This window comes from Capricornis sumatraensis, chromosome 6 (assembly GCF_032405125.1).
Source record: "Capricornis sumatraensis isolate serow.1 chromosome 6, serow.2, whole genome shotgun sequence".
Classification (NCBI taxonomy): Eukaryota; Metazoa; Chordata; class Mammalia; order Artiodactyla; family Bovidae; genus Capricornis; species Capricornis sumatraensis.
The window spans coordinates 52164805-52433297 of NC_091074.1; the positions used below are offsets into that span (position 1 = coordinate 52164805).

Below are 268493 nucleotides of genomic sequence, written 5' to 3' on the forward strand. Positions count from 1 at the left end.
CTGAGCGACTTCACTTCACTTCACTTTTCTCCAGGCAGAAGCTGTGTCACGTCTCCTCAGTCACAGGAAAGCCTGCCCAGCTTACTCTCTCCACTGTGTGAGCTTGCTGAAAGATTCAGAGTTCAGGCAGGTGGAAACTAGTCTGGGCACAGGTGGAGGGTCCTCTCCGGAGACTTGACTAGACACCCTCACTCCCAAAATACACCTCCTCCCACCCTTTCAACCCCAATACACATTTAGCTGCCCCTTCTGGGCTCCTCCAGCTGGAGGGGGTCTGGGGAGGAGCCCACTTTCCGATATTACTTTACTTGATTCCCAATTTGAATGCTTTATCCTGCAGCTTCACAATTCATGAGTAAAAAGGTAGCTGGGCCTCCAGGAATCCCCCCTTGATGCTGTGCAGCATCACCCTTCCCCCAGTGTTTAGCTACTCACTGCAGATGGCCTGAAGCACCTTTCTGCTCCTGATGTCATCAAGAAGACGCCCAACATGTGCACACACACAGTAAAACCTCCTGGGCGGGGCTTGATTTCTCTAAGCCATATTTTTTTAAATTATTCGTTTATTTTTGGCTGTGCTGGGTCATCCTTGCAGTGTGTGGGCTTTCTCTAGCGATGGTGAGCGGGGGGATCCTCTCTAGCAGTGGGTGCTCAGGGTTCTTACTGTGGTGGCTTCTCCTGTTGCAGAGCACAGGCTGCAGGCACATGGGCTTCAGAGACTGCCGCTTTCACTCACTGTGGCATGCAGGCTTAGTTGCTCCGTGGCATGCGGCATCTTCCCAGACCAGGGATCGGACTGTGTCCCCTGCATTGGCAGGTGGATTATCATTCACTGTTGTTTTTGTTGTTCCGTTGCTAAGTCATGTCTGCCTCTTCGCAGCACCATGGGCTGAAGCACCAGGGAAGTCCTCTAAGTGGTATTTAAACAGCTGTTTTGCTGGGGTGTCTTGTATTCAGTTCTCTGTGGATTAGGACCATTAAGTTTCCTAATCAGCTGCTGGGCTCCACGCAATCCTCTTTAGAAACCTATTGCTTGGTATGTGTCTGGTGACGTCTGTGTTTAGCTGCAAAGTGCAGCCAATGGAGTGGAGCAAGCAGACTAACACTGGGCTACTAAACAAGCAATGTCAGCTCATGCTCAGCTGCTTCAGTCATCTCCGACTCTTTGCAACCCCATGGACTGTAGCCTGCCAGGCTCCTCTGTCCATGGGATTCTCCAGGCAAGAATACTGGAGTGGGTTGCCATTTCCTTCTCCAATGTCAGCTTAGTCACTGCAGATTTGTCCTGGCTGCCAAGTCCTCTCTTTCTTCTCTCTTCCTATCAGGGAACCTTGCCACTCAGTAGCTTTGTTTCAAGCGGAAGTTGGTGTGCTTTGATACTCTCAGGGAGCGCTTACAGGCTGGGGGACACAGGTGGGCTATTGGAATCTTTGTATTTACCTTCTAGAGGAATGCACTGGAAACAGGAGGAGAAGTGAAGCCAGGTTGGATTGGGTTTCCAAGCGCCCCTGTGTACCCTCTAGGTTCCACCAATACCCTTTCTTCTTCTACCCTGAGGGCCCTTGCTGTTGGCCTTGGCCAGATCATGTAAACCAGCACTGCAAGTTGAATAGACCAGGCATTTATTTTCTGATAAATCGGGTCTCTGTCCTGCCTGCACTTTGGCCTGCTTTTGATAAATGTTTCCAGCAGTGAATACAACATGTGGGGGCCTAGCTAAACTTTCTAGATGTGTTGATTATAAACAGTGTTTCCTTACATTTGGGGCAGCACATTTGAGTTTCCAAAACACGTTCCCATACAGTAATTGTCTCACTGGATTTCCTCAATAGGATAAAAGAAGATGGAGCAATGCATCCCTATTTTGCAGTGAAAAAACCTGAAACTTGGAGAGATATAGTGACTTGGGCAGTTGCAGGAGTAGAAAGTAGAGAGTAAGAAAGCAGAACTTCTGCTTCTTGCTGCAGAAAACTTTGGCAGTCATGTAGTCTTTCTCTTTGTAAATCTCACGAATCACCCTGGTAATCTTGTTGGATAACAGAACAATTTGTTCATCCATGCTATGTTCTCTTATTGCATAAAGGAAATGATAAGGGACAAGAGAACTGATTTCTCAGCTGTATCCTTTAGAGCTCTGCCATCATGTCAATCACTCCCTTATTCAGGCTACCAGTGATTTGCCACCTTCCAACATATGGGAAAAATAGTAAAAGTGAAAGTCATTAAGCTGGCAAGCTAACGCCACAGAGATCATCATCAGAACAGGAACTGCACTGGACTCAGTAGCGTCATTCTAGAGAGAGTTCTGCCTCCCCAAGATGTGCGGGAGCGTCAAGGCCGTAAGGATCAGGAATGTGGACTGACTGGTCTCCATATGGTCTTCAAATTAGGCTATGCTGAATTTCCTCTAGTCATACTACGGTAGAAAACATAGTGACCATCAGAGCTTTGGTTTTTTAATCAGGCTCTGTGATTCCTATTAAAGATAAGGTCTAAGGTGATTTAAGGGAAAACAGCAGAAAAGGGGGAGAACCCTCTTAATTTTCTCCCATGCATTCATAATAGATAAAGTCAAGAGGGTAGAAGGCTATTCCTTCGGGGTGAGTTGACCCTAATTGTCTTCCCTGTTTGGTGCTTTTAGCCCAGAGATACAGAAAAGGAACAGTCTGACAGCTATCATCACTGATGGCCACCTTCATTCAGTTGTTGTTTGGTTGCTAAGTTGTGTCTGACTCTTTGCAACCCCACAGACTGCAGCATTACAGGCTCCCCTGTCCTTCACTATCTCTCGGAGATTATCCAGATTCATGTCCATTGAGTCAGTGATGCTATCTGACCATCTCATCCTCTGCCATCCTCTCCTCCTTTTGCCTCCAATCTTTCTCAGCATCAGGGTCTTTTCCAATTAGTCAGCTCTTCACATCCAGTAGCCAAAGTAATGGAGCTTCAGCTTCAGCATCAGTCCTTCCAATGAATAATAAAGGTTGATTTCCTTTAGGATCAACATCACTTACAAACATTTTTTGAGCACCCATGATGGGCCAGGCTCTGAGGATACTATGACGAAAGACATAGTTTTGATGCTTTTTTCCATTCAAACCTAATTTATTCCATTTCCCTTTTGCTCTCACTTTTCTCCCAGTGTCCCTCCCAGCTGTTTTGATTCCTGGTCATTTGCATCATTTTTGGCAAGACATTCTAGAGGATCAATTCCTGATGTAGCAAAACTGCCCACATCCATCCCCACTCTTTCAGGATGGGGTTAGCTCTTGGTCCCCCTTCATGTACTATTTATCCCCTTGCATCTCCCCTCCTAGAGAAGGTGCTTCTAGGTCAATGGTTGTGAACATGAAATGAAATAAACTGTACTCCTGATTGCCAGACAAGTTTAAGTTTCTTCTTCTGAATGCATTTACCTTAAAGCAAATATTCTGTGGGCTTCCCTCGTAGCTCAGTCGGTAAAGAATCTGCCTGCAGCGCAGGAGACCCAGGTTCGATCCCTTGGTTGGAAAGGTCTCCTGGAGAAGGAAATGGCAATCCACTCCAGTATTCTTACCTGGAGAATCCCATGGACAGAGGAGCCTGGCAGGCTACAGTCCACGGAGTCGCAAGAGTTGGACACAGCTTAGCAACTAAAGAGAAAGAAATGTTCTGCAGGGAGCATGCTTTGTTGTGCTTCTTTCCCCCTTTCTTCTTGGTTCCCTGAGGAACCACTAGTCCCTCTATCAGTAGCCTTGTGGTTGGAGTTGATATTCATCCTGGTTCTGCTGTGAGGGGAGGCCTTGCTCAGCTTAAGCCACTCCGATCAGAGTGAACCCAAAGACTCTGCCTTGGAATCCTGGAACACAAAATCTCTTTTCTTTGTGGAGCTTAGTTGTGTGAGGTTGTGAGGCTCACAACTGCCTTTTTCATGATGGATAAGCCTGGAATTTCCAGGGAGCACTGCTGAAAGCCTGAGGATGGAGCCAAACAAGAGAAATCAGAGATGAAAGATGGACCCAGCACAGGGGTATAAGCCCTGAATCCAACTGGGTCTGAACCAGTTCTACATCTGGGTTAATCTATTAAGTGAACCAATTAACTCCACTATTCCCTTTGAAAACTGATTAGAGTTTGGTTTTCTGTCTGTTACAAAAGATTGCCAGCTAAGTACTATCCTCAGGCTAAGGCTTCCCAAATAGGGTGCCACTGTGCACCTGTGAGCTGAGTTATAGATATTACTTGAGCATGATGACCCCAGCCCTTGGGAGGGGCTCAGAACAGCCAGAGGTCCAGGGATGGTCATCTCTGGAAGCAAGTAGCTTTGTCCATATACCCCAGTGAGACAACAAATGCAAAATTTTAATGTGCCCCGTTATGGTGATTTTAGAAGATGTTCAAAAGTTTTATAAGACTGCTCCATTTCAAAGGTAGAGCCTGCTACTCCTCTCCTTGAAAGTGAACTGAACTTTGTGACTTGCTTCTAAAAAACAGAATATGGCAGACATGAGGGAGTATGATTTCTGAGACTAGGTCATAAAGGACACTGCCACTTTTGGCTTGCTTCTCCTGAACTGCTCACTCTGGGGGAAAGTCAATGAGTACCCATGCAGAAGGGGTTGAGGTCCACAGGCAGAAGAACTGAGGCCTCCCATCAATGACCAGCATCAACTCTCTAAAGTTATGAATGAGCCACCTTGGAACAGAATCCTCCAGCTTCAGTCAAGCCTTCAGATGAAAGCAGCTCTGGCCAATGTCTTGATTGCAACCTCCCATGCAAGACCTTAAGTCACACTGCCCATCTAAACTGATCCTAATCCACTGGAACTGTGTCAGGTATTGTTTACGGCTGTGTTAAATTAATGAGTTTAGGGGCTGGCTGGCTGTTATATTACGCCTTAGTAGATAATATTTACACCCAGAATGTGAAAAAGATTGAGAAACACTGCTTTAAGTCCAAAAAAGAATACACTGGTTACTGCAGACATACACAGCAATATATGAGAAACTTCAGTTTTAGTCTTTTTTTTTTTTTTTTGCAAAATACTTAGTTAATAGCAGCATTACAACATTTGAGATAATAAGCATGTAAAAATACATTTAAAGCAAAACAAAAGCTCCCTGTCTTTGCAAACATACTTGCAAACACAATTATCAGTGACAGCTCTAAAAGTTTTTGCTTTTATAACTAATGTATTGTTATAGAAAGGACTTCTTAGTGAATAGTATTATGGCATTTAAGACAAACCCAATCAGGTCTACTCAATAAATTCAGGTTTCACTTTCTTGAGATTCTTAAGACATGGTGACAGTTGCACTCAACACCTTGTTACAGGAAAGGAGGCATGAAGCTAATCAGAAGGTTTCTCCCATAAGCTTGTATAGAAGTTTGCAAAGTAAAATCAAGTGGGCTATCACCGCATAGCAGCTTTCTCTAACTTTCAGGACACAAAAGGCCTAGTCTGCTTTACTCTTAGGAATGTCTGAAATGCTTCTTTCTTAATCCCTTATTTAGGATACATAATCATTGGACAAGGAAGTGGCAACCCACTCTAGTTTTCTTACCAAGAGAAACCCATGGACAGAGGAGCCTGGCAGGCTACAGTCCATGGGGTCACAGAGAGTCGGACACGACTGAGCGACTCTCACTCATCATCATCAATCAGAGGACCAACGTTCAAGTTCTTTGTTTATGCCATTACTCAAGTAAGTGCAATGCCTCCACTTCATTTATAACCGTTACAGAAAGAACAACTCCCCTGGAGTAGGAAATAACAACTCACTTCAGTATTCTTGCTTGGAAAATTCCATGGACAGAAGCATCTGACAGGCTACAGTCCACAGGGTCGCAAAGAGTCAGAAACGACAGAGCACACACCCAGAGAACAACTAAACTATCTGGAATTGAGAAAAGAGCCAGGGTTAGTTCAGTAAGAGTGTGAGTTAAACCAGTGTTGACGGGTTCACACTCGCCAACGCTACCAGCTTCACTTCTAGGTAAGCCCATGGGCTCTCAGTCAGAATTTTTTCTTACTCTAGACACTATTCCTCCTATTTGCCAATCTATAATCTGAGCACACAGATCAGAGGCATCATATCATATAAGTTGAGAGTTTCCAGAATTGTACCATCCAATATAGTAGCCACTAGCCACATCTGGCTACAAGCACCTGAAATGCGGCTGAACTTAAAATTGAGATTAGGTGTAAAGTATAAAATCTCTAAGTATAAAATACATACATACAAATTCTGAAGGCTTAGTATGAAAAAAGAAATATAAAGTACCTTGTCAATAATTTTTATATTGATTACATGTTGAATTGATAATATTTTGTATATACTGGTTAAATGAAATATATTATGAAAATTAATGTCACTTCTTTTCCTGATTTTTTAATACAGCTACCAAAAAATTTAAAATAATATATGCAGCTCATATTATATTTCTATTGGACAGTGCTGGTCTAGAAGCAGGCCTACTCACAGTCATTCACTTAATTATTCAACATATGTTTATTAAGTGTCTTCTGTGTGTGGAGTCCTAGGCTAGGAGACAGGAATGCAACAGTGAACACAAGTTTTTGTACCTATGAAGCGTGTGGTGCCCACTGTAGTACAAGAGAGACTGAAAGTGAAAGCAGGGGGCATTTAATCTGGAATATTTTAGGTCACAGATTTTAGGGCTCCTAGAGTTAAAAGCCAGCCCTACGTGACTTAGCACCTAACCCTTATTATATCTGAAGGCACAATATAATTGGTGTTGATAAAAATGGCCACTCTCGAGTCACTGAGAAAAGGTTATATTCCATACTGCCTCTTGCAGTCTGCTGTGCATTATGGCTACAGCCATACAGATGCTCTTTCTCACTAAGCTGAGAGGCTCTGGAGGGCAGTGACAATGTTCTTTGACCTTGATCTCACCCAGTTTCTCCCACACAGAAGATACTAAACAACACACGGAACTAAAGCATGTCATATGTACTCATTTAAGAAAACAATTAAATACATCATATACTTTTGGAAGAGTTCTGCCCCAAATGTCTAAAGAACAAAAGGTTTGCCATGTAAACTAGTAAGTTTCAGTAATTAAAATAAAAATGTCTTCAGAATATAAAATTCATGCATACCTGATGATATAAATGAAAAAGTTCTGTGATATCTAAATGAAATTCTCTCTCATGACCACCAAGACTAAATATTATATATGAAGTGTGACCCTGGATAGCACTGTTTGACCAAGGCCATAATTAGGCATCTTTCTTCTTCTCTGAAATGCTTTACCAAAGAGTTGTGAGTTGTCAAAACCAAAAAAGACGAGTTGCAAAAGAAAAACATTTTGCTTGCAATTCTTATTATGTTTTCAGTACCAGTCAAGGTAATCAGTCATATTAAAAAATATATAATTTAATTCTCAAATAATAACTTTGTTCATCTTTGTCCAAAGAATCCAAAGCTGAATATATTCTCTAGCTGATGTACACATGCTGACGGACAGCACAATGTTCAGAAATGAAAGCAGAAGTATCACTCTTTTATAAAAATAAACTTGGTCCCAGAGAAGAGAATAAAAAGTGATACAAGAGTGAGCGTTAAGAAAAAAAAAAGCCAAGCTTTAGAGGAGAATTGTTTCCATTTTAGTAAATGCAGCATCTGCAACTTTGAGCGGGTCCCTCAGAGTACCATGCATCTCCTACATCGGTGGTGGAGTATGCACCCCTCTAACGTGTGTTAAATTAACAAAAAGCAAAAATAACTGTACAACAATTAGTCCACCATTACCAAAAGGGAAGCAAGTCCGCAAATAATTGATCCCCGGATTTCCAGCCTTCATGATCTTAAGATTTCTAGTAAGCCCTCCCCTCACAGATTTATTGGAATGTTTGTACTCCAACAAGTTCAGTTTTTTCCCATAAAAAGGGGATGGGACAAGTTCACTCTGAATAGGTTGGTGGACAACTTTTTCATTTTCCCTTGGGCAATATGGGTTTATCTAAATATAGGTTAATTCAAAAACAGATAGGAGGAAGTCATCCCTTGTCTAGGCAGCGCCTGACTACTCAGCAGGAGATGTTATTTATGCCTTGTTTTGTACAATTACATGAAAAAGCACGCCTTAACAAATAACACAGGCACCCCTGATGAACCAGCCTCCAGCATCTCCATCTGCCAAATGTCTGAAGTCTGGTCGCACCCCATTTGCGTGCAACTTCCACGCTCATTTGGGTTCCAGAGCTTTCAGAGAACGTCCGCTCAGGGAGGGTGTGGTGTGTCCTGTGTGGCAAATATCCTGTTTTAGGCACCAGCGGGTCCTTCTCCAGGGTCACAGAGCCTCCAGTCTTCCTGGGTGAGGATAGTTTTTCTTAGCTGCCCTGTGACAACTGGGTTTCACATTTCCTGAAACTAGATCTGTGGAAGGAGTCTCTGAAATTAAGGAGGGAAGAGAACAGAGGAAAGAAAGATCAGTTAGCCTTTTAAAGAGAGAGAGGGGGAAAATCATTCACTAGAAAAGGACATCTATCATGGGGAACTCAGTAAATGAGTAAACAAGGGAAAGTGCAGCCATGCCTTTGCACTAAGCCAGGAGAAACCCAGGCAATAATTTGGCCCTGGGAAGATGCTGGCAGAAGGCCACAAGGAGGGGCCCCGAGAGGTGCAGGAGAAGGCGCAGGAGGATCGGGATGCCAGCAGAGCAGACAGATCATGCTCGGGCAGCTTCTATGATTCCAGGGCCCACTCCCACCCCCAGGGGCTCTGCAGTTCTGACTGTCCTTTACCCTCCCCTGCCTTCTTCTCACCTCTTTTGACTGTCAACTCTGAATATTGGCTTGTAGAGTTCCGGAATTTTCCGCTCGATCATTGGTCGGAGGTTCTCTTTCAGCTTGCCGTAGTTCTTCTTGAGTTCCTGCTGATACTCCCTCTGATCTGCTGTGATGAGACGCTTGTTTTTCTCTACGGCTTCCCCGCATCTGAGAAGCAAAAATCAGGGGGGAGAAAGGAGGTTGTATTTCATAGAGATTTTGTATATTTAACTCATACAGGTATGCTATAACCATAACGACCTCCAGTGAAAACTACAACATGGAAAGCTTAACTAACTTGCCTCAGGTCACAAAGTCAATTAACTGCAAAGCCAGTTCCAGAGTCTGTCTCTCACGCAGGATGTTACATACCAAAGAAGAAAATTATCTTATTTAAACATAACGAAGCCTTACCTTTCCTTTTATACTGTTTTACCCAAGGGAACTTACTATCAACAAACCTCGAAGAGACAACACAATGGTTGAAACTTAGCTGACATGCAATGACTAGTAGAACTGATGCTTTGGAATTATGGTGCAAGAGAGAGTCCCTTGGACTGCAAGGAGATCAAACCAGTCAACCCTAAAGGAAATCAACCCTGAATATTCATTGGAAGGACTGTGCTGAAGTTGAAGCTCTAATACTTTGGCCACCTGATGCGAAGAGCCAGCTAATTGAAAAAGACCCTGACGCTGGGAAAGACTGAGGGCAGGAGGAGGAGGAGGTGACAGAGGTGATTGGATGGCATCATCAACTCAGTGGACATGAATCTGAGCAAACTCTGGGAGATGGTGAAGGACAGGGAAGCCTGGCGTGCTGTATGGGGTCGCAAAGAGTTGGACATGATTTAGTGACTGAACTACAACAACGATTAGCAATGATTCAGGTGCACTGGATTCCCATGATCAACATGGTTTAAACTGTTTTCCTAATAGTGGTGCTTGCTTTGGGTAGTGTTACTGGGGATACCTGGTGACTCAGTGGTAAAGAACTTCCTTGCCAATGCAGGAGATGTGGGTTCGATCCCTGCTAGGGAAGATCCCCTGGAGAAAGAAATGGAAACCCACTCCAGTACTCTTGCCTGGGGAATCCCATGGACAGAGGAGCCTAGAGGGTTACAGTCTATGGGGTCACAAACAATGGGACATGACTTAGCAACTGAACAGCAACAACAAGGATACCCAGGCCATGCTATCAAATCCTCCCTATTAGCACTGAACATGCTTAGGATGACGAAGTAATCAGGTGGCATGCAGCTGTGGGGCAGGGGAAAGCCACCTGGGCTGAGCAACATTAAACCTATGGACACAGCTTCATCATGGAATCCGCCTGCTTTAGAAGAAAGGTTTGATTCAATGCACCCTAGAGGCCTTCTGCAACTGGATTATCACCTATCTTTTAAGTCTGACATTAACTGAAGCAAACTGTAGTATACACAAGGTTGTATATCAAAGGTTTCAGGGAAGAGGTAAGAAGGGGAGGTATACAGTCTTTGAATCCTGAGAAATCTACATCACCCCTTATTATTTTTTTTTATTGCCCCTTAACTAACAATTATGAGCTACCACCATGTGTAAAATGAAATCAGTTTCAGGGTGACTTCAAGGCCCAGTTTGGTAACCTTGGCAGATGAGAGGCCTGCAGAAGTGAATTGGTAACTTGGCGATGGGCTACTCTGAAAACTTCCGAAGTAACTACACTCTCTACGATCTTTGTTATCAGAAGACATAATATCTACAGATACACATAGTGTTTTAAAAAGACAAATATATTAATAGGTAGAATGAAGACTCATATTTGTATAAAGTAACTTTATATTTTAACAAATTTTATAACAAAGTATTTCATAGATGTTTTCTGTATTTCTTTCTTCCATTTGGATTATAATCTCTAGGTTTTCTTACAAAAATTAAAATAATTTTCATTATGTTAATTTAAATTCATCAACTAAAGAGAGCCATGAATTAAATTTCCCTCCTAGAGAAGAGCCAGATCTCTTGGGAAATGTATACAGGATCATATAAGTACATTAAAAATAATTTTTTTAAATGGTCTTATCTGTAACACTTTTATTAGGTCCACAGACATCTGAACTGTGCAGCTTTCACTCAGTGACACACTGTTCCAGATGGCCCCCTCCCTAGCTGTTCACTTTGTCGACAAGGTCACTGAACACAAGCATTTTCTTACAGTCAATGTGCTGGGGTTTTTCAGCAGAGTCCTACAGGAACCAGACTGATGGGGACTAGAAAGGACAGGAAGTTGTGCTTTCAGAACACTGTTCCTGGTTTTTTTGGAGAGTAACTCTCACAGGCCTCTACCTAAGGAGTTAGACGTCTTTTCTACAGAGAGCGTGGCCATGAGCCCTGACCCTCTGGATCTCTCCCCTCCCTCCTCTGAAATGTTCCTTCAGCATAGCTCACCCATCAGTCCCTAAGTATGACAAAAAATTGCTAGTTGCTTCATCAACATCCATTCCCTGTCTTCCTTAACAACAGAACTCTAGGTGGTAAACCCGGGCTTCCCTGATGGCTCAGACATAAAGAATCCACCCACAATGCAGGAGACCTGGGTTCAGTCCTTGGGTTGGGAGGATCCCCTGGAGGAGGGCACAGTAACCCACTCCAGTATTCTTGCCTGGAGAATCCCCATGGACAGAAGCCTGGTGGGCTACGTCCATGGGATTGCAAAGAGTTGGACACAACTGAGTGGCTATGCACACACACAGGTGGTATACCCACCTGGAAAACTCCATTCCCTAGCCTCCTTTATAAAAAGGGATGTCTGATGAGATATAAAATGAAGTCACTAGGAAAGCTCTTAAAAGGAGTGTAAACGTTTGCTCTTTCCTCATTTCTATTCCTGATACTTGCCTAGGATGTGATTGTGATTGCCAGAGCCTTAGCAGCCATTTTGTGACTATGAGGATAGATACACTAAAACCAGGATAGCAGAGCAAAAGAATGGGAAGAGCCAGGATCTCTGATGACTTTATGTGACTAACACACAGCTGTGGGATGGCTATCTCTGATCTTATTTTATATGAGAGAAAAATAAGTTTCTATCTTGTCACTCTTACTTCCTTTCTCTGTTACCAGCAATTGAATGTAGTGCCTAGTGAGAACTGCATTGCATAACAGTTAAAAGGACAGACTCTGGAACTGGAATACTCACCTCTGAATCTTGCTTTGCAACTTATTGGCTTTGTGACATTAGGCAAGTTACTCATGCATTCCATGCCTTAGTTTCTTCACTTGGGACATGATGGTGATAATAGCCTACCTCATAAATTTTTATAAAGAGTAAATGAATTAAATATATAAAATGCTTAGAATGTGTAGAAATTATTTGTTCTATGTAAGAATAAGGATGTACTTTTAGAGATTTTATATTCCAGTCCATTTTTTTTCACAGTTGATGAAACTAAGATGCAGAGATGAAGTACCCTGTCCAGAGTCACACACCTTTGGGGACAGAAAACATGGATGTAAGTCCAAGAGCCTCATGCTCCCAGGCCAATGTCTCATCAGCCCTATCATGTGTTATGGTATAAACCTTACAGAGGCAGATGAGTCATTGGTAGATAATATCTACATTTAACTCAGATTAATTCTCTTTCCTACTCAAATAGATGCCATTTCTATTTGCTCCATAATGTTATATTTATCAGTCACTTCATATGTGCCAAGTCCTAGTCTAAGCTCTATGAACTGACTCTCTTTGTTTTGATACTAACTAACTTTAAGAGGTTATTACTATTTTATTCCCATTTTATAGCTTGGGAAACTGAGGTTGGGTAACTTGCCCAAGGTCACAAAGCTAGTTAAGGCAGAGTGGGTATTTAAGGCCAGGTGACTGGGCTCAAGAGCCCACAGTCCTGACCCCAACACCACAAATGCTGCCTAGGAAAGACCCTGGCTCTTCCAGCTAGAAGCTAGGCATATGGCTTTGGTCTCAAGTTGGAACTATTCTCTCTGGAGTCCCAATTTGTGGTATTCTGCTTTTCTCATCTTCCCGGCAACACTTGAGCACGTTCCACCTGAGCTGCTGCACTGAGGGGAGAGTCTGACGGAGATGCTGAAGACCAGATCGGCTCCCTGATCCCCATGACTGCAGTGACACGCATGTTCCAGGCCCTCTGAGGGAAGGGAGGGTTATCTGGCGGCAAGGCACCTAAAGAACATCTGGCCTTTTAGCAGGAAGAGCTTCAGAGGATATGAGGGTCCCGTGGGCAGAGCCACCTCAGCTGGACACCTCCGTGTGGCTTTCTCCAACCCTGTCTCCAGCATTTCCTCCCTCCCAGCCTGACCTCTATCAAACCGCAGACCCCAAGAGAAGCCTGTCTCACTGGGAGACTAGTCTAACTCCTGATTCTGCCACTTAGCTGCTGTGTGACCTTGGGCTCATCACAGTCTCCTTCAACCTCGTTTCTTTCATCTATACAGTGGGTTTATGGGGATGGAACGGTCTCAGTGTTTGAAGACCTGGCTGGGTGGCTGCCAGTGGGGAGTGCTGGGCAGCCAGTGTGGCCTGCTTCTCCTAGGGCGAAGGGCAGGTAACGGTTCAACAGAAGACACTGTTCCTGGATGCCTGCATCACACTGATGGGGAAGTACGTGTGACTGAAAGCACATGGCACTGTGGGGGCAGGGGGCACACCCCGGGGCAGAAGGGGCAGCTGTGGCTGGACCCTCCTATATTCCCAAGCCCCCCACCTCCCTCCGATGGGCTGCCTCCCTTGGGTAAGCCACAGTGGCCCTGTCTCCTCCTCTTAAGGGGCGAGATTGGGACTATGGGCTTGGGAATACGTCCAACCTTGAGTCTGATACCTGGAAGCAGGTTCTGAGGACCTACTGCAACATCCCAGAACCCAGGTGGGGGTGGGGTCCAAAGGGGTGTGTGTGTGCGTGCATGTGTGTTTGTGTGTGTGTGCACATGCACGTGCACGTGTGCTGCTCGGCTCGGCTCTCAGTTTTCTGTCAAGCCTCCTAGGCCCACTGAGACCCTGGAAAAGGGACACAAGTCCTTCAAACATCCCCACTATGGACCTGCTCCGGAGCAACCTCTCATGATATTTAACGCTTTGTCTTCCCACCAAATACTCAGATCACTTTTCACCAACTGTTTCTTTTATCACCCACACTGCACAGTTGCTTTTCTTTTGGCCACTTGGACAAATTCACTCTCCTTCCTCTTCACAGACCATAAGTCCTTTGAAGACTCTATGACCATTTGTGCAGTGAGACTCTATTGATGTATCTGAGACAACATCCCTTAAAGGTAATCTGGGACTGATGTCAAGTCCTGCTATCTTTTCTTTAAATATAAAAGTAAATTTAAAAATCATTTAGTCTTTATAGGAATAAGAAAGTGTACATGTTATGGACTGAAGGGTTGTGGCCCCACCCAAAACCACATGTTGAAGCCCTGCCCCCCATGTGATGTGATTTGGAAGTAGGGCCTTTAGGAGGAATGAAGGTTAAAATTAGGCTGTAAGGGTGGGACCCATATGATGGGATTAATGCCCTCATAGAAAGAGACCAGAGAACTGTCTGCTTCTTCTCTCTACCATGTAAGGATACAGTGAGAAGATGGTTAAGCTAGTAAGAGGGAGAACCTCGACTGAATCTGCTGGCCCCTTAATCTTGGTCTCCCAGCCTCTACCACTGTGAGAAATAAATGTCTGTTGTTCAGCTGCTCAATCTGGTATACTTTGTTATAGCGGTCTAAGCTAAGAAATACAAGAAAAATTAAAAATACAGACTGGCACAGATTTCAGTGTTTTAAATGGTCTGCATGCTCTGGGGAGCAAAGGAGGGATGCAGAATGCTGTACCTCTCTATCTTGGCTTCTGAAACCTGGAGATGATCAGAAGGGGGATCAGGGCCCCAGCTTGGCAACCATCTGGAGAGCTGCAGGACTGGCTGGATGAGCATCAGCCACAGCAGGTCAGCCTGCCAGGTTCTTTACCACTCCAGCCAGTCTGTCACAGCTGAGTCAGAAAGGCCACCGCCTAGCAGTGGGACCCAGGTACAGTATAACCGAGAGCGTACATTTCCGCTATTAGCAGTCAGCACTGGAAGGCTTACTTATAGTGGGCTTCCCTGGTGGCTCAGGCAGTAAATGGTCTGCCTGCAATGTGGGAGATCTGGGTTCAAACCCTGGGTTGGGAGGATCCCCTGGAGAGGGCAATGGCTACCCATTCCACTTCTTGCCTGGAGAATTCCATAGACAGAGGAGTCTGGCGGGCTACAGTCTGTGGAGTCTCAGAGAGTCAGATACAACTGAGCAACTAACACTTTTTCACTTTTCCAGGCTCATTGATGTTCACCTTGGAAATCTGGGCTTACTGATATACCTATGGCCCAAGCCTGCTGAGAAGCTGGCGTTCACTCAAGGCAAACCTAGGAACACTTTCATGCCCAAACGTTTCCCACTCCTGTGTCACCTCTGCAGAGAGCAGAGTTGGGGGAGGAAATACACAGGTACAAACAACTTGAGCAAACAGTTTCTCTATTCATTGCAGAGCCGCAACTTGCTGACTGGCCTTGAGAAGCAATTAAGCCATGGAGGAAAGGAAGGTTTCCTCAGCTGCTACTTGTGTTGAAGGTATAAATTATAGATCATCAAATTCACCCTTGTAAATGTACAGTTTGATGAGTTTAATCATCATTTATGTATTAAACGGTAAATTTATAGTTTAATATGGTTATGCAACCTTCCAGAGAAGGCGACGGCACCCCACTCCAGTACTCTTGCCTGGAAAATCCCATGGATGGAGGAGCCTGGTGGGCTGCAGTCCATGGGGTCGCGAAGAGTCAGACATGACTGAGCAACTTCACTTTCACTTTTCACTTTCCTGCACTGGAGAAGGAAATGGCAACCCACTCCAGTGTTCTTGCCTGGAGAATCCCAGGAGCCTGGTGGGGCGCTGTCTCTGGGGCTGCACAGAGTCGGACATGACTGAAGCGACTTAGCAGCAGCAGCAGCATGCAACCTTCACCACAGTCTCACCCACTACTTTTGATCCATGTGAAATAAAGTAGAAAGAAAGTCACTGTCCTCTGACTTTGACAGTGAAGTAGTGAGCAGAAGTACTGTATTGCCTATAGCCTTGTCTCATTTGTACTAGGACTTCGCTTTGGCACACATGTAGTGTGGTGCCTAGTACAAAGTGTGGGCTCAATAACTGTTTGATGAATGAATGAACTGGCATCTACAGTTGTTAAAAAGTGTAAAAGTAATGGCATGTTCATTGTTTTGAAGGGAGGAAAGGGGGAGAAAAGTGTTGAGTGACAACAGGCAGGACCTGATGGATGGAGGGGGAGGGGAGGAGAAAATGTGAGATAGGGGCAATCAAGCAACCTTTACATTTTTAACAGTCTCTGCTCAAAGTTCAGTTCCATCCAGCAGCCTTAGCAGCACCTGGAAGCTTGTTAGAAATGCAGAGTCTCAGGCCCACCCCAGAACCACTGAATCAGAGTCTGCATTTTAACAAGACTCCCAGGTCATCTGTTTGCACAGCAAATGTTTGAAAAGCACCGACAGATGTTCTTGAGGCTTTCCCAGAACAGGGCGGCAGCCGACCAAGCACAGGGGAAGGACTACAGCTTGGTTTCCCATAGGAATCACTGGAAGGGTTGCAGAACAACATTTTAAATGGTGGATTTGATTTTGGAAAGCAACCAGTTTTGCAGGCCATCTGGGGAGAAAGATAACTTCACCACCAAAAGTCTAATACATGACTTTGCTAGAGGATCATCCCTAAGAAAATTCATCTCCTTTTGTGTATCTGGCCTGGGACTGGTTTGACTCAGCTCTGGTTCTCTTTGTAGTCACTTGTCCTCAGGCTGGAAGCTAATTAGAAATGCTTGTTCAGTAGATTTATAAGGACATTTTAACTAAGAAACAGAAAACCGCTTCTCTTAGCAAGCTTCCTTTTACATTTATATTCTATTCAAAGACCTATTTATTTAGCAATACCACTGTCTTCCCAGGCTCTCCTCCCTGTGCTGGCGTGCCCACAGAGCGCACTGCCCTTGCCAGCTCAGAGGAGCCCAGAAGCACCAAGGACACCCCTGCCTCTGCGACTTGTGCTCCTGTCGGTCCCTTTACCAGTAATGGCTCCATCTTCCCGTTGCCCTCTTCCTACCACCTACATACTCAAGACCAGGCTTCAGTAATGTTATCCCATAAAGCCTTCCCCAGTCACTCCAGCCTGCAACCGACTCTTCTCTCCTGAACTCCGTAACCCTGTATTTCTTACACTCTCCACAGTTCTTAGCACAAGCTGCATAGCTTTGCTGTTTAGCCAAATAAAAGTCCTCTTGTCAGGAGCTGAGGCATACCCAGCTCCTGCATTCCCACAACTACTGCCATACCTGAGCCCCAGTGTGTGCTCATTAAACAGGTCCTTGCAGAGGTCCAGAGAGGCCCGGGTCACTGTCACCGTCAGGAGCCTTCCACCATAACTCATTTTTAAAATAAGATCGACTGTTTTTATTTATTTACTTTTTTGGCTACACTGCATGGCTTATGGGATTTTAGTTCCCTGACCAGGGATTGAACCTGCATCCTCAGCAATGAAAGCACAGAACCTTAACCACTGGTGTGCTGAGGAATCCCCCCATAGCTCATATTAAATGAAACTATGTAGGAAGCATATTAATCTTTAAAAATTCCCCCAATACTCTTCTAGGCTTTTGTTTTATGAAAATGCAGTATTTACTGAAGAATATCTAGTTTTGGTATAATGTCAATATTGCTAGGAAATACAGGAAGCAATTAAAATATAAAACAATAAAAATAAATTTTGTATGTGATGTATGTGTGCATATTTGGACGCACGCACACACATATACACAGCCACACACACACACCCCTATTACTAAGCAGTTGTGATTCACTGTAGGACAAAGAATGTCTCCTTTATACATAGCACATTTACATTCGTCTCACTAAAGCCTGTGAAGGAGGAAAACCTCACCTGACAGTAGCATTCTGGTGAGTTTTCACTGAATTCAGCAAGCTTTAACTTTTAGCCTCCTTTACCCCACCTGCCAAACAAAGATATTCCTATACTTTATATGCTGCTCTAAGGTTCTGCACTGGTCTGCACTGCAGCAGCTTGGAAGACTGCCCCAAGACTCACTTCCTATCTAGGCTCAACAGGATGCTCTGGCAGCCAGCTCTACTGCAGAATTCAAGAGTGGAGAAGAGGCTTGTCTACCAGTGGGAACTGCCATCGCAATGACAGCTTTGTAAACTTCCAGTTACAGAATCTTGACTCTATCTCTCAGTTTGAGGCAGTGTCTTACATTTCTAAAAATCAGTTATTGTATGATGGGAAATTACAAAGACTGCCGATGCCAGGAAACTCTCAGGCTCTAAAGCACTGTGGAATATCAGCAAACTGAAGGAAGTATGGGCTCTTTGGATTCCGAAGACCTAGTGTGAACTCAACTCTGCTACTAACTGGCTGTGTGACCTTAAGTCAATCATCTCCCATCTCTGACCCTCCATTTCCTCTTTTGTAAAATGAAGACTTACTTTATTTGCAATGTGACTCTGGGGCACATGAGAGATGATAAACATGAAAGCACCATACAGTTTGTTAGTTACTAGTGCAAGTAGTGTTGCTCTGCAGAGGCCTCTCAAACTGAGCATGCATCCGAATCATCTGGAGCATTGTTAAAATACAGGCTGCTGGGCCCCATCTCTGGAGATTCTTACTCAGTGTGTCTGACTGGTATCTGAGAATCTGCCTCGCTAGCAAATTTCTCAAGGGATGCAGAAGCTGCTGGCCTGGGAACCACACTTTGAGAACCACAGCTCTACTGAACTCCCAGTCATTTCCCCTCTTACCGCATTATGAATTCCTTAAAGCATAATCTCAACTTGTTGTGATGCCGATAAAGTTTTGGGTCAGCTGGAATTTCAGCCAAAAATACTTGGGCTACTTCCAGTGGTCCCTGATAGAAAAAAAGTGAAAAACATTACTGATGTTGGAAAGAAAGTGAAATTACTTGGGAGAAAATGTTGGAGCAGCTTCTTAGTTTGAACATTTACTTCTGCAGTTAGTTAAACTGAAACAAAATGATCAAGGAAGGTCTTGAACTCAGAAAAATATTGATTCCCTAGGAAGAGTCTACAGTTTTGGGAGAACACTCAAAAGCATAAATGTATTTCCTTAACCAAATGCTATTAATAATAGATTTTCCTTCATATATAAAGGTAACATACTACATCAAATGGTATATGATTAGAGTTGCTTTCCTGAAAACAGGGATTGTCTTGATCCAACCATTCATATTCATTTGTCTAGTTGCCCTAGTGGCAAGCACCATTTTGTGTAATTGCTGGCTCGAGTCAGAGATATGTACAGTATATGCGTAATCCACATGGTTGAGGGCTTATAAAGTCTTCCATTTTCATTAAAAGATTGGGACTTACAAAAAGCAAAAGCTTCTTAATATTTTCTGATCTTGGAAATGTAATGAATACCATTTCTGTCACCTTGATATTCTCTGGGCACAGAATTTCTGCAGGGGAGTTCAGCTGTGCAGAGTGAGGAAAGGGTCATGATACTCACTGAACGTTGAGTGTGAAGGTGTGTAGATTTAGTTCTGAAATTACAGAAGCATACTGGACAGACAGAACTGTTAGCACTCCCTCCATCTGAGGCTGGATCAGTTCCATGGTGAGACTGGAGTTAGAATTCTAATGAATCTGAGAAGATTCAGTCCGTTTTGAAGTGGCCCAAGCAGCAGGGCTCCAGGTCACTCCTGCTTTGCAATGCTCCTGACATACTGGTTTCCTCTGACTGATGCAGGAGGTGGATGTTCTAGCCCCTTTCCCTTCTCTCCTATGGCATTCTTAAGATTCATCTCCAGCCCTGCAACAACTCTGCCTAAAGTGGAGATGACTAAGCACTCCACCTGGATCATATGCCAGAACTGGCCCCAGCTGCAATCTTCTCCAAGAAAATGGTACTCCTGAGACACGGGCCACTCAGCTCTAGGATTTCTTACCTACCTTTGGTTGTTACATGAAGCTGAAGAGACCTCAGGTGTTCAGTCTAAATTTAAGAACACCTTTGGCATGTTGATCAGACTTCTCATTGACTTCAAGGAAGGAGGGTGCAGACACATAATGAAAATCAAAATAACGAGAACCAGAGGAGCTGCCACTAGCTAGTTTTGCTTACCTGATTGACAGTAGCTCCAACAGAGCCTTGCAGCACCATTTGAAGCATCTTGGCATCAGGAGGCTCCTGGTTAATGGCAACTGCTAACTGCAGAGTCTTCTTCTTCATATCTTCAATGGCAACTTCAATTGGTGTCAAAACAAACTGAATATGAGGCATAAATGTAGGGAAGGTCATTGTCAGGTCTTATAAGCCATGAGCAAGCATGGAGCTATGATAGAGAGGACACTTGGGTTTGAAGCATCAGTGAAGGCTTTCAGAGCAATTTAGAATAATCTTGACAGGTTAAGAGGAAGGAAGAGTCTAACATTTCTTGAGTACTTATTATGTACTGGAAGCTTTATATCCATTTATCATTTTCCTCTTTAAACAACCTCCTATTCTCTCCACTTTACAATCAAAGAAGGATTTGTAAGGTGGAGTAAGTGCCACAAAATGACACTGGTCATAAGTGGGGAGGATTTTGACCACAATAATATCCACATTCAAAATCCATGTTTCTTATACACTGTTAGGTATCCTTTCCTATTGTTGAACAAGTCACTTGACTTAAAATTGGGAAAGCATTTCTTCTTCACCATAACACAAGATTTTGGCATCATGTGTGCTTTCTCTAAATCACCTTGAAGGTGAACTCTTGATAAACAGAATTCTCTTCAGGGTCAATCTGCTAGTTGTTAAGTTCTGTTGGTTTGGAGTATGGGCTAAATGTTATTGGTGGAGTCATGTCCCCTCCAAATCCAGATGTTCAAGTCCTAGACCCCAGTACTTCAGAGTGTGACTTTAACTGAGACAGGGTCTTTACAGGGGTAATCAAGTTCAAAGAAAGTCATTAGGATGGGCCTAAGCCAACATGCCTTATATGTCCATCTAAGAAGAAGAAATCTGGACACATGGGTATGCACAGGGGGAAGATGAGGTAAGAAACTCAGGGAGAAGGCAGCCATCTGCAAGCTAAGGGAAGAGGTCTGGAACAGAACCTTCCCTCATGTCTTTCAGAAGGAACCAACTCTGCCAGTGCCTTGATTTTTGACTTCTGGTCACCGAAACAATTAGACAATTAATTTCTGTTTCTAAGCCACCCAATCTGTGGTACTTTGTTATATTAGCCTCAATAAACTAACATACTGACATTCTTGGAGGAACTACACATGGCCAAGAAAAATTGTGAGGACTCTTCCTGAGACCATGATTTTATTTCTGTGCTGTACCAACCTGTCCTAGTGCTCAGAAGTCTAAAAGAGTAAGAAATACAGCAGATGCCTTCTACGTGAGCCTTCTCTTAGCCAAGTCATCAGACTGGGCTTTCTTTGCCCTCTGTGAAACCCATACTGTGATGTGGTTGCTGAACACATGAGCTGCTGGGCAATTCTCCAGGAAGCTCGGTCCCTGTGCTCCTGTGCAAGGAGGTGTGTTATTCACCACAGTTCATTTGTGTTTGTTCACCAACTTGCTTACGCCTGTCATACTTGTTATTTTAATGACCTAATCTAATTCAGTAATGCATAAACTGGTGAACTATGGGTGTGGAAAGAAGAGTTGTTTCTACGAAAACCAAGCTAATGCTTGGGCAAGAAGTTGTGAAACTGAGTTGCTATAAAGATTCCTGTCTTATTAGGTGTGCTCAAGACAACGGTCAAAAGCTAGGGGCAAAAAAAAAAAAAGTCATAAAAATCTAGAAGCATTCTGCTCTCACGTTGTTTTACAAGGTTCTTTAAGCTCTCACTCTGCTTTACAGAAACCAAAACTGAACACATGGACATTGCATCATGGGTGAGGTTTATACAAGAAAGACAATGCTGAATTGTGATCAGCCAACCCTAAATCACAGGCAAGGCAGTGACTCGACACAAAATGAATGACAAATTAATGCACATGTACGTCTTTTAAACTAAAAGAAAATGCTTATGTCTAATTTTCAGCAATTCTGTAGCTTGAGACATTTTCTTGATCCATGAATTTGAGGTCTTTTGCTACACATGGAACCAGAAGAGAGAGGTCTTTCCTGTATCAACGCTTAGATAGGGAAACTGATGAAGATAAGTGCCTTGTGCAATGTCACAGGAGGATGCTGGGACTAGAAGACAGCTGATCACCTGTCTAACTGGCATGGTGCCTCCTACAGCCCAACATCAGCTCCTTGGGGCTACTCACTTGTTGTTCCTGTCTCTGATAATTAACAACAGAATGCTGTTGGAATCACCTGAAGCTTTCAAATATGTAAAACTTTAAATAAAATCTTTAAAAATGTTATATTTCATGTAAATTTAACATTAAAATATGAATACAAAGTAAATGTTACAATTGTGTACATATATTTCTATTAAAGATATAACTTTAAAATAGAATATACTTAAATATCAAGTGTGCTATAAAGCATGCAGTTGCCTAAACAGGATTCCCTGGCACCACAGCAGTGAGAGGATAACCACCTTAATAATAATTCAAAGGCACCCCTTTTTAGATTTTTATGTGAGTCTGCCATGAAGGAGCATGAAGGCAGCCTGTGTGTCATCCTGGGAGGAGACCCAGGCCCACTGGCTCAGCCATGGCCACCGTCCAAGCCCGTTCCCCCCAGTGCCTTTACCTCCTCCTTCTGGGCGACGCTGATCCTAGTCTTGATGTAGGGGAAGGCATGCAGGGTGGTCAGGATGGTGTTCCGCCGGTACTGCTCATGCAGCTCGCCGCGAGGCCGGCCCTCCAGGGTGAAGGGGGTGGTGTACATGAACCTCCGCAGGTTGAAGTTCTTCTCAAAGTAGGTTAGCCTGTCTTTCATCTCATACTCATCAAAGTAGGGCTCCACGAAAGTGATCTGTATGTAGGCCTGAGTGGGAAAGGGAAGGGATGAGCTGGTCTGCACATGACCACCCAGGGCGCACTGGGGGGGCCGCGGGACAGAGAGAGGCAGTACGGCCCCTCTGTGCTCACAAAGCTGAGAGAACTAGGGGATGCATCAGCTGTCAGCCATCCTTCCTCTCCACCCCCGGGGAGATGAGAGACAGGACTGGGAGAAGGCGAAGGGAGGGTGAAGTCAGGTCCACAAGCTGCCCCTCCTAGCAGAGCTCATGACCCAGCTGAAACTTGGTGTGAGAATTTGCAAACTGCTATTCAGAAGAAGCAAAACTTGGCTTTTCAGAACAACCATGCTATTAGAATGGCCAAACTAAAGAAAACTGACAATCCCAAGGGCTGACAAGGATAGGGAGCTGCTGGAGCTTTCATACACTGATGGTGTGAATGTACAATGGTATAGCCACCTTATGAAACAGATTGGCAGTTTCTCATACTGTTGAATTATATTCATCATATGACCCACCAACCCCACTTTGGTGTGTGTGCCAACAGAAATGAAAACTTGTGTTTATATTAAACCCTGGACTCAAATGTCTATAGCAGCACTATACATAATAGACAAAAACTAGGAACAACCCAAGTGTCCCTCAAGTGGGGAATGGATAAACAAACCTGGTACATCCATACAACAGAATACTACTCAGTAGAAAAATGGAATGAACCATTACAATATAGGTGAATCACAAATGCATTGTGCTAAGTGAAAGAAGTCAAACTCAAAAGGCTGTATAATTCCATTTATTTATTGTATGATTCTATTTATATGGCATTCTGGAAAAAACAAAACGACAAAGACAGAATATAGATTAATGACTTTCAGGGGCTAAAAACAGAGGGAGGGGATGACCACAAAGAGGCATGGGGAAATAAATATTTTAGGGTGATGGAACTTATCTTTTGATTTAAAATTCATAGAGACACACACAAAAAAGGGAGTTTAATAGCATATATTTAATTTTAAAATGTATGTACATACACATGCACCCATACCAACACACTATGAAGAAGAGCACTTATTGAGAAAGAAGGCCTTAAAAAAAAAAAGAATGATAATGACCACCAACTCTGCAACACTCATCCACTGAAATGGACAGATAAGGTCACTGACTATTAATAAATACACGTAAATCACTATTTAGTGTGAGCGAAATCTGGTTATAATCCTGGGTACAGATTCTCACTTAAAAGTCTCACAGCTTACTTTGGGCATCTTAACAGAGGGGAAAACAGCACTCTACGTCAGATACGCCACTAATAACTCTACATGGCATGTGCCATGCATAGCTCACCATGGGCAAACAGCCAATCTTGTCTTTCAAAGACCTCAAACACTTCTGCGTGAAGCACTTCTACTCACCACAGTTATTGCTTCAAGCTTAGATTGGGGAATGTATCTGAACTAAGTCCTTTGAAATATGTAGAAAAACAAACTCTTATATTTGCACACTTTCTTCCTACTGGCGTCCTCTTCATAATATCTTGGAGGGCAGAACTGAGAGAAGGTTAGACTCCTCACTTTATAAGCCTGCTGGATGGCAACTGCTCCTCGTTCCCCAGGCCTTAAAAATACCTTGAACTTGCATTATGTCCAACAGCTCAGAAATCTCTCTCACATACATATCTGGGCTGAGCAGGCAGTTATCACCCTGTCTTTGTCCTTAGCTGGTCTTTGTCTTTCTTTCCTAGCACAGAGCTTCAAAACCTCTTGGAATTTCCTCAGTGATAGTCACTGTTATTCTCATGAAGTAACTCATGGTGGGTCCCTAGATAGCTTCAGAATGATGGCTGGTCATCAATAAGAATAATCTTCAGATTAGACAACTGGGACTCTGGGCCAGCCTGAGTGCTGGGGAAGGAGCAGGTTGGCAACTGAGTTCAGTAATGTAGTTGCTGTTTTAATCAAACATGCCTATGTAATGGGATCTCAATAAAAACCCTGGACAACAAGGCTCAGTGGACCTTCTCGGTTAGTGAACACATTGATATGTCAGGAGGGCACCAGGCCTGGATTCCACAAGGAGAAGGCATAGAAGCTCTAGGATAGAACTAGCCCTTTGTGCAACCTTTAGCACAAAACTATAAGCATCAGTATAGTCCTTTTCTGAGTTCTGCGAGTCATTCAAGTGGATTATCTACTGAAAAGTGCCAAGGGAATCCACACATTTGTATTTGTCTGGTCAGAAATGCAGGCTGCTTGGGGTCCCACTTGATGTTGGCATCTAAAGTGAGGGCAAGCTCCTGCAGGACTGAGCCTAAGCTGGTGGAGTTTGACACTAACTCTGCATGCTGAGCATCAGAATTGCATTGTGGTACACCCAGCTGGGGGCGAGACAGAATACACCCTCACATGAAAAGTGAGGAAACTGAAGTCCAAGCCCTTTTCATCATTCCTCCAACAGCACAATGACCCTGTATTTGGCTGAAAAGAATGCCTCCACCAAATGCTGTCAGTGAGAAGTTTGTATCTTTTCAACATACTTTAAATTGAGGATTCAAAGTGTTAATAGAAGGGCTGTAAAGAAGTGATTAGAAGTGCAAGTTTGAGGATCACAGACCCCAAGTCTGAATACTGGCTTTGACATTTGCATCATCTTGGAAGTTTCTTACCTATTCTAGATCTTACTTTTCTCATCCGTAAAATGGGAATAACAATATTTACATCAAGGAGCTGTAGGAGGATGAAATGCAACAGTGTATGAAAAGGGTCTAATACAGTGTCAGGCATACAGCTGGTCTTTAATAAATGGTGGCTCCTATTACGATCCCTGCCATCGAGTATGGTTTAAGACTTAACCGTTAAACCGTAAACAACAACAAAAAATTTGGTTGCATTGAAATGATGTGGAGTCCAGACAGAGGAGGTCATTTTATGTTTTGGGGGTAGAACAAAGGGAATCAGAGCCAGATGGCTATTTTTTGCAATATTCCCATACCTTGTTAGGGTCCAGCTTGGTTTTGTCCACAGGCGCAGAGTCTTTTATCACTTCCACAAATTCTGTACCAAAACATTGACTATAAAATGCCTAGGCAAGAGAAACCAACAGATTATAAAGGTTATTTTAACATGCTGCAACTCTTTGTCTCTAGAAGCGGAATAAGTTCGGAACAAGCGTATGGTAGAATGTGCTCTCTGAATTATTTAATGTCCCTCTGAGCTAATGAGCCAAGTTCAGCATTTCCTGAGACAAAAATAAAAATAAAAGGAAGTCCAGCATTTGCAAACTGATCTATACTTCCATATAAAATATATGCTTGACATCTAATTCAACAGCATCATCTATTTCCAGAAGATGCTCCAGGGCATAGAACTATTTACTTCTTGCCTTTTGTACCTTAGGAACTTGGAGGTCACGAGGCCTCCCATAGTGTGACAACCCACAGTGCAAAGGAAGATAAAATATATGCTTCTAGTTCTAAATTGGGGAAACATATTAGGAAACCAAGTGGCCTGGGGTCAACTGCTAGTTCCTCTCATGAGCTGAAAAACTGCGCAAGTCATCCATTCACTTTGAACCATGGCTTCGTTGGGTCAAGTAAGGATTAAAGTCTCTTGTCTCTTTTGGCATGGATGGATAGTATCGATATAAGGAGCAATTTGACAACAAAAGTGTTTTAAGTTTGACAGTCATGAAAGGACATAAATTCAAAGCAATAGCAAGAAAGCAAAAAGTGAATTTCCAGTTAATTGTCATCAGCATTTCAGGGGACCCAGTTATTCCGCTTGAGATGATTTTGCTTAGGGGGCACCCCATGACTTTCCTCCTGAATTCTTAGTGCCTGGCCCCTTTCCATGTCTGTTTATTTCTTTCTCACTTTTCTCTAGGCTGTTTCTCCCTTTCTCCAGCTTTTCCTCCAAGAACATGCTGCTCTCTTCTGCTACATTCTGGATCAAATGTAAACAGCAGGTTGGATTGCGGCTGCCAGAACATGGGATTAGGTGCTGATTCTGATTATCCAGAGAGGGGTGCTCCTTGGATCAAGAGGAAAAGTTCACTGTGCCCAGGACACAGTGGGCCTACAGTCGAGCATCTCCAAATCATAAGTCAGAATGTTGCCTGGTAACACCAAAAAGATGACCACAGAATTTTCTAGGGGAAATTTGATAATTTTGCCAAATGACTTTAAAGTCAAGATGATAAACTCCAAGCTGAAAAACTATTACTGAAATTTGAAAAGGTTTATAAGAAAGCACATGACATTGATTTGGATATTCTTGAAAATATTCACCATATAAATTTACAAACTTTGAAGAGTATGGGGCTTCCCAGGTGCCACTAGTGGTAAAGGACCTGCCTCCCAGTGCACGAGACATAAGAGACTCGAGTTGGATCCCTGGGTCAGGAAGATCTACTGGAGAAGCCTATCCACTCCAGTATTCTTGCCTGGAGAATCCCACGGCCAGAGGAGCCTGGTGGGCTACAGTCCAAGGAGTTGCAAAGAGTCAGACGTGACTGAAGAGTTAGCATGCACACAAGCGTCCTTACCTTGCTTTATCTCATGATTTCACCTAATATCTTGCTTTTATACAGGCAATGTGGGAAACTTTATATATGGACCAATGATGAATGTATGACTCTTAGTTTTGTTGTAATGACCCATTACAACTTGCTTTTTGTAAAGTATACAATGTTAATCACCCAGAATCTCTTGTCTTACCTCTAGTCTGTGAGAGATCTCAGGAAGCTTGGTAATTGCAGGCTCTTTGTAAACGAATTCCTTCTCATCCAGATCCCCAAATTTGGATCCATAGAAACCAACTCGGAAGTAGGTTCCAAACATCCTCTTATGACCCTGATGGACAAAATAAGAAAACCTCTCCTTAGTTTTGTAATTCATGAGGATCCATTGGGTTGCAAAGGTCAGGAGTCTTTTATTGTTGGGTTACAAGGCATTTTATTCCTATGGCAAATATAAACAATTCACACCTTTAAAAAAATTGATGTTTATAGAACAAATTTGGGAAATGATAGCAAAAAAAGCCATGAAAGATTTCTAGGATTTCTTTCAAGTGAATTTAAGAGATTTTCACATTCCTGGTTGCAAAGTAATTCAACTGCCTTCTTTCACAGTTTGAATTACAGTCCTCTATTTCCAGCCCTTTTCCATTTGATAGGAGAGAGCTACAGTACTGATAGGAGAGAGCTACAGTACTGATGTCCATAAGGTCAGTCACTCCCTGGAGAGGAAGAAGGGCTAAGCATCTCCGAGACTGAGTCACCTGCTATCAGATCATTGGACTTGATAGTCAGGATCCTGAGCTACCTTGCTAATGATGCTGTCAAAGGCCTTCTGCAGCTTTTCATGGGTGGAGGTCAGCTTCCGGAAGTCTCGATGAGCTTCCAGGATGGGGATGACCAGCTTGTAGACTTCATTAACTGTCTCGTACAGTCCTCCCTTGGAAAGAGGAGGAAAAAAATCAAAGAGAATTTAATCCACTGGGCACTTAGGAAATGGATTTAATATTGGTATCACAATATCTTACAGTGCAGGAATAAACTCTGAGTATCTTTGGTATGGTTGTAGGATTCAAACTGAACTAGACACATGCTAAGTGGTCCTATCTGATAATGTTAAGTTGGAAAAAGCATTTTCCTGGGAAAAAAATAGGACAGGAGACAGGCAGCAGGGACTAAGAACAATTCAGGAAGACAATCTTGGGCATCATATAGCCAGATGGGGGTCCTCATATAGCCAGATGTCCACTGAATGCCTGAAAATACTTAGAAGTCTAACTAGCTGGTTTTCTTGAATTTCAGGAAAAACAAAGTATCCTAGATGTTATCTGGATTCTGAAAGGGAAAGTTGAAAAACAGAAGATAATTAAAACGACAATTAAAACACATCGGTTGTAGGGTGGAAACATGGAAATGAAAAGGAGAGAAGAATGAAAAATATTAGGATGAAAACAAATTGTATCAGCTAAATTGAGTGAAGTATTAAATATTTACTTGGGTTAAAATTTGAGGGAGTAGGGAAATTATGAAAATGAACAACAGGCTTTCTTTCCTGACCTGAAACTCAGTAAGTTAACCTATACTTTTTTTTCCTTTAATTTGGAGTATTTAGACCCAGAGGCTCAGTGGTGAAGAATAATCTTCAATGCAGGAGACATAGGTTCAATCCCTGGGTTGGGAAGATCCCTTGGAAGAGGAAATGGCAATCCACTCCAATATTCTTGCCTGGGAAATCCAATGGACAGCAGAGCCTGGAGGGCTACAGTCCATGGGGTCTCAAAAGAGCTGGACACGACTGAACAACATCAACAGACCCAGATTAGGTTAGTGAGGGAGGGGAGTGTCTGCGGTTTCTACTCCTACATTCCTCTGCGCTGTCTGTGGTCTGTGACAATCCGGAGGATTACACAGCTGTCAGGAAAGGTCTATTATTTTTCTCTTCTCCCAGAGGCTCCACCCCAGTTCTCTCAAGGAGAGTAAATGAGAGAATGAGAACATGCCTTGTGATTTATGGTGTAAGCCTGGGCAAGCCGTTTCACCTTGCTGTGGCTTAGTTTCCACCTCTATTAAATGGAAATAATACTGTGAAACTGCTGCCCAGCTAATGAGCATGTAGTGAAAGCCAGAATATTGCAGTGATGAAAGGCTTTCTCACCTCCTTGAGAGCTGAGCCAATTTACATACATCAAAGTCCTCCGGCCCCTCCCGTGCCCTGTGCATCTTGCACGTGGTGTCATCATGAAGTGGAACTGACTGGCTGGGCACTAAAACCCACACACGGGGCACCAGCACTGAAGTTCAGGCTGCCTGTGGCGACCCAGAGGGTGGTGTGTACTGACCGTGCTGAAGAGCTCGGCCGCCTGCTCCAGTAGGCCCACCAGGCCACTCTCCGTGAAGTACCGGCCGGAGCACACCCCATCCTCATCAGGCGACAGGGTGTCATCAGAGACGGCAGACTCCTCCAGCACGTTGGAAGAAATATTCTGTAAGAGAACGTAGTATGAGCCCAGAGAATTGGGGAACCTGACTAACAAGGCATCACAGGAGTCCATGGTAGGGATGAGGAAGCCATCACTCCAATAGCCTCACCTTGTATGACTGTAAAAGGTCTGTAATTCCATCTAGAACAGCCTCTGACTGCCACTCATTTTGAAAGAACATGTAGAACCACTGGCCTTCAAAACTCAAGATTTTCTTTTCTTTTTAACCATTGGCAGATACAGAAAGGACACTTACCTCAACGTAACAACAGCTGAGTTGCTTTAGAGAAAGGACCCTAAGGGACATTCAGCAGGGATTGTGGTTTTTAAAATTAACTTTTTAAAAAGTTAATTAGACTCCTTGTTTCACCAGCTGAGTGAAACTCTAAAGTACTTGCTACTACTGACTTGGCTTGTAGGTGAACAGTCATAATATCACATGACAACTGCAAATGAGAAGGCCTTCTTTATGGGAGTCTTTATGACAATGCAGCAGTTACTGGTTTTTTTTCCTCTCCCCTCAAACATTTTGTTCCTCTCTACACACTTTTCTTTTTACATAAACCATAAAGCTGAAAGTCTCTCACAGAGAATGCAGTGATCAGGTCCAGGGCTAGGGTTAGCAAGGTGAAAACCCCAGGTCATAACATTTAGGAAACACTCTCAGGATTCTCTAAGATATGACCTGGAACCTGCTGGACCCCGAGAGTGAGTGCTTCCTTAAATTCTGCACTTTACATGCCTTGCTCACCTCACCTCAGTTCTGGCTCTGGCAGGGACTCTCATACTTTTGACAGGCCAAGAATCATTTTCTTCAATCTGTCTCATGGATATAGAAAAAATGCACATGGAACATTAAAAAAAACTGGAAACCTTTGTAGCTTAGGGCTGGCAAACAGGTAGCACACATGCTATTTCCTCATACGTCTAGACTCATAGCAGACAGAACTGATTAACTATAGTACTCTTTTTCCTGAAGCTTTTTTCAAAATTCCTCTCAGTATGGTACTCCAATCAACCACTATCAATTGACCAGGGTTGGCTACTGAAGTAAAATCTGTCTGCCTCTTGTTGGCCTGGCTAGCATGATCGAGTGACTCATCCTGAGCGTCAAGGCAGATAGAGTTGCTCCAGTCCTGTATCTTCTTATAAGGTAGTTTTGGGAATACAGGAGACTCTCAGAACTTTTTGTGACCAGTCTTTTTTCAAACCTGGTCTTTCTACTATGATGTTTCTGAACTAGAAATAACAGAAGGTCCAAGAGATTTCGTTGAAAAAATCTAATGACCCAAGAAACGAATCCTGTTAGTATTGGATGCAATTGTCCACACGTAGAGGAGTATATTTGCAGTTATGCAGTCTTATTAGCCAGAGAAGGAAATGGCACCCCACTCCAGTACTCTCGCCTGGAAAATCCCATGGACAGAGGAGCCTGGTGGGCTGCAGTCCATGGGGTCGCGAAGAGTAGGACATGACTGAGCGACTTGTTTCACTTTTCACTTTCATGCACTGGAGAAGGAAACGGCAGTCCACTCCAGTGTTCTTGCCTGGAGAATCCCAGGGATGGGGAGCCTGGTGGACTACTGTCTATGGGGTCGCACAGAGTCAGACACGACTGAAGTGACTTAGCAGCAGCAGCAGCAGTCTTATTAGCTGTAGTCACAGGGAAAAGATTCTGGGCAGACTTTTCTGGCTTCAGAATCAGGGAGGTAAAAGTAACATCAGTATCTAAGAATGTAGACATATCTACATTTGTGGAATAAATACTGCACTCTGGGGCACAGATTCAACGATCTCAGCTCCTTGGAATTCAGTGGCCTCAGGGTTATTTTCCTTGCACAGATTTATTTATCTCCAGTTTATAATTCCTTTCCAAAATTTCAATTTTATTGGAGCAGAACAAGGTTGAAAACTAAAGCACACAGCATTTAAGAAACCAACACTGGACATCTGTTGTTAATGCTGCCCCAAATTCCTTCATCCTTCTATAAAGTAAAGCCTCCTGGGAAACCATCCATAACTCCAGGTGTGGACCTCAACTCTCGTCCAGCCAATCATAGCATTCCATGTCTCTGGCCACTATGATTGGTTCAGAGATGAGCACATGACCTGGTCAGAACCAACAGATGCACTGAGATGGTCAATGCAGCTTCTGGAAATAAGGCATTTCTCTACTCTCCTGGACTTGAACCGAGGCACATGTGAACAAATATGTCTCAATGAGTGTGGGAAGCCAGTGAAGAAAGAAGCTGAGCTGACATAACAGAAAGCAGAGACTGGAAGTGATGATGACACTGAGGTCTGATGACATTGTTTGGGCCCCTAGGTCCAGTTTGGCAGGTGCTACTCCAGACTCATCTCTTACATGTAAGCTGATAAGTTCCATTTCTACCTTAGGTCAGTCTGGGTTAGGTTTTCTGCCATGTGCAAGCACACATTTCCTAAAAGATTTGCTATGTCTCATTCGAGAGAAAGGAGACTTGGTTCATAAGCATCAGGGTAATTTGGCTTCTCTTCTCACCATGTTCTGTGTGTTGAAGACCTCATTCTTCACAGTTCCTTCTGCTTCCCCTTCCCCTTCCTTGTCTTTCTGAACATTCCATGGCCCCCAAGCTGGGTCACGTGATAAATACTCACACTTTCTTGTACCTCTTTATTACAGCAGTTATCATAATTGTAATTGAATAAGAATTGGAAGAATTAGCTATATGATGTCACTCTCTGGCTGGAATTACTGTAAAGTTCGTGAGGACAAAATAAATGCTCAACAAGTATCACCTAAAAGAATGGATAAGTGAATAAAGATCTATGAAAAAATAGAGCTATATGCCCCCACATAGGGACAACATGGAGTTTTTCTGTTGTTTCTAGAATAACTGTTCTACTCACCTTGATATGACTTACTATAAGCAATAGAATTCTAGGTGAAATAAGAATTGCAAGGCTTACTAAACATGAAACAATAATTAAATGCCATTAATATTTAAGTGATAAATATAAAATAAAATACAGTAAATGGGGAAAAGGCATTAAAGTTTATAAGTAATAGTTTAGTTAATGAAACAAGACAAAAGGATGATATAATTCCATATTAAGTGGTAAGCCCAAAGATTTCTGGGAACTGAAAGAGTAATACTTATATTTTTCCTTGCTAATATCAAATGGTCAAAATAAATTTGGCAAAAAAAAATATATCTAAAATTGGCTTTTATATCTTTCTTCACTATTATATGATTCAAAATCAGGTGTGATATTTTTATGCTTTTAGGGTAAGAATTAAATTTTTGGCTTTTTATAATGAACATTTCTAAATTGAGAATAAAATTTATTTGCTGAGAATGAAATGACAAATATTATTAGTATTGAAGATCATAAGAAAGGAGGAATTAATAATATGAGGTAATACCCAGATTGCCTGGTGAACAGTATTCAGGAAATCAGAAACTCCTGGCTCTGCCAACAGCAGTTTTTGCATCTTACTTTCTAAGCCTGGGAAAGCTACTTTGAATTATCTCCTCTTTCTGGTTCACACAGCATCACAAAACTGTGTTGAAGAGCAACAATGAGAATAAAGCCTTTTATAAAATCAGTCCTGTAAATTCAAACAGGAATAATCCAAACACTTGTAAAGCAAACGACTTTGTGAGTCTGCCTTGAAAAGGGCTCTCTTTCTGTACTATACTGTTACAGGTTTCAGGGATGGTCATTTCTACGGATTAGGCCTCTAAAAGTACCCATAAAATTTTTGTTTCCTCTAAAGACTGTTTAAAGTACTCAGCAAAAACAGTCCAAGTGACCACTGACATTGCAACCTGAACCAACTTTCAGACCTAGCAGACAATTTCCCATTGCTAACTATGGGTGATATTCAGCTTATCCTAAGACAGTATTGATTCAGCCCTTTTTTCCTTCCCAGGTTGTTTGGTTCTTTCTCAATTTTAGATTAGAGAGGAAGATGTTAAAGAGTTGGGGAGTGCAATCAAAGGAATGGGCCCGGAGGGGAATAATTTCTCCAATATTTGGAAAAAATACTTTCACATTTGTCAGTACACTGTGCCAGTTATAAGTCTTTGAGAAAGAGTTTAAATGACCTTAGAAAAGTTGCTCTCTCAATTTATCTGTACAGCGGGAGTAATAATATCTGCTCTTATTTGTCTGTTTCACTGGTTTACAGAGAAGGTCAAATGAAATCATGGATGTGAAAGTATTCAGCAATGTCAAAATGCCTATCAAATCTATATTCACTGTAAATAATAATTAAAAAAAAAAACCCAAGACGGTAAAGCTGTTAGAAGAGGCAAATATAACACACTAAAGCAGATCTTCTCAGCCTTGGCAATATTGATATTTGGGGGCCAGATAACTTTTTTGTGGTGGGAGCTGTCCTATGCATTGTAGGGTGTTTAGCAGCATCCCTGGCTTTATACCTATTAAATGCCACTAGTACCCATCCTCCCACCCTCAGCTGTAACAACCAAAAATATTTCCAGAGATTGGCAAATGCCCCCAGAGGAGAGCCAGTGCACCAAAGGAAAAGGTGAACTTGCCCCCACCTGAAAGCTGACGCTGCCCACGGGCAGGTAGCTGTGGTCCTCCAACATGCTCAGATATTCAGCCACCAAAGCAGCCGCGTGTACCAGGCACATGGCGGCCTCCGTGTAGCACTTCCTCTTGGTGTGTTTCTCTGCCATGTTCTGGAGCCAGGTCAGACGCAGATCAGGAGATGCCTGGTAACTCTTGGCAATTCTGAAGATGGGTTTAGAAAGTTTCAAAGACAACTGGTTAGTGATATTGTTTTTCTATTGGGTATGGACACTTTTTTTCCCTTGAGAGTTTTGCCTGCATGTTCAGAAAATAAGAGAAAAGGCAAACATGTATCAGTCCAACTGTTTTTATTTCATGTCTAGGGTGTGTAGGACCCTAAGAATGCTATCATTTAGTTAAAGATTTATGGGGGAAGAAAAGACCTGATAAACTGATAAATATTTGAATGGAGCACTAGTAATTTTTCTTCCTTTGCTTTCCTTTATCTCAAAATAATAACAGAAGACAAAAATACTACCATCTTATGACATCATGTCAGAACAATTTTGTCTTTGTAAGTAGTTTCTCCTAAAACAAGGATTATAAAGCAAAAATTTAAACTACAGAGTAAAATATGATTTCTAAATGAAACTTACATGCATGTCTGAATGTAAGTGCAAAAAATTTCAGATATAATTCATGTGACAGTTGATAGTTCTTTTCTCTCATTCTATGGTAAGTAGAAAATAATGTTAAAAATATATACCTCCCTTTAAATCAGGGAACTCTTTCTCAAAACGTGTACATGAATCAACACCCTCCAAATGATGATTTTCTACCAATTTCTAAGTACAGTTCTGGCTGTCAGCCAAATAAGTGTAGCCACATTTCCTGTGATAATTATATTCATAAAAACTCCATAGTGGCAAACCCTAGATCTTTAAGTAACACACTTTTGATTTCATCAGAGAAGTTCACCTGTACATGAGATCCATAAGCATCTCAGGATCTTCCTGAAATTCCCTCATTTTCACTGTGTCATATAAGATGCTATTCAGATTGCAGAGAAGTTCTTCCACCTGGAAGGAAAAAAAAGGTGTATACCCCAAACAACCTTAGCACTGTAGTCCATAGTAACAGAAAGTTAGGACTGCACTGAGAGTCCAAGGGGCAGTCATGAGCAGGCTTTGCTAAGATAGGAGAGATCACAGGTGGAGGAAGTCTAGACTGGATCCTCTTTGACCTTCATCTTTGCAGGTCCAGGCACTGCCAAGGCCTATACGTGAGTTGGCCTCTGACATCCATGTATTAGTCCTGAATCCTTATACTATCTTCCCTCTCCAGTACTTTTTTGGTTAAATTAGTTTCAGTTCTTTGTAACATGTAAGCCTGCAACTGTACTCTGGACATCAGGGCTTTTTATAACAACTAGGAGGTAGCTTAGGACCTCAGCTTAGGTTCCATATAATGCATATGACAATATTTTGCACAATTATCTATATCATATGACATAATTATATTTCATAAAATATATATAAAATATATGTTATATATCTTATACACACACATATATATGTATGTTTATATATATATATGGAGAAGGAAATGGCAACCCACTCCAGTATTCTTGCCTGGAGAATCCCATGGACGGAGGAGCCTGGTGGGCTACAGTCCACGGGGTCGCAAAGAGTCGGACACACACACAGAGGTTTAAAACTGGCTGATCCCAGACCCACGTATGAGACAAAGCATGCTCTTCGGTCTACCTGCATGGGAAAAGGAGTGGTCTGCATGGCTGTGTCCTCTTCTGCATAGGCCAAAATTGTCCTCAAGGATCTTCTCAGGTACTCCTCATTAAAGTCTTGTGCTTTTCCCACCAAAGATGCCAGAGACATGGTTACTTGCATCTTTACTCTTGCAAAGTTCTGAGTCAGGGGAAAAATGGTGGAACAAACAAGAAGCAGTCAGCTAGTAGATAATTGGAGGAGGCAGAGCCAGACAATAATAACTCTCTAGTGTTTCCTTTACCCAAGATCAATCATTTCTTTTTTCCCAATGAAATGTGAGCCATACTTTCCTCATGATTCATATTGTTGTTTAAATGGTTTAAATGGGTATTGCTCTGACATAAATCTTTCAGCTCCCTTTAAATTTTCATTGAGGACTGGGCCAGCTCTGTGCATTAATGCAGAAAGGTTCCTACACAGCTGGGTCACAGAATGTCTCCTTTTGTGCCAAGATTCCTCTTCTTGGAACTTTACTTAAACTTCAAAGAGGAGCAGAATCTACATGGGCAAGATTTCTGAGATTTCTGGACTCTGGGTAGGCATTGACGTTGTTTCTCCTTTCCTTCTAGGCCCATGGAAAAATATGGTGATTCCAAGGGGCCCTGACAAATGTCCTGAAGGATTTTCAATAGCTACACTTAATACATTCTGCGGACCCCGGCTTTCTTCCATGGAACAAATTATCTTTGAATATCAGCTGAACATGCTCATTAACATGACCACAAACGTAAACTGCGAAAAAGCACACCAAAATCTAGATCAGCTAAGACGGTGCTGTAATAAGGCTGAATTCCAAAGGCTACGAAGCTTCACTGAACACTTAGCCATAGATGATAGTGATCATTTCAAATTCTCTTCCACAGGTCATTCTGGCACCAGTCAATCAGAATGTGGAAACAAGAGAAGCTCTTCCAAAGTCCTAATTCTGTTGTATTTTTCACCCACAGATGACAACCTTGAATCTACACATAGCCATTCATTTCTTATGGAAACACACTGATGGAAAACACTGCATTCATCAGTCTTAATACTTTACTTCTAGATGGAAATTCAGAAAAAGGCTGCTATCCATCTACATGTCCAATTGTTCCCTTCACACAGGGTAGAAGTCAACTGCAATAGTGCACGCTTTTCCTCCATAGTGCTTTGCACTGACTCTTGATTCGCGGTCCCCTTGAGCACTTACGCTGGTGGCTCCAAAGCTGAACCTCATGAGGAGGTAGAGAGTGGCGCAGGCTTGGCTGCGGGTGATGTCCATGCCGCTGCTGCAGTGGTGCAGCACTCGCTGACACAGGTCTGCACACTGCTCCACTTCCTCCTCAAACAACAAGTCGCCAAACTAGGAGAAACGCAGTGGCATTAGACATCACTTGGCACATTCATACCCTTTCTGGACCAGATGCCTGTTGAGATATTAAATGTCTGCTTGGACAAGCAAAGCCCAGAAGAGTTAATGCACTGCTCCATAAAGACAATGAGTTACTTGAGTCAGAAGATGAACTGAGGCCATGGAGTTGACTTGATCTCATTAGGAGCTGCTTACTAAGATCAAGGCTACATAATTATCTGCATGGTTAGCCAGGTGAAGTCACAGCTCAGAAGGAATTATCCCATGTTTCCCTGGAAATTACTGGTGACTAAGAGCAAATGATCCCGACAGATGAGAGCAGAGAGAGTCCACTTTATTTCAGCTGTGTCTCATGGCTTGTGGGATCTTAGTTTCCCAACCAGGGATCGAAATACTGAAAATGCAGAGTCTTAACCACTGGACCACCAGGGAAGCCCCAGGAGTCCACTTTCTAAATGTAAAAGATACCAGGTAGAGGTCAACAACCAAGATTTTCAATAAAGTGGAGGGGGCTGAGGGGTGGAGCACAGAGATCTGCAATACACCATTTTACTTTTGGAAAATCTATATTCTTCAGGCTATGAGAAATTTATTTCTAAACTTTCTGGCATTTTATGATATGATATTTTGTAAGACTCACTAATGGGAGTCATGCAGAGGAACTGAATCTCATTCAGATATTAATAAAAAAAAAAGGTGAAAAACAAATCTGCTCAATTGATTTCCACTCTCATGTCTCCAGTGAATGGGCCCACATTTCTAATGTGAGAGGCACTGGTGAGTCTCACAGAATCAGTGTATCTGCTTCCTTCCTATCGAGACTTAAGACTTTTACCTCAGTGTCACTTAACACAGTGGTGGTCTGCGGGTTTTCGTGCACCTGAGGCAAGAAATGTGAAGCTAGACTGATGAGAATCTTAACTTTTAATTAAGAGTAAGAGAACAAGCATCCCATGTTTACCTTGGCAATGAGAGCACGCAGTGTTGCAAAGCAGTGAGTTAGGTATGTGGTGCTCTGATCACAGCTCAGAGAATTCACAAGGACCCTTAGCACGCCTCCCAGAAGGCTGTCTTTGCAGTCCAGAGCCGAGCTAGCCTGGGGGAAGAGAAGAACAGCATCAATGTATCCCTGTGCTATGCCCGTGAACTGAGAGGGGAAGAGAGAAGTAGATACTTTGGGCAATTAGCACAGTGACGCTGACATTCCATCTCTTGGTCTATGATCTTAAGGGTTTGAGAAAGTATCCTGCACATAGCACATCACCAGGAGTGCTGAAGCCCTATTTCCACATGACTTAATTCCAAAACTCCCAACTGATTTGGGATTTACGCCTTATTCTGGGCCACTAACCCAAGCTATAAAGCACACCTCCCCCTCATCCTGGGTAAGCTTTTGGAAAGGTCTTTTTCCTTGTATACAAGGCACAGCTTTCCTTGTGAGCCTCCCAGGGGCTGCTTGTGGCAGTGGACATTTATAAATAGAAGCTTATGTATCACCTGCAGCAGGATTAATACCACCAATGTCAATAACAATTTTCAACTGCCTTTGAAAACTGCAAGTACATTTTGAGCACAGATGTTAAGAAGACAGCACTCAAAGCAGTATTATATAAAGATATAATCAATGTGATGCCAAGTATTTGATACCAAGTATTTATCAAAGATACCATATACTTTTTGTCTTTATTTTTATACAATAATTACATTTTAAGAGACAAAAGTTGGATTACTAAGGTTCAACTGTATTTTGACGATATTTCCTTTTCTAGCCCTAGAAACAATACTGGATCCATTCTAATAAATGATTTTTCATTGGAAACATGTAAGGACTCATTTCTGAGGTTAACTGAAACGTTATCACCTAGATGTCTTGAGAATTTCTGGAAACATTCACTTAGAAGATGAAATTAGTATGGTGAACTGCATTACTGTAAAGTTCACAGTGATATAATACTTTTCTACAGCAGGGTTGGCAAATTCGTGGTACAGATTATTTTTTTTCATTAATTTGTGTCCAAAACAGACATCATTAATCACACTTTGCACTCTTTTTACTTCGTCCAGTCATAATCTTAACTCCCATACAGACATCAACCATAATTCAAATGGGGCTGATGTAGCAAAAAAAAACCCACAAAAACCTACCTACCACAACTATTATAGGTATTGAATTATAAGCCCACCACTAACATTATAATCTTTGCATACACTCAAGTAGATTTAACTATGAGGGTCAGTCTGTCAAGCACCTAACTCTTTCCAAGTGAACATCAAGTCAATGAATCCAGAAGAATGTTCTGTTTGAGTATTTCTGGAATTTCTAAGCTGGATGCTATTGTAAATAGTTTTCACTACTGTAAATAGTCTTTCACTTTCACTTCCTTTATCTGGCTTCCCTTGTGGCTCAGCTGGTAAAGAATCCACCTACAATGAGGGAGACCTGAGTTTGATCCCTGGGTCAGGAAGATCCCCTGGAGAAGGAAAAGGCTATCCATTCCAGTATTCTGGCCTGGAGAATTCCAAGGACTGCACAGTCCATGGGATCACAAAGAGTTGGATGCACCTGAGTAACTCACTTTTACTGTAAATAGTAAACTTCCTGACTTCATTAAACAAAAAGCATTTTCATCATGCTTATTTTTTCTCAATTTTCTATAAAGGATTCTTATTAAATTCCAGTGGACATATTCATGTTGAACAGATCAGGAGTTTGTTCCTCACCTGGATAATGTTTTCCTGCATATCAAGGATGATTAAATTTGCTTCTGTAGCCAGATTGCCACTGATCAAGGCTTCTTGATCTAACTCTGCCTTTGTTCTAAGAAACAAAAAGAGGTCAAATTAAAGTGTACATCAAATCTGGTCATTTCCTGATGATGGTAATCCATATGCCAAGTGTAAAGAAATCTTCTGAAGAGTCAATCTAGGAGTGAAAACAAAGCAGCTGGTCACTGGCAACTAAGGAATATAGGTACCTTGTGTAATTGGAGCCTGGTTAAAAGAGTTTCTAGGTAGAGCCTCCCGGTCATCCGCATCCCCACTATTATGAAGAATGATGACAATTATAAAAATAACAAATGGGTAGAAAAGCAATTATTGGTTATTACTAGCAATTAGGCCAGCCAATCAGATTGTTGCTTAAAGCTTGAGGGTCATTCTTGCATTTCACCTGTGAGAATCATCTCTCAACCTGAGCCAGAAGGCCTCTGCAACAAGCTAGAGGAAGTGAGACTGGGTTTGTCGTGAATTTGGCTAATCACGATGCTGCTGGATTAGGAAAGGATGATGTTTCAGATGTGGTCAGGCAAGAGTCAGTGTCCTGACTTTCCAAAGACTGCTTTGGGGTTGCAGAGTCAAGTACGGGCCTTTTGTCTTTTTCCAATGGGAAGCAAGGCTGCATTCCTGTCGGGCACACCATCTCACTTCCTGCTAGATGTCAGTGTTTATTATCCCCTAGGGAATGGGAAATTACCTAGTGCTGCTTTTCTATTAGGTTCTTTTTTTAAAGGAATCAGAGCATTTTATGTATTAATTCATCCGTTCTCATAAATTTCAAGTGAATCTGGAAAGAGAAATTTCATATCTTCAAAGTTAGTGGCCAGCAAAGGGAAGTGTGAAGAACTGACTCTCTCAAGATGTCCCAGTGGCTAAAGTGTTGCCATAGGGGCTGGGGCACCCTGATATGAGCTCAAAAGTCTTGGTCCAAGATCATCACTTAGCTGTGCTCAAGTCCCTTTACCCAATGATGGGGGCATTGCTGTTGCTTATGTACCATTGAGGACTCAGAATTAACACTTTCTATGTTTTACATGTTTTCATGCCTAGGATAGGCTCTGTGGTCCCAAGCTGCTCTATACTTTTTCCTCATTCTCCAAATGACAATATTTATGTAAATAAGTGAAACAGAAAAGTTTCTTTTTATTAATTTACTGGTAGGTTTAGATTTAGAGCACAGCTATTTAACAGAAACATAATGGGGGGTTACTTGTGTCATTTTCTATTTTGAGGTAGCCACACTGGTGAAATGAATGTTAATATATTTTACTGAACCCAATATACCAAAAATATTGCTGATGTGTAATCACAATAAAATGTATTAATGAGATATTTTGCATTCTTTTATCTGTGTTAAGTTCGAAATCTGGCATGTCTGTTTTCACTTACTGTACCACCATGGCTACTGTGCCAGACAGTGCAGATCGAGCATGACCTCATCTGGGGCTTTTTCCCCAAATTTTTAAATTGTGGCAAAATACACACAACATAAAACTTACCACCTTAACCATTTTTAAGTGTACAGTTAAGTGGTCCCAAGTATACTCATATTGTGCAACCATCATCACCATTAATCTGGATTTAAAAAGCTTATCAGCTATTTCTTCAAAACAATGGTTCTCAAATCTGATTTCACCAGAATCAAATGGGGCTTTCACCACATACTGTTTTCTGGGTCCCATTGCTGAAGATCCTGAATTAACTGGCCTGGGGTACATCTGAGCACTGGGAGCTATTAAAGCTCCCCAGGCGATTTTAATACACAGCTGGGTTGAAAATGACCGCTCTAAAAAAACAGAGCCAAAATCATTGAAAAGTGATCTAAAAGAAGGTGAAAGACACCACTGCTATGATTACAAAAGTTTTCCAAACAGCTAACTTGCATGGTTATAATTTACTACGGTGTCTCTTTTAAAAAATCACCCATGAAGATGATCAGAAGTGAATCATTACCTCTGGTAACAAGCAGCCCAAAACGCAGCTCAGGGCTGACTTGACCTGGAGGGGTTTGGTGTGCCCTGTATGGAAAGCCTCAGTACTGTGTGGTTTCTGTGACAAAAGGGAAAGGTTTCCCCAAACATCCACTTACACAGCCCAGGCAATCATGCTTTCTGTTCGGCTCTTCTTTTAATCTCACGGAGTAGATGGTCTAACTGCCTAAGCAGTTCTGTGTTAACTAACTACATGCAACAGTTCTTTAATTTGTGTGTGTTGGTGGGCTGGAGAGGGGGCGGGGGCGTTCAATGCCTAAATTAAAACTTACAGACTCTCAGAATCAATAGTTTATAAATCAGTTCAGGGAACTTAGAACAAGCACAAAATACCCAAAGCAAATGGATACGATTCCTAAAAGGAACAACTGGGCTATACAAGTAACACATATAATAAAAATATTTATCTCCTTAATGTTTTAAAATAAACTTGACTTCCAAAAGTCCCATAAATGAACCAGAATGATCCATTCTTGTGATAACAACAAAGACAGCAACATATTTATTTATAAAAAAACACTGCTACTCAAGCCCACCTCATCCCCCACCCCTCCTTACAACGGATGTTTTATATACCATGGGGATACCCTGCGTATGCCTTGTCAAGTGTATGCATTTGGGGAGGGGCTGTCTTAAGCCACATAATGTTTTGCCAGTGAACCCCAGGATTCATTAGGCTACCTCTTGCTAAGAGGAACAGCAGATATTAATATGTGCTATCTATTCAAACAATTTAGTTTTAGCCCTCAAAGGTCCAAATTGTTGTGTATATTGCAATATGGATATAGTGTATATTGCAATATGGATATAGCATATATTGCAATCCAAGCAGGTTTTTCTTCTTTTACTTTAGCATTATTTTCTGATAATAATATATCATAATACACATTCATTGTAGGAAATACAGAAAAGTATAAAAAGTAAAACATCCTTCACAAACATTCTCAACACAGAGATTTCCTTCCAGTCTTTTAAAAATATATCTACTATGTGTAGAGATTTAAAATTATACTCTAAAAACAAATGTCTAGTCTGCTTTGTTCAGTTAACATTAAATCAAAAGCATTTCCCATATCATTAAAATGATCTGGAAACATTTAAACGCCAACCTAATATTTCATTATCTATTTCCCTTTTCTTTAACATTTAGAATGTTTCAATTTTGTGTGGGGCTTCCCTGGTGGCTCAGCAATAAAGAATCTGCCTTCCAATGCAGGCACATTGAGACTTGGGAGACACATGAGACTCGGGTTCGATCCCTGGCTCAGGAAGATCCCCTAGAGGAGGAAATAGCAACCCACTGCAGTATTCTTGCCTGGGAAATCCCATGGACAGAGGAACCTGGCAGGCTACAGTCCATGTGGTTGCAAAGAGTTGAACAAGACTTAGTGACTAAACAACAATTTTTTTTTCAAATTTATGTAATGCTGACATAAATATCCCTGAATATACATCTTTGTACACATTTCTGGAGTGGAAATATGGATTGAAATGAAGTGGTTCTGGCTACCCTGTCCTGCCTCATCAGCAGCCTTTGTTTAGATAGCTGAGATTGCTAAACATTAGTTTTCTTTAAATGCTTATTAATGTGATAAATGTTTAAGAGCTGGAAATCATAACTTTTTATACCACTGATTATCCTGGAACCCTGGATGAGCTAAATGTATATAGGTAATGATGTTTCATTTTCTTACCCTTGGAAGGATGTAGTTGTTTCAGTAACACAAGTAGTCTGGGAAAAATCGTTTTGAACTTTAGGTAAAAGTGGCACAAAGCTGCTGAGTGACTTACTTATCTAGCTTCTCATTAGCTTGCCGCCAATGTGTCTGCTCTTTCCTCCATCTCAAATTTTCATTTAGGCCTGGAAATCGGTCATTCCCTAGGAGTTAAGAAATGCACAACAGGAATTTGATTAGCAGTAGTAGCAAGATAACCAGAAGTTCTGTAACAAGCTCAACTGAGGGGACTCAGTGCTGTTTCTCCAGATAATTAGAATCCATGCTGGTGCTGGTGGGAGGCCAAACTCACAACCAAGTCTGGGATGGGTTAGTCTGCTCTTTGATTGACAGGCTAGACCTCAGAAGCCTTTCTGGAGTGTTGGCAAGCACATCTCCTCCCATGGACACAGGGTTCTAGTGAAACAAGGGTTTCTCACCAAATTATTTATTTACGAAGAGTGCTGGTGTTGAAAAGGGGTGCCCAACCACCCCTGAGAAGCTCAGCTCCTTCCAAGTTCCCTGCCACTGTGTCCCACTGAAGAGCAGGAACCATCACTTTGTTTTCCTTGAGCACAATGGATAAGGCTGATATGCCCTAAAGAGAAGAACTCAGCCTTTTGGAGATTACTCTCAGACTGTGGGGTAGGACCCTCTAAGACCACTGCAGGAGGGGACTGGACCTACTCTAGTAAACCCTGCATGACTTGAGGAGATGATCTTGGAACCAGAACTATCCAGTAGGACTATCTACATAGACTCTTCAAATATCCCAGGGAGAAGTGAGGGAGACACCATTCACCATCCCACGACTCATATTCTTGGATGGGATCTTTTACCACCAGTAAGTTTTAAACAGAAGATGCCATCTGAGGACATTTTCAGGGCTCCTGTGATCTCAGAAAAGGAGCTTTCCCTTAGAGGAATGCAGCTAATATCACATTTATCGTGCGCCAAATCCCAGAATCTGCTTGTCTCTATTACCACAACGTGTTAAGAAAATGATGGTGTCTACTCATCATGTGGGGAGGATGCTCATTCCGACAAAGGGTACCAAACTCTGCTGACGGACAGCAGGGAAGGGCTGACCCAACACACCTGGAGTCCGGCAGCGCCGCATCATCTCCCCTCGGGCCCCTTCCCCACGGAGCAAAGCCTCTTCCAGCCTGGCCTTGACATCCCTCGACTTCTGCAGAACTTGGGTACTGACTTTGTCAGAACTCTGTTTTCCCTGGACAGGACAGAGGCAGGAGTTCATTAAGTTTGGGGAGTTCTCTGTTCACGGGGAGAATCCTAAAGACAGAACACCCCACGGTGACATCAGCCAGTTTGGACATATGCTACACAGACACCCTGTTCTGGGGGATCCTCTGGCTGAAATTCTGTCAGCGGGAATGACATTCTCTCTGAAGAAGACAGAGATCCTTTCCCGGTAGAATTATCATATCTAGATAGGTTACGGACATGCAAATAGCTTATAGACTTTAATACAGAAATAAGACAAAATTAAGGATGCTGCCATTGCCCAAACAGAGGGGGAACAGTGACAAGACAGAACTTGAGAGATACCTTGTATTCAAAACATGAGACACAGATGAAAAGGAGATCTAAAATCCTGTTTAGCTGCATGGACGGCAGGTCGGCAATCCACCTCCTAAGGAGGCTCTGGTCCGCGTTTTTCATGATCCACAGGAAGCAGATCATGAGGTTCCGGGTCGTGTCAGCGTTCAGCATGTTGTACTGCTTGTAGGGCTGGAAGGAGGCAGATTGGGAGGTGGATGCAAGGGAAGAAGCTGAGCAGCAGACACAATGAAAGGAATGCTGGTTTCCTAGGACACAGTGTCTGTACTTCTTCCTGGGCTGGGGGTCCCTTTAGGGGAACTCTACCTTCTCCCGGCAGTGGAAGCTGTGTTCTTTGAGCTGGGCTGCTGGGAAAAGGGGCTGGTCTGGGGCAGTATTCTAACGAGGCTTTCAGCTATGTCTACTTGTGGACACCCTCTGTTCAGGAGCCGGAGAAGGCAATGGTACCCCACTCCAGTTCTCCTGCCTGGACAATCTCATGAACGGAGGAGCCTGGTAGGCTGCAGTCTATGGGGTCACTAAGAGTCCAACACGACTGAGCGACTTCACTTTCATGCATTGGAGAAGGAAATGGCAACCCACTCCAGTGTTCTTGCCTGGAGAATCCCCGGGACAGGGGAGCCTGGTGGGCTGCCATCTATGGGGTCGCAGAGTAGGACATGACTGAAGCGACGCAGCAGCAGCGGTCTGTTTCAGGAGCAGTGTGGTCTGGTGGTCTGCCCTGGACCTTGACCATGCCCTCCCCGACCCAATCTCAGTAATCCACAAGGGCTTCCAAGCTGCTAAAATCAAGTATATCTCCTTCACATCAGAAACTGCAGGGTTGGATTTATAGCAGATAACTACCCTGGCTTGGTTCCCAAAATACCCTAACTAGTCAAGATTTAGCTTTTTTGTCAGAGTCCAAAGTGTAAGGGTCATGAACTGTTCAGCAAATGAATTAAATACATAATTCAGTGGAGTCTTTTAGAACAGTACTTCAACAACAATTTATGTTTTCCTGGGGACAGGGTGTGGGGGCTTAGGCTATTTGCTCTCATGCTTTGGCCACAAGTGTTCATTTTAGAGTGTTGAGCACACTCTCTGTCACTCATCCAAACAACACAAAGGACAAGATGTGATTCACGTGGCGTAGCTAATATCCAGCGGAATGTAGGAGTGAAGCTGCAGAGAGGTGTTAGTTCATATGTGAGGGGAATGGTAGGTTTGAATGGGGAGGATAGGGCTTACAAAGCTACTCTAACTTTAGTTTTTCTGAGTATGACCACAAGAAGAAGTAATATTTTTAAATGTATTATAACTTCATAGGAAATATCTTCTAAGAGGTGAGCCTTGGACTTTTGAGTTTCTCTGTTGGAGACAAACAAGAATGTAAAGGCGCATACCACCTAAGCACCCAATTTTGGTAAGATGGGTATTAGAAAGGTAGAGGAGGTCAGAAAGCACATCAGATTTGTTCAGCTGTAGGATGAGTAATGTCAACTCTCCATGTCTTTTCTCTTTTTCACCTCTTGTCCTTCAACTCTTATGGGTGTGTGTCGGGGCGGGGTGGGAATCGGGGAGTGCTAGAGGGAAGAGAAGACAGTCACTCAGCACAGCAGAATTACAGGTTGAGAGGCTGTCTTCCCAGGAAAGAACTGGGTTGAGTTCTCTGCAGATATGAATGCTACACTGAAACGCAAACTTAAATTAAGCTGGAGAATGTAGCTCTGTCTTGGCAAAGGGATTGTCAGAGCTCAGCAAGGGACAGAGGTAGACTCCACAGAGTGCAAGCCTCCCACCTGAGGGATCCTTGGTTTGATCTCCTTTGCAATATCTCAGATTTTCCAAGTTCATCTTTCTTGGTTTTCCAAACCTTGAACTTAACACTACTGAAATCACCTGAATTTGTTCTGTGAGGCTCTTGCCGCTGTCAGAATCCTGTCTGACTCTGTGTTACCTCACCTGTGTCATTTTCCTTCTCAACTGCTAGCCTCACACGATTTCTTCCAGCATTGAGCAATACGGCAGAAACCTCACTGCCTGGTCTATCCTGGGTTCTGGTAGGTGAATTGAGGAACACATCCATTAATAGATGGGAAAAGACACAAAATGAAAAATAAACAGGAGAAATGTGGACCAACATACCAGGGAAGACAACATTGTTCCACTTGTCTTCAAATTAAAATTTCCAGCTATAGCCAATGCCACATTCTGATTAATTGCACTGGTCCCTTCTTGTTCTTCATCTGAGCCACTGGCACGATTTTTTCCACCTCGAGCTTCTGCAGCTGCAATTAAAATATTATTGATCTTACTACATGATCCAGCAATCGTGCTTCCTGGTATTTATCCAAAGGAGTTGAAAAGTGATGTCCACACAAAAATCTGCACACAGATGCTTACAGCAGCTTTATTCATAATTGCTACAACTTGGAAGTAACCAAGATGTCCTTCAATAGGTGAACGGATAAAAAACCGTGGCACATTCAGACAATAAAATATTATTCAGTGCTAAAAAGAAATGAGCTATTAAGCCATGAAAAATCATGGAGGAAACTTAAATGCATATTACTAAGTGAAAGAAGTTCATCTGGAAAGGCAAAACTATGGTGCCAGTAAAAGTTCACCTCTCCTTTTCTCACTTGGTACCCATACATCTGTGCCCTATGTCTGTGTTTCTATTTCTGCCTTGCAAATAGGATCAATTATACCATCTTTTCTAGATTCCACATATATGGGTTAACATACAATATTTGTTTTTCTCTTTCTGACTTAATTCACTCTGTATGACAGTCTCTAGGCTCATCCACATCTCCACAAATGACTCAATTTCATTCCTTTTTATGGCCAAGTAATATTCCATTCATAAATGTACTACATCTTCTGTATCCACTCCTCTACTGATGGACATCTAGGCTGCTTCCATGTCCTGGCTCTTGTAAACAGTGCTGCGATGAATATTAGGGTGCATGTATCTTTTTGAAATACAGTTTTCTCTGGGAATATGCTTAGTAGAGGGATTTCAGCATAGTAATTTCAAACCTGACATTCAGCACTATTTATCTGTTACCATCTATAGTGAAAAGCAGGCAGTCTAATAAAAGAGACAAAATGTCCAGCACAAGGTTAGGCTTGAAAACTTAAGTTTTCAAACTGTAAAAAGAAAAACTTTTAAAGCTTTCATAATACTTTTCTATAATATGGTATTTTTACTTCATTTATATATTTCAAATAATGGCCAAATAGGAATATAAAATTACAGAATTAAATAATTACCTTATAGAGTAATAAGCCATTATTACAAATTCAGCAATAATTTATTAGATTTTGAATGTCTGAAGTGTTACTTTATTATACTCATGTATATATTTATATTTATACATAGGTACAGATGTATGCAAACAAAATAGGGACCCACAATTTGAAAGGTTTATTTTTAAGACCATGATCAATTACACATAGAAAGTATTTGTTTAAGTAGTTCTGAGGAAAATGTGTTAAAACTTGTATGACTGATCCATTAAAAACTCATAATTTTATAGACCTGTCAATATTATAGTTTTTTGACTTTCAATTTTTCAATAGTCATGTGAACGGATTTTCACCTGCCAAACTTGTAAAAACAGAATTCAATTTTTTAAAAAAAATAATAATTCACTATTGTTCTTAAGTCAATAGAATTTTAAGCACACAGTGAAATGAAGAGCATGTGGCAATTATTCAAGACCTGATAACATTATCAAGATTACTTTGAGGATACATTCTCATTTTTCCTAAATGCGCATAGGCTCATGGTTACAAGAAAAAGAGAGGAGAGGATAGAAACATTTGCTGCCAAGACTTTCATAGAAGTTCTCTCATTTCCTCTTTATCACAACCCTAAGATATAGACATTGCTATCACGTTTTTACAGCCGAGGAAAGGAAGGGAAGGCATTAAAAGGTTGAGGAAATTTCTAAAGGTCATATATAGTATAAATGGGCTGGAATTTGAATTCTATTGTATTAAAAAAATATATTATACTCTTAGTTTATCAATCAAAAGATTTCATATCTAATAAATATATTATATCTTTAATAATAGAATATTTACATTGTTTTCCCACTTGTTAGCTACATCATGACTATAAAGTTCAGTGCATACATAAAGAAATCATTGAGATTTAAAAGACCAAGTGCTCTAGAAGGGTGGGAAGGGGCAGGAGGTGGGAGGGAGGTTAAAAGGCAGGGAACATATGTATACCTATGGCCGATTCATGTTGCTGTATGGCAGAGACCAGCACAATATTGTGAAGCAATTTTCCTTCAATTAAATAACTAAGTTTGATAAAAAAACAAAAAAATAAGGTTTGTACTTTAAAAAAATATAATGCTACTGTACGCTTGCTTAATAGACCACAATACAGAGTAAGAATAACTTTCATATGCACTGGGAACCAAAAAAAAAACAAACAAGTGCTAAAAAGTTATGATCCAAAGTGACTGATTTGGAAAATTTTAATCAACAATGAAACTTTGGGAAATGTGTGTTAGCGTGATTCCCTGCTTTGCGAACAAACAAATAATAGATCCTCAAATGAAACTTTCTTGAAATGTCCATGCAAAATTCTACAAGGGATCTGCAAAGCCATGCTCTGAATTGCACCTTTAAATTCTGAAGACAACTATCTTCTCAGTTTGCCCTTTACTCAGGCACTGCTACCAGAAGCTCTGTGCATCTTACCGTGCAGCCAGCTCATCTGGTGGGCTAAGATAGCTTCTGTAACTTCCTTGACCATTTTCCCCCTCATTTTATGAGCTAAATGATTGTCACCACAAGGAATTTAGAAATAATTGTCACACAGGACATTTTGCTTTTGGAGGAAGCAGGAAAACATGATAGTTCTAAGGTTCCAAGCATGATTCCTTACAAGGATTCTACACTTAAGCATTCTTCATTTAGAAGAATAGCATGGTAATTTCTAAGAACTTCCCATCGCTGAGGGAAAAGCAAAAAGCACCCTGAAGTGGTCAGCATTGTGTGTGTGTGTGTGTGTATGTGTGTGTGTGTGTGTGTGTGTGTGTACAGGCAGATGGGATTTGTCTTTCTCAGGTCTCAAGATGTTGTTTTTGAGTGAGGGTAGTTTTGTTTGTCTCCATTCCCTAATCCACACTGTAACATGCAAATAAACTCAGGAGGTGCCTTTTAACAATTGTTGCTTTCCTCTGGTGGCCAAAGTGGGAGATACTGAATTCCAACCTTAATAAGCTTTTTAGTGCCAAAGGCAAAATTCCTCTGCCATAGCAGCATTTCCTTCCTAATAGTGTCAGATAACATATTTTTTTTTTTGTCATGGTACCAATGTTTAGACTCATTTGAGTCTGCTTCTTTCCTTAAGTGCTCATAAAATAAAAGAGAAGGAACACTTTATTTCAAGACATCAGACCACAGGTCACCAAAAGGAGTAATTCTCTTATTTTCTCATCCTTTGTGGTGTACGGTCTTTAGTGTTCATGTACCAACAGACGAATGAATGAGTGAACGAGCAATTTAGAAAAACACACATACATGTGGCTTAAAAAATACACTTACCAGGGCCTATGTTTAAAAAGGTTTGGAAAGCAGTGGTAGTGGGAAGGGCTCACACTGGCGTATCAGCACTGGAGCCAGCAATGGAAACCTTATTTAAGGGGTAAATCTGGCAGGAACCCCCATCAATTCAAAGAAGGAAACAGAAGGCATCATTACCTGTAAAGTCATAGAGCTGTGGCAAAGCATCCAAAATGATACCAACCAAAGGCAGATAGAGGGCAGCAACTTTGACCTTCACCTCTGGTTTAACACAACGCGGGTCCAGGTCGTGAGAACTCAGCAGGCTGTGGATGGCACTGACAGCTTTCCTTTGTACTTTGCTGATCCTGTTGGCACAACACAAAAAGCCAAAGGCTAGAGTGAAGCAAGGTAGACCAGAATGCTCCTAAACAATGAGGTGATGATACGAAAACCAAGCAAAGTAGGGTAGAGGTGTGCAGAATCCAGAGACAAGCTCCTTGTGGTCTAGTCCTGGCTCTGCTGTTAGCACCATGCTTAAAGTTCATCATGTTGCAGAATCAGTACTTCACCCCTTTTTATCATTGAATAATATTCTACCATATAGACCTATCACATTTAGCGAAAGTGAAAGTCACTTTATCATGTCCAACTCTTTGTGACCCCATGGACTATACAGTCCACAGAATTCTCCAGACCAGAATACTGGAGTGGGTAGCCATTCCTGGCTCCAGGGGATCTTCCCAACTCAGGGATCAAACCCAGGTATCCTGCACTGCAGGCATGTTCTTTATCATCTGAGTCACCAGGGAAGCCCAAGAATACTGGAGTAGGTAGCCTATCCCTTCTCCAGTGGATCTTCCTGACCTAGGAATTGAACCAGGGTCTCCTGCATTGCAGGTGGATTCTTTACCAGTTGGCTACATTTTATTTATGTATTCATCAAATGATGGACATTTGGGTTGTTTCTACTCTTTGGCTATGATGAATTATGAATACTGTTATGAATATTTGTATAAGTTTTTATGTAGGTATAGGTTTTTTATTTCTCTTAGACATCTACCACAGGGTAGAATTACAAGATCATATGGCAACTCTATATTTAATCTTTAGAGGAACTACATCATTTTACATTCCCACCAGCAGTTCTATCTTCTCTTTGTCGACATTTGTTATTATCCGTCTTCTGTATTATAGCCAGGTGCTATGAACTGACTGTGATCTGCTCCCCTCAAATTCTTATGTTGAAACTAATCCCTTATGTGATAGTGTTTGGAGGTGGGGCCTTTGGGGGGTGCTTTAGGGCATGACATCAGAGCCCTCACAAATGGGATTAGTGTCTTTATAAAAGGGACTGCAGAGAGCTCACTTGCCCCTTTCTGCCACAAGGGAACACAGCAAGAAGATGCCCATCTGTGCACTAGGGAGTGAGTCCTCACCAGACACTAAATCTGTCAGCTCCTTGACTTTGAACTTCTCAGTCTCCAGAACTGTTTCTGTGGTTTATAAGCCACCTAATCTATTTTTGTTAGAGCAGCCCAAAGGAACAAAGACAGAGGAGTATTTAACTGGTTTTGATATACATTTCCCTGATGGATAATTATGTTGAAAACCTTTTCATGGGCTTATTGGTCATATTTTCATTGGAAAAATGTCTGTTCTGATACTTTGCTCTTTAAAAAATTGAGTTATTTGTTCTTTTATTATTGAGCTATAATACATAAAAAATATATTTTAGATACAAATCCCTTATTAGATCAATGATTTGCAAATATTTTCTCCTATTCTGCTTGCTGTCTCTTTACTTTCTTAATGATGTCCTCTAAAGGATAGTTTTCATTTTAATGGAGTCTAACTTACCTCTTTTTCTCATTTGCTGAGTTTATTTTTGATGTTAGATCTAAGAAACCATTGCCTAATCAAATTTCTTCAAGATAACCCTTATGATTTCATCTAAGAGTTTTATGGTTTTAACACTTACATTTAGGTCTTTGATACACTTTAACTTTTGTATATGATGTGAGATAGGGGTCCAATTTCCTTCTTTTGAATGTGGATATCCAGTTTTCCTAGTGCCATCTCTTGAAAACACTATTCTTTCACCGATTGTTTTGCACTCTCACTGAAAAATCATTTGACTATAAATGTAAGGATTCATTTCTAGACTCAATTTAATTTCATTAATTTATACATCTATCTTTAGATCAGAACCACAAGTATTGATTAATTTTGCTTTGTATCAAGTTTTGAAGTGGGATGTGTGAGTTCTCCAGTTTTGTTCTTTATTTTCAAGATTGTTTTGGTTATATTGGAGTCCCTTGAATTTTCAAATGCATTTGAGTATCAGCTTGTTGATTTCCATAAGGGCCAGCTGGAATGTTGAGAGGAATTGTACTGAATTTGTACACCAATTTGGAGAGTATTGCCATCTTAACAATGTTAAATTTTATGATCCATGAATATGTCATGTCTCTCCATTTATCTAGATCTATTTCTTTCTAAAGTGTTTTGCAGTTTTCAGTGAACAAGTCTTAAACTTCTTCTGTTAAATTTATTCTTAAGAATTTTATTCTTTTGATGCTACTTTAAGTGGAATATTTTTAAAGTTGTATATTGTTCATGAAAGGAGTATAGAAATACAATTAATTTTTGTATATTGATCTTGTATCCTGCAACCTTGCTGAACTCATTTATTACCTTTAATGGCTTTTTTAGTGGGAACTTTAGGATTTTCTATAAACAAATCATGTCACTTGTGAACAGAGACAGCTTTACTTCTTCCTTTCCAATATGGATGCCTTTTATTTTGTTTTCTTGTTTAACTTCCATGGGTAGAACTTCCAGTAAAATGTTGAATAGAAGAAGAAAGAGTGGACATTTTTGTTTTGCTCCTGACCTTGTAAGGAAAGTATTCAATCTTTCACCAATAAGTATGAGTTTTTCATAGATGCCTTTATCAGGTTGAGGAAATTCTCACATATTCCTACAGAGTTTGTGGAGTGTATTCCAGAGGTACTAGATTTTGTCAGATGCTTTTTATTCTTCTATTGAGATGACTGAGTGGGGTTTTTGTCCTTTATTATATAAATTGACTTTCAGTTACTAAACCAATCTTGCATTCCTAGAATAAATCCTACTTAGCCTCGGTGTATAACCTTTTAATATATGTTGTTTAGTTCAGTCTGCCAATATTTTATTGAGGATATTTACATCTATATTCATATTGGTCTGCAGTTTTCTTGTGATATCTTTATCTGCTTTGCCATCAAGGTAATGCTGGCTTCATAGAATGAGTTGGATGTGTCCTTTCTTCTATTTTTTGGAAAAATGTGAAGGATTGGAATTAATTCTTCTTTAAACATTTGGTAGCACAGCACAAAAATGCTAGATAATTTACACATGCTTGAAAATCACTCTGGATTTAGTGACGTATGGGTGTTGTGGACACCCTCAGGTAAGAAGGGTTCCACAGCGATCCCTTAGGATCTAGAGCTGTGGCTCCTTTCAGGAGTTCAGCGGCTGAGATGTCTACCGCTGGCTCTGTGCCTCAGATGGGTGGGTGCTGGTAAGACTATTAATTGCTTTGGCAGCCAAAGGAAGAACTGATCAAAAGGATGTATTGTCAGAAAATAAATTGTTTCTGAGACTTCTGCTCATATATAAAGTCCAAGATGGTACTTTCAATGACTCTCCAGGAGAGTTACTGGCAACCCAACAATCAGGAATTATTGTTTTGCCAAAGGAGTGACACTCTTAATTAGTTACCCTTTGGGGGGTAGAAGAGGTACTCTGTGTGTGTGTGTGTGTGTGTGTGTGTGTGTGTGTGTTTGAAAAAACTGACCTACCTGATTAAACATAATTACATGATGATCTCTGAACGTACTCTACTCTCTTGCTAGTAAAATAACAGCAATAATCTTATGAGGAATCAAAACAGATGCAAAGTGTGGTTGCTTAGACATTTCACTAGAAGGGAAATGGAAAATAGAGACTACCACTCATGTAGATACTAAACAGTATTACGCTTTCAGAAATCATGGAAATCTCTGGACAATTAAGATAAAGTATGCATGCATGTGTGTGTGAGTGTGTGTGAAGGCAATTTTCTTTCTGCACAAGCCTCCTTCTCAGCACATTCTCAGCATACGTGTCAAGGCACTTTGTGTTGCTGTGGAAATTCATGTTAGCTATAGGGTAGAAAATTCTACTGAGAAAATTGGGAGGAGTTTGATGAAACTGAAGCCTTGGAAAACGAAGCTAAGGATATACTTGGTGCTTGAATTTCTGGAAGAAGGCAGAATTCAGAGCTGAGAACATCAGACTTCCCATAATGACCTCCTGGGAGACAGAGACCTACCATCCCTTAGGCATTATCAGTATGGACAAAGCATTTGGGACACATTTGTTACTGAAGTAACATAAACCTGTGCTCTTGTAATTGTTTCATACAGAGATGTCCTATTTTTGTCACAAAGTTATAAATACTTTGAGAAAACTTCAGAATCTTGAATTAGACAAGAATCTATAACATACAGCAATGCTGCCATTAATCAGCACATTCTATTTCAGAAACTTCTTGAACAGAGGGAGGAAGAAGGTTGGCATTGTAGGAGTAGGTTTTCAGGCAGAGAGCTAATGTGGTACAAGAGGGAGGGACTCTGGAGACTACAGTCTCTAGACTTGAGTCTGCTGTGTAACTTTGGGCAAGTTCCTTCAATTCCATGGGCCTAACCTGAATACTAAAAGGGCTGAATCTAAATTATTTTCCAATCCTAACACTCCTTGGATTTGAGCCCCTGTCAGCAGTACGCCAAGTGGCATCTGGCTATTGCCTCTGTGCATAAAGGTCACCCAAGGTATACCATAAAAACAGCTTTGTTTCTAAGCAGCTCACTAACCAAGCATCCCGGGGAAACCTAGTAGAATTGGTAAAGTGAAAGCGTTAGTCGCTTAGTTGTGCTGCTCAGTTATGTCCGATTCTTTGGGATCCCATGGACTGTAGCCCACCAGGCTCCTCTGTCCATGGGATTCTCCAGGCAAGAATACTAGAGTGGGTTGCCCTTTCCTTCTCCAGGGGATCTTCCTGACCCAGGGATCGAACTGGGCTTCCCACACTGCAGGCAGATTCTTTACAGTCTGAGCCACTGGAGGCCTTGGTAGAACTGGTAACTTCCTCTTCATGAATAAGCAGTTGAAAAGAGTTATTTTATGGTTACTCTCCATCCCTCATGCCTTTCCACTTTCCTATTGGCACTACTTTCTCAAAACGTAGCTGCTTCTATTCCTTGGAACTGGTGAATGGCGGAGTTTTTCATCAAGGAAGAGAGGTCAGAGTGCAAAAATTTAGTAAGGAGCATCCTTTTTTTTGCTTTCTGTTCCATTATAAATGTTTGAGACATACCCTTCCCCTTCAGCGTCCAGGGCAGCGGCCAGCTCGGTGAAGAGAAGCCCGGTGAGGAAGTGCTGCTGGCGGTACTCCGGTGTCAGGTCGAACATGCTAGCAATCTTCTGGTCCTGGAAACTCGAGCAGGAGCTGGAGTTCTACAGAAATGTAAGGGACAGTTTTCTAAGTAACAAGAACTGGAATTAACACCACGATGGCGAGGATGCCTCAAGCACATGCTACCAGCCAGGCTCTGTAGGCACAATGCAGTGAAGCAGTTACTGCTCACGTCCCTACATGTCAGAGGAAGAAACTAAGGCTTAGAGTGTCCACTCTGCTCAACTAGTGAGGAAGACTAAAATCCTAGGATCACATCTGGATAGGGAAATGGGGATTCTACCCCATGATATGGCTCTGAGCTGGTGATTCCTCTGTAACAGACTGCCACCTTTATTTAAGGTTCCTGTTTACTCTTCTGAATATGATTTACCTACATTGCCTGAATTTTGCTGGCCTGGAAACCAGAGCAGCATCAGGCAGGGAAGTGTCACTTTTACCAGTCCTGGCCAATACGTGTGCTTTTATCTTAGGGCACACTTCATATGTCACTAAGAGGCTCCAAATGTCTCTAGCCAGCCTTTCCAGTTTGGTGACCCTGGGAGGTGGTCAGAGGGGAATATGGGGGAGGACGAGGGGGCAGAGCTGGCAGGTGTGGAACAGCTGCTTGTAAGTCAGCTCTTTCCCAGTTCACAGGAAGATGGTCATGTGGCACACATCTGAATCTGAATGTCATCTGGCATGAATAGCTAAGATTTTTAAAAGAATTATTAAGATAAGCCTCCTCCTTTGTGCTAGTATCAAAGAAAATGCATCTGAAAGAAAACCTAAAAAGAAGAAATCTTGCCTGCTCTTCTGAGCTACTGATTTGTTCCCTATATATGGAATGTGACTATTAAACAGCAGTAGTTTATAAAGTTTTTCTAGAGGACACCAGTCCCCCAAATCGATGGAGGAAAAAGAAAAGATTTCCAGAGTCCAGTCATTTTGGGAAGCACTGCTTATCATTCACTTCCTCCTACTTCCTTTGCCACCCCAGGGGCAGTATAATTTATATAAACATGTTAGAGACTCTTGAATGGCCTATTGCAAAGAAACCTTTTAACACAGCGTTTCTAAAATGCATTTGTCTTCAGAATTCTATATCTGTATAATACCTCCTAACATCCTGTGAAATCTGGGGCCCACCAAACCCAACCTGCATAATATTGATCTACAAAAAGAGACTGGCCATGCCGTCAAAGCCTCATCTCTAAATATTAATACAAGTGTTACTCTTCTGTGCTGATTAAGAAAAAGAATTTTTAGAAATATACTCTCTAAAACAGACCATTTGATTATTTTACAAGGAGTTATTTTTAGTGTTTCAAGAGCTAAAGTTTCGAGAATATGATTCAAGGTGGAATCATTTTGTACTTAATTTCATTCTATATCAGAATCAGCAGAAAGTTCTAGGATCATTCAAAGATATAATACAGTATCCCTGTTAAAAACTACTACTAGATCATTTGGGAATCATTATAAAGGAAACTAACTGTGATTTCATAAATTTTATGGTGCTAAGGTTTAGGAAAAGGGAAGTGAGCAAAGGAGACTGTCAAGCTAAAGTAAAGACTGTCAGCAAAAGAAGATCTGTGATTTTTCTATGAATTAGACATTTTTCATAGTGCATATAGATTTCGTGCTCTAGCTGGCCTCAGCAGGGACCCTTGAACCCAGACAGAAAACAATCACGTAGCTTGTAAATGATTAGTTAGATGGAATAACTCCGGGTAACATACGTATGTATATCTGGATCAACTGACCTGGTTTGAATAACTCAATTTTTCTTCTAATTAAGAAGACCAACCTGCATAGGAATAAATGACTAAGCCAAGCTAATTCAACGAAATGGCTTAAACACTTTCCAGTTAGCTGATTACCTGGGAAGATATGGAGGGACAGGGAGATGCTGGAGCGGTATCCGCATTCATAAAGAAGAGGTTCAGATTGAGGTAATGCTCATGGCTGCAGAGAATTCTCAGGAACTCCAGCCTCATGGAAATGAGCGTTGGAAGGTTGTTCAGCTTGGCTGACAGCTGGTAAGAAAGTGAGGAGAGAAAAGAGGTTTTACTCTATGGTGAATGGAGTTGAGGTTGACAGACACAAAATTATTCTTTCTCCCCAGATTACAGCAATCAATGGAATAAAAATGAGCGGGACAGGGCAACAGATGGCAAACTGCCTTATAGGAACGTCCAGTAAGCTTTCATCCATTGTCATTGTTTCGTCACTGAGTCATGTCTGACTCTTTAGCAACCCCACAGACTGTAGCCCTCCAGGCTCCTCTGATCATGGAATTTCCCAAGCAAGAATACTGGAGTGGGTTGCCACTTCCTACTTCAATGGATCTTCCTGACCCAGGGACTGAATTTGTGTCTCCTGCATTGCAGGCGGATTCTTTATCACTGAGCCACTTTACTGTTCCTTTTAGGATTCTAGTCTAACAGCTGTCCATAATGAGAATGCTTGCCTCAACCCTACCCTCGTCAAATCTCTAATATGATGGATGGCAAGCTCATGCCTAAAATAATCTGGAGTTTTGTCTTCACTGTAACACAATATAATTTCACAAAAATCCTACCGTGTCTGAGAAACTAAAGCAAAGGAGTTGACCCCACATGCGGCCACACAAAACTAATGAAATAGGACTGGATGACCTGAATGCCACAAGTGTTCTTTGTGGTTTCTAATTAAAGGCCTCACTGGTAAGTTCTCAAACCAGTCCCTAGATGAAAGAATCAAATTATTTATGAAAGTACTAGTCCTGCATAAAAGCCAAGGAGTTTGCCCCCAAGTGGGAGAGGAGGAAGTGGAGGAGAAAGAGAAAGCTGGGAGAATTTTCAGGAAAAATCTTTTCAAACAAACCAACCCTGAAAAAAGCAATGAAAAGCTGGCAAACATGACAGTCTGGAAGAGACCCCTTGCTTCCCTCAGGCAGGCTGACAACTGAAGGACTGAGACGTTACGGGCCGTGACAAAGTAAGCAAAGAAGGGCTTGATGGACATTTTGCGCTGCGTGTGCTTAGCTGTGTCTGACTCTTTGCAGCTCCATGGACTGCAGCCCACCAGGCGCCTCTGTCCATGAGGATTCTCCAGGCAAGATTACTGGAGTGGGTTGCCATTTCCTTCTCCAGGGGATCTTCCCAACCCAGGAGTCAAGCCCAGGTCTCCCACATTGCAGGCGGATTCTCTACCATCTGAGCCACCAGGGATGGAGCTTCGACCTCAGGATATCACCACAATGACTCTGCTGGCCCAGCACAGGAAGCCAAGCAACTCACCCTTACAAATGGCCATGCTTCTTCTTCACGCACTTTAAGAGCAGTTTTATAAACTATATAATTTAAATGAGCACATATTTTTAGCCATTTTAGGAAAAAGCCATTGTGTTATGGCATTTTACCTATAGAATCTGTAGTTAGTAGACATTTATTGAAAAAAAAAATGAATGCCATTATGTACTATAGAAAAACAGAATATATGACTTCTGTGTATGAACCTTTACCAGAACCCATACTCTTATCAATGTGTATTACTGCCTGATTTTGAACAGGGACATCAGCAAATTAAACTAATTAAAACTCAGTCTATGCCCTTCACTCAATGGCCACTCACAGAGTTGTTGGGTCAAGCCTGCTATCAGAACGTGAAAGCACAAGATATCTGCATTTGAAAGAAGGCTACCTTGTGGGCATCTTTCATAACTCCCTTGAACTTCAAGGAAGACAAAAACTTCAAAAATAATTTTAGCAATGTTTAAGAAAGAGTAAAGCGCAGTCTGGGCTTCCCAGATGGCACTAATAGTAAAGATCCCACCTGTCAATGCAGGAGATGTAAGCCACTTTTGATCCCTGGGTCGGGAAGATCCCCTGGAGGAAGGCATGACAACCCACTCCAGCATTCTTGCCTGAAGAATCTGATGGACAGAGGCGCCTAGAGGGCTACAGTCCTCTGTGGCCATGGGGCCATGGGGCCACAAAGAGTCAGACGTGACTGAGGTGACTTAGCATGCACACAGCCAAAGTGCATCCTATGTGCAAACATCCTTTGCAAAGGTCAGGGCCCAAAGCTGTAGCCTTGGTGGCCCAATTCTCACAACGATCTTGCTAAGTCAGTTCAGCTGTAATTTCTCACCCTTGCGATCTGACCAATTTCCTCACCCCTCATGTTCCCCAGGTGGTTCTGATCACCCTAACCTGCCTTCAGCAAGAATGCTGTTAGGTTAGTTTGACCAGAATTCTCCCTTTACCCCTGATTTTTCTGAAAGTAGTTTTTCATCCACTACTCTTACCGTGTTCCTTGGCTATAAAATAGCATTTTTCCTTCTGTATTCAGAGTTGAACGCAATCTCTCCCCTACTGAAATATCCAATGCAGTGGTCCTTATACCTATCACAATGGTCCTGAATAGAGTCTGCTTTACAGTTTAACAAGTGTCATGGATAAATTTTTTTATACCAGAGGCAAACCCTGGGCTTATAGTGCTGTTCCAGTCCTTTCTTTCCATATATTCAACATCAACTTTTGGAAAACAGATTAACTGGTATTTGCAATTCATCCAATGACCTGCCATCCTAAACACCTAAGAGTGATGGCAAAGGGAAATGGCACCTTCCTCCACCACTTCCTCCCACCATTCTGGTGGGACAGGGACAGAAGATCCAAGCAGGGGCGGGAGGTCAGGCTATACAAGATGTTCCTGCTCTGGTACTTCTGATATTTCCTTAGGATTCTTTGTAAGTCATCTTCCTTGTTAGGAGTCTCTTTAGAACAGTCATGGTCTTTTTAGCAGGGGAGGGGAGATCTTTTTATTTTGCAAATGAGGAAATGAGACTCGAAGAAGTTGAAGGACTTATTTATGGTCACTAAAGGATTAACTACAGAGAGTTATTAGTTCTGGTGGAACAGAGTGATTAACTCATTGTACCTTAAGTAAAGAAGCCATGGCTCTTTCTTCCCTGGAAAAGTTACATATTAACTCCTCTCAACTTCAGCTTTATCACATGCAAAATGTTGACAGTAACACCTTGCAAGAATCAAGAGAGATGATTTCTGTAATGTGAACACAGAGCTTTGTCCATAGGAAGAAACTACGGGTAGGGACGGTGATGGTGAAGGTGGCGGGTGGTGATGCTGGTGGCAATGACAGTGATGGTGGTCCTAAAAAACAGGAATATGGACGAGGAGTAGCAACAGTAACTGCTACTTATATTTCTATTATTGGGAGAGTTTGAGGAGAATAGTGAACGAAAGTAGGATTCCATTTGAAAAATCTGGGGAGACAGCACTGGTATGCTCTGTAATTACAAAATACAGTCAACCCTCTATTTCCACAGTTTCTGCATCTGTGAGACAACCAACTGAGGACTGAAACTATTTGGAAAAAGAATTCCAGCACATTCCAAAAGAGCAAAACTTGATTTTGCACAGGCAACTAGTTACACAGCATTTACATTATATTTGATATTATAAGCAATCCATAGATGACTTAAAGTATATGGGAAGATGTGTGTAAATTATATGCAAATTCCACACTATTTTATTGAAGGGATTTGAGCATCCACAAACGTTGATATCCTTGGGGGTACTGGGAAGGGTCTTAAAACTAATACCAGATGACAATATTTGCTTTCTGCTCAGTGAAATTCAGTCTCTCTGACTGATATTACTAGAGTTCTTTAACGTTAGAATTTTACAACTGCAATTTAATTAATTACCCTAATGTGTGAAAAGAGACCTCATACTTTCGATTATATATCTGGTCAAAGACTGAATCCCACAGTCATGTAATTCTGTTAAATGCTAAACTGAAGAAAGCAGTTTGTATCACTAATAAGTCTCAGTGCCCATGGACCTTGTTGGCCTTTCTGTGCTGGTTTGGTAAATGCTCCAGGAATCTGCACAAACTAGTGTGTCTACCAAAGTTCAAGGCACAAAACACATGACTTGAAGAATGTACCACAAAACCCAGAATGTGCAGGAGTCAAACTGTCTAACTTGGCAATGAACGAGGGAGCACGCCACGGCAATGAGCATCACGTCAGATGGGAAGGAACCAGGGACAGCAGGGCTAGGTCTGAGGGAACACTCACCTGGTTGCAGTAATGTTTGATGAGGTTAAACACAAAGCCACGATCCATGAGTGAGAGGAGGTCATACAAGAAGAAAGCCAGGCTAATGTTGATCTTTTCTGCCTGTTCAGTTTCCTTAAAAACAAGCATATTGATACAAACACCCCCATCATTTGCTAGTAAACTTTGCGGCCCTGGGAGGGGGGAAGTTGGGAGAGGCAGGTCATATCTTTTCAGCCAGTGTCCCTCTGGAAGACATTGTGCAAAGCAGGTAACCCTGCAAAACTATAGCGATATACTTTAGAAACTAATTGATGCCATGAGTGTTGAGAGAAGTAATTCTTTATCTACTGTTAGTATTTAGGTATAGCTGCTTCTAGGTGTTTTTTCCTATGTGCATATTTATCTGTATATAATTGAGTTTATTCTCTGTATACAATAATATTCAGGGTCCTGAATTTATTCATTCAACATTATATTATGAACAGTTTCCTACACTCTGGTTTCTCATATTGCTTTACTATAATTTGTTTGATTCTGCTAATGACTGTTTTAGCAAAAGTAATTTGAAATGTATTTACTATTTCAATGAGACAGATTCTTAATTTGAAAGGATTGTTGCAGAAAATGTAATCAGGATTAGAAAAATCAGTTTTTACTTAAGGAATTTTTTTCTCCAATTAGACAGCATTCCTAGCCTAAGAGAGGACAGAGGCATACCCAGTAGAGTGAACTCTTGCATGAATTGAGGCCAGGGTTTAGTTTTTACTACTTCTCAGTGCTCATATTTATGAGGGATTTTACAGCACTTCAGAGCAATCAGGGATTCACATTTTCATGTTTATGTCCTTTATTCTCAGAATGATAAATCAATTTGCTCTGAACTATTGAAAATATGATTTGAAATGTTTTCCTCTTGTTATGATGACCAGTTTGCAAATTCAGGCCAAGCTGATCAGCCACTGGCATGGGTGGAGACTTGGTAAAGAAGTTTCCACAGTCACCATGGAGTGGCAAGTCCTCATGCTCTTAGCGTCCTCCACTTGGACCACTACTTAAGTATCTGTCTGAATATGCTGGGCTTGGAATCTTCAGTCTTGACTTTGCTGCTAGCTGTGTTGACTTTTGCAAAATTTATCAACCTCACTGTGCCTCATTTTTCATGCCTACCAAAATGAGACACCATTGCCACTCTCCTAAAGTCTGCCATAAGAAATGACCAAGTGGAAGTTTCTTCTAAGTACAGAGCAGCATACAAATTCTTCATAATGATAAAGGTATTAATAATGATCATTGCTGCTTCAAATTTTATAGAATTTTTAATTCGGCTTCAAATTTTAGAATTTTGTTTTATTTCATTTTACTTTTTTTTTTTACTTTCTACTTTGAAATAATTTCAAATTTACAGAAAAGGAGCAAGAATAGTCAAAAGAACTCCTCTAATTAGACTCATCAGTGCTGGGTATTTTGCTATATTTGCTTTATCATTCTCTCTTCATGTTCAGTTGTTTTTTTTTTTTCTTAAACTTTTGAGAGTAGGTTAGTGAAGTGAAGTGAAGTCACTCAGTCGTGTCCGACTCTTTGCGACCCCATGGACACCAGGCTCCTCTGTCCATGGGATTTTCTAGGCAAGAGTACTGGAGTGGGTTGTCTTTTCCTTCTCCAGGGAACTTCCCAACCCAGGGATCGAACCCAGGTCTCCCGCATTGTAGACAGACGCTTTACTGTCTGAGCCACCAGGGAAGTCCAAGTAGGTTACAAATATCATAAAACTTCAGGGTATATTTGCTAAGAACAAAAATATTCCCTCTCATAGTGTGTTGATACAATAATTTAAACTGCTTTAATTCCACATTATAATTTCATTTTGTACAAGCTCCATTCGGTTTGTGGGATCTCAGTTCCCCAACCAGGGATTGAACCCTGGCCCCTGACAGTGAAAGCCAAGAGTCCTAACCACTGGACCACCAGGGAATTCCCCACATTGTAATTTTTGATAGCAATGCCCCAGCCCCACCACAGGGTGCTGTCCAGTATAACAAAGTGAATTTAGTTGTCATGTACAGTTAGTTACATTTTAACTACTGTCTTATTGTGCTTTGATTATGAAAATAATATATGCCCAGGGTAAAAAATTTCAGACAGTGAAGAGTAAAATGACACAGTTACCTTCTGAGGTTTTAGTAAAAGGGCTGCGATCTCCGAGGTAACCACATTAACAATAGTAGTTATGTCATCTTTGAAACGGTCAGAAAAACGAGTCCTCCGAAAATTGTCCCGCTTGTCCATGTTGTGTACATACTGGGCCATGCTTTTCACCTACAGGGAAGATGGGGGAAATGTCAACATGGAAACTGGTGACCTGCTTGCACATTATAGAAAAAGGGAAAAGCCTGGAAGAAAAACTCATTAACAATGGACTTTCTAACACTTTATCTGCGCTGGTGGTTGGTTGCCCATGCAGGCTCTGGTCTGAAAACTTCTCCTGACACCCTGATGGTTACCATGGCAGCAGGAGGTGGGAAGGGTGCCCTCTCCCTGACCCCAAGTCAGGGGGCTCCCTTCTTGATGCTGTCAAAGCCAGGGAGCTTAATTCTTCAGCTGCAGTGTCGCAAGACTCCCCTTCTCTCAGCTGGGAAGGCAGGCCTGGACTGCGCCCCGCCCCCATGACCACTGCAGCACCGTCCTATCACGGCGCACAACTTTACAGGAGAAGGAACTGTTTAGGAGACTGTTTTTGATGTAAACTGAAGTCATTTCTGTCTCTGAAACTACAGTGAGAAGAAGAGAGAAATGTCTCTCTTATGTCAGCTTCAAGTAGAACGGAAGAAGAGGTTTTCCAAACACAATTCTATAGTATGTAGGCTGGAAACTTAACCACTATTTGGAACTTTGTCTCTAGGAGAAATTATGTTGTGAGTTTTATAAAACTAGCTTGCTAAATATACATATATACATATGTAAATATGTATATAATTCTATATTTAAAATACATATTTAATGTATATGTAGTTTAAATAAAAACCTATTTATCAATCAGTGATAGCCTACATTATGACTAGGACAACACCAGCTCAATGCCTACCACAATTTTAAATCAACATCATGCTCATTTTTTTGGACTTCTTCCTGGGCCAGGAGATTCCTGGGTCAATACAGTTTCTTTGATAGAGTCTGAGGTTGTATCCTGTCCTTGTTGGAAACTCTCAGACCTGTCAGAAACAGTTGGATGGGAAAGGCTGGGAGATGGTATGGTTGGGTGTCTATCCCTTCTGTAAACGTGTCCATGATAGTCGGAGAGACACTGCAAAAAGAAATGGCCCCGGAACGTTAAACTGCCCACACTTGCCTCAAGGTGACCCCCTAGGTCAGGACTGGAAGGAGAGGGGACAAAGACAGTGTATGGGAAAATGACTTTCACTCCTAAGAGCGCTGGGCTTCCCTGGCAGCTCAGATGGTAAAGAACCTACCTGCAGCGCAGGATACCTGGGTATGAACCTTGGGTTGGGAAGATCTCTTGGAGAAAGGAATGGTTAACCCACTCCAGTATTCTCATCTAGAGAATTCCATGGACAGAGGAGCCTGGTGGGCTACAGTCTATGGGGCTGCAAAGAGTTGGACATGACTGAATGATTAACACTTTCACCTTTCTAAGAGCTCTAATAGCAGATTTCTAAGAAGCCAGGGCTGGCAATTTTCTTTAGTACTGAGATAAACAAAGATTTAAGAAAAAGAAAACAAACAATCAACAAACAAAAACAAAGAAAAGGTAAACTACGAAGCGAAAGCATACACATAGGTAAATATGTTTTAAGACAATGCCATAGCCAGCTTGGGGAAGACCTAAAAATCTAAAATCCTAGAGCCCGGGGTAAGAACCCCGGTTTCTTTTCACAGTAGAGTCCTTTTTGGCTCAGGACACAGGGACGTGTCTGTACCCCACAGAGTCACAAACCCTCAGTGGAGGGCCTGAATGAGACGTAGGAACTGGACCTGAGTTTTGTCCCACAAAGTACCTCTCTTGCCATGATCCTAACTAAGGACCGGGGAAGACAAGCCCCTTTGTTTGGGGCTACCTGCTCCTGATTCCCCACTGCCTAACCCACCCCAGTACTGGGTTTTTAGCACTCACTGTTGTGTTTGGCTCCTGCCTGCTGAGTTTGGCCATTCTACAACCAAATAGATAATCCTCACAATACCATACTTCCAACTAACAGCTTCCTGCCAGACTGTCAACTACTTGCCAACTACTGTGTCGTTTGCATCTCCAGAGAGAAACACATAATAGAAATAGTAGTGGATTCTTGGTCATTATCTGTGGTGTGGGTTAAGGCAGGAAAATATTTTCCTCCATATGGGGCTCTGTGACCCATTCAAAGCAGAGATACTAAGAAGCCCTTGGTGTAGACTTTGGGGTAAAGCGGTCACCATTTACCTGTGTCCCCAAAGTCTGGCTCAGTAGTTTCTAGAAGCATGGGGATTTATTCATTAGCAACTGTGAAATCTGCCCAAGGATTGTTTTCAACAGCTCTGATGATGCCAAAGTGGTTGTTCATTAGCACGTGGGCATTAATATAACTAAAGGGTGTTAAATCACCTAGGTAGTTGGCTAAACCCAAGGAGGTTGTAGTTCCTTTCTCTTTAGGCTTCTTGGGAAAACAGCTGTTTTGGTGTTGAAACACTTTTTCATGCATCTGTAAGGCAACTGCGTAAGCAATGTGTGGAGGACTGGGCACCCAGTCTGAATCCAAGATCAGTTTCCTTGCAAAGTCTGGCTGGCGCTGCGACTCTTCCATCTGCCTCCACCCTAGCTTCCAGCTCCTTTTCTCGCCCTTCTCTGTCTACCTCCGAGCCCTAGGAAGCTGATCTCTACAGACTACATCATTCAGGACTCCTTGAACTTGGGCTTCTGGTTGGAGCTGGCCAATAGGAGGCACCGTCAGGGGACCAGTGGGCAGGAGAAGAGAATGGTACAGGTACACACCCATCCCACTGTCCTCATCCCTGGGCAGCGTGCCTCTGGCAGTGGTAGTGTTTCTCTTTGATGTCAGCTCCTGTCATGCGGACTCTGTTCTCTGCCTCGGCTTTCTCTCGGCCTTGATTATACTGCTCCTTACCCCAGCTTCCGGCACCTCCTGCTCCCTGGGTGTCTCACCAACCCTCCTCTACTCCTGTAACCCTGCACATACCCTGGGCAAAGTCCCTTAATAAATGCTTTTCAGTTAACCCTTTTGAGCAATGCTGTACTGCCAGGACCCTGACAGACTTAGTTATAACCTACAGAGCCCTAGATAACTGGTGCCCTGGGAGATCTACATGTTGACCAACCCCCTCCAAGTGCTCATCTCAGCAGGACTTTCTTTCCAGCTTCTGATCTGTTTACCAAAAGGGACTCCTAGAGGAAGGAATCCTATCAGCTTTAACTTTTGCTTTCTTTCCTGAGCCTACTGAGTCCTAATAAATAAATGTGCAAGATCAAAAGCAATTTTCAGCTTTTCCACGGTTCTCAGCTCCCTGCAGTTAGGGGGTTAGGGGCACTGAAGTGGGACTGACAAGGTTTGGTGGACCCACAAACTTCTCCTTACAGCCTTCAAACTTCCTCCAACCCCATCTGTAACTGGGGACAATGAAAAGCTCCTGTCTGGAGGTTGTCTGAGGATTCAACAAGATAATGCTCACAAGGCTTACAATGGTGCCTGGCATGTACGTAGTTAGGTGCTCAACACGTTTTAGATGTTATTATTTTTCCTCCCTTGGGGATGCCAGCTGTTACTGGGACTATATGAAGGACAGAGTTATCATTACATCTTCAGAGAATGCAAACTCGCTTCAGAAAGAGAGCTCTAAGATGTCACAAGGAGCCATTCAGGCCTAGCAAAGCTGAGTTCATCGCCACTGGGAATGGGATAGTAATTGCGGCATCACATTAAAGCTGACTTCAGAATACAAAGTTCTCACATGTTATTAACATGTTAGGCTAAGAAAATGTTTTGTAACTTTAAGCTTCCAAGAAGAAGCCAGATTGCAGAGGAACAGAACTTGAATTAGAGCACTGTGGAACTGAGGCTCTGTCCCTCCCTGGCTGAGAGGGCTGGGCAAACCCCTGCTTAGCCTTGGGGTCCTGTGTGTGCACTGATAATTGCTCATGATAAGCTTATAATTTACAACTATTAAATGAGATCTAAGAATGATTAAGTGACATGTGTGCATATGTGTGAGTAAATAACATGAAACTTTTTTTTGGCTTCACCATGAAGCTTGCAGGATCTTCATTCCCCAACTAGGCACTGAACCCAGGGCCACAACAGTGAAAGCTCGCAGTCCTGACCACTGGACTGCCAGGGAATTCCCAACATGAAGCATCTTTGAATCGAGATACTGCTTTCCTTTGGGACTCTCTTCTAAATGAAAAATCTTTTGGTCACTCAGTTGTGTCTGACTCTTTGTGACCCCATGGACTGCAGCCCGCCAGGCTCCTCTGTCCATGGAATTCTCAGGCAAGAATACTGGAGTGGTAGCCATTCCCTTCTCCAGGTGATCTTCCCTTCTCCCAGGGATTCAACCTGGGTCTTCTGCATTGCACGCAGATTCTTTACCATCTGAGCCATCAGGGAGATTCTATAATATCAAAATGAGCTTTTGTTTCATGTCTTTCAAAATTTGCAGTATGGAAGATCAACTCAGTTGAAGATTATTTGTATGAATTATCTATAGATGGATTATGAGCTGAGTAAATCTTTATGGAGAAACTTGATGGTGGGTGGGATGGGTACAAAGAAGCAGGATGTACTGGGCATGGAGTGGTGGTTTTGATTCTTTTCTTCCCTCAAGAGTTTATGGCCAGCCTTTTCCTGCCAAAGCACAAAGCTCATGTCTCACTGCTAATGCTGCTGCTTGCTCCAAGACTTGTGAGCTGCAGCCATCCACCTGAATCAGCTTGGCTTTTAGAATGCAAACTCCTGGTGCTAGCTGCGCATAAAGACCCTTAGCTCTGTTCGGGCCTCACAGAGCAGAGGCAGTGTGGACTAGTGGATCTTCAGTGTGCTTGGAAGGCACTTGGGCAGACTCCTTGCTTGGAAGGCACTTGCACCATCGGCTCCCTGTTCCTCATTGCACTCAGTATTCTAGGGAGGGGTCCAGATCTGCGTGATTCTCATTAAGCACCCACAGGTGATTCTGCTGCAGGCATCTGGCATTGTGCTCTGAAAAGACATCTCTAGCAATACTTTTTTCCAGTGAGGGGTGAGAAATTGGTGGAACTCTAAGGCAGGGCAGGGATCCCACCTCTGGGACCTAATGCCTGATGATCTGAAGTGGATCTGATGTAACAATAATAGAAATAACATGCACTGTAAGTGTAATGCACTTGAATCATCCTGAAACCACCTCCCCTCACCCCTGGTCCACAGAAAAACTGTCTTCCACAAAACCGGTCCCTGGTGCCAAAAAGGCCGGGGACTGCTGCTCTAGCGGATCTGCACCCTTGACGTGCTTCTGCTGCAGGGCCCTGACTTCTTTTCAACTCCACTGCACATTACTTCCCATTTCCTCAACAGTGTGTGCTTTATTTTTGTTTCCTTTGACCTTCTTGTTCTCTATGTCCTGTTCCATGTCCATAGAGAACATGTCTTGTTCTCTATGTTCAGTATTGTCCTCTTTCACCTGGGCTTGAACTTACATAGATAAACTAGAGCTCAGGTGAAAAGCCTACCATCGTTCTCTTAAAAAAAATTATCCACTTAAAAACAATGTCACAGAGGAAGGACATCCAGTCGATGTGAAGCTAACACTATTACTAAATTTCAATCCACTCTTTATCCTCTGGATTGTCTGTGTGTGTATCTTTGTGTAGTTAGTGTCTGTGTTTTCATACTTTTTCATTTAAGCTAATTTCACAATGCATCTCTATTTATAAACATTGACAAAATGCTTATTCTTGTGGCTTTATGGTAAAATCCTTTCACTTCCAGTATAAAATAGGTATTACTATTATTCTCTTCATTTTTAAATTAAAGAGTATGTTATACCGTTTGATTTTCTGCTAAAGAACAGATAGAAGTTGCAGGTAAACATATCTCTAAGTTTCATTTTTCCCCTCAATGAGTATTAGTCGGTGCTTGTATGATGTCAAGACATGTTCTGCATCTAAAGGTATAATAATGAAGAAAATAGACCCAAATCCTAGAAATCCAATAGGCAAGAGAGAAAAACAAATTGTGATAAGCACTAAGAAGGAAATAGAGTGTTTCAAAAGAGAGGAATAAAGTGGTAGACATATTAAGGTATGAGGAAGTTAGCAAAGGCCTCTAAAGAGGTGAAAGCTGAGACCTAAAGAGAAGACCCCCGCCCCCGACCTCCAAAGAGTGTATGTGTGCAGGAGATGGGGGAAATGAAAGGTAGGGAGTGGGGAGAGCATCTTAAAGAGGCTCTGAGACTGAAAAAGCCTCAGCATCTTCAAAGGACCAAACTGGAAACAATGTGGCTGAATGAGGGGGGAGTGGTCTTAGGGCAAGGTTACAGATGAAGGGAAGCAGAATCATACAAGGGCTTTTTAGGCCATGAGAAAAATGTGTGCTTTATTTCCAGTACTCTGAAAATCAGTGAAAGGTTTTAAAGAGGAAAGTGTCATTATCTGGTAACACTGTGTTGCCTTATACAGACTGGATGGGCAGAGGGCAAAAATGAGTATATGTGGGCAAAGAGGATGTGATTGCAGGCATGATGGAAGCTTGACCAGACGGGGAGTGGTAAAGATGGGGAGATGTAGCAGGTACAGGTACATTTTCAAGGCAGAATCAGTAAAGTTTGGCGGAAGGTGGATGAAGGGGTAAGGGAGAGTTAACACTGAAAGAATGAGCCCAGGTTTTCTGCAGGAGCAACTCAGTAGAGAAGATGTCAGTTCCAACTACAGGGAACCTCACTGTCTGTTTAAATGCGCTGTTCGTGCCCTGTTGAGCACAGATATACACGTGCAAGAATCTCACCAGAAGCTCAAAGAAGAACCAGGAGTACTTGAAGACTGTTTCTTTCACCATTCCAGTGCTGACCACCATCTGTAGGGCAAGCTCCTCATGGAAATGCTGGACAACAAACACAAAACATTACATGTATGTAATGACAGTCTGTATCAGGTGTTTTATTTGCCAACTTTTCTTTTTTACCAATTGTAACAGTCTGTTAGTTTTGGTGCATTTGTCCCAGATGTCTTAGACCAGAGTGGATGGTAAAATCAATGCTGAAATAATCTGAGACTGGAGGGTATCTTAAGCAAGCAGAAGGCTGGTGGTGGAGAGCTGGACTAGAAGGAATGGCCTCATCTGGAAAACGAAGATTCTACGGGGGAAGCATTCATGGGCAGCAGCTGGAACTGGGACTGTCTGTTATCTTCCTCCCAGGTTCCACTGTAAACCCTCTGTGTGCCCATGTGTAGAGCATTCCTCTCCTAACCCTGAGTTTTCTCATATATAAACTCGATTGGTAGCAATGGTTCTCGGACTTGAACGTGCATCAGAATCCCTTGGAGGGCTTGCTAAGGAACAGATTGCTGAGCCCACCTCCAGCATTTCAGATTCAGCAGGTCTGGAATGGGGCCTGAGGTTATGTGCTGGGAACCTTGATTAGAGAAACACTGTCAAGACGGTAACTCCACTCCTTCCAGAGAGAACAATTTTTGTTTTTATAATCCGTCTATGGCTTTGTGAGAGATGAGATGAATTCAGTTTATGAGTAGTGGTGGTGAAGTCACTGAGTCATGTCCGACTTGTGACCCCATGGACTGTAGCCCACCAGGCTCCTCTGTCCATGAGATTCTCCAGGCAAGAACACTGGAGTGGGTTGCCATTTCCTTCTCCAGGGGATCTTCCTGACCCAGGAATTGAACCTGGGTCTCTTGCACTGCAGGCAGAGCTACAAGGGAAGTCTTATTAGTGGATCATCTGTGTTAAAAGGTATAGCGGTAGCAGCTTGAACTCTCTCGGTTTCTAAACTTCTGTGTCCCAGGGTCTGATGCTCCACTTTCTGTCTACACTTCTCACCAAGGCATGAGACTGCTCATCTGACTGCAGATGTAGCAGTGATTTTTTTACACCTTTTGCATCTTCCCTACTTCCTAGTTTATCTGGATACTTGTTAATACTCTTGACAACAGCTTTGATGTTGAACAAGGTAAACAATAAAGGTGAGACAACCAACCCATGTCAGTTTGCCTGTCATTTCACTAAGCCACAAATGTTTCCAGGCCATCAAGCCATCAGTCACTATGATGGAGCAGACAGTGCATCCTGAAGGGAACTCAGGATGGAGAAAGACAAGATATTGACTCTAGATAGTAAAGGTGCATATCTAAGGAATAATTTCAATGAGCCCAGATTTTTTTATCTCCCCATATACAGAAAAACAATAAAATCATTAACTCAAGGTGTCTGGTTTTTGTGAACATCTTTTGATGTGCAACTACATGTTTTTGGTTTTTTTCCCAGTAAAACCTCGTATAAATCCTGGCTCTTTCATTGACCCTTTGAAATAGTCCCTCAGAGATAACTGAGAGACTTTTCCAGGGTACAGTCCTCAATAACATTCCCCAATGAAACATAACTCTCAAATTTTAGGCTGTGCATTTTTTTACCGGTCAACACTGTCCTGGCCTTAAAACAGAAAGCCCTGCATCCCAGGGACCCCCTAAGACCCAAGAAAACTGGGATAGCTGGTTACTCTAACTGATGGCAAAAATGACATCTGAGCATTTTCTGTGGATTTCATCTTACAACCATAAAATGTAGAATAAATACAGATGAACTCATTTTTTTTTATTACTCAGTGGGTAAGAAAGCTGAAACTACTTGAATACCCTAATATCACATCCTAGGGTACTGGCATATGTGAAAATAAAGTCAACACTCAAAGTAAAAATTGATTAGAGCAAAGCTTACCCTTGATAAACCTTTAAATTACCCACACTGTACGGCAGGTATGCAACACAATTTACTGATTCTTAAGAACAGTAAAATTGAAGAGTTATTCAGATAAACTAAAAGGAGACAAACAGAAAGTTCTCTGTGCAGATGTCTGGGTATTTGAACTAGTGACATCCCTGGATGATTAACGGGGACAAACGGAGAATGCTAAAGTGTTTCCGCTTGTCATTGGTCCCACTTCATTCTGTTGAGTGAGTCAAACCTTTACAATTTTAATATATATGAAAACATGTGAGACTTCAGGGAAGTTCCTCCTCTTGGGAGAGGGGCAGGGCTGCATGTTAATCTAGCAGGTGGTCTAAGCTCGCCTGTGATGTAACTTGGCTATACCCGGATCTTCCCATTGTAAGAAAGAGACGCTCCACGAGCTTCAAAGGTAACTGCTGGAAAATAGGTCAGTTTGACCGCCAGAGTCTTATGGCAAGAGGAGATTAGAGGACGATAAGCTGCTTCTTAAAGTAATTTATGTTGCTTACCAGGCAACATTATTACAAGAACACCTTGCTCTGGAGGTTACAGAAAATAGCCAAGCAGCTAAACCCTGTTTGCTGAGCAACTAAGGAGACACACTGGCTAGACCTCCCCCTGAAATGAAATGATTCTCTTCTGGTCATTGAAATGGCCAGAAACAAAATCAAAACAAATTAATTGCTCCCAGAAGAAATCAGGCCCTGCCTGAAGAAAACAGGTGTAGGCAAATCATGGTCCTTAAGAAGGAAAATAGTGCTTGTAACCAGTCCCCGCAAAGCCCAAAGCTAAGATTTAGAGTAAGTGACATCTTTATTTTCAACACTTCATACATTTTCTTTCACTTCTTCTTTTAGAATTAATTCCTGGTACCTCCTTCCAGACAAGCGGGGCCCAGATTTGTGCCAAGTCTGCAGCATCGGACCTTCCAGGGCCTCCCCATGCCTGATCTTTCCCTCACCCTCACCGAGGCCAAAGTGAGCTGTGCTGAGGTTCATTCCCTTGGGGCCTGTTGAATACACATATTTCCGTTAGCCTCTGCAAAGAGTTTCCCATATTAGACTTCCAATCAGCATATTTACATTTTTATAAGGGTCTTGAAAGACACTCAAGACATTAACTTAAGTAGTAACTAAATTGGTGACACCCTTGGATATCAGGCAGAGGTGAAAACTTGGGGCAGACAGGTTTTTTTTTTTTTTATTCCCCATCCTTAGATCACACAACGTGTGACAACCGAAGAATTCTATTAACGTAAAGAGACCTGGTGAGCAGTTTAACACCTTGTCAAGTCTCTGAATTCATACGTAAGGCTGATTAGAAAGAATTACAACGAAGCTTTTCATGTCTGATACAGTATTGAAATGCTCTATGTTCAGTCGTGTCTCATTCTTTGTGACTCTATGGACTACAGCCTGCCAGGCTCCTCTGTCCATGGGATTTTCCCAGGAAGAATACTGGAGTGGATTGCCAATGAGATAAATGATACCTAGTTACTGCCTTCACTGTGTTGAGGATGAATTGTCTCCAGTTCTCCTTTTACTAAAAAAGAAGCTAACACAGTATGGCTCCTGGACTAGCATCAGCTGGGAACTTGTCAGAAATGTAAACCCTTGGACCCTACTTTCAGTTCAGTTCAGTCGCTCAGTCATGTCCGACTCTTTGTGACCCCACGAATTGTAGCACGCCAAGCCTCCCTGTCCATCACCAACTCCTGGAGTTCACTCAAACTCATGTCCATCGAGTCGGTGATGCCATCCAGCCATCTCACCCTCTGTTGTCCCCTTCTCCTCCTGCCCCCAATCCCTCCCGGCATCAGAGTCTTTTCCAATGAGTCAACTCTTCACGTGAGGTGGCCAAAGTATTGCAGTTTCAGCTTTAGCATTAGTCCTTCCAAAGAATACCCAGGACTGATCTCCTTTAGGGTGGACTGGTTGGATCTCCTTGTAGTCCAAGGGACTCTCAAGAGTCTTCTCCAACACCACACTTCAAAAGCATCAATTCTTCAGCACTCAGCTTTCTTCACAGTCCAACTCTCACATCCATACATGACTACTGGAAAAACCATAGCCTTGACTAGACAGACCTTTGTTGGCAAAGTAATGTTCCTGCTTTTGAATATGCTGTCTAGGTTGGTCATAACTTTCCTTCCAAGGAGTAAGCGTCTTTTAATTTCATGGCTGCAGTCTCCATCTGCAGGGATTCTGGACCCTACTTTAGATCTACTGAATCAGAAACTCTAGGGGCCAGCAGTCAGTTTTAACAAATCACCCGAGTACTTCTGATGCACAGTAAGTTGGAGAACCACTGAGTTAGGAGGTAATTGGGTGGTCAAAAAATGGGGGATCTGGAACAGGGCTGCCACAGTGTGTGTGCGTGTGTGTGTATGTGTATGCGTTTGGTGTGTACATTAGAAGGGCGGGAACAAGGAAGGAGAGTACTATTTTTAATAACAGTAAGAAGGTGGGCAACATATTCTCACATGGCCCTGTTCGGTACCTTTTTGCTGACTGGCCTGGGGGCTGTTGTTGAACTTGGAGCATCACTGTTGCTGGAGCAATAGTAAGACATCCGGTTGCAACTGCGATCAGCAATCTGAAATACACAAACCATGACTCCACAGTCAACCCACAGTGGTCTCCAGAGAGATGAGCCAATGGCCTGGAAATCAGCTTTGAATTCATTGTTAATGTATTTTTTTTCTGGTTACAAAGGTAAAACAATTGCCAAAAATAAACATAAAACAAAGCAAATAAGATAAAATATACCTAATTCTACTTGCTCCTGAGATATTCACTGTTAGCTGGTATGGAGCCACCTAGAGTCACATCCTAGTTAAGAAACAGTCCCTTCAACTAAGTCTCTGACTTAACTGGAAGAGAAGGGGAAAAATACGTGTGGGAACAGTGCCTCTCTGTGGGTTAACATGGTACTGTTCCCAGTCTCCTCGACACTATTTAATAATTTGTCAAAAAAAAAAAAAAAAACTACTTCTGAAAGAAAGATGAGGCTTGATTCTTCTAGACAAATTTTTTTCCCCTCACTACAAAATAATTTAAAAATTGTTAACCCAGTCCACAGAGAAATTAAAAATCTTCACTTTCATTAAAGGAAACTGTAAAAATCAAATCTGTCAGTAATAGCTGCTATCCACTTCTCCCCTAGGCAATCTGAAATGATACTGCCTAAAGGGAACTTAGATGTGAAACTGAACCATGGTGTGCTGGCAAATGCTTAACAACCAGCTCTCAGAGGGGAGGGGCTGATCTGTAGAATCTGCCAATTTCTATGCTGTGAATGCTTCCGTCATGCCTGATTTCAAGTCAACATGACATTACTGAGTATGGTGTTGGGAAGAGATACGCAGTAGCAAACCCACCATATAGTATTTCCACTGCACAGAAACAACAGACATAAATAACCTCGAAAATACAGACAACAATGAAATATACTAAACTACTTACGAAGGGATGAGATTTGAGTACTCCCTTGTAAAAATGGAATAATTTCAGATTTATGGACAAGTTGCAGATGTTGCATAGAAAGTTCTTGGATATTCTTCGCCAAATTCCTCTTATGTTATATCTTACATAACTATGGTATATTTGTCAAAATTAAGAGATTAGCATTGCACATGAACTGTTAACTAAACCATAGGCTTTATTCAAATTTCACTAGTTTTCCACCTGTGTCCTGTTCTGTTCCAGGAGACCACAGTGCATTTAGATTACCTTTGTTTTTCATATAACTTATGTGTTAATTGATATAATTTAACTTTTAATAATGTCTGTGTTTAACAACTTGTTCAGAAAATTCCTGGAAATTTAACAATTAGTTCTCAGAAATTGTTATGAACCAGCTCCAGCACATCCTTGCATTTATTCGGTATATCAAAAAGGGTATTTCACAGAATTTCATAAGATATAACCTATATATCATCAGAATCTCTAGGAGTGGATCTATAGGTGATTCTTACATTCACCCAGGGTTCAGAACCTCTGTAGAAACAAGGAAAATCAGGTTCAGGGCAGGAACAGACTTGCCCATGACCACAGGCTGGAGTGCGATCAGATCAAGAAGACCCAACCCTGGTCTCCAGATTTTCTGTCTCACAACATACTGTCTCAAGTGGGTGTCTCAAGGGAAATGATGTCAAAACCTAAAGAGTCTGATTTATCTTCATCAGAGAAAATGACTTTATTCTAAAAGATTAGCCACCCTGAGGTCACAGATAACTGGAAAGAAAATGAAATTAAGAATTCATGGCAGTTTTGTACATACATGAAAAACCACTGAATTATACATTTTAACGGGGTGAATTTTTTAGTATGTGAATTGTATCACAATTAAAACAAATTTCAAATGAGAGGCATTTTACAGAATACCTGACCAGTATGCCTCGAAATTGTCAAAGTCCTCAAAAACAAGGAAAATCTAAGAAAGCGTCATAACCTAAAGGAGCTAAGGAGGCATCACTACAAAATATAATGTGGTATCCTGGGTGGGATAGAATAGAATAGAAACAATACATTCAGGAAAAACGGAGAATATCTGAATAAAAAATAAATTTTAGTTAATAACATGTTACATTTGGTTCATTAATTGTGACAAATGTGCTATTTTAATGCAAAATATTAATAACTGGAAAACTATTGAGCACATAAAAATTTTCAGTTATATACAGATGTAATTCTATACATCCAAAACTTTTATAAAATAAAAAGTTTATGAAAAAAATGAAGAATTTATGAAAGGAAAACAATCTAGGGCAAGTCACCAACCCTCTCAGGATCTCAATTTTTGTTTATAAAACTTGGCTTTGATCTTTGGGGTTCTTACATGGGATAATCAATCTATGGATGTCAACAAATCTAAAAGGCAGGTATTAAAAAATAACACAAAACAAAATGAAAAAAAAAAAAACCCTTTCTAGGCATCAAAAACAGTTAAAGCTAATTTTTCCCCTGAAAATAAAACTCAAGGTATTCACAGATGCCATGGGGCTAAACCAGCTATGCTCAAGAAACTTCCCACCAAAGTCCACTAACTCTGCTCAGACCCCCAAATGCCAGTCTTGCCTCTACATCTTTCAGAATGGTCTCAGTGATTTCAAAATACAAGAATTTTAATAACTTGAAAGTTGTGCATTTGACTGAGACAGTAGGCAGCAGGGGTGGTTGAGTTTGTGTTGTCTCTCCAAGTGTTAGTGAGAAGTTAAATAGCCCATGTATCAGTCCAGGGCTTGACACCTGCCTTACCTTTGAAGACATGATGTTCTTAACTTCCTCATCTGCTGCACAGTGTGGCCCCGCGAGGTCTGGGTTACTGCTGCTCATCACCCGGGCCTGCAGCAGCTTCGAACTCACAGCTGCAGCAGATGTGCGCCCATACGTGTGGTAGCGAGGGTCTGGGAGGACAGTGGGGCCACCTGCAACCCACCAGGTACAGACATGTCAACAGAAAGGGATCAGAGTCACTTACTGGATTTGAGAAAGAACCAAGGAGGGATGGGGTAGATAGCAGACACGCAACAGATTAGGTCTTGGAATTAGGGTCTTATTAGCAAGTGCCTAAGGGAGACAATTCTGGGGGAAAGATAGGGTGTAAGGCAGTAGGGAGAGGTAAGGACTGTGGTAAACTGCAAGCACATGTCTCATCCAAAGACAAGGGCTGCTCCTCAGCTGCTCCTCAGCTCTAGCTTATTATTTTTCAAGACAAGCTGGAAATGTGGGTATTTTTATTTATTAATATTTAAATGATGACAGACTTATAAGTCTTGCATTTCTGAGATTTGAGAACCCTCTGAGCCTTATAAGAATATGAATACACTATATATAGCAAGGTGTTTTGCCTTTAAGTATTTATATATGTTCAAAGGGGATTAGTTAAGTCTGTGAATATTACAAGTATTTTAAAAAACATTTGAAATTATAGGTTTACTTGAAATGAGGCTACATGGACTAATAAACACGCCAAGTTCTTTTGTTAGGGCCTGGAATTTTGTTAACTGATTGAAGCTACTTTTTATATCATGCTGACCAGATGTTCTGGTTGAGTGGAGAAATGAATTATTATTTCAGTTTAGTCTGGGAGGAAATGAGAAAAAGGATTTATTTTTTCATAATGTAATGTTTAGGAGCCACTGCTTACCACTGCTATCAAAGACATATTTTTTCCTTATCATTATTCTCCTAGAATCTTAGGCATCTGCTGTTACTTCCCCAGCTCTTACAAAAAGAGATTCTCAGCTGAATTAGAAATGACCAACTGGGTAAAGGTCAGTGACGGATTATCAAACAAGCAGAAAACAGTAAGTGCTCAGAGTACAAAAAAAGAGGAAGGCGGCTGATAGAAAGCAAGACAGAAAAATCTAGAAATAACCTTTCAATTTCAACATTCATGTAAGTTTTTCTCACTCTGAAAAATAAAATTTAAATTCTGGGCTTTTACTTTTATTTTGAATTCTGTAGCAGTGGGGTGGGGGTGAGGGTGCCCTGCCCACCAGACTCCCACGCGCGCTCGGGCGTGACGGTACCTGACTTGGGCATGTCTCTCTGCGGCTCCGGCAGGCGGAAGACATAGTGCACGTAAGAGGCCAGCAGGCAGTTTCTCCCGTGCTGGTCCTTGCCCAGGCCCTTGCTGTTGTGCAGACTGTTGGCAGTGACCACCACGGACTCGAAGGCAAACTGAGAGAAGTTGGCTGAGGAACCGAGAGAAAAATGGGTGGCCCCACAGTGGATCCTTAATGAACTTGAGGTGGAACATTCTTTGGGGGCAGTGACAAGGAGTCCTGGCCACTGACCAGCTGAACCAGGCCAGTCAAGATGGTGGCCGGGGGCAGGGTGAGCTGTCTTAGTAAATTCCAGTGTGCGGCTCTGCTACTGCAAAGGACTTCACATCTCTCCTTCTGCCAGTGCTGTGGTTTTTCAGGACAAAGATGTGAGCATGCCCAGATAGCCTTCCCTCTGGAAACCATGCTGTAGATGGCTGCTACTCAGTGGGGACTGCTCTGACATCACCAGTATCATCTAGGATCCTGTTAGAAGTGCAGAATCTCAGGCACCAGCCCAAACCTACTGAGTCAGAATCTGCATTTTAACAAGATGCCCAGGTCGTTCTTTCGCACACTCTGCTTCGAGATGGGCTGTTGCACAACACAGACTCTTGGTGCACAGATTAACCTAAAAACTTCTGTGTGTTATGTCAGTCCCTGGTCCTGTACAAACAATGCTTCACCGTATAGGCTCTGTGTTTAGGAGCCCAAGCCCTCCACAATTTGGCTCCACCCTACTTATTTCACCTGGTACCCTCTCCTGTTCAAATTCAACTTCCTTACAATAAGGCAGTCTTTATACTGTCCCCATCGCATCTGGATCTCACTTCTGCAATTTTGCTCATGCTGTTGTCCTCACTTAGAAAGCCCACGCTGCTCCCACCAACTAAATCATGCCTAATCTTCAATGCCTGGCACACTCCCATCTCCTCAAGGAAGCCTCTGACTCCACTCAGTCCTGGGATTAACTGACACCATATCACAAGGTTCTTAGGCTATGTCCAGTGGTCAACTTTGTCTCTCCAATAGGCTGGAAGCCTTTCTAGGGCCAAGCGCATTTCTCCTACTTTGTTGTCTCCCCACTATGCCTTCTGTTACGCCTGACACAGATAAGTTCTGGATAATACTTTGAGAATAAGCGCCTCCAACCATTCTGCCTGTTCCAACACCCCAGAGTTCAAAATGTGTGTATGAATATTTTGTCTAGCAGCTGGGGATGGCCTACGACGTAGTATACCAAACATGTGGGGGAGGAAAGTAGAATGAAATCCAGGGAAGGAAGAGATGGCCACTCCGCAGGGATCTAGCTAGAGAGGCACCAGCTACATATATGAGAAGTTACCTGACAACACAGGATGCCTTGTCTGTGCAGGTACAGAAGATGTCCTCCAGGATACAATATGCCCAGGGATTCAGAGGTCACACGCTTCCCTAGCTCTGAAAGTTCCCCCGTATGTCCCAGGCTACACGTTCATTACTCCCTCCCCACCAACCTGCTCCTATTACCTGGCCCAGGAGTGTTATTTCCTTCTTTAATGACACTCCCAGAAAAGCGTATTTTGATACTTTTTTCTGAACCACTTTTTTTGGTGAACCAGACACTCTGGTTCTCTGCTTTTGCCGATCTCATCTCATCTCACTGTTTTCATTTGGGCTTCTTTCCTTTTATCCCTCCTTTAAAGCCATCCTAAACAGAGTCTTCTTGGGGGCTCCTTCTGCCTCCCAAATGGATATTCACCATCCTCCCAACAATATTTAGCTGTGTTCCTTTGAGGACTTGCGTCCTGTGCTGCTGCTCTTTGCTGTATTTTATTGTAAGTCCTATTGATTATTATTGCAAAACCTACAACTCTAAGCACAGTACTGGCAGCATGGAGGATACCCAAAGGTAACTGCTAAGCTGGAAAACACAAAATAATACAAGCCCTGCTGAAAACAGTGGCAAACAAAGATGCCTACAGAAGCCAGTCTATTTCTGAAGCAGTTAGAAAAGCCACTGGACCCAGGCACTACATCATGTTATTTCCAAAGGAAGTCTTACACATCGTATTTAGGGTTCATTTGTTAAAAGTAAACATTTAAGATGAGCAGTTGCCATGGCTGAGGGGAGGGGAGAATGAGGGGACTGCTCAGGAGTATGGGGTTTCATTTGAGGCTGATGAAAATGGTCTGGAATTAGGTAGTGGTGATAGTTGCATTACTTAGTGAATATACTAAAAACCAGTGAATTGTGCACTGTAGTGAATTATATGGTATGACATTATATCTCAATAAAAAATGGATCACACCACACTGAATTTCAATTTACAATGTTCCTTTACTTCCATTTAATCTGTGTTATCTTATGTCTTTAAAACACTGGATTCCCTTGTTGTCAAATCAGCAAAAATATTTCAGAGGTAAAAGGAATCTATCCATTACTGTGGGTGTGCTCAGTTGTTGATTCTTTGTGACCCCATGGACTATAGCCTGCCAGGCTCCTCTGTCCAGGGGATTTCCCAGGCAAGAATACTGGAGTCAGTAGCCATTCCTTCCTTCAGGGGATCGTCCCAAACCAGGGACTGAGCCTGAGTCTCCAGCATCTCCTGCACTGCAGGCAAATTCTTCACTGACAAGCCATCAGGGACGCCCCATCAATTACTAAGCATGGAATTTAAAGGACGGCCTTCAGTCATTCAACACATTTATTTTTAAGGTATATTTAAGCATCCTATATTAATGTTTCTTTTTTCAAACACCCAGGGAGTCTCAAAAAAAACATCAGTGGACTTGGTCTCCTCTGGACTCACAGCCTCGATAGACGCCATTGGCCCTGCTCCCATGTTTCTAAAATAAGGCACTGCCTGTCTCTTCCCAGCCCCCCAAGGCCTCCTACCTGGCTGACCAGCGATGACCATGGGCTGCACAAACAGCTGGAAGAGCTTGTCCAGCACCAGATGCAGGAAGAGCACAAGGGGCTCTAGGCGGGAGGAGTTTAGGCAGATGATGCTGAGCTTCAGCTCGTGTTCCAGCGCCGACTCAGTGATCTTCTGCTCCAGCACACGGATGGGGAAGGTCACCTGGCTCTCCAGGGAGTGGCAGAGGGTGAAGAACTTCTCCAGATGGTTGTCCTGGGAAGGCAGATGGCAGGCCTCATGGGTCTCATCCCATCAACCCTCACTGGTGGATTCATAAACACAATCAAATAGCGACTTCTAGGAAGAAGCGCTTATCTAGTGTTTCAGAGCAGAGGGTCTAAGACATGGATGTTTCAGACCCAGGTTATGACTTTCTTCGCAGAGTGGTGTGCACAACATAGATCCTCTCAATAATTATTAACTGAAGAAACATTAATTTGTACTCTGACCTGTTTATAGGCTAGGGCAAATACACTGGGCAGACACAATGCCAAAAGAAGGGCCTAAGCTGATGCAAAACTCAGTCAGTGGCATGAAAAGAAGGGAAAGTAGAACTGAAAAAAATGCTGGAGGAAAAATGGCAGAGTTAGAGACAGAAACATCTGACAGTGCAGGCACCAGGCTGCTTCAACATTTTTATAAGGTCTTTCTTTCTTTCAACATTAAATAAAACCTAACAGGTTTTCAATTTCCCACACAGAACTAAAAGGTCTTTTTTTTTGGTTTTATCCGTGCACAAAGCTTTTCATTGATCTTTCATTGACCTGTCCTTAGGAGTCTCTCTGCTGCACCCCATCTTCATTATTAGCCTTTTGCTCTGATTTAAACTTGACCTTGATGTTCCTTACCTGGGTGTGAACAGAAGAAACAGCTTGCACTTCAATATTGAATACTCCCTTATGTCCTTCAGCCCATTTAATGGGAGGATTCTGTGAAGGGACTTTCTGTATTAAAAGGGAAAAATAAAAGCAATTCAATTCCCTTTTCTCATTACTAACGAAGAGAGTAAAGTGACTTGGCAGTAGATATCGGGGTTATACAAATATAAAAATCCCTGGAAAACACAACCTGGTCTTAGAGTTAGGAGCCCTGGATTCAAGTTCAGTTCTATACCAAACTAATTATTTTTATTTTGACAGGTCAGTGAGACTCTCTGGGACTTTGTTTTCTCATGCTGAAAGAAGGGGTTTGAAGTGAGTGATCTGTCAAATTTAAGCTTCCATCCAGCAGATGGTAATCCTGATTCTAAGAATTAAAGTAATATCCTAATGATTTCTCCATTAATCAGGACAATGCCAGAACAAAGTGTAGAATACCTTTAAAAGGCATGAAATTTTAATGTTTTTGAGTGACTGCAGTTTTGTTCCCTTTTAACAAAATGTATCTGAGTAGCAGTCCTTCTAGGCTCCTGCTTTAATTACTCAAAATAACTTTTTATTCCATTTATATGTCAATAGTCCTGCAGTCCTCAGAGACCATTTCTTGCCTTGAAATCCTGAGGGAACTGTCATTTTACATCACTGAGGGAAGAGGGCCCACGCTCACCCAGCCACGTGAGTGCGGGTTTTGTGTCTCTTGCATTTTAATGAAAGGGTGCGTGCCCTACTGGCAAGGGTAGGACGTATACATGGGTTGGGGACCTTTGGACCCATCTCAGAGACAGTCACAAACTGCGGCCCAAAGCCTGATCCAGCCCACAGACAAGTGCTGTTTGGCCCAGTGTTTAGTTGCCAAACATCTGAAAATCAGACAAATTCACATAAAAGCCTGCTTTTCTAACATCTTTTGAGAACTGGAAGATATGAAGACATTGGTCTTGCATCCCAGCATGGCACTGATCTGAAGAGCAGAGGGACCTTGAATGGGAAGACAGTCTTCAGCGTGAACAAGTTCCATCAGGACCTGGCATTCATTAAAGAGTCTGACTCCTGCTGACACTGGAGTTTGCAGTAAGCTAAAGCAATACAGGGGCTTCCCAGGTGGCTCAGTGGCAAAGAATCTGTCTGCCAATGCAGGGGACATGGGTTCAATCCCTGTAAAAGGAAATGGCAACCCACTCTGGTATTCTTGCCTGGGAAATCCCATGGACAGAGGAGATTGGTGGGCTACAGTTCACAGGGTCGCAAAAGAGTCAGACATGACTTGGTGACTAAACAACAAAAACAAAAAGCAAAACTCACCATTAAAAATATAATATGAGCCATCAATGTCACTTAAAATTTTCTAGTAGCCAAATTTTAAAATATACTTAATGTGATTATAATTTGAATACTAGTATCACTGAACCCAGTACAGCCTAAAGATTATGGTTTCAACATGTAATCAATATACAGAATGATGGATGAGATATTATACATTCTTTTTCTGTTAGTAAGTCTTTGAAACCTAGTTTGCATTTTTATATTTATAGCACATCTCAATTTGGACAACTCACATTTTGAAACGCCTCATGTGGCTAGTAGCAACTATACTGGACAGTGCAGGTCTAAAGGATATTAGGAGACGCTGAGGGCATATTGATAAAGATAGCTTAGGGCAAGTAGGGAAAAGAACTAATATTTACTTAAGCATTACTTGATATCCATCATCTCATTTAATGTTCAGAGCAACTGTGTAGGCAGATAAGGGCTAGATTTCATCTTTGAACGTCAGAGAGGGTAAGCAATTCACCCATGTTCACACTAGGGCATGACAGAATCTGAGTTTTGGATAGAGATTTATCTGTCTCCAAATCCAGGTTTGTTTGGCATCATTAAAAAGATAATTGGGCATTCTAGGAAGTTAAGTGCAGCTTGATGTTGAGAAGACGGTTTTGAGGACTTCAACAAGGGGCTGTATGTCCAAATCATAAAAAGCAATTAGGAAATGCCTGTGAATACATTCAGGTTGATCTTAGGTGGTGTGAGACCAGTTTTGATCTAAAGCCGGAATATGCCTGTGGCCCAGAGCAAAGGAAGCTTCTCTCTCCAGGGGGCAAAAAAGGAAACATAAAATGGAATAGCCTGGGGATGGCTGCTGTGTAGTCAGAGTAGGGAAGAAAGTTGACTCTAAAATTTGGAACAAAATCCAAATTCCTGGGAAATTCTTCAACTTGAAATATGCAAGGAAAACAAAAGAGATGAAGAGGAACCTATAGATTAAGAGTCTTAAAAGACATATATGGCAACCAATAGCAATGTATGGAGTTTATTTGGATCCTGATACATAAACAAACAAACAACTGTTTAAAAAAATGACATTAATGAGACAATTGGAAATTTGATCACTGACTGGATATTTGAGGATATTAATGAAATACTGTTAATTTTTAAGGTATAACAATGGTACTGTGATGGTTAAAAAAAATCCCTTATCTTTTAAGGTAAAATACTGAAATATTTATACATGAAAGGAAATGATGTCTGGTATTTGCTTCAAAATAATTCTTATTGATGTAAACCCACAGCAACCAGACTGAGAAGCACGAGAGCCGGCGCTGGTGCAGGCAGAATGGAGCGGTCGCTGGGCTCCTATAAACGAGTGGACTGCAGCAGAGTGTGTGGGCAAAAGGGCGGCACAGGAAACTGGAGGGAAAGACTGTTGACATCAACATCTTTAGAGGAATGAGAGCCCCAGTACCCACCTGAGGACTCTGAAAACTGACCTGGAGGAGAAACTGATAGAATCTGGCATGGGAACCTTTTATAAGGAAGGGAGCTGAGAGCAACTGCTAGCAAAGTGGGGTGTATTTGCTTCCCTTTTAAAATACACTATTCTGAAAATCCCTCTGTTATAGATAATACAAGGTACAATGCTGCCTTGAATTTATCAAACATTCTGAATTGGTAATAATCTAAATGAATGAGGTTGTAAAGTCAGTTATTTCTCCCATCTGATCAGAACAATGTGCTCTCTGAAACCCTCCTGTGCTGACAGATGACAGCTGCCCAAAATGCACTGGGCATCCTTGGTCATGTATAAAGAAATGGGAAGTGGGTCTAGAAAAGTGGTCCAAGACCACGGATGGACAGGAAACAGCTGACGGCCAACTTGCTGGTTACCTCTGCAGAATGCATAGAGTAGTTGGGTGGCAGCTTTTCCAAGGCAACTGGGAGACAGTAGGATCCAGTTTGAAGACGTTCATTTAAGAGAATTGGCAGCCACTGAAACAGATGATGTAAAGAATAAAATGGTATTTATTACAGCATATAATTCTGGCAATTTATCTAGCTCACAATAATCAAATGCAACTAAATGATGATTAGATATTGACCAGGGCTCTTTTGGGCGTAATTTCTCTCAAGTTCTTTGCATTTTAAATTCCTTGAGAACTCCTGAGATGGTATTATCAATGATTCACTGCTTTCAGAGCCAAACTAGTAGCATTTTTTTCTTTATAGCCAATGTTTGTGTGTGTCCAAACATCAAGGTTCAGTTTACCTTTTATATATTTTAAAGAGATAACTCTTTCTCCTTGGAGGAAAAAATTATTTTTATATGTGAAGCATACACACACACACACACACACTTTGGAAACAATGCACATTGCTATGCTTTTTTATAAATGAGTATTCTTTCAGTATTGATCACCTACTACCTTTCATTCCTGAAATTGTCATTTGCTAAGTCAAGTCATCTCCACTCTGCTACTTCTGACAGGAAAAAAGCAAGTGAAGAGAATGTAGTTGCTTATCTCTGTAGGTACCCTGGATGCACCAGCAACAGCAGTGTGAATCTGCAAGTTGAAAACAACTCACTGAATATCCCAGGAGACTTTCTACTGAGTTTCCTTGCTTCTGCTGACAGCTGATATGATAGAAGGTGAACAGGAGGTGGTGATTTACTGTAAGCTTAGCAGGAAGCTTAATTTTCACTTCTTCATAGAAGTCAGGAGACCTGTTTCAAAAGCACATTATACACGAATAACTTTTAGCAAGAATGACGGCTTCTCTGACTCTAATTGTAACACCATGGACCCTCTGCCCCTCAGGATTTGCCTGCTTGGTGTTTCACGCTTCATTTTACATCAGCCTGCTTCTAGCTAAAAGTCCTTGAGATCAAGCTTATGTCACTGAATACACTTCACTTACATAAGGTTGCTCACAAACTAAAAGCTTTGTCAGGAAAAAAAAAATCCCTACACACAATAGAAAAATCCAACAACTTAATTTGGACAAGGGATGAGGTGTAGAGTCCTGCTCTGACCTCCTTTTCATTTCTACCTCAAGAACAGGGTATGACACTCGGCTGACACTGAACAAAAATTTGGGGAAAACAAATGAAGGATGCAGGAAGGAAAGGGGACCTGATTTTACTGAATTATGAAGTCCAGGAGTTTACTAATAGCTTCATGTACATTACTCATTTAACCCTCGTCTCAGTCCAAGAGGGTAGGTTCAGAAAAGTACTTAAATGGGCCAAGGTTACCAGGCTGGGGGCAAATCCAAGTCCGTCTGATCCTGAAAATGTGAATAACAGTTTAGATATTCTGTGACTCAATTTACCCACATAAAAATGAGTGTTCCATTTCTCCTTTGGCCAACTTAAATCTCAAAGTAGGTAGTGGCATAGGTGTGGAGTGGTGTATAGAAAACAAGGAGACAGAGCAAGGAGGACTGGATTTTGCTTCTGGCCCCTCCAGTATCTCAAAGCTAAGCAGGACACTTTTTTCTCTATGTAACAGCATAAAATCTCTCGGTATCACACTAGGGTAGAAGATTCCAGAAAAGTCAAAACAGTATTAGGTTCTTGAAGACACATTCCCCCGATCACAGTTACTGGCAAGAACTGTCCGTCTGCAACATAGCATCAGGGAACGGGCATGGGCTATCTCTGTCCCTTAGTCCCTGAATTTTAAATTCCTCCTCCCTGGTAGGAGGAATCACCTAAAGATTCAGAAAATCAAGGAGATAATGAAACAAGCTTGGCATATGTTTAGAACTAGGAAATACACTTACTTGTTATGGTATGTAACGGCTGTGTACACTTCCTGCAGAAATTCAGGGCCATTGGATTTTCCAAAGATGACCTGTTTGCCAGTATAGAAAGGGTCAAATTGCCTGTGATATTTGAGTAAATCAAATCAACAATCATCCCACTGGGATGGTCTGGTCTCGTAGAGCTGTATTTTTATAAATTAAGAGCGCTGAGTTCTACATGTGACCCAACAGATGCAGAAAAACTGGCTACAAAAATAAACTGAGACCCCAGGGGGCTACATCACTGACCGAGGGCCACAGGCTTGTGATACTAGAAAGCCAGTGCTCTCTCCATTTGCCTCTCCACCTAGAGGTCTGCACTGCAGGGCAATGTCAAAGGGTTGCATCCTCAGTGAGATCCCTTTTCCAGCCTCTTTTCTCTGGTTGCTTTGGTCATTAGGATCTTCACTGGCCACATATTTATGCTACTTAGAAAGACTCCTCTTCGGACACACGTTAGCCCAAAAGGCCCATGACTTCACAAGTGGACTCACTTTTCGAAGAGCCTTCCCTTCTAGATGCAATAATGCCCATGCCAGGCCCCAGAGCCTGATAAGTAGTGAACAGGCTGGAGTCTGGCCCCTACCTGTCCCTGGCTGGGCACCTGGGCTACCATCAGGATCTGCAGAGTTGTACCTGGCAGCCCTGATGGACTTGCCAGGGCTGAGAGCAGTGAGAACTAGGGGAGTCCTCCTCCTAGGGTTTCTTCCCCACAGCCATTGCAAGACGATACGTTGTGTTGGGAAGGTAGGTGGGACATTAAATTATGGTTTACTGAATCACTTTACTGTATATATTGCAGACATTGGTGAGTGAGTGAGTGAAGTCGCTCAGTCGTGTCCGACTCTTTGCAACCCCATGGACTGTAGCCTAACCAGGTTCTTCCATCCATGGGATTTTCCAGGTAAGAATACGGGAGTGGGTTGCCATTTCCTTCTCCAGGGGATCTTCCCAACCCAGGGATTGAACCCAGGTTTCCCGCATTGTAGGCAGACGCTTTACTGTCTGAGCCAGCAGGGAAGATCCATTGCAGACACTGGTACAACACTGTAAATCAATTATACTTCAATTTAAAACAATTTGGCCATTAAAATTGATTAATTAAAAGATGGTTTTATCAAAAGTGAATATTTGAAGAACGGTAGCATTGGAAAAAATATCTTCAATAGAATTCTATGACTTAAAACAGTAATAGCTAACCACCATCTCATTTATAGACAGCTGGTTAAAAACACAAATTCTGGGGTTTGGGGCTCCTTAGGGGACACTGTATTACATATTATTATTTGATTTATCTTTTACCTTAGGATGAAGATCCATTCCTAGAAGGTGTTGAGATGGTGTATGTTTATTGTTACTAGGCATCACTTTTATTTTTAATCTCTAGATGTGGACTGGGGCTTGAGTAGATGTGTACCACAGCATACAACTGAAAGTACAGCAAACACGGCTGACACCCTGGGCCTGTCTCTCTACTTCTCATGCTGTAAGGATGGCTGAACAAATTCATGATATTTTTCAGTCCTCTAAAATGATACGCATTTCCGAATGTCACAGCTCACTGGGGAATAAGTTTCGACTTAGGCTGACCTGGATTCCCTATCAGCATCCTGGGACCAATAATGGACCAGCCACAAAGGGCTCTGCACATGCTCAGTGGTGCTGGGCTGAATCAACACACACTGTAGACTGATCAGCCCTGGATTTTGTCAGTGTGAACTGACAAGAAGTTCAGCCCACCCTGCTTAGAGGCAAATGTTTATTCCCCTCCTTACTGGCATAGCACTGCTGGCATCTTCTCCACACATAAACTGGATTTTGATTGTGATGTTCCGGGCAGACGCTAGTTTGTTAGTAAAGTTCAGACTCTGTGGGTAGACATAGAGAAGGTTTCTGGAAAAGAAAAGATGAGGAACCAATCAGTAAGATCTAGAGTCTATTTTAACCAAGTTGTTCAGGGGATGCTGAAGTCTGCACTCATAAGGTGACTGTTCTGAAGGAGATTTTCCTCTCAGAAGTGAATTACTTTTGGAGAATAAATGCATTATTGTTGCTTCTTCCTCTTCAACTGCAGTGATCTGATAATAACCAACACTGTTGTCTGTTTTGCTACACAGAGAGAGGAGTCTGCTGCAGCTGAGAAAAGTCCTGGAATGTGGAAATCTGCCCAGAGGTAACTATATGTGACACAAAGATAAGAAAACAAAAAGGTTCTGCTCATTTTAAAAAGAAATCATGGCCACAGACTATGGCCTAATTTCATTTCTCCTTTCTAATCCCATGTAGCCCTTTTCTAAAAAAAAATCTTAATTGGGCTGCACCATGCTACATGCAGGATCTTAGTTTCCAGACCAGGGATTGAACCTGTGCCCCCTGGTTCAAGTGGAAAAGCAGCATCTTAACCACTGGACCACCAGGTAAGTCCCCATAGCTTCAATTTTTTTTTATTGTCATGACATATTACACTGGTTTAACTTTCTTTTCTTATATAAGATGACAGTTCATCTAAGCCCAATTAGCTATGTAACATAATGCAACACTATGAATAATATACCTATCCATTCAACAACTATAGGACAAATACTAGGCTGACTATAACTGTATATTTTTTCTTTCTATTTGCATTACTACTACTATAATCCACTAAAAAGTAAGCTCCATGAGGGCAGAGATTTTTATCTGATGTTTTTGATTCACTGATGTATTCCCAGCACTACACTGGTGCCTGACATAATAGGTGCTAAAAAAATTATTTGTTGAATAAAAGAATGAATGTATATATATTCAATTAATCATATTCCTGACTTTAAGAAACAACAGTGATACTAATATTTATAAGTATCATTAATATTTATCACAGACTGGTTGCAAAGAGGAAAAGGAGTACGTCAAGGCTGTATATTGTCACCCTGCTTATTTAACTTATATCAGAGTACATCATGAGAAACGCTGGGCTGGAAGAAGCACAAGCTGGAATCAAGATTGCCGGGAGAAATATCAATAACCTCAGATATGCAGATGACACCACCTTTATGGCAGAAAGTGAAGAGGAGCTAAAGAGGCTCTTGATGAAAGTGAAAGAGGTGAGTGAAAAAGTTGGCTTAAAGCTCAGCATTCAGAAAACGAAGATCATGGCATCTGGTCCCATCACTTCATGGGAAATAGACAGGGAAACAGTGGAAAAGTGTCAGACTTTATTTTGGGGGGCTCCAAAATCACTGCAGATGGTGACTGCAGCCATGAAATTAAAAGTCGCTTACTCCTTGGAAGAAAAGTTATGACCAACCTAGATAGTATATTCAAAAGCAGAGACATTACTTTGCCAACAAAGTTCCATTTAGTCAAGGCTATGGTTTTTCCAGTGGTCATGTATGGATGTGAGAGTTGGACTGTGAAGAAAGCTGAGCGCCAAAGAACTGATGCTTTTGAACTGTGGTGTTGGAGAAGACTCCTGAGAGTCCCTTGGACTGCAAGGAGATCCAACCAGTCCCTCCTAAATGAGATCAGTCCTGGGTGTTCATTGGAAGGACTGATGCTAAAGCTGAAACTGCAATACTTTGGCCACCTCATGAGAAGAGTTGACTCATTGGAAAAGACTCTGATGCTGGGAGGGATTGGGGGCAGGAGAGAAGGGGACGACCGAGGATGAGATGGCTGGATGGCATCATCGACTCGATGGACATGAGTTTGAGTGAACTCTGGGAGTCGGTGATGGACAGGGACGCCTGGCGTGCTGTGATTCATGGGGTCTCAAAGAGTCGGACACGACTGAGCAACTGAACTGAACTGAACTGAATATTTATCCTAAGCTGGGTAGTTTCTTTAATTTTCAAAATTATCCTATAGATAGATACTATTTTCATGGCATCACCCCCACAACACAAATGAAAAAAAAAAAAAGATATAGTTAGGAACCAGCAATCAAGAGCTGAAGTCAGGCACTCTGGCTCCAGAGTCACTCTGTTAACCTTATCCAAGCTCTATTCTCATCAGATAAGGCTCCCATTAAATAAAATGATAAGAATGGCCTTTTCAGACTATTCATGACATCTCTCAGAGGCAAGCTTGCCTTAATTGTCTGGATCTCACTAACAGCTGAGTGTCAACAGTACACCCAAGGCTGATTTGACCATGTCATGTTCTCTGGGAAAGTGTCCTGTCTTCCTCACTCTTGGTCCATGATTCTAAATCCTAATTACACATTCTCCCCAAAAAGACATATTCTGGCCCCAAAGGCTTTGGATGATAAAACAACCTTTGTGTGAACTAGATTATCAAGAAAACAGTGATCAAGAAGGAGGACCAGGTGACCAGATTTTTTCCCTCTGTGAATAAAGGTTCTCATGATACTTTACAAGGGTTTGCATATTAATCCATACCAGAGTTTCTCAGCCTCACCACTACTGACATTTTGGACTGGATAGTTACCTGTTGTGGGGACTTTCCTGCATATTGTGGGATGTTTAGCAGCATCCCTGGCCTCTACCCACTAGATGGTAGTAGCATCTCCCCTCTACTCAGCTGTGACAAGTAAAAATGTCTCCAGACATTGCCACATGTCCCCAGGAGTGGCAAAGTCACCCTCACTTGAGAACCGCTGACCTATACATGTGAATTTTGCATTACAAATCTATAGAACTATGCCTGGCAAATTTCCTATCTTTAATAGATATAATCAGTGCATCTAGTGGGTCCATACTCACATGTAAAGGGTTTCATTGGAAAAGTATAAAGTCAATACTCAAGAATTAGGCAGAAGAAAATTTTTAATGCTTGATTTATGATGTCAGAGGTAGTCAAGGACTGAAAAACCAAAAGAAAAAGACTAGACGACATTGTTCTTCAGTTCTATCCTCTTCATTGTGATAACCTCCCCCTTGTGGGTGTGCATTGTGTGTGTGCATGAATGCAAGCAAATAGTCTTTTTGGACCAATATTTACCTAAATCCATGAATTTACCCCATGGATCTTTCTTGCTACAACAGTATCAACAGTGACAACACTAATAACCACAACCCCAGATAAGTCTCAGTGACTAAGCTAGTGAACCTCCGTCTGGTGGACACCTGGTGGACACGCAGAGGAGGAACTGAGGCCCTGAGAGGTAAAGTGGCAGTTCACTCCGTGAATTAGCCTCCAAGTGGGCAGGGTCCAGTTCGGCGCTGACTCTACAATGGCTGTCTCAGTGACGCCTTGCAAATCTTGCTCGGTCACACTGAGGGACCCCAACTGCGATGCAGGCAGATGGAGCTGAACTTCAGAGGCCATCAGGAAAGGTCACAGATTAGTAATGATGGCAGAAGGCATTTCACGGTTGGCAATGCAGGTGTCCGTGTGGCTTATACACTCCTCTCTGCTTGCTCTTGGTCATCTCCGCGGCCACCACACCCACCAGCAGAGCCAATGTTTACTGAGTGGCCATGTGGGGAGTGGTTAAGGGCTCTGAAGTCAGACTTGGGAAAGCTGCTTAGACTTTCCAAAGCCTTTCCTAAGTTAACCCCAGTGGGGTTAGTAATTGCACCCACTTCCTAGGACCACAGGGAATGTTAATGAACAAGAACTTAGTGATAACGAGGTGATGAGTATTACTTCCACAGAGCTAAAGTGAGATACACACCCCAACCTACACTCTCCACTCCAGATCATCCTCATTTCTCATCTGGATTCCCACAGTGCTTTCTGCACTGCTTTCTCTTCTAGATTTGCCCCATTCACTGGACTCCTTATATGTTGGTTAGAAGGGTCTTTCCAAAGTGTAAAACGGATGATGTCAGGAGCCTACAAGGGTTCCTAAATGTCTTCTCGTGGGCCAACAAGATCTGGCCCTTGGCAATTTCTCTGATGTTACCAGGCATCACTTTCCCACACTGGCCTTCTTCAAGGCCTAGAATATTTTAAACTCATTCTCACCTTGGCGGCTCCTATACCTGCAGTTTTCTCTGCCTAGAAAAGCGTCTCCTGTTCTCTAACTGACTCATTCCTTCTCATCTCTGGGGTTTTAGCTCACATGTCAGATCCTCAAAGAGGTCTTTCTCCTATCCTACTTAATTGGGCCACTCCATTCACATATTCTCTCTCTCTTATAATTATACGATGATCATACATACATATGCTCACAAAAATGATTGATTATGAATAATGATTATGAAAATAACATATGTATCCATTCTCTTCAATCTCGAATACTTGCAAAGTACAGAAAAGTAGAAAGAATAAAACAACAACCATTTGATATCCCAACACAAAATTACTACCGAGGCTAGCATATGTCCTTCTAGTCTTTTTCCCTCTATATGTTAAATATTTTTATCAAACATTTTTATACACAAAACTTTTAAAAAATGTTTATTTCCATTTAACATTGTTCAGTTATGACCATTTTCTGGTGTCACTAAACATTTGTTTTTTGGCCATACCACGTGGCATGTGGGATCTTAGTTCTCCAATCAGGGATTGAACCTCACGGCTGCACTGGAAGGCAGAGTCTTCACCACTAGACTGCCAGGGAAGTCATTAAATAGTTTCAATAAACATGATTGTAATGAATGTATATTATCCCTTATTATGAGTGTGCCATTATTTACACAGTCTCAAAAAATAAGCACTAAGATTATTTCCTTTTTTTGTTTTTCAATTCCAAAGTTAGAATGAACACTTTCTATACCTTGCCTCTCTGCAATTCAGGGTACTTCTGGAAGAATCCCTTTTAATTCTATATAGCTCAGTTTCTTCATCTTTAAATTAATTGAAAAGATACCAATCAACCTTTCTTTATGCTGTGCTAGAAGAAATAATGAGCCAGAGTTCATAAAAATGCTTTGAAGTAGAGAGATGAAAGGGTCTGTGTAAATCACAGTGGTAGTAGCCCAGCAAGCCTGGATAAGCAAGTCAGCTGTCAGCACACTGGTTTCCTACATCCCAAGCCAGGGCACCACCTACCTGTCCTACACATCTCCCAACACCAGTCGACAGTTTTGCACGCGGCTTCCAAAGGGGTTGCTGGCCCCTATGTTCAAACATCATTACCACGGGCACTCAGCATTCTGCCCTGTATGCACGTTCTGCAGAATACAGAGCAGGAAAGAAACATCCAGAGAATTTAGTCCACATTCCTTTTCTGTGGACCAGAGACTGACTAACCCAGAGAGGTTAAATGATTTTGCCTAATAATTTTTTTAAGAAGATGCATTTCCCAAGGATCATCATAATTCTTACTGGCAAGAATACTAAGTGATATGTTTTGTTAAATCTGCATGATTTCTATGAAATGAATGTAACAAAATTATAGTGTTTTCTTTTGGAAGGAAAGATCTACCTACAGGGTCAGTAATCCACAAAGCCTCAACCAGATAAGAATAATTATCAATAAACTGATAAACAGCCTCATACATTTTATATACGGTAAATTATAAGTGTGTGTGTGTGTGTCAGTCACTCAGTTGTGTCTGACTCTTTGCAACCCCATGGACTGTAGCTTGCCCGGCTCCTTTGTCTATGGAATTCTCCAGGCAAGAATAACATAGTGGGTAGCCATTCCCTTCTCCAGGGGATGTTCCCAACCCAGGGACCAAACCCAGGTCTCCCGCATTGCAGGCAGATTTTTATGGTCTGAGCCACCAGGGAAGACTGAGAATTGCATTATCTAATGATTTTTGAGAATGTCGACTATAACTGAACTAGGAATCCCTTGCTAGGAATCCCTTACCCAAAAGTTTCTTTAGTAATTACAGGCCTAACGTAAGTGTAGGCATTTAGTATAATCTCATCTTTTCCCAAATGTGGGCAAAAATGCTTCTCTTCAGTCAGGTGCATCACAACACAGAATAGGATGTTTGGTATTCATCAACAATTTTCTTTCCAAAGCCACTTCAGATGGCTTCTCTTGATTATAAACTATTTTAGTAACTCCAAATTCTTTCCATTGATTCAGCAACAGCCCCTCAACTTATTTTTAAACTGTTGGCACTGAGCAGCTCCAGGAAGTCAGAAGTTAACTTGTGGAATCTGGCCATTATTAGATCCAATTGTTGACCAAACTCTCTCTGCTCTTTATGGTTTTGGGATCATCCTCTATTTCTTTTGCTGAAAACAGGTTAACTCAAGGGACCTTGAAGTCTCTGAAAGCCACAATGCCAAAAACATCAGTTTGGTTTCTCCTCCGTTTAGCCTATCCTTCATCCAGTGCAAGGAAACAAAGAGAAAAGCTGCCCTACAAAACAGAAAAACAAACTATAGAATGGAAGAAAATATTTACAAATGATACAGCTGACAAGGGAATTATCTCCAAAATATACATACAGCTCCTATAACTCAATGTAAAAAAAAAAAGAAACCTAATAAAAAATGGGCAGAAGATCGAAATAGACATTTCTTCAAAAAAGACATACAGATCGCCAATAGGCACATGAAAAGATGCTACACATTGCTAATTATTAGGGAAACATAAATCAAAACTACACGAGGCCCCACCTCACACCGGTCAGAATGGTCATCATCAAAAAGTATACAAATCAAATGCTGGAGAAGGTATGGAGCAAAAGGAACCCTTCTACACTGTTGGTGGGAATGTATATTGGTACAGCCACTAGGGAGAACAGTATAGAAGTTTCTTAAAAAACCAAAAATAGAGCTACCAGATGATCCTGCAATCCCACTCCTGGGCAAATATATAGAGAAAACCATAATTCAAAAAGATACCACGCACCCCAATGTTCATTGCAGCCCTATTTGCAACAAGACATGGAAGGAACCTAAATGTCCATTGACAGACAATGAATAATGATATAACCTAAGCTGCTTTTACACCAGGGAAGGTGAGCTTATATGATTAGTGACCCTCATTAGGTAAGATTCTGAGTGAGAATATCCTTTTAAAAAAACTACAAAATGGAGCTGCCCTGGTGGCTCTGTCGTAAAGAATTCACCTGCCAATGCAGGAGATACAGGTTTGACCCCTGACCTGGGAAGATTCCACATGCCGAGGAGCAACTAAGTCCGTGTGCCACAACTACTGAGCTGTGCTCTAGAGCCCAGGAGCTGCAACTACTGAGCCCACATGCCACAACTACTGAAGCCCGGGTGCCCGAGCGCCTGTGCTCCACACAAGAGAAGCCACCACATGAAAAGCCTGCACGCCACAACTAGAGAACAGCTCCCACTCACTGCAACTGGGGAAGAACCCATGCAGCAACAAAGACCCAGCACAGCCAAAACAAATAAATAAAGCTATCTGAAAAAAAAAAAAAAAACAACTACCAAATGTTCTACAGATAGAAGGTCAACAAGTCAATTTCCTCACCTTTTTATTACACAAAAAGGCTGGAGTTAAGTCTCAAATGCAATGATACTCAAGAAGAACTTAGAAAATTGCAAGATAGGATACAAATGAAGATTCTTTCCCTATCAAGACTATAAATGTAAAACAGCTGAGTAGACTTTACAGGGCAACCTTAAACACTCTGCAGGGCAGTGAGATCTTAAAACATGTTACTTAACAAATGGATCAGTTTCTCTGGGTCTGTCTCTCCATCTTCCAATTGAAGTCTCTCATGTATCTCTTGGTGGTGCTCACTTTCTCCCTCTCTCTCTTTCCCTCTCTCCTCTCTCCCTGTCTTTAATCCATGTGTGTGTCTCTGACTCTCTTTCAGTGTCCCTCACTTTCTCTCTTTCTGTATCTTTCTGATACACCCTCTCGCATCCTTTTCTCTCCCTCACAATCTCTCAGAAAATGGCAAAATGTTCCTTCTGTAGGAGCACTCCTTCAGTTTCACTGAGTCACTAAAATCCATTTTCTTCTGAGTTTGCAAGCGTTTGATGATTTCTCACCCTGGGCTGGGCCTCGGTTGTGGGCAGGATGACAGACACAGGGCCTAAGATCTATGAACATCTCAGAATTCTAAAAAAATGTCTGAGACCCTCAAAAATGATTAACTCCAAAATATAAAAAGTAAAACCTCAAAACAAAAATTAATGAATTTTAAATTAAAATTAAATGCTTACCAGATGCAACATTTTATCAGTTGACAGTAATTCTACTGAGTTTAACAATAAGCAAAAAAATCTCCCCCCCATTTTTGCAGGTTGTTATAAAATTACACATTGGGTATATATAATTAATATGGAAATGGATACATCTTAATATGTTTTAATTGCCAACAAAGGTCTGTATAGTCAAAGTTATGATTATTCCAGTAGTCATGTATGGATGTGAGAATTGGACCATAAAGAAGGTTGAGTGCTGAAGAATTGATACTTTTAAACTGTGGTGCTGGAGAAGACTCTTGAGAGTCCCTTGGACTGCAAGGAGATCAAACCAGTCAATCCTAAAGGAAATCAACCCTGAATATCCATTGGAAGGACTGCTGCTAAAGCTGAAGCTAAATTATTCTGGCCGCCTGATGTGAGCAGCCGACTTATTGGAAAAGACCCTGATGCTGGGAAAGACTGAAGGTAGAAGGAGACAGGGGTGGCAGAGGATGAGATGGTTAGATAGCATCACCAACTCAAGGAACATGAATTTGAGCAAACTTCAGGAGATAGCGGAGGACAGAGAAGTCAGGCATGCTGAACTCCATGGGGTCACAGAGAGCCAGACACGACTTAGTCACTGAAAAACAACAGCAGCACGGGTGCTTTGAGAAGTCTTAAAAGGAACATGGCTGTTGAAATGGGAGAAACGATGAATAAAGTATCAGATAAATTGGTTTTTCTGTTTTATTAGTTTTCTTATAGCTAGAGACACAAGTGTTGGTTTAATAGCAGGCTGTTAGCAATATGCACTGGATTGAAGTAGATGGGATAGTAAATTGGAACCTACCTCTCCTAATGCAACACTGCTGAAACAGCTTTTGATATAAAAAGCTCTCCAGGTTTCTAAATAAACACTTTCAACCTAACTTCTTTGGCAATTTCAAAGTAATTTCTTTTTCTTTCCCTGGTGTTTTAAAAGTCTCCCTCTCTAACCATTTTTGCAAAGACAGAGCCAAAGAATTGATAAACTATTTGCTGAAGTGGAAATGGAGCAAACCAATTATATGAATAAGATGCCCTCATTCAAAAACTACAGGAAAAGGCTAGTGGCTCTTACTTCTTTTAAGCAACAGACTTTGAGTTGAGCGGAACGAAATTCAAATGCCTACTAATATAAGTAATATCTTATAGTTATCTGATGTCTTTTATTCAAGCATTCCAAAGAAAAAGCAAATCTAGAGATACTACTTTGAGCTATCTATGCAAAGTGAGAAGCTGGAGAGATGGTTTTGTATATCATTCACATTTCACTGCCAGAAAAATGTATTTTAGATGTAATAGCAAAAATAGCTAACAACATGTATTTCTTACTATGTGCAGGCACCATTCTAACTAGCTAACAGTACCAATGACAGTACTGCTATTTAGCCTCATTAGGCAGATGATCTTGCCTGGAAAATTCCATGGACGGAGAAGCCTGGTAGGCTGCAGTCCATGGGGTCGCTAGGAGTCAGACACGACTGAGTGACTTCACTTTCACTTTTCACTTCTAGGCACTGGAGAAGGAAATGGCAACCCACTCCAGTGTTCTTAGTCTGGCAAATTCCAGGGACAGGGGAGCCTGGTGGGCTACCATCTATGGGGTCGCACAGAGTCGGACACGACTGAAGTGACTCAGCAGCAGTAGCAGCAGCAGGCAGATGATACAACTGAGGCCCAGAGAGGCTGTACAACCCGGACAAAGTGACACAGCTGGGAAAAGGCACAGCGCAATTCAAACCCAGGTGCCCTGAAGCTCATACTAGATGCAGAGCCCATAACCACTGCTTCTTCTAAGAACAACAGTAAACAGTTTCTTTGGTCAACAACGAGGCTCACCAGAACTTTATCATAAGGTGGTCTTTTATTAAATTGTTTACAGGCACTAAAGGATGCTTCCCCAAGAGAATTATAAGAGTTCTTTTTTAAGTTTAAAATAACTTAAGGATGAGAGTGAGTACTGTCCCTTAAGGTATTAGATAGAGGTTTTGGTGTTTTAAATACATTGAGTGCAAATGAAGTTAGAAATCTCAGAGTTTAGCACCTGGTATAGTCTCCAAATTTTCCTTTCACCCAGAAATTTTATACCGTGTTATATAATCTCCATAATCTGCCTCACATACTTTTCTTTAGCATGAGAATGTTTATAAATACATGCATAAAAATAAAGTATTTGCTATGTCATGTCTTGTCATTCCACGGTCTCAGGCCATTAATTTATGTTTATTCCTATTTCTAATACTCTACAGTTTAGATGAAAGCACAAACTCACAAAGGAATCAGTGAAAAATGGAAAGGAGAAGAAAACCCCTCATGTGTAGGGTGAAGGGAACATTCCATCTTCAGAAATCAGAGCAAGAGAAATGGAATGCACAAATTGTTGTAGGATACCAGCCAGAGTCCACACAAGGCTGCCTGCCTCAGCACATGAATGGAAGGGGACTCTGGGAATGAGTCACAACAGCAGCTTGTGCCTCAGTCACCTCTGTGCTCCGCGCGCTAGGCTGCAATGTCTTGTATAAATGCTGGTATTGTATTCTGAACACTGGGGACCTCTACCCCTCACCTCCACAACGAGCAAATGCAGTTAAGCCAGAGACAAAATGTTACCATATTGTTTAGAAACACTACAACGATCCAACATGCTCTCTCCACACTCGTCACGTTAAATTAGCACACTCAAAAACAGAAATCGAATGAGAGAGAGAGAAACAGAAAACAAGAGCAAACTCTAGGACTTGTCATTATACCACTTTTAAAGACTTACGGGGATGGGGGGAGGAACTGTCGACACTTTCTCATTGATGGACTACAATTTGAACATCAAATCTGAGGTCTTTGTATAGAATACCTATTACAACTACAAAGAATCCGTCTTTGAACTTGAACTAACTAAATGTTCACAGCTCCTGTATTTCAGACTACCTTTTCTATTACATCAATCCCAATCCCTTCCTTTTTTTCCCCATCCTTTATGAGATAGATTAAAAGTTGTTCTTTAGTGAGAGCTTGGTAAGCCAGTGTTCTTATAAAATAAAGCAGGATCTCAAGCTGGGACAAAGAAAATGCTACCTTTTAGAAAGAGTTAAAAGCATCTGAGCTCTCCATAAAACCCACTTACTCGTTGAGGAAAAGTTCACTTAGTTTTCAATCACAAAAGACCTAAAGGGAAAGTTGGGATATTTATGGTCTTAGGTTTTATCTAGATGAGGTTCCCAATAAAAAGAATCACAAATACCCAAGCATTTGAAACATGATGGGGAAAACTGACTGCTTTAAGAAGAAAATAAATCTCTCTCCAACTTTGCTTGAAACATTTTTTTAAAGATACTTTGCTTAGCTGAAATTTTACCAGTTAAGATATCCACGTTACCAAATACTTTTTTGGAAACTCTGCTTAGCAGATTGAACATATTAAGTGGTTTATTTATCATTCACTCCCACTTTAGTATGAATTAGTTTACTCAGTTCCTACTCTTTCTACAAAAGGTTAGATTTACGGACTGTGGTGTGAGTGGAGAAAGGAAATAAGAAGTATGACAGGAGACTTCCCTGGTGGTCCGGTTAAGGCTCCTTGCTTCTGATGCAGAGGGCATGAGTTTGATCCCTGGTTGGGGAACTATGAACCCATATGTCACACACACACACACACACAAAAGGATTGCGGGGTAATTATTAACCGTGAGACACTGCTTTGGGGAAGATCCTCAGTTGCTTTGGGTGTGAAGGAGAGTGACAAAGTAACGGGAAGCTGGGCAAGTTCTCAAATCCAGATTTTTTTATTCCAAAATTTGTTCTATAACCTCCTTAAACTTGACACTGACAATATAGTCAAAATGTTCACTGGATAACTGCAGCTCTTCCAATTCCCAGCTAACACCACAGAATCCATGATGTGGTTTTAAGGTCTAAGTTATTTGTATATTCTTTGTAAGTCTCACTTAGGGAGGGCTCAGAAATTTGTTAAATAGGTCAAGCTTCAGTTGGTTTAGTAGAACACTGCTTTCAGTGGGTTTCTTTTTGGATGAAAAGAAAATACATTACATTATTTATTTAAATTAATGTAATGCAATATATTACATTAATTCTACACAAGCAGAGATCGGAACTACTTTAGCAATATATATTTCAGATATCTTGAAAAACTCTCCCTTCCACAGCTATATTTTGCATTTCACTCAGAAAATTGGAGTCTGGTGGGCTGCAGTCCATGGGGTCGCTAAGAGTTGGACATGACTGAAGCGACTTAGCAGCAGCAGCAGCAGAAAATTTATATAAATTATACATATACATATATATATATATATATACACACATACACATACATATAAATAGATGCTTCGGAGGTGAGTCGGTGGTGGGGTGTAAGGGGGTGCGGGGTAGATAACTGAACTGAACTGATAAATACATACATAGAAATCGATGCTTCAGAGGTGAGTCGGTGGTGGGGTGTAAGGGGGTGTGGGATAGGTAAGGTGCTACATGATGGGAAATAGGATAAATGACCCCATTCCTTAAAATTGGGTTGGCCAAAAAATTGGGGTTCTTTCCATAACATCTTACGGAACAACCAGAACGAAATATTTGGCTAACCCAATATATACAGCTTAGGGTTGTTTCCCCACTGCTCTGAATCTAAGACAACTTGGGAAATTTGCTTTAACCTGGGTGAAAAAAAAAAAACAAAAAACAAAACACGTCGTCCCATAGAATAGGCTTGTTTCTTTCGAGGGTGTGTTAGTGAGGGCTGGGGATGGGGACTCCTCTCACCTTAGAGGATATGTGAAGAAGCAGTTAATTTTCTATAGTGAGAATGTACTGCATATGTCCTAGAAATATACCAGGCTGACGGGAACACTCTCCACACGGAGCCTGGTCCTTAGCATTGGGGGAAGGAAACGACTTTTCCTCACCCACCTTCCCACCTCCCCACACTCCTTCAAATTCATACAACTGGAGTGCTTCATACAACTTCATACAACACAAATTCATACAACTTTTGGTAGCTTGGTTAAGAACTCTGGTTCAGTGCAGTTCAGTTCAGTTGTTCAGTCGTGTCCGACTCTTTGCGAACCCATGAATCACAGCACGCCAGGCCTCCCTGTCCATCACCAACTCCCGGAGTTCACTCAGACTCACGTCCATCGAGTCGGTGATGCCATCCAGCCATCTCATCCTCGGTCATCCCCTTCTCCTCCTGCCCCCAATCCCTCCCAGCATCAGAGTCTTTTCCAATGACTCAACTCTTCACATGAGGTGGCCAAAGTACTGGAGTTTCAGCTTTAGCATCATTCCTTCCAAAGAAATCCCAGGGTTGATCTCCTTCAGAATGGACTGGTTGGATCTCCTTGCAGTCCAAGGGACTCTCAAGAGTCTTCTCCAACACCACAGTTCAAAAGCATCAATTCTTCGGCACTCAGCCTTCTTCACAGTCCAACTCTCACGTCCATACATGACCACAGGAAAAACCATAGCCTTGACTAGACGGACCTTTGTTGGCAAAGTAATGTCTCTGCTTTTGAATATGCTATCTAGGTTGGTCATAACTTTTCTTCCAAGGAGTAAGCGTCTTTTAATTTCATGGCTGCAATCACCATCTGCAGTGATTTTGGAGCCCACCAAAATAAAGTCTGACACTGTTTCCCCATCTATTTCCCATGAAGTGATGGGACCAGATGCCATGATCTTCGTTTTCTGAATGTTGAGCTTTAAGCCAACTTTTTCACTCTCCTCTTTCACTTTCATCAAGAGGCTTTTTAGTTCCTCTTCACTTTCTGCCATAAAGGTGGTGTCATCTGCATATCTGAGGTTATTGATATTTCTCCCGGCAATCTTGATTCCAGCTTGTGCTTCTTCCAGCCCAGCATTTCTCATGATGTACTTTGATATAAGTTAAATAAGCAGGGTGACAATATACAGCCTTGATGTACTCCTTTTCCTATTTGGAACCAGTCTGTTGTTTCATGTCCAGTTCTAACTGTTGCTTCCTGACCTGCATATAGGTTTCTCAAGAGGCAGGTCAGGCGGTCTGGTATTCCCATCTCTTTCATAGTTTTCCACAGTTTATTGTGATCCACACAGTCAAAGGCTTTGGTGTAGTCAATAAAGCAGAAATAGATGTTTTTCTGGAACTCTCTTGCTTTTCCCATGATCCAGCGGATGTTGGCAATTTGATCTCTGGTTCCTCTGCCTTTTCTAAAACCAGCTTGAACATCAGGAAGTTCATGGTTCACGTATTGCTGAAGCCTGGCTTGGAGAATTTTGAGCATTACTTTACTAGCGTGTGAGATGAGTGCAATTGTGCAGTAGTTTGAGCATTCTTTGGCATTGTCTTTCTTTGGGATTGGAATGAAAATGGACCTTTTCCAGTCCTGTGGCCACTGCTGTGTTTTCCAAATTTGCTGGCATATTGAGTGCAGCATTTTCACAGCATCATCTGTCAGGATTTGAATTAGCTCCACTGGAATGCCATCACCTCCACTAGCTTTGTTCATAGTGATGCTTCCTAAGGCCCACTTGACTTCACATTCCAGGATGTCTGGCTCTAGATGAGTGATCACACCATCATGATTATCTGGGTCATGAAGATCTTTTTTGTACAGTTCTTCTGTGTATTCTTGCCACCTCTTCTTTATATCTTCTGCTTCTGTTAGGTCCATACCATTTCTGTCCTTTATTGAGCCCATCTTTGCATGAAATGTTCCCTTGGTATCTCTAATTTTCTTGAAGAGATCTCTAGTGTTTCCCATTCTGTTCTTTTCCTCTATCTTTGTACTGATCGCTGAAGAAGGCTTTCTCATCTCTCCTTGCTATTCTTTGGAACTCTGCATTCAGATGCTTATATCTTTCCTTTTCTCCTTTGCTTTTCACTTGTCGACTTCTCACAGCTATTTGTAAGGCCTCCCCAGACAGCCATTTTGCTTTTTTGCATTTCTTTTCCATGGGGATGGTCTTGATCCCTGTCTCCTGTACAATGTCACGAACCTCCATCCATAGTTCATGAGGCACTCTATCTATCAGATCTAGTCCCTTAAATCTATTTCTCACTTCCACTGTATAATCATAAGGGATTTTATTTAGGTCATACCTTAATGGTCTAGTGGTTTTCCCTACTTACTTCAATTTAAGTCTGAATTTGGCAATAAGGAGTTCATGATCTGAGCCACAGTCAGCTCCTGGTCTCGTTTTGCCTGACTATATAGAGCTTCTCCATCTTTGGCTGCAAAGAATATAATCAATGTGATTTCGGTGTTGACCATCTGGTGATGTCCATGTGTAGAGTCTTTTCTTGTGTTGTTGGAAGAGGAACTCTGGTAGCAGCTTCTAAAGCAGCTCTGGATGATGCTGGACTCCTGCGGCTCTTACCCTCCAAAGTTCCCTCCCCTTGAGAGTGGACTGGACCTAAGTGACTCATTTCTAACTAGAAACTTTTCTAATCTACTAATCTAAGTGAGATTACAGTACAAAAAGACTCTAGTTATATATTCTTACTCTCTCTTGCTTATTCTGAAGCCATCAATGTTGTGAGCTGCTCTACTGAGAAACCAATATAGCAAGGGATTCTAGGGGATCTCTTGCCAACAGCTAGTGAGGACTTAAGGCCCTTAGCTTAACAAACCAAGAGGAACTGAATACTGTTGTCAACTACAAACTGGCACTTGCCAAGATGGTTGCCAACGACTGAACAACAAGGGCATTCGCCATCTGCCTCTGCGGAGACTAAACCCTGCGCTCCTGAAGCTGCTGACCTTCAATACCAGCTGAGGGAGTTCAGGGTGGAGTAAGGCACTCTGTGCTCCAGGCAATCTGGTGGGACAGGTCTTCAGATAGATGTTTTGGGAACAGATTTTATGATCCCAATCCTTGCATCTTCTCATATCTAGAAAAGCACTAAATCCCTTCATGGTGACATTAGACCCTAGCAACAAACTTTTTGTAAAATGAATGCTTAATGGTATTCACTCCCCCTTCACCAAAACCTTATCCATTGACTTTCCCCAACTGCCACTTTTAGATGGTGACTGCAGCCATGAAATTAAAAGACGCTTACTCCTTGGAAGAAAAGTTATGACCAACCTAGATAGTATATTCAAAAGCAGAGACATTACTTTGCCGACTAAGATCCGTCTAGTCAAGGCTTATGGTTTTTCCTGTGGTCATGCATGGATGTGAGAGTTGGACTGTGAAGAAGGCTGAGCGCTGAAGAATTGATGTGTTTGACTGTGGTGTTGGAGAAGACTCTTGAGAGTCCCTTGGACTGCAAGGAGATCCAACCAGTCCATTCTGAAGGAGATCAACCCTGGGATTTCTTTGGAAGGAATGATGCTAAAGCTGAAGCTCCAGTACTTTGGCCACCTCATGTGAAGAGCTGACTCATTGGAAAAGACTCTGATGCTGGGAGGGATTGGGGGCAGGAGGAGAAGGGGACGACAGAGGATGAGATGGCTGGATGGCATCACGGACTCGATGGATGTGAGCCTGAGTGAACTCCAGGAGATGGTGATGGACAGGGAAGCCTGACGTGCTGCAATTCATGGGGTTGCACAGAGTTGGCCACGACTGAGTGACTGAACTGAACTGAACTGCCGCTTTGGAGCAGTCTCTCAGAGCTACCTGAGGTGCTGCCTCCAGGGCTGCAGTCCTCATTTTGCCCTGAATAAAACTTAACTCACAATTCTCAAGTTGTGCACTGTTTTTTTTAGTGGACACTGTCAAAAACCTCATGAGTGAGCTCAGAAGGGAATTCTCCTCTTGCTGACCCCTGGGGTGATCCCAACCTTGACTAACATCTTGACCATGGCCTTCTGAGAGCCCTGAGTCAGAGGCACTCAGCTAAAACACATCTGGATAAAATACAGAGGCTGTGAGATAACAACTGGCTGTTGTTTTATGCTGCAAAGTTTCAGCTAAGTAGCTAAAAGTAACTACTATGAGTATGTACATTTTTAAAAAGTATGTCAGGTATTCACTGATATTTAAATATGGGATTCCTTTAAAAATGCTTTATCTTGTAACATTTCTGTCTCTTAACTGTGTCTCAGGGTTATTATTGCTTCTCGATGGGATATAATGTCAATGACTACCTTGAGAAAATAGCCTTAATAGCAAAGTAGCCTCCATGGAGCCCATCCAATTACTAACTATAGAAACTTGAGCATTTAAAAATATATAAATAATTTTTCTTCAGCTCTCATTTTGATTCTGTTCACTGAATTAATTAATGTTTCTTAAAGAGGCTGTGACAGGTCAAATAAAAGTGAAGAAGAATGCTAAAAAGTACGTACCACAAATACCTTCCTTTTCCCTTGAAACATAAAAATTTTAATGAAAGATTCCCCCAAACAAAACAAACATTTCAACAATATTTGGCTTTGTGAGAGACTTAAAATTTAAGTTTAAAGATACCATTTTGATGCCAAATCTGGGTTACATTTTTAAAAAGGCCATGAGGCAGAACTGTCATGTGGAGAGCTAACATGAACCAACCTGCATGTTCTTTTGAGAGGCAGAAGGAGCACACTTTTTCCAGGCTTTGCAAATAGTTTCCTAAAACAAATCTGCCAACTGACAAAAATTCATACACATGTAACAAAACTTCCAAGTTTTGCTGTTGCTGAAACTGAATTTTTTTCTTTTGGTTTGAGGCAGAACCTTTATTAGTTCCCTACTCATTAAAAAAAAGAAAGCCAATGAATAAATCAACACTATTGTTTAAAATGCCTGATTTTAATATTGGCAGATGTCTTGGTTCATGTTGAAGAAAATATTGGAATTGGAGGAAACAGCAAGACTACTAAGAAATAAATTGTTCAGATGCCCCCAGTAACTTCTAGAAACATATCCCTGCTTTGGGTACTTAGTGAGGGAGAAGGCTTGTCTGGGTTTTGGAGCTGGCAGAACTTGCAAGGTCTCAGGTGACTGCAGGACAAAGTTGCACATGTGTCTTTCTATAGATCAACTCAGCTGTGAGCCATTCTGTTGTCTTTAGGAGGCTGGGGTTTGCCTCCAAGGAGAGGTAGTCATTCCTCCTCTTTGTCTCTCAGCACCAAGAATTGTGCCTGGCATACGGTAGGGACTCAAAAATACTGGTTAGGTGATTGCATCATCTTTACTCATAGGGTGAGAAGCACTGCTTAGGTGGCAAGATTTTCAAAGGAGAGGTAGCCTGCTCTATGACAGAGGGTGAGGAAAGAGGAGGGGAAGAGTTCTTGCTCCCATGCTCATACCAGGGTGACAAGTCCACAAGGAGCTGTACCTGTTCCCAGACCATTTGGAGGGTTGAGTAACAGCTGTTGTTATGACTTCACTTCTCCCTGACTTAGAAACAGAAACAGGCAGTGCTTTGTCTGCTGCTGGCTTAGGATACACAAGGGTTTCATGCTAGAGTCGGTTTCTTTTTTTTTTTTAATTTAAATTTATTTATTTTAATTGGAGGCTAATTACTTTACAATATTGTATTGGTTTCATTTCAACTAAACTTTGGGAGAAGACATTAGAGAGCATACCACAGAAGATGTATCCCGCTTGCGACTCTTGTGCCCAGAGCCCGAAATTAATCTAATGTTGTAAGTCACTCCTGCTTCAATTTAGAAAAGGATGTTCTAAAGTCCAGAAGGGAGAGGATATATATATACATATGCCTTTTCATTTTGCATACAGTAGAAACTTTACAACAGTGTAAAACAACTATACTCCAATAAAAATTAATTTTTAAAAAGCATCTTCTGTTGTTAAATAAATAAATAAAAATAAAAAATGTATTTCCAGGAAAAGATGAGAAAGGGTCTTTGAGATGGTCTTATTATTAAATATATAATTATTAGCCTAGGCATGGAAATCTCTTAAAAATCATTAAAATGAGCCATTAAGTTGAGGAACTCAAGTTCACTCAACTTTTATCTTCACTAAACTGTAATATTTATATTTTCACATGGTTCTTAGTTTACATTTTACATGGTTCTTAGTTTACATTTTGAAGGCTGTCAAACGAACAACATTAAAGAGGCGAGTTGGAATAGCACAGTTTTGAAAGCTTTATAACCTTTCTGGATTTTAGTCCAGTGGAAAAATGAAATTCATTTTTTAATTATAAAAGGTACATGACATGTGATTGATAAGCCCTGGTTTTTTAAAAAATTACCTTCTTACACTGTCAAAACTCAGCTGTTCCCTACTCATTGTTCTATTTTACTTTGTGCTGTGGGACCAGTCTGAACTGCCCTCACCCAAAACCCCAGGGCATTCTGGCTTCTGCAGAGAGAGGCCAAGGGCAGACTGTCTGAGACCTTAAAACCACAGGACATACATTATGTGAGAGATGGCAAAATACGTGAGAGATGGCAAAATACTTCATGGGAAGAGTGGCTCTATAAAGTACACAGGAAAGTGAGAACAAAGAATTAAAAACTGAACAGTAGAGAAGATTCCTCCCTCCCCCAAATGGCAAAAGAAATAAGATGGAACAATTCCCCGAAGGATGGCTCATCAGAAGACAAGCCACTTCAAAGAGCTAATTTTAAAATAATAATTTAAAAAAACTCACAGAAGTAGGGAAATCAAAGAAAGAAGGCCTTTTGAATTTTAGGAAGATGCTTCTAATCTAGGCTAACTCATCATCATCAAAAGCAGGCCCAGATTCATTGTCCTTTTATCACCCTTTCTCTGCTGCTTCTGCTCCTACCAACCTTACCTTCCCACCCCATGTAAAAACAGGATGCTTCATGAACCTTCCTGCTGAAATCTATGTAAAGGATCGCTGGGGGAAAAAGAAATGACATACATGCCACGTGAATGAATAGAGCAGGATTTTTTGTTAGGACAGTTGTTTACAGGCAGTAACACTAAAGCATGATGGACTCAAAGTGAATGAGTATAAACTATAGATTAACGGGGCTTCCCTGCTGGTTCAGTGGTTAAAAAAATAATCCACCTGCCAAGGCAGGACACACACGTTCGATCCCTGATCTGGGAAGACTGCGCATGTCTCGCGGCAGTTAAGTCCGTGTGCCACAACCTCTGAGCCTGAACTCTAGAGTCTATGAGCTGCGACCACGGAAGCCTGCACGCCCTGGCGCCCGAGCTCTGTGACGAGAAGCCACCGCAATGAGAGGCACTGCAACTAGAGAGTGGCCCCTACTTGCTGCAACCAGAGAAAAGCCTGCTCAGCACAGCAATGAAGACCAAGCACAGCCATAAATAAATACATTATATAATAAAACGATGGGGAGACAGTTATGGAATCAATGACATCAGTGTACACATTCTTTTATTTTTATATTTGAAGCAGGGAGGGGAGGATGTGTAAGTATGCATAATGAACTACAACCCCCAAATGAGATTTTACTCTCTCTATACCACAGGGTATATTTCTGCAGCCTCCTATCCAGCACATCTTTCAACAAAGTGCCAGATTTCTAAGGTATGACTTATGATGAAAGAAGCTGACAGGGTAAGAGAAAATTCTTTGCAAAAAGTGCCAACAGTGATGTCTTGGGACACTGGAATACTTTCCCAGTCTTTCTTGGCCCTACGCCTCAAGGGCAAAAAACAAAATGCCTGTTTTCCTTTAATAAACCATGACTCCATCTGCTTTGGAATGGAAAAGATACCTAGGTGGGTCTCAATCTAGAAAGTGAGTAAATTCTGCCCTCAAGTGGCTACATGTTGTACTGCAACGAGACCGTGGCAAAACCTGACATCGTTGCTAGGTAATCTTAGGTAATCAGTTCCCTCCGGGGGTGTTTTCATTCTTCTAAAAAAGACGACTGAATTTTAGAGCAAAGCTTCAGAAAAGTGGGGATTGTGCTCCTGACTTATTATTGAGACCAATTTGCCAGAGAAAAGTGTGGGAATTTAATTATCTGGATAATTTTGGCACCAGGAATTCACTTAATTCAAATGATTAGATTTTGCCTGGGCTATCACCACTACCTCTTTAAGAAAGTGTTTCTTTATAATAAGCTTCGTGTTCCACAAACAACTGCCTTCTAAGTCTAGAAAAAATCAAGGATTCAGTTTTGGGGCTGTCTTACAGCTAAAACGGGGTTAGACATTTCTTTAAAGGGTGAAGGGCTTCCCTGGTGGCTCAGACAACAAAGAATCTGCCTGCACTGTGATATACCAGGGTTCGATCCTTGGGTTGGGAAGATCCCGTGGAGAAGGGAATGTCAAACCACTCCAGTATTCTTGCCTGGAGAATTCCATGGACAGAGAAGCCGGGTGGGCTACAGTCCATGAGGTCGCAAAGAGTCTCACATAACTAAGTGATTAACACTTTCACTTCACTTTAAAGGGTGAAAAGTAAGGAATTCATACAATAAATATATTTGCACATGTGTGAAAGTTTATATGAGGTTCTTCATTGTAACATCATTTATAATGTTAAAAGATCAACAGCAGCTTAGATCCTCGTTAGTCTGGGGTTAAATGAATTGTCATAGACCCATATGATGAGATTTAGTGCAGGCATAAAAAAAAGTGCAAGGTTATTCTCTATTCATATAGAAGTACTCTCCATAATACAGTGTTCAGTGAGAAACCAAAGTGTGAAAATTATGTTATACTTGCGTTCTGAGGAAAAATGCAGGGTTGTACTGATTTGTACATACATAGCTTATTTCTGTAAGGATAAACAAGAAACTGATTTTTTAAATGGCTGTTTCCCAAAATAGGATTGAGCTGTGAACTGTACATAATTTTCACCTGTTTTGTTCACTAGTATTTCTCCAGTGTCTAAAAAGGGCCTGGAACATTGAAGGCATTCAATAATATTTGTGGAAAAAAATGAATAAAATCAAATATATATACATATATACACACACAGAGATACACACACAAATAGACTATGGCCAAGGAGGGGAATTGTACAGCTGGAGGTCAAGCATGGTAGAGAGAATTTTCATTGTGCTTTCATGTACTTTTAAAATATTGAACTATTAGAATAGGTTACCTATTCCAAAGTAAAATTCAAACAACTGAAGAAACAAATAAGGATGGGGAGTTATTATTTGGAATAGTTATTTAAGTAAGGCATTGTTTTGATGGTGATTTAGACAGGGTCAATCACATCATAAAACTATGAATCACTGATTAGCAATAACCCTGGAATACTTACAGCATCTGAGGAGCATTACACCATAAAAAAAATTGTCCTCACAGGGAGAGGTTTTCTGGGTGTTTCAAATTCCTTACAAATACTTGCTCTTTGCCAAAGCCATCTACCTGGGATCCAGGCGTATGGTTTCAAGGTCAGGAGGATTAGGTTGCAAGGAGCCCTCCCTCAGTTCCCAGTGACTTGATTCCCTGAGGGCCCCTGGACGGCTCCAAGGAGTAGAAGAATTCATTAACAGTGACCACGAAAGGGAGGGAGGAGAGGCTTTGATTCTCAAAGCGGGGTGTTACACCCTTAAGGCCTTCCCCAGACCTCCTGGATGGGAGCTTCCAGGAAGGGCTGGACACCTGCATTTCTATAAAGCTCTACAAACTAACTCTAAGGCACACTATCCTTCTGCCCCCACCCCCAAGACGGAAAAGATCCACTCCGGACAGAGACACAAGTGGGCTCAGATTGGACAAAATGAAGTTCCCCTCAAGGATGCCATCCATTCTCCATTCCCTGACTCCTTCCTCAACACCTCACCCACAATTACTTCTCATTGCTTCCTTTCCTTAGAAATGCTATTCACTAAATTTTAACTCTAGTTCGTCATTCAAGACCAGTTTGCACATTTATCCTATGCCGTTCTATTTTGCCGCGTAGGATGCAACCCTGGGAGCATTCCTCAGAATGCCACTGTGATTCGGGAGGCACCTCCCTGTTAGACCAGAGAGCAGGCGAGCTTTGAGAATGCAGACTTGTAGTCCGAGAATATTCAGCTAAAAAGGAGGCAGCCTGAAAACAGCTAATTATCCATCAAAGAAATCATGTTCTAACGGATATGCTGGTTCTCAGCAAGCACAGTCCTCCACAGTGAGTCTGATAATTGGATAAAAAGACCTCAGAGGCTCTTGGGGGCTGGGATGAGAGATGAAAACACACTTTATGTGGATTTCTCTAATATAATCACCAGTTACAGGGACGGCAAGGAACTTAACAAGCTCATTACAACCTCAGCGCCTGTGATCTCCCCACAAACCCCTGTAACAGCCAGAGGATAAAACTCCCTTAAAGCCCTCGCGGGGCCTTGGCCTCAGCCCACAGGGTTTTCATCCTGCCCCCATCAGCAAGCAGCTGGCGTCTCCCGTTACCAGCTGCTGGGCCACATGGAAAATAAGTCAGGAGTTGGTTCAGACATGTTCTTGGCCTAACAACCAGTATTTTCTTAATCTTGGCATGGAGAAAAGAATGCCAAACTCAGAGTTGGATAATCTGTTTATCAACCTAATTTTTCCAGCTGTTCTGCTCTGCTTTCAGAATGACTGTCCTTTTTGTGATTTTTGAAAAAGCTCTGGTGAGGGTCTGCTTCGGGACAGGCTTGTCTGACCCACAGAGGCTGCCCATGGCACTGTGGAAGCCCCAGCCCCTAAGATGTTGGCCATTCCTGGAATGGGTACTTTTGGCTCTAGAAGTTCATCTCTTCCTCAGAGCAAGTGTTTGTTTTATGCGTGATCAACCCTCCTTGGTTCATGGGGATGCTTCCACAGCCGGGCCCAGTTCTTTTATAACTGGCCTATCAATAGATTATTTCTCAAAACAATCTGCATAAGGGAGGGAGGGCAGGGCAGCAGCCACAGAGAATACAGCATGAATGGTGCCCATAGTGGGCAACACTGTGACCCTGATTGAGGGTACCTGGAGGGGCAGGGCTGTTAAAAGAGGCACTTAAAGAGGTCGGAGGACAGGGAGACTGAGGGCAGGAAGGCAGCTCAGTCTATCCCAGACCAATTTTATTTGAGGCTACTCCTTTAAGAGAGGCAAAGAACCTGAGTTCTATTCATATGATATTAAGCAGAAACCCTAACCACCTGAGAATCCTGTAAAATCTGACTCTAGCCACAACTCACACTTAAGGCCAGACACCTGCCGTGCATCCATGTAATAGCTCCCTCCCACTCAAGGGAGCTCTGAAGCTCATGCAAAAGGTACACAAATTGGAAAGCTGAATCCTGGCTTTGTCACCTTGTCATTCCTTGCTTGCTCCAATACATATATTCTCCGCCAGTGTCAGGTAGACCAAATTTCTATGTGAAGCCGTATTTCAAATTTATGAGGTAAATCCACCATCAAACAAAGAATTATTCCCAAGTTGATCTGCTTGGTAAATTTTAATTTTCATTTATTTGATTTCCTTAAAAGGATACCAAAAACGACTAGAATTACAGACATGGAAATAACAAGATCAGCAGGAAGAGCTACCCTACCTACCATACTCTTAGATAACATCTAGAAAAACAGGAATTGCCATCCCTACTGAAATAATTTTGGAAAATTCTTAAAGAGAGAATACCAGACCACTTAACCTGTCTCCTAAGAAACCTGTATGCAGGTCAGGAAGCAACAGTTAGAACCTTACCTGGAACCTTATACAGAACCTTACATGGAACAACTGACTGCTTCAGAATTGGGAAAGGAGTATGACAAGGCTGTATATTGTCACCTTGCTTATTTAACTTATATACCTCATGTAAAATGCCAGGTGGATGAAACACAAGCTGGAATCAAGACTGCCAGGAAAAATGTCAACAACCTCATATTTGCAGATGATACCATCCTAACGGCAGAAAGCGAGGAGGAACTAAAGGGCCTCTTGATGAAGGTGAAAGAGGAGAGCGAAAAAAACTGGCTTAAAACTCAACATTCAGAAAACTAAGATCATGGCATCCCGTCCCATCACTTCATGGCAAATAGAAGAGGGAAAACTGGAAGCAGTGACAGATTTAGTTTTCGTGGGCTCCAGAATTACAGTGGATGGTGACTGCAGCCGTGAAATTAAACAACGCTTGCTCCTTGGAAAAAAAACTATGACAAACCTAGACATATTTAAAAGCAGAGACATCACTTTGCCGACGAAGGTCCATACAGTCAAAGCTATGGTTTTTCCAGTAGTCATGTGTGGATGTGAGAGTTGGACTATAAAGAAGGCCAAGTGTCAAAGAATTGATGTTTTTGAATTATGGTGCTGGAGAATGCTCTTGAGAGTCCCTTGGACAGCAAGACCAAACCAGTCAATCCTAAAGGAAATCAACCCTGAATATTCACTGAATGGACTGATGCTGAAGCTGAAGTTCCATTACTTTGGCCACCTGATGCAAAGAGCTGACTCACTGGAAAAGACCCTGATGCTGGGGAAGATGAAGGCAAAAGTAGAAGAGGCCGGCAGAGGATGAGATGGTTAGACAGCATCACCAACACAATGGATGTGAATTTGAGCAAACTCAGGGAGATAGCAAAAGACAAGGAAGCCTGATGTGCTGCAGTCCACGGGGTCACAGAGTCAGACATGACTTAGCGACTGATTGACCACCACCTGCTACTGACATCATAAAGAGGTTTAGAGACCTTTGTCTGAAAGGAGACTTTGACTTAAAGAGGAGGGGACAGAAAAGGCATGAGGTTACAGTTTCAACAAAAATGAGAAGATGAGATCACCAAGGGTAAACTGAGTCAGCTTCCCCGTTTGACTTGGGTTCAGATCTGACTTGAGTCTCTCGTTTCTGTTTTGCGAAATGGGAGTGGTGATAGAAGAATTATTCTAGGACGGGGTTACTGTGAAGACCAACCTAATCAAAACCACTACAAAGCATATGTAGACTAAAGACACACTAAAAATTTAACAACAGCATGAGAAATTCAGACAAGACGCTCTCTCAGTTCTTTAACATTTTCACATAGTAAGATTCTGAGCCAAGTTTACCATAAATTCTCCTTCCTTAAACAAGATATAAAATATGGTGGTGTGGGAGCCAAAAGAAGACCAAAGCTAAAGAGAAGTATTGTGTTCTATCACTCCTGAACAGAGACCTGGTTTTTAATGGGGTGGCTTTGGCATTTCCACAGTGCACAGAATAGCTAAAGAATATTTACTTTGCACTTGTGGGTCTGTTTCTCATGATGCCAAGCTGGGTGCATAGTAATCCGTTCAGACTTGTCCTCCTCGGCACTCCTACACTTCTGAATCAGTAGGCGCACTAATGCATTCTGAGTCCTGCTGTGATGTAATTAAGGATAATGTTTGCAGCAAGGAGTACAGAGAGTTGTAAATGTCTCCCATGGGTGATTAAATGCTGAGGGAAAGTCGAATAACTATAGAATTCATTTGGTTCGAGTTTATTCCTATGCCAGGAGCATTCTGTTTTCCAGTTATAGGATAGGTTTCTGAAAAGATACACTCAGCATCCATAAGCAGACATCCTCATCTCCCTCTAGGGAATGGAGACCAGAAACTACTACATCCCAGGAACGTTTATCTATCTAGGAGAGAGACTTGGGGATCAGAACTCTCTTACACTGCGGGCATGACTGCTAACTGACACAGCTTTGTTGTTTTTTTGTTTTTTTTTGTTTTTACTTTACAATACTGTATTGGTTTTGCCATACATTGACATGAATCCGCCACGGGTGTACATGAGTTCCCAATCCTGAACCCCCCTCCCACCACCCTCCCCATATCATCTCTCTGGGTCATCCCAATGCACCAGCCCCAAGCATCTTGTATCGAACCTAGACTGGCAATTTGTTTCTTACATGATAGTACGTGTTTCAATGCCATTCTCCCAAATCATCCCACTCTCTCCCTCTCCCACAGAGTCCAAAAGACTGTTCTATACATCTGTGTCTCTTTTGCTGTCTCGCATACAGGGTTATCATTACCATCTTTCTAAATTCCATATATATGTGTTAGTATACTGTATTGGTGTTTTTCTTTCTGGCTTATATTTCACTCTGTATAATCGGCTCCAGTTTCATCCACCTCATTACAACTGATTCAAATGCATTCTTTTTAATGACTGAGTAATACTCCATTGTGTATATGTACCACAGCTTTCTTATCCATTCGTCTGCTGATGGACATCTAGGTTGCTTCCATGTCCTGGCTATTATAAACAGTGCTGTGATGAACATTGGGGTACACGTGTCTCTTTCATTTCTGGTTTCCTCGGTGTGTATGCCCAGCAGTGGGATTGCTGGGTTATAAGGCAGTTCTATTTCCAGTTTTTTAAGGAATCTCCACACTGTTCCTGACACAGCTTTGGAAACAAGCATGTAAATAAAACTGAAACTATATATTACTGTGCTCCAATAATTTCACTTCTAGGCACATTGCTTAGGGAAGTTTTCATATATGTGCACAGAGACAAAAAGACAAAAATTCTCACTGCACAGTGTTTACAAGAGCCCAACACTGAAAAAAATATCAATACAAAAATAGGAAATAGATAAAAATATGGCCACTTTACAAAAAGGAACACTCTATAGTAGTTTAAAAGAATGACAAAACAAAAATACACAAAACTATGAAATGTCATTTCTAGTGGAGAAAATGTACTTATTATAATATTCTTCTCTTCATTAAAAAAATCTTCTCAAAATAAAAGTATATGAGCAGCAATACTTTTGGCAGATGGATGCTGACAAGCCCCCTCTGAGCCCCCATGTGAAGGACCTCCGAGAAACTGAAACCTAACCTTTGGACCTTTACTGCCTTAGCTCCATGCTATCCAATATGGTAGCCACAAGCCACATGTAGCTACTTGAATTTGAATTCAAATTAATTAAAGTTAAATAAAATGATAATTTTAGTTCCTACACTGCAGTGGGTACATTTCAAATGCTGAAATGGCCACGTGTGGCTAGTGGCTACCATATAGAACATGTCTATCATTCCTCTAAATTCTATTGACAGAGCAGATCTTGAGCTAAAAACCTGTCTTTCAGATAACCTGAACGCTTTTAGTCATTGCCCTTTCCCCAATATGTCCTTCTGCCCATAGGAAAACCAAGGTAATGACTTAGGAGGATTTTTTTTTTGTTTCCGGAAGGAATGCTGCTGCTGCTGCTGCTAAGTCGCTTCAGTCGTGTCCGACTCTGTGCGACCCCATAGATGGCAGCCCACCAGGCTCCCCTGTCCCTGGGATTCTCCAGGCAAGAACACTGGAGTGGGTTGCCATTTCCTTCTCCAATGGAGGAAAGTGAAAAGTGAAAGTGAAGTCGCTCAGTCGTGTCCGACTCTTCGCGACTGCGTGGACTGCAGCCTACCAGGTATGTCCACTATAATTCTATATTTCAATTATAACTGAAGTAACATTTTCTTGTGGGAAAAAAAACCTGAGATAAATCATCTTTAGAAAGTGATCCAGCCATTATCTATAATTTTGTAAGCATCATATTTCATTTCCCCAAAACTTAGCAAGTAGGAAAACAGATCAAAGAATGATGAAAGTATTACCAAACAAGACTCAAAATTTTAGTTCAATGGATTTCCAAGAGCCTTAATTTCTTACCTGTACACAGTATGAGGGACATATACTTCTCGGATTGGAAACTCCAGTATCTCTTTGTGTGGGCGTCCCCGGTTTTCAGGAAAGGGCCTCACTGGCAGCATTTCAGGAGTCAGACAGCAATTGATGGTCTCTGGAGCCAGAGCTATCTCCAGTCTGAGCAAGCCTAAATTTGGGAAGAAAATAGGCCTGTTTTAGTGAAGATGTCATATACAAAGGATCAAGAAAGACTGCTATACTGTATTTCTTTTATGAAAATCAAGGTAAGTTGTACAAGTATGAGAATTTTGGAATGCTCAGATAATTTCCTATAGTTTGAGAAAAAGCATGTCATGATGATTTTTGAGATTTGGTTTCTAGAACTTAAAAAAGTAAGAAACTGTAAAAATGAGTAAGAACATTAGAGGATCTTTAAAGTCCCTTCTAGAACTACCACACCATAAGTGCATAATTCAGTAATTTCTCTTCATCACAAGCACTAAAAATTGGTAATTTTCACAGAGGGTTCCCTGGTACCCCCAGGGAGCTGCAAAAGTGCCTCAGGGGCTGTCAGGCTGAGAGTAAGGAGGGTACCTTAGCATCTCACCTTCCACCAAAGCATCTCACCGTTTTCTTACGCTAAGAGTTCCATACAATATGATAAAAGAGGCGTCTCTGTTCATACAATTATCTGATTTTCTGAGTGAGCAATCAAATATAAAGCATGAGGTTTATTTACGGAAACAACCCTTTAATAAAATAGAAAGCATTAACAGATTTGCCCCCAGAACTAGACCTTAACTCCTAATGCAAAATCCTATATTTCCCTTGACAAAAAAAACTGCAGCATTACATGAATGAAGTGCCTAGTCCTAAATAGCTTTGGCATCAGAGAGGATAAAGACAGCCAGTCACACCTGGAATTGACTTGACTCTTCTCTGTAGGGATGAAGATCTTTTGTAGTCAGCTAAAAACTTGAATAAGTCTTCATCACTGAGGCGATCTCCCTCCTGCCAAGAGAGAAGTCAGGCTTAGTGTAGATGCATCATGGACTCCTGCGGTTGGGACCAAGTTCTCTAACGTGTCTTTCATAGATATGAGGCAACTCTGAAACCATGAGTCATCCTCTTGTCAAATACGATTTCTCTACCACTCCCAGCTCACTCTGGCTCTTCGGTCCTCCTGGGGACCCGTCTTCTACTGCATTTCTGAGGACCACTGAGGATCTAGGCCAAAAGCTACCCCCCATATAACTCAACCCACTGATACTTGTTCACTCCCTGGAACAAAACAGACGAAGTCTGTATCTTTCTTCACAGAGCTGAAGATGGAGAGAGCATCTTTCTATCTGTTTCCTCATGTTTTTCATGTATCAAATATCCTCATATTTTTCACATTCGTTTTGGCTAAGAAAGCTAAGCATAAACACTACCCTCCATTTGCCTGCATGGGACAGGCATGCTGCCAAGGGATGTATGTGAGCAAGTTCCGATCCTTACAGCAGCCCAGTAAGGAAGGTAGGTAGGGAGGTGTGTCCTATTCCTAAGTACAGATGAGAAAACTCTGACTTAGGTATGTCAAGTACCTTGCCTCCCAAGGCAACACAATTGTGAATATTCCCCCAATAGAGATCCTTTCAGTTCCCTGTGAGCTCTATCATGAGGCATGGCATACAGAAACCTCAGTATTTCTTCTGCATTTCAGTTACCATAACCCCTTGTTTACATAACCCCTTGACATGTCCCATGAGAACTGCCTGAGCTTCGGAACATTTTCCAAAACAGAGTCAAACTAAGTATAAGTTAAGTTGTGTTTTGGGTACTAAAATACATATCACGTAAAATTTACCATTTTTGAGTGCAAACAATCTCCAGAATACTTGGAGTTTGCAAAACTGAAACTCTATCCCCATTAAACAACTCCCCATTTCCCCCTTCCTGTAGCCCTTAGTCACCCTCATTCTACTTTCTGTGATTACACTTTCTGTCTCTATGAATTTGATGACACTAGGAAGTTCTTCATTCTTTAAGTAGTCTCAAAAGTTTCTGAGCTACCAGAGAATATCATCTATAATGGCCATACTCAGTGAGGAAGTAGGCATGTGGAGAAAGCCTGCACTTGGAAAAGGGGTGAGATGGATAACTTCCAGGCCAAGAAACCCTGAACCAAAAGGGAGATGGGTATTTCAGTCAGACTGTTTTCATAGCCTAATAAATGAACTGACCATGACAGTTCAAATCAGATAGTTTGTATTAATGGGAACCAGTCTTTCTCTTAATTAAAAGAGCTAACATTCACTTCACACTTGCAATATCCCAGGCACTCTGGGAAGCACTTTACACCTCTCGTCCTCTCAACCCCCAACAGCCACAAGAAGCAAGTGCCATCAGCCCTGTCTTGTAGATAATTAGTGAGGATGACTAACTCATCCTCCTAGTCACTATATATACTATTGCTTTGGGCTTCTGCCCTCATGCCATTATGGGGAGACCATTCCAGACACACTGTAACATGAAGAGATACCTGCTTGAAAAAGCTGTTAATGGTTAAAGTCCTGAAGTTGGATCCAACCCCATTTTCCTCCAAGGAGAAGGCTCTTTCAGAAAGTCTTCGAGATTGGGACAAAGTTCTCCGCTCACCCGCAGAGCCTTTCCCTTTAAGGAAAACACTTGTCATTCAAAAGTTTGCCTTCCTGTTTGAATACATAACAGTTATTAACTTTACCATATCTAAGGTGTGTTGACGCTCACTGAATGACAACACTGAACAGGGCCATTCTTGCTTTGAGTTAGGGTTAGGGTTAGGGTAACACACGGCATCTCTGGTTGCTTCTTAAGAATCAGTCTCTGTAGTCAGGTTAATTTCTCCTTGCTTAGAAATGACTGAGGATCCAGTAAGCTCTGTGCCTTAACTATCTAGATGAAAGGTGTCCTTTTCTATGAAGAACTCTTTTGAATAAGGCTACCTGGGTCTACATAGGAAGTGGCATTAAAAAAACCAAAACCTACATATATTGTGGTGTGAAGATCAGGATGGATGAAAATGGAGCTTGTTTTTGAAATAACCCAGGAGTTTGACTTGTACTTATGCATCAACAACTCCAGGAGAGCAGCAATACAATACCTTTTCCTCCACTCCTCTGCTAAAGGCAACATTTTGGAAGTGGCAGCACTAAGGGATGCATGAGAAATGTCCCAAGAAATGTGAGTGGAGACATAAATATTTGCTAGATACAAAGACATTTAAAAAAACAGGAACTCTGCCATAGGTGAGGGGAGATATGCTTGAGAACTCTGTAACCCTTTTCAATAGTTCCAAACCCAAACTGTTGAGGAAGCTCATAATTCAGATGAAGAGTTAGTTAATGAAAGAGAAATGTGCTAAATGAATCAGAACAGTAACTAAATATTATTGGGCATCCACTTTTTTCATTGCTCTTGGCAAAACAAACTTTAAGGAACTAAAATTTTACTGAAAAAACAGAGTTTTACTTTTAGAATCCCTTGCTCTTCATATATTTAGGAGCCAACTACAGTACCTTTGTTTAACACACTATAGACTATATTATTATATTTTCTTGTTATTTTCAAGGATTTGCTTTTAAGAAGTAAATTAACTTTTTAAAGCATCTAACTGTACAGAAAATTCCAACCAAAAATCTTACTATATTTCAACTCCACAAAGTTATGATAATTGTCTTGGGGATCACTGCCCAATCGAGCATTTGTATTCTGGTTCCAATTGTGTTTCATCCTATTCACCTGCTTCTCCCTCCCTACTCCCACCAATCAGCAGCTGACCTCAGGGCTGGTACACTGGGGAGCCCTTCCCTTCACACACAGTTAAAAAGCTTACCAACCGTAGACTCCACATCGGTTACCTCCCTGTCCAGGGTAGAGACATTGAAGAAACTTGCTAAGCTTATGGGAGCCCAAGCAAAGGGCATCCGGTATTTCCCCAAACGTTGGCAGAAGGATTCCGCTTGAAGTTTCAGTTTTTCAATCTTTTCTTTACTCTAGCGGAAAATGGAAAGAGACAGTAGAAACAGACAATAAGACACGACATCAGGTCAACTGCCTCTGCCATGGACCTGACAGTCATCTCCAAAATCCCCATTCTACTGATTAAAACGAGTGAATAGGCAGAAAAGTGACACAGCTGAGGCCAGAAGTGCAACCAATAAGGAAACACATAATAGAAAAGGGGGCATTTAGAGAAAGGTAAAGAAAGGCTGCATTAACTATTAAATACATCTTCAGCTAAACAAACAAAAAACTCCCCCAAGTCTTGGGCTTGTTATACCAGCTAATCAATAAGTACCTCTTTTCAGGGGTTAGCTACAATGGACTCATATAAGGGAATTAGGGGATGAAAAGTTCTGTACATCACCTCTCAAGCCCTTAAGAGAGCCTCGTTTTCCAAAGATGCCTTGGAAGATTCCAGAGACATCTATAAGGGTTTCTTACAACTTCCTTATTAGGTTGACAACACCTTTAAGGTATTCATTCTAGTTTCAGATTTAAAAAAAGTATCTTGAGTTCAATAAATCTTAATTTGAATCTTACTTATGAGTCTGCAGTAGGATACTATTGAAAGTGAAAACAAAGTGAAACTGTTAGTCACTCAGTCATGACCAACTCTCTGCAACGCCATGAACTATAACCTGCCAGGCTCCTCTGTTCATGGGATTCTCCAGGCAAGAATACTGGAGTGGGCAGCCATTCCCTTTCCCAGGGGATCTTCCCAACCCAGGGATCGAATCTGGGTCTCCTGCATTGCAGATGGATTCTTTACTGTCTGAGCAGGGATGCTGTCAGGCAAGAGATATTTCCCAAAAGGCCATGTTTTAAAAATTGTATCAGAAACTTTTGGAAATGGGTCCTGAGAAGAGATGTCATTTTCATAGGCTCAGTACTTATGTTGTACTAATAAATTTCTGATGTATGGCAGACTCAGATAATTTTTAAATACTAGAAAGGGCAATGGCCCATGCTGTAATGAGGCTGAGAGAGTTCTGGCAGTGTACAGTTTCAGGGTGTCTGTGGCCCTCTCAACCAGCCGAGTTGGAGCCACAGAACCAAAGCAACAGGAAGTGTCTTTGCTCTGGTTGAGTTCTGTAATTAGACATTGGTGTGTACATCATCACATGTGGACTTTGTTGAGTTTAATAATTTATTTCTTTAAAAAGTTCTCATCATTGATCATTTTCCCTTCCTTATTTTGTTTTAATATAATTGATTAGTGCTTCATATAGGGACACATTATGGACTAAACTCCATTAACTATTTTGTGGAAGACTTTTGAAAGATATCTGCTTATTCTAAAATGTTACCAGTTAGCAACAGTCAAAATAGCATACCTTTCCACCATCACTTTCTTTGATAACCATGTAGGGTTCTGCACAGTCTCCAATCTCTCCCTGCTGAAGGACTTTTTCAATCTACCAACAAAAATGATATTAAAACAAAGGACACGAATTAATCCATATAATGGAATCAATGTAACCATCAAAATAGTGCTTTATGACAGTATCTAATGACATCAAAAGATGTCCACAATATATGTTTTTTATTTTAAAAATTAGTATGAAGAGTATTATACAGTTTTATAAAAAAGAAAATCATAAAAGCATATAAAAGGGATGAGAGTAGATACACAGCAAATGTTAACAGTAGTTATCTTTGTATGGTAGGATTATGTACTATATTTTCTTCCTATTGCTTATGTGTATTCTCTGTTTTTAAACAATAAACAAGTATTATGCCTACAATAAAAAATGCAATAAAAGTTATTTTATAATACAAACCCCACAAGACATATGTAGGAAGTGAATAGCTCGTTTTCTTTATTATTACTTACAATGTAAAAAAGAGATATGACCTCTGTAAAAGTCAGGTTGGGGACTAAAACCTTCCACAAAATGAATAAATGAACAGAATAAATTATCTGTAATCATTTCCTTTGTATTTCCTATTATGGCTGTGTCTCTGGATTTAACAGACTTGGAGAGGAACTCGGAAGCAGGAGGATGGCGCAGCTTTTCACTTTGCTAACTGGCTGGTAACATGAATGGATGCTACTACCATCAAGCATTTTCTTCCAACTACCTTAAGACGGGGAGGGAGGTGGGAGGGGGGTCCAGGATGGGGAACACATGTACACCCGTGGTGGATTCAAGATTGTAAAGTAATTAGCCTCCAATTTAAATAAATAAATTTACATTAAAAAAATAAAAAAGATAGAAAGAAAAGCAGAAATTTTAAATTGCCTCTCTGCTCAAAAAAATTTAACTTAGACGTGGAAGTAAAAAACAAGTGGATTTAGTCCCATTTGTCTGTATCTTTAGTTGAGATAATCCTTGAAGAAGAAATTTAGGTCAATATGTCCTAAAAGGCATACATTCTTAACAGGCATTGTCAGTTAGGTACAAAGTATTTAAACCAGAAATACCCTGGTGATGGAGCGGTGTTTTGTGGAGTTTCAAAGGAAGTGGCATGGGGCCGGCTAGTGAACATCTGTATCAGGAAGACTGCAAGCAGGAAGCCTCCCTTCTCCAAGAAGAACATAAAATCCCCTTTCCATTGCCATAGCCTGAAGACAAGGCTGATCCTCCTTAGAGATGTTCCAGGCTGAGACCATGGACATTTACCATGAGGTAAAGACTGACCCGTGGTCCTATCAGTCAGTGATCATTCACCTATCATTCAAATAAATATTTGCCGAGTCCCTTCTATAGGGTAATTGTTAGGGAGACAAGGTGGTGAACGTGATAGACCTGAGCCCTATTCTCCTCAAGTTCATGATCAGGAGCTTATTAAGAAAATTAGAAAGAAAGAAGTTAATTTTTCCATGACGTCAAGGAATTAAAATGTGGTCTTTAAAATGAACTGTGAACAGAGATAAAGACTCTTTTAACTAGGACACTGAAGCAAAAAATTGGAATGCTATGACTTCACATGTATGGTGTGGCAGAAGAGAGGGGTCTCCAGAATTTGGAAGCAGGAGAATTCACATTTGACCAGACCAGCAGACACTATTCCCTTGGGCAAGGCTAACTCCAGGTACTTTGTGAGTCAAAGCTGCATGCTGATGTGCCAGGTTACCATATGGTCCTTCATGACTGATGCATAAAAGAGATGCAAGAGTCCGCATAACCATGGCGGATCGGCTTTGGGGCATATCAAAATTGCCCGGGGATTTACTGGAGGTAAAGAGGCTACACTCAGGCCTATTTAGAGGGAAAGAAGCAACAACTGTGGTCTACTGTAAAGAAAAACAAATCAGAAGAAAACCAGGGACTCTTACTGGACAGATTAAATTTCTTAATTCTACCCAGACAATTTAGAGAATGCATATCATTGCCAAATGAATACATTTATGCACTGGAAAATTTTGGAATTCGTTCAGTAAGTAATAGTAACTCACAGGTAACCACTGATACTTAGCTGACTACCTACCATGGGTTAGCCAAAATAAAGTCATCCACTGAGAAGTGGAGTTGGAAGTAAAATTTGGATCTATAGAACTAGTGTTGGCTTTTTGATTTCTCAGGCTGGAGAGAATTTACAAATTAACTCCAAGTTGAAAGGCTGCTAGAATGCACTTTAAGCTAATTTTCCCGTATATCTAAGTAATACTGCAGTGAAAAGTATACATATTAAGTTTAATAACAACATATGTGTCTTTTCAGCAACAGAATTTTAACTGTACTTTCCAAAAACTTACACAAGTTCCCTTCAAACTATAATGACCTTCAGAATCTTTGCAAAATGGTGTAAAGGGAGCAAGAAGGGAAATACATCTGTCACTTAAATGACTTCCATATCACCTGAACTTTTTGGAATCTGTATGCTACTCCCATGGGATCAAGGAGGAATCAATGAGATTATGTACACAAAACAGTATGCTAACTAGAAAATGTCCCAAACCTAGAATGCTGGGTGTACATGAAATCAAAACATCTTAACTTTTTTTAAATTTGAGGGTAAAGAGTCAATCAGACTAATTATTTGGCTTAAGGCAGGTAAAATACGCAATGTTTGCTATTAACTTCTAACCAGCCATTTTGGGGGCTTCCCTGGCGGCTCAGAGGTTAAAGCGTCTGCCTCCAATGCGGGAGTGTAGACAAAGTCTCTGGTTTTCTTACATTGGTAGAGTACAACCTAGAAAGAAAGGTCCTTCCACTCAGAACTGCCTACAATGGTAATAAAAAAAAAACGAAGAGTGAAGCTTGGAAACTAAAACCCACATCTCAAACTGTCAGAGCCTAGATATTTGCAGACATTTAACTCTGGGTCTTTAGAAAATCATGAACATCATTAGGAGACTCTATCCAAGATTTTCTCCACAGCAGCCTCCCAGAGCTGGATAGCTGAGGGGGCTTTCTTTGTGAGGAGGAACGGTGCTCATCCATACCAGGCTTTATTCCATAGTCACATCTACTCGTTGAGGGAGGTGTTATTATCCCCACTTAACAGATGAGGAAACTTAAGTCTCAGAAAGGTTAGGTAATTGCCCAAAGTCATATAGGTGCTAAGTTGCAAAGTCAGGACTGAAACCTAGGACTGTATAACTTCAAAACTCGGAGTCATTCTAGTATCCAACACAATTTGCTTGAAAAGGAAAAGGAGGACAGTTGAGAGAGAAACAAAGTGAATCTCACAGAGGACATGTAGTACTTTCTGACACCTCTTTCACCCTAAACAGGCACTGGGACTAATGCAACAATGAGAATATCAGAATGTGCAAATCAGACTGTATCGAACCACCTTGGCTACTAGGTAGATGTCCGAGGATGGGTAGGTGACCGAGAACACCGCAGATCTTGCCTGACTGGATGCGGCAACAGAGGGCGTGTGAGCACGCAGAAATCCTTTAAACTGATCAGAGTTCAGGTCACAGTGAAAATTTTCTGAGATCTGTAAATGAGCGGCAAAATGAAAAAATGAATTACAGTTGTTCTCATGGTCTAAACATGTTAAGGGCTTCCCTTGTAGCTCAGTCGGTAAAGAATCTGCCTGCAGTGCAGGATCAAACCCAGGTTTAATCCCTGGGTTGGGAAGATCCCCTGGAGAAGGAAATGGCAACCCACTCCAGTATCCTTACCTGGAAAATCTCATGGACACAGGAGCCTGGTGGGCTGCAGTCCATGGGGTCGCAAAGAGTTGGGCACGACTGAGCAACTAACACTTACAAACATGTTTAAAAAAAAAAAAAGAGTGAAAAAGCCCCACCAAATTTCACAAGAGAAGTAAGTGTAATCATAGACATGGTTTATGATCAGTGCTTGCTGGAAAATCTGATACATATTTTGTCATAGTCTCTAGGTATTTTTGAGTCATTTGAGAGATGTTCTTTGAAACATTTAACTTTTTATTATCCCATCAATATCTCCTGAATACACTGATGTGCCAGGTATTGCACTGAAGAAAAACAGGGCATTACTTGGGCTCCCAATTAGCTTACAATCAAGAAGGAGGGAGAAGGCAAATATGTACTAACTACAGTGATCACACTCAGAGGAAAAAGTGTTGTGCAAGTTCCTGAGAGTGAGAGATCATATCCAGTGGGGCAGATGGGAAATGCTTTCCAAGGGGGAGGTGAGTGAGATGGACAGACTTTGGAAGAAGATTCCACCAGGCAGAGCTGGAGGGTGACAGGTACCAGGGAGAGAGCACAGCACAGATGTCTCAGCAGCTGGAAAATCTGCAGTGACTTTAGTTAATACTGAGAAATCCAGCTTAACTCTGCCTAGGCTCTCGAGGGAAAGAAAGCAGATGAGAGCCATACTGAAGAAAGCCAGGTGTGGAAGGTGAAGAGTTTGTTTTTAATGTTTCAGGTAGTGAGGATCTGTTAAAGATTTTGAGCAAGAGTGTGACATGATGAGAGCTCCATGGATGGAGCGCTTGTGTTGGACGAGTAGTCCAAATAGCGCAGTGTTACTTAAGGACCCTTGCAGAGTTGGTTCTCCCTTTACCACCAACAGATTTACAGCCAAGAAGAGGCTCCCAGGCAGAGACTGCATTTACCAGCTCCCTTGCAGTTAGGAGTAAGCACGTGTGTGTGTGTGTGTCGTGTGTGTGTGCATGCACTCACTTGTGTCTGACTCTTTGTGACCCCATAGACTGTAACCCATCAGGTTCCTCTGTCCATGAGATTTTCCAGGCAAGAATACTGGAGCAGGTTGTCATTTCCTACTCCAGGGGATTTTCTTGACCAAGGGATCAAACCCACATCTCTTGTATCTCCTGCACTAGCAGGTGGATTCTTTACCACTGCGCCACCTGGGAAGCCGGTAACTAGATTCTCTCCAATGAACTGTGAGCAGGAGCAATGATGGGTCAAACTTCCAGGCTCCAAGTCTACCCACCTCCACCCTCTGCTATCTTTTCCCTTCTTCTGGGAGCTGCAGTGGCAGTGACAGGAATGATTTAGGAGAACACATACCAAAGATGCCAGCTTGGGTTCCTGAATGACTGAGTGGAGCAAACCCCTGTTGACCCTGCGCCCCTGCCCCTACCCTGGGCTGTTAGTTCTTTCTTTGGCAGCTTTGGGTCTTATTTGCAGTATGCTGGATCTTTGTTGCATCAAGCGAGATCTTCCCTCATGATGCAAAGGGGCGGGCTTAGTTGCTCTGGGACAAGTGAGACCTTAGTTCCCCAACCAGGAATCAAACCTGAGTCCCCTGTACTGCAAGGTGGATTCTTAACTACTGGAGCACTAGGAAAATCCCTGGATTGTTAACAAACAAACAATAGAAAGTTCTCCTTCCTTAAGCCACAAGTTCTCCATATGTGGCCCCCTGACCAACAGCTTCAGCATCAGCTGGGGACCTGTTAGAAATGCAAGTTCTCAGGCCCCCCACCAGACTTACTGCATCAGAAACTCTGGCACTGGGCCCAGCAACTGTTTTAACAAGCCCTCCAGGGGATTCTGATGCCTGTGCCATTTTAAGAACTACAGTTTTAAACCACTGAATATGTGTGTGTGTTTGTGGTGGGGTCTCCTGTTTTAGCAGTTAACCTATCCTCACTAATATAAATCTTCATAATTATTAATATTTATTTTAAAAAATACACAATAAACTTCTTAAATACCGAGTGGTTATAGTATCTGAGCAAGGGGGCAGAAGTGTCTCCCCTGGTTTTGCTATTTCTGTCCTTCTTTAGGAGTTACAAAATGACTAAACATTAAAACACTCATGGAAAAGTCTTTTCAATTAAAAGCACGTTATACTTGGTGAGGACTCTACCCAATGGCAAATTTAGACTTTCATTGCACAAGATGCCTTCCATTCACAATAAAATGCAAAAACTCCGAAACTCAGGAAACATTATATGCATTGAGCTTGTTACAGCCATGTTTAAATTGCTTTGTTTTATGGGTAACCCCACATGTCACTATATCAGTTCTCTGTCTCAGCCAGGCTATCAACTTTTCCTTCAAGATTCTTCAAAGAACATAAATGACAAACATTCCCAGGTCATGTCTTTAAAAACTGCAAAGGCAATAGAACTGGACATATCAAAGGTCATTTGCTTTCAAATGTAATGTGTTTTTACTGCACAGAAATCATATTTAAAGAAATGAACCCAAAGATTCCATGAACAATATATGATGCCCTTAGGGCTGAGTTATTTTTGCTTACTTACCTTTTTCCTTTCTTTAACATCATAGAGGGCAATACTGGCAAACAGAGGCTCAATTTCTATCTCAAACCTGTCAGAGAAAGAGAGAAAAGTCTATATGGATTTAACTTTGATAATTTTGAAGTTTCTGAAAATGCCAAGATATATAACCTGGTTAAAAATGTAAGTAGTTTCCAGAAGTATTTGGGTAGCTCCGCGCATATGAGAATCATATGAGAATATTAATAGAGCAATATGAGAGGTTCATAGAAAATCCCTAATCATTTGAGATCATGAACATGCTTGCTGGTGGCCCTGCAACAGAGAGCATGTGGAATAGATCCTCCAGCTGTTCCCACATGGCACTTCTTACTGTTGTGGCTGCTGGGTTTTCAGAGGGTTGAGTCTGCCTTAGCTAAACGTCTTGTTTACAGTTTACATTTTACTGCCAGAATAGGTAGCTCTTATTATTCAGTGGCTATGGCTTTCCAGCCTGTACAAAAAGAAAAGTTAAGTTGCTTTTCTTTAGACTTCTAGTGGGACCCCCAGAAGGAAATAAGGTTACGATGTGTGTGAATGTCTGGTCCTTCCATTGCCAGAGGAGCTTCTGAACTGAGGCGGAGGGAGGGAAGTGAGCACAGCTGATCAACACTGTGGTGTGAGGATCCAACGAGAGCTAGAAAGAGCAGCTCTCATACTGGCCCTAATGGCCAATTTCCCCCGAAATGGTGGGCTGAAGACAAGAGAAGGCAACCCCAAGCACAACCCTGCTTGCTATAGGATGCGCATGGAACAGACAAGCACTTTCTAAATGTTTCAGGTTAACAGACAGGGCTTCCCTGGTGGCTCAGACGGTAAAGCGTCTGCCTGCAATGCAGGAAACCCGGGTTCGATCCCTGGGTCGGGAAGATCCCCTAGAGAAGGAAATGGCAACCCACTCCAGTACTCTTGCCTAGAAAATCCCATGGATGGTGGGCTACAGTCCATGGGGTTGCAAAGAGTCAGACACGACTGAGCAACTTCGCTAACAACCTATGACACTGCCAGCTAAGAGCCCCAGTAATCAGGCCCTGGACCACCACCACTGCAGAAGTCATGCAAATTAGGTCAAATTCTGTTTTCAACTGTACGTGAGAGAATGGATTTATCATAGCTTTGTCTAAAAAGAGAATTTTTCAAAGAATATGTGGACAGAGGTAACCAGACAAAAGAGCTGGTCAAATGACACCTTTGAAAATGAGACAGTGGGCATGATGGAAGAGTCACAGACACTGAGTCAGAGAGACCTAGGCTCTGTTCTCTCTCCCAGTCTGGCTAATTCTGGAATCTTCATTGGGTTACTGACTTTCCCCAGTTCCACTTATTTGTAAAATGAGGAAAAGATACTTACTCTTTCCATTTCCTAAGATTGTTGTAAGGACTGTGAAAGACAGTATGTGTAAACGTACTTTATGAACAATGTCAAGGAACCATCATTATTCACAGTAGCCAAAAGGTGGAAGCAAACTCAGGTGTCCATCAAAGATGAGTGAATTAATAGAATATGGTATATGCATACAACAGAACATTATTCAGTCTTAAAAAGAAAGGAAATTCTGACACATCCTACCTTAAGGACAAACGCTGAAGAAACTGTAAGTGAGATTTGTCACTAAAGGACAAACACTGTATAATTCCACTTCCATAAGGGAATGGTGGAAGATAGAAATGAGAGTTATTGTTTAGTGGGTATAAAATTCCAGTTTGGGTAAGTGACAAGAGTTATGGAGATAGATGGTGGCAATACCTGTACAACAATGTGAATGTATTTACTGCCACTGAAATACTAGTGAAAAACGGATATGACAGCAAATTTTATGTTATCTGTATTTTACCACGAATAAAATTTAACATTATCATTTAATATTCTTTTACTTCAAATAAAATTTATGATTATCATTAACATAATTTTTACTATTCATATTTAAACATTCCAGGTTCACCTATAAGAACTTGCTTTCTTTTGTCCAGTTTATTTAAAGTAGTGAAAGCTACATCTCCCCTCTTGCAGGTATATGTTGGTATGAATATGATTCAAGACACTGGAGCAGGTCAAAGACTGAGCAAACACTAGAGTTCTCTTTAATTTCTGCTTTGGCAGTTTGGGAAAAAATCATTAGAAACTACACTTCACAAATTTCGTCAGGTGAAATCCAAGTGACATGATTATTTTTTTTTAACAATAGTCTTAGTGGCCATGTCTTCCCATCTGTGAGAAGAGCTGCCATTTACTTATAGAAAATGTCTAGGAGGCTGAGTGACAAGCATCAGAGGGTAGAATTCCTCCAATCCCAAAAAGCAGAGTTACTGCAGCCAACAGTGGCCTGATGCACTTCCTGTGGGAGTGGGTGAGAGCCTCAGACAATAGGGTGGATTTCCTGAATGATGAATGCAGAGGGGGATGGAAGAGCCACTTCCACTTAGTCCTCATGCTGAAGGGCGAAGAGTTTCCCCCAGCTGGGTCAGATCCCCAGGGACCAGCGTTTGCCCTTATGTACCCATTGCTCAACACAAAGCTGGGTTATTGGCTGCTCATCTCTGTACAAGACAAAAAGTCCTAACTCCCCCACCAACTGGTAGCACTGACTTGAGGAGAGTGCTGCAACACAAAGGGAGCCCCACACCTGTGTAAGCAGTCATGCTGGCTTGTGTACTGAGGAGAGGAATTGGGGAGGCTCCACATTAGAATCGGAAATTTACAGCATGTAGGAACTTTGGGATGACCTGGTCTAACTACTTTATTTATAAGAACTCAAAATTCCAGAGAAGCCCGCAGGGCTGAAATACAGTCTTGAATCCAAAATCCAAGTGCCCTAATGGCAATGCTGCCTAAGAGGTTCATGAATTGACTTCAACAGATGGATGACTTTCTTAATAGGGTATGAAAAATTTTTATGCCTACATGGTTTTGCCTAGGTAGAATATCATGGAAAAAGCAAGAGAGTTCCAGGAAAACATCCACTTCTGCTTTATTGACTATGCCAAAGCCTTTGACTGTATGGATCACAACAAACAGTGGAAAATTCTTCAAGAGATGGGAATACCAGACCATCTGACCTGTCTCCTAAGAAATCTGTATGCAGGTCAAGAAGCAACAGTTAGAACTGGACATGGAACAACAGACTGGTTCCAAATAGGAAAAGGAGTATGTCAAAGCTGTATATTGTCACCCTGCTTATTTAACTTATATGCAGAGTACATCAGGAGAAATGCTGGGCTGGAGGAAGCACAAGCTGGAATCAAGACTGCTGGGAAAAATATCAATAACCTCAGATATGCAGATGACACCACACTTATGGCAGAAAGAGAAGAACTAAAGAGCCTCTAGATGAAAATGAAAGAAGAGAGTGAAAAAGTTGGCTTAAAACTCAACATTCAGAAAATTAAGATCATGGCATCTGGTCCCATCGTTTCATGTCAGATGGGGAAACAATGGAAACAGTAAGAGACTTTATATTTTTGGACTCCAAAATCACTGCAGATGGTGACTGCAGCCATGAAATTAAAAGACGCTTGCTCCTTGAAAGAAAAGCTATGACCAACCCAGACAGCATATTAAAAAGCAAAGACATTACTTTGTCAACAACGGTTGTCTAGTCAAAGCTATGGTTTTTCCAGTAGTCATGTACAGATGTGAGAGTTGGACTATAAAGAAAGCTGAGTGCCAGAGAATTCATGCTTTTGAACTGTGGTGTTGGAAAAGACTCTTGAGAGTCCCTTGGACTGCAAGGAGATCCAACCGGTCCATCCTAAAGGAAATCATTCCTGAATATTCATTGGAAGAATTAATGCTGAAGCTGAAACTCTAATACTATGGCCACCTGATGCGAAGAACTGACTTATTTGAAAAGACCATAATGCTGGGACAGATTGAAGGCAGGAGGAGAAGGGGATGACAAGATGAGATGGTTGGATGGCAACACTGACTCTACGGACATGAGTTTGGGAAAGCTCAAGGAGTTGGCAATGGATAGGGAAGCCTGGAGTGCTGTAATCCATGGGGTTGCAAAGTCAGACACAACGGAGCAACAGAACTGAACTGAACTGAACTGAGAGCAGTTACAACTCAATAATTTCGAAAGTGCCTGTCATTTGAAAAAGTGGAAGAACTAATTCTCTAAAGCAATTGTCTGTAAAGAGGAAAGAGAGGCATGCAAGCACTCCAGGGTTAGGCAAGACAATCCACTGGAATTCAGGAAGAAAATAATTTATTTTAATTGATTGAGTTCATCCTTCAAAATGTTTCACTTATGCTTGTTTTGTAATACATATAATATTTAATACACAAGTACAAAATTAATACACATGTAGAAGATGTGTGGCTTTTAAACACAATTAAAAAGCTAAAAAAGAATTGCTTCCAAGCAAACGTGACCCATGAGATGAATCCAGATTTCAGACACGTTCTCTTTGAAATGTGTGTTACTAAAGAAGGAAATGAGAAAATATTTAAGAAGTCAGGAAATCATGCAGAAAAATCTGGCTTTCTAGTTTCTCTTTAAAAAAAAATCAGACAACTGATCAAAATGGGTCAGTTCATTTGGATGGCAAGAGTTGGCCCAAGCTAGCAGTGAGCACCCCCGTAGGATAGTTTGGTACAGTCCCACTATACTCTGATGTCCTCTGGCACTGTAACTGAGTTTTTCATTGTGTTTTAATAGTGGTATGTTGGGAAATGCATATAAATCTCTAAAAATAAAAAGGATCTAACTTGTAGCATTTTCTGATTTCAATATTGTAAATATCTCTACCATTCTACCATGGGTAATTTCAAACTACCAATGTGACTTCACTGAATAAAAGAGTTAGGAAGAGAAGCATACACTGAGCTCTCATGAGTTAGAGTGGACTCCAGCACACCACTGGCTTTTACTGCTATTTTGCTTAATGCAGGACATTTCGCTCAATTAATTACCTAGACATCTAACCTTAGTGTTCATCTTCCTTTTCATAGTAGAATGAGTGTCAAAGGCGTGGCAGGAATAGAATCTGGGGCTACCTGATTCTGAACTCTGGTCTTTCTACTACTTCACAGCTGCCCACTGTTAAAAGTGTGTTGGGGTCCTCCCCGGTTCAAGCTCTGATGAGAAAGATAGTTTGTATCTGAAAGGCAAGACAGATCTCAATCGAGTAGGTAGTGTTTGCTGATACTTACTTCAGGGTCAGCAACTTGACCAATATTCTGTTTCCCAGATGTTCCTTGGGACATTCTGGTACCGGACGTATTTCCACAGCATCCTCCTATTATTAATCACATTGTAAAAGAAATCAGTAGTGAATTCCCATGAAATCAGCAGTGAATTAATCAGCAGTTAATCAAGGGAAGGGAAGACTACTATCTACCATGCAAGACAAGCTGCGTTTGCTTTATTTCTAATCACAGAATAAAAAATCAACTTCTATAAGAGTTTATTATCCAACCCCCATGCTTCAAAGTCAGCATTTACAGCAAAGATTTTTCTCCTTTCAGACAACCAAACATTTAAGACAAAGAGACCAAAAGAGGAAGGAAGGAAATGTGAACATAGATAAGGCTTAGTAACATCCACCAGATGGCATTGCAAAATCTTATACCTATTGTTGACTTTTTTTTTTTTTTTTCTGCTGGCTCTAAGGACACAATCAGAATATTTCTCCTGCCGAGGGCTTTACCAGTAAATACGTGAGTTTCAGACTTGCGATCTGAGTCAGAAATTTTCACCTAAAGCTGTAAACCATTAATACTGTAATACAGTGGCTTTCTTGGTTCACAGTTTCCTTAAACAGATGATAGAGATTTGGGGCTGAATTTATAGGTTCTAAATAGATATGTCCATCTAGAACTTGCTAAAGTTCTAAGAATTGAAAAGCTTAGTAATGACACATTAAGAAATATGTCTGTCTATTTCACAACATAGGGACTGAAGAGTTAAAGGGAAGTATCAAGTATACATACAGCTGATTCACTTTGCTATATAGCAAAAACTAAGGCAACATCGTGAAGCACCTATACTCCAAGGAAAATTAATCTAAAAATTCAAATGTGAACTATCACAGCATCTTAATTATAGTCATGGATGCAAAGACTGACAGTGCAAGTCATCCTGAGAACTTTAATTCCTGCTCTTGTCGTAGGTACACAAACTCTGACGAATGGTCTGCAGCTCACAAGTGTCCAACGAATAGGGCCACGTTTAATTATATTTTTTAAATTTATTCTTAATTGGAGGATAATTGTTTTACAATGTTGTGTAGGTTTCTGCCTTATGACATGAAGCAGCTACAGTATACACATGTCCACTCCCTCTGGAACCTCCCTCCCACTCCACCACCCCAACCCTCTAGTCCATCACAGAGTACCAAGTTGAGCTCACTAGCTATCTATTGTACATAAGGTAATGCATATGTTTCAGTGCTACTCTCTCTCAGTTCCTGGGCAATAAATGACATCCCAAATATCCAATAGCAACCAGAAGAATTTTTTAAAATACCAATACAGTCGTCTTCTTATTAAATCTGTACCCAGTTTGGTGGAATAGTCCCAGGTGTAAACTCACCACCACTCTAACTTTCAATTCCCCTTTGTGTTAAACAGTTTGGTGGGTAGAACTGCTGAGTTGTTTCAGAGGAGGTACTGTTCTGATGCCCACACTGAGGTGAAGGCCCTCAGAGCAAGCTGGAACTTTCAGGGTGATCAGGACAGACACATCTGAAAGGAAAGGGGCCCCTTATTGGAAAACAGCCTCACTGTAAAAACACTCTGCTTTTGGTCTGGATTCAAAACTTTGGTATACTTTTAAAAGGCTCTTCATTTGGAAAACTGTAAGCATATACAAAAGTAGAGAAAATACTGTAATGGAGCATACGTAACCATCACCCAGCTTCAACAATTTTGACTTATGGGCAATTTGGTCTCATCCCTGGGTCAGGAAGATCCCCCAAAGGAAGGTATGGCGGCCCACTCCAGTGTTCTTGCCTGGAGAATCCCACACACGGAGGAGCCTGGTGAGCTATAGTCCATGGGGTCTCAAAGAGTCAGACAGAACTGAAGCAGCTTAACACAGCACACAGCATGTACTCTCACTTACTACTCCCCCACTCAATGTTGGATCGCTCAGAACAAGGCCCCAGACATCATATAATTTCATTAGTGAGTATTTCAATAGAGACCTCTAAAAGATAAGGACTTTTAAAAAAATACTATAATGCTACTATTAATTTTATTTCCTATTTTCATGAAATATGTAGTCAGCTCCAAACTTCCCCAACTGTCTGTTTTTTTATAGTTAGTTTCTTAATTCAGGTTCCAAACAAGGTCTATATGTTCATGTTTCCCAAGTCTCCTCTAAACTATGTGAGTTTCTTGCACTTTTACAGTTATCTGAAATAAAAATGAATTGCCAATGAAGCAAGAGAGGAAATATGAAGTCGTGGACCCCTCTTGTTTTCCTCTTCCTGGGAGAAAACAGACAGATATTTACAGTGAGAAAGAGAGAGGATCACAAGAGAGAAAGGGATAATATGAGAGATGAGGTTCTTCTGTCAGCAGACCCAGTGGGACCTGAGGCCAACTCCACATCTCCCTGCTTGAGATTTCATTACAAGCCAATAAGCCTCCACTCTAGAAAAACAATTTAGTTGTTTTTAGTTGGGTTCTATCACTTGCAACCCAGAGGAGTCCTAGTGCAAACTCCCCTATGATCTGGAGAATAGTGCACCTTTCTTAGGGACCAGCACATGCCTTTTTACAGAATCAGAGTGAATCAGGGAAAGAACTCACCTCATAGAAGCTTGGTGGTTGAATTCTAATTTTGCCTCCCCTGTATACTCAGTCGTAATTTGGATATAATAGTTCACCTCTCTTCTAATTTTCTTCACAAGGACATGAAAGTAATAATTATATAAAATAATTTCATGAATGTGTTGTCCAAAAAAAATCAGCATTTGTAGTCATTTCATAGTAGGAAAGACAGTTACCCCTTTTTTCTACAGGACTTTCTTTGGAGAAAGTACAAGTTATAAGAGCAAATGTAATTTTTGTGTGTGTAACTTCAACACATTCAAGGGCCAGTATAGAAGCCTTCAAGTATTTTAGACTTTCCAATTTCCAAATATCCTATACACTAATCACAAAGAATCCTCTCCAGTTAGTAAAGCAGGCCGCATTAGGATGTCTGCTAGATCATAACTTTTAGTCTCAACTGAGTTTCTGCACCATTTAAAGACCATAAAACACAATTCCTTCAAAATGGTCTATGATTCATCCTTGTAATCAAGCCTGGATATCCTCCCATTTAATCTAGTGAAGGAGATTTTAATGAGCTGATGTCTCACTGTAAGTCTCCTCCTCACCCTTTAACTGTTTCTTCTCTTCTGGTATCCACTCTGGGTGATTATTACCTATTGGCACCTCCATCAGGGAACTGGGAGGAAGAGGAATGTGAAGGTCATATCAGTCAGATATAATATTTCTTGACAAATTAAGTAAAAAGTTCTAAATCTATAGGTGGAAACTGAAAAGTTACAAGATGTGATTGTTTATGTCATCTTTGGATTTCCATTAAGTATAGTCATATATATATAAACAGTTAAACATAAAACTTGGAGTTAATGTGTTATGATCCCCTTCTATAATTCAATCTGCCTGCTGAATCTTGAACAAGTTATTTAACCTCTCTGATTCTTACTTTGCAATATGAAGGATGGAGATGATAACACTGTCCATATTATTCATATTTAATCTTCCTCATTCAGAAGAGGATGTGAGCCCTCTGACAATTAAAAATGAGGATTTGAGGCCACTGCAAAAAACATAAACAGATGAGAAAACCAAGGTGGTTGGAAAATATAGATGAGAAAAAAATAAAGCTGAAGAAAACTCAGGACACTAGTAAGTAAGCCACCAGATTTGGTAGTGTGTGTGCTCAGTTGCTAAGTTGTATCTGACTCTTTGCGACCCCAACGACTGCAGCCCACCAGGTTCCTCTGTCCGTTGGATTCTCCAGGCAAGAATATTGGAGTGGATTGCCATGCCCTCCTCCAGGGGATCTTCCTGACTCACAGATCAAACCTGAGCCTCCTGAATTGCAGGCAGATTTTTACCACTGAGCCACCAGGGTATGACTGATCAGTAATTTGCTCTGTTGTTACACAGGCTTGCCTTACTGAAAAACACAGCCCAGAAATCACACAATTAAGCATCCTGACATTGCTATACAATAATGACAAGCAATAATATTTTCCTGGCAGGCTCTCTGTGTCTTCATTGAAATTCTCCAGTGTGGAGACAGTCGTACCCACCTCATCCACTGACGGATAAAGGGCAAAGAGCTCGGCCTGCCGATTGGTCCTCCGGGCCTCCTCATTCTGCTTCTCGAAGTCCTCAGCGCTCACTTGTTGTACAAGATTTTCCAGCCTCGGGTCAGGCTGCAGGCTGCGGAGGTCGAAGTCACAGGCAGTGTTGGAACCTTTCCCAGAAACATCACACAGTACGTTCAGGTGGCGGGGACCTGCCTGTAAGAAAAAGACATGGCTTCATGAGAGAGATCACGGGCTTCAGATGAGAACTAAAGGGTCTGGGATGTCTCAAGATGGCTCCAACGAGGGACTGCAGAATCAGGCCTCAAGGAGTCTCTGACAAGAATCACATCATAGCTTCCTGGACTGAATAACCTAAATTTAGATGTCTCTCTCCTGCCTGGAAGCAGGTGATTAACTCATCAGATGTAGATACACCTGTTCTTGAGGAAAAGCTTGACAATAGTCCTGTAGTGCTATTAGTTTGAGGGGGTGTTCTTTTCTGGAGATTGGGAGCCAAGCCTCCTATGAACCATACACATGTCTTGTGCTTAAGCAGAACAGAACTGGAATAAGGTGTTCAGAAAAAAAAAAAAAAGCAGGGGGGAGACTGGACTGGGAATAAAGAGACCTCATGGTAATCTCAACTCCAGAACTTGGCTTTCAAAACTGGAAAATAAGATGATCTGTGAGGAGCGTTCCAACTTAAACTTTATATAAACTCCAAAGCATGTTTCCAAAGACAGAAATGTGGGCATGGGAACACTTTCCTACAGGACTTTAGTAACAGTTACAGGAATAAGTACCAGAGTGGGGAAAAAAAGCACTTGCTATTTCAGCAGTATTCACTCAGCTGCAGCATGCTTGAAAAAATTTCAGTCAAAAAGAGGATGCTTTATTCCATTAGAAATGTCTTGGAAAGTGCAAACTGGATACCTAACTCGAGACCCGGCAAAAAGTACAAAACCAAAAGCAACAATATGTTGTAAGAACACAGATAGATCCATTACAAATATCTGTAAAATACATGGTAAAATGTTATTCTCAAAGTACTATTAAATGGACATACTACTATGCAATAACTCTATAAAACAGTTTTGGTCTTGTGCAACAATGAAGACCCCGTACAGCCAAAAATAAACAAATAAACAAAATTATTTAAAAAAATTTTTTGGTGATATCTGTCTACCTCATAAAAGTCCTGCTCTCTTAGGTCATAAATTTTACCTAAACTGAATGTGTTAACAATCACATTCACACACAATATTAACCAATATCAATATTTAAGTTATTAAAAATTTTGTTCATCTTAGAATTTATAAGATTCTTGGGAAAATTATTTGGGTTACCTAAGACTCTTTAAAAGAATCAACATCTGTATCTGTCTCCAGAATTTATTTAAAGGCCACAACTGGACAAGTAAACAAAGGTATGAGGACAAGAGTATCTCTGGAACACTGCTTGTAGTAACAAAATAATAAAAACAACTTAAGCATCCCCCCAAAAATAGAAAGTTTTAAGATTAAGAGATTTTGGAACTTTCATACAATAGAATGAGGCTGTTTATTCAGCCTTTAAACAAAAAGAAGAATACGCTGTCATTAGAAAAGAAAGATGATCATAAATTGTTAATAAGAGGAAAGTTAAATAATATTATATCATCAAATTTTTATGAAATATATTTGTACTATGGAGTCATATCATATATATGTGTATATATATATATATATAGAAGTTATGCAAATTCAGGCATTTGACTTCACAATTCCACTCAAAAAGGTTCCTAAGAATGACTGAAAGGGAAGATGCTGCCTGTCTGACCATCTCTCCGTGACGCGTATTAGTTTAATACTTAAAAACACACACTTCTGTATAACTTGCCTCTGAAACCCAGCCACTGACTCGGTGTGCTAGAGGAGTGAGGAACGCGTGTGCTGCTCATGCACCTTTTGAAGCCACCCTTTACTCTGCTCTGTGACGCTGGCTCTGCGTTTAGCAAATCCTGTTTCTGCTTCGCTACTTCTCCCTTTAGGTTCTGCATCGCTGGGGGAGGGAGAAGGGCCTGGCTGCTTCCTCTCTGCCTGCAGGTCTTCTCATCTTGGTAGCGGCAGTTGCTTCCAGTTTTCTGTTTCTTCCAGCACTTCGAGAAAAACCCTCATCTGACCTTCCTTGGAGGTACCAGCATTAACTGGGCAATTCTTTCTCCCAGGAGGCCTGAGTCCAGACTCTCAGCGCTTGTGAGGTCTTTCCTCTGATGACACCACTGGCTAGGCTATGCCTCCTCCTCAGGTATTTGAGTCCCAGCTCTGAGGCCTCTCTTCTGAGCTTGCAGGTTCTGATAACTCCAAGCTCCTCCCACTAGACCCATGGTTCTCAAACAGTCCTGGGACCAACAGTATCAATATTTCCTACGGAATGCTCATGAGAAATGCAATTCTCAAGTCCCCACTCCAGCTGCAGTAGAACAGAAACTCTGGAGTGTGGCCAGCAATCTGTGTTCAAACAAGCCCTTCAGGGGGATTCCAATGACACTTAGGTTTGAGACTCACTGCCACAGACCCCAGCCCTAGAGTGGTGTGCTATTTCTTGTAGTTACAATTTCTGTAAGACTTCAATGTTCCTTTTTGGTTCTCTCAGTCCTCAAAAATACATTTGACTAATTCCCTATGTAAAATTTCTTCAGAGGAAATATCTAGTTTGTGGTTTCTGTCTGACTGAAACAAGGGAACGATTTAGTTGGTCATCTACATGATGAAAGCAGAATTCAGTCAAAATTACCAATGAAAACCCCCTGAAATTTCCCATAGAGGATGGCATACAGATATTCCGTGTTTCAGTAACCCCACCAGATTCAGCTCCAGAAATGATGCCTGATTTCTCTGCAGAGATAAGTAGTCAGCCTGGCTGTAGTCTGAAATAGGTATTATCTAAAACCTCCAGTCATATTCAGCATGTGAGATGCTTGTGTTATGAGGGTACCTGAAAGTTGAAAACTATACTGGTTTAGAAGTCCTATGCAAATTTATACACATTTCTTCCTCTATGCTTTATTTTTTTTAACCTATAAAATGGACAGACTGGACCAGAGCACCGGCTTTTAAAATCTTTTGTAAATTGTGGTAAGTATACATGTAATATAAAAATTTCATCATTTTTTAGTGTACAGCTCAGTAATGTTAAGTACGTTTATGTTGTTGTACAACCAGTCTCCAGAACTCTTCGTTTTGTAAAACAGAAACTCTATACCCATTAAACAAGAACTCCTCATTCCTACCTCTCTGCAGCCTCTGGTAACTACCATTTTAACTTTATACATCTATGAATCTGATTATTCCAGGTACCTCATATAAATGGAATCATACAGTATTGATTCTTTTGTAACTGGCTTATTTCACTTAGTGTAACGTCTTCGAGGTTCATCCACGTCGTAGAATATGTGTCAGAATTTCCCCCCTTTTTAAGGCTGAATAACTACTCCACTGTAACTTCCCAAGTGGTGCTAGGGGTAAAGAACTCGCCTGCCAATGCAGGAGACCTAAGTAATGGGGGTTCAATCCCTGGATCGGGAAGATCTCCTGGAGGAGGGCATGGCACCCACTCCAGTGTTCTTGTCTGGAAAATCCCATGGACAGAGAAGCCTGGTGGGCTACAGTCCATAGAGTCACAAGAGTCGAACATGACTGAAGCCACTTAGCACACACACGCAATACTCCATTGTATGGATATGCCTCATTCAGTTTATCTCTTCATCTGTCCATGGACACTTGGTTGTTTCCACCTTTTGGCTGCTGTGAATAATGCTGCTATGAAAACAGGTGTATAGAGTACTGACTTTTAAACTGTAACTACTTTGTAATAGTAATAATAATAATAACCACATTCGTTGGACACAAAGTGTGAGCCGGCACTGTCTTAAATGCTTCACACATATCAACTCATTTAATACTCAAACAACTTTACCGGTTGTGTACTTTGATCATCCTCGTTTTCCAGGGAAAGAAATTGAAGACCAGAGAGTTGAGTTATCCTGTCTGAGATTACAGAGTAGGTATGTGGTAGAATCAGAGAGAGAGCCAGGCAGTCTGCCCCAGGGTGGAACTTTCAATCGCACTGCAGGCTGCCTGAGGCCTTGAGTATCTGCCGGAATCATTACAGGGATGGGCCCAAATCCACCCCCCAAGTTAGAGCCCCTCCACTTTTATCTACTTTTATTTGAACACCAATTTATATAGCTAAAAACAAGTATGAAGAAAATATCACTGACTAAGTGGTAGAGCTCCTTCTATTCTAATATTCTATGAGTCTAGCCTTTTTATTAGTTTTTAAAAAATCAACAGCACGCCACGGCAGAACAGTCCAGTAACCTGGCAACCGTGTTTGTTGATAGGAAATACCTGAGCGCTGGGTTCACTGCTCTCCAAGGTTTCTGACTCAAACGTCTGTTTCTGAAGCGTCTTGTGAAAATCTTTTCGGGATCCAGTCTTTTTAAAGCTGCAAATGTCTGAACTTCCTTGGTTCCTTTCATTGTTGTTATTAAATAAAGAGACAGAAGGAGGAAGAGAGAGAGAGGCAAAATCATTAGTCTAAAAATAAAAGTAATGGCTTAAGTGCAGACATGGTTCTGAAAGATCTTGCAAAGAGAGGACCAATTGTAATTCTTCACATCTAATTGTGCACCAGGCCTAACACAAGGCTCTGTTGTAAAGAGATACAAATTTGCCTCTTCGATGGCTCACTATTAAAGGCAGGGGTGGCCTGGGAAAATGCCATTTCAGAGGTGTGGTCATTTCAGCTGTGGGGCATTTGGCTCCAAGCTGAAGCTGAACTATGACCCCAGTGGAAGAGGCTGGAATAAATCTAGCAAAGTGCAGAAGCAGGGAATAAAGGTCATTTGAAGATAAAAATAGAGGAAAACATTTAATCTTCAAATCAATGTTCTTAGTAAAGAATAAAAAAGGCAGGATGTGGTTAAGAAAAATAGAATTAAATGATCTATGTACCGAAAATCTTTGCTACCATCCTCAATTGCTACTCCATGCATGTTATTAAAGTTGTTTTAATAAGTTTGCAAATATTATACGATATCACTTATATATGGAATGTAAAATATAATACAAATGAATCTATATACAAAACAAAAACAGATTCACAGGCATAGAAAAACAAAGTTACTAAAGGGGAAAGGGGGAAAGAATAAATTAGGAGTATGGGATTAACAAACTACTACATATAAAATAGACAAGCAACAAGGATTTACTGTATAGCACAGGACATTGTATTTAATATCTTATAATCACCTATAGTGAAAAATATTCTGAAACATACATATATAAATAGATGTACATATATAACTAAATTACTTTGCTATATACTTGAAACTAACACACTATTGTACATCAATTACACTTCAATTTTTTTAAAAATGTGTTGCTATGGAAAGGGTTTAATGTAATGTCTAGCACTGTCATTGGAGAAAGAAGTTAGACAAAAGGGCAGTTAGACAAAAGAAGTCAGAAGAAAGGGCAACAGATATAAGTTGTCAAATAATAACTATAGAAACCAACATGTGCATTCCCTATTTTTATGACTCAAAGCCTTCTTGGAAAACATGCTGCAAACTCAACCACCCAAACATGCACCCATCTTGTTTGATTTCCCACACTATTAGAAACCCATCGAGGAAGCTGGTAAAAGGATGTAAAACGAGGTTAGGATTTATTATGAAGATCAAAGAGAAGACAGACAAAGCAGGAAATGTAAGAAAGCTACTAGCAATAATCCAAATACAGTTTATAACTCTTTGGGAGGGGTGAAATGTTGGGTTATGCACAGGGGCACAGAGCAAGTATTCAATACTAAGTGAAAGGAATCAGGAAAAAAAAAGATAACTGCATGATTCCATTTACATGACATTCTGGAAAAGGAAAAGTTATAGTGACAGAAAAGAGATCAGTGGCTGCCAGAGTCTGGGGGTTAAGACAGTGACCGCAAGAGGCCTGGGGCAATTTAGGGGGGCGGGTACTGGGACTGTTCTGTGTCTTGATTGGAATAGTGGTTACACAACTGTATGCATTTGTCAAAACTCACAGAACTGTAATCTAAAAACCATGAATTACAATTACCTAAAAATCAATGGATAGAGGTTTAGGATTATGCCTGACATTGATTAGGATACTGTTTACACTCAATACTCATTAAATGTAAGGTCTGATACTTTGCTATGGTTTATTATATTGCTTTACAGAATGATGGGTTTTGTTGAGCAGGAGTAAAGGATTCAAGTCCTGGCTCCACAGTTTACAAGCTGTATGACCTAGGGTAAATTACTCTATTTTTTTGTGTCTCAATTTTGTTATCAGAATAATAGGAATTAAACTAATACCTACTTCATCAGTTCTATTGCATGCAATAAATACATTCACATATGTAAAACAGAAAATTTCTTGGCTTATGGCAATAATTCAATAAATATCTGCAACTACTTGATGTTTATTAAATGGTATTAGAGAACATCATTCAATTGTCCCTGTCAACTGACAAAGAATCTAAACTAGACCAATAAGTAAGATATTATAAGCAAAGGGAAAAAAGGGTACAACTCAGTGTTGTTGAAGATTTCCTTTACCATAACGGTCCATGGGAAATCTTTCATGATAGGCAAGGCACTACAATGATATATTCACGGAATAGAGAGAAAATTTGAAAAATCTTAAGAATTGCATTTTAGGGCTATTCTAGTTCCAATTCAACCAATCCAAAATATTCCTTTCATTCTGAGGACTTCAGAAAAAGCACTTAAATCAGTATGTCAGAGGAATGAACCCCAAACTTTTTCTCATGTTTTAAGGCATCACAGGGAAAAAACTACTTTTCTCTGGAGGACCATACTTAATGAGGCCACTTAGTTTTCTACGGACATGCCTTTGTTATCCATAACCATACAGTCAAACACTGATTTAGTTGCTATTTTATTCCTCAATTATCTCCTTGCTGATATTACATTTCTCTGTAATATCCAGGGATAGTCTTTTATGTCCTTGCTAGCTATGATAATGGCTTTGAATCCCACTTAGGGGGCAGGGGAGTGGAGTAATGGCCATTTGCGTTCCTTCCCACTCTCATAATGCCATAGGACATTTGCCACTCAGGTTCTATAATTGAGACTTTTAAATCAGACAAATAGTGTGTTCATGAAGGAGAGGGGAAACTTCTAGATTTTTAATGTACTAGGGAAAGATGAAATTGCACAGAAGCACAAAATTCATGAATTCCTTTTGAGAGAAATGTATTTTCCTACTTGAAATGTTTGTCTGTGTTACTTAGACCGGAATTATGCCTTTAATAATTCCATTCCACCTTTATACTGTCTATAGCACAAAGTTTACTGTCTCCACTCTAAAAATCATGCTTTTTCTCTTCACGACTTCTGAAAATGATCAATAAATCTAATGAATAGACAGTGCCATGGCTGCTTGTTTATCTCATCTTATTTCCATATATTTTGATAATTTTGTATGGATTGCTATTTACCGCCATCCTTTGGGTAACAGTAAATATTTTAATCATTATTTCCTCTGTAATTTTCTTTAATGAACTAAAGAGAGAATAACTTAAGAATGTGTTTGGTGTCTTGGTGGAGAGTGGAGCTCTCAAGTAATTAAACTTGTTTACATGCTATTTATTCTTGGTCTATTATCCATAGTGAAACATTTGATGAGTGTTATGAGCAGCATCATAAAAGCCCTTAGACTTTGTCTTTCATCCTGGGTGATTAAGGTAATTCTGAAGGAAGGTCGTGCTCAAGGAGAGCTGGGATATCAAGGAATGGGGTATCATCTGTTTTATTACTCCGTATTTTACTCCCAGTGAACTGGTAAACAATTATAATTCAAACACATCAGTGCATATAATTCAGTTACTCCCAAAACACCATAAAAATGTCTCCCTGATCAATAATTGCTTATTATGACATGCATTTCTTATGCTGGCTGTCAAGGTGCTTAGCTGTTTGCTTTCTAAAAGTATGGAAAGCCATCCAGGCTCATCAGCCTCTACAGTTACAAACAGCAATCCAGCTGTGGAAATCACCGAGCCACTCTTAACCTGTTATGTGCAGATTCCCCATCCCCACAAATCCACTCCCACGAAAGCCCAATTCACAGGCCAGCCCTTGCACCCGCCTTCCCTGACCTGGCCAGAATTAACTGCTTCCTTCTGTGAATTTTCAAAGCATGTTGCTTGTACTTCTCGTACAAGCTTTCATCATGCTCTATATTACAGTCTAATTACTTGTCTGAATTTTTACCTCCCCTGCTAAATATGTGCTCTTCCTCACTAGACTATGACTTTGCCAAAGACACTGATTCCTTTGAGCTAGGATTCCTGAGTATCCCTCAGGAGGTATTATCTAAACTTTTGTTGAATGGCAGAACAAATGAAACTCTAACAAGCAAATAGTCATATCATAGTCCTCTCACATCAGGGTTTTCAAATCTCTCAGACTCACCATCGTCTTTCTCTATAACAAATACTTAATAATGCCATCTTTATAACTCAACTTCCTTATTTTTATAAGTCCATAAAAATGTCCCAGCTGTTATTTATTGAGAAATAAAAGAAACATAATACATAAAACAGCATGTGTGTAAATATGCAAATGCTTGGACATGACTGCACCAGAGAATATAATGAAATAGCTGTTTGCACCTGTGGGAAGAATTGCTGTCAATGTAACACCTACAAAACCAATACAGACATGCTGTATGGGTGACTCAAACACCACGAAGCAGCGCTGCTGGCAGTAATGTGATTTCTAAAATGGGGGGAAACTCCTGTAGAGCTCTAACCAGCATGAAGCTTAATTTCCCCTATGTTTACATGAAAGTTGTTTCCTTGGAAAATTCAGTTCAAAACTATTTGTAAGAAGGCATACAGGCTTGGCTCAGATATTTACAGATTGGATTTTCACGGCCCTGAATGTCCAGAAGGACATGTGATCGTTCTGTTGGATGCTGAATTTGGGACAATCCTTCATAGTGTGTGATGTCCAATGTACTTCAGGGTGTGAAAAGCAGTAGTCCACCCTAGTCATTGAGATGATAAAAAAACAGAAACCTCAACTACCCTCATTGAGAGCCATAGCTACTAACACATCAGAAAACTGGAATTTCCAATTCCAATTTAAATCATAGATTTTGGCAACACACCTGGGAAAGGAAATCCACAAAGACTTCCTGGAAGGAATAAAATGGAACAAGTTTAACCAGGAAAACAGCTGCATGCAGGTGTTTGTTTGGAGGGAGAATTCTAGTAGTGGAATCCTAAAGTGAATGCTTTTCAGAGTTCTACTCTTGGTTTTGGTAAGAAAGTAAATGTCCCATATAGAAATAACATAGGGAAATAGAGATGTTCGGTTCAGTTCAGTTCAGTTGCTCAGTCGTGTCTGACTTTTTGCGACCCCATGTATCGCAGCACGCCAGGCCTCCCTGTCCATCACCAACTCCCGGAGTTCACTCAGACTCATGTCCATCAAGTCAGTGATGCCATCCAACCACCTGATCCTCTATCGTCCCCTTCTCCTCCTGCCCCCAATCCTTCCCAGCATCAGAGTCTTTTCCAATGAGTCAACTCTTCGCATGTTAGGAGATTTTAAATTCAACATATCCACAAATTAAGGGTATTTAGATCTATAGTTGGAGAAGGCAATGGCACCCCACTCGAGTACTCTTGCTTGGACAATCCCATGGATGGAGGAGCCTGGTAGGCTGCAGTCCATGGGGTCGCTCAGAATCAGACACGACTGAGCAACTTCACTTTCACGCATTGGAGAAGGAAATGGCAACCCACTCCAGTGTTCTTGCCTGGAGAATCCCAGGGACTGGGGAGCCTGGTGGGCTGCTGTCTCTGGGTCGCACAGAGTCGGACACGACTGAAGCGACTTAGCAGCAGCAGCAGCAGATCTGTAGTACACGCACCAGTCTTGCATCTAATGGTATTATCATTGATGCTAATACAGCTATCATTTCTTGGACTAGTGATTGTCTTAGTTGAGATTCCTTAGAAACTGAGCCTGAGACAAGGACTCAAGTGCACATGATTTTTGAGAGTGTGCACTTTTGGAAAAGAAAAGCCTGTAAGAGAGATGGGGAAGCAGAAAGAGTCAACTAAGGAAGCAGGCTCAGATAAATTATTGGCATTATACACAGGGTACTCTGGAATGTTCACATTGCAGAGTTGTCCTACTATCCCACTTTGAGGCAAGAAATGGGACTATGATACCCCTTGTACCAGTGCTGTTGTGCTAGTCGGGCACTGCTTATTACCAACCAACCCAAAGTGGGAGGTTAGGGACTGAGAGGCAGAGTGAATTGCTCAAATGTCTTTGGGCACAACAGCTCCTATATACTCAAAGCAGCTGTGAAATAAATGCATGGGATGGCAAAAGGCACATACTAACGGTCTTTATTACAATGCCAGGCACCTAACATATATTAATTTCCTTTTATTTTGAAACAATTTCAAATTTATAGAAAAATTGAAAATATAGTAGAAAAGCCTTTTCCCTCTCCCAACCCATTTGAGAGTAAGTAGTTGACCTAATTCTCCATTACCCCTGAATACTTTAGTGTGTCATTTCTACAAACAAGGGCTCCCCAGGTGGCACTGATGATAAAGAGTCCGCTGACCAACACAGGAGATGCAGGAGACTCAAGAGGCTCAGGTTCCATCCCTGGATTGGGAAAATCCCCCTAGAGGATCCAGTATCCAGCCTGTTCCAGTATTCTTGCTACCTTGCCATGAACAGGTATTCTTGCTACCTTGCCATGGCAAGAATAGGTATTCTTGCCTGGAAAATTCCATGGACAGAGGAGCCTGGCAGACTACAGTCCATGGGGCTGGAAAGAGTCAGAAACTGAGCATATGGTATAAACAAGGGCATTATCCATCATAATTAGTATGCAACCATCACATTCAGGAAATTAACACTGACACATTCAGTTCAGTTCAGTTCAGTTCAGTTGCTCAGTCCTGTCCGACTCTTTGCGACCCCATGAATCACAGCACACCACCACCTAATCTTCAGACCCCATTCAGGTTTCACCAAATGTGAAATGCCTTTTAGAGCAAAAGGATCTTATCCAAAGTCATGCATGTCATATGCCTTTAGTCTTATTTACTGTGGAACAGTTCCTCAGTGTTTCCTTGACTTTCATGACCTTGAAATTTTAGGACTGTTATATTTTAGAAAGTCCCTCCACTTGGGTTTGATTATTGTAAATGCCTCATGCCTCATCAAGCTTTCAGCTTATTTATCTGTATCGTTACAGATTCATAGTTTCCTATTTTATTCAACATATCCTACTCCATTTCTATTATTACTTATTTTGGTGCTCTAATTGTCCTTAATTTGACCAGGGTGAATCCCTTCAGCTGCTCTTACGTCTTTTTCACATGTCCGCAGCAGGCACTGATCACATCCTACTTTCCATCTCAAGACATTCCAAGGTGATCTTACTTTTTTTTCCTCTCTCAAATCTGGTATCAGTCATTTCTCCAAGAAGTTGTGATTCTTTTTAGTGGAAAACGATTCTTAGGAGCCAAGATGCTGGTGTTGGGTGTGCTTATTGCTATGAAAGTATTGATCCTCCTATGTCTTTTCAGTGAACAGAGTTCAGTAGCGAGGGTATGTGAGTGTGATTACGCATGTGTGGGCTGAAAGCCAGGAATTCATGTTGATCCTTGCGATCTCAATCTGACATCACAGTATCCATTCAAGTTTTCTTCCTTTCCATATTTTTAACTTCTCAGGCAGTAAAAAAATCTGCCACCTACTGTCCCTAATACATATCACTCCCCTTATATGTAACCATTGCCAACATCAACCCCCCCTACTCAGCTGCCTCCCTAGAATTCTGACTCTGACACCCTGCACCAGGTTGTCCCTGTGATGCTGACGCTTAGTGCCAGGCGACACTCCCGCCCAACGAGGACATCCTTGACCGGACTCTGACCCCTCCAGGTAGGCTTCCCCTCCACGTGTGTGCTCCCCTCATTCCACTCAGAATGTCTGCTCTGTTAGCACATGCCAGGCCGCCCCAGGCTCACACACCCTCCTCACACCACGTAGGTTCTGATTCTCTGTGTCTCACAGGCCTCCTGAATGTGCGCCCTCCTCACCCTGTCTGGCCTTCAGCTCCTTATTCGGGCCCTCTCAGCTCATCTGGCCCGCCTCATTTTTATCCTGAGGCAGGGATAGCTAACTTGTTCTGATGGTTTTCACACCAAATTGTACAACAAAGGGGAGGAAAGAAAGAGAAAAGGGTATAGGAAGGGAAAGAGGAAAAAGAAGAAAAGGAACATGCATTGTTTTCCAATCCTTACACAGGCCTTCAAAGTGAGCACCATTTCCCCCTATCATTTCACACTTGAGGAAACTGTGGTTCAGAGAGATTAAGCCACTTGCCCAGGGTCTCCCAGCCATTACACAAGGGGCCAGCATCTGGACCCAAGGCCCAGTCTCTATGGCCCAGATTCTGTGTACTCCACCACACTGTCCCTAAAGAGAACGCTCTCAAAATATGTTTGGTCTTTGGATTGTCCCCATACGTGTAACAGTAGTATTTGAAAAAGGAGAAGGCAATGGCACCCCCTCCAGTACTCTTGCCTGGAAAATCCCATGGACAGAGAAGCTTGGTAGGTTGCAGTCCATGCGGTCACTAAATCCGACTAGGATTCGGACACGACTGAGCGACTTCACTTTCACTTTTCACTTTCATGCACTGGAGAAGGAAATGGCAACCCACTCCAGTGTTCTTGCCTGGAGAATCACAGGGACAGGGGAGCCTGGTGGGCTGCTGTCTATGCGGTCGCAGAGAGTCAGACACGACTGAAGTGACACAGCAGCAGCGTCAGCAGCATTTGAAAAAAAGGAACACAGTTCTCTGGAGAAAGAATAGACTATGCTCCTTTCATGAGAATGAGTCTTCTACCACTTGGCTACTTCTCTGCCTCTTTCTTGTCTGCAAATAGGTTCAACAGGAACGTGGCTTTCTTTGGCTCAGATGCCCGAGTAGGGTAATGAGGCTGGCACTCTGGTAGCTGGTGGCACTCAGCCATCTGTCTCACTACCTACTTCATGGTGGTTTCTGCCTTCTGTGGCTGGCACTTCTGAAATGAGTCATCTTTACATGCTTGCCAATCCTTGGCCTCTCCCTCTCCAGCCAGCTTTACCCGTGCTGCCACCCGGCAGCTCTGCAACCTTCTGAGATGTTAAAATGGGGAAGTAGATGCTAAATCTAGAATGAGGAAGGGGAGCACAGTTTGCTCTGGTTTCAAATCCATAGTCATGGACTACATCTAGTCTCCATGCTTTCATCCCCAAACCCTGAGGGCTGGCACAGATATAGGGTTAGAGTAGAAATGTTGTGAAATGAATTTTTAACACTATTCTGTACCTCATTTAAAAAAAAAATGCCTATTTTTTATGTCTTTGGGGATCCATGTAAAGGACTTCAGAAAACATTCTAAAACCAAGGACAGAAAAGAAAGCATCCACTTACATAAAATAGCAAAAGAACAACAGCCAGAAAGTCTCATTTCTCCTAGATTTAAGCTTCTTTTGAGGATAAAATCTGATATGAATTTCTTCAGATACAGTGTATAAACTCTTTACTTTTAAATCATAGATATAACTCTTTATCTTTAAATCTGGGGGAAATGTCCTAGAATTCACCTCATGGCCATGCCCTTACCTGATGGAGAAACAGAGGCACGGGGAGAGATGACGAAAGAAAGGTGGAGGGCAGGCGTATGGCTGTACCTGTGTGTGTGCTGGGGAGGGGATTTGTGGGGGTTCACTCACAAGCAAGCATATTTGGAAATAAGTTGTGTATTTTATGAAACAATAAAGAAAGCTAAAGCAGATATAGTTCTGGTCTCCAAGTTCTGGTTATGTGTGCATAAGATCTTAAACTAGGTTGTTTCCTGATTTTTATTTCTGTGGCCCATGCAAGTTTCCCCATGAAGAAGCATGTGATACTGAATTTATGACATCAATATCCTCTAAGGTGCACATGTCCTAAGAAAGACAAAGGGCACGTGTGAACTATGAATTTTAATTCACACTTTTCTTTCCACCTTAGAGCAAATTAATGTTAGTTAATTCCTTTTAGAACTTTTCCCCTTAAAATTTGATTTCTCAGGAAAAACATTCACTAATTCAGTGTGCGGTCATTTAGGGCAGTATAATCTTAGGAAGCAACTTAGAATTTGCCTGTATTTTCCACTATTTTGAGTTGGGTGGTTTTGTGCCAGAACATTAGATCATATGAAGCTTTTTATTTGAATCACGAGGGACAGTCCCCTAAGGATTTCATACACTAGAAAAGCCTACCCAACCAGCTTACACATACATGTTGCTGGATCTATTTATATTGGTGAAAATAACTTTGAAAAAGCTAGCAAGTTTATGAAATTCCATATGAGGCTCTCTCTCAAAAATCTGTTAGAAAGTAGAAAATAAATATTATAAAATGGAGCATATTCACACATAAATCTACTCTGTTTTTATCACTACCATTTGCACACTTAGAGCAAACTGGAACCAAAATCATTTTCATAAATTTTTCAAAGAGTCACTTCTTATGAAATATTGCTTGAAAAGGTCTCCACACACCTTCCTACACTGTTGGTGGGGCCACTGTGAAAAACAGTATAGAGGCTTCTTTAAAAACTGATAACAGAACCACCATATGATCCAGCAATCCCACTCCTAGGCATATATTTGGAGAAAACTCCAATTTGAAAAGATACATATACCCTATATTCACTGCAGCACTATTTACAATAGCTAAGATATTCATGCTCCTTGGAAGAAAATCTATGACCAACCTAGATAGCATACTAAAAAGCAAAGACATTACTTTGCCAAAAAGGTCCGTCTAGTCAAAGCTATGGTTTTTCCAGTGGTCATATATGGTTGTGAGAATTGGACTATAAAGAAAGCTGAGTGCCGAAGAATTGATGCTTTTGAATTGTGGTGTTGGAGAAGACTCCTGAGAGTCTCTTGGACTGCAAGGAGATCCAACCAGTCCATCCTAAAGGAAACCAGTCTTGACTATTCATTGGAAGGATTGATGCTGAAGCTGAAACTGCAATATTTGGCCACCTGATGAGCAGAAGTGACTCACTTGAAAAGACCCTGATGCTGGGAAAGATTGAAGGTGGGAGGAGAAGGGGACAACAGAGGATGAGACGGTTGGATGATATCACCGACTCAATAGACATGAGTTTGAGTAAACTCCAGATGTTGGTTATGGATAAGAAGGCCTGGCGTGCTGCAGTCCATGGGGTCACAAAGAGTCGGACATGACTGAGCGACTGAACCAAACTGAACTGACATTCTTTGCAGCCAAAGATGGAGAAGCTCTATACTGTCAGCAAAAGCAAGTCCGAGAGCTGACTGTGGCTCGGATCATGAACTCCTTATTGCCAAATTCAGACTGAAATTGAATAAAGTAGGGAAAACCACTAGACCATTCAGGTATGACCTAAATCAAATCCCTTACGATTATACAGCGGAACTGACAAATAGATTTGAAGGGATTAGATCTGATAGACAGAGTGCCTGAAGAACTATGGATGGAGGTTTGTGACATTGTACAGAAGGCAGTGATCAAGACCATCCCCAAGAAAAAGAAAGGCAAAATGGTTGTCTGAGGAGCCCTTACAAATAGCTATGAAAAGAAGAGAAGCAAAAGGCAAAGGAGAAAAGGGTGTATGGTAGGTGTATATTTAACTGGGATTTTAGGATGAGTAAGAGAAGAAAACTTCATGATAGAAAACAATCTTATTAAAGTGAGTATAACAGCTTCCAGTATTCTTGCCTGGAGAATCCTGTGGACAGAGGAGCCTGGTGGGCTGCTGTCCATGGGGTTGCACAGAGTTGGACACAACTGAAGCGACTTAGCATGCATACATGCACTGGAGAAGGAAATGGCAACCCAATCCAGTATTCTTGCCTGAAGAATCCCAGGGACGGAGGAGCCTGTGGGCTGCCGTCTATGGGGTCACACAGAGTCAGACACGACTGAAGCGACTTAGTAGCAGCAGCGCAATAGCTTCCAGTTTAAAAACAATAACTAGAATAAGATTAGAGGAATTCAAGTTTTAGTTTAATCAATAATATCCAGCATTGGCAAGGATATGGGGGGAAAGGGCAGTTTCATGCCCAGTTGGTACTGGAGTAAATTAACACAACTTTTCTGGAGAAGAATTTGGAAGTACTTACTAGACTATATGGTTCCATTTCTACCTTCAGAAATATTCACACATGTGTAGAGGCAAATGTGAATGGATTTTCACTATGGTATCATTTATATCATGAAAAATGGAGACAACTGCAGTGTCTAACAACAGAAAAGAAGTCAATAATTTATAATATATTCCTTCGCACCTGGAATGCCAGGCGGCATTTTAAAAGAAAGGGACAGATAGGTCTTTGATATGGGAAGATGCCAAACACATTATTGAAAACAATTATGCAAGTATGTAAAATATGTATGTGTGTATATATTTGGCATATATAAATATTTATATAAACTATAAGTATTCATATGTGTGTGTGAGGGGATTAAAAGAGGATCTGGAAGGCTACTCAATGATCTCTATGCAGTTTAGAGTTGGTAGAAAGAAAACAAAAAACTCTCCAAAACATAGAGAACAGACTGGTGGAGGGTTAGGGGCAAAAGGAGGATGAAATGAGTAAAGGTGATCAACCATATGGTGATGGATAGAAACCAATTATTTTGGTAGTGAGCATACTGTAGCATACATAGAAAGAGAAATATGACATTGTATATGTAAAACATACAATGCTATAGGCTAATGTTACTTCAATAAAAAATAAATCTGAGAAAAAGTTTTAAAAAGAAGAGTGAGTTGAAGAGGACAGGGAGCAAGCGATTAGTGAGGCAAGAGACTAGTGTTTTACTTTGTACACTCCTTACTGCTTGATTTCTTTCTACTTAGTACACTCCTTATTGCTTGGTTTCTTTCAAAACAGGCACACACTATTTGACACATAAAATAACAAATTAAGATGAAAGCTCATTAATCATCAATTAACAACTGGTCAGGAACCATTATGTGACTTCCTCCAACTTCCCAGCCTATGAAGACACAGAAAAACGGAAACTCACCAAAACAGAAAACGTAATGCCTAAGTGTAGACAGAATTTCTGTGGACCCAATGAAGCTAGAAGGAGAAGGATGTACCATACTTTGTCTCCCCAAAGGGGAACATAGAGGATAGCATTCGTACTTTCCTTCTTGCCAGTCCCTGATTAGTCAATGTCTATAATAATAGTCAGAAATCTAAATTCTCCTTCTTCATTGTAGTGGTGTATCTACGAAGCCACGCACAGGTTCCACCTGGTTTTACTGACATGAACCATCACCAGAACCACCACCTTCCTTGCCTTTCTCTTTCTACCATCAATCGGCAACCATATAGAAACAACTCACAGAAAACAACCAGCCTAAAACACATGTAGAGTTAGGAGATGAAGGGCATCTGGCAATAACGTACTGGATGCTCCTTGCAAATAAATTATTATGGATACACATGAGGGTAGAATGATCCTGGGAGGGGTGTGTGCTAGAAATTATAGCCTTTATGTTAGAGTATCAGATTTAGCAATACCAAAGGGTCAAATAGTAGAAAAGAATGCTTTCTCAGTAAAACACTAGTCAAAGCTTTCCAGAAACTGACAATGAGTTTCAAAGTTGCACACTTCTACCTATCCATTAGCTAATTTCTGGGAAACAGATTGGTCCGCTAGCCAAATGTGAAGATAACAGAGCCAATGACAAGTCTGATCTTCTATATGTTGCCAAACATAATGTTAAAACAGACATTGCTTTGTTTTGTGAAAATAAAAAGACACAAAGCTTGAATAGAATAAATATATGAATAATTACTGTTCCTACAGAAGAGATAAAAACAAGTAGAGACACACAAGGGAACAGAAGCAATAATCAAAGGGGCTAATTGTCTAGATTAACATTTTAATCCAAAATTCTTAGTAAATAATATTAGGTTTGTGGATTAAATTTAAGCATGACAGCAAAAATATAAACCATTAGGAAACTTGCTAATATAGATTTCATTAATAAATAATTTTAAATGTTAAAAAAGCATTCCTGGGTAAGGAATTTGTATCATATGAAAGACAAAGAGTTAGTGTTTTAGCAAATGAAAGCAGTCCTAGAGATAAACATGACCAGACAAAAACATTAATAGAGATACCTGAATTTAATGAATAAGCAGAGCACCAAGGAAAACTTACAAATGGTCAGCAAATTTACAGAAAAAAGATACCAAATCTAAATAACCAAAGGAATGCAAATAAAAGACTACCTTTTCACAAAAATTAGAAATTTATGAAAAGAAAACATCCAATATTCTTGAGGATTCATGCATATATTGTTAATAATCTCTCTGATATCTTATTCCCAACGCCTTAAATTTGTGCATATACTTAAACACAGAAACTCCTCTTATAGGAATTTGTTCCAAAGGAAAAAAATCACAACTAAACACAAGAATGTTGCTCTGCTGGGTATAACACTGAAAAACAGGGAATCATCTAAACACAAAAATTGGTTAAATAAATTTTTGTATCTATGTATATTATACAATTATTAAAAACTGTGTTAAAGAAAATATTTAATAGCAAAGAGCTAATTATCACTTACTGCAAAGACTGAAAAAACATGCTGCAAATAATAATCTGACTTAAGTTTTACATAAATATAAACAAAGAAATATGATTCAAAGGTAACACATCAAATGTTAATGATGGTTATCTGTCTATAGTGAACTTGAGGTTTTTGATTTCCCTATGATCTCTAAAATTTTTACAATGAGTATTCTAAGAAGAGTCCTTTAAGTTTGTTCAAGATAGAGAAAAAAAATTCCAATGGGAATTGCCATGAAGAATGAAAAAGTGCACTGTCCCAAACAGAAAATAAAAACCAAATGTAGCAAAATGGACCCTTCTATTTATTGGCCTTCTCAGATTTTTTTAGAACCTTCATATCCAGAAAGTATCTCTAATTATAACATTTAAAAGCATGAGAACAACTTGTTCTGAAATCTTTTATTTATTATCAGCAAAGTATAATCTTATCTGACTGCCCAGCAAACTTGATTTTCCATTCACTTCAGAATAGACAATAGATTAACATCTTTCTCTTAATTACTTCATACAAGCAAAGCTTTCTATTTGTCAGCTACTGAAAATAGTATGCATTACTGACATTACTCCGAAACACATCAGCACAAATTCAATGGCACATTTCCAGGAGCTGGATAAAACCCAGTCTCCAAAGTCTTTCATCATTTATTCCACAGAAAAAAATTCTTACTGGAGTATAAGAGAGGTGAGGAAATAAGAATTCCAAATTACTTATGTGTTGTCACACATCAGGCTCTCTGATGTTTCTCTAGCCGGGTGAGTGGAGTGTGCCCCCTATTGCTGACTCTACCCAGCCAGCTCCCTAACACGTATACACAAACACATTGAGAATTCTAGCGTGGGTAGATGTTTCTCATTAGAGGCAGCTGTCAAGGTCACTGGCATGGAGACATAAAGCTCAGGACAATATCAAAGAACATCTGATGAACCCAAGAGAGAAGGACGTTTTTTACTAGAAAGTGAAAGTATTAGTCACTCAGTTATGTCTGACTCTTTGCAACCCCATAGTCTATATAGCTCACCAGGCTCCTCTGTCCATCAGACTTTCTAGGCAAGACTACTGGAGAGGGTTGTCATTCCCTTCTCCAGGGGATCTTCTCAACCCAGGGATCAAACCCAGGTCTCCTGCACTGCAGGCAGCTTCTTTTTCGACTGAGCCAACAGTGACTAGAAGGCAAGTAATTTATTTCTTGGTCACAAATTTAAATGTTACCTTTAAATCTGAGGTCAAATTTTGATTCATTAACCCCTACACCCCCCCAGAAATTCATCAGAATAGACACAAAAGATCTCTATTCTTTGTGTTTAAAATGCAACTTTCTCCTTCAACTCAGTTCAGTTCAGTTGCTCAGTAGTGTCGGACTCTGCAATCCCACGAACTCCAGCACGCCAGGCCTTCCTGTCCATCACCAACTCCCAGAGTGCACCCAAACCCATGTCCATCGAGTCGATGATGCCATCCAACCATCTCATCCTCTGTCGTCCCCTTCTCCTCTTGCCTTCAATCTTTCCCAGCATCAGGGTTTTTTTCCAATGGGTCAGCTCTTACTTAGCATCAGGTGGCCAAAGTATTGGAGTTTCAGCCTCAACATCAATCCTTCCAATGAACACCCAGGATTGATCTCCTTTAGGATGGACTGGTTGGATTTTCTTGCAGTCCAAGGGAGTCTCAAGAGTCTTCTCCAACACCACATTTCAAAAGCACCAATTCTTCGGTGCTCAGCTTTCTTTATAGTCCAACTCTCACATCCATACATGACCACTGGAAAAACCATAGCTTTGACTAGACGGATCTTTGCTGGCAAAATAATGTCTCTGCTTTTGAATATGCTGTCATAACTTTCCTTCCAAGGAGTAAGCGTCTTTTAATTTCATTGCTGCAATCACCATCTGCAGTGATTTTGGAGCCCAGAAAAATAGTCAGCCACTGTTTCCACTGTTTCCCCATCTATCTGCCATGAAGTGATGGGACAAGATGCCATGATCTTCATTTTCTGAATGTTGAGCTTTAAGCCAACTTTTTCACTCTCCTCTTTCACTTTCATCAAGAAGCTTTTTAGTTCCTCTTCACTTTCTGCCATAAGGGTGGTGTCATCTGCATATCTGAGGTTATTGATATTTCTCCTGGCAATCTTGATTCCAGCTTGTGTTTCTTCCAGCCCAGCATTTCTCATGATGTACTCTGCATAGAAGTTAAATAAGCAGGGTGACAATACAGCCTTGACATACTCCTTTTCCTATTAGGAACCAGTCTGTTGTTCCATGTCCAGTTCTAACTGTTGCTTCCTGACCTGCATATACGTTTCTCAAGAGGCAGGTCAGGTGGTCTGGTATTCCCATCTCTCTCAGAATTTTCCACAGTTTATTGTGATCCACACAGTCAAAGGCTTTGGCATAGTCGATAAAGCAGAAATAGATGTTTTTTCTGGAGCTCTCTTGCCTTTGCCATGATCCAGCAGATGTTGGCAATTTGATCTCTGGTTCCTCTGCCTTTTCTAAAACCAGCTTGAACATCAGGAAGTTCACGGTTCACGTATTGCTGAAGCCTGGCTTGGAGAATTTTGAGCATTACTTTACTAGCGTGTGAGATGAGTGCAATTGTGCAGTAGTTTGAGCATTCTTTGGCATTGCCTTTCTATGGGATTGGAATGAAAACTGACCTTTTCCAGTCCTGTGGCCACTGCTGAGTTTTCCAAATTTGCTGGCATATTGAGTGCAGCACTTTCACAGCGTCATCTTTCAGGATTTGAAATAGTTCAACTGGAATTCCATCACTTCCACTAGCTTTGTTTGTAGTGATGCTTCCTAAGGCCCACTTGACTTCACATTCCAGGATCTCTGGCTCTAGATGAGTGATCACACCATCATGATTATCTGGATCGTGAAGATCTTTTTTGTACAGTTCTTCTGTGTATACCTGCCACCTCTTCTTAGTATCTTTGCTTCTGTTAGGTCCCTACCATTTCTGTCCTTTATCAATAGGTGAGTGGATAAATAAAACTATGAGTAAATCCATGCAGTGGAATATTATCCAGCAAAATACAAAATGAGCTATCAAGTCACAAAAAGACATAGAGGGACACGGAAGAAACATAAGTGGTTGCTGGGAAGGGATGACCAGACGGCACACAGGGAATTTTTACAACAGTGAAACAATTCAGGATGATACTCCAGTGGCAGATAAACACCATTATACATTTGTCAAAACCACAGAACGTACAACATAAAAAATAAGCCTTATAGTAGACTATGGAATTTAGTTAATAATAATGTATCAACACTGGCTCATCAATTGTATCAAATGTTCCATACTTAGGTAAAATTCTATCAAGGAAGGATAAATTAATCAGAGAAAGTTGCACAAGAAAAATTTGATTTGACCTTTTATCCACAGGTAGGATTTGGAAGATAGATGAAAGAAGAGACGGCATGCCCAGAGGGGAGACAGCAAGAGCAAAGGTTGTGGGGGAAGGACTGAGTTGGTCACATGGGGCAACGGTGAGAAAGAGGCCAGCCCAGAGAAAGGATGGGGCTCCAGGAGTTAAGTGATATAGTTTCAGTAGATAGAGTAGAGCCAGATTGTTAAAATCCTTGAAAGGCAAGCAGGTGGTGTTTATATTTGATACAGCAGAAAATAGGGCACCTTAGAAGGTGTTTGAGCAGAAGAGAGATACAAAATATAGTCAAATCCTCATTATTAATGGATTTTGTATTTGCAAATTTACCTTTATGGTAAAATTTATTTATAATCTCCAAAATCAATAGTCATGGCCATTTAAGGACAAAAAAATATATATCCCAATATGTTAAAAATAGAGGGAAATGTGTAAGACGTAGTATTTGAGAATTCTCAGTATTTCTTTCTAATCAATTTTCTTATGAGCCTCAACTGTTTTTTAAAAGTTTATTAATTTTTTTAAAGTTATCAAAAAAGCTAATAATATAAAGTAAATATACAAGTGAAGAGGGAAAAAAATGAACTTACTTCCGATTCACAATTAGCCACTCCCGAATATAGGTCTGAACACAGTCCCTGACGTGTGGGTCAAGTTCAACCCTAGTGAGATGGAAAAAAACATAAAACAAGTTATCACCAGGTAAAAACAATGAAGCAATCCTTTATCATAACCAAGGAGAGCAGCATGATTTCAAAGCCGTATCAACTGAGAATGGGAAGGGTGTTGTTTTCCAATCGTTTCAAGTATCTGAAATATTCCTAAGGCAGTAAAAGTTTTACTTTGATGAGACAAACATGTTGGCATTTTATGCTCTGTGCATTTTCTTTATTACAGAGAACCGTGTTAGACTATACCTATCCCTGAAGGCATTCTGACACAAGACAGGTAGAGCCAGCTGTAATCACACAGAAAGCAGAAGAATAAGTACAGACAGACACCAACCTGTCCCAAGGGTGATCTGCGCATATTTTTGCTCATGTGTAACCGTTAGGACTTGCATGTTTTCTTTTTGGAAGTCCATGAGAGAGGAGTTGTCTTGTGCTTTCGGGAGCTGACAGGCCCTGGCTTTGGTTGGTGATTACTAAGTCAGGTGGCTTTTGTCTACTGGTATAGAGTGAGTCGTGAGAGAGACTTGGAATACTTCAGAGTTTGGAAATTGGAAATCATTAATTCCCCACAATAGCAAAGGTGGGTTTTTGTTTGTTTTGTTTTGTGTCGTTTTGCTGTTCTTCCAAATGTGTTGGTACTATAGATAAACAGGTCTAAATGCTCTAAGTTATCATTTTCTGGTTCGTAAAAAGACGGACAGTACCTGCCTTGTGGACTGCCTGCTAGTTTTAAACGGAATATTGTAAACGTCAGATGTGTGGTCTCTGGGCCCTAACCACCCAAACCCCAGCCCCATTCCTTATTCCTTATGTGACCCTGGGCCAATCACTGAACCCTTCTCAGTTTCCTCATCATACGTGGTGACGGTAGTCATGCAGTGCTCCTTGGGAGAGCTGTGACAAAGATGAAGTCAGTCTGTGAGGTTCTGAGATGAGTGTCTGGCACATAGTGAGGCCTTCCTGTGACAGGTCACATTCGTGTGCCATCCCTTCTGCACTAGACTCTAGGGCGATCCCTCTATGTGTATTGATTCAGTCAATGTCAGTCAGCTCCACAGAACAGGCACTAATATTATTCTCATTTTGCAGAGGGAGGAGATGAAAACATGTTGCTCAAAGTCACTCAGCAAGTGGAAGAGCAGGGACTTGACCCAGGATGTTCACTTGGGAGTGTAGGCTTACACCCACTACACTATCACACCTCAACACCGAGTTCCTAGGTAGGCAAGTGGGTTCAACAGGAGTCAGCTGCTGTTTGCTCTGATCATGATGACACTTTCCCGGGCTTTAATTATACACCAGACTTTTGGGCAACAATTGAAACAGCAGAGATTTTGAAAGCCATCAGACAGATAATGTGTTAGTTATCAATTCTGGTGACAGGGCAATATTATGCTCAAAAACTGATGGTAGGAAAAAATTATCTCTTCTATCAAATTTCAAAAAAAGAATCCTCCTACATGTAAACTGACTGCATTTTAAACAGGCTTTCCCAAGATTCTGATCTCATTTGAAGACAACCATATATTTTACACAAAGAAATAAAACTAAATGATTCTCTACCAAAGGTAACAATAATAGATGTTACCAATGTGAGAGTCACATCTGAACAAATGGACTGGCAACAGGGAAGAATGTTTCCCAAGGATCACCATGATTTTGTTTTCTGGGAAGTGAGTGTCTTCAAAATGTTAAGAGCTGAGAATGTGGTCAGCTTTTCTATGTGAATAAGAACTATCTAAGCAAAGAACAAAGGGTCAAAATAATACCATGCCATTGTCATCCAACTTCCTAAATGGTGATGAAATAAAATCCAAACTAAAACTGAAATATCCCCGGGTAATGAGGGGAGCGGCTTGTTTCACGATACCTTTTCCAGGACTTTTTGGGAAAGAAGAGAAGGTTGAAAATGTCCAGAAGGATGTGAATCTTAATCTGCTTTAGAAAATGAATGCAAATAAAAGCTCACCTTAAACCTCCAAAGAGACACTGCTTTCTACACTATGGAAATAAAGATGTTACATCTAAAAATAATTTCATCATTTGATACCAATGCCCACACCTATAACTACATGGATTAACCCACTGAAGAAACTCAACCTTAAGCAGCTATTCACATATTCACACTACAGAGCTTTCCCCATTGTTTTTCCACTTGACAAAACTTGCTTCAAAAGCAGAGACTTGGCCTTATTCATCTTTCTATCCCTGTTCTCAGTACATAGGAGATGCTCAAGAAAAGTGGATTGAACTTACTTTTGTGACTTGATCCAGTCTCATATATGGGAAACAATTAAAATGCTTCTGAACGGAAGCAGTTCAGTGATTATTATTTTCAGAAACTGAGATTTCCTGAGGTCTCATGACATCCATGGTCACTGAGCTGACACCTGGGCAGTCTGGGTCTAGAGCCTGTGCTCTTCACTTCTTCTTAAGCAGTCCATTTTGTACCACTGCAGTCCTTTAACTGTCTTAGACCCCAAGTGGCTTTTCAAAGCCTTTGGTCAAACCAATTCAAAAACTATCTACCTGGAAGTGATAGTACCATAGAAGTTATCCTGCACATCTTGATAGATTTGAGTAGTGTCACTTGTAAGAAAGTCCAGAATTAGGGTATCTCCCCCTTACCACGAACAGTCACGACAGTCATAATCCCATCCACATTTTCAAAAAACAATTTACCCTTCCTCCGGCAAAGAGGGCTGCAAAGTTCGACATTCCTTCGGCGTGAACACCACATCCAAGTCGTCCTCGGAGAAGTCTCCCAGCTCCTGGGCAAGCTCCACATCCAGGCTGTTCAGGTGTGTCATCAGAAGTCCTTCAAAGTCCACTGGCTCCACTGGGTCATAGAACTGAGGCTAGGGGCAAGGAAAGGACAAGGACGTTCCCACACGGTTTGAGATAAAAGCACTAAGGTGACAGTAGATGCATGCCTTGCCCTCCCTCTCCTCCCAGCCAAGTGGGGCTGTGTTTAGAGAAGATGTCAAACATAGAAGCGGTGATACGGAAAGGAAAAGAAACGCAGCGTGGAGAGTCAAGTCAGAACACGGTGAGTAATTAAAATCACACCCCAAGGCAGAATTTTTCTCTGTTTAATTGCATCTTGATGAGGATTCCTAAGGAGATCCAAAATGAAATCACAAGGTTTTGCTGCATTTTTATAATTTCTCTTGCCAAAGCTCTCTGAGGCCATGTTTACCCAAATATAGTGAAGCAGCGAACTGCAGGCAATTTTCTAGAAATTCAGGTAAAGTCAACTCAGAGTATTCAGGTACAGTGTTTTATTTGGCCTGAGTCATCCTCTACACTGATTCTTGAAAGCACTTCATTCGTAATCACAGCCCACAGTGAACCAGCCTGGGTAGCTGGGACACTCCAAGGCAGTGATTTCCAAATACTGCTGGGCCGCCTGGTGCTGGCAGGGAAGAAACTGTCACTGACTGCACTTAAATGAGCAAACTAAGGACAATGGGCTAAGTATTTATACGGCTAAATGTACTTGCTTTAAAAGGATTGTTTTGGAGGGATTTTTTGGTGTTGATTTTTGTTTTGGTGTTTGTCTTTTTTTTTTTTTTTTGCTCTTCAATTATATCCTTCCACAGTGGGGTGGGGGGAAAAATGTTAAAAATAGATGGCAATTTAAAAATTAATTTTCCTCAGGTGATAAAAGAAAATGTATGAAAGTGTTAGTCTCTCAGTCACGTCCAATATTTTTCGACCCCCTGGACTATAACCCACCAGGCTCCTCTGCCCACAGGATTCTCCAGGCAGGAATACTGGAATACTCCAGACGTTCCCTTTTGCAAGGGATCTTCCCAACCCAGGGACTGAACCCGGGTCTCCCACACTGCAGGCTGATTCTTTACCCTCTGAGCCACCAGGTGGTAAAAGAAACAGTTGGCAATTCAACAAATATTTTTTCTACCTTGTGAAACTCACTTAGACTTAGGAAACCACTGCCTTAACGGAATAAAGATAATTTAGATCAAGTTGACGTGTGTAGTAGTGGTAGAAGTAGTGACAATAACAACAACAGCAGCAGCAGCTCCGTGGCGTTCATTTATGGCAGACTATTTGGAGTCATCAGTCCAGCAAACACCCCAGATTCTTGACTTGTACTGTCTCGCTCTGAAACAAGGACAGATCCAAAGAAAGTGCTGACAAAACCGGTTTTTCATCATCCTGAAACCGTACACCAGACTAGATGTAAGGCTCCAGGTTGGAGAAGGGGAAGAAAGTGTCATGGAAGAGGCAAGAAGATTAGAGAATGTAAGTGTGGCTTGCCCTGTCTCCTCTCACCTCTGTGTCCCTGGTAGTGGTGGAGACGCAAGTGACATAGGGAAGGGTGAGGACAAAGCTGACAAGGGAGCAAACACAGGCCTTCCTTGTCTGAGATTCTTGAAGGGCTGGCTCACATAATGCCCTATGGCAGCTGGATCAAAGAGGGCAGAAGGAAAGGGAACAGGAAATCCTTCACTAGGAGAGAGCAAAGACATTCCCCTGGTAGCCCAAGGCTCTGTGAGGCATGACTGAGGACACAGAAGTCTCCCTGGGCTCTGACTGGGGACCTGGAGGTCACTAAGAAGAGGAGCACAGTTCTTAGAGTGGGTCTCTCCAAATGAAGCAGCTGGGGCCAGCAGCAGGCTCAGAGAGCCTGGGGTCAGCCTACGCAGAAGCAGGTGGGGACAGAGTTTGCAAAAAGACACTGTTGACATCTGCCAAGGGGAACAACAGGCATTATACATGCACAGAACCACAAAAAAAATCTACTGTAGACTGTCATGAGACCAACCTCCCAAAAGAAAGCAGACTTTCCCACTCCCTACCACAACATGGCACAGAATTCAGGGAAAGGGACTGAAATGACTTCACCTTGAAATGAAGAGGCTGCACCATTTGCATATTTCACCTTATTACTGTTAACTTTATACCCTTGAACTAGAAGTTGTTGAGCACTACATGCCAAGAAGTTGTCATTCTAGACATTATCTTATTTAATCCTCACCAGAACTCTGTAAGGTTTTATTTTACAGATGAGGACACTGAAGGCTAGAAATTTAATAATTCACCCAGGTATGACTACATAGCTGGGAAGTAGTCCACGCAGAATTCAAATCTAGGGAGACTCCTAATTTTGCTTTATCTTGCAGGTTCTCCATGTAATCTAGATTTCCAGAAATAATTAAAACATGAGACAGCAGTAAGTGTGTTTAGAAGACAGTTAAAAATCCATTTACTACCATGCACAAGCTCTACTCTGAACTTCCCATGAGAATGGCTCCTCAAATTAATAATCGTGAATTCATTCATTAAAATAATACTAAATATAAATTTATCATAAGGAATATCAATTATTTAAGCAGAGGCATTGAAAAGATACACTGGAAAATTACACTGAAGCAAAATTGGCAGCAATGTGGATACTAGCACTAATAACTAGTAAGTAGAAGCTTCCATTCCTGCTTCCAGAATGAAGCAGGGCAAAGAATAATAGAGTTTTGACAAGAAAATGCACTGGTCATAGCAAACACCCTCTTCCAACGACACAAGAGAAGACCCTACACATGGACATCACCAGATGGTCAACACCGAAATCAGATTGATTATATTCTTTGAGCCAAAGATAGAGAAGCTCTATACAGTCAGCAAAAACAAGACCAGGAGCTGACTGTGGCTCAGATCATGAACTCCTTATTGCCAAATTCAGACTTAAATTGAAGAAAGTAGGGAAAACCACTAGACCATTTAGGTATGACCTAAATCAAATCCCTTATGATTATACAATGGAAGTGAGAAATTGATTTAAGGGACTAGATCTGATAGATAGAGTTGCCTGATGAACTATGGATGGAGGTTTCTGACACTGTACAGGAGACAGGGATCAAGACCATCCCCATGGAAAAGGAATGCAAAAAAGCAAAATGGCTGTCTGGGGAGGCCTTACAAATAGCTGTGAAAAGAAGAGAAGCAAAAAGCAAAGGAGAAAAAGGAAGATAAAAGCATCTGAATGCAGAATTCCAAAGAATAGCAAGAAGAGATAAGAAAGCCTTCTTCAGTGATCAATGCAAAGAAATAGAGGAAAACAACAGAATGGGAAAGACTAGAGATCTCTTCAAGAAAATTAGAGATATCAAGGGAACATTTCATGCAAAGATGGGCTCGATAAAGGACAGAAATGGTAGGGACCTAAGAGAAGCAGAAGATATTAAGAAAAGGTGGCAAGAATACACGGAAGAACTGTACAAAAAATATCTTCACGACCCACATAATTACAATGGTGTGATCACTCACCTAGAGGCAGACATTCTGGAATGTGAAGTCAAGTGGGCCTTAGGAAGCATAACTATGAACAAAGCTAGTGGAGGTGATGAATTCCAGTTAAGCTATTTCAAATCCTGAAAGATGATGCTGTGAAAGTGCTGCACTCAATATGCCAGCAAATTTGGAAAACTCAGCAGTGGCCACAGGACTGGAAAAGGTCAGTTTTCATTCCAATCCCAAAGAAAGGCAATGCCAAAAAATGCTCAAACTACTGCACAATTGCACTTATCTCTCACGCCAGTAAAGTAATGCTCAAAATTCTCCAAGCCAGGCTTCAGCAATACATGAACCGTGAACTTCCTGATGTTCAAGCTGGTTTTGGAAAAGGCAGAGGAACCAGAGATCAAATGGCCAACATCCGCTGGATCATGGAAAAAGCAAGAGTTCCAGAAAAACATCTATTTCTGCTTTATTGACTATGCCAAAGCCTTTGACTGTGTGGATCACAATAAACTGTGGAAAATTCTGAGAGAGATGGGAATACCAGACCACCTGACCTGCCTCTTGAAAAACCTATATACAGGTCAGGAAGAAACAGTTACAACTGGACATGGAACAACAGACTGGTTCCTAATAGGAAAAGGAGTATGTCAAGGCTGTATATTGTCACCCTGCTTATTTAACTTATATGCAGAATACATCATGAGAAACGCGGGGCTGGAAGAAACACAAGTTGGAATCAAGATTGCCAGGAGAAATACCAATAACCTCAGATATGCAGATGACACCACCCTTATGGCAGAAAGTGAAGAGGAACTAAAAAGCCTCTGGATGAAAGTGAAAGAGGAGAGTGAAAAAGTTGGCTTAAAGCTCAACATTCTGAAAACGAAAATCATGGCATCCAGTCCCATCACTTCATGGGAAATAGATGGGGAAACAGGGGAAACAGTGTCAGACTTTATTTTGGGGGGCTCCAAAATCACTGCAGATGGTGACTGCAGCCATGAAATTAAAAGACACTTGCTTCTTGGACGAAAAGCTATAACTAATCTAGATAGCATATTCAAAAGCAGAGACATTACTTTGCCAACAAAGTCTGTCTATTCAAGGCTATGGTTTTTCCTGTGGTCATGTATGGATGTGAGAGTTGGACTGTGAAGAAAGCTGAGCACCGAAGAATTGATGCTTTTGAACTGTGGTGTTGGAGAAGACTCTTGAGAGTCCCTTGGACTGCAAGGAGATCCAACCAGTCCATTCTAAAGGAGATCAGCCCTGGGATTTCTTTGGAAGGAATGATGCTAAAGCTGAAACTCCAGTACTTTGGCCACCTCTTGCGAAGAGTTGAGTCATTGGAAAAGACTCTGATGCTGGGAGCGACTGGGGGCAGGAGGAGAAGGGGACGACAGAGGATGAGATGGCTGGATGGCATCACTGACTTGATGGACATGAATCTGAGTGAACTCTGGGAGTTGGTGATGGACAGGGAAGCCTGGCATGCTGCAATTCATGGGGTTGAAAAGAGTCGGACACGACTGAGTAATTCAACTGAACTGAACTGAGAAGCTTCCATAGAGAAATGGCGTTTGTGTGAAATCATCAGAGAGAAGAAAAATTTAGGTCCAGTCTAAGTATTATAATTGTCACATCCCTAAAATTTGAAAGGGCTTCCCTGGTGGCTCAGATAGTAAAGAATCTGCCTGCAATGTGAGAAACCCAGGTTTGATCCCTGGATCGGGAAGATATTCTGGAGAAGCGAATGGCAACCCACTCCAGCATTCTTGCTTAGAGAATTCCATGGACAGAGGAGCCTGGCAGGCTACAGTATATGCGATCGCAGAGTTAGATACTGAGCGATTGAGCAACTAATACTTTCACTTTTTAAAATTCAAAGTCACAAGCATTAGAAAAAATGCCTGGCTGATAATGGCACCTGTCACCTATTGGACAGGCTGCCCAAGAGCCAGGGAGAAAGGACAGCTGACTTCCTCATTCAGTAATTACTTGCTGAACATCTACTAAATCATGTCACTGGGGGACTTGTCTGGTGGTCCAGTGGCACTCCCAATGCAAAAGGCCCGGGTTTGATCCCTGTTGGGGAACTAGATCCTGCATGCTGCAACTAGAAGGTCCCAAGTGTCACAACTAAGACCCAGTGCAGCTGAATAAATAATCAATAGAAACAAATATTTTTAAAAAATAAATAAACACAAGTCACCGAGCTGACCCTTATGGAGCTGCTCTTTCTACAGATCTTGAGTCGACTGTGGGACAGGGAAGTCTGACACTTTCTCACATAAAAAATAATGCTATCTTTGGAGGGGGGAGCTATGAAAAAGTATATACCATCATCACTGAACACTGTGTGGCAATGTGCCAAATGCAATATGCACAATTGATCATAAAGTCATAATACTCTTAAGGTGTGAATCTACTTCAGGACTGAAGAGACTATAAAAATAAGCCATAATGACAGAATTACTGAGCATTAGTCTAACACTACACACAGCCAGCATTTAATAACTAGTCTCCCCACACTTTCTATGCTGAAACTAACAAGGGAGGAAACTGTTGTTGCAAAGATGATATAAACTAGCCCTGCTGTTGGCAAGTGAGTGGAGATGCCAGCTACTGTTAACTAGGCCTCTGAGCTAGTTGCTCCTCTTGCATGTTCAAATAATAAACAGGAACCAAAAGAGATTTCTGTTCTCCAAGTTATCTGAAGTCAATCTCAAGAGTGGGTTTTATATATTACGAAGCAATCAACACATACCTACATACACAATGCTATTTAGGTATTAGTGATGTTGCGTAGCTTTCTATGTGCTTTTTAGAAATTGACATTATCTAAAACCCAATTGATTATAAGCTTCTTGTTGTTTTGCAAGAGGCAGGAACTTGCAATCAGGTGGATCCGGGGTGGAGTATAAGTATCACTTTTTAGTTACATACTTAGGGGGCAAGTTATTTAACTTTGACTAGGACTTCAGTTTCTTCACTTGCACTATGGTCATGGTAATGCTACCCCTATTAGGGTTAATACAGAAGGATAAAATAGATTCTGTGTAAATAGAGGCTGATGCTGCTGTCTATGTATTTGGCACTATGCAGACACTGTGGGAGATTTCAAGAAGATGAATAGGAGATGCTTTTGCCTTCTGAGGGCCTTATGATATATTTGGGAGGGCAGATAAAATAGAGAATCCAAACCGGCTTCGAGTATGGTAGGTATTCAGGAGAGAAAGATCTAAGAAAAAAAAATAATAAGAAGTAAAGGCTTGAAGGGGGAGGCTGAGAAGATTTAGAGGAAGCACTGGACAGTTAATCACTCTCTCCTTCTTGAAACACTTTCTTCACCTGGAGAGGGACAAACTGTCCTAATGTATCCCAGGTTCTGAAAGTCCATGTACCAGGAAACCCCTCAGTCCAGCAAATTGGAACAGACACTTTCTTGGTCACTCCCCCTCTGGGACACCACTTTTTCTAGGTTCTCCTTCCGCTCTGCAGTGCCTTCAGGCTGCGTCCTAAAATAGCTTCTCTCCCCAGTCTGAATTTACCCCTATATGATCTCATCTATGTCCATGACTTTAAATATCTTTTTTTGTTGTTTTTAAAACTATCTGTAGCCTCAATCTTTGTCCTAACATTCAGGTTGATTTTTCCAATTATAGTTCAACATCACTCTCTGGTGATCTAACAGGCCTCTCAAACATAACAAATTCAAAATTATTTAATTTTCCTGCTGATCTGCTCTTCTTATATCTTTCAAGTCTCTGCATCTCAGCAAGTGGTGATTCCATTCCACCAGATGTACAGGGGAAAATCTTTTGGGTCAATGTCGATTTATCTCTCTCTCACATCGTACATATTATCTATCAGAAAATCCCATCCACTTTACTTTTGAAATCTATCTAGGATCCAACCACTTCTCACCTTTTCTATTGCCACTACCCATTTCCAAAGCACTGCCATAATTTTCCTGAGTTATTGTGTCAATTTCCTAACTGCCCTCCCCATCTATCTGGAATCTATCTCCATATACCAGCAAGAAAGATCTTTATAAAAAGAGAACCTTATAAGCAATCTTTATAATAAAAATGCAAATTGTGCTAAGCCAGTGCTTCCAATAACTTCCCATTTCAATCCAAGTAAAGGCCAAAATTCTTCCAAGGTCTCAGAGGCCTATGACTCAGCCTTGATTCTTCTACCATCTCATCCCCTACTGCCCACTCTGCTCAGCCCACTGTCTGCATCCTTACTGTTCCTACAGCATGCCACGTGCTCTTGCTTTGGGACTTTGAATGTGCTGTTTCTTCTAAAGCGAATACTCTTCCTTCAAATACCTGTTAAGTTCATTCATAATTCTTCCCAACTGCCTCCTTTCTAGACCTGCAGGCCTTCACAGACCACTCAATCCAAAATAGTCCCCTCTTCTGTGTCACTCCCTATTCCCTATCCATGTTTCATTCTTTAAAGCACTTACTATCCCTTCATATAGTCTACATTCACTTATCTGTCTACGTCTCTCATTCTAGAATGCAAGCTCATGAAGACAGACGCTTTGTTACATTCACTATTGTCACTCCAGCTCCTAGAGCAATTCCTGGCACAGAGTGAGACCTAACTTATATTTCTTGAATGAATGGATACCTAAAGCAATCCTCTTGGCTCTTCTACTATCTTGAAGTAAACAGAGCACAAGGCAGTAAAGTTCTCCGGCTTCAACATCCCAAAGCCCTTCATGGCTTAGATTAAGGAATACGTCCCTGCTTCCACCAGCGGCAATCTTCCACTGATGCCACTGCACAGAAGATACTGACATGCCACAACGGACATCAATCTAATCTTACCAAGACTGGTTTGATTCCTCTGCTTTACCATGATAGTAATGAAACTCATGCTCTGCATGCAGGGTGGCACTCATCTGACCTTTAGTTGTGAATGTGCGTGGAAATTATAACGACATCTTCATTTTCCATCATGTCCCCTCCAGTTAAATCACTGAAACCTAAGGACAGCCTAACTTCTAGAAAGATGAAGCACAAAGGAAAAATAAAAGAAGATCGCCATGTTTATCAAGTGACCCATCATTTAGATCACCCTTGGTAATGAAACAAAAAGGTTGCCTGATTACACAGAAGCTTAAACATGTAACAAAAACGAGTGCTTTGTAAGTATGAGACCTCCTTTTCTTCCTTCATAACTGTTACATATAAGCACATCGTGTAACCATGGTGTTTTGGTTTATATCCAGGATGTGGCTTTCTACACATCTTTCTCTTTAGCAAGAACTGTTCTGGCCCAGCTGATTCATTCCATTTTACTTCATAATTTTTCTTTTCTCATTTAAAAAAATAAGATTTTCCCTCTATAAAAATGTAGGTTAATTTATTAACCATGCACATAGTGTCTCAAATTCTTTCTAAGTTAGGGCAAAGATGACCTACCTTTCTACTCTTGTATATTTCATCTCCTTTCTACTTTGAATAATCAGAAAAATGGTTTTAATATTTTACAGATTCATCTTAATGAAGATACTAATATATAGTTTTTTGCTTTTATAGGTGATTGGCATCAGGGGGTATTCAACCTATTTACAAGTGTCACAAAAGACCCACGGTGAGTCTGCATCATTGCATTTTGTCTATAAAACTGAATCTAAATGGCAGATCCTTTTCATATTAAAAAAATAAAAAATTTTTATGTTTTATCTACTTTGAAAATGTATGTATACACAATCATCACAGCTAACATTTACAATTAGAGTTAAAAAAAAAACAAAAACCCAATAACACCACACAAACACGAATACCCACAAAATCAAACACATCCTTCCTCTCATTTGATTTATCAGATTTATGACAGAATCCACTATAGGCATATAAAAATATATCCACAGGATTAGCAAGTAGCCTTCACTTACTACACTTTCTGAAATGCAGAGCAGCCAGGACAGCAAAAAGAACTCTGCCTTTCCTATGTTCCTCCTCCTATCAATATCTGTACTACTTCTATGTATATAGGTTCTTTAACTGGTGCTCAATCTGAACCACATGTAAAAGTCCCAGGGAATTTAAAATACTGATATTTGGGATTCTGACGTAATTGTTCTATGAGAGGACACAGGTGTGTTTCTAAAGGTCTCAGGTGATTCTAATTAGAGCCAGGGTTGAGAAGCTTCCTCTAAATCTTCTCAGCCTCCCCCTTCAAGCCTTTACTTCTTATTTTTTTTTTTATCTTAGATCTTTCTCTCCTGAATACCTACCATACTCGAAGCCGGTTTGGATTCTCTATTTTATCTGCCCTCCCAAATATATCATAAGGCCCTCAGAAGGCAAAAGCATCTCCTATTCATCTTCTTGAAATCTCCCACAGTGTCTCCATAGTGCCAAATACATAGACAGCAGCATCAGCCTCTATTTACACAGAATCTATTTTATCCTTCTGTATTAACCCTAATAGCGGTAGCATTACCATGCCCATGGTGCAAGTGAAGAAACTGAAGTCCTAGTCAAAGTTAAATAACTTGCCCCCTAAGTATGTAACTAAAAAGTGATACTTATACTCCACCCCGGATCCACCTGATTGCAAGTTCCTGCCTCTTGCAAAACAACAAGAAGCTTATAATCGATTGGGTTTTAGATAATGTCAATTTCTAAAAAGCACATAGAAAGCTACGTAACATCACTAATTATTAGAGAAATGCAATCAAAACCAAAATGAGCTATCACTTCACACAGGTCAGAATGGCCATTATCAAAAAATGTACAAACAATAAATGGCTGGTGAAGGTGCGGAGAAAAGGGAACCTTCCTACACTGTTGGTAGGAATGTAAATTTGTACAACCACTATGGAGAACAGTATGGAGGTTCCTTAAAATTAAAATTAAAAAAAACTATCATATGATTCAACAAACCCATTCCTGGGCATGTATCTGGGGAAAACCATACTTCAAAAAGATACAGGCACTCCAACATTCACTGCAGCACATTTACAATAACCAAGACATGGAAGCAACTTAAATGTCCATCAACAGAGGAAGGGATAAAAATGTGGTACATACACATGATGGAATATTGCTTAGCTATAAAGAAACGAAATAATGCCACTTGAAGCAACATGGATGGACCTAGAGATGATCATACTAAATGAAATAAGTCAGACAAACATATGATATCACTTATATATGGAATCTTAAAAAATGATAGAAATGAACTTATTTACAAAGCGGACACAGACTCACAGACTTTGAAAACAAACTTAGGGTTACTAAAGGGGCAAGGGGGCAGAGGAGAGATGAATTAGGAGTTTAGGATTAACATGTGTATATATAGTAATGCACACTACTATATATAAAACAGAAAGTCAGCAAGGACCTACTGTATACCGGGAACTCTTCTAAATATTCTACAATAACCTATATAACTGAACCACTTTGTTGTACACTTGAAACTAGCAGAGCATTGTAAATAAACTCTACTCCACTATAAAATAAGCATTACATTTTAAAACCATAATAAATAACTTGGTGCCAATTAAATACTCTTAAAAATTAAACAATTATTTATATCAGCATGTGGAGTTGTTGAAATGGTGGTTCCATAAACAAAGGTAAGGGAAATAAAAGTCAAAATGCACTTAGTCAAATTTTTCAATCATCTAAAATCTTACAATGAACAGTCTATGGCTTCTCATTTAAGAAGAGCTGCTTCAGGTTGACAGTCTTTAGGTGATAAACTATTCCTCTGCCTTTCCAGAAATAAATCTTCCTGAAATGTCTCATTATCTTTCTATGAAATGAAATAGTTTCTTAAGGAAAAGGGAAATTATCATGTCAGTGGGTGATTTTTGCAGGAGGAACCTTCATTCAGAAAGATGACTCAAGGGAAAGAACAGCCACTTCATTCTGATATGATGACAGGACCAGAAGGTAAACATTAGGGTGATCGGATTTTTCTGAGTAGGCCATGCATTTAAAAAACAAAAGATTAATCAAAGGCAGATTTTGGCCCTCTCCTGCCATCTGCTCATCACACAGTTAATCAGAAGAAACAGGGTCTGCACACTGTGCTAAAGCTGAAGTAAGAGACCTGGGGGAAAATATTCATAAGACTAAAATGCAATTAAGCAGGAGAAACACGTTTTAAAGGCTATTCATTTGCAAATAGAATCAGGTAGAAATTATACATGACTCATGTACAGATAAACATTTTTGCTATTTCTCTGAGATCTTCTATTAGAAAATGAGTAGTTAAGCCACATGTTAATTCTACCATCTAGCTAATGAAATAATTCATCCAAATTCACGTTTGTCAAAACCTAGTGATGAGGAGGCATAACTACCAAAAGAACGCCTGCAAATAGGAGACAATTTTTTAAGGTTTGTGGCTTAAAAAAAATTTCTCCTGAAGAAATTTCAGGTTGCAGCTGGTGTGTAGCTAAGGGGTTAACATCTGTGAGCTAAACTTCCTTAAAGCCTCTTAATAGTGAGGGCCACACTATTTCTCAAGGCAGCTACTGCAGAAAGCTGTAATCTAAATTTACAGAGAAGCAAAGAACCAAACCCCACATCCCCCACCTTGTTTAAGATTTAAAAGTGTATCCAGTCACTTTTTAACTGCATTTTGTATATTCTATAAGACAATTTTGGTCAGAAATTAAAAAAAATTTTTTTCAATGAAATATATATCAGCACCAATGAAACTAAAAAGCATACCAAATTTATCTTAAAGTATATCTAATACATCATGGATGTTATGCACTTGATATGCTTTTATTATAATCTGTGACTTTGAAACAGAAAAGTACAAATAAAAAGGGCAGTTGAACACGCTACCAAAGTCATAAATAGATTTTTTTTAAAGCACTGCCATTGCAAAGTATCTTTTGCAGTAAAAGGTGCTATACATTTTTTAGTACTACTGTTTCACCAGTGACATAACCCACAAATTATCCTACTGAAAGAATCACAAATCCCTCCAGCAAACATACCTTTGAAAGATACACAGTTACACGGTGTGGAAATTGCCACAGGAGACAAAATGGCGGCTACAGGAAACTGGGCGGCAGGTTACCAAATTTCTGAGAGCAGAAGTGGTTTGGAAGGAACAAGTGAGAAAGAAAAAATAACCTAAGCTCCTCAAGATAACCGCTAGAACAAGCCAGAAAGTGAGGAAGTGAGTAAAGTGGAGGCTGCAGCTCTCTCACAAAGGAAGTGAATGCTCACTTCTGGTTTTACCACCCAACTCATTTAAGTTAGATTTAACCCACTGGTCACGTCTGGCATTTAGTCCTCAAATAACATAACGTATATACACACACACTCAACAACTGGTGTTAGTATAAAAATGTGGGCAATCTTCAACTTAAAAGGTGGGGGGGGGGGTGTTCTAAAAATTAAGGTTCATACCGTCCGATTCCAATGATGCGAAGTTCCAGAGAGAGCAGAACCATGACAGACGTGGACTGGTGATCGCCTGGTGCTGCTGGCTGGGGACTGCGAGGGAAGACCCACAGAAAGGGGCACAGCGGGGCTATTTAGGGTAAGACATTCTACATCGTGGCTATACAAATGAACGATAAACTGGCCAAATTCCTCAAACTGTACGCCTTCAAATGAGTGAATTTGTTGTAAGTAAATTACAATAAAATTATTCCAAAAAATTGCTTTAAAAGCTTAAGGTTCATAACTTGACTTTTCAGATTTTGGAAAAAAAAATTTTTTTTCCCCCAAAAAAGCATGTTACAAATGGTGATTAAGTTTCCAGGCTAATCCTTTCCTTCCCCAAAATGTGAATCGTAATTTGGGTGAAAAGCAAGTAGCCTGGGAAGTCCACCGAGTCCAGAAACTTCAGAATTAGGTTCGCTTTGCACTTTAAGCCCTAGCTGATGGAAGGAGGGGCTTCCCTGTGGTTCAGCAGTAAAGAACCCACCTGCAATGCAGGAGCCACAGGAGGCTCAAGTTGGATCCCTAGGTTGGGAAGATCCCTTGGCGGAGGGCATGGTGACCCACTCCTGTATGCTTGACTGGAAAATCCCTTTGACAGAGGAGCCTGGCAGGTTATAGTCCATAGAGTCACAAAGAGTCAGACATGACTGAAACGACTGGCATGCACACAGACCACAGGAGAGAGGGAAACTGATGTCAAAAAGTAGACGCAGGGCTAGGAACTGGTGGTTGGTGATGTAAGGTAGAGGTGGGAAAATCTTAGAAGACTTAGGAAGCATAAGCATAAGCGGGGCACTTCTGCCCTTGATCAGTCTCTAAGCAAACCTGTAACTCATACTTACTAGCTGAAGAGAGGGGAAGCCAGAGGTACTTATGCTTTGTCGATGGTACTGGCCAAGGTTTGGTGGGAGGGTAAACTGTTTCCTTATTTCCGCAGAAGAATACCTTGGGTTAAAACAGAAAAATCTAAATGAAGTGGTTACTTTAAAGCATCACAGCAATTATAGTTACAATCTCTGATATCACGTTAGAAAACTGATTCCTTAGCTGGATGACTGGCAGAACTTACTAAAATGCCCTCAGTGGGCTCTGAGTGGACACTAGGGCTTTAGGGTGATCATATACTCCCTTGAGAAGTTCGCAGAAGCGAGGAGGCCTGCAGACAGGGCACTTGCCCAATACTGGAAGGATGATGGCTTCTCAGCACGCTAGTGGTACAGAACCTGCCTGCCAATGTGGAAGATGTAAGAGGCCCCGGCTGGATCCCTGGGTTGGGAAGATCCCCTGGAGAAGGACATGGCAACCCACTCCAGTATTCTTGCCTGGAGAATCCCATGGACAGAGGAGCCTGGCGGGCTACAGCCCAAAGAGTCGCCAAGAGTAGGACATGGCTGAAGCGACTCAGCATGCAGGCACGCACTGAAGGATGACAGCACAAGGAGAAAAAAATCTGGAGCCCAAACAAAAGACCCAGGGCGCTTGGCTCCTTCTTCCCAGCCCATTCAGAGGCACAGTTTCCGAGCGAGTACATCTGGCCTCTGACGACAGTCCTTTAAGCCCAGAGTCGCCATTTTGAGTCAGTCACTCTCCTTTCAGCGCTGGAGCACTTCCGGTTGCTGCTTGCTATCATGGAAAATGCCAGAGAACTGCTTTATGGACACCTCTGCCTCCCCACAGGCACCTTAGGTGCTACCTGGAATTGAAAGGGCTGTAATTGTTTCAAACCACACCAAGTGAGTGATCCTTCAAGTCAGTGGAAGTGACCCTGCTGAGCCCGCAGACAACATCCCTGCAGGCCGAAGGGGCACAGGAAGAGTCCCGCTCCACATCCACACCTGCTGGTGGGTGGCACTGACCAGCAATATCCCAGACAATGAGCAGGTTGGCTTTTATTATTATTATCAGACTAAAGAAATTATTTTCTTCTTTTTACGAATATGTACTTGTCTGTGTCAGGTCTTAGTTGCAGCATGAGGCATCTTCGTTGTGTATGTGGTATTTCTCTTTGCAGCTTAGTTGCCTCCCTGGGCATTTTGAGATCTTAGTTCCTGGATCAGAGATCAAACCTGTGTTCCCTTCATTGCAAGGCAGATTTTTAATCACTGGGGGAGTTCTGAGCAACTTGACTTTTGTGTGGGAAAAGTCAAAGCGTTCATTCATTAGTCATTTGTAACTTGGAACTCATTTTCTCATTGTCAGTCTTTGGTGGCTGGATTCTAACGCTAGTTCACAAAAGTGTATTTAAACCACAATGAGGCCACTATAGAAAATAACTAGAAACTAACATTATTGAGGACCAAATGAAACCCTGTATTTGAAATAAAGACACTTACTCCTTGGAAGAAAAGTTATGACCAACCTAGATAGCATATTCAAAAGCAGAGATATTACTTTGCCAACTAAGGTCCGTCTAGTCAAGGCTATGGTTTTTCCAGTGGTCAGGTATGATGTGAGAGTTGGACTGTGAAGAAAGCTGAGCACCGAAGAATTGATGCTTTTGAACTGTGGTGTTGGAGAAGACTCTTGAGAGTCCCTTGGACTGCAAGGAGATCCAACCAGTCCATTCTGAAGGAGATCAGCCCTGGGATTTCTTTGGAAGGAATGATGCTAAAGCTGAAGCTCCAGTACTTTGGCCACCTCATGTGAAGAGTTGACTCATTGGAAAAGACTTTGATGCTGGGAGGGATTGGGGGCAGGAGGAGAAGAGGACAAGAGAGGATGAGATGGCTAGATGGCATCACTGATTCGATGGACATGAATCTGAGTGAACTCCGAGAGTTGGTGATGGACAGGGAGGCCTGGCGTGCTGCGATTCATGGGATCGCAAAGAGTCGGCCACAACTGAGTGACTGAACTGAACTGAACTGAACTGATACATCCAACATAGAGATATATACACTTTAAAAATTATAACTTAAAATATTTCAATATTATTTTAAAAATCTTATTATATTTTCTCTATTATAAAGTATGCTAGGACATAATTATTAATTTTCCTCCATGATGAGGTTTCCAACATGATCTGCTTGGGTCCTAATCTCAGCAATGTGGTGCATCTAGAGAGGCAGAAAACTTGTCTTGATCCCACCTGTGGAGTCCATTTTCCCAACCCAAGAGTGCCTCAATTTCCTTTCAGGGTTGACACCCTCATGTTGTACAGGTGCAACTACCAATCAAAGGGATGGACGTGTAACCCAATACAAGACAATTCTCTCTCCTTCCCGGAATCCTGAATGATGAATGGAAAGACAAAATGTGGTATATCATACATGGAATATTATTCAGCAGCAAAAAAAAGTACTGATATATACCACGATATGGATGAACCTTGAAAACATTACATTCAGTCAAAGAAGCTAAACCAAAAGACCACATACAGTATAACTTCTTATATGAAAAGTCCAGAATAAGCAAATCTATAGAGACAGAAAGCAGATGAGTGCCTAGGGCTGGGACGATTGAAGACAAATGGGGAGTGACTGCTATTGGGAATGGGGTTTCTTTTAGGGGTGATGAAAATGTTCTAAAATTAATTGTGGTGATGGATGGTCAACTCTGTGAGTACACTGAAAACAAGTGACTCATACATGTTAAATGTGTGAATTGTGTGGTATCTGAATAATTTCCAAATAAAGATGAGGGATAACAGATACAAGTGTGTGTGTGTGTGTGTGTGAGAGAGAGAGAGAGAGTGAATGTTCTACAGAGACAAGAGTGAATGAAGCCAAGAATTTAGCATGATAACCCATAATGGAGGAATACTTTCAGATTTTAATCTACAGTGCTCAACAGGCTGATTTTCATTACAAATTCAACAGTCACCAATTTCTAAAAAAAAATCAAGAGGCTAGACTATTATCCAAAACAAAAGGCCCATCTTTCACAAACAACACTGCATCTTGTTTTTCGCACAGGGACCCAAACCAGTAGAGCAATCGCTTATTTGCTTATTTTCAGAAGGTGACCATAGTCACAAAGGGTGGAGAGAACTACGCAAAGGTCCTTTTCCGTGACTGAGTTGACTTTTCACACATAATACTGACAAGCTGACCCTGTGACTTCTGCTTCCAGGTCCTCCCCAACAAGGCTTCTCAAATAATGAGTTTTAGTTTTCTGGCCGTTCTGAAGTCCTTCCTGTCATAGACCAGAGAGGTCTACCTGAATATCTGAAAACCTTCATGAAAGAAAGTGGCATCGTGAGAGAATTATACAATGGTGGGAGGGACAGGTTCTTGCTTTCATTTTGTCCAACAAAAGCCCAATAATTTTTTCATCATGCCATCACAACGTGCTTGCTCCCCGACCCTACATAAACAGCTGGTGTTCCTGTTGCAATCCTCCACATCAGAGCTATACAACTGATCTTGTTCCCTGACACATCAAGCCTGCCCCAATCTTATTTCCTGTCTCTACAAAAGGCAATTAAACCTGTCCCTTCAAAACTGTCAAATAAGGAGATGAACTGTTTGTCTTGAAAATTATAACAGTGAACTTTCCCACACAGAAAGGAACTGCTTCTTGTTCCCTTAAAGAACTTCCAAATAAAATAGTTCTGGAGAGGCCTTGCTGCTGCTGCTGCTAAGTCACTTCAGTCATGTCTGACTCTGTGTGACCCCATAGACGGCAGCCTACCAGGCTCCCCCATCCCTGGGATTCTCCAGGAAAGAACACTGGAGTGGGTTGCCATTTCCTTCTCCAGTGCATGAAAATGAAAAGTGAAAGTGAAGTCGCTCAGTCGTGCCCTATGCACATTGAAACTAGCAAAAATAAGCTGGGGTAATAATATTATATGTTGGTCAAGCTATGGGAAAACCCCTGTGGGTTCTGTATTGGTTCAGTGTCTCTGGAAGATAATACTGCAATAGGAGACAAGAGCTCTAGAACTTGTTACTCTTTCATCTAACCCATCTCACCTGGGGAACATACTCCCTGGACTTCATACAAAACTACAATTTGAACAAAAATGAGCATAAGAACTCTGTATATGATAGCAAATAATCGAAAATAACCAACATTATTGGGGAGAACATTAGGGTGAACACTGACTACGTAACAGGATAAAATACATGAAATGTTATTTGACCATTTAAATATTTGTATAGAAATGTGCATAAAGAAATAAGGTACAAGTAAAAAGTAACAGGAGGAACTGAATACAAATATTCAACAACATGTGTATAAACAAATATCCCACAGTGCTCAGAAAACTTTTTCGTAGTTATACAAAAGGAGTTTAATAACTACCCCAATTCAGCTTTTTCTCCTGTAAAGTTGCTTCAGGTCATCATTTAAAAAAAAGAGTATGTACATATAAAGTGCCATGCAGGCTTAGATGTACTACTGGGTTTTTTTAAAAAAGTACATAAACATTAGCTATTATGTTTACTAATATGGAACAAAAAATCAGATAACCCAACCAAGGAAAGAGCTCATACAGGTATGGTGTCCATCCAGGTATTGTGTGGGGGTTTTATTCCTCTGCATTTGAGACTCAGATCAAATTCAGTATGTCTAAGATAATTTTTACGATGCGAGATTTATATCATATTTCCTTGATGAGCTAAGATACCTTTCTTCTAATAACTTGAACTATTTTATAAATATTATCTTCTTTATTTGCACAAATATCAGTCAACACCACTGCTCTAGGGTCAGAATGGTGAAATCGAGTGGGTAGCAAAGCCATATGTTTTTATTCTCAGACTCTTAGACCCCCACCCCAGTCCTGAAGCAGCATGTCTCCTGGTGTAGCCTGGAAAAATAAACTTTTAATCAGGAACTTCAGATGATTTTTATGTGTCAGAAAGCCTAAGATTCACTGATGTGCAAGCCTATGAGAGAGTGGTTGGTTGATTCATTAATTCATAAAACACTGAGGGTATACACAGTGCCAGACTCTCTGTCAAGTGCTAGGGAGTGAAGTCCAAGAAGATACCACTGCTGCTCCTGGAAGTCCAGTAGATGGGAGGGAGGAGGGCAGATGGATAACTGAATAATTATAATACAATATGATAAGCATATTGTGCAGGAATGTGCACAGTGCTTTGTGAGCAAAGAAGAGAGTTACTAATTTAGCCTTGGAATACTTAGGAATGCTTCCTGTTCCAGGAAAAGGAAACTTTGGGACCATATTTTGAAGAAAAAAAAGAAGTCAGTAGGAACAGGACTGATGGGGGAAAAAAACAATGCATTTCAAGCATTTTTAACATTTTTTAACATTTCATGACATTAGGTTTCTATACTCCTACTTCAAGCATTTTAATCACTGGCTTACCCTATTTTTCTTAACAAGAGGCATAGCTAGAAGAGCAAAGAAAAAGAGTCTGAACTCAGTGACTTGGTCTGAGCTTTGCCATTTGCCAGCTGTTCTGTATTTAAGTACATCAGTTAACCAAGCTGGGTCTTCGTTTCATTACATGGAAAATGAAGGGGCTGGGCTATATGATCTCCTGGGCACCTTTCCAGCTCTAACTGGCAAAGATGCCTAAGACTTTCCAAGCGGAACAATGAGCATCTACATCAGCAGCTGTGCTAGGAAACTGAACAGCTCCAGGAGGCTTCTCTCTGGCTTTCATACCAAAAGGAAAATTCTTTCACTCTATGCCTGTATGGCCAGCAGCCAAAATGGTTGGAAGGATTTTTATAACTGATGAAAAAAAACACAACCTTGTCTATAAGTATTTAAAGAGGTTTAGGATTTTCCTGAATCTGACATGTTTTAAACAACAGTGAAAGGACTGGAATAAAGAAAAACAAACATATAATTTACTCTGAGTTTACATATAGTTACTCTTCAGTTCAGCTCAGTTCAGTTCAGTCGCTCAGTCTTGTCCAACTCTTTGCGACCCCATGGACTGCAGCATGCCAGGCCTCCCTGTCCATCACCAACTCCCGGAGTTTACTCAAACTCATGTCCATTGAGTCAGTGATGCCATCCAGCCATCTCATCATCTGTTGTCCCTTTCTCTTCCCGCCTTCAATCTTTCCCAGCATCAGGGTCTTTTCCAATGAGTCAGTTCTTCACATCAGGTGGCTTAAGTAATGGAGTTTCAGCTTCAGCATCAGTCCTTGCAATGAATATTCAGGACTGATTTCCCTTAGGATGGACTGGTTGGATCTCCTTGCTGTCCAAAGGACTCTCAAGAGTCTTCTCCAACACCACAGTTCAAAAGCATCAATTCTTCAGTCTCAGCTTTCTTTATACTCCAACTCTCACATCCATGCGTGACTACTGGAAAAAAAATAGCTTTGACTAGATGGACCTTTCTTGGTAAAGTAATGTCTCTGCTTTTCAATATGCTGTTTAGGTTGGTCATAACTTTTCTTCCAAGGAGCAAGAGTCTTTTAATTTCATGGCTGCAGTCACCATCTGCAGTGATTTTGGAGCCCAAAAAGATAAAGTCTGTCACTGTTTCTACTGTTTCCCCATCTATTTCCCATGAGGTGATGGAACCAGATACCATGATCTTTGTTTTCTGAATGTGGAGCTTTAAGCCAACTTTTTCACTCTCCTCTTTCACTTTCATCAAGAGGCTCTTTAGTTCACTTTCTGCCATAGGGTGGTGCCATCTGCATATCTGAGGTTACTGATATTTCTCCCAGCAATCTTGATTCCAGCTTGTGCTTCATCCAGTCTGGCATTTTGCATGATGTACTCTGCATATAAGTTAAATAAGAAGGGTGACAATATACAGCCTTGACATATTACTTTCCCTATTTGGAACCAGTCTGTTGTTCCATATCCAGTTTTAACTGTTGCTTCCTGACCTGCATACAGATTCATCAGGAGGCAGGACAGGTAGTCTGGTATTCCCATCTCTTTAAGAATTTTCCATAGTTTGTTGTGATCCACATAGTCAAAGGCATTGGCTTAGTCAATAAAGCAGAAATAGATGTTTTTCTGGAACTCTCTTGCTTTTTTCATGATCCAATGGATGTTCACAACTTGATCTCTGGTTCCTCTGTCTTTTCTAAATCCAGCTTGAAATCTGGAAGTTCACGGTTCACGTATTCCTGAAGCCTGGCCTGGAGAATTTTGAGCATTACTTTGCTAGAATATGAGACGAGTGCAGTTGTGAGGTAGTTTGAACATTCTTTCGCATCGGAATGAAAACTGACTGCCCAAAGGACAGTCCTGTGGCTTTTCCAGACCTGTGGTGGCCACTACTGAGTTTTCCAAATTTGCTGGCATATTGAGTGCACCACTTTCACAGCATCATCTTTTAGGATTTGAAATAGTTCAACTGGAATTCCATCACCTCCACTAGCTTTCCTGGTAGTGATGCTTCCTAAGGCCCATTTGACTTCCCATTCCAGGATGTCTGGCTCTAGGTGAGTGATCACACCATTGTGATTATCTGGGTCATGAAGATCTTTTTTGTATAGTTTGTCTATATATTCTCGCCACCTCTTCTTACTATCTTCTGCTTCTGTTAGGTCCATACCATTTCTGTCCTTCATTGTTCCCATCTTTGCATGAAAAGTTCCCTTGGTATCTCTAATTTTCTTGAAGAGATCTCTAGTCTTTCCCATTATATTGTTTTCCTCTATTTCTTTGCATTGATCACTGAGGAAGGCTTTCTTATCTCTCCTTGCTATTCTTTGGAACTCTGCATTCAAATGGAATTATCTTTCCTTTTCTCCTTTGCCTTTAGCTTCTCTTCTTTTCATAGCTGTTTGTTAAGGCCTCCTCAGACAACCATTTTGCCTTTTTGCATTTCTTTTTTTTGGGGGATAGTCTTGATCCCTGCCTCCTGTACAATGTCATGAACCTCTGTCCATAGTTCTTCAGGCACTCTGTCAGATCTAATCCCTTGAATCTATTTGTTACTTCCACTGTATAGTCATAAGGGACTTGATTTAGGTCCCTCACCCAAGGTAAGAGAAACCCAAGTAAGATGGTAGGTGTTGCAAGAGGGCATCAGAGGGGAGACACACTGAAACCATACTCACAGAAAACTAGGCAATCTAATCACACTAGGACCACAGCCTTGTCTAACTCAATGAAACTAAGCCATGCCCGTGGGGCACCCCAAGACGGGTGGGTCATGCTGGAGAGGTCTGACAGAATGTGGTCCACTGGAGAAGGGAATGGCAAACCACTTCAGTATTCTTGCCTTGAGAACCCCATGAACAGTATGAAAAGGCAAAATGATAGGATACTGAAAGAGGAACTCCCCAGGTCAGTAGGTGCCCAATATGCTACCGGAGAAGAGTGGAGAAATAATTCCAGAAAGAATGAAGGAATGGAGCCAAAGCAAAAACAATACCCAGCTGTGGATGTGACTGGTGATAGAAGCAAGGTCTGATGCTGTAAAGAGCAATACTGCATAGGAACCTGGAATGTCAGGTCCATGAATCAAGGCAAATTGGAAGTGGTCAAACAAGAGACGCCAAGGGTGAACGTTGACATTCTAGGAATCAGTGAACTAAAATGGACTGGAATGGGTGAACTTAACTCAGATGACAATTATATCTACTACTGCGGGCAGGAATCTCTCAGAAGAAATGGAGTAGCCATCATGGTCAACAAAAGAGTCCAAAATGCAGTACTTGGATGCAATAGCAAAAATGATAAAATGATCTCTGTTCATTTCCAAGGCAAACCATTCAATATCACGGTAATCCAAGTCTATGCCACAACCAGTAACGCTGAAGAAGCTGAAGTTGAACGTTCTATGAAGACCTACAAGACCTTTTAGAACTAACACCCAAAAAAGAGGTCCTTTTCATTATAGGGGACTGGAATGCAAAAGAAGGAAGTCAAGAAACACTGGAGTACAGGCAAATCTGGCCATGGAATGTGGAATGAAGCAGGGCAAAGACTAATAGAGTTTCGCCAAGAGAATGCACTGGTCATAGCAAACACCCTCTTCCAACACAAGAGAAGGCTCTACACATGGACATCATCAGATGGTCAACACCAAAATCAGATTAATTATATTCTTTGCAGCCAAAGATGGAGAAGCTCTATACAGTCAACAAAAACAAGACCAGGAGCTGACTGTGGCTCAGATCATGAACTCCTTACTGCCAAATTCAGACTTAAATTGAAGAAAGCAGGGAAAACCGCTAGACCATTCAGGTATGACCTAAATCAAATCCCTTATGATTATACAGTGGAAGTGAGAAATTGATTTAAGGGACTAGATCTGATAGATAGAGTGCCTCATGAACTATGGATGGAGGTTTGTGACATTCTACAGGAGACAGGGATCAAGACCATCCCCTTGGAAAAGAAATGCAAAAAAGCAAAATGGCTGTCTGGGGAAGTCTTACAAATAGCTGTGAAAAGAAGAGAAGTGTAAAGCCAAGGAGAAAAGGAAAGATAGAAGCATCTGAATGCAGAGTTCCAAAGAATAGCAAGGAGAGATAAGAAAGCCTTTCTCAGTGATCAATGCAAAGAAATAGACGAAAACAACAGAATGGGAAAGACTAGAGATCTCTTCAAGAAAATTAGAGAGACCTAGGGAACATTTAATCCAAAGATGGGCTCGATAAAGAATAGAAATGGTATGGACCTAACAGAAGCAGAAGATATTAAGAAAAGGTGGCAAGAATACACAGTGGAACTGTACAAAAAAGATCTTCATGACCGACATAGTCACGATGGTGTGATCAGTCACCTCAAGCCAGACATACAGGAATGTGAAGTCAAGTGGGCCTTAGGAAGCATCACTACGAACAAAGCTAGTGGAGGTGATGGAATTCCAGTAGAGCTATTTCAAATCCTGAAAGATGACGCTGTGAAAGTGCTGCACTCAATATGCCAGCACATTTGGAAAACTCAGCAGTGGCCACAGGACTGGAAAAGGTCAGTTTTCATTCCAATCCCAAAGAAAGGCGATGCCAAAGAATGCTCAAACTACCACACAACTGCACTCATCTCACACGCTAGTAAGGTAATGCTCAAAATTCTCCAAGCCAGGCTTCAGCAATACATGAACCGTGAACTTCCTGATGTTCAAGCTGGTTTTAGAAAAGGCAGAGGAACCAGAGATCAAATGGCCAACATCCGCTGGATCATGGAAAAAGCAAGAGTTCCAGAAAAACATCTATTTCTGCTTTATTGACTATGCCAAAGCCTTTGACTGTGTGGATTACAATAAACTGTGGAAAATTCTGAGAGAGATGGGAATACCAGACCACCTGACCTGCCTCTTGAGAAATCTGTATGCAGGTCAGGAAGCAACAGTTACAACTGGACATGGAACAACAGACTGGTTCCTAATAGGGAAAGGAGTGCATCAAGGCTGTATATTGTCACCCTGCTTATTTAACTTCTATGCAGAGTACATCATGAGAAACTTTGGACTGGAAGAAACACAAGCTGGAATCAAGATTGCTGGGAGAAATACCAATAACCTCAGATATGCAGATGACACCACCCTTATGGCAGAAAGTGAAGAGGAACTAAAAAGCCTCTGGATGAAAGTGAAAGAAGAGAGTGAAAAAGTTGGCTTAAAGCTCTCAACATTCAGAAAACGAAGATCACGGCGTCCGGTCCCATCACTTCATGGGAAATAGATGGGGAAACAGGGGAAACAGTGTCAGACTTTATTTTGCGGGGCTCCAAAATCCCTGCAGATGGTGACTGCAGCCATGAAATTAAAAGACGCTTACTCCTTGGAAGAAAAGTTATGACCAACCTAAACAGCATATTCAAAAGCAGAGAGATTACTTTGCCGACTAAGGTCCGTCTAGTCACGGCTATGGTTTTTCCTGTGGTCATGTATGGATGTGAGAGTTGGACTGTGAAGAAGGCTGAGCGCTGAAGAAATATGCTTTTGAACTGTTATGTTGGAGAAGACTCTTGAGAGTCCCTTGGACTGCAAGGAGATCCAACCAGTCCATTGTGAAGGAGATCAGCCCTGGGATTTCTTTGGAAGGAATGATGCTAAAGCTGAAACTCCAGTGCTTTGGCCACCTCTTGTGAAGAGTTGACTCATTGGAAAAGACTCTGATTTTGGGAGGGATTGGGGGCAGGAGGAGAAGGGGAAGACAGAGGATGAGATGGCTGGATGTCATCACGGACTCAATGGACGTGAGTCTGAGTGAACTCCGGGAGTTGGTGATGGACAGGGAGGCCTGGCGTGCTCTGATTCATGGGGTCGCAAAGAGTCGGACATGACTGAGCGACTGGACCAAACTGAACTGAACTGATTCCCACTAGGAATCAAGGCCTAGTGGTTTTCCCTACTTTCTTCAATTTAAGTCTGAATTTGACAATAAAGAGTTCATGATCTGAGCCATAGTCAGCTCCCACTCTTGTCTTTGCTGACTGTATACAGCAGCAACACTCTTTGGTTGCAAAGAATATAATCAGTCTGATTTTGGTATTGACCATCTGGTGATGTCCACGTGTAGAGTCTTCTCTTATGTTGTTGGAAGAGGGTGTTTGCTATGACCAGTGCATTCTCTTGGCAAAACTCTGTTAGCCTTTGCCTGCTTCATTCTGTACTCCAAGGCCAAATTTGTCCGTTACTCCAGGTATTTCTTCACTTCCTACTTTTGCTTTCCAGTCCCCTATAACAAAAAGGACATATTTTTGGGTGTTAGTTCTAGAAGGTCTTGTAGGTCTTCATAGAACCATTCAATTTCAGCTTCTTCAGCATTACTGTTCAGGGCATAGACTTGGATTACTGTGATATTGAATGGTTTGCCTTGGAAATGAACGGAGACCATTCTGTCATTTTTGTGATTGCATCCAAGAACTGCATTTCGACTCTTTTGTTGACTATAACGGCTACTCCATTTCTTCTAAGGGATTCTTGCCCACAGTAGTAGATATAATTGTCATCGGAGTTAAATTCACCCATTCCAGTCCATTTTAGTTCACTGATTCCTAAAATGTCGATGTTCACTCTTGCCATCTCCTGTTTGACTACTTGCAATCTGCCTCGATTCATGGACCTAACATTCCAGGTTCCTATGCAATATTGCTCTTTACAGCATAGGACTTTACTTCCATCACTAGTCACATCCACAACTGGGTGTTGTTTTTGCTTTGGCGCCATCCCTTCATTCTTTCTGGAGTTATTTCTCTACTGATCTCCACTAGGATATTGGGCACCTATCGACCTTGGGAGTTCATTTTTCAGTGTCCTATCTTTTTGCCTTTTCATACTGTTCATATGGTTCTCAAGATAAGAATACTAAAGCGGTTCGCCATTCCCTTCTCCAGTGGACCACCAGAACTCTCCAACATGACCCATCCATCTTGGGTGGTCCTACAAGGCATGGCTCATAGTTTCATTGAGTTAGACATGGCTATGGTCCATGTGATCAGATTGGTTAGTTTTCTGTGATTGTGGTTTTTAGTCTGTCTGTCCTCTGTTGGAGAAGGATAAGAGGCTTATGGAAGCTTCCTGATGGGAGAGACTGACTGAGGGAGAAACTGGGTCTTGTTCTGATGGGCAGGGCCATGCTCAGTAAATCTTTAATCCAATTTTCTGTTGAAGGGCGGGGCTGTGTTCCCTCCTTGTTATTTACCTGAGGCCAAACTATGGTGGAGGTAATGAAGATAATGGTGACCTCCTTCAAAAGGTCCCATCATGCACTGCCACACTCAGTGCCCCCGACCCTGCAGCAGGGCACCGCCGATCCACACTTACGCTTGAGACTCCCAGACACTCACGGACAAGTCTGGGTCAGTCTCTTGTGTGGTCACCGCTCCTTTCTCCTGGGTCTAGTGCACACAAGGTTCTGTTTGTGTGCTCACAGTGTCTTTCCTCAGTCCTGTGTAAGTTCTGGCAGCTCTGTGGTGGGTTAATGGCAACCTCCTCCAAGAGGGCTACTGCAGGTCTACTGCACCCAGCGCCTCTGCCCCCACAGCAGTCCATTGCTGACTCGTACCTCCTCAGGAGATGCCCACAGTTCTGTCCCAGTCTCCGGGTTCTGGTGGGCACAAGGTCTATTTGAGCCCTCTAAGTGTCTCTCCCGAGTATGGAGTTTGATTCTAAATGCAATTTTGCCCCTCCTACCATCTTAGTGGGGCTTCTCCTTCGCCCTTGGATGTGGGATATCTCCATAGTTACTCTGAGTAACTAACAACTAACTATAAAACACTCAACAACTACAAAGTGTAAAGTACACAGCTGGTAATAAATAATAATTAGAGACATCAGTGGGTGGCATATATATAGATGTAGCCACAATCACAGAGTATAATTAAACCTTGCTGAATAGCCATTTTGCAGGACTGGAAATGATTTACACCAAATAAATGGTGAAAGAATGTCCTTCCCTAAACTTCCTGAATTATAAGGTGAGGGCACTATCATATAAAAACAATAATAAAGCTTTTAAAATTTGTTGTATGTATGTAGAAAAACTAGCTCTAAATGATGTAAATAACACATAGCTGGATCACAGTTCAGGGCATGGCTAAGGTATGATAGCACTAAGCTGGCACAGAGTGAGAAATTCCCGGAACTGACCCTACAAAAATGATCTAAGGCTTTTTCTGAGATGTATCCTCAGATACTTTCAGTGAAGTATACCTTTAAATTTGAAAGGTTACAAAATTAATTTTTGTAACAAATTTTGTATGTATATAATATATAATGTTATAACATATATAATATATAGATAGATATATTCTATATTACATATCTATTAATAATATTATATATATTATTTATATCTATGTATACATCTATCTCCATCCTTGCATATATATAAATGCATACATTTTGAATAATGAATTCGTCAGAAGTTCATCATTCTGAGGCTTTAAAATAAATATTTCAAGCTTTAGAGTTTCTCATATTTTCCCCCTCTTCTCATAAACAGACATGCCATAAATGTACAACTTCTGCAAAGATGATTCAACAGGTGGAAACAGGACTACAAAGAGAAGTCTGCCCCTATTAACAAGTTGTGGAACTTATGTGTCTTCCTCACAGGGGAGTCCCACATCCCTTTCACTCGGAAAATTCCTCTGAATACAGAAGAATATTTATTAGATGACTAGTGTTTGGGGATTCCTGCAGCAAGCCTAAAGAAGAAGGATACTCAATGTTTTCAGTGATTCTCCAAAGGATCCCCTCCCCCTAGTCCCCAGATATCACCTTGTAAGTTAGTTTCTCTCCTGCATTAACACTACCTACTAGTGAGGCAGTATAGTCACCGAAAAAAACACCTGTAAATACTGAGTGTTTTTTATTTGTAACTGTTTGCTAAAAGGGGGGTGTTCCCCAGAAAAATGTGCTGAGATATAAAGAAACAGATCTAACACAGGTAAATTTAAGTTCTCAAAGAGGAAAGACATAACAGGAGCAGAAGTAATATTTAAAGAAATATTGTTGAGAAAGATAACCAAGACATGGATTTGTAAAGCTCTACAAACTTCCATCACAGCAATACAGAGAAAATTAAACCATCATAGTAAAAGCTGAAAATCAAACAGAAGTTGTAAATACTCTTAAAAACATTTAGGGAAAAGACATGTTACCTTTGAAGTGTAATAATAAGACTAATAACTGACTTATCAACTGAAAAAGTAAAGTCCAAAACCAATTTTTAAGGTGTTGAAAGAAAACAACTACCAAAATAGAATTTTCTACCCAGTGAAAATATTCTTCTAAATAAAGGATAAAGACTTCATCAGATAAACAAAAACTGAGAGTATTTATTACCAACAGAGTCATACTCAAAGAAATAGTGAAGAGAGTTCTTCAGACAGAAGGAAAGTGGTCCCAGCTGGAGGCACAGAAGTGCTGAAAACAACGAAATGCATCAGAAGGGTAAATAAGTGAGTAAATCTAAATGATACTATAAAACAAAATGATAATAATATGGAATTTTAAATATACATAGAATTAAAATATATAGCAATTACACAAAATGCAGTTCATACGTTCTAAGGTTCTTGCACAGTCTGCAAAATGATTAAAATACTAATATTAGAATTTCAATAAGTCATGTATGTAGTGTTGTGATCCTATGGAAACAAGAGACTGGGTTAAAAAATAGAAAAAAAAAACAAAAAACAAAGTAGGAGTGTAGATTTAAACTCAAGTAAAGACTTGAACATAGGACCTGAAACCATAAAGCTCCTAAAGAAAACATCGTAATAAGCTCTGAGACATAGGTCTTGGTGATGGCTTTTTGAATCTGACTCCAAGTGCAAAAGCAACAAAAGCAAAAATAAACAAGTGGAGCTACATCAAAAAAAAACTTCTGCACAACAAAGGAAACAATCAACAAAATGAAAAGGCAACTTGATGGGAGAAATGGAAGAAAATATTTGCAAATCATATATATGATAAGTGGTTAATATCCAAAAATATATAAATAACTCAAACAACTCAACAACAACAAAAACCAACAATCTGATTTTTAAATGGGCAGAAGATCTGAATAGATGTTTTTCTAAAAAAGACAGGTACATGAAAAGGTGTTCAACATCCTTAATCATCAGGGAAATGCATATCAACCACAATGAGACAGCACCTCACAATAATTAGAATGGCTATAATCAAAAAGGCAAAAATAAGAAGCATTGGTGAGGATGCGGAGAAAAGGGAACCCTTGTGTACACTGGTAGTGGGAAATCCATGCAGCTATTGTGGAAAACAGTATGGCGTTCCCTTAAAAAGTTAAAACTAGAGGTGCTATGTGATCCAGCAATTCTACTTCTGGGTATTCATCCAAAGAAAACGAAAACACTAATCCCAAAGGATAGGTAAATGCCATTTTCACCACAGCATTATTTACAACAGCCAAGATGCGGACACAACTAAGATTCTATCAATGGATAAATGATTAATGAAATTACACACATACACATACACACAGGAATATTATTCAGCCATAAAAAAAGAATGAAATCTTGCCATTTGTGACAACATGGATAGACTTCAAAGGCCTTATGCTAGATGAAATAACTCAGAAAGAAAGACAAATACCACAGGATCTAAAACAAGCAAAAACTCCATCACAACCAAGTTCACAGATAATACAAAACAGATTAGTGGTTGACAATGGGTGTGGGGATGGAAGAAATGGGTGAAGCAGGTCAAAGGTTAAAAGAACAGGACATCATACCCAGTTTCAAAGAATAGCAATATAAAAGGGACATCTACTTTAGAATTTTACCTAGGATTCATCTTGCTTATTTCTGAAAACCAGGAAAGAAATTGAAAACTGTAATGATTTATAACATAGTGAGACTTTTATGTATAATAATCTCACTTACTCCTCAAAATGACCTAGGGAAATAAGTAGAATAGCTTAATTATTTTAAGATCCATCTATGTTATAGTGTGTATTAATAGTTCCTTCCCCTTTATTATAGAGAAATATTTCATTTGCATAACTATACCACAATTTGTTTATCCACTTGTTGATGGACATTTGAGTTATTTCCAGATTTTGGCTATTACGAAGCTGTGGAAGTCTTTATATGGACATATGCTTACATTTCTCTTGGGTAAATGCCTAGATGAACTGTTTACAAAGTAGTAGGAAAAAGTTATGCAAAAACAGCCAAGAAAAAGCTTGTGCAGCTATAGTGGTTGTTCTTGTTGTTTAATCGCTAAGTTGTAGCTGACTGTTTTATGACCTCATCAACTGTAGCCAGCCAGGCTCCTCTGTCCATGGGATTTCCCAGGCAAGAATACTGGAGTGGGTTGCCATTTCCTTCTCCAGGGGATCTTCCCGACGTAGGAATAGAATCAATGTCTCCCGCATTGCAGGCAGATTCTTTACCGACTGAGCTACCCAGGGAAGACTGTAACTATAGTAATACCAGACAAGAAGAATTTAAGGGCTAGACACATAACTACAAAGAGGACATTTCCTAAATGATCAAGTATCAATTCATCAGAAAGATAAAGCAATTCTAAATATATATATATACAAAATAATAAAGGCTCAAAATGTATATAGCAAGAACTGCAGAAGAGGAACAATATCAAATCCTCAATTATAGTGAAAAATTTTAACATACCTCATTCAGTAAGTGATAGATTTTTTAAAATTAGGGATATATGGGATTTGAACATGATAAACAAACTTTATATGATTAACTTACATAGAAAACACAACTTCTAGTGACAAAGTACATATACGTTTTGTGTACAATGAAGAGTTTACCAAAATTGACCATATAATGGGCCATAAAGCAAATCTTAACAAATTTCAAAAGTGAGAAATCATATATAGACAGGTAGTCTGACAGTGGTGTGGAATTAAAATAGAAGTCAACGAAAACATGCTAGTTTTGTAAAGTATTTTCTTATTCTTGCCAATGGCAGAATATTAAGCATCATATTCTTTATGTTTGTGCACATAGGTTGAATAAATGGATTTTTAAAAACTGATTAAAAACTAAAGAAAAAAGAAAAATCATATATAATATCTAGACGTGGTAATAGTTATCAACTATTCCATTTTTGAGTATGTAATATTTTATTTTAAATATAAAAAGTATTAAAAAGAACACTGCAATATCTGCATCCTAGTTTTGTCTGCCAGTTATGCAGGTTCCCTCCCCACAGACAATCCATATACGTCTCTTGGGTACCTTTTGCGCACATGGAGTATATACACAATACATGTATATATGCTTTCTTTCATTTTCTTTACACAGTGAGAACAGAATACTTGAGATTCATCTATGTTGTAAAGTGTACCAATAGTTCATCCCTTTTTTGATGAAGCATTACATCAAATGGATATACTACAACCTATTTATCCATTCACTGCTGCTGCTGCTGCTGCTGCTGTGTTGCTTCAGTTGTGTCCAACTCTGTGTGACCCCACACACGGCAGCCCACCAGACTCCGCCATCCCTGGGATTCTCCAGGCAAGAACACTGGAGTGGGTTGCCATTTCCTACTCCAATGCATGAAAGTGAAAAGAGAAAGTGAAGTCGCTCAGTTGTGTCTGACTCCTAGCAACCCCATGGACTGCAGCCCACCAGGCCCCTCCGTTCATGGGATTTTCCAGGCAAGAGTACTAGAGCGGGTTGCCACTGCCTTCTCCATCCATTCACTAGTGATCAGCATTATGCTTTTTTCCCCTAATAGATAAGAACATAAGAATGCCCTCATTCTTTTTGCAGTTGTAGATGTATTCTATTATACAGATGGGAAATGATTTCTCAACTAGTGTCTTTTATGTATTTTTGTTGTTTATAATTTTTTTAAATTGAGATACAACTGACATATAAAATTATATTAGTTTCAGGTATATAACATAATAATTCAGTGTTTGTAAATATTGTGAAGTGATTGCCACAATAAGTCTAGGTAACATTTGTCACCGTATATAGTTACACAATCTTTTTCTTATGATGAGAACTTTTAAGATCTATTCTCCTATCAACTTTTAAATATGCAACACAGTATTATTAACTATAGTCACTATACTATACATTACATCCCCATGACTTATTTATTTTAAAACTGGAAATCTGTACCTTTCGACTCCCTTCACCAATTTTGCTCACTCCCCACCCTCTGCCTCTGGTAATTACCAATCTGTTTTCTGTATCTATGAGTTTGTTTTGTTTAGGTTCTACATATAGATAAGATCTGGCTCCCCTGGTAACTCAGGAAAGAATCTACCTGCAATGCAGGAGACCCTGATTTGATTCCTAGGCCGGGAAGATCCCCTGGAGAAGGAAATGGCAATCCCCTCCAGTATTCTTGCCTGGGAAATCCCATGGACAGAGGAGGCTGGTAGATTACAGTCCATGGTGCTGCAAAAGAGCTGAACATGATTTAGAGACTAAACTCCCAAAGGTGAGATCATATGGTATTTTTTTTCCTCTGACTTACTTCACTTAACATAATGCCTTCCAGATCCATCTGTGTAGTCAGTCACAAATGGCAGCATGTAAAAAATTTTTTGAGGGACTTCCATACTGTGTTCCAAATTGGCTGTACCAATTTACATCCTGTGTTGTTCCAATACTTTTGCCAGCACAAATGATGCTCAATAAATTGCACATTTGTTAATTTATACGTTTATATGTATATCTCTGGAATAAAGTCCTACAAGTGGAACTGCTGGGTCAAAGGATTTGTGTTTGTCCTTCGTAGTATTTTACCAATACTTGAGCCAGCAATGTAAGAATATACAAAATGGTTTCATCAAATTTAAGAGTTAATGAACGAACTGGCTATTCTGCCTATGGTTATCTGTAACTATCCTGTAGAGTCAAGATCTGTTTGCATTATTAAACAAAACCAAGATCTTCACTGAGGAGCTTTTCTGCCTTTTGTGGGCAGGAAGCTGTCATCTAATGAAGTTAATCCCTTTGTTTACAGGACAACTGTAAAATCCAGGGCTGTAAGGTTGATTACCTCCCATCAGACTGAAGATCTGCTCTAGATATACTGAGATTGTGGTCTCAATGAAAAGGACTCAAAGTGAAGGTCAAGTTGGCAGCTGGATAATCAGTCTGAGGCAGAAGTATGAGAGGTCAGGTGGCAGATCTAAATTTGGTCAGGTTTGAGCTAGGGGTTGTGTTCCCAGTAGGGGTGAGAGCCCTGTACCTCACCACCTATGGTTTCTCACTCGTTTCCCTAGCAACCCATCACACAGATGGCTGTATGTGGTACCTGCAATGATGTGGTCAGAAACTGCGGTCCTAGAGGAAAGCCATACAACCTTGCTAGAGAGCAACTGAACCAACTTCTATTTGAGTCCTCTTTAAGGAGTCTACTCTGAGAAAACCCAGGTCACAAGAGCTCCCAATAAGCCAGTCATAAAGGATTCTCAAAGCAGTGTCTGAACACAGAACTACTTATGGAACAAAATTTTGCAAACTCATGAAATAAAAATAGGTATGTTTCTAAATGCTGAGAAAAATGTCCTAATTATTAGGATTGTGGAAAGATGACACAGCTTTTTAGTGAGAACAGAAAAACCATGCTACTATTTATAAGTGTTTACATTATGCCTGGCCCTACATTGAGCACTGATTCATACCATCCCACTGAATCCACACATCAACACTCTAAACTGAGTTTATCTTCACAAATTTAACAAATGCAAAACTCAGGGCTTGAAATGTCTGGGAGTCAGGATTTGAACCCAAGGCTGTCTGACTCCAAAGACTGTGCTCTTAGTCACTATGATTATATAAACTTAAAAAACAATGTATTTAAATTTAAGTGCACTATTTAAAAATATACAGAAGAAAAACCACTAGAAGGAAATACTATTCACAGTTGTAGTAGAGAGGCAGGATAATAAAAGTTTTACCCCCTCATTTTCTTTTCTTTTTCCAAATTGTTTATTCTGTGGTTGCCATAATCTTGTAACAAATCATGTACACACACACACACACACACACACACACATATTTTTAACCTCCCATGTGTCAACTTTCTGAGTACTTAAATTCTTTTGCTGAGATGCACAGGAATGAGCCTAAATATCTTAAGAGTCTCTTGAGGGCCCCCTTAATCATTATTTTGTTTCTGAGCCTCTTGCAATTTATAAATAAAACTGTGTCAGTATATTTTGAGCCCTTGTATCCACTCCTAATCATCTGGATTCAATTAATCTCAACAAGTCTTTTTGGGTGTGATTTACCTAAGTCATTTGTTCCAGCTCCTTCAGTAAGACCCTGACTGCCCTCTGGACTCTGCTACCCATGTAACTGCAGCTGTGAAGTACATACGCCTTTTACTGTGAAATAAAATGGGGTGATTTTAACACCTTTCTTTTTTGTGAGTCTCCCACACTAAGTGGAATTTAGCTTAATTTATTGAGGTGACTGAGAAAACTTTGGTTTACCCTTGAACACAGCCTCAACCTATGCCACACAAATGGACTGTAACACTGGTTGTATCTTCTTGCGTGCCCTATATCACAATGGTTCTCAAAGTGTGATCCCCCAAACAAAAACATAACATTGCTCTGGAATCCATTAGAAATGCACCTTCTTGGGCCTCACTCCAGGCCCGTGCTGTGCTTAGTCACTCAGTTGCGTCCAACTCTTTGCAACCCCATAGACTGTAGCCCACCAGGCTCCTGTGTCTATGGGAATTCTCCAGGCAAGAATACTGGAGTGGGTAGCCTATCCCTTCTATAGGGGATCTTCCTGACCCAGGAATCAAACTGGGGCCTCCTGCATTGCAGGTGGATTCTTTCCCAGCTGAGCTACCAGGGAAGCCCCCACTCCAGGCCTACTGAACGCTAAACTCTGCGGTGGGGTCCAGCAGTCTGTGTTTTAACAAGCTCTCCAGGTGATTCTGACTGCTCTCATGTCTGAGGATCTCAGGTCTATGGTAGCAGACAAATCCCAGCTCTACCTGCTAGCTTCCCCTCAGACTCTGGACTTGGCCATCTGATCACCCTTCTTCACGCTTCCCAGGTGGCTCTAGTGGTAAAGAACCTGTCCGCCAATGCTGGAGATGTAAGAGACGTGGCTTTGATCCCTGGGTGGGGAAGATCCTCTGGAGGAGGGCATGGCAACCCACTCCAGTATTCTTGCCTGGAGAATTCCATGGACAGAGGAGCCTGGTGCACTAGTCAACGCAAAGGGTCAGACATGAATGAAGCAACTTAGCATGCACGCACCCTTCCTTGGTCTATCTAACTCTGTCTAGCTGGTTAATTTGAAGATCAAGATTCTGCCAGACATTCATTTAATGGTGCTTAAATACCTACACGGTCAGATTTAACTAAAATATGCCACTTTATACAAATTGTTATTGCACCCCAAAATAACCACCTCTCCCAGTCCCTTCTTCCTCTGAGCCAAACCATCTGCTCAAAATTTATTTTAGATTGGAGGAATGGAACAGTCCTCCTTAAACCAAAGAAACTACACTGTTCCTAAGTTATTAAGCTATTAAGAGTGAATTATTGTTTACATTAGGAAAAAGCTCTGAAGTGAAGGGCAATGGAGAAAGGGAAAGATTCTGGAGAAAGAGCAAGGTGAGAAGAGATGCAAAATGAAGAAAATGTCTTGGTCGAAAAGAATAGAAAGGAAAGATGAGGTGTAAGCCCAGAAATCTGACACTGATTTATTCTTTCAGCAAATATTTGTTGAGCACCTACTGCTCAAGGTTCTACAGAGAGGAAAGCAGAGAAAACTCCCTGCTGTTAGGAAGCTGACTTTTGAAAATTTTTATTTCTTTTTTAACTGAAGGATAATTGCTTTATGGAATTTTGTTGGTTTCTGACAAATATCAACATGAATCAGCCATAGATATACTTATGTCCCTTCCCTCTTGAAATTCCCTCCCATCTCCCTCTCCATCCCACCCCTGTAGGTTGTTACAGAGCCCCTGTTTGAGTTCCCTGAGTCATACAGCAAATTCCCATTGGCTATCTATTTTACATATGGTTATGTAAGTTTCCATGTTACTCCATACATCTCACCCTCTCCTTCCTCCCCCCGCCCAGGTCTGTAAGCCTGTTCTGTATGTCTGTGTCTCCACTGCTGCCCTGCAAATAATTTCATCAGTACTATCTTTCTAGATTCAATATATATGCATTAGTATACAATATTTTTCTTTCTCTTTCTGACTTTCTTCACTCTGTGTAATAAGTTCTAGGTTCATCCACCTCGTTAGAACTGACTCAAATGCATTCCTTTTTATGGCTGAGTAATATTCCATTGTATATATGTACCACAGCTTCTTTATCCATTCATCTGTTGATGGACATCTAGGTTGGGAACCTAACATTTGAATGTGCAATGATGTCTGAGCTTCTGCACCATTAGTGGGTCCCAAGCATTTCCCTATTCAGTGATTTTTCAGCTCATGTTTCTACTAGGTTCATGACAGTAGGTGTCTGAGGCAAGGCAATCTTTAGGTGCCTTTGTAGGAGGGGAAGAGATGGCCAAAGTGAGGGGAAATTGTTTCGAAAGGGAAGGTAATCAGACTCCTTTCAACTAAGTAAATTCAAACTTAGCCACTTAGAGAGCAAAGGAGGCTTCTAAATTTTATTTCTAAGTTCCTAGTATCACATACATTCTACAAATCCAAATCTGTCCTCATAATACCTCTTCCCATGTCCAGAAAAGGAGACTGAAATAGAGAAGAATTGGGTGACCGATGCAGAGGCTGTTCAGACCTAAAAAGTCAAGTCTTTCTCTCCCAGTTTTTTTTCTTCCTTGCCAAATGGGCATATTTACATTCACTTAGCTTTAGCACTCATCCTGTTCCAGAAGCAAGGCCCAGTCTTCTGCCAATATCTTCCAGGAAACCACCACATCTTTTATCACTTTTGCAAATATTCTTTCCTGCTGGTCTCAGAAAGAGACTCATTTTAGGGCTCTGTCCACTATTGCATAAAAATCCTACAGCTGTGTTCTTAATAAAATTTCTATCCAGTTATAAAAATAAGTTCCTTTACAAACTTATGGTTGCCTGTACACACTGCTATATGTAAAACGGATAAACAGCAAGGACCTACTGTATAGCACATGGAATTCTGTTCCATGTTCTGTGGCAGCCTGGATGGGAGGGGAGTTTAGGAGAGGATAGATACATCTGTATGTATGGCTGAGTCCCTTTGCTGTTCAACTGAAACTATCACAACATTGTTAATCAGTTATACCCCAATACAAAATAAAAAGTTTAAGTAAAAAAAATTAGTTCCTTTATTAATCCCTTACTAAAATGTTGGGCATGTTAGTGTGAAATACACAGAAGTAAAAGTACCTTAAGTCACTTCCTAATAATTGTGAGCATACTCTGTGCACAAAACAGTTACTCAAGGTGATGGTTATTAGAGTAGTTGCTTTGTCAAAATTGCAAAGCCTGAGTTATGGACGAAGAAATATTTCAAGTCAAGAATACTGGCTAAAAATACTAGATCTAGCTCATCTAATTTTGGGGGAGGAGAGGTTTCTTTTTTCTTTTTTGGCTGTTCCATGTGGCATGTGGGATCTTAGTTCCCCAACCAGGAACTGAATCCACTCCCCTTGCAGTGGAAATGTGGAAGCCTAACCTCTGCACCGGCAGGGAACTCCCGGGAACAGGTTACTTATGTGGTACTTCCCCCGTGTGCAATATTAGAAAAATGATACCGTACTTAATGAATGAAAGTGCAGCTAAAAACTTACACTACTGGGTATATTCCTAATACTGAGAAGTAAGAACAGACTAAAGAACATGCACAGTAAGGTTACAAGAACTTTTTTTAAAGAGACAGTGGTAAAAAGTAAGGATTGTATATAAAGAAATTTCTTTCTTCCTCCATTAATTGATGATTCTTTCTTATTACTCATTTTAAAATCAAAACAGTCCAAAGAGTCTCAAAGTAATTTCAAAGAGGACCTTAATACATTCTGTTTAGATGCTTAGAAAATTAGGCAAAATACTTATAATTAGGCCCATATATGAACCTTTCCTTTTATGTACTGAGATTTTTTTTCTTTTTTAGAAAACTTTAATATGAAACCTCCTGATATTCAAGTTAATACCATAACAACAAGGATAACTTGACCAAAGTTTGAACACCTCCTTTGCTATCCCTGTCCTATAATCCTTTTCCTTCCAGCTGTGAGTCTCAAATTTGAGTGTACATAAGAATCAGTCAGGAAACTGGTCAATAGTGTAGGTGTCTGGGCCTCACCTGTGTCAGAGCTGGCTAGAACCTGCACTTTCAACAGCCACAAAGGTTCCAGGGCTGCCCATCTAAGCACACTTGAGAACAAGCAATGACCTCAAAGCCAATGGGAAACCTAGCTGTTAAACCAACCTTAAAATCTCAGGTAATGATACCTATTTGGTGCTCACTTGGATGGAACTAGGAGGAGAATGTGTATCTATGCGGTCCAGTCTGTAATTTCCCACTTCTTCCAGCAGGGGAATGATTTATCCACAAGGGAGTAAAGTCAAGGTTCCCCAGATAATCTAAGTAAATACTTTCCCTCTCACTCTGTGTAAACAAGTTCAGGTGGTTTAGGTTACAAAAGTTAAGAAGGAGAAAGGCGGAAAGGTGGAAAAGAAGAATTACAGGGCCTGCTTCAGAAGGCATTTACTCAGCTAATCCAGAATACTGTCTAGTAACCTAATAGTAAGAGTTTGGAATTATTCATTTTCTAGCCTCATACTTTCTGCAGAGTCCATGAGCATTTAGAAAGACGGTCTTGTTCAGAAATCGTAATCCATACCAAATGATGGAGTGGAACTGCATCTCTCAGTAAGATCTTGATGACCAAATTCTTCTCCAGTAATCTGTGTGCCCACCAAGGGTTTGAAGATTCTGCTCTGCATCTGCCTATTACATTAATAAGTATCTTACTATTGATATCATGGCTCCTATCAGACTGTTCTCCTACACAGGTTCTAATGAAAAAGCACTTTCCTGAAAACAGCCTTACTTTTGACCTTCTACAAGGGAAAAACTCTTAGTTTTAGCTTCTTGCAGTTCTAGAACACTTTATGTTTTAAGAGCTTCTTGCATTTGAACACATCTCAAAATCCTGGCCACACCCAGCCTCTTTGCTCAAAGCATCAGTATGTACTTACAATTCCTAACAGTGTTTGAATGCCTTTGTACCAGGTGACTGCACAAAATATACTAGGAGTAAGTTAAAATATGGCAATTAAAAGGAATGAGATTTTGGAAACAAAAAACCTAAAACAAGTTTGTGACATGAAGCCCTCATACCTAGTGGAGGTACCACATGATGGGCACAGGGCCAAATTCACATATCCAATCCTGTGGCATCCCCTTTGGCCAAGGGCAATGTGTTTCCATAAGAAGGCTGCCGAACATGTCTCCACCTCCGATAGTATCTTATTTTGGCAAAACTTTTAGAGCTTTACTAGGCTCACCTTTCCCATCCAGAGCCTCACTGCCTATGAAGTAGGCAAGACCATTCAACAACACTCAGGGAGGTAGTTAAGGGACAAGTCAGCAAAGAGCAAAGTTAAGCTACTGCCTAAAGCTAACAAGCCTTGCAATAGGCAAAGTTCAATTCTCTTAATGCTCCAGAAAGTAGATTATGGTCTTTCTCTTCTTAAGAAAGTTGCTTTAAGGAGGCACAAGACAACAGGCAGGCACCAGGGTGCTACGATTTAAAGGGGGCAAAAATCCCTACCAACTGTAACTTGCTGCGCTTGTAATTTCTGCCACTCTAAAGCATTATAGGAAGTGTTTCACTGGGTTGAACTGATTAGTTGCTAGAGAGAATAATATGTAAGTGAAACCTACTATGGTGGCTCAGCAATAAAAAATCCGCCTGCAATGCAGGAGATGCAGGAGATGATGGTTTGATTCCTGGGTCGAGAAGATCCCCTGGTGGAGGGCATGGCAACCCACTCCAGTATTCTTGCCTGGAGAATCCCATGGACAGAGAAGCTTGGCAGGCTACAGTCCATAGCGTTACACAGAGTTGGACACGACTGAAGTGACTTAGCACACACACACCAAACCTACTGTGATGTCAGGTCACTGTATCAGTTTAATCTATTTCCAGTCTCTCATACAGGGACGCTAGAGAAATGGAGCCAGACCATCCCATGGTTAGCTTAGGGGTCTGAGGGAGATAACGAGTCCCACAAAGCAACGGTGGGAATGGGTGTCCACTCTTCTTCCAGGAGGGATGGACAGTAGAGAAGGTATAATCAAGCTTTCAAGGCTAGTCTCAGACATGCATCTTAAACCTGTGTCTCAGGGACAAAACAAACATACTGTGCCTTGGGACACTCTAGGACCAACTTTGTCCATTTTCCAGTTTTCCTTAGATTAGGAAATAACAAATTAGTTTAAATGCATGTTGCATGTTACTAGGAATAAAAGTCAACAATAAAACTTGTCCTAATTTTCCCAAGGAAGTCTACATAGGAATTTTTTAATAAAAAAATTTAATAAGAAGTTTACCTTCAATATCCTCATGCTAACTTGCACAGTAATAATTTTCCAACAAGTGATAACCTTGATTCAAATCCTGCTTCATCACCTACTAATTGTGTGATCTTTGGCAAATTAGTTGACCTTGCTGAACACGGTGGTGTAGACAGAGGTACAGAGACACACAAAGACGAGGCCAAAAGAAGTTGTAAAGCTGTAGAAGCCACAGGTGAGCAGAAGCCATGAAATGAAAAAAATTATCAGTGGTTCTAGCAGAGGAGGAAAGAGGAACAGGTAGAGAAAAGGAGGAAAGAAGGACATGAGTCCCAAACCTGTCAGGCTCTAAGAAATGCCATTGCAGGTTGTAGGAATTCAGCCCTATTTGGCTCCATAGCTGGGTATCTTGTGCACTGAGCAACCTGAACAGCCTTATGTGGAGGTCCTAGGCCCATGCCTAATAGTAGGGGTTGGCACTAATCTAGGCAAACCTGAGATCACAGACCTATCTGGAGAAGTGAGGGACTACTTTGCTTCAGGCCATCATAGGAGTACACACCTAGTGTTACTAGATATCTGAATTTTCATATGAAATCTGCAGTTTGTAAATACTGGCTAGGGGGAAAAAAAGAACTTCCTGTGGGTATGCAGACCTAATGTGCTGGCTAAATAGTTTCCTGTTTTCCTTACTTTGTGTTGTATCCTTAAAGTAATTCACCATTAACAGGTATCCTGGTCCTTCACCATTACCAGAGGTAATTAGTATCCATAATCCTTGTAACCTGGAGAAGCCTACAACTACAACTATTTTTGCTACAATTATAAGGCTAGCTCACAATTATTTGGTGCTTGCTGTTTGACAGGGACTGTTTTAATTAGCCCAGTTAATGCTCCAACAACCCTAGGAGGTAGGTATTATCTTCCCTTTACAAATTAGGAAACTGAGGCCAGCGAAGGTTAAGTAACTTGCATAAGATAACTGCTGTAAGGGTTAAATTTCTGGCATTTTCCTGTTCCAGCAGCTTAGCAATGGAAAGCCCAGCGTGTTTAGGCTTTCTGAAGAAGGGTTATTAAACTTTACCCTGACTACTGAAGAGAACAGGTTTTAGCTTGCCACTGAGACTTTGAACCCAGCTCCACTATCATTAATCCTTCCACAAGTAAGTAGTTTTGGAATATGTTCCAAACACAATTCAAATACCCATATTAGCAGTAGGTAAAAGAGTTAAGAGCAATTTCTGAAGGTTGACTTTTCATTAATTATGATTCATTTTTTTTGTACAGAGCTGTCTCTTCACGTTTCACCAAGGAACAAATCTCGAGCACAATATAATTGAAGTCCTTTGAAATCCAAAATCTGTTCATGCACCAAATATTTTATGGTGGGGTGATGTGGGATGGAGAAGGCAAAAGGCGTACTGAAATAGAATTGTCATTCAAGTTTTCATTCAGGCTCTTTCCTCATCAGATGTTTCATATATAATCTTGATGAGCATTTTCCATTCAGCTCCTCACTTCTTCCTAGAAACTTGCTCAACCAAGTTCCATCAGAGAAGAAAACCTTCCCTTCATCCTCAAGCTCCCTATCTCTCCTCATCCCCTGACCACCCAGCCTGCCCTTCCTCCAATCCCTCCCATCCTTAATCCAGGCTTCCGTGCAGAAGCTGTCTTTGATACACTGGGCAGCTAGTGACCTCTTTCCATGCTGTTCTAAGTTGACCTTTCTCTTCGTCACACACTGTGGACCTTTCCCATTCTTCGTGAAGCCCCTCCCTGGAATTATACACATACCATCAACCCACCTAGCCAACAGTCCTGGGTTTTTAAAATTGGTTTTCCTCCCCTTTATGTCCTTTAGATGTTGTTAATTCCCAACTGATGGTATTTGAATAAATTTGGGATTGAGAGGAGAAGAATCAGCAGCTGCTCCAGGTAAGTAAATCTTATTCCTCAAACACAAGAAAGCACTTAAATTGAAGGAAAAAAAGGGGAAAGTCCCAACAATGAAAACCCCAATATTATGGGGATATTAGGGGGTTCTGTTGTCTACTGTGAATATTATCTGCAAAGTAGATAGATTATTATAAATGGTCTTTTCCTCAAATGAAATCAGTTGTTTGTTTCATTCCTTCAAGGGACAATGTCAAAGCTATTGAACTCAAATTTGCCCAGTTTAATAATTTGGCCCACATGGAAAATTCTTCCCTAAAGAATGCAGAAAAGAATTTCTATAAAGCAATTAATTTATCCTCTTTTGCCCAACTGAAACCAGTAGTGCATGAGCCAGGGCTGTTTCCTGTCAGTTTAATAATAAACAATCCAGCCCTTTCTTGCTCTCTCATCTTGAACCACACATGCTCCTAAAGATATGGTAAATGCTTGTATCAGGACATAATGACAACTTAAAAGATCCTTAGTGTGTGGGATACAGTCAAGGAGATCAGATGGTCACAAGCCATGACTCCTGCTTACAAAGCCTGTGATTTAAAATAACAGAGGCCAATAGCAACTTTATTGAGCTTTTGGGGTGTTACAAATTCTTTTGATGCTACAATTAAATAGTACATCTTTAGAAAAATCCACCTGCCAAGCAGGAGACATGGGTTTGATCCCTGAGTCAGGAAGATCCCCTGGAGAAAGAAATGGCAACCCATTCCAGTATTCTTGCCTGGGAAACCCCATGGACAGAGGCGCCTGGCCGACTACAGTCCACAAGGTCGCAAAAGAATCAGACACAACTTAGTGACTAAACAACAGCAGCAGCAGCAGCCTTAGAAAAGCCAAAAATGGCATGGCAGATGTGATACACTCTAACCAACCAGGAACAGAGAAGAAAGGTTTGATGTTATACGTTAAGTTTTTGAAGGGAAATTTATTCAGGCTGTCAGATTGGTGTTGACAGTATAGAAACCATCACTGACTGGTCTTTTTTCATTTAACTTTGTGGATGGCAGTCAGAGGTAGGCTAAGCAGTGGATGGTGACTTCTCTGTGTACGGCTTTAAAGAGGCTACTGCTGAAGAGTAAATATCAGCACAACAAATTTAGGATGTGAATACTCTGCTGCAGGCAGTTGTCCCCAGAAGTCATTAGTTCAGTTCAGTTCAGTCGTTCAGTCGTGTCCGACCCTTTGCCACCCTAAGGACCACAGCACACCAGGCTTCCCTGTCCATCACCAACTCCTGGAGTTTATTCAAACTCATGTCCATTGAGTCGGTGATGCCATCCAACCATCTCATTCTCTGTCGTCCCCTTCTCCTCCTGCCTCCAATCTTTCCCAGCATCAGGGTCTTTTCAAATGAGTCAGTTCTTCACATCAAGTGGCCAAAATATTGGAGTGTCAGCTCAGCATCAATCCTTCCAATGAAGAGTCAGGACTGATCTCCTTTAGGATGGATTAGTTGGATCTCCTTGCAGTCCAAGGGACTCTCAAGAGTCTTCTCCAACACCACAGTTCAAAAGCATCAATTCTTCGGTGCTCAGCTTTCTTTATAGTCCAACTCTCACATCCATGTAGGACTACTGGAAGTCATGCCTTAGGGCTATTTCTGGACATGAAAATTTGCCATTTCCTGGAACTGGCCTAAGATGCTGCAACTTCCCAGCAGTCCTTTGCCTCTAGCTTCACCTCGCCATGTGAGGTGCCAGGTAAGGGAAGTGTTTACAGCAGCGACAATAGATACAAACACAAGCAGGTACAAAGAGAGAAGCGAGAAGCTGGGGCATTGGGTCCGAGTTGGGAGGGTCTGACCGCCCTGTTCCCTGCCTGGCCTGGAGGTATAAACTGAATTCAGTTTTGCTCTCACCTCACTCTCTCCTCTTGAATGAAGTAATGATATCAGGCCACAAAATTCTCTTCCACAAGATTATGATGTTTCTGGAAAGTCACATTTTCCAGAGTTAGTTCTGCTTTGGCTTAAGCGTGACCCTGCATTTGGTAAGAACTTTATCTCAGTGAAAATGCAACTAATTCTATGAGCAATAACCCACTGTATGCTCACCAACCACGAACCAATTCATGCTGAAGAATGGGCTGGCTGAGCAGTGGTTTTGAAGATGGTTGAGTTAGAAGAAAGGCAGGTACACAAAGACAGAGCCCTTGCAGGCTATGTCTGGATCACAATCCAAGAACATGCTGGAAGTGGGTGGAGCCAGGGAGGGATGAATAGGAAGGTGGAGAATCTAAATCAACATCACTTATGTCTCAGTTTTCCTCAGACCCTGTAACTGAATCAGAGAAAAGGGAAAAAATAAAAGAGCCACTTGACATTAAGTGGTATTTCTTTGAAAGGAAGAAATGTAATATTGATCAAGTACATCTGGTAATGAGTCAGGTCATAAGATAGAAAGGATGATGTTAGTGTTTTGTCTAAGAGGCACAGCTCAAAAAGAGTGCAGGGAAAAACAAGACAACCAGGAGAACTGAGGGCTCCCTTCTGGGGCTCTAGAGACACAAGGCCGAGGGACGAGGGAGTATGGCAGCAGGTCACATCTCAGTGTTGGCGTCCCCAATAAAAGTCACCTCAAGTAAGGCCCCACCCCACCAGAGTATTTCAAAGTTAAGTCTTAGTGTTAGTCTGTCAGTCATGTCTGACTCTGCAACCCATGGACAGTAGCCCACCAGGCTCCTCTATCCAAGGAGTTCTTCAGGCAAGAATACTGGAGTGGGTAGCCATTCCCTTCTCCAGGGTCACCAGGAAACAAGGTTCTTTTTCTCGAAGGTCCTGAAGAACCTCAACACAAAGTCTGCACAGATTGCTTGTTTGACTCTGTTTTCTTCCTTTTTGTTTTTAATTTATAGAGGATCCGTAAAGAACTTTTTAATATACTTCATGTGGAGGATTCAGAATGGAATTAGAAAATTCTTTAGTTTACTTATTAACAACAATACTACCAACAGAATTTCAGCTGGAAATACTTACTTCCCCCAGAGACTGTCACACTTTTGAAACAAAGATTTCTCTGCCATAAAACTAGTAGGAATATTTTTTAAATGACAAACACCAAAAAAGATCTCCTGTCAAAAATACCCTTCTTGATGAAAAGATTAGAAAATTCGTGTAAATTCTACAGGATCAGTAACTTGCCATATTTGATTAATTTTCAAAATGTGGAAACATTGGTAAGGTACAAAATAGCAATTCATAAATCTATTTCTCCAGCTGACAAACAGACATTAAAAACAAAGAGCAAATTCAAATTAATCATATGATAAATAAGGAAATATACTTCTTTATACATCAGGTATGAATGACAACATATGCCCTATTATACTCTATTTTGGCTGTAAGCATAAAATATTTTTACTATCAAAAGGAAAATATTCAGGTCACATAAAACCTTTTAAATATTCAATATTCATGTGATTTTCAATGCCAGTTAGGAGACTCTAAATTGAATGCTCAAAGAGAAAAAGTATTGGTAAATTTCAGTTTTTCTATGATACCACCATCTAGTTTACCTAACTTTCTTGGACTTGTTGAAGGTCTTATTTAAAAACTGATAAATTACTTGTGAATTACATACCCACAATCTCTGGATTCGACAGCAAGACCACTTAGAAAAGTGGAATCATTTTATTGGTATATTGTAGAGGTTTCAAATTTGTCCCTCCTTCCATCATAAGAAAGAATCCCTTAAGTATTCCTGCAGTCCATTTCCTCTGCCTCTCCTGCCCCTGTCATATAAACACCAGGTACAAAAAAAATCACTTTTTGTGTGTGTTCTTTTTAGTTGTTTTGTTTGCTTGCCTAAATTATGTGAATGATCATCTTAAAGTCCCGTATCACTTGGTCTAGTGAGTTTGCAGTTTTAACATCTATATCTTAGTGCTATACAACATGTGTTGGATGGCATTTCTACTCTGCCAATGATCTGGAATTGTGCAAGATTAGAGAGATTTGGGTGGAGAAGGCAATGGCACCCCACTCCAGTCCTCTTGCCTGGAAAATCCCATGGACGGAGGAGCCTGGTGGGCTGCAGTCCATGGGGTCACTAAGAGTTGGACATGACTGAGCGACTTCACTTTCACTTTTCACTTTCATGCATTGGAGAAGGAAATGGCAACCCACTCCAGTGTTCTTGCCTGGAGAATCCCAGGGACGGGGGAGCTTGGTGGGCTGCTGTCTATGGGGTCATACAGAGTCGGACACGACTGAAGTGACTTAGCAGCAGCAGAGAGATTTGGGTAAAAGCCTGATACTTTGCACAGACACTTCAATTTATCAGTTTCTTCCTTTTGTCAGCAATATAGCAAATGGAGCCAGCCTACAGTAGGGAGTAGGACAGAGGTCAGCCTCACTGGAGTCCAACGGACAGAACCCTTCATCTTTTTCACTGTTTTTCAAGATGCCTAGTGGTTTCATCAGGAGAGGTGTAGTATGAATACTTTGAGAGCTGCCTATTTAAAAAAAAGCAAGCATCCTGGAAGGCTAAAGAACCCACGCTGTTAACTGAAGATGGCCTACCACGCTGTACATGGCAGGCTGAGTGAGGCCTTAGCAGCCTAGGACACGAAGTCAGCAATCAGAAAAGCAGCCTCAGAAGGTGGGTGACCTCGAATGATAACCTGATGTAGGCAAAACAAATGGTCAGCAGTCGGAAAGCCCAGGTGTCCTATGATTCCTAGAGGTCTGTCCCCTGCACCGAGAGCCCTTCCATCAGCTCCCCTGGAGGGATGCACCTGCCCCTAAGAACTCCGTGAGACAGTAGCCAGTCACCTTCCAAATTCACTGGCCCATACGTCATGACCAACCACAGCGAGACCAGGAAGAAAACACCAGTAGGGTCTTCAGGGGCTGTGGTAGCGAAGCACTGCCAATAATTTTGGGCCTCAAACCTCCATAGCTGGGAGCAAACATTAGACTTGAGAAGACTGGCAGAACTCTATGAAGGGATGTTGCAGGCCTAGGGAAGGCTGGCCACAGAAATTAGTTTATTAATTCTTTAATAAATATTTATTAAATATCTACTATTTGCACTTGTGTGTGTGTGTGTGTGTGTGTGTGTGTGTGTGTGTTAGTCACTCAGTCGTATTTGACTCTTTGTGACCCCATGGACTGGAGGCTGCCAGACTACTCTGTCCATGGAATTCTCCAGGCAAGAATACTGGAGTGGGTTGCCATTTTCTTCTCCAGGGGATCTTCCCAACCCAGGGATTGAACTCAGGTCTCCTGCAAGGCAGATTCTTGATGATCTGAGCCACCAGATATGCTAGGTGTTATGCTAAGCTCTGGATTTCCCAAGTGGTGCTAGTGGTAAAGTACCTGCCTGCTGATGAAGAAGACACAAGAGACGCAAGTTCAATCCCTGGGTCAGGAAGATCCCCTAGGGAAGGGAATGGTAACCCACTCCAGTATTCTTGCGTGGAGAATCCCATGGACAGAGGAGCCTGGAGGGAGGGTACAGTCCACAGGGTCGCAAAGAGTTGGACACAACTGAAGCAACTCAGCATGCACTCACTCATGCTAAGCTCTAAACATTGGAAAGTTAGCAAAACTTACCCTCTTGAAGCCTCCAGTCCACGAGGGGCAGGGAGGGCAGCAGAGGACATGAAATAAGCAATCTCACAAATTAAGGATTACAAATTGTGATACATGCTGGAAAGGAGAATAGAGTGCTCTGTGTATATGAAAAGGGGAGACTTGTGATGTACTGTGCATTTCTTTCTGTGGATAGTGGTGAAAAAACTTTGGAAGCTAATATTCAAGACCAAGTTAAGACTGGAGTAGTAGGTACTGCAGATCATCTCTGAGGATGGATGACAGAACCGTGGAGAGAAAGGGGGTCCTTTCTAGAGGGTAGGATGGCAAACCCTTTTGCTGTCAGAGTCATCTGGATTTGGGCAACGAGGTAAATGAAGTAACTCCATCCCTTTCTATATGTCACACCAAAACAGAGAGAGGTCTCCCAACGCCTTCCAACATCCCAAACATTCTCTCTTCCATCTGAAAATCAAATATCATGCATTATGCCACTGAGCTGGTTAAGCCCTTGAGGCTGGGAAGCCACTTTTAATGGATTGTATCTAGTTTTGATAATGTGGAAGAGGCAAAATAAATAAATAAATAACCTTTAGTTTGAAAATGCATCTGTGTTTACAGCTAAATTGAGAGAAAAATCAAGTTGTTTTGGCCTACTCTAAAGGAAAGAGAGAACAAACAAACAAACTCCTAAGACCATATTCAAGCTGTGAGGAAGAGACACCAGCACAGAATTTGCAGATGCTGTAAGGCTACCTCTAGTTCTGTTTAGAGTGGACACAGTCTATCTCCCTTGAAAGTTAATCCTCTGACCCATCCGAGGTGAAATGAAACACATTATGGCATATGGAAAAAGCAATCGTGACATATTCCATGGCAAGGCCATGATAAAAACATTTCAGTGAGAAAGCTGGTTAGCTGGCAGCAACAGTTGGCAGTAGCAAGCAGCAAGTGGTTAAGAACGTGGTTTTGGTTTTAGCTAGACCTACGTTTCTATAACAGCTTACCACTTACATTCTTGGGTAAACTGTATAACCTCACTCAGCCTCAATTCCCAAATCTACATCCTAGGGATAACAAAAACATCTTTAACCTTTTAGGCTGTTATGAGAATTATACAAGTAATACATGTGAAGGACATGGTAAAAAATACTCAAAAATACAAGAATTCATTTTTTAAAATAGTGATCATTAATTATATTGTGTCTATCTCTTTCCTTGTTTCCAATGGACAGTCTTCCTCTGGCAATGAAAACAAATTATTCAGTTGATCTGTCTACTTCTTCACAGTAAAACAGAATTAAAAAAAAAAATCACAGTTAGTTGCTATCATTTTTTATAGGCATGGGTCTCAAATTTGTTCTGGAACCTGGCATTCATCCATTTGAGTGGATTTAGTATGGTAAGCATTTATTTAAAAAAATAAAACAAGGACTTCACTAGTGGTCCAGTGGCTGGGAATCTGTGCTCCCAGTGTGGGGGCTGGGGTTCAATCCCTGGTTGGGGAGCTGGATCCCACATGCCAAGGCTGAAGGATCCCACATGCTGTAACTAAAAGAATCTGCATGCCCCAATGAAGATCAAAGATTCCGAGTCCCAAACTAAGACCCGTAGCAGCCAAATAAATAAATAAATATTTTAAAAGTGATGTTAACTCTGAAAGGGATTGTAGAAATCATCTGTCTTGAAGAAACTGAGAACCAAAAAGATGAAATGTATGAGTCTTCTAAGGCCCAGTGGAGTATGCAGCCCCTCAAGACAGCTCTCTTCTGGCAAAATAAAACCTGAATTACCAGGACTACTTGGTATGAAGACTAAGGCTATCCTCCTCTGTGGAGGAGGAGCAATCGCTATTTAAGTTTGCTCAGAAAACAAAAAATTTTTTAAAAAATGTACCTACCCCTTCCTTTAATATGGAATAAATAATGTGCTTATTTCCTAATCTCAAAAGAGAATTCAATTATTTACATCAAATCACTTTCCCTTTTCTAAAAGAGAAGAGGAAAGAGAAATGAACATTTATCAGATACCTGTGTTGGAGAAGACTCTTGAGAGTCCCTTGGACTGCAAGGAGATCCAACCAGTCCATCCTAAAGGACATCAGTCCCGAATATCATTGGAAGGACTGGTGCTGAAGCTGAAACTCCAATACTTTGGCCACCTGATGCAAAGAACTGACTCACTGGAAAAGACCCTGATGCTGGGAAAGATTGAGGGCAGGAGGAGAAGGGAATGACAGAGGATGAGATGGTTAGATGGCATCAACTGACTCCATGGATATGAGTTTGAGTAAGCTCCAGGAGTTGGTGATGGACAGTGAAGCCTGGCGTGCTGCAGTCCATGGGGTCGCAAAGAGTCGGTCACAGCTGATCAACTGACTTGAACTGAACTAAAGGAGATATAATAGAAAATCAAATATCAAATAAATGTAAATAATACATAACAGGCAATAAGAAAGAATTTGTATGTAACAAATTAATAGTTTCTCTAGGTGATCTTACATTTTTGTATAATTTTTACTCTTCAATAAAATACACGTTTCACTGACTTAAAAGGGATACTTTATTGATTCCTGGTTATAGCTGGAAATGTTGGTAAATTTATGAAGATAGCCTCTAAAAGGACCAAGATTATCTGGAGAAGCATTTATTTTTAAAAACTGAGGCCACAAGGAAATCTAACGAATTAATAGTATTTGTCCAAATCAAATTTACCTTTAGTTTCACTGACTGAACCATAATAATGGTTTCAGTTCAGTCTTCTGAGGTTAATTTTAATTTTTTATGTAATTTATAAAATATTGACCTTACCAATTTATACTTATATAAAAACAAATCATCTTTCAATAACTTTCCCCAGGAATTAAGGCAAAGTTCAGGGATGCCATCTTTTTCAAATATTTTTAAACTTCTTTTTAAAGACAGATGTCACACAAAACCTCCGAGAAGGAGAACAGTATAAAGGAAGTGTTTATGTATTTCTCTCTCTGTGTGTGTCTCTCTTTCCATCTCTCTCTTTTCATATGGAGTTTTATATATATAAATGAATATGTTTGAGTTTGGGATTCCATCTCTAGCAATTACCCTAAGGGATCATTAAAAATGTAAGTAAATTTAAATGCATAAATTTACTTAGTAAAGTGCTATTTCTAGTGGTGAACAACTGGAAATAAGTATAGATAAAAAGAGAATTAGTTAAATTATGAACTAGCCTCACAATGGAATGTTATACATTCATTCAGAAGTGTACTGTAAAAATATTCAGTGATATGAAAAATTGCTTATTATATAGTTTTAAATAAAAAGAAGTATATAAGCATGCTTCTAATTTTATAGAAAATATGCATGTATGTGTATATGTATGTAAACTATATAGATCGTTATTAAAAGTGATTATAGGTTAAAAAACTGGAAATAATTTTTTTGCTTATCTGAACTTCTGCTTTTTCTGTAATTCACATATATAGCTTTTGTAATAAAAAGCCAATTTCATTTTAGAAAAGGATAGGAAACATGTTTATGGGTCACCAATCTCTAACTATAATTGCTGTTCTTCAGGATGAATCATTTCTTCTTCTTTTTCAACATTTACTTTCTTTTCCGTCTTACATATAAACATTCCTGGTGATCACATGACATGCATTACCTAAATTACTCTAACAAATTCCCTCTGTAATCTTACCTAACTGCCAACATTTTCTATAGAAGTTATTTTGGGAAAAAGTACATATATATGCATGTATGCTTTAGGGGCGCTAGCTTTGCAAATGAGTTTAAAACCTTTCCTTACACTGTTGTGTCTGTTTTTAACATTTCTCCATCTCTCATTTCCAGTGTATTTTACTTTGTCCATATTTGCCTTTAGTTTTCTTTTTTAAGACCCTATGTGACCAAGTGTGAGATCCTGTGTCAGGTCTGTGACATATGTTACTTCATTGAGTAATCACAGAAACATGACACTTATTCCCATTTTATAGATATTTCATTAATAAGTGTTCAATGGCCTTTAATTTATGGAGCAGTTTTAGAGATATAACTTCATTTGACCCTACTGATATTGGTATTATTAATATTTCTATCTTACAGATGAGAAAACTAAGACTTCGGGAAGTTAAAGAACTTTTGGAAGATGCTCCTGCTGAGAATCAGTAGAGCTGGGATAGGAATCAGACTTGTTTGCCTCCTCAAATCCCTGCTTCAAGGTTTAACCTGTTTTCTCTCTGCAGTGCAAGCCCTGTGGGTTGTTAATATTACTAGTCCACTATTAGCATGAATAAGGAAGACTGATTTCACAGATTACTAAAACATTAAAAGGCAAATAAACAAAAGAACTCAACCAACTCAAAGGGAAGCAGTCACAAAAAGTAAAGTGACTCAGTTTCTCATCAAATTTCTCCTGTCACAGAGGGGAGGCTGGACTAGGGTATCGTTACTCTTCAGTAGGAGTGCAATGTTTTATAACGCCTCTTTCTGTAACATCCAAAACGTCTTGTTTCCTCTCAAATGAAATATTCATTCTAACCATGTCACTCAAAAGTTTTAAAAAATATCTTCATCTTGTAGTTTTTCCTAAAATGTTTTAAAGCTGATTTTTCTCAGGAAAGGAAAAAACAACAATGACAGGCTGAGCAACTTGGCTCCTTGTCAATCTTCAGAGTTTTCAGAAAGTGTTCAGTTGCACATGACATTTCTGGTGGCCTTGACTGCAATTAGATTTTAATTTTGTATTTTAACTTTCACCTACCTGCCTCACAGGATAATTGTACCCTGCATTCCTATTGCCTTCTTCTGGAATTTCAGGGGTTTCAGCATATGCTTTTGGAGTTTGCTTCCCTTAGAACTTCCACATCCATGCTGTGACTGTGACCACAGGGCTCTTATCTATCTACCAACTGCACAGTGCACAGCAAACAAGCCTACACATATGTTTCTGGACATTTTGGCCACGGCCCCTCCTTTGTGACTGGGACCCTGTGGCAGAGACGTCTAGCTGACCCCCAAAGAACATGTCCCCTTTCACAGTGAAGATCTGTTGCTGTTAAGTGGCTGCCAGACAAGAACTATATTCCTCAGTACTCTCTGCACATCAGTAGACTTGTAAGTAGTCCTCATCAATGGGATGTAAAAAGAAATACTATGGAGTTGAGGTATTAAAGAACTGGAGGCACAATCTTTCACTCTTTTTCCTTCCTAGCCAACAGCTGATGATACCAGAAAAATCTGAAAGTCCCAAGATGGCAGAGCTGTAAGGTGGAAGCAGCCTGGGTCCCTGAGTCACTGCTTGGAGGAGAGCACCTGACCTGTATCAGACGATGACATGAACATGAAGTAAGATTCTGCTGGGTTAATCCACTGAGATCTTGGGATTACTTGTTAGAACAGCCAATTTAATATTAGACCTATAAGCCTGGATATCCCTCCTCATTAGGTCAGGGAATTAGATGAGCTTGAACCTACTACAAGTATTAATGGGGTGGAGGCTGCATGTTGCCATAATGGAAATTCTGTCACTAATATGTACCTACAGCAATTGCTGGGAGCAATGGCAGAGACCAATAAGTTGCCCATCAATAGACATTATCCCCTTCCTTCTAACTCAAGCCTAGTTTTGTTGGAGGTGGCAATGTGCTGGACTAATAAAAACTTACATTTGCCAAACTCACTTGTAAGTAGAAGTAATACAGATATGATCGAGGAGGTATACAACAAATGTCATTTGTGAGTTTCTGTGAAAGTTTCTGGAAAAAGGACAGTTATCTGATATGCCTTATTGGCCTTTCCCCACTTCCTGTCTTCAATATGCTTTCAATGTGGAACAGTTTCAAGAGCCATATTCTGGCCATGAGAATGAGAGTCACACATTAAGGATGATGGAACAAAAAAAAAACACAAGGAATCTGGGTCTCCAATGATATCTTGGGCTATCACACCAAGCCTAGACTGCCAACCACTAGAATTCTCCTTATTCAACAAAAATAAACAAACCCCTAATTTATTTAAGCCACTGTTTAGTGAGTTGTCTATTTGTTGTAGCAGCTAAAAAGCAATCCTAACTTATACAGGAGCGAACCTCCTAAAACAGGCCATGGTACATACTTGACAGGTTGTTATCTCTGCCTCACTCCATCCTTTTCTTCTATTCACTTTAATTCTTTCCAGCCCAGAACTCACACAGGACTAGAGCAATCACTGAATTTCTAAGCCCATTTGGTATCTCTTGAGGATAAAGAGTTCCTTGGTCATTTTCCTCATCATTTAATTTAGCCTCAAATCCTATTCCTTTGAATGACACATAGCAGTTTTCAAGCACCTTCTTTCCCTGATATCCTCAAACAGCTGCTTCATCTCTGGACCACAGAGCTCTGCAATCCAGGCTCCATCAGTGTAATTATGGGATTTAAGAGAAACCCAAGAAGTTATTAAGTTTATTCACCTGCCTCCAGGCAAGGCTGTGGTTACTTCTTCCAGACATACAGCTGTCATCCACGGGCCAAAAAATTCTCTCACAAAGCATGACTCATTGTTAACTCTGAAGGAGTCAGTTTAATCTTTTCTCAGCTTCTCTGCCAGTGAAATGGGTATCATGATCTGAACGGAGAATGACAAGACCTTCAGCTTAAATATGTGAGGTTTGAAATGGGATATGATCACCTTCTTTGTTGGGTATTGTAATAGATTAAAGTGGAAAATTATTTTGCAGCTCCTCCCATCAAGAGACTGAGTCTGTTTCCCTGTTCCTTGAAGGTGGGCTGCCTTCTGACTTGCTTTGACCACGGAATGTGCTATTTAAGTGTTGTTGTATGAACGCTAGAATAAGCTTCAAAGAATCTTGCAGCTTCCACCTTCATCCTCTTAGAATGTTCCCTTCACTATGTAAGGAATATGGAGCAGACTACTGAAGAAAAAGAGACCACATACAGAGGGACAGCCAGCCCCGCTGCCCCGCAAGACTCTGGGACTTGTGAGTAAGGCCGTCTTAGATGCTCCAGCTTCAGTCCTGCCATCAGGGAATTACAGCCACAAGAATGACCACAGCAGGACCAACAAAACTGCCCCACTGAGCCCAACCCAAATGGCAAACCCATAGAATCACGAGAAATACTAAACTGCTGTTGTTTTAAGTGACTTAACTTTGGGGTACTCTATTAGTTTCCCAGGGCAGCCATAACAAATTGTCATAAGCCTGGTGGCCTAAAACAACAGAAATTTATTCTCACACTGTTCTGGGGGTCCATAATCAATGTGTGAGCAGGACCTGCTCCCTCTGAAGGCTCAAGGGAAGAATTCTTCCTTGCCTCTTCTAGCTTCTGGTGGTTGCTGGCAGACCATGGTGTTCCTTGGCTTGTGGTGGCATAACTCCAATCTCTTCCTGTCTTCACATGGCCTCCTCTCCCTGTATCCCTGTGGCTCGGTGTCTCTTCTCAAAAGGACACCAGTGATTGGATTTAGGGTTTACCCTATTCCAGTGTGACCTCATCTTAACTTGATTATATCTATAGTGACCTTATTTCCAAAATAAGATGATGTTCACAGACACCAAGACTTAGGAATCTTTTGCGGGGACACAATTCAACCCATGACATGTGGTTTGTTAAACAGCAAAATGTAACTAATATTGGTACGCTTTCCTACAATTTTTTTTGTACTTCAGACACATGAAGATAAATATAAAGAAAATAAAATAGAAAGGATTAACATGTTCTTAAAGATAATACATATCAATGACAGTGAGTTTACAAAGCTCCCAGGAAGAAAATATCTAAGTAGATTATTTAATTGCTGTTAGTGTCAAGCAACGGAGAAGGCAATGGCGCCCCACTCCAGTACTCTTGCCTGGAAAATCCCATGGATGGAGGAGCCTGGTGGGCTGCAGTCCATGGGGTCGCGAAGAGTCGGACACGACTGAGCGACTTCACTTTCACTTTTCACTTTCATGCATTGGAGAAGGAAATGGCAACCCACTCCAGTGTTCTTGCCTAGAGAATCCCAGGGACGGGGGAGCCTGGTGGGCTGCCGTCTATGGGGTCGCAAGAGTCAGACACGACTGAAGCAACTTAGCAGCAGCTGCAGTGTCAAGCAAAGTTTATGATATATTAAACAGTATTGGGTAAGTATCTTTATCCACATGTAAAACTTATTTTATGGGGTGGAAAAACATGTGCCTTCCCTCTAAGATCAAAGAGTCCTCTGTTAGCGCTGTGTGCAATATTTCTGTAAAAGTCTAAGCCACGCTAGAGCCTCTGTTACCGCTGCCCTGCTTCTCCCCTGCCTGATCCAAACTTTCGGAAGGAGTGGTCTCCAGCAGCTTCCTCCATTTCCCCTGCATGGACTCCCTCCCTAACCTGTGAAGTCTGACTTCCTTCCCCACAGCTACGCTAAAACTGCTGTCTCAGAGTTTTGCACTGACCACCGTCATGGCAAATTCGATGGCTTTCTTTGTCCTCCTAATTTGGCATCTGACCTGTCTGACTGCCTCATGAGCTCCCTTTTCTAATACCAACCCAGACTGCCACATCTTCCTCCTCTCTGTGCAGCTCTTCTCTTACACTAACTTGCAATGATTCCCTAGGCCCATTTCTTTCCTCTTCCCACTCTACTTTCCTACTTAGCACATGTGTCTGTTCTCCATTCTCATCCTCACCTCACTGATGACTTTCTAAGCAATAGTTTCCATCCTGACCTATCATTCAATCTCAAGCCACTCGTTAGAAATTTTCTATATGTTATGCTCATCTGTATTAGTTAGGGTAGGTTTGGTTTTGCTGTGATAACAAATAATCCAAATATCTTAGTGGCTTACAAAAACAAGGACTTTCAGAGAGCCACTGTGGCTCTGCTCTGTTTCTACTCCAGGACATGGTAAAGAATCTGCCTGCCACTGAAAGAGACTCAAGAGACGTGGGTTCAAGCCCTGGGTCAGGAAGATCCCCTGGAGTAAGAAATGGCAACCCACTCCAGTATTCTGGCCTGGAATACTGCATGGACAGAGGAGCCTGGAGATATATAGTCCCTGGAGTAGCAAAAAGTTGGACATGACTGAGCATACACATACCTGTACATACCAGGACACAACCTGAGAGATCAGCCTCTGTCTAGAACATTGCTGGTTGTACAGAATAGGAAGAGATGTTATAACAAAGGACTGGCCAGCTCTGAAAGCTCACCTCAAAGTGACCACATCAAATTCTGTAAGGTAAAAAGGAAAATCCTCTGACAGGGAGAGCAAGCAAATACATAGAAATGTGAAATCTACTATAGTCTGTTAAACAAAAACTCTACAAGAGAAGTACAAAGTCATCCTCCTAACACTAACTGAAATTTCTAATATTCATAATCTTTCATTGGCATCATCTGTACCCAATTTTCCTAGAATATAAATCTTGGTGTTGTTATCTTTTATAAAATTTATCTTTCCCGATTACAAAAACACTCTTTGAAGAAAACTTGTAAAATACATATATATACACACACATGTCACATACAAGGAAACAAAAATCATTAATAATCCTAACACCCAGTTATTCAACACTTATCACAAGTTGGCACATGTCCTGTTCATATCCCTATCATATGTATCAATCTATTTAATCTCTGTAGGGAGATTTACACATTTTGCCATAAAAATGATATCACATTACACATTTAGCTTTGTGGCTATTAAAAACTTTATCAAGATAACTCTAATGTCTTCTTCCTCACCACCCCCCATTATTTTAAAATAGTATCTACATGACAATGACTTGCAAATTTAAATATCAGCTTTGACCTTTTCCCTGAACCTCAGATTCCTGAATAAAACTACCTAGTAGGTAATTTCAGTTGAATTTGTAATATGAATCTTAGACTTGGTATGTCCTCAACTAAACTCATGATTCAGCCTGAAAGCTTGCTCCTCATCCAGTCTTTTTACCTTTAAAAGCATTAATATCCACACATAATGCCCCCCAGAGACACCTTGATTCATTTTTTTCTCTCACTGTCCTCCACGCCACAACTAAGACATCAACTCAATCTCCAAAACACATCATAGAGCTTACGGCTTCTCACCCTCTCTATTCTCAGCTCCCCAGTCCCGCCACCATCCCCTTTCCCCTGGTCCCTGGGACCTCCTAGCTGCTCACCTTGCTTCTGCTCTTCACTTCTCTATGGGAGCCAAAGTGACCGTCTAAACACAGAGGTCAATCACAATGTGCCTCTGTTCCCAAAACCTTCCCATTGCACTTGGAATAACATTTAAACATCTTCCTTGGCTCCTAAGGGCTTTTTACGATTTTGTTTCTGCCTACTTTACTCTTCATTTCTCCCACTCTCCCCTCTGCCCCCACCCGCCACTCAGTCTGTCCATACACACTGGCTCTCTTTTCTCCCAACACGGCAGCCCTACTTTTGCCCTGGGTGTGGCATTTGCTAACTCCCCTGCCTGGTCCAGGCCCATAGGTCATCTCAGGGATGCCTTCCTTGACCATTCTAAGGTACCCATACACCTGACATGGCCCTTTTACATTCTCTGCATAGCACCTGTTTTATCTGTTATTTCCTGGTTTATTTATTATCTTCCCATTGTAAAATGACTTCTTTAGACAAGAACCTTGTCAGCTTAGTCACTGCTCTATCCTCACCTCTTATAACACACAATTGCCAGACATAGTGTCAACTACAATCAATATTCACGAAATGAGCGAATGAATATTTAGTTGTTTCTCAAGTCCAGCTGATTGCCCTTGAAGTATCTGTAGACACAGACCCCTTTCTTTCCATGCTCATCCCCTCAGCCTAATCCCAGACATCACCTCCCATCAGAATGACTGTGGCTGCCTCCTTTTCCCTCTCATGGAGTCCCTCTTACCCCTTCTTCCCCCTCTACCAGTTTCAGCTGTCAGTCCTCGCCCTGTCCTTCAGGGCCTGGCTGAAGCCTTACCTCCTAACCCTCCAGGACTGCTACTCCTTCCTTCCTTCCCTTCTGAGTTACATCAACATTCCATTCCTGCCCTTAACCCTTACCTGGCCACATAATCAAGCTCCATTTCCAGTTTTCACTTATGTTAATCGGCTCATTCCAGCTGAATTCTGAAGGCAAAAACTTGTTGGGTTGGGGGTTTGAGGGGATTTGCCTAGAGAAAGTCATGGTCAATCAAAAAATTCATGTGAGCCGAATGAAATTATTGGGTATGCAACAAGATACAACAAGCAAACTGGAGTCATAAACACAACTATATATAAAATACTAGAATACTGGAGAATGGAGATGGTAATCAAAACAGAACCAGCGTTTACTTGGTTTTATTTTGGTAGTAAAACTCTTCGTGGACAATGCCCCCCAGTACTGCCTGCACGGGATGTGGGCTACTCCCCCCGCCCCACCTGGGAGCCCACTGATCCATTCTAAATTCCTTTGCTCCGAAGAAAACATACAGCTGGCTAACACACACATGAAAAGATGCTCAACATTAGTTATTATCAGAGAAATGCAAATCAAAACCACAATGAGGTACCATCTCATGCCAGTCAGGATGGCTGCTATCCAAAAGTCTACAAACAATAAATGCTGGAGAGGGTGTGGAGAAAAGGGAACCCTCTTACACTGTTGGTGGGAATGCAAACAAGTACAGCCACTATGGAGAACAGCGTGGAGATTCCTTAAAAACCTGGAAATAGAATGGCCATATGACCCAGCAATCCCACTGCTGGGCATTCACACCAAGGAAACCAGAACTGAAAGAGACACGTGTACCCCAATGTTCATCACAGCACTGTTTACAATAGCCAGGACATGGAAGCAACCCAGATGTCCATCAGCAGACGAATGGATAAGAAAGCAGTGGTACATATACACAATGGAATATTACGCAGCCATTAAAAAGAATGCATTTGAATCAGTTCTAATGAGGTGGATGAAACTGGAGCCTATTATACAGAGTGAAGTAAGTCAGAAAGAAAAACACCAATACAGTATACTAACGCATATATATGGAATTTAGAAAGATGGTAATGATAACCCTGTATGCAAGACAGCAAAAGAGACACAGATGTACAGATCAGTCTTGTGGACTCTGTGGGAGAAGGCGAGGGTGGGATGATCTGAGAGAATAGCATTGAAATATGTATATTATCATATGTGAAACAGATAGCTAGTCCAGGTTCAATGCATGAGACAGGGTGCTCGGGGCTGGTGCACTGGAATGATCCAGAGGGATGGGATGGGGAGGGAGGTGGGAGGGGGCTTCAGGATGGCGAACACATATACACCTGTGGCGGATTCATGTCAAGTATGGCAAAAACCACTACAATATTGTAAAGTAATTAGCCTCCATTGAAATAAAGTGAACAAAATAAATTCAAAAATAAAATAAAATAAAATACTAATAATAACTGACTGTATAACACCGGGGGCTCTACTCAATACTCTGTAATGGCTTATATGGGAAAAGAATCTTAAAAAGAGTGGATATATGTATGTGTACAACTGATTCTTTTGCTGGTACAGCAGAAACTAACAACATCGTAAATCAACTATACTCCAGTAAAAATTAATTTTAAAAAATAGGCAAGTTGAAGATCCCTTCTAAAGGGATGCTATGATAACAGGTATCAAAGAGTGAAATACCGGTAGGTACAGCAAACCAGACAGAAGGTCAACAGGAAGAGAACAGATGGCCAGCACTGCCTTGAAGCAACATATATGTTAAGTAGCAGGATAAAGTGCATTTTTAGTGGACTTTGAACCTGAGGCTGTTCTCCTAGCCTAAGGGAGAGAGGATGGTCATCCTGCTGTGAATTGCGGCAGGAAGACTAGCACTCCTTGGGCAACTCTCATTTGCCTGCCTAACAACCAGGGCCTCAGGGTGGGAACTTCTTGGTGAGACTCCAGCTTCTCCTGAGTGTTCAGAGTACACAGCACAGAACTGAGTCTGCTGTGTCCTGAGAGTTGCCCCTGTGAAACAACAAGGCAAAGGAGAAACTTGGAGAAAAGCCTTTCTACTCCATGGACATTCTTCTCAGTTTGTCTAAGCTGAGGTATGGGACAACAGAGGAACTACCTCTCCCTGATCAAATGGGAGAATCCAGCCCAACCATTCTGTTTTACCAAGGCCCAGCTGGGTTGGGAAGATCCCCTGGAGAAGGGAAAGGCTACCCATTCCAGTATTCTGGCCTGGAAAATTCCATAGACTGTGTGTATACTCCATGGGGTCGCAAACAGTCAGAGATGACTGAGCAACTTTCACTCACAAGTAGCCCCATAAAGATTTTTGAGGAAATATCATACCCTCTTGCTAATCTTCATACCTTCCCTAATCAGCTGTCCAGGCAATGAGAAGATTTCTTTATTCTGTGCTTTTAAAACCATGTAATTAAAAATAAATATGTTATCAACTCCATTGCTTATTTGAGGTCAAATGCAAATCATAGGTACATTCATCTGATAGAGAAAAAAAGGTTTCTGAAAAATTTCCTGGTCATTGCAGGAAATGAGTAATGTGACTGTAAAGTAAGGGGTGATTGAAAACCATTACCAGAATGTATACATCTAAATAACTATTGTTCTTTATAAATTTACACAAAAAGTGCCATGTGATTTACTCAGATAGAGCTGTTTTCCTGAAATCACTTTTCTAAAAACACGGCTCCATTTAACTCAATCGAAAATTACTTAATTTAACAGACTTGCTTAAATGCTAACGATTGTGGCTCATTCCAGAAACCACATAATATATTGTTTATTGATATGTACAAACAAACACAAACACACACACACACACTAAACATACAACTTGGTGATAATCCTGGCCTCTGAACGAGAAGGGAGAACAGAATTGGAGAATAGAATAACGGAGGACTTCAAATTTATCTGTAATGTTCTAGTTTTTCATTTAAAAATATCTAAAACAAAAAGAACCAAATGTTAACGTTTGTTAACTCTGGTCAGTGGGCCCTTAGGTACTTGCTATGTTATCATCTATATTGTCTTTATTTTTTAAACATTTTAAACAAGAAACAAATAGATTCTATGTCAAAGGGAAAAGATTTTATACCACTGAGTTTATTTTTAAAAATAAATATACTCCATTCTCTGAGCAGAATCCTAAAAGGATTTTCAAAAATGTTTTGGAGAATGCTAGTATCGTTAGATGGAGAAGGCAATGGCACCCCACTCCAGTACTCTTGCCTGGAAAATGCCATGGACGGAGGAGCCTGGTGGGCTGCAGTCCATGGGATCACTGAGTCGGACACGACTGAGCGACTTCACTTTCACTTTTCACTTTCATGCATTGGAGAAGGAAATAGCAACCCACACTCCAGTACTCTTCCCTGGAGAATCCCAGGGATGGAGGAGCCTGGTAGGCTGCCGTCTATGGGGTCGCACAGAGTCGGACACTGAAGCGACTTAGCAGCAGCAGCAGTATTGTCAGAATAAGTGGCACATCCCTAAAGAGGACCAATTTGAAGGCACAACACCCAGATGAAGGGTTAGGAGGCAAGGGACAGCTCCATCTTTTTCTGATCCATATTGTGAGTTAATGTTTTGTTCTTTGCCGGCAATATCATGACTTGCTTGCCTTTGTATTACCAAAGCCCAGCACAGCACTTGGAACACAGTGACCCTCAATAGCTGGAGTGAGTAAATGAATGAATGAATGAACTATCAAACTAACCAACCTAGGATTTACAAGCCTACTAATTTATCTGTGCATCAGAAAGTCAAGAGATAGGAGGAAGAAGGGGGTGGATTATTTACAGTTCTGCATTTCTCAATCTAGTTCCCCTTTAGCTTCAGTTCAGTTCAGTTCAGTTCAGTTGTTCAGTCGTGTCCGACTCTTTGCGACCCCATGAATCGCAGCACGCCAGGCCTCCCTGTCCATCACCAACTCCCAGAGTTCACTCAGACTCACGTCCATCAAGTCCGTGATGCCATCCAGCCATCTCATCCTCTGTCGTCTCTTCTCCTCCTGCCCCCAATCCCTCCCAGCATCAGAGTCTTTTCCAATGACTCAACTCTTCACATGAGGTGGCCAAAGTACTGGAGTTTCAGCTTTAGCATCATTCCTTCCAAAGAAATTCTAGGGCTGATCTCCTTCGCAATGGACTGGTTGGATCTCCTTGCAGTCCAAGGGACTCTCAAGATTCTTCTCCAACACCACAGTTCAAACACATCAATTCTTCAGCGCTCAGCCTTCTTCACAGTCCAACTCTCACATCCATACATGACCACAGGAAAAACCATAGCCTTGACTAGATGGACCTTTGCTGGCAAAGTAATGTCTCTGCTTTTGAATATGCTATCTAGGTCGGTCATAACTTTTCTTCCAAGGAGTAAGCGTCTTTTAATTTCATGGCTGCAGTCACCATCTGCAGTGATTTTGGAGCCCCCCAAAATAAAGTCTGACACTGTTTTCCCATCTATTTGCCATGAAGTGATGGGACCGGATGCCATGATCTTTGTTTTCTGAATGTTGAGCTTTAAACCAACTTTTTCACTCTCTACTTTTACTTTCATCAAGAGGCTTTTTAGTTCCTCTTCACTTTCTGCCATAAGGGTGGTGTCATCTGCATATCTGAGGTTATTGATATTTCTCCCTGCAATCTTGATTCCAGCTTGTGTTTCTTCCAGTCCAGTGTTTCTCATGATATACTCTGCACAGAAGTTAAACAAGCACGATGACAATATACAGCCTTGATGCACTCCTTTCCCTATTTGAAACCAGTCTGTTGTTCCATGTCCGGTTGTAACTGTTGCTTCCTGACCTGCATACAGATTTCTCAAGAGGTAGGTCAGGTGGTCTGGTATTCCCATCTCTCTCAGAATTTTCCACAGTTTATTGTGATCCACACAGTCAAAGGCTTTGGCATAGTCAAGAAAGCAGAATAGATGTTTTTCTGGAACTCTCTTGCTTTTTCAATGATCCAGCGGATGTTGGCCATTTGATCTCCAGTTCCTCTGTCTTTTCTAAAACCAGCTTGAACATCAGGAAGTTCACGGTTCATGTATTGCTGAAGCCTGGCTCGGAGAATTTTGAGCATTACTTTACGAGTATGTGAGATAAGTGCAATTGTGCGGTAGTTTGAGCATTCTTTGGCATTGCCTTTCTTTGGGATTGGAATGAAAACTGACCTTTTCCAGTCCTGTGGCCACTGCTGAGTTTTCCAGATTTGCTGGCATACTGAGTACAGCACTTTCACAGCATCATCTGTCAGGATTTGAATTAGCTCCACTGGAATGCCATCACCTCCACTAGCTTTGTTCGTAGTGATGCTTCCTAAGGCCCACTTGACTTCACATTCCAGGATGTCTGGCTCTAGATGAATGATCACACCATCATTATTATCTGGGTCATGAAAATCTTTTTTGTACAGTTCTTCTGTGTATTATTGCCACCTGTTCTTAATATCTTCTGCTTCAGTTAGGTCCATACCATTTCTGTCCTTAATCGAGCCCATCTTTGCATGAAATGTTCCCTTGGTATCTTTAATTTTCTTGAAGAGATCTCTAGTCTTTCCCATTCTGTTCTTTTCCTCTATCTTTGTATTGATCACTGAAGAAGGCTTTCTTATCTCTTCTTGCTATTCTTTGGAACTCTGCATTCAGATGCTCATATCTTTCCTTTTCTCCTTTACTTTTCACCTCTCTTCTTTTCACAGCTATTTGTAAGGCCTCCCCAGACAGCCATTTTGCTTTAGCCTAATCTTCTGCTATTTTTACATTTGGCTTCTCACAGGGAAGAACAGTTAAAATTATCAGTTGTATAATGAGAATGATAGGAGAACTTCTGAAGCCTTCTGAGGTTTCTGAGCAGAGTGATACTAACATGTTGTATAAGCCCCAAATCCAATTCCAGAGGAAGAGGAAACTCCCAAAGCATGAAAGAAGTCCCTGTGTCTATATTGTGATCCAAGGGAAAACACATCCAGTGAGCTATGTCAGGGGCTTCCCTTGTGGCTCAGCTGGTAAAGAATCTGCTTGCAGTGCGGGAGACCTGGGTTTGATCCCTGGGTTGGGAAGATCCCCTGGAGAAGGGAAAGGTTACCCACTCCAATATATTTGTGAGGAACACAGATCTTGATTTTTTATTTGCTACTTCCTTTAAAATTGCTAGTTTATGTAAAGGATGGGTAGATTGAATTAGATCGTTAAGCAAAGTAAAAGTAAATGAAAGTGTGGCCAACTAGAGTCTCAAAAAGAAGCAAGAAAGAACTAAGTTGCTAGAACACTCTACCTTTACAATTAATCCACCTATTCTCTGTACAAAAAGAATCTCTCACAGAAAGTGAGAAAGACAGAGATTAAAACCTTCGATAGCTATACATAAGGCAAAGGAAAAAGGAGAAATCCACAACTACTTTAATCCCTAAAGAATGACTTCAGAGGTCATACAGGGATCTAGGAGAGAAACTGAACAGGAAAAGATAAGACATATTAAGGAGAAAGGGTCAAGATTTCCAACAAAGATTTAAAGGAATGATAAAACCAGGCAGGGGTGCGAATGTGAGGAAATGAGAACTCGTAGGGCCAGTGGCAGGAATGTAAAGAGGTACAATTGAACTGGGAAACAACTCGGTCGTGTGTATCAAAAGTCTGAAAAATATTTCTTTCCTTTGAGCAAGGAATCCCACTTCTAGAAATCTGAAGGAATTATTTGCACTAACACATAAAGATGTACGTATAAAGCTATTCATCAAGCTATGTACATTATTGTAAAAACTTGGAAGCCATCTTAAAACCCAATCATAGAGAATTAATTCAATAAATCACTGCATACCTAATCAACACAATTTTACACAGCCTATGTAAATTATAATGTAGCCCTCCATGGATGAACATGGAGAGTTGTTCATATTTAAATTTAAAAATACAGCATAAAACAGGATATGCAGTATGATCTTATTTTTGTAAAAATGGAAAGATGCATTGACACATCCAAATATTAACAAGCTGTAACTAAAACACATTTTTGCTTGTTGTACTTTCTTACTTTTAATGATGAACACAGATGAAAGAACAGAACAAAGATGGTAGAAATAGGAGACCTGGTTCCCTGAGCTCTCCCACTGGTTCTACCACTGCCATCTCTGCTTTTCTAATCCTGCCTTTGATCTGAACACAGTGGGACACGATATAATGATCGTATACTCTAGGCCAACTTTACCAATTTATTTGATTTCACTGCACCCTGTATACAGATGCCTTCCTATATATTTTTAGAGATATCATTCTGTTTTTATTCTATGTACCCCAAACAGCAAAGTGTACTACTATAGTGCAAACTCTAGAAGCACAGGAACCATGCATAACCACAGTGTATAAACTCTTGTATTTTCCTGGAGCCTAGAGAACCTTTGTTGGAGAAGGCGATGGCACCCCACTCCAGTACTCTTGCCTGGAAAATCCCATGGACAGAAGCCTAGAAGGCTGTAGTCCATGGGGTCGCAAAGAGTTGGACACAACTGAGCGACTTCCCTTTCACTTTTCACTTTCATGCATTGGAGAAGGAAAGGGCAGCCCACTCCAGTGTTCTTGCCTGGAGAATCCCAGGGACAGGAGAGTCTGGTGGGCTGCCATCTATGGGGTTACACAGAGTCGGACACGACTGAAGTGACATAGCAGCAGCAGAGAACCTTTGTAGTTACTGACTGGTGACAAATTAGACTGAACATTTATGGGAACAGGGATAGTATATTCCTGTTGCTTTAGCTACTTATTATTGACCAAAACAGCAATAAGCACCTGGTATTCACCACTGAAAAGAACTAAGCACTCTTTTATCTTAGCATTCTCCAGCAAGAACTCTGGGTATTGTTACATCCCTGCCTGTTAGGAGGAGGGAAGGTTGAGGTGTTTTTAACATCACCTCATTCTATCACTAGCTCTGTGTGGAAAGTAGAAATGGGAGACCTGGTTCTCTGAGCTCTCCCTCTCTTCCTAGGTAACCACAGAATGTAATTATATTTTCTTTTCCATGCTGAAGTAATCATTGGCTCTATACATACATGTGAATTGTCAGAGCTCAAAAAATTCTAATTTGAAAAGTTCACCCTAGCAGAAGGTTCTTTCAATTGTACTAGATTCCTAAAGTTCACATGTGGCTTTGAAAAAAACAAACAAACAATGATTCTGAATGTGAAAGACCAAAATTCTAAGTGTAATTGCCTGAAGCCTCTTCTCATGGTCTTTGGTCTAGAACACATCAGACAAACGCAGTAATTCCTGAAAGCATCCACACCCTGCTATGCCATCACTAGTAAAAGAATAGCACTATTCCACTGCAAACATGCATTTAGACATTTGAATACATGTATTTTAATAATTGCATCTTTACGGACAAAATCAGCAAACACTTCTCAGGAACAATGCAGTATCTTCTTCTTGTTCTGGTCTTTATGCCAAAAGTTATTGAGATTGTTCTTTTTTCATGTAAGTATAGTTGATTTACAATATCATATTAGTTTCAGGTATATAGCACAGTGATTCAGTTATATATATATATACACACACACACACACATATATATATTCCTTTTCAGATTCTTTTCCATTGTAGGTTATTACAAAATATTGAGTATAGTTCCTTGCGCTATATGGTAGGTCCTTGTTGGTTATCTATTTTATATATAGTAGTGTATATGTGTTAATCCCAACCTCCTAATTTAGCCATCCTTCCTTTCCCTTTTGATAATCATAAATTTGTTTTCCATGTCTGTGGGTCTGTTTCATACATAAATTCATTTGTATCTTTTTTTTAGGATTGTTAGAATTATCTTTTATTAGGATTGTTCTTGAAAGCAATATGTCTTTTTGGATGCTTGGTTTTATCTTCCATAAAACCACTCTGTAATGATTCTTATCATACATTATATTTTGTTCCTTTTCTATAATCATGAAATAAATTTATATAAAGTCCAGATGATAATAGGCACATAGAAAGTAGTCAATAAATATTACTAATTTTATTATTATTTTAAAATAAAATTGAGATGACAGCATGGTAGATGGGGTTAAGGGAGAGGATTCTGCAGCAAAGCTGCCTGCATCTGAATCCTAGCTCTGCCCTTAGCTGTTTGTGACTTTGAACAGTTTTCATTATTCCTTTGTACCTAGTTTCTTCATTTCTAAAATGGAGACAGTAATTGTTCTTACCTCACAGGGGTGAATGAGTTATGACATGTAGAGACTACCATACAGTAACCATTATGTAAGCATAAGCCATTATTATTTATCCTTTTCAACTGAATGTCCAAAGGATCATTAATATTTTTTCTGCATTCTGCACTTTTCTCTTTACCCAAGGTCCTTTAACATTTGATCTAGTTCTGTATCTATTCTGTGTTTGAAAGAATCTAAGATTTTGTTTAATGAATTTTCAGAAGAGTAACAATAATTTTTATAATACATAAAAGCCCTAAATGCTAGTAAGAAAAAAAGGGTAGTTGATGAGACTTGGCACTCATACAAGGACTATATCATGATACTGAATGCAGAAGTGCCCGAAATCCCCAATGCAAACATTATTATGAATTACCTAATTCAGATCTAGTCTTTCCTTTGTGCACAGGACGAGAGTGACAATTAAACTGAAATGAAGGCAAATATCTCACACTTATAAGAAACTGAATCTAAGCTCAGAAAAATTCAGTGGTGGATCTTTTCTCTTGTATCTCCCTTAACTGTGGGTTCTAGAGAAACGTTCGACTGTTGTAAGTCACACAACCACATCATACAATTATACTTGGTGCTCAAAAGGAAACAAAAAATGGCCTACGATGATTTCTAACACATGGAAATTTAGGCTTCATAAGAGTATGAGAGAGGGCTTCCCTGGTGGCTCAGTGGTAAAGAATCCTCCTGCCAATGCAGGAGACAGGAGTTCGATCCCTGTTCCAGGAAGATTCCATATGCCACGGAGCAACTAAGCCCATGCGCCACAATTATTGAGCCCGTGGTCTAGAGCCTGAGAGCCACAACTACTGAACCTACGTGCCCCAGCTATTGAAGCCAAGGTGCCCTGAAGCCCCGTGCTCCAACACAACAAGAGAAGCCATCACAATGAGAAGCTGGAGCACCACAGCCGAGGAGTAGCCCCTGCTCGCTGCCACAACAAGAGAAAAGTCTGTGCAGCAACGAAGACCCAGCACAGAGGAAAATAAATATTAATTAATTAATTTTGAAAAAAAAGTGAAAGAAATAGCCAGGGCAATCACGGAGGAACAGGCACTAGCAGACATTCCCAGGTTCCTCCTTTGCTTTGGCCCTGTCCCTACACTGAGCAATGCTGCTTGCAGGAAGTTACAGAATTTGGAAACAGTGGGGATCATTCCTTTCCTACTGTGAGATAGTGTGCTCACTCTTTTTTGAGGCTGGTGTAGGCAGAACGAGCTCAGATTTGAGTATTTCCTTGATAGGAAACATCGATGTTACCCCCACAAACATTTTTTAATGGCAGTTTGTATCATTCGGGGTAGAGAGGTGATAAAATACGAACCCATGCTGAATGTACTGATGACCATATTTCAACACTGCCTTACTTTTGTAAGTTGATCTATTTTAAAAAATAGTACATAGGCATGCAAGAGAAAATATTTTCTTTTTCAACTTCAAAATTGCAGAACATCACATTGTTAGTTTATTTACATATTAAACACTGATCAGAACAATTTGCAATGCAGCTACTGAATTGATGTCTTTTTAAAAATCAATTCCTTGTTTGCTTTTAAAGGAAATTCTTAGGAATTTCAAAATAGCACTTGACCAGTTAAGAACACTTTGGAGCACTTTGTAATGCTGGTTCTGCCTCTGCTGTCTGCATGGCCTTGTACAACGACATCGCCAAGCTTCACCTTCCTATTTTATACGAGACTTCAGGTGAGTCTCATAGGGTTTTTGTAAGAATCTAATGATATAATAATGATATAATATAATATATAATAAAATAATGATACAATCCATTAAGCACGTAATACAGTGTATGGGACATAGTAAATGAACAATAAGTGGTACATTTTAATATTATGTTAATAATACTACATATGTCTGTATTAATCCACTGCATCGAACATTAATTTCTGCCAAGCTCTTTAGCCAACTCTCTACCCAATATACAAAATGCTTCCAAAGGGAAAACTGAACCCCCCTAAACAGGAATATCCAATCCTTATTCTTGCCTGAGTATTAGGGAGCCTTTGATATTTTATTTAACTTGAGTGGGGCTCTTCTTGCTCAGATCCATCACACGTTCTGTTTCAGAAGGCGTGTCTGACATTCTCAGCACAGAGATGAGAGCCATTTGAGAGAACATCCACCCCAAGGCAACTCCAACCTGCCACTGGGATCATCACACCTAGCCTAAAGGGATCTCTGCACAGGAAGTTCTCCAGCTTCAGCTCTTCTTCCTAACTTTCTTTCTTAAGATCTTCAAGATGGTGGCAATGCAGATGATGATAACAATGATAAAACTGATAGTAATATGGATGAGGACAGCAAACATTTATTTAACATTGATTCTGAGCCAGGCACTACAAGAACTTTATATGTATTATTTCACTTAATCCTCTCAACAATCACACAAGGTAGGTACTAGGAGTGTCCCCATTCCACAGACAAAAACTCAAAGTGTAGAGGCGTTAAATATTAATAGCATGTCCAGTCTGAAACAGAGCCAAACTACACCAATCCCTCTGCTGCTTTAGAGACTGCCTGTGCTCAGACGGTAAAGCGTTTGCCTACAATGTGGGAGACCCAGGTTCGATCCCTGGGTCGGGAAGATCCCCTGGAGAAGGAAATGGCAACCCACTCCAGTAGTCCTGCCTGGAAAATCCCATGGACGGAGAAGCATGGCAGGCTACAGTCCATGGGGTTGCAAAGAGTCGGACACGACTGAGCACTTCACTTTCCTTTGTAGTGATTAGCACAGGTCCTACAGCTCTCCTTAGATAAACCGCACCCCTCTGACAGAAATCTTTCTATCAGAGTTACACCATCTGACCTAAAATTCACAGGGACAGAACAGCAGCAGCTATAGCAAGTGGTACATCCGTCAGGAACTTCAGTTTGATCCCCCTCGGCCCCTAAACGAATTGCCCCTCCTGCATGGCAACAGGCATGAAACCTAATGGAAAAAAACTGGCCACAAGGAAATATACTTTGTGACCTTTGACTACCGTTAATACAGCATTAATACACAGTACACAATACTAATTAACTAGCTTAAAGATGAAGAAATAGTAAGGTAAAAGAAATGGTTTGCTCACAGCTACCCAACAGGTGGAAATAAAATGCCTAATAAAGCTCAACATGCCCTCCGTAAGTCCTTACCGCCTTATTATTCTGGGCTTCTAATTCCTGGTCATTCAAACCTCTTCCAAGTCTAGCAGCACAAATATGGACTGTGGAACCAGCCTTTCACAGGCTCGGCTCAAAGACTAACTAATCCTAGCCCCGTGAGGGCTATAAAATAATAAGCTGACCCTTCAGGATGAATTTCATATTATCTTTTAACCAGACAGTCTAGATTTCTCAGGGCATGACAAAAATGTCTTCAAACACTTGTCAGCAGTTTTCAGTGGAGGGGAAAAAAACTGCAGTTAAAGCACCTCTGGTGAGAACTTTGAGCAGTAAATATGCTTACATTTAGTTTGTGCAATTTTTATTATGAATTGGATGGTGGGTTAGATCTGTCCTTACTTCTTTACTGGAGCGCTAGAAATGTAAAAACGTCAGCCACAGGCCATTCCTTTCTTGTTTACTTAAATGGAGAATTTTTTAAAAATCACTTTTTCCACTTCATGGCTCCTTTGGACCAGAGAATAAAAATAGCGATGTCGGTAGGAGCCAAACTTCTTTTCTGGAAAAATAAAACGAGGGGAAAGAGCCCTCCTCAGAATAACCCAAGTCTTGAAGCAGCTGCCTGAGCAAAACTCGCCTCGTTTTACTCACTTCTCTCGCCCCTTCTCAGGGCAGCCTCAAAAGGAGGAGCAGTTTACGAGAAACTCGGCGGCTGGCCCTGCACTGCTAACCCCGCGCCCTTCGCACTACCCGGACCGGCCACCTGTCAACCCCGAGGGCGGCACGGGCGAGGCGGGGTTGGGGAGGTGGCTCCGGGAAGAGACGCTGGTGACCGAGGACTACCAGGAGGACTGCGCTCAGCTTTCGGGCCACTGCGCTCAGCAGTGGCCCCACTACAGCCGCCTGGGGGCTCCGGGCCCCACCGGGTCTCGGGGGCGCCGCCAGCTGACTCCCAGGGACCCTGCGGGCGTCGTCCTCAACCCCACCCCCACATCTCGGAGCAGCCGGGGCGCCACGCTCCATCGCCCGCGGCTGTGCGGCAGCGAGTCCGCTGCGGGGCGCGTCTCACCTGTTGATCTTGAGCGCGAAGGCGCGGCGCTCTGCGCTCGGTAGCGTGGCCATGGCGCGCCGGCGGCTCGTAGGCCTCTAGGGTCGCAGGGTGCGCACAGCGGGGCCCCCGCGCTCCGCAGAGCCGCTGCAGCGCATGCCGCGCTGGACGCGAGCCTCATCTGTCAGTCGTGGCTGGAAACTTCCGTATTTCCACCTTCAACGCTGAAATCACCCCGGGGGAGGGCCCAACCTCAGAGCTGCTGCGGCGGCCAGCCGGGCCACACGGCACCCGGCCTGGCTCGCAGGGAGCGGCGCGCGAGGAGGGTGTGGGCCCACCGCGGAACTGCCCTCCGGATGCTTGCACCACCGGCGCGCTCTTCCCCGGGGCCCAGACCTCAGGCAGAAAGGAGCGCAGGCGGATGACCCGGTGACCACTGAGCGAGGCCGGAAACTCCATCTGCCCGAAGCTGTGAGGCTGCCAGGGCCTGTGGGCAAGAGCTGGGAACCCGCGCCTTCCGCCCCGCAAAATTGGCGAGGTCGGGAAACCAACCCTGGAATTCTTTGCGCTAGGCCTTATTAAGTATCTACACCATGCCCGGGGGAAAGCAACTTAAAAGAAAAAAAAGTTGGTAGAAACTTCGAGATATATACCAACTTTTGCAAACTATATATCCGTCATCCTTATTGGGGTGACTTAAATAAATGTTATAATCCATGCAAGGAATAAACAATTTTTTAAAAAACTGGAGGTAATTGCTTTTCTCTGGGGGAACGGTGCACAGCGCTTACCTGTGGTTCAAGAGTATGCTGCAGCCATGTTTATTTCTGCTGCATACTGAGAAGTGTACTAAGAAGTTCAACCCCAAACTCAAGAAAGAAGTCAGAAAGTCCCAGTGCTTACTGGAGTGGAAAAGTCCATGCTTACCGACTTGCCCTAAGGTTTACTCTACTAGAGCACTCCCTATATAATGCCTCTGTTTGCCAGCTGACGCTTAAAAAAATCCAAAAGTGAGCTATGTTTGGTTCAGAACTGCACTACTGTCCAGTGTGGCAGTCACTAGCCATATGTGGCTATGGACCATTTGCAACTGCGGTTATTCTGAATTGGGATGTGCTGAGTGTGTAAAATACACAGCGAATTTTGAAGACAGTGCAGAAAAAATGATGCAGACCGTCCTGTCACGGATTTTTACATGGATCACATGGTAAAATGATACTTAGCATATATTATTAGGTAAATATTATAAAATTTCATTTGTTTTTCCCTCTTTAGAATGTGGCTCTCATTAAAGAAAAGTTTAAATTGCACATGTAGCTCACATTATATCCCTATTTGATAGTGCTGGTCCAAGAGTCCCTAGTTTGCCACCTAATATTAAAATGCCTGGGAACTGAATTCTATATCTTGCCTGCTGCTGCTGCTGCTAAGTCGCTTCAGTTGTGTCCGACTCTGTGCGACCCCATAGACGGCAGCCCACCAGGCTCCTCCATCCATGGGATTTTCCAGGCAAGAGTACTGGAGTGGGGTGCCATTGCCTTCTCCAATATCTTGCCTACCATCTTTCTTTGGTTTCAGCTTCTCAGGTAGTATAGTAATTCTTCAGAGCTGTTATATCACTCTCCTATCGCCTTCAGACATCAATGCCTATAAGAACTGTATAAGACAAAGATAATAAATCTAACATTACATAGACTATGAAGTGATATCCAAAGGGAAAGAAGGTTTTTGAAATGTGAAGTTTCTGACTTTCAAAATTCTCCCAGGTATGTTTACCACACTGGAATTTATAAGCAAAGATTTACGTAGAAAAATACTAAGAGAACAATTCAAGTACCTCTTCAGATTGGGAACAAATAAATTATTTGTATAAAATTGTTTTACTCTGGAATCTTCAGTCCACTGTGTACTAAATCAGCCTTTTGGATGGGCTTCTCTGTTTCTGCGTGTTTGTGACATAGAGCAGAATATATTGATGTGCACATAAAGATAAAGTATAATAGAAATATCTCAGATTTTCAGAACTTGAAGTTAAGGAAACCTTTTGTGTGTGGAGAGGAAGAAATCTTAAAATCTCCCATCTTATGTCAGCTCATGCTACATTCAACTCATTGACCTTGGCGTTTGGTACATAATTGTGAAAGTAAGGTCAGCATGATGATCCTCCAACTTATCAACTCCCTGGTTAGAAATGACTCCAAATTTAATAGCCTTCTAGTATTTCACCATGAATGTGTCATCCACTAAATTAGCAAATGCCTATTTTTAAATTTTATCTCCTCTTGGGTACAGTCACAAATTGATGGCAAATTTGAAAAATACTGTAGTACCTTGCTTCCATTTCTCACTCTTTCCGACTTCCCTCTAGAGCTTCTCTCCTACTTGCTACTCTGTTGAAAACCAACCTACTCTGGAAGGCCTCCTTCTTTCCATACTGTATGGCCTCTCTTGACCTTCCTCTTTCTCTGCATCTTTGCATCATTTGGTTTTGTTTCTCACCTTTATAAAATTCCTCCCTTCTATGACAGACTTTATATCAATGATCTCAAATTCTCCTGTAGTTTTCCCCATATCTTCTTCTTACCTCTCCAGAAAGCCAATGTCTTTCTTTACATTGCATCTTACTTATTTCTTACAACAAATAATTAAATAACACTTATCTTGTACCAGGGCCTATTTCAAACTTTTTACAAATATTAATTAACAGATAACAACCCTTAATTAATAACATTTTCTCACTTTGTGAATGGAGAAACCAAGGCTAAGAGAGGTTGAGTGACTGGAGCAAGATCGCAGACTATTACAGGGCATTTCCAGCCCTAAAGGGTTGCCTGTCTCCCAGATTTTTCCACTCAAATATCTCCAAACTCCATAGATACAAAACAGAAACTCTCCATCTTCTCTGCTCAATTGTACAAATTTTCTGTCCCTCCATAATCACTCATTTCTGTCGGAGGCACTATTTTCCACTTGCCATTTAAATGCCTTGGTGTCATTTAATGGAGGATAAAGCATGGATTCTGGGTTCCGGCTTCAGGTTTTCACTAACTATGTGATCCTGAGCAAGTCACACCCTGTTTGGATCATAGAGTTCTTGGTCATAGAATGACCCCATCTCCTCACCTCTTTATAATGTGTCAGCTCTAACTTACTCTTCTTTACCCTTCAGATCTAATCGGCTAACAAAGCCTGTCATTTACTCTGTATAAACTTCACTGCTTTATTGTTCTCACTGCTTCCATTCTGACCCAGCCTTATAATATCTGGATAACAAAAATAAGATTTTAAGTGGTTCCTTGCCTCTATCTTCTCCTTATTCCAATCCAACTGACTCTACTGCTATATTAATTTTATTAAAATACTTGTTTCATCATATTTCTTCCTTTCTCAATTAACTTTGGTGGCTTCCGATAGCCTCTATGAACAAGTGTGACCTTCTTCAATTGACTTATAGTGGTTTCTCCACTTCGTATAACTAATGCTATCCCTTGCCTCTGCTGTTTGTTCGCTAAATTGTGTTCAACTCTTTTGTGAGCCCATGGACTAGCCTGCCAGGCTCCTCTTCCACGGGACTTCCTAGGCAAGAATACTGAAGTAAGTTGCCATTTCCTTCTCCAGGGGATCTTCCCAACCCAGAGATCAAACCCAACTCTCCCACTTGGCAGGAAGATTCTTTACAGTCGAGCTACTATCTGTTACCTCTGTTGAAGCAAGGAAGACCTTCACTACAGAAATCAGTGTTCTTACTGCCTGGGACCCCCTTTACTTATGTCATTCTTCTTGCTATCTTCACCAGACATCACATGCAGTCTCTCTGGATTCTTTAAAGTTTGAGTTAAGTTGTCAATGTCCACCTCTGCCTAAAGGAGTATCTCATTCAGTCTGACAGCACCCTTTGTTTAGTTGAATATATCATTACCAGTAAATACCAGGTCATTACCAGGTCGTTCCACAGCGTAGTGGAATGCAAAGTCCACAGGTCTATACAGAAAAGGGTGACATTTGTACATTTCATTCCATATCATCCAAACCATTCAAGACCTCCATTAACTTTCACTCAAATATCACCTTCTGTGACCATCTACTTGACATTGCAATGCCTTTTCCCTAGCTCTTTTTCCGACTTCCATTTTTCTCCATAGCACTTGTTACTATCTGACATACTGCATATTTTATTTATTTGCAACTTTATTATCTCCCATGCTTCTAGAATATAATTTCCATGAGGGCAGGGATTTTTATTTTATTCCTTTCTGTATCTCTATTATCTGCAGTAAAGCCTTGTGCAACGTAAATGTTCAAAGAATTCTTGTCAAATAAATGAATGAAAAGTTGATCCAATATTGAACAGAGAGTGGACATTTAATAAATATTTGTTAAATTGAATTTGAATAGGAGTGGCTAAGTTCATGTGCCTTTCAGGAGGAAGTTAGAGCCTTTTTTACGCTCTTGAATTTTTTCGTTATACCTTCTTATGAATATATTCCAGCTCTGTTTTGTACTTATTTCTTGAGTTGAGAAATCAAACTAGTACATGGATTATTGCTAGCAAGTCATCTTGTAACTGAGGATAGATACAGAAAGACTTGTGTGCTAGCATTTAAATCTAGCCATAGTGCAAATATTAGAATTTGGAACTTCTAATTTCCTCAACCTTATTCCTTGTGTTATCAAAAGAAATCTGCAAATATGAAAAGAATAAAACTAAGAAACTCTTTGTTAATATGTACATATTAGTCCCTCTCATCACGGCTTCACTTTGCATGGTTTCAGTTACCCTCAGTCAACCATAGTCTGAAAATATAAAAGGAAAATTTCAAGAAATAAGCATAAGGTTTAAAATGCACACTGTTCTAAGTATCATGATGAAATCTCCCACTGCCCTGCTCCTTCCCACCTCAGCCATGAATCATCCCTTTGTTCAGTGTATTTGCCAGTAGTCACTTAGCAACTCTCTTAGTTATCATATGCAGTATCACAGTGCCTGTGTTCAAGCTTCGCTTTTTACTTACTAACAGTCACAAAGTGTAAGAATAGCTATCTGGAATTTGGCTATGCCAAAGAGAAGCCACAAAGTGCTTCTTTTAAGTCAAAAGGTGAAAGTTCTTAATAAGGAAAGAAAAAAAATCATGTGTTGAGGTTGTTAAGATCTATGGTAAGAATGAATATTCTATCCATAAAATTGTGAAAACGGAAAAAGAAATTCATACTAGTTTTGCTGCCACACTTTAAGCTACTAAAGTTATGACCACAGTACACGATAGGTGCTTATTAATAAGAAAAATCCATTAAATTTGTGCAAAAAGTAGACTGCATTCACATAACTCATTGTAGTACATTGCTATAATTCTTATATTTTATTGTTAGTCATAATTAATCTCTTACTTGCCTAATTTATAAATTAAACTGTATCATAGTATGTATGTTTAGGAAAAATAGTATAGGTATAGTTCAATACTATCCACAGATTCAGGCACCCACTGAGGGTCTGGAAACATATCCCCTTTGGATAAGGGGGAACTACTGTATATACACACACATATATGTATATATATATATATATATCTTATGTGGTTATGTTACTATATATAAGTATTTTAATTGTAAATTAGGCCATATTCTAATATGCAATGCTATTTCATTAATAGGAAATATTTATGCTATAGCATTTTATAACTAGAAAGAAGGACCTTGGATTAATTTGTGAATGAATGAATGAATCCTCTCATCATTTATGTACCTTCCTTTAATTCCCCAAATATTTATCAAGTGGTTCCCACACGTCAGTTCTGAACTAAATGCTACTAAGGGCGAAACCATTAACATACTTGCTCTGTGACTTCCCAGAACTCATGATCTAGCAGCAAGATACATGTTACCCGGGAAAGAAGAGGCTTGAGTTCCGTGGGACAATCAGGAATGTTTTGCTGCACAAAACTCTGTGAGAGTGAGGAAGCACAGACAGGAAATGATTTATTCTGGTGGAGAGGGTGTTGGCAGAGAAATCATCGCTGAGGAAGAATGACTTTACTGACCCAGTGACATGGGAACTGGTCTTAAATGACAAGTAAGCATTCACCACGCAGAGAAGAGCGCATTCAGGATATTCCAAGCAGAAGAAACACTGCATGCAAAGGCAGGGAGCCAGGAGACACCACTGCCCACCCTGGGAATTAAAAGTATAATGGAGCCCAGAGAATGCAGACCGAAGAGGCAAGAAATGAAACTTGGAAGGTGGGCAGGACCTGAGTGCGAAGGTCCTGGCAAAGAATTCAGACTTTATCCCAAAGCCCGTGAAACCAGCTACCATGTGACTGCCGTTTCTATAAATGCCATTGTCTCTTAGGGGATACCTCGTGCCGCCTGGCAATCCATGGTAAGGACTATCCAGGAGAACATAGACAAAAGGTGGTAAGGATTCCGTCTCCCAGGTCTGGCACTGCCATCCCCATCTTCCTCAACCTGAGCATATGCACACTGGACACTAAGGAAGAAATAAATATTTCTTTACAGCAAGTTTTAGGCAATTTTCCCAAAGTCATCTTACCTGGAGAGAGGAAGGATTTATGGGGGAGGGAGATTAAATAAGATGAAGCACATAAACAACAGAACATACTGCTGGTTGTTGGGTACATGCTCTCAGAACATGTGGGCTGTAATTTTATTATTATTTGATATTTGTGCTGCTTTGGAGCCATATAAATTGGGGTTTTCCACCAGTTTTATTGTGAGAAAACTGACATACAGTTCTGTATACTTTTAAGGTATACAACATAATGATTTGATATCATAAAATGATTATCAGAATAGGTTTAGTGGACATTCCTCATCTCATATAAATACAACATTAAAACTATTTTTTACTTACTATTATTTCTTCATAATAGATTCCCAGAAGTGGAAATTATTAGGTCAAAAATTAGAAACTCATGCCAAAAAAGCCTGTGTGTAATCATGAGGTACTAGTAGACAAACTTACATTGAAGGACATTCTACTAAACAACTGTCAATCTTTTTTCAAAAATGTCAGTGCCGTGAAAGACAAAAGCGGAGGAACTGGTACAGCTTACAAGAGACTAAACAGACAGAGCGATTCAAAGCAATGAGGGACACAGAAGTGGATCATGGTTGAAGCAAAGGATACATAAAGAAAACTACTCAGCAACTGGTAAGATCTGCCAACTGACTATGTATTTGGTAATAGTATTGTATCAAAATTACATTTTCTAAATTTGATACTTACATCATGGTTGTATAAGAGAATGAAGAGAATTTCCTTATTCTTAGGAGATACACACTGAAGTATTTATGGTAAAGGGGCAGAATGGTGTGACGTCTGGAACTTATTCTCAGATGGTCATTAATAATGACAATGATAATGATAATGTTTATAATACCAAAATAAAATTGAAAATAACAAAGTAAATAATTAGTCAATCTAGATGAAGAGTAGAAGTTTCTGCTTTGTAAATCTAGAAAGTTTTCAAAATAAACAGTTAAAAATACAAATAAAAATTACAACTATAATTTGGCTCTAAGTTTATGCCAAATTATCAGCAATGTGTGAGACTCTTTCAATATACCTTCATTAACACTGGTATTCACTTTTAATTTTCACAAGTTTACTCAACTAAAAATAAATTTTAAAATACTTTATGTGTTTATTAAGTGAGCTGAATATTTTCCCGTATTATTTCATGATATAGTTGTATTTTTCTTGTGTATCTATTTGTATTTTGTCCCACTTGCCTATGAAAAACCCTTAGAGTTTTTCTTCCTGATTTGTACCTATCCTTTTGAGTAATCTCTACCCTTTTGGAGGGTATCTCCAAAAGGAGGGTATCTCTCTTAAAGTAACTATGATCTCCCTAAACACCTTGAGTCATTTGGAGAAAAACAGAAACCAGACAAGTTTATAGAATTTCAGAACTTTTGTTGCCCATGGATGCCTGTCAGCACCAGACCAAAGTTTGTATGCACTTTTGAAATACTTTTTTTCCCATTTCAGTGTTTAGAATCCTGACATGGTTCTCTTTCCAGGACCAGACCATTGTTCAGCAATAAACATTTTTAAAATTCAGTACTTTAAAAAAAAACCATGAATCACTATGTTGTATACCTGACATTTATATGATAGTGTACATCAACTATACCTCAATAACAAAATTAAGAAAAATAAATTCCGAGTATACAAATGTAAATGTCCTAGTAACCCCATTTAGTAAACGTATGACTGGTAAATGGAATCAAAACACATCTTTAGTATGGTTTCGCACTGCATCTCAAAGCGCATTCAGTGAGGATAATTCTTGCCAATCACATATGGGAACATGGGTAGGTTCCATGACTTTTCCTCTTAGGTCAATGTTCTTAGGTGCAAACATAGTTTCAAGTCTGAGGCCAAAATGTCTAGCCCAAGATCCTGATAAAAATTCCACCTTATCTTTAATGGCAAATATTCCCCTAGTTGGGCAGGGCTTGAGCCTGGCAGCGTGCAGCAGCAAAGGTGGGGAAGGATGCATGGCTGGTTTCTTCTCTCCACTTCATACTATTTTTCTTTTCTTCTCCTACTCCAGCTGGCTAGCCAGTTTCTGACCTCTTGGGGTTGGAGGAATAGTAAATAAGAAAGTTTTTAGTATTCAAAGCTGACTCTTTTCTGGGGACTTTCTTAGGTCTTTTGGAAAATTGCTTTCCTTTTAACAGGTCATGTTACCTGTTTTGCACATTTCTATGCCTATTGTTCACTTGTGACTCTTTTGCAGCTCCCCTTCTGCTAGGGTTCTTCATTCTGTAAGTGATCCTACTTGACAGCACCTCAAATGACTCTTGGTTGGATCTTTTCCATGTGGCCCACATCTGATCCATTGAAACTGCTTTCATCCATGGAAATGACTTTCCCTGGTGGTCCAATGGTTAAGAATCTGCTTTCCAGTGCAAGGGATGTGAGTTCCATCCCTGGTCAGGGAACTAAGATCTTGTATGCCGCAGGGCACATAGAGAAAGCCTCTATGCCACAACAAAAGGCCATGCACCACAACAAAGACCCAATGCAACTCCCCGTGGCCCCTCCCCAACACACCAACAATGTGAAAAGACAACCCACAGAATGGGAGAAAATTAAATGTTTTTTAAAGAAATAAAAGAAGCTGCTTATAAACTGTTGGTTTGACTATCCTGGATGATCCCAACACAACCTCTACCTTTGTTTCCCAGGCCACTTTAATATCCTTGGGCAGGAATCAAGCAGTGTACTTGTGTCTCCCAGCCACAATAATTGTCAGTTCAGAGGGGACAGTCCTAAAGATGGCGGAGGAATAGGACAGGGAGACCACTTTCTCCTCCACAAATTTATCAAAAGAACATTTAAATGCTGAGTAAATTCCACAAAACAACTTCTGAATGCCAGCAGAGGACATCAGGCACTCAGAAAAGCAGCCCATTGTCTTCAAAAGGAAATAGAAGAAATCCAGCTCCACCCACCAGAACACCAACACAAGCTTCCCTAACCAAGAAACCTTGACAAGCCACCTGTACAACCCCACCCACAGAGAGGAAACTCCACAGTAAAGAGAACTCCACAAACTGCCAGAATACAGAAAGGACACTCCAAACTCAGCAATATAAACAAGATGAAGAGACAGAGGAATACCTACCAAGTAAAGGAACAGGATAAATGCCCACCAAACCAAACAAAAGAGGAAGAGATAGGGAATCTACCTGAGAAAGAATTCTGAATAATGATAGTGAAAATGATCCAACATCTTGAAATCAAAATGGAATCACTGATAAATAGTCTGGAGACAAGGATTGAGAAGATGCAAGAAAGGTTTAACAAGGATCTAGAAGAAATAAAAAAGAGTCAATATATAATGAATAATGCAATAAATGAGATCAAAAACACTCTGGAGGCAACAAATAGTAGAATAACAGAGGCAGAAGATAGGATTAGTGAAATAGAAGATAGAATGGCAGAAATAAATGAATCAGAGAGGAAAAAAGAAAAACGAATTAAAAGAAATGAGGGCAATCTCAGAGACCTCCAGGACAGTGTTAAACGCCCCAACATTCAAATCATAGGAGTCCCAGAAGAAGAAGACAAAAAGAAAGACCATGAGGAAATACTTGAGGAGATAATAGTTGAAAACTTCCCTAAAATGGGGAAGGAAATAATCACCCAAGTCCAAGAAACCCAGAGAGTCCCAAACAGGATAAACCCAAGGCAAAACACCCAAAGACACATATTAATTAAATTAACAAAGATCAAACACAAAGAACAAATATTAAAAGCAGCAAGGGAAAAACAACAAATAACACACAAGGGGATTCCCATAAGGATAACAGCTGATCTTTCAATAGAAACTCTTCAGGCTAGGAGGGAATGGCAAGACATACTTAAAGTGATGAAAGAAAATAACCTACAGCCCAGATTACTGTACCCAGCAAGGATCTCATTCAAATATGAAGGAGAAATCAAAAGCTTTACAGACAACAAAAGCTGAGACAATTCAGCACCACCAAACCAGCTCTCCAACAAATGCTAAAGAATCTTCTCTAGACAGGAAACACAACAAAGGTGTATAAATACAAACCCAAAACAATAAAGTAAATGGCAATGGGATCATACTTATCAATAATTACCTTAAACGTAAATGGGTTGAATGCCCCAACCAAAAGACAAAGACTGGCTGAATGGATACAAAACAAGACCCCTATAAATGTTGTCTAAAAGAGACCCACCTCCAAACAGGGGACACATACAGACTGAAAGTGAAGGGCTGGAAAAAGATTTTCCATGTAAATAAAGACCAAAAGAAAGCAGGAGTAGCAAAACTCATATCAGATAAAATAGACTTTAAAACAAAGGCTGTGAAAAGAGAAAAACAAGGACACTACATAATGGTCAAAGGATCAATCCAAGAAGATATAACAATTATAAATACATATGCACCCAACATAGGAGCACCACAATATGTAAGACAAATGCTAACAAGTATGAAAGGGGAAATTAACAATAACACAATAATAGTGGGAGACTTTAATACCCCACTCACACCTATGGATAGATCAACTAAACAGAATATTAACAAGGAAACACAAACTTTAAATGATACAATAGACCAGTTAGACCTAATTGATCTCTATAGGACATTTCACCCCAAAACAATGAATTTCACCTTTTTCTCAAGCACACATGGAACCTTCTCCAGGATAGAGCACATCCTGGGCCATAAATCTAGCCTTGGTAAATTCAAAAAAATTGAAATCATTCCAAGCATCTTTTCTGACTACAATGCAGTAAGATTAGATCTCAATTACAGGAGAAAAACTATTAAAAATTCCAACATATGGAGGCTGAACAACACTCTAGTGAATAACCAACAAATCACAGAAGAAATAAAAAAAGAAATAAAAATATCCATAGAAATGAATGAAAATGAAAACACAACAACCCAAAACCTGTGGGACACTGTAAAAGCAGTGTTAAGGGGAAAGTTCATAGCAATACAGGCATACCTCAAGAAACAAGAAAAAAGTCAAATAAATAACCTAACTCTACACCTAAAGCAACTAGAAAAGGAAGAAATGAAGAAACCCAGGGTTAGTAGAAGGAAAGAAATCTTAAAAATTAGGGCAGAAATAAATGCAAAAGAAACAAAAGAGACCATAGCAAAAATAAACAAAGCCAAAAGCTGGTTCTTTGAAAGAATAAATAAAATTGACAATCCATTAGCAAGACTCATAAAGAAACAAAAGCAGAAAAATCAAATCGATAAAATTAGAAATGAAAATGGAGAGATCACAACACACAACACAGAAATACAAAGGATCATAAGAGATTACTATCAGCAGTTTTATGCCAATAAAATGGACAACGTGGAAGAAATGGACAAATTCTTAGAAAAGTACAACTTTCCAAAACTGAACCGGAAGAAATAGAAAATCTTAACAGACCCATCACATGCACGGAAATTGAAACTGTAATCAGAAATCTTCCAGCAAACAAAAGCCCAGGTCCAGATGGCTTCACAGCTGAATTCCACCAAAAATTTCGAGAAGAGCTAACACCTATCCTACTCAAATTCTTCCAGAAAATTGCAGAGGAAGGTAAACTTCCAAACTCATTCTATGAGGCCACCATCAACCTAATACCAAAACCTAACAAAGATGCCACACAAAAAGAAAACTACAGGCCAATATCACTGATGAACATAGATGCAAAAATCCTTCACAAAATTCTAGCAATCAGAATCCAACAACACATTAAAAAAATCATAAACCATGACCAACTGGGCTTTATCCCAGGGATGCAAGGATTCTTCAATATCCACAAATCAATCAATGTAACTCACCACATTAACAAATTGAAAAATAAAAGCCATATGATTATCTCAATAGATGCAGAGAAGGCCTTTGACAAAATTCAACATCCATTTATGATAAAAACTCTCCAGAAAGCAGGAATAGAAGGAACATACCTCAACATAATAAAAGCTATATATGACAAACCCACAGCAAACATTATCATCAATTGTGAAAAATTGAAAGCATTTCCCCTAAAGTCAGGAACAAGACAAGGGTGCCCAATTTCACCGCTACTATTCAACATAGTTTTGGAAGTTTTGGCCATAGCAATCAGAGCAGAAAAAGAAATAAAAGGAATCCAAATTGGAAAAGAAGAATTAAAACTCTCACTGTTTGCAGATGGCATGATCCTCTACATAGAAAACCCTAAAGACTCCACCAGAAAATTACTAGAGCTAATCAATAAATACAGTAAAGTTGCAGGATAAAAAATCAATACACAGAAATCCCTTGCATTCCTATACACTAATAATGAGAAAATAGAAAGAGAAATTAAGGAAACAATTCCATTTACCATTGCAACAAAAAGAATAAAATACTTAGGAATAATCTACCTAAAGAAACTAAAGACCTATATATAGAAAACTATAAAACACTGGTGAAAGAAATCAAAGAGGACACTAATAGATGGAGAAATATACCATGTTCATGGATTGGAAGAATCAATATAGTGAAATGAGTATACTACCCAAAGCAATTTATAGATTCAATGCAACCCCTATCAAGCTACCAACGGTATTTTTCACAGAGCTAAAATAAATAATTTCACAATTTGTATGGAAATACATAAAACCTTGAATAGCCAAAGCAATCTTGAGAAAGAAGAATGGTACTGAAGGAATCAACCTGCCTGACTTTAGGCTCTACTACAAAGCCAAAGTCATCAAGACAGTATGGTACTGGCACAAAGACAGACATATAGATCAATGGAACGAAATAGGAAGCCCAGAGATAAATCCACACATCTATGGACACCTTATCTTTGACAAAGGAGGCAAGAATATACAATGGATTAAAGACAATCTCTTAAACAAGTGGTGCTGGAAAAACTGGTCAACCCCTTGTAAAAAAATGAAACTAGAACACTTTCTAACACCATACACAAAACTAAAATCAAAATGGATTAACAATCTAAATGTAAGACCAGAAACTATAAATCTCCTACAGGAGAACATAGGCAAAACACTCTCTGACATAAATCACAGCAGGATCCTCTATGACCCACCTCCAAGAATATTGGAAATAAAAGCAAAAATAAACAAATGGGACCTAATTAAACTTAAAAGCTTCTGCACAACAAAGGAAACTATAAGCAAGGTGAAAAGACAGCCTTCAGAATGGGAGAAAATAATAGCAAATGAAGCAACTGACAAACAACTAATCTCAAAAATATACAAGCAACACCTGCAGCTCAATTCCAGAAAAATAAACGACCCAATCAAAAAATGGGCCTAAGAACTAAATAGACATTTCTCCAAAGAAGACATACAGATGGCTAACAAACACATGAAAAGATGCTCAACATCACTCATTATCAGAGAAATGCAAATCAAGACCACAATGAGGTACCATTTCCCACGAGTCAGAATGACTGCAATCCAGAAGTCTACAAGCAATAAATACTGGAGAGGGTGTAGAGAAAAGGGAACCCTCTTACACTGTTGGTGGGAATGCAAACTAGAACAGCCACTATGGAGAACAGTGTGGAGATTCCTTAAAAAACTGGAAATAGAACTGCCATAAGACCCAGCAATCCTGCTGCTGGGCATACACACCAAGGAAACCAGAACTGAAAGAGATACGTGTACCCCAATGTTCATCGCAGCACTGTTTATAATAGCTAGGACATGGAAGCAACCTAGATGTCCATCAGCAGATGAATGGATAAGAAAGCTGTGGTACATATACACAATGGAGTATTACTCAGCCATTAAAAAGAATACATTTGAATCAGTTCTAATAAGGTGGATGAAACTGGAGCCTATTATACAGAGTGAAATAAGCCAGAAAGAAAAACACCAATACAGTATACTAACACATATATATGGAATTTTGAAGACCATCCCCATGGAAAAGAAATGCAAAAAAGCAAAATGGCTGTCTGGGGAGGCCTTACAAATAGCTGTGAAAAGAAGAGAGGCAAAAGGCAAAGGAGAAAAGGAAAGATAGAAGCATCTGAATGCAGAGTTCCAAAGAATAGCAAGAAGAAATAAGAAAGCCTTCTTCAGCAATAAATGCAAAGAAATAGAGGAAAAGAACAGAATGGGAAAGACTAGAGATCTCTTCAAAAAAATCAGAGATACCATGGGAATATTTCATGCAAAGATGGGCTCGATAAAGGACAGAAATTGTATGGACCTAACAGAAGCAGAAGATATTAAGAAGAGGTGGCAATAATACACAGAAGAACTGTACAAAAAAGATCTTCATGACCTGGATAATCACGATGGTGTGATCACTCACCTAGAGGCAGACATCCTGGAATGTGAAGTCAGTGGGCCTTAGAAAGCATCACTACGAACAAAGCTAGTGGAGATGATGGAATTCCAGGGGAGCTAATTCAAATCCTGACAGATGATGCTGTGAAAGTGCTGTACTCAATACGCCAGCACATTTGGAAAACTCAGCAGTGGCCACAGGACTGGAAAAGGTCCGTTTTCATTCCAATTCCAAAGAAAGGCAATGCCAAAGAATGCTCAAACTACCGCACAATTGCACTCATCTCACACACTAGTAAAGTAATGCTCAAAATTCTCCAAGCCAGGCTTCAGCAATACGTGAACCGTGAACTTCCTGATGTTCAAGCTGGTTTTAGAAAAGGCAGAGGAACCAGAGATCAAATGGCCAACATCCGCTGGATCATTGAAAAAGCAAGAGAGTTCCAGAAAAACATCTATTTCTGCTTTATTGACTATGCCAAAGCCTTTGACTGTGTGGATCACAATAATCTATGGAAAATTCTGAAAGAGATGGGAATACCAGACCACCTGACCTGCCTCTTGAGAAATCTGTATGCAGGTCAGGAAGCAACAGTTAGAACTGGACATGGAACAACAGACTGGTTCCAAATAGGAAAAGGAGTACGTCAAGGCTGTATATTGTCATCCTGCTTATTTAACTTCTATGCAGAGTACATCAAGAGAAACGGTGTACTGGAAGAAACAAGCTGGAATCAAGATTGCCAGGAGAAATATCAATAACCTCAGATATGCAGATGACACCACCATTATGGCAGAAAGTGAAGAGGAACTAAAAAGCCTCTTGATGAAAGTGAAAGTTGAGAGTGAAAAAGTTGGCTTAAAGTTCAACATTCAGAAAACGAAGATCATGGCATCCGGTCCCATCACTTCATGGCAAATAGATGCGGAAACAGGGGAAACAGTGTCAGACTTTATTCGGGGGGGCTCCAAAATCACTGCAGATGGTGACTGCAGCCATGAAATTAAAAGACGCTTACTCCTTGGAAGAAAAGTTATGACCAACCTAGATAGCATATTCAAAAGCAGAGACCTTACTTTGCCGACTAAGGTCCGTCTAGTCAAAGCTATGGTTTTTCCAGTGGTCATGTATGGATGTGAGAGTTGGACTGTGAAGAAGGCTGAGCGCCGAAGAATTGATGCTTTTGAACTGTGGTGTTGGAGAAGACTCTTGAGAGTCCCTTGGACTGCAAGCACATCCAACCAATCCATTCTGAAGGAGATCAACCCTGGGATTTCTTTGGAAGGAATGATGCTAAAGCTGAAACTCCAATACTTTGGCCACCTCATGCGAAGAGTTGACTCATTGGTAAAGACTCTGATGCTGGGAGGGATTGGGGCAGGAGGAGAAGGGGACAACAGAGGATGAGACGGCTGGATGGCACCACTGACTCAATGAATGTGAGTTTGAGTGAACTCTGGGAGTTGGTGATGGACAGGGAGGTCTGGCGTGCTGCAATTCATTGGGTCTCAAAGAGTTGGACACAACTTAGCAACTGAACTGAACTGAACTGAATGATAACCCTGTATGCGAGACAGCAAAAGAGACACAGATGTATAGAACAGTTTTTGGACTCAGTGGGAGAGGGCAAGGGTGGGATGATTTGGGAGAATGGCATTGAAACATGTATAATATCATATATGAAACAAATCACCAGTCCAGGTTTGATGCATGATACTGCATGCTTAGGGCTGGTGCACTGAGATGACCCAGAGGGATGGTATGGGGAGAGAAGAGGGAGAGGGGTTCAGGATGGGGAACACGTGTATTCCTGCGGCAGATTCATTTTGATGTATGGCAAAACCAATACAATATTGTAAAGTAATTAACCTCCAATTAAAATAAATACATTTATATTAAAAAAAATAATAAAATTGTCATTTCAAGCTCTGAAATGTGTCTTGGAAGTCTTGTTAGGAAGTGGCAGTTCTCCTTCATTTATGTTCCCTGTGCCCAACAGGCAGAAATAGGAACTCTCTGGCAAAATAGTCTCCAAAAAAAAAAAAAAGAATTCAAAAATCCTGTGGGATCCAAGAGTTACTGAAATGGTTCTCAGAATTTCCTTGGTAAATTCTGCATGTGGTGTTCTGGCTGTGGAATATCTTATTTGTTGTATTTGTTCATCCCAGTGGAACTTGTATTTCATCATTGTGTTACTAGAGTTTTAGATATTCTGCCACATTTAGGAAGGCCAGTGTTCAGGGCATTCTCTTCCCTAGATTATGAGCTCTTGGATACTGGGGTAGGTTATTGAAAAATGCTATAGTTGTTGCTTTATTTTACCAGTAATTATTTCAATGTATAATAGACCATTTATTCTCATTATTGTGTGGCAATGCTATGACTGTATCTGGGAAATTAGTATTTGGTCAATGACACTCTTCCCTCAAGGTTATATCAGAGGATAACTGTGGCCCTCCTCGATGTCTACTTCCTTGATTCTGTATAGAATAAACAGGTGGCTTCTCAAGTCACTGTAAAGACTTGTATGAGGTGTCACAACAAAGCAGTTGACTTCTTTGCAATTTTTAAAACTGTGTAAAAGGTTACTTTCTTTCAAGGAATTTTCACTTCTCCCCATTTGTATTTTATCCCATCTATCTCTTCTTTTTATTTGGCTGATTTCGAATCAGAGAATGTCTGAGCTGGAAAATCACGTCTTCTGAGAAACATTTTGCATAAATTCTGATAACAGTTGTATGAATTTCTATTTCCTCAGGAATGGTGATAAGAGGTAATCTTATCTTTTCTTGAGGCAAGAAAAATAGCAACAGATCCATTCACAGTAACAACTGGAGATCAAAAATTCTTTTCTGATTATTTCCTGCAATTTTTTTGGTCATTAAATTATGGGATTTCCCCACAATTAAAACAGAAGGCTTCAAAGCATGACAGATTTTTATTTGAGGATAAGATGACATTTTAGTTAACATATAGATTAAAATTCTACAATAAAATTCAACAGGTATTTTGAAAACTTGTCAGGACTTGCTTCATGGATTAACATCCACACTGCCATTTTATATGTGAGAGTTAAAATATTATCTGTATTCTCTTCCAATTAAAATAAATAAATTTATATTTAAAAAATAAATAAAATTTTTAAAAATACATTATCTGTATTCTGAATAGTACATGTAAAGCATTAAAGTCTTGAGTTTTATAAAATCCTGTTTGACAAATGTCAAAATATCATTAGAACATTATTTTAAATGAGAAAAAATTTTCATTCAGATTGAGATGTAAGTGTAATTTTGTTCATTTATTCATTCATTCAACAAAGTATGTAATGAGCGCCTGCTATGTGCCAGGCATTGCACTAGGCTATAGTCATGTCACATGGATAAGATGACTACTGCCACTGTTCTATAGTTTAGTGTAGTTGAGAGATAAGTAAATAAATAATTTCTAGAAAGGGTACTCACTGGTTTAATAAGGCAAACAGGATTCTGTATATGTTACAAGAGCACACAAAAGACACCAAATTGATCCTTGGAAAGTCATGGACTCTTTCCCAAGGAAGTGACGTGTAAGGTGGGTAAGAATGGTGGAAAGGCTGAAGCAACTGGATGTCATTCACTCACATACAGCATTTAGTATGGGAATTGCATCAAAAATGGAGAAGAGAACATCATTAAATGACCCAGGGACACGCAAATGAGCATTCAAGAAGTGCAGAAATAAATCATCACCAAGATAGTATAGTGGGGTGAAAGGGGGTCAAGACACAGGCTGACTCAGATTTAAACCCTGGCTTTACCACTTAATAGGTGTGTGAAGCTGAACAAACCCTTTAACTTTTCAGAGCCTCAGTTTTCCACTGTGCAAAATGGGAACAGTAATGTGGGCATTGTAAGACTGCAGGGAGGATTAAATGGGATAATGCATGTAAAAGTGCCTAGCTCAGTGCCTAGCACATACTGAGCACTCAAAATTCAGAGGCTGTGTTATTTTGGAAGAAAATCAGGGATTGGGGGAGGATCATTACTCCCAACCAAAGCCAGGAAGATAGGAAGTTTTTTCAGATTCCTTTAGTTAGAGTTAAAGCTAGTAGAATTAGTTTCCTTTTAGTTGACAAATGAACCAAAAATGTGAATAAACTTGTGGTTGCTCAGATAAAAGCATGAGTCAGAGCTGTAGTTTCTGTTCCATGGACATGCTTGTCAACCAGATAGACGGAGTATGGGGATGGCCAGTAGCAAAATTTAAAGCAGACCTGTTTGTCTTCAAACACTCCTGAGCCAGCTTTTAATTCTCTTGTGAAAATGTAAAACTGACTTCTAATTTGGGTAAGCAATTGAATATATGCATCTACTTTGGCTTTTTCTTGAAACCCAGTAAAATGACAGCAAAGGAATTGCTTTTTAAGGGAGAAACCGACAATAATAATGAGATTAGGAGGGACAACAGGAACAATGAGATTTGGGATTTAGAAGCCATAAAAACAAGAAGTATCCAGTTTAATAGACCCAAGAAAGATGACCCCTTAACTTGCCTCGGAAAGAGCTAGAAAGTACCTGATTACATCAAAGACCTCCCAAAGACTGGGAATACCTGGTACCTCCATAAATGTGGATAAAGGTGGGATTAAAAACAGGAGGATTGGTTTGTGAGTTTAAGATGTGGTTAGATCCGTAGATCCTCTGTTCAAGCCTGTTCAGCCAGATAACTGTTCCTCTCCCAGCCAGGCAGGGGCTGGATAAGATAAATTAGGATTTCTTTTTAGGGAAGACTTGGTACATTTGGGGATGAGATTCAATACCGTAAACAGAAACACTTATGAAACATTTATAGCCCAGTAAAGCCCCAAGTATTTTACCTCTGTTCTAATTTCAGAGCACCATGGTAATTTCTCCGGGGCATCTGACCGCCTTGAGAGAAAGACATCAAGTCGTATGGCCCAGCCAGAAAACTTGAAGATGAAGCTGACAGTCTACAAGGCTCACCCATGGGGTCAGAACTCCTAAGAAGCCTTTTTAGTACCTCACTCCTAAATGTGAATAGACAACCAACGATTGTCAGACATCTAAGGAAAACCAACTTGAAAGGTAGAGAGCAAAACAAACAAACAAAAAGCAATGTGGAAGAAACCAAGCCTGTGAAAGGGTCAGAAAACTATTATAAATATCCATAGAGGGATAAGAGGTGATATTGACCCCATGAAACGAGAGCATTGTATTATTTTTTAAAAGAACATTAAGGGAGTAAAAAAGGGGACTCGAGGAATAGCAGAATAAAAAATTCAAAAAAAACCTTTGAATAATTAAGTTGAGCAAATCTCAATATAGATAGCAGAGCAAAAAGACATAGAAGTAGAAAATGAGTTTAAAACAATAAAAAGAAAGAAAGTTATAGGACCGTAAGATCAACAGCTGTATGAGAGGAGTCCCACAAAGAGAGACAGGGAAAAATATAGGGAAGGAAATCAATGATAAAATAATCCTAGAAAATTCAAGGAGAGGACATGAGTTTCCAGACTGTAAGAACCACTGAGTACCCAGATAATAAATGGAATTAGACCAACTTCAAGGCATATTATCATGCAGTTTTAAAACACTGATGTATTCATTTGCTAGGTCTGCCATAACAAGATACCACAAACTGGGTAGCTTAGATAACAGAATTTTATTCTCACACTTTTAGAGGTTGGAAGTCCAAGAACAAAGTGTTACAGGACCCCAGAATAGTTTTTGTGAAAATATGAAGTTAAAGGAATACCTGATTCTTTTGAAGATATCAAAAGAATATTTAGACAAGTGTTTAAGCATTTGAGATAAAACAGTGATAGGTACACAATAGTAACCAAACAAAACTATAAGAAAAACAGCAAAAAAAAGTATTAATTTCAGGGAAAATGAAAAGTTGAAAGAAAGAAGGATATTCATAGGATTCCTTGAGAGTTTCCTGTAAATATCATGTATACAGTCATAATAATGTTGAAATAAATATTAATCTAGCCAATGTTGGAAAAGACCCTGATGTTGGCAAAGACTGAAGGCAGAAGAAGAGAGTGGCAGAGGATGAGATTGTTGGGTAGCATCACTGACTTAACAGACAACTTGAGCAAACTGGGAGATAGTGGAGGACAGGGAAGTCTGGCATGCTGCAGTCTGTGGAGTCGCAAGTAGTCGGACACGGCTTAGCAGCTGAACAACAGTCAACATAAACACATTGAAAGAGTGAGGGGATAGAAATAGTGTCTGTATAAGGTGTAGGTGTAGGTGAAGGAAGAAAAAAAGTTAAAATTTCCTATATAAAAATCTGTGATTATGTGAAAAAAATCAATCTGTACACTCAAGATTAGTGAGCTTTATTCTGTTAGTTCTGGCTCAACTAAAAAATCCAACAATCTTGTTCAAATTTCGACTTAGGAGAGCAAACTTAAATGCCCAATGGGGCTGAGTAAGGAGCCTAAATGAGAGAAGCAGTCTTGGTAAGTTTGAGTAAGAAATTGGTGGGATGTGCCAGACTGAAGCGCCTTGCTCTCACAGGGCTCTGTTCCTCAAGTGGACTGCCGCTGCTTAGCTCTAGCTATAGAAATACGAGCCTTGTATCACAAGATTTAAGGATTTCTCAAGAAAAGCCAGATATGTAAATTTTATAAATGGAAATGTCCAGGTCTTTAAAACATTACTTAACACAGAGCACATGGGCTTCTCTTGTGGTTCAGTGGTAAAGAATTCCCTGCCAAGCAGGAGAGGCGGGTTTGATCCCAGGGTTGAGAAGATCCTTTGGAGAAGGAAACAGCAACTCACTCTAGTATTCTTGTCCAGGAAATCTCATGGACAGAGGAGCTTAGCAGGCTACAGTCTATGGGGTTACAAAGAGTTGGACATGACTTAGTGACTAAAGAGCAACAACACAAAAAACATAACTGTGAGCTATATCTGGTCTATACACTGCCAGCTGGCATCTCAAAACGGATGAAGCTTTTTCATACTCACTCAGAGGGTGTGTGAAAGACATAACAACCTTGAAATTATATTGCACTGAGTTAATTAAATTGGCTCTGATGAAAACACTTTTAAACAGTAAACCAAGGAAGGAAGACCTATAACACCAACAAAACCTCTGGACCTTAACATTTTTCCAAGTCATGTGGATGTGATAGGATCAAAATTCCTGAACACTTGTAAGATATCAAAAGTTGTACCTTTGATTTATTCAGAGAGGAATTTAATTGGGAAGAATTTTATGAATTAATAGAAGATCTAAGGCATCTGGATAATTTAACTCCTACTCAAATACAAACTTTCCAAAGGCTATTTTTGATTTGGTGTCAATGAGTGACTCATCATTTCTCTTGATTTTCAGGCTGATCAGTGGTCTTGTGTCAAATACCAATGTGTTAGACTTAAGATTTCTCCTTCCTCAACTGCTCTTGTGCAGACAAGGATTCAAGCAAATAAATAATGAGAAAATGATTAGTATATTATATAAACAAAGAAAACAGATCAATGGTTATTTGAAGCATAAGGTGGAGAGAAGATTGATTATAGACAGACACAAAGGAATTTGGGGGGATGATGGAAGTGTTCTAAAACTAGATTTTGGTGATTGTTGTACAACTGGAAAAATGCATCAAAACTATTGAATTGTACACTTAAAATGAGTGAATTTTATGCTAGGTAAATTATACCTTAATAAAGCTGTAATTTAAAAAAAGAATAACGGATGATGAAATTGGTGGGTAAAGTACAAGTATGATGAAAAGCATGGTCTTTTACATAGTCTCAAAGTATCACCCTCTAGGTACTTATCAACCACAATGGGGAAATAGTAACTTTATGGTGGAGAAATCTGGCAGACACTACTTTTAATAAATGATCAGAGTTAATCAACATCACCAGTAAAGGGACAAATGGATATCACGTGCCTTCTGAAGTGATACACAGAAAAGGATACAACATGTGGTATTGCCAAATGAAAATGCATAACCTGAATTTAATCCCGATGAGGTATATGACAAACCCAAGTTGTTGCTGCTGCTGCTGCTGCTGCTGCTAAGTCACTTCAGTTGTGTCCGACTCTGTGCGACCCTATGGACAACAGCCCACAAGGCTCCTCTGTCCACAGGACTCTCTAGGCAAGAATACTGGAATGGGTTGCCATTTCCTTATCCAACCCAAGTTGAGGGATGTTCTTAAAAAAAACTGACAACCACTCTTCAAAAGTTTCAAGTTCATAAACAACAGACTAAGCAATATCCCCTGATTACGGGAGATGTGACAGCAAAGTGCTGTGTGAGAGCCTGTGCTGGATCCTGGTCAGAAAACAGATGTTAGTGGGACAGCTAGCAATATTTGAATAAGGTCTGTAGATTAGTTAATAGCATTGTGTCAATGTTAATTTCCTGCTTTTGATAATTGCAGTGGGATTGTGTGAGATATTAAAATCAGGGGAAATAGGATGAAGGGTGTATGTGTAAATCTCTGTACTATTTTTGTAACTTTTAAAGTTATTTTGAAGTAGTTCCAAAATCAAAAGTTTAAAGGTTCAGTTCAGTTCAGTTCAGTTGCTCAGTCATCTTCAACTCTTCGCAACCTCATGAATTGCAGCATGCCAGGCTTCCCTGTCCATCACCAACTCCCGGAGTTCACTCAAACTCATGTCCATCGAGTCGGTGATGCCATCCAGCCACCTCATTCTCTGTCGACCCCTTCTCCTCCTGCCCCTAATCCCTCCCAGCATCAGAGTCTTTTCCAATGAGTCAACTCGTCGCATCAGGTAGCAAAAGTACTGGAGTTTCAGCTTTAGCATCGTTCCTTCCAAAGAACACCCAGGGCTGATCTCCTTTAGAATGGACTGGTTGGATCTCCTTGCAGACCAAGAGACTCTCAAGAGTCTTCTCCAACACCACAGCTCAAAAGCATCAATTCTTCGGAGATCAGCCTTCTTCACAGAAGGTTAAAAGGATATTTTTACTTTTCAGCTGGGAAAATGGCAATGGGTTGATGAGAAATTCATGGTGAAGTAGTGATGAAAGTTTTACCCATTGCTCAGAAAGTGCTAAGGATGAAAACAAGTTGATGTAGAGACGTTTTTAAATGAAGAACTACAACTGAATATTATATTAACCATTCTCTTTCCTGATCCTTCATTCCCAGTGAAACCATGCTAATTCTGTACTTTTCTTTTTCTTCTTAAGAATATATCTTTTTAGTGACTCCTGTGTTAGTGAAATAAAACATTTTAAACCTAAAAACTTGATTCTTCTTTGCTTATTATTAAAAGAGAAATTATGGGTCACAATGATATTTGAAGCAAAACTTGGAAAGGCAGAATCTTGTTGACCCAAGAGTTTTTAGAATTCAGAGTAGTCTTCTGGTTACTATTCTGTTCAGTTAAGAAAATAAAGTGAATGCTTTACATTCTACTGACCGTGGAAGCACAATGAACAAGCAGCTAGTGCCAGGTAGGGCAAAGGTCTATGTGGGCACTGTAGCTGTTATGATATATCATTATGTATGTTCCATTTCTGCTATATATATTATAAAATTACATATACATCTATGTGTGTGTGTGTGTGTGATTAAGAGCATGGTCTTTATTTTTTTACTTTTAAATTTTATTTAATTTTTTGTTGAAGTATAGTTAATTTATACATTGTGTTAGTTTCAAGTGTACACCAAAGTGATTCAGTTATATATATTCTTTTTCAGACTCTTTTACTCTATAGGTTATTACAAAATATTGAGAAGAAGAGGAGTCATACAGTAGTAATTCAGAAAATTTCAAATTATTATACACATAAGTTTGGAAGGATCACTGAAATAAAGGTAGCCTGCAGAAGGAGTAAGTGTGTGCTGAAGAATGCTGATGTGAAGGAGGTTCCTAAAGAAAGATGATGTGATTGAGACAGAAATATGGAAGTGGCTGGGTGGCTTGAAAATATTTGCTGCTACATATTTGGAGCAGCCTACAGTCTCCTTGGAAGGAAAGTTATGACCAACCTAGATAGCATATTAAAAAGCAGAGACATTACTTTGCCAACAAAGGTCCATCTAATCAGGGCTATGGTTTTTCCAGTGGTCATGTATGGATGTGAGAGCTGGACTGTGAAGAAAGCTGAGCGCCGAAGAATTAATTCTTTTGAACTATGGTGTTGGAGAAAACTCTTGAGAGTCCCTTGGACTGCAAGCACATCCAACCAATCCATTCTAAAGGAGATCAGTCCTGGGTGTTCACTGGAAGGACTGATGCTAAAGCTGAAACTCCAATACTTTGGCCACCTGATGTGACAAGTTGACTCATTGGAAAAGACCCTGATGCTGGGAGGGATTGGGGGCAGGAGGAGGAGGAGATGACGGAGGATGAGATGGCTGGATGGCATCACCGACTTGATGGACGTGAGTCTGAGTGAACTCTGGGAGTTGCTGTTAGACAGTGAGGCCTGGTATGCTGCGATTCATGGGATTGCAAAGAGTCGGACATGACTGAGCGACTGAACTGAACTGAACAGTGAGATTCAAGGGAAGAACAAAAATATTAAAATAATAAGAGGAAAGTGAGTAAGTCAATCTAAAGAAAGTTCATGAATCTTCCTCCACAAATGAAATCGTAGTGCCTAATTGAGAGAAAGAACTGTGGGACTCAAAGTACATTGATCTTGAAACCAGGAAGCCCTGGCTTTGCTGAAAGCACAGTATTTCAGTTAAGAGCAAGTAAATACTCTGAGAAGATTTGGAGAAATAGTAAGATAAAGGAAGAATGGGAATCTTCCACTTTTGCTTCTGTGTCTTTTATTTACATTTAAGCAGTCATGAGCAGGTGCCTGTGGATTTTGGCATATACTTCTTTAAAACCATAAAAGTTAGAAAGTGAAACTTGAAGCCACAACTGTCACTTTCAAATTTCTATGGAGAAGAGATGAGGATATTATTTAAACTGTCTCCTAAACCATTACAATATAAATAATTGTTCATTTTTTAAAGTATTTCTCAATGCCCACTCCTTGCCTGATAGTATATTTTGGAGAGAACTGTGCACCAATCAAGTTGGCCAACCTGTAGGCTTTGAATAGTGATTTTTTCTTTTTTTAAATTTTGTGGGAACCTGATTTACAAGTGACTGGACTATAAATAGACTATAAACTAAGCCTTAAAAGTAGCATAGTTTAACGGACTAAGCTAATGAATTCAAATAATATTACTGACAGCCTTTGAAATGAAAATCACACTCCCTTAAAACACAGAAATTATCCTGTATCAGCTTCCAGTCACCTTCAATATTTTGTGGAAGGAATATTATTTCATGTCCTTAAAGTGGTTTTATGTCATAACAGGACTACATGATACTTGAATATTGTTATTCTGTCCTAACTCAGGCAGTCACAAGAATAAAAACCACAGGCCTCTGGCCTTTCAGAGATATTCCCAAGTTGCTAATGAAAAATAGCAAATAAATCAATACATATAAGAATTTAAGAAATATTTTGTTTATTTATTTACTAACCACAACTAGATAAGAGGAACTGGGCTAATTTTGAAACTCTCCCCAGTTTCCTTTTCTCTGAGCTGTTCATTGCTGTTCACTGCTGTGTTCTTTCCTTTGCAGGAAGTTACAAAGTTGAGAGGGGAAAAAAATACCAAGTTGGCATTGTTTTTAGCTGTCCTCTGATTTGGACGTAGCTACAGTCCTTACTTTTTTTTAGAGGCAACTGTCATAACTATCCAAAAGAAGAAAATTAAGCTAAAATGGAGAAGTATGGAATTATGACAAAGGACACATTGCACAAAACTGAGCTGCTGGAATCCAGATAGTGTGAGAGCTTGTCTACTTGCTGTGTGCCAACAGAGTGCTCCTATCACAATGCAGAGACTCAGGTGCTGCCTACATTGGGTCTCCTGAAGGCCAGGTATTGGTGCCCTTAGAGAAACAGTTTAAACTTCTCAGCTTCAGACCTTTCTCTGAATATTAGTATGGTACTATACTATGGTGGGCTTCCCTGGTGGCTCAGACGGTAATGAATCTGCCTGCGATGCAGGAGACTAGGGTTTGACCCCTGGATCGGGAAGATCCCCAGGGGAAGGGAATGGTGACCCACTCCAGTATTCTTGCCAGAAGAATCCCATAAACAAAGGAGTCTGGCGGGCTACAGTCCATAGGGTTGTCAAGAGTCAGACACGACTGAGCAACTAAGGACACACACATACACACACACTCACTAACCCTGCGGGAACAGGGCGGGTTGCAATGGTGAATGATTTACAAGCTGAGTTTAAAATAGCAGGGGTGATCTGTTTTTACAAAATTTCATTTAATTCAGCTTAACAAGGCAGTGCATATTAAATTGTTTTTGTTGCTATTGTTCAGTCACCCAGTTGTGTCAGACTCTTTGGATATTAGATTAGCAGTTGGCAAACTATGGCTTGCTGCCTCTTTTTGTACAGACTGCAAGCTCAGAGTGATTTTTATATTTTTTGTAGGCTGAAAAATTAAAAGAATGCTATTTTATGACATGAATATTACATGAGTTTCAGATTTTAAAATTCGTGGACATTTGTTTTCTCTCTTATAAGTACCTATATAACATGCTTGAATTTTTCTTTTGACTGTAAAGCCTTAAATACTTACTGCCTGGCCCTTTAAAGTTTGCAGATCCCTGGTTTAGAAGAGCATGGAACTTAGTGTCAGGAAGGTCTGAACTGTGCAGTAGGACTGCCATTTACTGAATGTATGACTGAACAAGATATCTAACTTTTCTAAGCTTCAGTTTCCTTGCTTATAAAATGGGCATACAAATTATATTTAACTTGCTGAGTTAAATGAGATAAACATTTGATATATTTAACATAATGCATACCACTCAGTAAGGGATCCACACATTACCATTGCTGTTGTTTTACCATAACAACTGTGATTAAATAAAATTGCAAAAATGAGGAATTTTAAAGTTAACATTAGAATAGACTGTAATAGACTGCAGAATAGAAGAGACTGTATTGAAGATTCTACAATATTATACTTAGGACATTTAAAAAGCTTACTTTAAAAGGCATTTTGAATTAAATAACAACGTCTCACTCAAAATAGAATGGATAAAATTGATAGGTCCTGTTAAAATAGAAGGAAATGGCAACCCAGTTCAGTATTCTTGCCTGGGAAATCCCATAGGCAGAGGAGCCCATAGTGTCCCAAAAGAGTCGGACACGGCTTAGCAACTGAAAAACCACAAAAAGCAGTCAAACTCAGATATGCAAGAAGGGCTGAAGTCAAAAGCCTTATAACTAAGTCAAGACCCTTACCTCTTCAGGCACAAGCTTTCTAACATCTGGCCAGGTACTAGAGTCAGAAAAGAAAGCGGTAGAACTCCATAGAATTCATGAAGAGACATCTTGCTGAAGAGTGTTATGGAGAAAGACTAAAGGAAGACTTTCCAGCTCTGATCTTTATACTCATACCAAAGTATGTCTCAATTGTGAAATCACAACAGATGATAACTCTGCTCAGAAGGCCAGGACTGAAACTGCTGGAGGCAAAACTGCAGGCAGTGCTTCTACACAAACACACACTTGCACCACCACATTTTGATGCATGTAGGAGTCTTTCTTTTCATTCATTAAAAAAAATGTTTTTATTTATTTATCATAGCTCCATGACCAGGGATTGAATCCAGACCCACCTGCATTTGGAAGCTCAGAGTCCTAACCACGGGACAGCCAGGGAATTCCCAGAAGACTTTTTAAAATAGCAGCTCTACTAGGGTAAAATCCATATACAGAACAAAACATCTATTTAATGGGTACAACCCAGTGGTTTATAGTGTATTCAGAGAATTGTGCTACCATGTCCAACAAGGAATTTTAGAACATTTTCATCACCTCCAAAATGTACCCATTAGCAATCACTGCCTTCAGTCCCCTGGTGTCTGGTAACAACCAATCAATTTTGTTTCTATAGATGTGCCTATCTGGACATTTCACGTACATGGAGTGAAACAATATGTGGTGTTTTGTGAATGCCTTTTTTCACTCAGCATAATGCTTCTGAGGTTCATTCATCTTGCAGCAGGTGCGTGCATGCTAAGTCCCTTCAGTCATGTCCGACTCTTTGTGACCCTATGGACTGTAGCCCACCAGGCTCTTCTCTCTGTGGGATTCTCCAGGCAAGAATACTGGAGTGGGTTGCCATGCCCTCCTCCAGGGGATCTTCCCAACCCAGGGATCAAACTTGTGTCTCTTATGTCTTCTGCCTTGGCAGGCAGGTTCTTTACCACTAGAGCCAATTGGGAAGTCCCTTGTAGCAGGTATCAGTACTTTATTTCTGTTCTGTGAGATAAATTTTCTATTATATGGATGTATCATTTTGTCTATCCATTCATCAGCTGATGGACATTTTGACTGCTGTACAAAACTCTTTTTGCTCTGACTGAAGCTACAGACTGTTACAGCATACTTGTCCATCATCTTACTGAGTTGCTATAGGGCACAGGTTCCTCCTGATAAGAGATAAGAGATGTTAGCGTAACATTCAGCCAGAGTCATGGAAGGGAATCTGCAAGAACTTGCCTGAGGAGTACTTAAGAGAAGGTGATCAGGGTTGTAAGATATTTTCTGTTCAGGAAGCAATGCTGAAGGGTCACTCAATGCAGTTCATAAGAGCAAAACCTGAAAATGACTGATAGGAAATGCATAAATAAATTTCTGATGAGTCATGTAACAATATAATACAACAGTGGAGTTGAAAAATCAGCTAACCCTAGAATATTATATGAAATTCGACAGGAAAAAATTAAACAACATATTGTTTAAGTACATATTTATATAAGTGATAGAACCAAAAAGAAAAAAGGAAATAAGTCAGCCATGATCAATTCATAGTAGCGGTTACTATCTCAGAGGAGAGGCAGAGCATTGGACTAGGAGACAGTCACATGAATAGGTGTCCTTCTTGGTACTGTTCTTGGATTAGAACATAAATATATATGTAAATATAAAGGAGGGCTGTTGCAGACTTTAAGAGATGCACAACCTAAAAGTTGAGAATTATGTTTTATTCATGAGGACTTAAGCTTGGGAGGGAGCATCAGGAAGATCCCCTGGAGTAGGAAATGGCAGCCCACTACAGTGTTCTTGCCTGGAGAATCCCATGGACAGAGGAGCCTGGGAAGTTGTGGTCCATGGGGTCTCAAAGAGTTGGACACGACTGAAGCAACTTGGCACAAAAAAAAATTTAGTGATTTCTCTTTGTGTGTGAAGTTGCAAGAGTCTGGGCTTAATTAAATCATTCCTTTGATATATACCTTAACTAACTAGGGCCAGTATCCTGTTTTCCTCCTTG

General features: G+C 40.8%; 1 protein-coding gene across 2 annotated transcripts; it reads right to left on the reverse strand.

Annotated features, from left to right (window-relative positions):
• Positions 1–7423: 7423 nt before the first annotated feature.
• Positions 7424–165916, reverse strand: DOCK8 (dedicator of cytokinesis 8). Of its 2 annotated transcripts, XM_068974285.1 has the most exons (46): positions 165774–165916; positions 163011–163082; positions 144662–144785; positions 140271–140483; positions 136147–136232; positions 130977–131043; positions 128094–128243; positions 124685–124765; positions 123181–123340; positions 121849–121979; positions 120242–120335; positions 119349–119511; positions 90677–90794; positions 88881–88951; positions 87681–87819; positions 86985–87086; positions 83793–83888; positions 82923–83157; positions 80030–80194; positions 78753–78922; positions 75994–76089; positions 71539–71634; positions 64724–64873; positions 62576–62689; positions 58365–58520; positions 56404–56543; positions 51201–51370; positions 47619–47761; positions 45480–45662; positions 45009–45141; positions 43987–44074; positions 40151–40247; positions 38391–38525; positions 37268–37420; positions 36061–36219; positions 35273–35373; positions 34324–34516; positions 29630–29773; positions 28099–28230; positions 27493–27627; positions 25770–25859; positions 22571–22807; positions 19984–20127; positions 18642–18748; positions 8775–8945; positions 7424–8400 (listed from the first exon to the last, which is right to left on the reverse strand). In XM_068974285.1, the coding sequence occupies exons 1-46, from the start codon at positions 165899–165901 to the stop codon at positions 8340–8342; spliced, it is 6093 nt and encodes a 2030-aa protein (XP_068830386.1). In that variant the 5' UTR covers positions 165902–165916; the 3' UTR covers positions 7424–8339. The 2 variants fall into 2 exon arrangements, with proteins under 2 accessions (XP_068830386.1, XP_068830385.1); XM_068974284.1 differs by lacking the exon at positions 75994–76089 and having other exon boundaries at positions 165774–165901.
• Positions 165917–268493: the final 102577 nt, after the last annotated feature.

Bases quoted from the DNA above. Each gene is read 5' to 3' on its own strand.
- DOCK8 (XM_068974285.1), bottom strand. From the start codon at position 165,901: ATGACACACCTGAACAGCCTGGATGTGGAGCTTGCCCAGGAGCTGGGA. The intron at 58,521-62,575 runs GTGAGTGTTCCC...CTTTCTTACCAG, and splicing joins TCAAACATTACTGCAACCAG to CTGTCAGCCAAGCTGAACAA. The intron at 25,860-27,492 runs GTAAGACAAGAG...TCTCTTGCCTAG, and splicing joins AGATCTCTCACAGACTAGAG to GCATTTTATAGTCAATGTTT.